Source organism: Adiantum capillus-veneris, chromosome 2 (assembly GCF_014529385.1).
Source record: "Adiantum capillus-veneris isolate H3 chromosome 2, ASM1452938v2, whole genome shotgun sequence".
Lineage (NCBI taxonomy): Eukaryota > Viridiplantae > Streptophyta > Polypodiopsida > Polypodiales > Pteridaceae > Adiantum > Adiantum capillus-veneris.
The window spans coordinates 144873152-145161509 of NC_140932.1; the positions used below are offsets into that span (position 1 = coordinate 144873152).

General features: G+C 42.6%; 2 protein-coding genes and 1 pseudogene across 8 annotated transcripts; 1 reads left to right on the plus strand and 2 right to left on the minus strand.

Annotated features, from left to right (window-relative positions):
* The first annotated feature begins 38444 nt into the window (after nt 1-38444).
* On the plus strand, nt 38445-202745 carry ATATH8 (Protein kinase superfamily protein). Of its 6 annotated transcripts, none has more exons than XM_086491160.1 (18): nt 38446-38683; nt 90837-91091; nt 91233-91529; nt 117511-117686; nt 117838-117985; nt 118062-118114; nt 118185-118328; nt 118438-118542; nt 118635-118760; nt 121161-121358; nt 121436-121542; nt 121732-121894; nt 121965-122030; nt 149742-149835; nt 179873-179985; nt 201475-201551; nt 201628-201775; nt 201848-202745. In XM_086491160.1, exons 1-18 carry the CDS (start codon nt 38659-38661, stop codon nt 202307-202309), a joined length of 2757 nt encoding a protein of 918 aa, XP_086347286.1. In that variant the 5' UTR covers nt 38446-38658; the 3' UTR covers nt 202310-202745. The 6 variants fall into 6 exon arrangements, with proteins under 6 accessions (XP_086347270.1, XP_086347278.1, XP_086347286.1 ...); XM_086491170.1 differs by adding an exon at nt 90568-90719 and having other exon boundaries at nt 38447-38683; nt 90837-91529; XM_086491144.1 differs by having other exon boundaries at nt 38445-38683; nt 90837-91529; nt 201634-201775.
* LOC147463797 (uncharacterized) lies at nt 184673-188482 on the minus strand. The gene has a single exon (XM_086529540.1). It carries the CDS (start codon nt 185794-185796, stop codon nt 185299-185301), a length of 498 nt encoding a protein of 165 aa, XP_086385666.1. The 5' UTR covers nt 185797-188482; the 3' UTR covers nt 184673-185298.
* A 30296-nt stretch (nt 202746-233041) lies between the features above and the next one.
* LOC147463798 (glycine-rich domain-containing protein 1-like) lies at nt 233042-241904 on the minus strand (annotated as a pseudogene). Its single transcript, XR_015185381.1, has 10 exons — nt 241455-241904; nt 240786-240900; nt 237825-238085; nt 236605-237027; nt 235338-235879; nt 235153-235259; nt 234892-235072; nt 233986-234141; nt 233760-233904; nt 233042-233610 (listed from the first exon to the last, which is right to left on the minus strand). The product of XR_015185381.1 is annotated as a glycine-rich domain-containing protein 1-like (transcript).
* Between the last annotated feature and the right edge of the window lie 46454 nt (nt 241905-288358).

Consider the following 288358-nt stretch of genomic DNA (forward strand, 5'->3'; position numbering starts at 1 on the left):
ATCCTAATGAAGCACATATGCAACATATCAGTCATTTTTGGATGTAGATTTATAAGATGTAATTGATGAGGGTAGGGATGAAAATGAGCAGGCTAGAGGTATGCCAAGATGCCTGATGCAAATCTAGCATGATAGTAAATTGGGTGTACCTTTGTTTAGTCATAGTCATTCAGCTTTCCATCATGCCTCTTATGCAACAGAGTCTTATCGATTGGTTGTGTCTGGTATGTACAATGAGGAAGAGCCTTTGTCATTTGATGAAACATAGAATTCATGGATATGAAATGTATTGTTGTTGTGTTGAAACACAAGTGATAGCCATGAGACATAGTGGAGATTAAGCGAGAGGAATAAGGGTTTGGGTGAAAGCAAGGGTTCTTCAATTCCCATGATGTAATCGATGTCACACATATAAACATGGAGCTTCCATTGGGAGAAGTTCATATGTTAGGCATCGCCGTGACATCCCATGACTGCAACAAGATTGACATGTGATTCCTAGACATCATATATGGCATGCCTTGAGTGTGCGATTATATTTTGCACTCTTAAGAACTAGAATATATACATACAAGCCAAAGCAGTTCTCTTTTGAAGGGGCTCACCATTACATTCGGGAGGTAATGGAGGATACCCTAACTCATCTTACATATCATGAAAAGGCCTAAGAAGCACATGAAAAGAATGGAGGATACCCTAACTCATCTTACATATCATGAAAAGGCCTACGAAGTACATGAAAACAATGGAGGATACCCTAACCCATCTTACATATCATGAAAAGGCCTATGAAGAAGTACATGAAAACAATGTAGTGCTTGAAAAAAAGAACCCTACCCCCCCCCCCAATCCACACACACACACACACACACACACACACACGGGCGCGACTTGGTGTGTAGAATATATGACACTAGGGGAACTTTCTTCGCATATATGCATGGGTCACTTGGACCAATGTACAGTGGTGGTTGGGTGGTGCATTTTTTTCACAGTGTATACGACAAATTTTGCTTTTTGGAAGTACAGAGAGAGAGAGAGAGAGAGAGAGAGAGAGAGAGAGAGAGAGAGAGAGAGAGAGAGAGAGAGAGAGAGAGGGGGGGGGGGGGGGGGGGGGGGGGGGGGGATTTGAACATCGATGTGATATCACATGACAAACTAAGTTAAATTGGACAAAGTTGTTACAAATAATAACATCAATAGGATGTGTAGGTACAACAATTTGGGGCTGTGATCTTCATACGTACATCCATACAAGTTAATCCTAGTGAATGTGTATGATGCATGAACACCATGCCAATTGTTATTTAATACACACGAAACGCTTTGTTAAGGGTTGAGCCTTTATGTGTGGAGCCTCCAAGAAAAGAACCTTGGGTAGCCATGGATAATACGGGGAGTAGCCATGCGTAATATGGAGGATAGGTTATTTGTAGAACAAGGATTTGAAGGAGGTGTGTGACTTAGTAAGGCTATATAGAGAAATCATGGAAGCCCATGGTGGTGTTTATGGCTCTTACAAATAGTACTAGTCCAAAGTGGAAGTGGTCTTGCAAGAGAGGAAAGGGGGGGAGATTATTTCACTATTGCACGATTAATTTAGCTAGGCCAAAATCCTAGTGGTGTGCCTCTTATCTATTGATGCTACTCTTGAGCGTGAAGGGCAAGCTATTGTGCCATCTCCCTTTGAGTATATAAATTTTTTTGTATGCTAAAACTTTGGAATGGGCATATTTTGTTCTAGTTAACCGTGGTTCTCTAGGGTGGTTTGGATAAATATTGGAACCACAATGATCCACGTGTTAGTGAATAAAGAGTAGCGTGAATAAAGCGAGTTTTAAATAGTAACCTGTAAAAAGCAACACAAGATGTGAAGTTGGAGATCAGAACCAAGCACCCCCCACGAGCAAGAGTAGGAGGCATCAAAAGGGTAGCAAGTCGCCAAGCTGCTGGTTGTGGACGAGTGGCCAAGAGGCGTTGAGGTGGATTGGCAACACGGTGTGGACCAATGGCCAAGAGCAAGGGGCATCAAGCTGGACCAACAACGTTTTGTGCCAACTTGTTGATTCTCTTCTTGCATCAAGGCGATGCCATTGCATGCTCCTTCATAGCGACCAAATTGATATTGGACGACTCTTAGAGATTCTCAATTCTTACTCACACAAAGCCTTGTTTCCACAAGTCTCAAAATTATCTTGTACAATTACTTTTGAATTTTAATGATCACACATACATGCTGACAACTCTCAACAAACTTACGAAGAATCTTCGAGTTTGAAGCTTTGTACCAGTGTTGGATTTTGGAGCACCTCACCAACAAGAAGATCAAGCATGGTGAGAATAGGTTGTGAGAGAAAATAGGAGGACTCATAGCCATAGGAATACATGATAGTCGGCATGATGGCATAAGTTGAAAAAGAGATGATGATGGGAGATTGCAATAGACATGATGATGGGAGATTGCAATAGACATGATTGGCCCGATGATGGAGATCACGGTTAACATAATCATCACAAGAGAAGGTATGAAAGACTAAGAGACTATGACAGAGAGGATGAATATAGAAGGGATAATAGCCACAAGGATATATGACAATCAGTAGGATGATAGAAGTCGCATAAGAGATGATGATGGTGGAGATCTCATAAGACATGATCAACACATGAACAAGCTTCCCAAGGACATGTTGGACAGCATATGTTCTACCATATTTTGTTTGGTGTAATATGTTGGTTAGGAGGCATCAAGGTGAACTAACAATGTGGTGTGGACCAACAACCAAGAACAAGGGGCATCGAGTTGGATAAACAACGTTTTGTGCCAAACTATTGGTTCAATTATTGCATCAAGACAACCCCATTGCATGGTCCTTTATAGCCATTGAATCAACTTTGGATGACTCTCAAAGATTCTTTGTTCTTACTCACACAAAGGCTTGTTTCCACGAGTTTCAATTATCTTGTACTCATTTTGAACTTTGCTAATCACAAGCACATGCTGACAAATTTCAAGAAACTTATGAAGAATCCAAAAGAGCTCAATTTTGAAGCTTTGATACCATTGTTCGCTTTTGGAGCGGGGTGAGAGTAGGTTGTGAGAGAGAATAGAAGGGCTCATAGCCACAAGGATACATGATAGTCGGCACGATCCCTGAATTTACCAAAGAGATGATGATGAGAAACCGCAATAGACATAATTGACACAATGATGAATATCACTATATACACAATAGGCATGTGAATATAGAAGGGATTGTAGCCACAGGGATACGTGACGATCGGTAGGAAGATAGAAGTCGCATAAGAGATGACGATAAAGATCGCATAAGACATGATCAACACATGAATATGCTATTAGGAATGACAATAGAAAACCAAACAAACAAGAATTGCTAACACGTGAAGTTCTTGGGCAGCCTAAAACTTAGGATTGAACCATGCGATGAGAAATTGCTACAGACGGTTTGGAGAAAATAAACCTACACAAAGGAGACCACGGTCCTGCTAATATGGTAGATGAATTTGAAGTCTTAAAGTTGTTGCTATGGAAGATGAACTATTGACATGCCAATGCATAGAATAAGATTAGCCTACGTACAAAACGAAGGATTCAACCATGCGATGAGCAGCTGTTATTGATGGTTTACAAAGAAAATAAACTACAATAATGAAGCCACGGTCCGGCTAATATGGCATATCAATTCAAAGTTCTAAATTTGCTTACTATGGAACATGAGTAATCAAATTGAGCAATTGTCTAGCAGTGGTGCAAGGCCAAGGATTAAAGAGAGTAAGGAAGCCGAGGATGAGATAGAGATGGGACAAGGGCAAGGGCAAGGGCAAGTAGCAAGGTGTCGCCTATGTCTACGTTACGTTGCAACTTGTAGAGAGGAAGGCCTTGATTGAAAATGAAAGGCGCACACAGAGACAATACAGAGTTACAAACACACATGACAGACTCAAGTGGTCTCATGTCTACATGGTTGCAAACAAATCGTTGAATGCAGTCAGATCAAAACCAGAGGGAGCAATAGAGTTGTTGTGGGAAGCAATAGTTGTGCAGGTGAATGTAGGGAACTCATGATTGTTCATCATTCTAGTAGTGCAAGAGCTAATGTGGATTTGTATGCAATCAAACATGATTAATAGGGAGAGGAAGCAAGATCAGAGGAACATGCTATTGATGATTGCTTGTGGGACATACCATTTTGCAACAAGATTATCATGACACCGCTATTTCAAAAAACTTGAAGGTATTGAAATATTTTTGATGCATTGCAAATCCAAAAAAGGGTGACCCTCCTATACTGGGGAAGAAGCAAACATTACTCTTCAACACTGGAGGAGAAAACAAGTATACGAGGGAAGGGTACATTCCCTATGGTTTATTATAATTGGGTGACAATGGTGCGATCTCCCCATCATACTGACAAATTTTTTTTTGTGAACACGAGCATGCGAGCTCATTATCCAACTAATGGGGTACTTTAGCCTTAGTGGAAAGACATAGATGTTCATTGTAGATAATTGATCAAGCCATAAATTGAGAGGATCGTAAGAGAGAAGAGTATTGTGTGGGGAAACTAGAGAGGAGAAAAAACAAGTCCCTTTTGGCATAATGTAAAGTCTAAGGGATAGGATTGGACCTATGTCTCCTTGGCTACATGCAAAAAGAGTTGCTCACCAGATTCACGGACCGCCAACTAGCCGAGAGCTATTTGTGGTTTTTCCTCATATGCAGGGGTTTTATAGTTTGGTTTGTCCATGTGGTATACTTCATGCCTTTGATGAACCTGCCATGTGCAAGCATTTAACATCACTACAAAAAAGGATCTCCTCTTTCTGTGAGCTAGGAGAGTTTATTTTCCTTGAGTTACAAGATTGAATTCAATTGGAAAACTTGTATAAATGACTTTTAGGGTTGGCTATCCCAAGTTGATTAAAGTTACTAGGTTTGGTGAACCTGTTTATCTATCCCAAAGAGAATTTTTTACAAAGCTGTTTCATTGCTCTTCAGATTTATAAGATTGCTCACTCACCTTTCAAAAGGGTATGTGGGATGCCTTATCATTCTTATAATTGAGCCTCAAGGTTGTGAGGAAGATAATTAAGCTTGTTCCATGCCCGAAAGAAAGGAATATGTATGCACAATTTGAACGGTCCAAAAGTTTATGAAACTTTGTGTAAATATGTTTAGGATGTGAGAGTGAATATAAATTTCTTCAAATGTCAAACTTTATGAGCATATCCCACAATGTCCTAGTCTTTTTGCTACAGTTGCTGTGAGATTTTGGGTACCCAACCAAAACAGTGTCATGTATTTCAATGTTAGTTGGGTTGCTATGATGAATGATGCAGCATAGCTGTTTGGGCACTAACATACTAATGCCAATATATAGGGAGTTGACGCAGCTAGGGCACGTAAGCTATGTCGGCATGTCAAGCAAAAAAGAATGGCTAATGTACACAAGTTAGTGAGTCAACAAACACAAATACAAAATCAAGACTAGCAAGCTGACAATTTTGACTATACAACCTACTAATTAGATTGGGCATTCTGATGAGCAAAAACATGAGTTCATAATGCAACAAAATAAAAGACGAGTGTTACACTAGCCTTAGACAATTTGGAATGATATTTTGTGCACAAAATAGCAACTCATCATTTTGAGGTCCTCAAACTTAGTGCAAAATGCTTCTTACAACTTAACATTACGTCTCTAACACTTCTCCAATCAAAATTAGTACAAAACATTTCAAATTAATCACTACAAAAACATGTTTAGGCTATGGAAAGGTTGTAGTCAACATAATATAATGCAATGTAAGCAATCAATCTAATCTAAAGAGCAAGAAAATGAGATTATCAATGTGCAAATTTGATTGAAAGCAAATAAATATAATGCAAACAATCCTAATTTGAAATAAAGAATGAAGCTCTGTGTTTACAAATCCAATTACATTTTTTATACTCAAGGATTGGAAAATTTAAACTCTTAGGCTTATAGGCTCATGGAATACTCAAAATTACAATCTACAAGTCCAATGACTTCTTTTTAATCAAGAACGATAATTACATTTGGGACTTTACAAAAACTTATATAGAGATTGGGACTCCTTAGCTGTCTGTTGGTTTTCATAATCTATCATATTCCAAAGCCATCGACATTCTCTGTGTTGCGTTGTAGCAGCATTCCCCCCTTCTATAATGCATGTCTGTGTCCTTTGAGATAGACATTGCTCTCTAGAGGTAGTAGATTCTTTCATCCAACCTTGCTTGATTGATTATTGATCATAAAGAATTGACACCCATTATTTATTGCTAATATATGTGCTGCTTTTGAAGATTTTTTAATAATGGATTGTCAAACTCAAAGATTCCATTGATAAAAGCTTCTTCATGTGCATGTAGCGTGAGGATAAAAACTGCAGCACTCTAGCATGAATTCTTTCAAGACATTGTGAGTGGATTGTCTTTGAGATCCTGGCATAGGCCTCTTCTTCCTCCCATATAAAAAGTCAATAGGTGGTATGTTTGGTGTGCATCTCTAAAAGCTTGTATGACACTGATCAACGTTGTGGAAAATTTGCAAAGCATTTGACAATCTAGATTTAATAAGTCCGTCATCAAGAGGTTGACTTTGGCTTTGAGAGATTTGAGCATGTAGTGCTCACTTGGTGGAAGGTGAGAAGGTGGATTGGGTAGGACATGGTAATTGAGCATTGTCTTCTTTCGAGACTTCCGTGCTTGAAGAGATTACTAGGTCCTTCTTTTGGGCAATACATGGGATTCAATCCACAAATTTCGAGGAGCAATTTTATTGATTGTTTCATTTGCAAGGTGGTGATGTAGCCATTGATTCCTCAACTTAAGTTGACTAACTCATATGGACTCTATCTCTAGTGGTGATTGTCACTATTTCATAATCCTTATGTATACTGATAGCCAAAGTGTGTAGCATCTTTTTCCTTTGGAGAATGAATTTGTGCTTGAAGAGAGGTAGTGGAAACAAGGGGTGGCAAAAAATCCATGATTTCCTCTTCTGGATTAAGACACTTGAGAGTAGTAGACTTAAGCAATTTGATCTCCCATCACGTAAACCTTAACCCTTGGCTCTCTTCTACCTCAATAGATTTTTGTAACTTAGACACTAATGTGTCTTATTCATCCTTTTGTGATATGGATGATGTGTTGATTGTATCAACTTTTGTATTACATTTGGCAAGTCCCTTGGAAAGTTATGTATCCAATATTGAATGACTTGACTATGATTTTTGATTTTTCAAATTTCATTAAAAATGTCTTTGGCTACCATTTGCACATCCAAATATTCTATTTGCTTCTCCTTGTCAGCCAAGAGATCTTTTAGGGATACCATTTCATCTTGCATTGCTTGATTCATTGATCCTTTTCAGCCATTGTGGCTATGAAACTTGTAAGAAGAGTATGTCTCTAAAGTTTTCCCTATTGTAATTGCTCTTCCATCTTGATGACTTCAATTGAAGTAACAATAGATGTACTTGAATCAAAGACATATGTTGTACAAACTAGAGTGGCAAATAAATTTGAGTGAACTATTTTCTTGTAATCGTATGCCGTCTCCAAAATCTTCATATTCTTGGACATACTTTCCATTCTTCTCTCGAGTTTTGATCTCTACAAATTAAATATTTGAGTTGAATTCATTGATTCTTCCTTGTCTGCTTGCTCAAACTCTTTCTAGTTGTGCTATTGATTGGGCTTGCCTCTCTAGAGTCTGTGTGGGCTCGGCACTCTTTTTTCCTTATTGAGAAGGTTGGCATGTCTCAAGATATGTTTCTTACAAGGAAATTGTGTGTGTGTGTGGTGTGTGTGTGTGTGAGAGAGAGAGAGAGAGAGAGAGGGAGAGAGAGAGAGAGAGAGAGAGAGAGAGAGAGAGAGAGGAGAGAGAGAGAGAGAGAGAGAGAGAGAGTTGACACAAGATCGAGAATTGGAACTAAAACATTAAGAACAATGATAATGTACAATAGGTGGCTTTATAGCCGAGATACAATGCAAAGATTACGTCATTTTATGTGCCATAAGATGTTGACCTCCTCGCTTAGGTCAGGTCTAGAATGCTAGCATAGGGATGGTTCCCACACCTAACATTCTACCCTTTAGCTCACACGCTGAGCTAACCTAGGAGATGACACTAAGCTCAAAAAAGGATTTTGGATTGAAACAGAAAGGAAGAAAATCCATCATGGACTCTGATACACTTAGAGGTAATGATGCACCAACATGATCGCTTGTTAATAATCTAACCATGCATGGCTCAAAGGCTAAGTAGTATCCAGCTTGGCTCAAAGTCACATGTTTTGATGGTCGGCCCACACATATTCTTTAGATGACTTAGAGGCCAATCAATCCTGCTTGAAGACAAATCCTTAGGGTAGAGCAAAAATTGTCTAGTTGATCTAAATCTTTAATGCCAATGCCTTGCAGTGCCATGTTGGAAGCTATGAGTGGTCCCAAACTTACTGCAATCATCGAGTCATAATACTAGGGCTTAAGATGCCATGGAATGCTAAATGTAGAATCCTTCTAGCTTTTCCTTGTCCAAGTTTCATTCTCTCCCAAATTGGTTCTCTTCAAGCCTTAAAATTTTTTGGCATGATGGTGCCTATATTGAGGCCTTTTGTGATTATAGTGAGTGGTTGAAACCAATGAGCTTGTACTATTGATGGACTCAATTGATATGATGGAGTGTATCATCCATGTTAACTATGGTTGTGAGAAAAAACCTTCAGTAATCTTTTATTGAACGATATACTTATGAAAACAAAAAGAATGATTCTTTAGTTATGGAATTGACAATGGCTATCAATGAGAGAGATGGAGTACCTGGGAATTACCTCTAGAGAGAGAGACAGAGAGAGCACATGCCTCAAAAGGGGCTCGAGAGCACATTTATGGTTGGTGATGAGAGGTGGCAACAACAATCGTTAGCGGCACTTTTTACAGGAAAAAACTGGATGAAGGAGATGGTAGCCTTGTGTGAGGCTCAATAGCTAGTGGGTATGGCCTTCTTGGGCCACTTGCAACTGGCTGAGAGAACCTCAATGAGCTTGTTAGCATGGCGCTAGTAAGCTATGGCATTAAGCAGTAGAAGGGTAGTATATGATATTTTCATACCATGGCTTTAAAAAGCCTTCAATTTGCATGATTCTTGAAGGATAATAAAAAGAATAACTCAAGGCTAAATAAAAATAAAGCATAATGAGGATAACTTTGAAGATAGGATTGGGATCTTAATTAAGAATCCCATTTAAATTTCATGTTTAAAAATATATGCACAGAGAGAGAGAGAGAGAGAGAGAGAGAGAGAGAGAGACTTGACACAAGATGGAACACTAGAACTTGAACTCTGTCTACTAGAACAACGAGAATGTACAAAAGGTGTTGATGTTGTGCATGAGTTGCAAAAAATGTGTTCAAAATTTGGTCAAATGGACACCACCATTGCATTCAAAACGTGCCAAATTTCCCAAAACCACTCTTGGGTTGCGTAAAAATCTAAGTTTGTATGAAAATATGAAAATTATGACTATAAAATGCATTGTTCGAGCCCAAAAATGCATCTACAAAAACCTATTTGTGTTGATCTGCCACACTGTGGGTTGAATAGCCATAGTAAAATGATCCCAAATCTGAGGAAAATTAGCTTCTAACTGAACTAAACACAAGCTGAAGATCTTAGCTCCACAATCTCATAAATGGCTGCAAATTTCATGCTCATGTGGTAAGCACACACCAATGCATTCCAATGTGTATGCCATTAAAGGATAGCACTTTGGCTAAATACTCTGCTTCGTAAGCACTCGACAATGGTTGTAAATCAGCTCCAAATAGTTCATGAAGCACTCACAATGATGAAACTCTCTCGTCAGCTCTGATACCACTTGTGAAGAGTGCATGCGCAGATGTCTGAGTGCTCCGCATGCTGTTTGAGGAAGAAGAATGCACAAAGTTTAGGGTGGAGCTCTTAGTGAGGATTAAATCCCTAATTACTCCTTATTGATCTATATTACCAATGAATAATGATAAGGTTAGTATTGTCTATGAGAAGGGTGTCCAACCACTTGGCCTGAACCCTAACACTATATGAAGGAACTAGAATTTCCAAATTAAAGATACTATTGTTCTTCTTACCATGCAAGAAAAGTTTGGATGGAGCGACGAGTGTTTCATAACTATTGAGGTGAGTGTTCACGTTGTGTTAACTGTAATTATGTAATGGCAATATTTCTTTACACATTCGTTGATGCTTCTCTATATGTAAGCTACTTAAAGAACGCATATTGCCAGCTAGTAATATGATGCAATCCTCAATAAATGATGCAAGAAAAGTCCCTAAAAATTTTGGAATGGAATATAATTCCATTTATAGTTGCTTTAATGATTGCATTCCGTTTAGAGCAGAGTATGTAGACAATGAGAAATGTCCTAGGTGTGAAGTAAAAGGATATCGAAAATATCTTCACGATCAAAAAATGGCACAAAAGATTCGCATTAATTTTTATCTTTAACCTCGCATCAAGCACTTCTTTCAATATGCAAATCAATGGTGGCTCCAGCATCATGATATAAAGAGAATCAATCATTAGATGGTGTGGTAAGGATTCCAATGGATAGTGTAGCTTGGAAGCACATGGATGAAGCATGGCCGAGTGTACACAAGATCCGAGGAATTTTTGCCTCAGCATGGCTATGGATGGCATAAATCCATTTGGGCAGCCGATCAACATCTTACAATGTATGGCGAGTTTTCATTGTCAACTACAATATTCCACCATGATTAGAAAGGACATTCATTCTTAAGCTTGATCGTCCTAGGTCGGTACAAAGTAAATAGTATGAATATATATTTATGTCCCCTATTTAGAGAGTTACAACTATGGACAGGCATAGAAGTCATGGACATGAGCCGACTTGCAGGTCGACACAATGTATACATTTAAGGCATTCTAATGTGGACAATGTATGACTATCTTGGTGTTGGAGAATGCTCATGTAAGCATGAAACCCCCTCACCTCATCGATTATGGTTTCCTCATGTTAGTTTACAATGTGTGAAGTAATTTGTATTGTGTGTAGGACTTAAATATAGCAATTGCAATGCATACATCACATGTGGTCCAAGGCTTGCATACACTAGCGGACAACATTTAGAAAATAAGTTTATGAAGGTTATCTAGCACATCTTTGAGAGAACCATGAGATGCAAGAGAGTTTCTTGGGAAGGGAGCCACTAAGAATATGTGCTCAAGGATGGTTAGAACAAAAAGAGACATATGAAGGGTGCCTTCCACCAGGATGAAGAGAGATTCTCAATATGGTATGTTGACCTATTGGAGAAGATTGAGAATCAATTAGTTGTTTGATCTGATGCACATATTCAAGAATGTGGAATGTTTATTGTGGGACCATCTCATTGGAAAGAACGATATGCTTACCACTAGGGTTGACCTAAGAGATATTAGCTGTATGGAGCAATTTTAGCCATAAACCACAATGAAGGGCCAATAAAGTTACCAAAAGAGCCTTGGATTTTGACAGCAAAACAAGAATGCAAGGTGAAAGAGATCATACAAACCATGCGAACATCCACAGGTGTAATGCATTCACGCGGGATGGCACTCCTCAAGGTAGGAAGCTCATTGGATTGAAGTTATATAATTAGTATAAAATGTATCAGGTATGCTTCAAATTGACGACCATAAACCATAGTAAAGTGCATGTTTCACCTATGTGAAGGTTGTAGCTTGTTTTGTAGTTTATTTTGTCCCTATCTATAGAGGGTTCTTTGTCCTTCACCACATTTGCACACTTTGTCCTCTTGTCCTTTTATGACAAAAACCGCGAGGCTGCGTTACATAAACTTCCTCAAATATGTCACCATTCAAGAAAGAAAGCAGTAACAATGTCTGATTGATGTACATCCCAACCAAAATGAGCTGCCAATGCACATAGAAAACGCACAGTAGTCATACGACAAGTGGGAGCAAAAGTCTCTTCATAATCTATGCCTTTTTGTTGTGCATAAACCTTTGCAACAAGTCGAGCCTTATGGCGATCGATCTCACCATCCGGCTTGCGTTTCAACTTGTAAACCCACTTCGTACCAATGGCCTTTTTGCCAGGAGGCAAATCACATAAAGTCCATGTGTCATTCTCTATAAGTGCATCATATTCTGATTTCATGGCAGCAATCCAATTTTCTGAATTCTGTGCTTCATCAAAAGACAGAGGCTCCTCAACATCATGTAAACTAGACACAGCCAAAGCATAACAATCTGATGCATAAGATGCATGGCGAGAGCCTGAACGAGTACGACTAGATAAAGGTGCATCCAATTTACTGTCACGCAAAGTGTGCACCAGCCATTTTGGCATACCTCTAGCCTGCTCATTTTCAGCCCTTTCCTCATCAAGTACATCATGTACATCTGCATCAGTAATAGGCTGTTCTAAAACATTTTCAGAAAACCCCATAGGCTGTACATTTGCCTGATTGGAACTTACATTCGTATTTCCACCACTGAAAAGAGGCACACAAGTGTCATAAATGTCATGTGAGCTTACATTACTGTCTCTAGTACATGACAGCAAGGGTTGAACAGGAATCTTCCACAAACACTACATCCCGTGAAAACCAAAATACGTTTTGTTTTGCGGATGATACAACCTGTTAACCTTTGCTTTCAGCACTATAACCACAAAAATACATTTGACAGCCTTATCATCCAATTTTCTGCGCTGCACTTGTGGCACCAAAGCATATGCCAAACAACCAAAAAAAACAAGGCTATGCTCAATAGAAGGTTTTTCTAGTCATGCCATGCTTCATATGGAGTAAGCTTGACTTGACCAAAGCCTTTCGTAGGCAACACCTGTTAAGTAAAAGTGGCAACATGATGAGCTCGATCAAGGGTGCCAAAAAGAGAATTGCGCAAGCTTGACTTTTGACCATACATCGTGCCATTTCCGTTAGTGACCTGTTTTTCCTCTCAGCAACACCATTTTGTTGAGGTGTATAAGGCACTGTACATTGGTGTTTTATCCCACGACTAGCCAGAAATGCATTAAATTCATGAGACATATACTCCCCCCCTCGATCGGAACGGAGGGTGCCCATAGTACATTTTGAGACATTTTCAGCCATAGCCAAAAATTGTTTGAAGCACATAAAAACTTCGGACTTCGCTTTAAGCGGAAATACCCACGCATGCCTAGAGTAATCATCAATGAAAGTCACGAAGTACAGGTAATTGCCCAAGGACGGAGTTTGCATGGGCCCACAAACGTCACTATGCACAAGCTGCAACCTGCATGTGGCCCTAACTGAACCATCCTTTGGAAACTTAGAACGCTGCATTTTACCCAGAATACAGCCTTCACAAACATGTTTGATAGGTGCTTCAAGAGGCGGCAAAGAAGCAACCATATCAGATTTCTGCAAACGCAGCAAACTGACAAAATTCAGATGACCAAAACGTGCATGCCAAAGTTTTGCATCTGAAATAGCCCTTGAATCTGCAACAGCATTTGCAAAATTTTGTCCACACTTGTCATACAAAGTGAGCTTATACAGCCCACGGCACAAAAGCCAGATGCAACAATTTCATCACCAAAACTGAGATCATGAACTGTACATCTATCATCCACAAATTTGACTACAAGTCCAAGTCTAGCAAGTGCGGATACAGACAATAGATTCTTCTTGATCCCAGGTACATAAAGTGCATCAACAAGTGTGAAGGAACTGCCATTAGCAGCAGTGAGCACAATCTTTCCAACTCCCTGAACTGGATAAGAGGCGTTGTTGGCACAAGTGACTGAATTCCCATGAGGGATAGACTCGAGAGAGGTAAACAATTCACGATGTGAGGTAATGTGCTTTGTAGCACCACTGTCGAAATACCACACATGTGAAAGCAAAACAAGCATGCATCATGGACAGCAGAATTGTAAGTGCACTCTGCGCTAAAAGCCCATTCTGCATCAACATCAGCATCACAATCTCCTTTCACAGAAGACTCAACAATGGCTGCATTTGTAGTGGAACCAGCATTTGCAGTGGAACCACCCTCTTTCTTCTTAGCCTCTTTGGCCTTCAACTTAGGACACGACTTGATCAAGTGATCATTGGCTTTACAATAATGGCAACGTATCTTCTTTTTGCCCTTATCACCAGAATTGCCAGACGAAGTGCTGCCAGCAGAAGCATTAGGAACAGAAATTTTGCCAGTCGCAGCAGAACCATAAGAAGTGGCTGCATTACTGTTACCACCCTTTCTTTGAGAAGCAATAAAAGCCTGTTCAACTGCACGCTGCCTAGTCCTGTTTTTTCTAGAAAGTGACTCTTGCAACAGCAATGTGCATAATGCATCAAACTTGACAACTTCAGGATTTCCTTGGGTCATCAGTCTCCAAGTACTAGCAAAAGTCTGGTAGGAATCTGGTAAGGCATCAAGAACAGTCTGCACAAGGGAACTGTCAGAAATGACTTCACCTGCAGAAATGAGTTGCTCATTGATATCCTTGACACTAGCAAGGAAAGTGTCCATATCATCTTCCTCGTGCATAATCTTCGACTCTAGCTCTTTACGCAGCAAAGCAATTTTAGCCTCATTGCGGCTTGCATAAAGACTTGCTAGAATATCCCAAGCCTGTTTTGCAGATTTTGCTGAACGGATGTGAGGAATAATGGTGCGCTTCACAGACAACGCAATCAATGCATGAGCCTGCGCATCCTTAACATCCCAACGAGCTTGTTCTGCTTTAGGCAAAACAACTCTAACAGCTGCAATCCTTGCAGCAAGACCTGCAACATCCTCAATATCGCCTACATCTTCAGAACCAGGACGTACATCAATGCCCTGCACAATGTTCCAGACACCTTTTGACACAAGAACGTGTTGCATCATATAAGTCCACATAGGGTAGTTGTCCCCATCCAACCTGTCCTCAGCAGCAAACATCTTGAACACATCTGTGTTGTTGTTGTCAGCCATGGTAAATGCTGCACCTGATGTGAAAACTGCCCGAAAATAGGAGAAATGGAGCGGGAACAACTTGTGCTATATAGCACAAACCGTAGAAGACTATAAGGCACCTGTTATGCAGAAAACGGCACTGACAGAAAATCTGCACAAAATGACGAAATAGCCTGTGCAGTACTGCCCGTAGTGGAAACGGAGGCCGAAATGAGCCCAAATCAAAATTCTGAGCAGACCAAGCTCTTCGAGCTTTCCCAAAATATTTGTCGACCTGCGAACGCTTGCCAAAGCTCACTGAAATCGGAGAAAGTGAGCAGGCGTGGCTGGAGCAGCTGGCGACTAAGCCCGGGAGGACGTGACCTGCTCTGATACCAATTGTTGGAATTAGGGTTGCAGAGAAACACACACAGCTTGGAGAAGACGAAGGAAGCTCAAGGCACACAATAGAGAGTGTGTTACTTAGTGTGCAATGGAAAGATAGATAGCCCTAGAGTGATGGGCGTATATACAATGCACGGGGGAAAAAACCTCCTAAAGAGGGAAAAAATGCCCCGGCGGTCCTAGTGTGTTCACACACATCACTACCACATGTATATGGTAACAGTAAAGTGCATGTTTCACCTATGTGAAGGTTGTAGCTTGTTTTGTAGTTTATTTTGTCCCTATCTATAGAGGGTTCTTTGTCCTTCACCACAGGTGCAACAATTTACAAACTTGCTAAATTGGATTTTTCAAAAGAAAATTGACATTGCCTCCATACCATCCGCAAACAAAACGTTGTGGGGTGTGTTTGCATGATTGAAACAATTTTTTTCACCACCATGCTTACTATTCAAGTATATTTCCCTGTGCATAGTTGATGAGGTGAAACTAGCAAGCATCGTGCATTTGAGATGGATGTTCTTTCTAGAGTGCTTTGTGAAAACATAGGGATATGTGCATGAAAGGGTGTGCCAAGAAGGAAGCATGGTAGAGGATTGGTTGATTTTAAAGTCATTAGTATACATTGGTGAGTAGCTTTTTGGGATGGACTGAGCAGATGACATGCTTTGGTGGACAATTGAGGATGAGCACTTGGCTGGGATTATGATCGTAGGCAAAGAAAATGATCATGGAATTGGAAGCAAAGATTGATATATTATGCATGCTTCACAATCCACTGATACAAAAGTGGCTTGCCAGATACGATGATGCAAAATAGGAGTGACTTAATGTATGACATGCCTTTATATTGGAAAAGCGACCATTGGTGCATTATTTTGAAGATCTTGAGAGCTTGCCATCATTTACGAGTCTAAGATGGTTGCACATTGCCATGGAAAGGGCTATATATCAAGGTGAGCATGTGATTGAAGAGGAGTGGGAGTATTCGTTGGGTTGTAGCCCCAAGACAAATCTTTAATCTCTGCCATGTGGTGTGGTGTGGTGTTTTTTGATGTTGATGCTCATTTCTTTGTTTTACCACAGTATAAGTCATACATGGTAGCATGGTGTAAAGGTTGAAACTTTAGGGTACAATGGATTGACACAAAGCGATGCACTTTTGAATGCAAAATCATGGCAAAATTCATTCAATCTAGCCGATGACAATCCTCTACAGTTATGGCAACACTCATGTATTTTGAAATGTTGGAGGAAATTCAAGGGTGGATTATAGAAAATTTGAAGTGGAATTGTTTAATGTGCAATGGTTCAAGATAAATATGGAGTGTCTTGTTGCTACCGTGCATAGAGGAGAGTTAGGCTTTCTTGAGATTGACTCAAAAAAAGATGGATTAATCTCTGAAACCTCATTTTACTCCCCGAACATTGCAAAAAAGTAGGTTGTAATTTTTTGTCGCATCTTGCTACATCAATTCCTCATGCGGTATAGGTTCTCTTTTTCACGTGATTTTCTATCCTAAGGTTTTGCAACCGAGTTGGTGGTATGTCATTGATGTAGCCCCACAAAGTGCACGAGTGTATGGGGACTGCAATCTCCTACCACCAAAAAACATAGAAGAATATATAGAGAAAAAAACTCCAAAGAACGCAAAGGAAAACATAGAAGGAAACAATGAAGAAAATGTAGAGAAAAACACAAAGATAGCAGTGAATGAGGTAGAGGATGTAGAGATAGTGGTGAATGAGATAGAAAATATATCTTTAGGGAGAGAGCTCTTCATAAATATAGTATTTATGCGGAGTTGTGTCAAGATGAGAGAGAGGCTACTTAAAATGCAGATACCTTGTATTTGAAACACTAACTAACTAAATGTGTTTATGTTTAAGCTCAAGTTCAAGTTTTTATTTAAGTAATAGATAAAAAAATATTTTTGTTTCACCATCACATGGTAATGGCACTTCGCATCGACCATCCCCTTCACCTTACCACTGCAGTGTTGGTACTTCACAACGATCATCACCTTCACACTCTACATCTTCATAATGATAACAATGCTTTGATTCATTCGTCTCCACCAGGCACTCTCGTGAGATATCGCACGCTCAACGCTTTACTAATGGAGGAGACAGAGGTTGTGGTAGCGGCACCACCGACTTCTACATTGTCTTATGGTCGTCAAACGCCCATGTTTGCCCCCTCATTTGGCGCTCCCACAACTCTTACATAGTTGCCATCTACTCGAGTTTTTGCCCAAAAGTCGGTCACTCTTGCTTTCACACTACAGGATACACCTCACCTCACACCACTTTCCACTCTTGGCATCATCCTTGGGGAGACCCCTGTCAAGAATCCCATTCGACCCCTTAGTATCAATAGGCATGTGGATGGACCTCCTTATACCAAAGACCCTAACACCAGTGAGATTTGGGTAGATGAGAATGGTAGCAAGGAAACTACTACCATGCATATCTTTTTCTTACAGTATTCCATCACCACCTCACAAATACCAATTGAGCTCAAAGAAAAGGTAATCAACATGCCTCACAAGATTTTTCACATAGAGAGTGTGGAGCATCGTTTCTCCACCAAATGGAAGTACATACGGATGGGCGACTACTTAAAGCACAAGTACTCAGAGGTATACAAAGCATTGAAGATTGGTGCACCCAAGCCTAATTGACTCAAAAAGGAAGATTGAAAAAAAGCAAAGAAAGAATTACGCAACAATCTCAACAAGTACAAGTAGCAAAAAGAAGCAACAAAAGCACGAGTAGTCTCTCAGTTCACACCACTTGGGCAACGACAGATGGGTGTGCTTTGAGGATGATTTTGTAAATATAGCTACATTGCATTTATGGTTAGCATTTCATCAACTTTTAATTGCTTAATTTTACTTCTCTATTGCTTTTGATGCTTTTAAATAGTGGATGATGGCAAATCAACAAGTACAAGTATAAAAAAGAAGCACCCAAGGTACAAGTGGAGTCTGAGAGTTCACACCACTTGGGCAACAATGGATGGGCAAGCTTTGAAGACAATTTTCTAAGTATAGCTACATTGCAATTATGGTTAGCATTTCAATAATTTGTAATTGCATAATTTAATTTCTGTTTTACTTTCAATGCTTTTGAACAATGGACGATAACAAATCAAAAACCTTTCCTATTTGAGAAAATTTATGACGCAAGCCACAACCTTACCGAGTTCATGGAGATTTTGATATCTCGATTCGACGAGATAAAAACATATAAACTTTGATCACTAATTTCATTTGTATTAAATTACATGTTTGTATATAGTTTTGTTACCTAAACTTTTTTTATTGTCTCTTTTTGTTTTGTAGAATTCGACTCGAACACCCCTATAGCATGAGGAAACCTCTTCACCGAAATGGCATACTCATGCGCTACCATATCTTTTAGTTTTATGTATCTATTGAGGATGATACAATGCTCCCGTTTTGTACCCCAACATTCAACTTACTGTTTATATGTCATTACAATTTGAGACATTAATCCATTTTTGTAATGTGACATTTCACCCTATATACGAATCTTTTTACATTCAATGTTGAAAATCCCTTGTATATGATGTATTTATATCAAAAACAAATTCTCTTCAAAATTTGTGTAATCTTGATGTTTTCAAGTTAAGGTAGTGCTAATCAATTTGTTATTTACATTGGTTGATTTGATGGATCCTGCCACCCCAAAATTTTGCACCTACAAGCTTCATCAATATATATGGTAATGTATCATCAACATCGCAGTCAATGTAGCATTGATGTATGTATATGGAAACACACATATCACCACTTATATGGATTCTTATATCGACATTTTGTTTGTGAGCTGATATCGCGCTTGCATCGAAATTTTGTTTGTGAGCTGATATTGACGCTTGCATCGAAATTTTGTTTGCGATGTTGATATCGACACTGTGAAAAGAGAAGACCAAGTTCATTTATGTCGATATGGATGTCACAAGTGTGAAGAGCTCCTTGTAGTGTTAGTGGGATAGCATACCACATTTTGGTATGCTAGCCCATCAAATCACGACTCTTCTTACTCAACCCTCACTGCAATATCTCTCTCTCTCTCTCTCTCTCTCTCTCTCTCTCTCTCTCTCTCTCTCTCTCTCTCTCTCTCTCTCTCTCCCTCCCCAACCCTGTGAAAAGAGAAGACCAAGTTCATTTATGTCGATATGGATGTCACAAGTGTGAAGAGCTCCTTGTAGTGTTAGTGGGATAGCATACCACATTTGGGTATGCTAGCCCATCAAATCACGACTGTTCTTATTGAACCCTCCGTGCAATCTCTCTCTCTCTCTCTCTCTCTCTCTCTCTCTCTCTCTCTCTCTCTCTCTCTCCCCCCCCCAAGTTCTCCTAGTCTTTCGCTCGCACCGAACAACAACCCCCATGATACAGTGGGATCCAACAACAATCACTACTCTTACTCACGAGCATCGTACCAACCATGCAATCCTCACCTTCAAGACCAAAGCGGATTAAATCAATCTCCTTAAGCAATCGAGGCTTCTCAAGGACACAAAAATTTGGTTTGCTGAAGATCTTACACCCACCCAACTCAACAGAAGAAGTTCGAACTCCAAAAGATGCGAGCAGCACACATAGCAGGGAAATGGGCAGTTTATCGAGGAGGTAAAGCCATCATCCAGGAGTTTCGAACTCCCAAACCGGCTCCCCCCTCCTCACCTACCCCATCTTAGGTTTTGTTCACTCCACTTTACCTTTTCTCTTTTCCACCCGTCGATGGACCCTCAGTCCTTATTTGATATGTATCCGAAGGCAATCTTTGTAATGTTTTGGTTCCGGTCCCATAGGTCATATCTGACCTCCGTGGACGATAATTCAATCTCTCTCTCTCTCTCTCTCTCTCTCTCTCTCTCTCTCTCTCTCTCTCTCTCTCTCTCTCTCTCTCTCTCTCTCTCTCTCTCTCTCTCTCTCTCTCTCTCTCTCTCTCTCTCTCTCTCTTTTAACCCTAGTGAGTCTCAGCGCCGCAAGCCGTAAGCTTCATCACTCACTCCCACAGTCCCCCCTGGGCCAAGGCTGCCCTGTGGGGGGTGTTAAGCCTCACAACCTCGCCCCTCTCTCACAAAGCCCATGCGTTGCTCTGCATAATTCGACACCTAGCAGGTACAGAGATACACAACAATCGAAGCCCTGCAGGTACAGAGATGTACAGCAACCAGGCGGCTACAACACAACACATACACGGCCAGCACACTCGGCATCATCCGGAGCCCTGCGTTTTCTTCATTTTCTCGTCACCCGTCGTCAACGCTTATCTGTTGTACCTTAATCTTTACAGTAATTTCACCTTAAGCCTAACAACCAGCTTAACAACCTGTTCACGCCCCGACAGTGGACGTGTCTAAATAGTGCAATGTCCTCCTTTGGTACTCCGGTTTCCAACACCCGCAAGAGTTTTCTTGCGATGGCAGCTGCACCAAGAAAAGACCCACCCCAACACTCGACAAGAAGCAAAGATTACAGTTTTGGAGGCCAAGGTTCAAGAGCTCATGGAGGAGAATGAAAAACTAAAAGAGCGCTTGTGCAAACTTGAAGATAGGAAGGAATTGGAGAGCAAGGCTATGCTTGTTGAAGTAGATAAAGCCAAGGTTTCCCTCACGGAGACGATCATAGCCATCAAGAAAGGAGCCCACGAGGTAGCACATAAGCAGATTAACACTGAGATACAAGCAGCCATACAAGAATGCCGGATTCATAGGTCTTTTGGGCTCAAAGTCAAGATTGGGGGGCTTGACCCACCATGGTGCACCGACGAGGACAGTTTAGAAGAAGCAATCATCAAGCTTAACGACATTCTTCAGCCCATTACCATCAAGCCCGAAACTGTGTCCTGGATCAACAACACACACAAGCAGGTGCCACCCAAGCAATGTATCCTCACTTTTAAGGATAAAGGAGAACGGACAAAGTTGCTACTCCAATCTCGAATCTTGAAGGGCACAAAGATTTGGGTTGCGGAGGAATTGACCATGGCTCAACTCAAGATCAAATCAAGCAAACTCATGAAGATGCACGAAGCTCGCAAGCAAGGTAAATGGGCAGTCTATCGCGGTGGGAAAGCCATCATCCAAGAATTTTGAAATCCCAAACCACCCCTCTTCGCACTTGATCCCCCTTAGGTTTTCTTTTCTTTTACCTTCTCGATGGACTCTCAATCCTAAACTAATATGTATCTGATGCACTCACTTAGAAGAAGCCATTGTAATGTTTTGTTTTTGGTCGCATGGGTCATATCTGACCTCCGTGGACGATAATTCAATCTCTCTCTCTCTCTCTCTCTCTCTCTCTCTCTCACACACACACACACACACACACACACACACACACACACACACACATTTATTTACTAGATCTTGCTATTATAGTTCTTAAAGCAAAAAGTGGATGCACAACGTTTGTATATACTCTACTTATCAAGATGAAGCTCCATTGTCCACGCTTGGAAGCTCACAAAAGCATGCATTATCACATATACACATTTGCATCAAGGTATGGATACAACATACGCTAGAAAGTTGGATTCAATTTTATTTTATTTTTGAAACAATGTTCTTTTTAAGCTCTATGACTTTGTAGGAGAGCTTGTTAGCTGATTTGAAGTGCAATTGTATCTGAAATTGAAGAAACAGATGTTATTTTCTCAAGACAGATTGTGTATTCGAGTTCAGTAAGAGAGGAGAGATAGTGTAGAGAGAGAGAGAGAGAGAGAGCTTCATCTTAATTTCAAAATTGAAGGCCTCGAGGACACACACAGTAGAGTAGTGAGAGAGAGGATCAAACTCTCTCCAGATTGGACTCTCGAACACTTTCGACATCGAGTGGGGATCGATGACATTGACATAGTGAGAGTATATCCTTTCATTTGTGACTACACATAGAGAGAGAGAGAGAGAGAGAGAGAGAGAGAGAGAGAGAGAGAGAGAGAGAGAGAGAGAGAGATAGCATAGCTCTTCAGCCTCATTACATGTTAGAGACAGAGACAAGGACACATATATACAAGCATACAGGTTGTGCTTTAGTGGAGCACGGTTGTCTCTTGCCTTCGAGAGAGATTTTGCCACAGCCATACTTGCTACATTTTATGTATGCTTATTTGTGGTAATCGAGAGTTGATTATCATTGATTTAGATCATTTGCAAAAAAGTTGTGTTGAGCCTTACTTGCATTCATTTTGTGAAAAGCACCTTGCTCTTCTGATACAATGGGCAAAAATGTAGCTCTGATAGTACTCTACCCCGGTTGTGCTAGTTCTCATGGAACAACACAATGAGCTTCTTTGTGTTGTTCCATGAGACGCCTAGCATGTAAGTCTACTACTAGAGTCTCACCTAGGCCCAAACCAAAACCACAGGGCAAGGACAGTGCCATGAAATCCCCTCGGAGCATCAACAAGACATTGGCACCTACAATGGAGGTGCAGCAAAAAAGCACCCCCAACACAAAGACAAGTGCTAAGAGATTGTGTCGGTCAAACATTCAAAGCGAGCATCTATCCTTTTCGATGAAGAGGGTCCAAGAAAGTCCCAACGGAGGCAAAGAGGTGAACACTTAAGATCCCTACTGTTACGTTGTTGCCTTGCTCATGTTTGATCCATGCATGTTTGAATGCACCTTTCCATCCATGCGTGTGTTTATGCAATCAACTATGTTGTTGGCTTCCAAAAAAATGTGTTTGGTTAGTGTGGAAAAATCCCTATCTAGTTAGAGTTTGTTTGCTTCAGTAATTGTTGTATGGTACTAGGTGTGCATGCATGTTTGAATGTGCTACAACTTTGAGCTGGAAACTAACCTACATTATGTGTTGTAGGAGGCATACATTTCTCAGCTACATAGAGTATGAAACTATATTCCACACAGGACCAAGTTTTGAGTTGATTATAACATGAAACTATATTACACATAGGAAATTTTTTTGTCTTAAACAGTACCAAATTTGGTACAATTTTGTGTAATATGTATGCTGTGAAATTATATTCCATACAATCAAAAATTTGCTACTGAATAATATCAATTTTGGTAGTATTTAGTACAGTATACATCATGTGAAAATTAATTCTATACAATACTAGGTATGTATGTTTGAATGTACCACAACCTTGAGCAGGTCAAGAAACTAGATTATCTGTCATAGGAGCCAGATTTTTGAGTTGCAACATGTTATGAAACTAGTCAATAACATACCAAATTTGGTACCGTATGTCACCAGTTTGAAGCTTGTAAGGCATGTCTAGCTAGTGTGATGACATTTCAGGTTTAAAAAAAAGGAAGAATATCCTCTGCTCACTAGGTTTTGCTACACAGTGAATGATATATATGAGGAATAGAGCTTGATTGTAGAGGGATGCTACCAAAGGACCTCAACAATGATGATCTACCTGACAACCACTAGTTGTTAGTTCTCGAGTAGAAGTACTAAAAGAACTCAAAGATCTACTTGAATCGTGTGCAACCCCATTTGGTCTATGATTGCAGACTGTTGTGTAATAAAGTCTATCAAACCCCTTATCATGTTGGGATATTAAAGTAAGTTTTTTGTGGTGCTACATGTTCAAAAGGTGTCATGCCACAACAAAGAACCCTATAGCCCATAAGGTGGCAAGGGAATGCTTTGATGAGAGTTTGCTCAATATGTGTAACAGGGCGGTGGGAGGTTTGGAGAGAGAGGTTGAATCCTAGAGGAGGGCTAACCATGCCTATTATGAAGGTTTCCCTCATCATGACAAGAAGCCTCGCATGACACAAAGTGGCAACAACATATGTATAGAGAGAGAGCATCCATACCTTGGGCCAATAGTTGATTACACCGCTAAGTTGTAGGTGGCACTTGATAGGATGCCTTGGAAGAATACAGGTGCCATGAGTAGGCTAACAACACTGAGGGCTAATATCTAGCAGAAGAAGGAGACTTCGCTAAGGTATGAAGGCTTAGATGCCATGGCAAAGAGAATTAAGGATGATATTGTGGGATACAAAGCACAAATTTTTGAGCTATAGGAAGAAATCCCTATGCGTGATGATGGATTAAGGTTTTGTTGATAAAAAACTCTAATTGAGGTACTTTTGGTTTTTTTTGGGTGCTTTTGGTAGTTTAAGTTAATCTGATAGTTCTGGTATTGTATGTTCGATTTGGTACTTCTTTGTATCTTGGTGATTTGGTACTTTGGTACATTTAGTACTTTTGGTGCTTTGGGATAGTTCAATACTGCTTGTTTATGGTCTCTACTACTACTTCCTCCACTTTGTATTGCATGACTGGCAATTATAGACCTTGAGATGCTAAAGTAATTGTAAGTTTAATCTTCTCTCTTTTGTTTTACATAAAGAATATGACCGGCTTTGATTTTGTCAGCAAGGTCATTGCAAACGTAAAGAGGGGCAAGATGTTCACCCTCTTCCCAAGGCCTAAAAATTTTGGATGCCGAGAGTATCATTCATGTCTTTAGCATATGCCTCACTTGTGTGGAGGCTTTGGAGGCTTCTTATGTTGTTGGTAGCTTCATGCTTTCTTGCCGACATCGGTACCATTGTCTACGCTTTAGTGTTCATTGCAATGCAGTACCTCTTGTGTTAAAACCTCATTGCAACACTACAATACCTGTGGAAGAAAAGGCCTAGATCAATGGGCACTCTACTTTGAAGAGCACGTGGGTAGTGTTTCCGCTTGAAATTAATCTTTTGTGCTGATTATGTCTCCTGATCAAAACAAATTGTCAATGTTTTCTGAGTGTGTACCTAGACATAATTATGTTGAGGGTGTCAAAAGCAAAAAAATTAGAGAGGAGTTGAAGGAGGATCAGGGTCCTATCAAGTTAATTGTTAATAATATGTTTGCTCAGGATGATGACGCCAAGGAAGTACAGGATGTCCTATGGGACTTGAAGAATTATGATGTGGAGGGCCAAGAGGATGAGCAAGGGCTGGAGGGTTTGGGTGAAATTGTGGATAGCCAGGGAGGGATTTATGTTTAGGACAGGCAGTGTGCATCAATTGAAGCAAAACTGGATACTTCCTACTTCCAAAGCTGGTAGTGTATACTACTCTATCTAGTAGTACCAATTTTGGTACGGTCTAGTAGATATCTTTCATGTCGTCTTTCTTATAAAGATATAACGATCTTTTGTGTTGTCTTTCTTATATGTATAAAACCAAATGTTATTTTTATACTGCTCAGCACCAAGTTTGGTACTTCATACTACCAAAATTGATACTTTATACTCCAAAATTGTCTATTTACTAGTACCAATTTTGGTACTATCTATTATAAATTTTATTCATGTTGTCTTTTTATAAAGTATTTGGTCTTTCATGTTGTCTTTTTTATAAGCTTCTCGTGGAGTTAGGTAATGTTATATGTTAGCTTTTATATAGCACAACACCAAATTTGGTACTTAACACTACCAAATTTTGGAACTTTATACTACTAAAATGTCTGTTTAGTAGTATCAATTTGGTATTCTCCAGTAGATTGTTTCTACCTTTAACTTTTTAGTACAAGATTGAAACTGCTTGGTTTCAATTAGACCGTGAGTAGTTCCAAGAAGTTAATGTGCTATATTATTTTGATAATGCCTAGTCCCAAAATTGGTTGTGTTGTGTTATTTGGTACTGTTTACATTTTTATTTGATACTGTATATTCTTATACTTAGCAATGTAAGCTGGAGTTGTTATATTCAAGATTTTGATACAAATAATGTATGATTTCACTCCTTTGAACTTTGGGTAATGTAGGAAAGCAACATCCTTGGTGGTTAGAAGAGCCATTGGTAGACACGAAGATCCCAAAGATGTACTAGGTGAAAATCATCGGTTGGTAATTATGAATTTCAATCCTTGGATAGTTAGTCATCAACTTCACTGTGACTAGGAGGCTTTGTCAACTAAAGCTTGAGTTTTTATTGTTTGCAGGTATCTATGACTGCCAATGTCTGTGAAGCACACTTGATCTCCATCATAACCATCAAGTCATAACTACCAATCGTCAACCTACATTATAATAACTCACTCGCAACTTGGACGCTTGTATTATTGAAAGAAACTAAAATTCTCTAAATTGCTATTTTCCTTAGCACTTTTGTTTTGCTTTAAGATCTTAAAAGCTTCTGTTGGATTCTTGATTCGGATGACTCTCACCTATAACTATAGTCTCCTTTGTCTACCTTGATGTCTTAGACAAGTTCTTTACTATTTCATCTCCTTAGATTTGTACTTGAATGTCTAACAAGGTCAAGTTTAAATTATTTAGGCTTTTGAAACCTTAATGTTGTTCATTTGAGGTCAATGTTGCTTTTGCAAAAGTCTTAGTGGTTCTTTTGCTTGCTCTAGTCCCAATTGAGGTTTCAAACTTCCCCATTGCCCCTTTCTCACTCAATCTCTTAGCCCCCCCCACATATCTAGAATCAAAAGTCGTGGAAAAAATTCAGGCTCTTTTTTATTTGATGAAACAATCCCCTAGTTATGCTCAATGTACCTTCATAGCATGCCAAAGAACTAGGCCATTGAGCTCTTTGAAGAGATGCTTTTTTCTAGTCTTGTAATCTCATGAGATTTCATCATATGGAAGACTCAATGGCCCCCCTCTTGATCGCAAAATCTTGATTTTTAGTGTACTTTAGCCGGCCCAAATTGAAAAATCTTGGCTAGATTCAAAACAAAGTGGCATGGTTGTTAGCTGGGACACACTTTTACCAAATACTATCAATAAACCTCTCAAGGTTTGAGAAAATTCGAGCTATGTGTCTTTTATTTGACAAAATTACAAAATCTTGGTTAAATTATGAGCTTACCGCGAAGAAAACTTGTGGAATTGTACACATTTTTGTGCAAAAAATTTGGTAAAGTGTCGCTCTAGTCCCAAACATAATTTGCAAAAAGTGGTCTTTAGAGAATTTTCTTGGCTAGATCTTGAATTCTTGAAGAAACTCAAAAGAATCTTACAAGTTTTAGTGTCAACTATGGAAAATCCTTCAAGCTTGACCAAAAATTCGAAGAATTTGGATTGTGGCTCTTATTTTTCCTTGGTTAGAATAAATGTTTAGGGCAAGCCTTGGTGGGAATGGACATTTGGGCAAGACAACAGAGGGAGGAGCACTCACGCTTTCATGTACTTTTTGGCCTACTAAGGGGGGGCACCTAAAAGCAGGACAAAGAGGAGAATTCTGTTATGTGTACTTTTTCCTAAGCTGTTCATTTGAATGGTCAAGATCTTTTCGGCATGCCTAGAAAATTAGGCATGTACATATTTGTGGTGAGTCACATGGGGTCCATGTCACTATTGCAAAGCAGACAAATGTGCACAAATTTGTGGCACGTTTGCACATCGATGATGGTGTTGATTTGTCAGGGCCATAGTTATGTGGGCAATGCATGAGTTGTTGCAAAGTCATCCTCTCACATTATGACGTGTGCAATATCAGACTATTAACTTTAAACATTAGTGGAAGTGAGAGATACAACATCCATGAGCCAAGAGAATCAAGCTCTATTGTCATTGCCACTGCCACTACCACTGCCGCTACCACTTCCGTTGAGAAAGTTCTTAACGGTTGTATATAAAAGGTTAAATCACAAGAGAGCTTCAAGGTTTTAGCAAAATATTATTATGCATGCCCTAGTTTCTTAGAAGTTTGTAGAGTGTGGGATTTCTTTGGTTCCATAGATATGAAGTGATTGAAAGGCACACTAAATTAAGGCACATTGATGGCTAAAGTCTTCTTTGAGGAAGAATCACTTTGGAAGGCACTGTTGCAAAAGCTAGGGTTGAGGTCATAGTGCTAGCTTTTCTATGTCCATCAAGTTACTGACAAAAGTAGTTGCTTTGGGATATGGAAACCTCTGTGGATAGCGATTATAACACTAAAGTCAAGGAGGCAATCAAGCATTGGTCATGTAAATTTTATCAGATTTCTTTGTGTGTGTGTGTGTGTGTGTGTGTGTGTGTGTGTGTGTGAGTGAGAGAGAGAGAGAGAGAGAGAGAGAGAGAGAGAGAGAGAGAGAGAGAGAGAGAGAGAGAGAGAGAGAGGAGTAGGTTTGGATTTGGCATGGCTTGACACTAACCCAAAGAGTATGACAATATTGCCTTGGATGAGGGTTGTGACATCTCAACCTTCAGCTCTATCCTTTATTGGAGCTCACTTGAATCAACTCTGTGCATGTAGAGAATGATTCATCGGTCCTTGTCAGGTGTGATCACAAGTAAGGTACACCATTGCTGGCTCTTTAATTTGTAGCAAGCAATAGCCTATCCTAAGAAGAGACTGAAATCTTGTTGGGCAAATTTTTATTAACACATCAAATGATTACCTTGAAGAACATGTAAGATGCAACTTTGGCTAGTAATCTAAGGTTCTTTACCATCTTGCTTATTGCACACCGATGGCTTATAGTGGAAATCTTGTTATTGAAAGGATACATTAATTTGATTTTTTTGTTTTGTAATAGAATTCTTGTGACTGTTTGTAGGTTGGTAAGTACCTTCATACCACTATGGTAATGTATTTTTTGTTTGTGCATGCAAGTCATAGAGGGTCCTTGACTTTATGATATAGAGGCACTTTTCTTTTGGAAGAAAATTTGAGAGCCTCAACGTTGCACTCTATTTTTTAATGCTAGCAAAGTGATGTTGCAAAGAGTAACAAACGTTGTCTTTAGCCACGTGTTTTTAGTTATGAATTTTTCTTCTAATAAATTACAAATAATTAGAGACTTCCAACACCGAGTGTGGTAGAATGACCAATCAGTTATCCTAAGACTATGCAAATAATTGAGGAGATCCTAACGTCAAAAGTGTGATGGATAGCTCAAGTTGCTGAAAGTTGACCACACAAACTCCTCTATAAAAGTTTAGAATTATAACAAGGTCTTGTAAAAGCAATGGGTGTGAAGTTTTAGATCAAGTGATGGGAAATTTTGTACTCAACCACAACATTAAGAGCTCTGCAACAACAAACAAAGCTGTATAGTTTGAGCTTCATTGTTAGCTCCAAGTTGGACTCCATTCTAAACATTTTGTGGTACAACTGATTGTAACAATCGTAGTGCTTTTGCCAAAAGTCCTTACCTCAATGATATTGAATCAAAAGTTATCTACCATATGGTGGTAATCCCAAGTATTGCATACTCTAATTGGTTGATTTTATTTTGTCTAGTGTTTAGCTATCCAAAGGATTCTCAAGTTAATGCATGCCTTGTGTTTAGAGAGACAAATTGCAACCCACCACCACACACGTGCATAAGCATTCTTGAGTAGCAATTTGCAAATATCATCTAGCCTTAGCGTTGCAAATTGAAGACATTTAAAGGGATTAAATTTTGTAGATGAATTCAAACAAAATGACCTTACCTTCCCAGGCCATTGTGAGAGACGTCACCTTGTTTTTTTGAGGATGCATCTATATTTTGTTTTCATGTGCATAGTTGCTAGGTACCAAAAATACTTGCTTGATATGTTGTAATAGTCTATGCGAGCTAAAGACCCCCAAAGTCTAGACACGAGAGATTTTTCTTCCTGATATCTCTAGAATTACAATTTGGTACATATAAAAGGCACGCTACCTTCATATTCAGTGATGAGCCCTCTTCTATATCATTAATAATCACTCGCATATGGATTGAGCCCTCCGTAATGAGTGGGATTTATCTTCAAGCTCCACTAGGGCAGTTGTGGAGCACCACTTGGTAACTCTTGAGATGATGGTCCATATCTACATTGTTATGCACATTTATCCACGAGCAGCTGTAGTGGTGTTACACACCTCCAGAGCGGTTTCTTCTTCAGTCCCCAAACTGGCCACCTTGAAAAAAATATATTCTAAGGACTCCCCCCAATATTTATAGATTTGTGCTTCCATGGAAATAGGCTACTCGTGTATCTACAGGGTCTCTTGTACATATATATACCATGAAGAGAGGGTGATGAACATCTTCTAAAGGCCAAATACTTGCATATAAAAGTTACCAACATACAACTCTTAGATGTCATCTAATATTTGGAAATGAAAATCAACAAATTGAAAGCACCCAATACAAATTAAACTGAATAAGTAGAGTGATGAGTAGCTAAAGTTTATAATGGTTGATAGCAAGCGGGGTGGAGCTCTATCTCTAGGATAAAAAATCCTATATGCATTAGCTAGATTTTATCGTTTTGTAAACCTAATGCATTATCCGATGATGTTGATACAATATTGTTTAATTTTGTAAGGGCTATGTGTATGCACAACATACTAGAGAGAGAGAGAGAGAGAGAGAGAGAGAGAGAGAGAGAGAGAGAGAGAGAGATAGATTTAATAAATATCAATGATCAATTGCAAAGACATATACACCATCACTTGACAAGTACAAACACCACATCACCTACATCAAATTCATCGAAATCACCTCCCACTTATCCCTATCCTCTGAGCCTTTGTCTTCAGCAATCATAATGTCAGTGTGTTTAGGAAGTAATTGCATTCATAAGTATAACATGGAAGTGGATATGGCTTGACATTAATGGGCCAAACACATATTATGAAAAAAATACACAAGGTCATGCATTATAGATGCTTTCAATGTATTCTAATGCTTTGTTTTATTGAAGTATAAGTAGACTGATTTTGTTCGCAACTCACAAAACTTGAGTGGTAGCTTGTTGAAGCTAAACTATTTGTCCGTGGGATGCACCTTGTAAGTATGTAGATGTATCATGTGCGCTCTATAGGAGGGTATATTATAATTCATATCAATGGTTTATGCTTACTAGAGGGGCATTTTAATTCAATTTCTAGAAAAAGTTACAGTTTTATGAAAAAAGAGGGGTAATTTTATTCCAATCCACAAAATATGTAAATGCGTTTTTTAATGAGGATTTGATCACACCTAACATAGAGGATTTTGGAAGTTGCACCCCCTGAGACTATTTGAGATCCATGCTTTTTTAACCACTCAAGTGCAATCAAAATAGTGCATAAGTAAACTACTACCTTCTGAAATTCATCACATGGTTTGCGTCCATGTGCTCCAAGAGAACACAGGTGTTGCCAATATATTTTTGCTAGTTCATAAGCCCAACACCCTAATAGTTTGAAGCATTATCAGTGACTATTGTAGTGACATGTTTGGGACCACCAACACTCACTATTGCTCTCCCATACAACCTACACATATTCACAGTATATGTAGACATCTTCTCTTTAACAACGACTATCGCCTTAGTGAAGACCAATCCCCTTGGAGAAATAATCATTAGATTGATCATCGGCCTTTTTTCGGCAACTGATCTTTCCAGTCATTGTGATAGTACATCCAAATGTCGGAACATAGTCCATAATAGTGCAGTTGATCTAATCTTGAATATCGTGTTCAATGTGTCTAGCAACTCCGTGTGCATCTTAATATAAGCTTCTTAGTGTGTCTTGAAAAATGAGACTATGGGCCACATTAAAAGAGATGCCACAAGCAACAAGTGCACTTGTCCATTTCAAGTGAAGTTTACTCATTGACATCTTCGAGTCCTCTACATATTCCACCTTTGTTACTTGATGCCTTAATGGGTGAGGCATAGGGCATGGTGTAACGCTCTAATGGAGTGAGCTTCAAGGCACTAACTAACAATGAGGCATGACCTGATGATCCATCCTATGTTTGCTAGGTTTCCATTTGTTCTTATTTTCCTTCACCATTGTTGAGTAGAATCATCCCTCAATTGTGTGTTTTGAGGACCTCTCTTCCGTATAAGGACACCTTTTTGTTTAAGTCTCGTTATATAATTGTGCAATGTGATATGTGTATTTGCTGGCAGTTTGTCATAGTAGGCTACATTTATCCTACCCCAATAATATGCCCTTTGATCCTCGTAGCATTGACCCCAAACTGTAGCATTGACCCCAAACTCATCACCACAAAACTTACATTGCAAACAAGATATGGTTTTGCCTGGTTTTCACTCCTTTATGAATAACCAAGCTACTCCTCCCACCATTTTGCACTAGTTTGATAATAAAAAAGCATTTGGTAATAGATATCTAAAACTCCTCAAATGTACATATAATAACAATTTCATAAGCAAGCGTGAAAAAAAAAGCTTTTCCAATCAAAAATATAATTAGACAATTGAATTGACAACACTTGAACAATGTCTCCATTTCAAATAAAGAAAATAACCATATTAATATACAATTGGTTTTTGTGTATATAGATCCACTTAACCTATAATATATGACATTGTATATATAAATGATGGTCCAATTTATTCCCAAGAAGAGAACCTAATAAGAGTGAAGAGATCTAAGAACGATAACATCCAAAAGCACGTACATAATTGTCATTTTAATGACATGCACACCCATAAGGTCACCATAGTTCTTCTACAACCATAGTATTTATGTTTAACACAAGCTATCGTGATCACTCTTGCCAATCTCATAGCTAGTACCATGGTTCATCTTAACTTATATCAAACATTTCTGACTTACACTAAAATCCTTGACATATGCTACCGTTATTACCCTTGTTACTCAAAGATGATTGTGTACCCACCATAACACATGCCAAATAAGTCCTTGTGCTAACATATCATCCTTCACATCTCTTATACTATAGATAGTAGCATGTTCATATTAACTTATATAAAAGGTTTCCTCTTACACTCAAACCCTTAACATATGGTATTGTCGTTACCCTTGAACCCTTGGCCTGAGTGTTTTATGGCCCCTCTTTACAAGCATGTTATTTTCATCCACATCCTAATAAGAGGTGCTTCACATTAGTATTATTTCTAGACTAACCTCTTTCAGCTCTAATAAAAAATCTCTAAGAGGTGCTTCACATTAGTATTATTTCTAGACTAACCTCTTTCAGCTCTTTCATGTACACATTAATTAAACCATTAACCACAAGAACACCAAGCAAGTATAAAAAAGTCCATATATCCCTAACTTACATGATGATGCTAAACCACATTAACACAATGATTTTCCAAGCATTCCAAGTCAATCACTCAAGAGTGCAACCAAAATCACAGCAACAACATACCCTCTATAACGCATGTCAAGGAAGTGCCTCCCTATCTTATATCTATATTAACACATATCATGTGTTCATGATGGTATGACAAAGTGTCCACCCTAAAAACATCTAGAAGTTTTCGCTACACACTTGTGAACATTTATATGTAGTCGCATGTACACCAATGTCCCTCGATCTAGATTTGTGACCATAGATACATCCTGCCACTTGAAAAAGCTACTAAGAAAAAATATAACATTTAAATTTTTTAGTACCATCTACACAATGCATATTGGTTTACTAAGTTAATTTAAAATAATTGACTTCATAAAGAGTTTTTTTAAATAGGAGATAAAAATCTATCCAATTACTTGTTTTTTTGAACCAATTAAAGTTAGATTGATTGACTTTTACTTTTTGTCTCACCTAAAAGCTCTAAAGATATTAAGAAGCAAATATGAAATTCATGAGAGGGAGTGCAACATTATATAATCACATCTATTTGATCACATAAAACACACTCAAATATGATTTATTTGAATAATGTCCAATCAAATTGCATTCCACGGACCATATGTGTTTGGTCAAACTTATGGAGGGATTATTTGCATGAATCTATCTGATGACATGTCATTTTGTTATTCACCATTTCGTCAAACTTGTTGTATAATACTTGCAAATTGTCAAATAAAGGAATAATGCAACTTAGTGATGATAACAATATCCTACCAAGTGGAATATTCTTCAAATGAGGCATCCATCTCACTCAACAGATAATGTGGAAGATGGTAACTTCACATGCGATGCTCGTGTAAGGAGTGATGCATTGATTATGGGCCCTTACAATGCACAAGAAGTGCAAAAGAACCTTCAAACCCAAAAAATAGGCATGAAACTTTTTATGGGTGTCAAGGTTGTCCTATGCACTATACTAAAGATGACCAATGTTCCAAGTAATTAAGGCTAAAGCATACCTCAATACCAATAATCTTTCTCGTCCACTAGAGATTATTAGCCAAAAATTTCAAATCCTCTCTACATATTTGTGCAAGCCCCTTGGCTTGGTGCATGTCGACACCTAATGAATGGCCCCCCCCCACCCAACACACACACACACACACACACACACACCTTCTCCACCCAGAAGTTTGTATGCTAATAGCACATCTCAAACTTTCTAAGCTGCTATGCAATATGCCTAAAAATGAAGCCTTGATTCACATGGATACATAGTAAGAATAAAACATAATGGAGCTTTTGTGCTCATAGCCAGCGGATGCTTTTGTCGACATGCATATGTCATGGAAAAATAAAACCGACCTTGTCAAATTGTATGTTGTATTATCATAAAAGTACGTGCAATTGATGTATATCTTAATTGCGCTCACAAAGCATACCGTAAATTGTCCAATGGTGCCTCGCAATAAGTATCCTACAAATAAGGCATGTCGCAATTACAGTGACAAAAACTACCTTAGATCTTATGTTATGTTAGTGATCATGGTCATTTCCGACTGCCTCTAGCTCAAAAAAAATTGCCTAGGAGCAATGCACTAGAAAAAATTCAAACCCAAAACTCCAAGATAGATAGAGAAAGAGACCCCTATGGACTTCTTGTATTGTAGCAAAGAGCCGGCCATGCCTCCTTCGTCAAGCATATACATGATAAAGAGAGCTCCACCTTACCAGCAAAGGGCCGACCATGCTGAATCGAGCCTATGCATGAGTTGGACGGGAGTCGAATCCCGTACCCCCTATTGTAGTCTAGCAACAAGCCTTGACTTACTACAATTGAATGGCCTACTAATAGTTGGCGAGTATCTGTGACCTCCCTGGAACAAGGGGTGTGTGAGTTGAATCTCGTACCCCCTGGCGTAGTCTACCAAACAGGCCTTGCCTTACTGCTATTGGATGGCTTACCAACAATTGCCAGTCACAAGATCTTTCTCCTTGAGATTTTGGAGCATTGCCTGTTGGCCTTGCCTTGCATGGTGGCTTAACACCATAGACAATTTCTGCATGAATAAAAATCCAAGTTGAATAACCCTTGCTCAAACCCATGCCAAGAAGCATAGCCAAACGTGGGTCCCTGCCCTTACTAGTGGTGGGTGCCATAAATTGGCGCCCATGTTTAACTTTAATTCTCAAAGAAGGTGAAAAGGAAGTAGGTGATATTGTAGTAGCCTGCAAACGACATAGAGGAGAAACGAAATGCTCGCAGCAGTTCACAGACACCATATCGGCTTGCGCTCATGAAACAAAAAAACACCCATCTGCCATGGTGATTCCATCAAGCCCAACTCCATGCAATCTTGTGTAGGTCGCCGAGATGCCCTTGTATGTGATAGAGTTCGCTCTCACGTGTCTTTTCTCGGCTCTGAGGAAGTCAGCTAGAGAGAGGCACATGCAAAACCTCATGCATGCAAAGCCATGACCTGCCATCCCCCCCTAAGCTCTGATACCAGTGAAAGGATTGGAGGACTATCACAATGCTAATCACCACCTAGCCTTGCCCCTATATAGACGCTTGGTCCCTATTTTAGGAGCCCCCTTGACCATACATGCGTAGATTAGGGCCTTGCCCCCCCCCCCGATCCTACCTTAGGCTTGATAGAGTGGCTTAGTTTTAAAAAGAGAAACCAAATCATCATTAAGAAAAAATATAAATACAAATCACAATCCCTCAATTGGTCAGCCACCCCAAACTGAGTTTCCCTCGATGCACCGAGTTATCCCCCTATATAGGAGAACACTATCCTCCCTACAAGGATTCATGGCATGGGGAGCCGTCCTCTCGCATTCTGTCACGGACTACCAATGAACCCCTAGCTTCATGGTTCACACTAAGACAGGAACCCTATTTCCTACCTAGGATTTGGGTCCAATATTAAGTAATTACCTCAATGCAATCCATAGATCGACATTGGTTACTTTGTGGGATAAGAGTATGCTTACACTCCAATGCGCTACCCAGCCGACATTTGGCCCCCATGCCAAGAAGGTTACCCCAACACTCCTAGGTTATTACAACTTTAAATTGAAAATCATTTAACAATCATTGTTATAAAAACCTTATACCGGATAAAACACTACTACCCATTTGATTTTTGGTCCCATCATGCCGACTCAAGCATTGTGCTAATAATTCAAAGCAAAAGTAACTAAAATTAGACAATAACGAAACGAAAATATGTGATCATATGGCATGCAGTATTTATTCCAAAATCCCCCCCCCCCCCCTTTTTTTGGGTGACCTACATGCATGCTAAGAGGAGGCATTTGGTAAACCATTGCTACTGGGCAAGGGTTAGTAGATCCATCGTTGTCAAGAGGTTCAAGAGGAAAAGCCTCTACTTTGGCCATTTCTTTGATGTTGGGCTCCACAGTTGGTGTGGTTTGTCCATGCCATTGACCACAACCTCATCCTTGCAACATCGTAGGCTTCTTGGTGGGGAGGGAGAGGGCTTGAGGAATTATGCCGCCACTTGACCGCAAGGGAAACATGGACTATAGTGGCATTTATGATGACATTAGGGATGAGAGGTTTTTGGGTAGAGAGAGAGAGAGAGAGAGAGAGAGAGAGAGAGAGAGAGAGAGAGAGAGAGAGAGAGAGAGAGAGAGAGAGAGTGGCGGAGGAGGATTTTTATCAAGCTTGGGAACTCTCGACATGCCCTCAAATGCAAGAAGGCAACCTCTTTTTATAGGAAAATGGGGGATTAAGACTCGATTAAGAGCGCTTTCTTCACTTGTAGGAAAAGAGTGTGAGCATAGAATCAAGTTTAGGGAGAGGTGGAGAGAGAACAAAGATGGGCTATTGGGTTTTTTTTAAAAGAAACTATTTTACCCTTCAAACTTAAGCATGTGGTTTTCCATTGCCCTGTAAAATGGATGGTCAGTCGTTGAAGTTGAACCCCAAAAAAAAGGAATTTACAAAAACGAAAACCCCTGCGTCTTGAACTTGAAGTCAAAGTTGAAGGATCAATCCCAAGAGATGTTGAGGATTTACTATTTATGTAGCCCCATAGTCTCATGATCAATGGGTGGCACACATCATGGAGTCACCTCAATATGTAGACATGTAAATTGAGTCCTTGTGTTGAGGAGTAGATGGAAGGGATTCGACACACTTGATGTTGTGGGTTAGAAGGGGCATTTTGTTGATGTGGCAAGTGCTTCAAGCACTCCCCTAACGAAACTTATGGAGTCTCCTAGGTCTCTTTAGGAGATGCCATTTGACAAAGATGAATGATGGGTGCGTGCTTTGAGCTACTTAGAACACTCAAGAGGGTAGGAATAACATCTTTGGTAGGTATCCTCTTTCTTTGTGTACAAGTCTTTGATGGAACCCTAGCCCCCTCAAGGCACATGTAGTGCTTGAGGGCAATTGTATTCTTATCGAGTTAATATAAATTCTCTCAAGTCACAATTGTGAGTATGGCAAAAGAAAAAAAAAAAAAAAGGAGACACCATTTGGAGAGGTACGAGCTTAATGTCTTAATAAGGGTCCTTCACAAGCGAATCTAGCGGGGCCTATGGGTGAGCCCTATTATGGCACGAGTTTTAAGGTGTTGCAAATTTTTGTGCGTGGCAAACCTCACAATTGTGAGTGGTGGTTGTTTAAAATGTCATAAAGAGATTACAAAGCAGCCTCAAGCTCATGCCGAGCCTTGAGGGACATAAGGTTATATCAAAACTTAGACATACCCATTCTCAAGCCCTTAAACGACACAGCTCGACCGGATGGTGCGAGTTGCCCTAATTCAATCATCCAATCTTTCGATGTAACCTTATGTCCCTCAAGCTCATGCCAAGCCTTGAGGGACATAAGGTTACATCAGAACTTAAGACATATCCATTCTCAAGCCCTTAAACGCCACGGTTGAATTGCGAGTAGCCCTCATCCAATCATATGAGTTATACCCTTTACTTACCACACATATTATCTCCTTACTCTCCTTTACAATCTCTGAGAAGCTAGCCTGGTGTTGCATTCCTAAACTAACCTGAACAGATGAATGGTTTAAAGCTCCTGCTGCCAGCTGGCCTCTATCCCTCACCATGTAGGACGTCTTCACTTGTGTGAACGTCATTCCTGAACTTCAGGGCCACGCTCTGTCCGAGTGTGAATGAGAGAGACGAGCAGCAGGGTGCAGCTGCTTCTGACGACTCTCCAGCTCCAGATGTTTCTGTAGTATATACCTGGCAAAGATTTCAATGGCGTACACCTCGCCAATGACAGGTAGAGCTACCCTTCGCTGCTTTCGTACCCTTTGTGTCTCTTGTGTGTGTGTGTGTGTGTGAGAGAGAGAGAGAGAGAGAGAGAGAGAGAGAGAGAGAGAGATGGCTGAGGGTCTTTCTTTCATCTTTTGCATTTGTTTTCTTGGTTTAATCCGAGAAGCTTCTCGGCATGAGAGCCAACCACATCATGTGTCGGGTGTAGTCTGCTGCCGTATATGGTATCTTGTTCCATCAAGTGCTTTGTTCAATCACTATGAGACATGACAGCTGGCTCTTGTTTGTTCTCTGTTACTTTTTCTCATGTTCTCCCTCTTTGTGTGTGTGGCTTTGAGTTGATGGCCTCGCGCTTCCGTTTGTGCATGCCAACACTCTGCGGTGTGGGTGTTTACTGCCACATCTGTGATGTTGGTTCATCCCACATTTATTTCTTGTTTCAGTTTTTTCCATCTTTGGTTTCTGTTTGATTCCCTCCGAGTGGGTTGGTCGCTCTTTCAAGGTATACTGTAGGCCCCTCCCCTCTTGGGCTGCATTCTTTGCCTTGCTTATTGCTCCTTTTGGTGGAGCTTTTCGTCTGGCAGTCCCTTGGTAGAAGTTGCAATGAGATTTCTCCATGATATGTCCCATTATTTGCAAGCTCTTCCACTCCTTGCAGTAGTGCTCCTTTTTGTCTACTTCGTCTTTCGCCAATTCAACCTTTAAAACTTCAAAGAGCGAAAGTCTCTCCCAAAACCCATTGAAATTGTGCTACTCTACAGACTTTGGTTTTGTGAAACTCATTAGAAAAAGTCTGTCATAGAAGATGCTTAATACATTGTTCCCGGTTGATGCTTGTTGGCAAAATATTTTGGGCAGATGCTTGGCATAGTATTTTGGGCGGATGCTTGGCATAATACTTCTAGTGTTCTTTGATGTAGTTTTCACATGGGCATCAACCCTAAACACCTCTTTATTGGTGTACTAATGTCCAAAGACCCCATTTCTCATTCATGTGCCGAGATGAAAGCAATGTTTTTTAGGTATTGACATTGAGCATATATGCATTGGCTTGCGAATGTGTAAAGGTTCAAAACAATGCAAAGTCAAGAGCTTGTTAATAATTTGCCAAAGTTAAAGGTGGCTGAAATGCATAAACTTTGTGAGGCTTGTTAGGTTGGAAAGCCAGCAAAAGCATCTTTTCCTCGTGACAAGTAAGCAAAAAATTGCTGGGGTTAGTACACTTTGATATATTAGGTATACAAAGAATGCACGTAACTACCGGCCAGATGGATGATTTAGTCAAGCACTAAAAATTGGAAAAGAATGACTAAATTTGAATCGGAGAAGATAACACTTTGCACTTGTGGACGAGACGGATAGAAAGTCAATTGCTTTATTTTATTGGCGTTCGAAGCTTTTCCATCGTAAAATGTGCCACGTCATCCACACGTATATGTTGGCCACTTTTTATGCCGCAAATTGCGTGCGGCCAGATTAACCACTCTGGTCCTTTGCTGTGCCGGCTCACTACTAAATTTTCTATGTATGTGTTACCGATTCCTCCTCGTGCTCTATCACCGGCCAATTTGCCAAAGAAGAGTATAGTCCTTAATTATGCTTGCGTACACTGACATTATAACGTACACCAATTTAATGGAAATCGTTAGTCTAAAAAATGCTTATGATCAATGCTATGCATCACACTCAACAATACAAGATCTAAATTGCTCTTGTGCTGAGCAGAGTGGTCCAAGGACTCTTGTCCAACCGCTCAGTGCAAACCGTCATGATGGATGCATCCGTTAAGCTGGGTCCAAGTAACCATCATAGAGCGTCTTAGGACTCTGTCCAACCGCTCCACTGGGTCTGGGATATGAGTCCGGGGAATCACGTCCGATCGTTCAAGAAAACTGTTATAACGGGTTTGTGGACTCTATTTGACCGTTGCACCGGTTCCGAAGCCGCTCAAAGCGGGAGTATAAGTTTTTATAGTACAATCAAGAGACAACGTAAAACAGGTTGAGAAAGATTTTGAAGAGACCGAAACAAGTTGAATCTGTGTTAAACAAGTTAAGAGAACTACAAACAAGTATTAAATACAAACAAAACTATTAGAAATCAATTCTTGTGGAAGGTTCCTAATGGAAGGTTCTTAGGTCAATCAAACTTAAAGAGTCACATATTTTCGTTTGTGTTGTATGAGGATGGGCCTTTGCGGAACTACAATGGTAGCATCATTCTTATGGTGCCAGCCATTTCTAATAGAGCATTATAGTTCCCAAGCTTCATGATGCAAAATAGAAGTTGTCCATGGCATGGCTGAATAGAAAGTGAATAGAATTTGTCCATGGTATCCCTGAATAGAAACTAAAAGCGACCCAATAAGTGGGGTAACTTTGTTTGTATCTCTTGTAGCTAACTTTGATCTGAGTTCCCATTTATTCATAGTCATTTCCAATGCTTTTGACAAAATGGAAGGAAATAAAAGTTTTGGATGAATCAAAGAAGATCAAGGTTGCATTGCCTTGAATTTTGCCTTGGGTTCTAATTAATTCACTAGAAGAATTTGGAGAGGTAGGTCCTAACATTATCGACAACTATTATAAGACCAATGGTTGTCTCTTGTTTCTTAGCCGACGGTTGTTTAGGTGGTGAAGCAACCTAAAAAAGTATGGCTAGTCTAGAAACATCCAAAGCATTTGCCTTCTTGTTGAAGAGTTTCCCTTTGCTTTGGAGTAAATCGAGGTTGTTGAGGTAGCCGATGCCTTTGTGCGCGAGAAGTGAATAAGTTTACTTTTCCATCTACTTATAGCCAATTGTTGCATAGTCCATAAGTTGTTGCATAGTGGTCACCTGCTTGGAAAAGGCAATACTTCTCTAGAGGTGAAGACAACCCACCGATCCTTCAAAATTAGGTATGCAAATAAAAAAACTAGTAGATACACATTCTAGACTTTTTGATTATAGTCTTCCAAAGTGTCATTGGAGACCGTTGTCTTTAAATTGCCCCATTTTGGAAGAAAGTTACTTTTGGTCCAACTATGGAGGCCACAATTGACTTTTTTGGGTATCAGCTTTTGATATTAGACTTTTTGGGTGCCAACATTTTTTAGGAGCCACTTTTGGGCCTATGTGCCTTTAAATAAGCGGTCGAGGGTATCACCTGTAGATTAGTGCATGGTTGTAGAGTGTAGAGCAATTGTATCTGTCACAAACTGATGACATGGCAGTGCCCTGGTGGACAAGCCCTGCTGACGTGAACACCCTGTACGGATAGTGACATGGCAGACAGTACGGATTTTCGGATTCTGCGTTGACAATGTTGACGTGGCAGAGTGTACGGACTTTTGCGTTTTACGCTGGCTTACGTGGCATGGGTGTACGGATTTCCGCAATTAGCGCTGACTTCTTTTTGCTAGCAGATTTTCAGCCAAGTTGCTTTTGGAAGCTTGCTTTTGGGCTCTGCTTTTAGCAACCCTTGTAAACCTTTATAAGTGACCCAAGGGGGACTCACTTCTCAGAGCATCTGAATGTAGAGTCTGAGAGCGACATACACGGGAAGTGTATTTTGCTCAAAGATTAATATAAAAGAAACACCGAAAGGGGCGCCAGTCTTTGGGGCCAATATCTGTTGGCATGGAACTACGTCGGGCCGTGTCGACTCCTAAATTTGTGAAATGTTTTAAAGTGAATCTCTATTGTGTCGCGACAGAATCTTGACTTGTGGTGTCCAAGTTTGTTACAGTGGTATCATAGCACGACCGATTTCTCTTCTATCAAGAAATCCGATCCCTTTTCTCACGACACCTATGAATTCAGAAAAGAATCAATCGACTTCTTTTGCAACCGCTGAGGCGGGAGGAGGCAATACGGCAAATTCAAGCGATTGAGCAGAAGACGAGTACGGGCCACCTCGGCCTACATAGTATGAACTTACACAGTATTAGCTTTTGGAGATGCAACGTCGACAACAAGTTGAAGAGTGCACAAAGCAGATGCTTCAGTTTGCTAAAGATTCCCAATTTGCAAAATTTTTGACCGAGCAGTCCATGGCTGAAGTGCATACTCATTGGCAAAAAGCCAACGTCAAACCGGCAATCAAGAAACCTCCTACTCCGAGGATGTTTAAAGAAGAAGAAGAAGTTCAAGAGGTGGTTTAGACCTAGATCAATCAACTTTTGGATACGAAGAATCAATCGAAAAAGCAATTGAAGGAGCGCAAGAAGGGGACTAACTACCCCGATTACTTGGGCCGTCAATCTGCTTTTGCATCTGCAAGAAAGCAGAAGAAGCGTGTGCGTTTTTTAGGACTACCCAATTCTTCTTCCTCTTCTTCTGACAGTTCTTCTAGCTCTTCCGACTCGAGTGAGGAGGATAGAAGGGGCAAGAAGCGAAGCAAAAAGAAAAGCTTTGGAAAGAACAAGAAAAAGGCAAAGAAGCTCAGATTCCGACCAGTTTTTGATAGCTCTACGGAGGAGTCATCCTCTGATAGTCCGGACTTCGACGACCACATGTTTTATTCGAAGAAGAAGCACTTTTATAGAGCCAACCAATACGACTTCCTCGAAGTTAAGAGCAAGAAGGCAAAGGAATTTAAAGAGGGTGGACAATAAAATTTGAATCCTTTTTTGGATTCTGAGATGCTCCGAGGGTTTTGGCCTTCATCCAACAGTTTGACATAGCCTTTTCTGGAGGGCATTACTCAGAGCACTCCAAGATCAGGAGGGTTGCATCATTTCTAAAAGGAAATGCTCGAACATGGTGGTCCACTCTTCTTCCGAGGAAAGAAGCCTTAGTCTACTGGTAGAAATTCAAACGGCTCCTTATTTCTTCTTGGTTGACCCGGGAGTACGAACGAGATGCAAGAACTACTTGGAACCATCTTCGGATGACCAAGGGAGATTCTTTGGACGCATATTGTGAGAGGTTTTGGGATTTTTTTTCTGCCGACCTCTTCGTTTAAGAAGGTCACCTTTAAAGGAAAGATTGAGTGGTTTTGCTGGGGACTCCCTACAGAGATTCAAGATTACTGCCTTGAACAAAAGTCTGACTCTATTCAACAATTAATGGGTCGTGCGAAATGAGGGGTCGCGATACATTTGGGAAATTTGACCTACCCCCCTGATGAAATCTTGACTCAGAGGACTAGACAGACCTCGAACAATGAAAATAGAAAGAAAAAGAATCCCCAGGAAAAGAAAGATACACGACCCTGATTGACTCTTAGAGAAAGGGCTAACTATCTCAAAGAGGGGAAGTGTTTTGGTTGCGGGGAACAAGGGGACATGTCCGCAAAGTGCCCCAAAAAGGCACAACAAGGACAGACTGAAGACATTTCAGAGAGTTCTAAAGCAGTAGAGAACATGGCAGAAAAGGCAAGATAAAAGCAGGACTTGTATTGGATTGCATGGGAATCGAGCCAAGCCAGATAGAAGTACAGAACTTTGCCGAGCTTGCGGCAAAGTGAAAGATTAGGAAGCCCTTACCTTTTTTGATGTAGAAGCCAAGGCAAACTTCATTTCACCTGAATTGGCGGCGCGGCTCGAGGTTACGCCCAACAAGATGGGGCCACCGGCGGGGCAGTTCTAGCGGGGCCCGGACGGGATGTAGTCATTATGCCTGTCATTGGCAAACTTCGTTTGCATTGTGAGGGGTATTTAGGGCACGAGGACTTTTATCATGCCTTTGGAAGGGTGTGATGTCCTCCTAGGAATCCCTTGGTACCATAAGAACAACGCCGTGGTTGACTATCGGGCCAAGAAAGCGACTTTGACAAACGAGAAGGGCAGAAAAGTTGCACTAGATGTAAAATTGAAGGGCGAGTCCGTCCTTATTGCATCGGCTTCGGCCATTTCAGAATTAATGAAATCCAGTCTTTTTGTTTACTCGATCTATTTGAAAGAATTAAATGATGAGCATCGAACGAACATGTCTGAACTAGACAAAGAACGCCAAGATTTTTTGCACACACATGCTGATTGGTTCTCTGAAGTCTTGCCAGGCAAGTTATCCCAATCTCGTCCTGAGGACCATACTATTGATCTGATTCCTGGAAGCACACCACCGAACCGGCCATCTTACGTGTTAGCCGAGCCCAGAATGAAGAAATCATGAACCAAGTGACATACCTTCTTGAAAAAAGGGTCTCATCCAGTGGAGTACTTCAACCTATTGCTCTCCGGTTTTACTGGTACTAAAGAAAGACGGATCTTGGAGGATGTGCATTGACTATAGAGCTCTCAATAAAATCACTATCAAGAACAAATTTTCGATTCCAAGGATCGATGATATTCTTGATTGACTTCAGGTATCCTCTTGTTTCAGCTGGATTGATTTGAAAAGCGGGTATCATTAGATCATAATCGCTTCGGGAGATGTCTACAAAATAGCCTTTCGGACAAGCTTTGGCTTATACGAATTTTTGGTGATGCCTTTTGGACTTACCAATGCTCCAGGGACTTTCAACCGAATGATGGATAGGATTTTCCGAGAGTATCGATCTTTTGTGGACACTTTCTTTAATGATATTATAGTTTTCTCCAAGGCTGAAGCGGAACATTGACATTATATGCTATAGGTCTTTCAGGCATTGCGTGATCACATATTAGTTATCAATGCCAAAAAGAGCGAGTTTTTCTTGTCGGAGATGCACTTTCTGGGACACATCGTCTCATCAATAGGAGTATAGATGGACCCGGCGAAGATTGAGACTATCTGCGATTGGCCAGACTTGAAGAATGTTCATGAAGTTAGAAGCTTTTTGGGCTTGTGTTCTTACTACCTGCGGTTCATTCGGAAGTTTGGAGAGGTAGCTTCCCCTTTGCACATATTGACTCAGAAAGGAGTCCCTTTCTCGCCGGGACCAACAAGGTGAGTGCCTTTGGGACACTTCAAGAAAAACTGACTACTGGACCAGATTTGGCTTTGCCAGACTTGCAAAAGCAATTTGAAGTTTTTTGTGATGCTTGTGATCGTAGTCTGGGAGCGGTCTTAATGCAAGAAGGCCATGTGATTGCTTATGAAAGTAGAATGTTTTCAAGGCCAAAATTGGTAGCATAGATTTATGAGAGAGAGCTATTGGCAGTTATCCATGCTCTTACTCAGTGGCAACATTACCTACTCGGAGCCGATTTCATGGTCTTTACTGATCATCAGAGTTTACGCTACTTCTTGTCACAGAAGCAGCTTTCGGAAAAGCAGATTCGGTGAAGCTTCGAGGATATGGTTGATCAGTACGCGATTGATCCGGATTTTTCCGATGTGTTTACTCGGATACAGAATGGAGAGATAGTGCTAGGGTATTCCATACGGGATGGCTATTTGATGAAGAAAACAATGTTGTGTGTTACTGTCACGAGGACGTGGCAACTGCTAACCTTAGTTGTTGGTTTCTTTCCAATGATTTTTGTTTAATTTTTGAGACCCTCTTTTTGAAGTTGCAAATGGCCAGACATTGTATGGCCAATGTGAACGGTAGTTTCACCCACAAACGGGAAGTTGGTCGGCCTTGGAACTCGTAAAGTAAAAGGATGTCTAGGCTCAGTTCAAGATCATGTAGGTCCCCCGTCGCACTTAGCAAGTTGCTGGATACTAGGAAGTGAACTCAATAAAGGCATAATGTCAAGGTGGGATCACCAACAGAAAGTATCCGACAGTTGGGCCACATTGCACTTTTGGATGCGGTTCCAATGGGGATAGATGGTTAGATGACCAGTGGGAGCCCAACAGAAGCATCTCCTAAATAATTAGGGAATTGCTATTTTGGGCCTGAAATGTGTTCGCGTCATTACCTTCAGTATGAACATTTTATTACTCTGCTACAAAGTCAACTAATGCACCAATTGAGAGATTTTTAAGCAGAAAGCCCAATGTGGGGAAATTGCATGTATGAGTGCCAAGTGGCACTTTTTGTCAATTTACGAAGTCTGGGAGAACAAAACTCGTTACTGACTCTTTGGAGTAGTTTTGGAGGCTGATACTGTGATTTTCAGCCATTTCTCTCCATTTTTGAGCTTCCCATGACCTCACCTAGGACCAAGGAGCTCATTTTCAGCATTGGAAGGCATCAGATGCGTGTTTACAGGGCTGTTTTGCTGCGTTTTGAGCGATACGCAGGTTTTGGCAGCCATGGAAATCTTCCCCTTTTTGCATCTATTTGTTCACAGATGCATTACAGGTCAAGGGCAGCAGAGGGGGCGCTCGATTTTATGTTGGGAGAGGCCTCCTTTTGCATTTTGTCACAAGTTAAGAGCTATGGAATGCTTCCTTTCCCCCTTATGTACAGTGCGGTGCCAGGAGTGATGCCCTGCACGCTACACACCGCTCTCTCTCTCTCTCTCTCTCTCCCCTATGAGCAGTTTGTTATGCCCCTCTTTTCATTTGACCAATGTATAGTTAGATGTGGGTTCATGCGCGATTGTCGAGGCAAGAGCCTCTTGCACAGGTACTGGATTAGCTAGCGGTTAATCCCCCGTAGGTACAGGTGAATTCAGAGAGGTTTCACGTGAGAAATCTCGTCCGATACAAAGGGCAGGTAGCCCTACAGGTGCGGGAGCTCGAGGTCTTGCTACAGATGCGACTGGCACGCGAAACGGAGCCCAAAACAGGGAATTACAGCCTGCTGTGTATTTTTGCAGGTTTAGGGTTTCGGCCCTAAACGGACCCTAATACCTTTAGGAGGTTCGGGGACACGAGGGGACCGTTGTACAAGTGATCTGGCGCATTTTCGGGGCAAAAAACAGAGAATTCAGCGTGCTGCAGATTCTCGCCAGGTTTTGCAAAGTGTCCGTATGCGTCGGGAAAGTCATCTATTGCGTGGGGATACTGACTGTGAAGCGTCCTACTACAGTTGTGTTGCCGAAATTGAGCCAGAACAGGTGTTTCTTAGCCTAGATTGTGCGGGGCAGCTCGTAGGAGATCACAGGTTTTATTCCTTGTGTTAAAGAATAAAGAAATACCGAAAGGGGTGCCAATTTTGGGGCCTACAGGTTGTCGGCGTCTGCTCGGAGCATTCTAGCTTCCGAGCCGTGTGTACTTAGGTGTTAATCCCCGTTATAGGTTACCTTTGCAAAGTACTTTGTGTGTGTCTAAAGTAAAGAATTTCGGGTGAAAGCCAACGCCTACTGCCCCACGGGCCGGTTTCAGTTACATAGCCGTTGAGGTAAAGGTTTTGACTGAGTGCCATTGTCCACCTTTTACCGGTCACCGCGGCGTTGACACCACCTTGAAAGGTGTGGAGCGTTATTTCTTTTGGCCGAGACTCAAGAAGGATGTGGATGACTTTGTTTGCAGTTGTTTAGTATGCCAGAAGGTCAAGTTTGATAGGCATAAGGCACATGGATTACTACAACTTTTACCCATTCCCACCTGCCCTTGGGAAAGTATTGCAATGAATTTCATCTTTGATCTCCCAAAGACATAGAATGGGCACGATGGCATTTGGTGTCACAACCTAGTGACATGGCGTGCCCAGTACACACACACACCCTCTGAGCCCCCTTGCAGAAATGCTGACGTGGCAAAGTGTACGGCAGTCCCTGCAGGCAGTGACGTGGCATACTCGAAAATCGCAGCAAAAAACGTGGGCAATAGCCACGTGGTAGATTTCTATTTGCGTACAACTTTTGGGCCTGCTTTTTCTACGGAGGGGCTGGAATAAAATTCTACGCAGCTTTTTTGGCCTTGCTTTAGTTACACAAATTGGAAAGAGAGAGAGAGAGAACTCTTTTGCTTTATTTTAGGCTCAAGAGAGAGCTTGAGAGAAAAAAAAAAGAACAGGCCCCTTATATTCAGCTTTTGGGCTCTGCTTTTGGCATCCATTGTAAATCTTTAAAAGAGTCCTTGGGCTCTCACTTTTCAGAGCATCTGGACATAGAGTCTGAGAGTGAGTCCCGACGACTTGCTTGTACTTTGAGTTGCAGATTAATACAAATAAGAAATACCGAAAAGGCCCCCAGGCTTTGGGGCCAATATCTCTAGTGAACTCAATACCGAATCAATTGGGAACTGTGAACTGTTTTGAAGTGATTATTTGTGGTGTCGTGGTAGATTCTCGATTTAAAGTGTCCAAGTCTGTTACAGTGGTATCAGAGCACGGCCGATTTCTCTTCTACGGGAAATCTGATCCTTTTTACGCGGCACTTATGGCTTCAGACAAACATTAGTCGACTTCCTCTGCATCCAGAGATGCGGGAAGAGATCAGAACGAAGATTCACGCGAGGAGTACGGCCCGCCTCGGCCTACTCAGGCGGAGCTCGAAGAGATGGAGCGTCGACGATTGATCGGTGATGCAACAAAGATGCTGCTTAATTTTGCGAAGGTTCCAAAATTTGCAAAATATATGAGCCAGACTTCTTTCAATGAGGTGCACACATAGTAGCGGCAGACCACAAAGCCACCCCTCAAACCGGCTCTCAGGATGTACACAGAGTAAGAATTGGAAGATGTGGTTGATGCACAAATTGCTCAGCTTTTTGACGCGCAAAATAAAGCTAAAAAGCACGACAAAAATCAGAAGAAAGGCGTTGACTTCCCAGGTTATTTGCGTCGTCAGACTACTTTTGAATCGGCAAGAAAGCAGAAGAAGCATGTTCGATTTGAAGGAGTACGCAGTTTTTCTTCTTCTTCTTCCTCTTCTTCGAGTTCTTCTAGCTCTTTTGACTCGAGCGAAAAGGATAGAAAAGGCAAAAAACGAAGCAAAAATAAAAGCTTTGGAAACAGCAAAAGGCAAAGAAGCCTAAATATCGCCCCGTGGTTGACAGTTCTACAGAGGACTCGTCTTCAAATAGTTCGGACTTTGACGACAGCAGCTTTTACGCAAAGAAGAAGAATTTTTATAAAGCCAACGAGTATGACTTTCTGGAAGGCAAAAGCAAGAAAGTCCGAGATTGTTATAGAGATGTTATAGAGATGCTTCGAAGGCTTTGTCTTTTATACAGCAGTTTGACATAGCTTTCTCAGGAGGGCGTTACTTAGAGCACTTTAAGATTCAGACGGCTTCCTCTTACTTTAAGGGGAATGCTCGAACTTGGTGGTCCATGCTTCTCTTAAACAAGACAGCGCCAGTTAAATGGCTGAAATTCAAAAGGCTTTTTATTTCTTCTTGGCTGACTCGACAGTATGAACGCGACATACAAACTGCTTGGAACCATAATCGGATGACCAAGAAGGATACAGTGGACGCTTATTGCGAGAGATTCTGGAGCTCTTGTCTACCCGCCTCTTCATTTAAGAAGATCTCGTTCAAGGAACAGATTGAGCTGATTACCTTCGGTCTTCCTACAGAGATCCGAGATCACTGCTTGGAACAAAAGTCAGCTTCCATTCAGGAGTTGATGAGTCATGCGAAACGAGGTTTTGCCATTCACTCGGGCAGTTTGACCTACCCCACATATAAAATCATGATGCAAAGGGCTGAACAGACTTTGACAAATGAAAGTAGAAAGAGGAAGAGAAACCCGGAAAAGAAAGAAAAGGATGTATGACCCAAACTCACTCGTCGAGAGAGAGCTCTCTACATCAAGGAGGGGAAGTGCTTTGGATGTGGGGAAACTGGGCATATCTCCGCGCAGTGCCCTAAAAAGGTACAGAAAGAACAAAACGACAAGGACGACGAGAGACGTGAGAGTTCGAGATCAGCTGAGGAATGTGGAAGAAAAGGCAAGATAAAAACAAGACTGGATCCAGATTGCGTGGGTACCGATCCCAGCATGATGAACGAGAGTACAGAACTTTGCTGAGCTTGGGGCAAAGTAAAAGACCAAGAAGCCCTCATCTTCTTTGATGCAGGAGCCAAGGCCAACTTCATTTCACCGGAACTGGCGGCACGGCTCGAGATCACTCTCGATCGGATGGGACCACTAGTAGAGGCAGTTCTAGCGGCATCCGGCAGGGATGTAGCCATTACCCTTGTCATTGGCAAGCTTCAGTTGCATTATCAGGGGTGTTTGGGGCATGAGGACTTCTACATAATGCCTTTGAAAGGTTGTGATGTTCCCTTGGGAATTCCCTGGTACCACAAGAACAATGCCTTGGTCGACTATTGGGCGAGGAAATCGACTTTGACCACAGAGAAGGGCAGAACCAATGTACTCGATGTAAAACTTAAGGGCGAGTCTGGCCCTATTGTATCGGCTTTGGCCATTTCCAAATTAATGAAATCCTGTCTGTTTGTTTACTCGATCTTTTTGAAAGAGTTGAGTGATGAGGATAGGACAAATATGTCTGAATTTGATAAAGAATGCCAAGATTTTCTCCACGCTCATGGCGATTGCTTCTCAGAGTGCCTGCCATACGAGTTACCACGCGCTCGTCTTGAAGATCATATATGCCATTGATCTGATGCCATTGATCTGATACCTGGGTCCTGGAAGCACACCACCGAACCGGCCACCTTACCGTGTGATCCGAGCCCAAAACGAAGAAATTATGAACCAAGTGAAAGACCTCTTGGAAAAGGGTCTTGTCCAGCCTAGTACTTCACCGTATTGCTCTCCAGTGTTGCTAGTTTTGAAGAAAGACGGATCTTGGAGAATGTGCATCGATTATAGAGCTCTCAACAAAATCACCATCAAGAACAGATTTCCGATTCTTAGAATTGATGATATACTTGACCGACTTTAGGGATCCTCGTACTGTAGCATGATCGACTTGAAAAGTGGATATCATCAGATCCAAATCGCTTCGGGAGACGTCTACAAGACAGCCTTTTGTACTACTTTTGGGTTATTCGAGTTTTTGGTGATGCCTTTTGGCCTAACCAATGCTTCTTCGACATTTAATCGGATGATGGACAAGATTTTTCGAGAGTACAAAGTATTTGTTGGCACTTTCTTTGACGATATCATTGTTTTCTCCACGGATGAGGCAGAACATAGAGAATATCTGCTTCAGGTCTTTCACGCATTACGAGATCACAAGTTAGTGATTAATGCAAAGAAAAGTGAATTTTTCCTACCAGAGATACACTTTTTGGGACACATTGTGTCAGTAGGCAGGAGTGCAGATGGATCCGGCCAAGATAGAGACTATTCGTGATTGGCCCGATTTCAAGAATGTCCATGAAATCAGAAGCTTCTTAGGATTGTGCTCGTACTATAGGCAGTTCATTAGAAAGTTTGCAGAGGTTGCTTCCCCTATGCATATCTTGACACAGAAAGGAGTCCCTTTCTCGTGGAGACCCACAGAGGTGACTGGCTTTCAGACATTGAAAGAGAAATTGATTACGGGACCAGTTTTGACTTTGCTGGACTTGTAGAAGTCATTTGAAGTATATTGTGATGCTTGTGGTTGTAGTCTGGGTGCGGTCTTAATGCAAGGCCATGTCATTGCTTACGAGAGCTGATTGTTCTCAAAGCCGGAATTGACAACACAGATTTATGAGAAAGAGCTTTTGGCGGTTATCCACGCTCTTACTCAGTGGCGACACTACCTACACGGAGCGGATTTTACTGTTTTCACAGACGATCAGAGGTTACGCTACTTCTTGTCACAGAAGCAGCTATCGGAAAAGTAGATGCGGTGGGCGAACATCTTGTCACAGTTTCACTTCCAGATTGTCCATGTACAAGGACAAAAGAATTTGGTGGCAGATGCTTTGTCTCGGAAGCCGTTGGTTCTGGCTACTTCCGCGATACATCATAGGACCTTCGAGGATATGGTCGATCAGTATGCCACGGATACAAATTTTGTAGACATTTTCACACGGATACGGGATGGGGAGACAGTAGCGGGATATTCCATTCGGGATGGCTATGTGATGAGGAAAACCATGTTGTGTGTTACACAGCCGTTGAGGGAAAAGGTTATGACCGAATGCCACTTTCCGCCTTTTACAGATCATCGCAACATTGCTACAACCTTGAAAGGGGTTGAGAAATACTTCTTTTGGCCGAGACTCAAGATGGATGTGGAGCAGTTGCTTGGTATGCCAGAACGTCAAGTTTGACAAGCATAAAGCACAGGGATTCTTACAGCCTTTGCCTATACCCACCCGTCCTTGGGAAAGTATTGCAATGGATTTTATTTTTGATCTCTCGAGAACACAGAGTGGTCACGATGGTATCTCGACTGTTATTGACAGATTTAGCAAGCAGGCTCATTTCATTCCAGTGAAGAAAACAATCAAGCGGGATCTCTTAGCGAGACTGTTTGTGGCCTAGATTTTCAGATTACATGGCATGCCCAAGACGATTGTCTCTGACAGGGACCCCAGATTTACAAGTTTGTTTTAGAAGGCAATTTGGGAGAACATCGGCACGCGGTTGCAGTTCTTGCATCTTTCCACCCGCAAACTGACAGGCAATCTGAGATTGCCAATTCAGTGGTTTTAGATTTATTGAAGTCTTACATCTCAGATTAGAAGACTCAATGGGAAAAGTATCTACCTTTGGTGGAATTTGCCTACAAATAACACGATACACTCTTCAACGGGGAATGCGCCATTTGAAATTATTGAACTTGCTATGAAGGTTCCACCCTTTCTAAGCACGAAAGATAAGATTTTTGAAGCCGATGAGTACACGCGCGACTTGGACACGGCTTTTGCCAAGGTCCGCGAGGCTTTGCAGAAATCTCAGGAAAGACAAAAAAAGGCAGCGGATCGCCATTGTCGCGTTCTTAAATTGAAGGAGGATGATTGGGTGCTCTTATGTTTTGAGAAGGCACGCTTGAGAAAGAAACAGGGAAAGGAGAGGCTTTTTCCAAAGCTTAGTATGCGATACTACGGACCTTTCCAGATCTCCGAAAAAATCAACGATGTCTCCTATTGACTGAAACTGCCTTACACTTGAAGGATTGACAATGCATTTCATGTGTCTCTTGAAACCTTCTAAAGATGATGTGCCCGAAGACGGGGAGCCTGATGAGCAACCTGAATTGGAAGAAAACGAGGAGATCCTTGTTTCTGAACAGATTTGGCACATAAGGACATAAAGAATAAGGGTAAAGTAAGAAGGCGGTTCTTGGTTAAATTCAAGAAGTATCCTGCATTGGATGCGAAGTGGATGGAGGAGGAGGACCTAGCAGATACTCCTCAGATTGTGAAACTTTACCTTGAAGCTTTTGATTTAGCATAGACTACTCCAAATGGAACCCCGAATGTAGTGGGTTGCACAAGAGTGGAGTTACTCCGCTCCTTTGTCAACACATGCGTCGATTTTTGAATACTAGAGTCACTGATGTCTCTTTGAGCTTCAGGAATACTGAGAGCTGGCAGTATTCTGCTGAATGAGTTTATGAAATGGAATTTTCGATTATATGAAGCCGATTTGTTCTTGACTTGTTTAAGTGCAGGAACTGATAGACGAAATGACTGCAGCATTTTGGTCTGAATGATCTCGACAGACATGGTTGCAATAGGGATTAGTCAATCAAGCATCTATGAGGTCCTGAGTGGATCTAGATGTGATTGCAAATTGCATGGCCGATAAATCATGGTCTAAGATCCGAATGAATGTTGAATGTGATTTGTCATGTGATGTCATGTGATGTGACTGTCAATTGGTACATGTGCTAGATGTGTGTTCCTAGTGCGTCGGTACTAACAGTCAATGTCCAAGAAGACAATTTATGGTTGCTGTCTGTTTTGCAGGCGTAATCGAGAGCGATTACAATGCTTACAAGAGGGGGGTATGTCACAGCCCAGTGATGTGGCGTGCCCGGTACACACACACACACACACACACACCTTTTGAGCCCCCTTGCAGAAATGTTGACATGGCGAAGTGTACAGCAGTCCCGGCAGGTAGTGACGTGGCAAAGCCGGAAATCGCGGGCAGCAGCCACGTGGCTGATTTCCATTTGCGTATAGCTTTTGGGCTTGCTTTTTCTACGCACGGGCTGGAATAAAAGTCTACCCAGCTTTTTTGGCCTTGCTTTACTTACACAAATTGGAAAGAGAGAGAGAGAACTCTTTTGCTTTATTTTAGGCTCAAGAGAGAGCTTGTGAGAAAAAAAAAGAACAAGCTTTTTATTTTCAGCTTTTGGGCTCTGCTTTTGGCATCCCTTGTAAATCTTTGAAAGAGTATTTGGGCTCTCACTTCTCAGAGCATCTGGACGCAGAGTTTGACAGCGAGTCTCGGCGACTTGCTTGTACTTTGAGTTGCAGATTAATACAAAAAGAAATACCGAAAGGGGCGCGAGTTTTTGGGGCCAATATCTCTAGGCACGGAACTCCGCCGGGCCATTGTTGAATCAATTGTGAATTGTTAATTGTTTTGAAGTGATTATTTGTGGTGTCGCGGTAGATTCTCGACTTGGAGCGTCTTAAGTCTGTTACATTTGGACTGTCATTGACAGATTTTGGAAGCAAGCTCACTTAATTCTAGTGAAGAAAACAATCATGCCGGACCATTTAGCGAGTTTGTTCATTGCATAGATATTTTGATTGCATACCATGGGTGTATACCTTGCACTTTCCTTTAAGGGTGAATTTGGGCTTATCCTGGATTCATTTAGGTATATTTTGATTACATGGCATGCCTGAGACAATAGTCTGCGATAGAGATCCCCGGGGGTTCACGAGTTTGTTTTGGAGGGCTATTTGGGTGAACATTGGCACGCGCTTGCAGTTCTCGCCATCATTCCACCCGCAGCGAGATGGGCAATTTGAGATTGCAAATTTAGTTGTTCTGGATTTATTGAAGTCTTACATCTCTGATCAGAAGACTCAATGGGAATTTTTTTTGCCTTTGGTGGAATTTGCCTAATATAACACGGTTCACTCTTCGACGGGGAAGGCACCATTTGAGATAATTGAAGGTGCTCCGAAGGTTCCACCTCTTCTTAGCACTAAAGACAAGATTTTTGAAGCCAACCAATACACGAGGACTTGGACACTGCTTTTGCCAAGGTCCGGGAGGCTTCAGAGAAATCTCAAGAACGACACAAGAAGGCAACAGATATCGGCGAGACTTGAAATTAAAGGAAGACGATTGGGTGCTCTTACGTTTGGTGGAGGCGGCATGCCTAAGGAAACAAAAGGGAAAGAAACGGCTTTTTCCAAAGCTTAGCATGAGGTATTATGGCCCTTTCGAGATTAAAGAAAAGATAAATGATGTCTCCTTTCGACTCAAGGTGCTCGATACTTGGAAGATTGACAATCCATTCCATGCTAGTCTCTTTAAATCTTTTAAAGGTGAGGTGCGAGTTGATGGGGAGCCTGATGAGCAACCCGAATTGGAAGAGAGCGAGGAGATACTCGTTCTTGAATAGATTTTGGCACACAAGGAAAGAAGGATGAAAGGTAAAGTGATTCGGCGGTGCTTGGTTAAATTCAAGAACTATCCGGCATTAGATGCGAAGTGGATGGAGGAGGAGGACCTAGCAGATACTCCTCAGATTTTGGATTTTTACCTTGAAGCAGTTGCATAGTCTACTCCGATAGAACCCCAAACTCAGCAAGGTTGAACTTGGTGCAGCGGGTTTGCACAAGAGGGGAGTTGCTCCGCTCCTTTGTAAATAGATTACTTCGATTGAATAAGGTCACGGATGTCCCCTTTGGGTTTCAGGGATACTTATGGGCTGACAGTATTTTGCTGTATGACTTTATGAAACGGAATTCCTGAAATTGAATATGATTGATTTGATTTGTACTCTCTCATTTGACTTGTTTGAGTGCAGGAATTGAAAGATGAAATGGCTACAGCATTTCGATCTCATAAATCTCCATAGACATGATCGCAATAAGGATTTGTTAATCGGGCACTAGTGAGGTTCGGAATGGATCTAGATGCGATTACTAAATACATTGCTGGCAGTCATGGTTTGAGATTTAGAATGAAGTTCTCTGTGATTTGTCATGTGGTGTCATGTGATGTTGGGTGATGTCCTGTGATGTGACTCGTCTTTGTACAAATGTTAGATATGTCGTGTCTAGTGCGTCACTACTTAGAGTCTGTGTCTGTTGAGAAAGTTTATGGCTTCTGTCTGTTTTGCAGATGTAATCGAGGGCGATTACAGTTCTTTCAAGAGCGAGGTATGTCACAAACTGATGACTTGGCAGCACCGTGGTGGACAAGCCCTGCTAAAGTGGACACCCTGTACGGACAGTGACGTGGCAGGCAGTACGGATTCCGGATTCTGCGCTAACAGCGTTGACGTGGCAGAGTGTACGGACTTTCGCGCTCTACGCTGGATGACGTGGCTTGCCTGTACGGATTTCCGCAATTAGCGCTGACTGCTTTTTGCTGGCAGATTTTTAGCCAAGTTGCTTTTGGAAGCTTGCTTTTGAGTTTAATGCTTCTGGGGCTCTGCTTTAGCAATCCTTGTAAACCTTTATAAGTGATCCAAGGGGGGCTCACTTTTCAAAGCATCTGGATGCATAGTCTGAGAGCGAGCACCCGCGGGAAGTGTACTTTGCTCAAATATTAAAATAAAAGAAATACCGAGAGGGGCGCTAGCCTTTGGGGCCAATATCTCTGGGCACGAATGCTGGGCCGTGTCGACTCTTAAATTTGTGAAGTGTTTTGAAGTGAATCTCTGCCTTGTCGGGATAGGACCTTGACTTGGGGTGTCAAGTTTGTTACAATATTTGTTAAAGATCAATAACAAAGTAGTACCACAGGGGGCGTCTACCTTAGGCACCACAACAATCGAGTGGAGAACTCCGCTCTACCATGTCTTGTCTACGATTTTTCTCGTTTTACTTTCAGTATTTGTTGTTTCAATTTAGACATTGTGTGTTGTTTGTTTCACCTTTTTGTTAGTGATTCGTTGGTTATGGTAATATAAGAGCATCGGTCGATTGTTCTTCTAAAAAGAGTCCGATCTTATTCTATACAACCACCATGGACGCATCACAATACCTTGAGATTCCGAGAAAGAGTAGGTGTCACAAACTGCGAACGTGTCAAGCCACTGAAGACCTGAGTTTCTGCAGATTTCGACCGAGGAGCTTAAACCCTAGAAGAAATAAAAGAAGCAGAAGTTCTCACCAACTTACAGATCCTCACTGAGTGGGGCAAATTAAAAGAGTTTTACCAACTTATGGGCTCCTGTCCGATGGGGCCCAAGTGACCCAAAGACATTAAGATAAAGCAAGCCCACACACACACACACCAAGATTTTGCATAAACACTGATGATGTGGCAGGACTGTGCAGCACTTCCGTGAATCGCGTTGACAGGATGACGTGGCTGCTGTACGGACAGATTGCGTGAATCGCATTGACAGTGCCACGTGGAAGCAATACGGATTTCCGCGGTTTACATGTTGGCAGCTTATGGAGAGCAAATGCTTTATAGATGAGATGCTTTTAGGTTGATGCTTTTCATGTACTGCTTTTGGGCCTAAGGCCTTTAAATATGTGTCATGGGCTCATTCTCTGGCACATTTTCCCCACGTGGAAGTGCAAAGCAAGGGAGTACTGGCTTGCATTGAGCTGAAGCAATATAAAGAAATATTGAAAGGGGCGCCGAGGTTTGGGGCCAGTGCTCTCTTGGGGTGGAACTCTGCCACTCCACGTCTTGCGTGTCGTGCATCTCTTTCAGTTCAATTGTTTTGAAGTGCTTAAGAATTTGTCTCGTCTGTTTTTTTCTAGATGGCCTGTGGTGACCTCCCATCAAAGTGTATCAGAGCTCAAGTCGTGTGTGGTCGTACGAAGAATAGACAGATAATGATGGTGTTTATGGATTCGACAGAGTACCTGCAGTTTCTTCTTGACGAGCTTTGCGACATACCTTCATGACATCCTGAGCAGGATCTCCCGATGCTACAAAGTTTTCAACAGTTTTTGAACTACATGTTACCTCCTATAATACTTCAGATGGTACCCCCTCCTCCGATCGTACCTGAAAGTGCAAGAGCTTCCAACTGACAATCTTCTCAACCGTTTGTTCCAATTGGGGGAGTCCTCAAGGATATGGTGCAGCCGTCTGCTGACCCTGATCTAGTGCAACTGCCTCTGCCACCGGCATTGCCAGCACCTCACTGCCACTAGGGTACAATGGTTGGAGCTTGTATGGATATCCTTATTATCCATGGACCATATCCAAGGTACGCGCTTAACGAGCCAAAGGATTTTAAAGACGGCGACACGTACATCACATACGGGTGTCATCAATCCTAGGTAGAAAGTAGCACTTGCCTCCATGCCAACATGGCATCCTAGTAGACTAGAGTAGGTTCTCACAAGGAGCACATGCATGGAACAAAGCCCATCGCAACACCCCTCATGTGGACTATTTGAATCTTACGATTTCTTATAGAAGAGAAGAGTGAGCATTCGGGCAAAGATTACACAAAGAGCAGAGAAGGTGATGGGAGGTTCTCCCTCTTCCACTCACATAGACACCTCTCTCTCTCTCTCTCTCTCTCTCTCTCTCTCTCTCTCTCTCTCTCTCTCTCTCTCTCTCTCTCTCTCTCTCTCTCTCTCTCTCTCTCCGCACGCGACACAACAGAAATTCACTTAAAACAATCCACAATTTAAGAGAGAGAGTCGACACGGCGTGGCGTAGTTCCGTGCCAAGAGATATTGGCCCCAAAGACTCGCGTCGCTTTCGGTATTTCTTTTATATTAATTTTTGAGCATAGTACACTTCCCATGGGTGCTCGCTCTAAGACTCTGCGTCCAGATGCCTTGAGAAGTGAGACCCTTGGGATTTATTTATTGTTACAAGGGATGCCAAAAGCAGAGCCCCAAAAGCATGTAAACTCAAAAAGCAACTTGATCCAAAAGCTGCCAGCGAACAGCAGTCAGCGCAGCTAACGGAATTCAGTTATGCCAGGTAAGAGGCAGCGCGTTTTGCGGCCGTCCGTACAGCAGCCACGTCAGCAGGTTCTTATGATTTTTTAAAAAGCCTAGTGTCCCATTGGCCCCTCGGCAATTGTCCATAAGTTGGAACAACTTGATAGTCATTCCACGTCATCAGTTTGTGACTCTCTCTCTCTCTCTCTCTCTCTCTCTCTCTCTCTCTCGTGCACGCGCGCACGTGCGTGCGTGCATGAGGGACACTCTCATACGCTCACAAGAAGATTTCTTGCAACAGGAGTGAAGAAGTCATAGCGACTACTGGCTGAAAATAAGTTAATTAAAGGTGCTAGGCTGCTGTCCAATCAAATTCCAGCCCTCCGATGGCTTCTATGAGCTCAATTTCAGCCAAGGGGACCTGTGATACGATTCCACTTCGAAGTATTTTGCATCGGAAGAAGTTTTGCGCAGTCATTTGAAGAGAATTGGTGTCAAATCAGCCTACAAAGGTGTGGGTAAGAGGATTTCAGCAAATTATAATCAGTAGGAATTTTTGGGTAATTGGATTTTGAGCATCTTGAGGAGGCTTTTGAACATCTTCTTGAGGCGTTGCTTCAATCTCCTTTCCCTTTGCCAGGGTACCAACGAGGAGTTGCACTTGTGGCAAGGAGAGCGTCGCTTGCATCTCTGCGATTTGCTGTTTACGATTGGCTTTTTGCTTAGCCTAATAAGTATTATATTGCTCTAATGCCATTGTCAAGCAGAGGCTTCAAATCAGAAGTGGCCTTTATCTCAAAATTGCAAGTAGGAAACTGTCACAAAGTGATGACGTGGCGGATAACACAAACCCTAATTTCTGCCAGAAACCCTAATTTTCGGAAATCGCGGAGGCTGATTTTTTTTTTTTTTTTGGAAAATGATGAGCGACGCAAATTTCGCTTTTTCTCTACTTAAATGAGAAAGAGAGAGAGAATGCTTTTGCTTTCATGTTTTGACTCTCTGTGAGAGAGAGAGAGCAATTGCTTTTGATTTGAAGCTTTTGGGGCTCTGCTTTTGGGCATCCCTTGTAACCTTTAAATTAGTGGTGAGGGCCTCACTTCTCAGAGCATCTGGACGCAGAGTCTGAGAGTGAAACCCTAACCGCTCTCTTGTACTTTGATGATTGATTAATACAAAAAGAAATACCGAAAGGGGCGCCAGTCTTTGGGGCCAATATCTCTAGGAACGGAACTCCGCCGGGCCAGTGCAAATCTATTGTGATCTGTGAATTGTTTTGAAGTGGTTATTTGGTGCTGTCGCGGTTGATTCTTGACTTGGAGTCTCCAAGTCTGTTACAGTGGTATCAGAGCACGGCCGATTTCTCTTCTACGGGAAATCCGATCCCCAAATTTTTTTTCCGCGGCACCTATGGCTTCAGGCAATGATCAGTCGACTCCCTCTGCATCTGGAGATGCGGGCTGGGATCACAACGAAGATTCAAGCAGAGAGTATGGCCCGCCTCGGCCTACTCAGGCGGAGCAAAGAGAGATGGAGCGTCGTCAATTGATTGGCGATGCAACAAAGATGATGCTCAATTTTGCCAAGGACCCGAAGATGGCAAAATATATGAACCAGACCTCTTTGAAAGAGGTACAGACGGAGTGGCAGAGAACCACAACACCACTCCCGAAACCCGCTCTCAAGAAACCTTCTGTCTCCAAGAAATATACGGAGAAGGAACTGGAGAACGTGGTTGATGCACGGATTGCTCAGCTTTTTGACACGCAAAAGAAAGCCAAAAAGCACTTCAAAAAGCAGAAGAAAGGCACTGACTTCCCGGGATATTTGGGTCGTCGGTCGACATTTGACAAGGCAAAGAAATTGAAGAAGCGCGTCAAGTTTGAAGACCTACCCAGTTCTTCTTCTTCTTCTTCTGACAGTTCTAGCTCCTCGGATTCGAGCGAAGAAGACAGAAAAGGTAAAAAGCGAAGCAAGAAGCAACACTTTGGAAAGGGCAAGAGAAAGGCAAAGAAGGCTAAATCTCGCCCAGAGACTGATAGTTCTACTGAGGACTCGTCTACAGACAGCTCAGATTCCGATGACGGAAAGTTTTATGCGAACAAGAAGAATTTTTACAAAGCCAACCAGTATGACTTTCTCGAAGATAAAAGTAAGAAAGTCCGAGAGTTTAAGGAAGGTGGCCACTGGATCAAGTTTGATACTTCTTAGGATAGTCTGATGCTTCGAAGGCTTTGTCTTTTATACAGCAGTTTGACATCGCTTTCGCGGGAGGACGCTATTCAGAGCACTCTTAAGATTCGGAGAGTTGCCTCTTACTTTAAGGGGAATGCTCGTACTTGGTGGTCCACGCTTCTATTAAGCAAGACTGTGCCAGTTACATGGCTAAAATTCAAGAGGCTTTTTATTTCTTCTTGGTTGACTCAAGAGTTTGAGCGAGATATACGAGCTGCTTGGAACCATCTCCTGATGACCAAGAGCGATACAGTGAATTCTTGTTGTGAAAGATTCTGGAGCTATTTTCTACCCGCCTCTTCATTCAAGAAGATCTCGTTTAGAGAACAGACTGAGCGGTTTACCTTCGGTCTACCTACAAAGATCCGAGATCACCGCTTGGAACAGAAGTCAGCTTCTATTCAGGAGTTGATGAGTCATGAGAAGCGGGGCTTTGCCATTCACTCTGACAGTTTGACCTACCCCATAGATAAGGCCATGACACAACAAGCCGAACAGACTTCTGGGAATGAAAATAGAAAGAAAAAGAGCAAGCCAGAGAAAAAGGATGCACAACCCAAGCTTACTCCTGAGAAGAGAGCTCGCTTCATTAGAGAGGGGAAGTGCTTTGGATGCGGGGAACATGGACATATTTCCGCAAAGTGCCCTGATAAGGCACAGAAAGAATAGAATGATAAAGACGACGACAGGTCTGAGAGTTCAAGAGCAGCTGAGGAATGTGGCAGAAAAGGCAGATAGAAAAGCAGAACTGGTACCACATGGCGTGGGACCTGCATCGAATCTAATGAATGAAAGTACAAACTTTGCCGCTTTCGGGGCAAAGTGAAGGATCAGGAAGCTCTTTTGAAGGAGCCAAGGCCAACTTCTTTTCACTTGGAATTGGCGGCTCGATTTGGAACTACGCCTGACAGACTGACACCACAGTCGGAGGTAGTTCGACGGGCACCCGGATGGGATGTTTCCATTACACCGAGCATTGACAAACTTCGTTTGCAATGACAGGGGTGTTCAGGGCACGCGAGTGACGTTCTACTCGGGATCCCTTGGTACCACAAGAACTACGCCGTAGTTGACTATCGGGCCGAGAAAGCGACTTTGATAAAGGGCTTAGAGGTTGTACTTGATGAACTTCAGTTTTCTTACTCATTCTTTTGTGAGAACTGAACGATGGATAAAAGTTGAATATGTTTTGACCTGAAGAAAAGAACGCCAAGATTTTTTTTCTCCACGCTCATGTTGATTGCTTTTGAGAGGGCCTGAAGATCATACCATTGATCTGATATCTAGAAGCACGCCACCGAATCGGCCACCTTATCGTGTGAGCCAAGTATAGAATGAAAAGATTATGAACCCAGTGAAAGACCTCTTGGAAAAGGGTCTTGTCCAGCCTAGTACTTCATCGTATTGCTCTCCAGTGTTGTTGGTTTTGAAGAAAGACGGATCTTGGAGAATGTGCATCGATTATAGCACTCTCAACGAAATCACTATCAAGAACAGATTTCCGATTCCTAGGATCGATGATATACTCGACAGGTTACAGGGATCCTCGTGCTTTAGCAGGATTGACTTGAAGAGTGGATATCATCAGATCAGAATAGCGCCAGGAGATGTCTACAAGACAACTTTTTAGACGACTTTTGGGTTATTTGAGTTTTTGGTGATGCCTTTTGGCTTAACCAATGCTCCTGCGACATTTAACCGGATGATGGATAGGATTTTTCGAGAGTACAGGCTATTTGTTGGCACTTTCTTTGACGACATCATTGTTTTCTCCAAGAATGAGGCAGAACACAGAGATCATCTGCTTCAAGTCTTTCAGGCATTACGAGATCACACATTAGTGATTAATGCTACGAAAAGTGAATTTTTCCTACCAGAGATACATTTTTTGGGACAAATTGTGTCAACAGCAGGAGTGCAAATGAACCCGGCCAAGATAGAGACTATCCGTGATTGGCCCGATTTGACGAATGTCCATGAAGTTAGAAGCTTCTTGGGACTGTGTTCGTACTACAGGCGATTCATACGAAAGTTTGCAGAGGTTGCTTCCCCTTTGCATACCTTGACACAGAAAGGAGTACCTTTTTCGTGGGGACCCACAAAGGTGACTGCCTTTCAGACATTGAAAGAGAAATTCACTACAGGACCAGATTTGACTTTGCCGGACTTGCAGAAGTTATTTGAAGTATTTTGTGATGCTTGTGGTCGTAGTCTGGGTGTGGTCTTGATGCAAGAAGGCCATGTCATAGCTTACGAGAGCCATTTGTTCTCTAGGCCGGAGATGACAGCATAGATCTATGGGAAAGAGCTTTTGGCGGGTATCCACGCTCTTACTCAGTGGCGGCATTACCTACTCGGAGCGGATTTCACTGTCTTTACAGACCATCAGAGTTTGCACTACTTCTTGTCACAGAAGTAGCTTTCGGAAAAGCAGATGCGGTGGGTGAACATCTTGTCACAGTCCCACTTCCAGATTGTCCATGTGCAGGGACAGAAGAATGTGGTGGCAGATGCTTTGTCTCGAAAACCGTTGGTTCTGGCTATTTCCGCGATACATCATAGGAGCTTCGAGGATATGGTCGATCAGTGTGCCACAGATACAGATTTTGCAGATATTTTTACACGGATAGGGGATGGTGAGACAGTAGCTGGATACTCCCTTCGGGAAGGCTACTTAATGAAAAAGACTATGTTGTGCGTTACACAGCCGTTGAGGGAAAAGGTTATGACTGATTGCCACTGTCCACCTTTTACGGGTCACCGCGGCATTGCTGCCACCATGAAAGGGGTAGAGAGAGATTTCTTTTGGCGGAGACTGAAGAAGGATGTGGAAGAGTTTGTGCGCAGTTGCTTGGTATGCCATAAGGTCAAGTTTGACAGGCATAAGGCACAGGGATTGTTTCAGTCTTTACCCATACCCACCCGCCCCTGGGAAAATATTGAAATGGATTTCATTTTTTTTTAATCTCCCGAGAATACAGAATGATCACGATGATTTTCCGATTACATGGCACGCCTGAGACGATTGTCTCCGACAGAGACCCCAGATTTATGAGTTTGTTTTGGAAGGCAATTTGGGAGAACATTGGCACGCGGTTGCAGTTCTCGTCATCGTTCCACTTGCAGACTGACGCGCAATCTGAGATTGCCAGTTCAGTGATTTTAGATTTATTGAAGTCTTGTATCTCGCATCAGAAGACTCAATGGGAAAAGAACTTACCTTTGGTGGAATTTGCCTACAATAACACGATACACTCTTCGACGGGGAAGACGCCATGTGAGATTGTTGAAACTTCTGCGAAGGTTCCATCCTTCATGAGCAGGAATGATTAGAAATTTGAAGCGGATGAATATTCGCGAGATTTGGATACGGCTTTTGCCAAGGTTCGCGAGACTTTGCAGAAGTCTCAAGAACGACAGAAAAAGGCAGCGGATCGCCATCGTCGCGATTGGAAACTGAAGGAGGATGATTGGGTGCTCTTACTTTTGAGAAGGCACGCCTAAGAAAGAAGAAGGGAAAGGAGAAGCTTTTTCCAAAGCTTAGTATGTGATACTACGGACCTTTCCAGATTACTGACAAGATAAATGATGTCTCCTTCCGATTGAAACTGCCAGATACTTGGAGGATCCACAATGCATTGCATGTGAGTCTCTTGAAACCTGTTAAGGGTGATGTGTCTGATGATGGGGAGCCTGATGAGCAACCCAAAGTGGAAGAAAACGAGGAGATCCTTGTTCCTGAACAGATTTTGGCACATAATGATACGAAGAAAGGTAAAGTCCGAAGGCGGTTCTTGGTTAAGTTCAAGAAGTTTCCTGCATTTGATGCGAAGTGGATGGAGGAGGAGGACCTAGCAGATACTCCTCGGATTGTGAAACTTTACCTCGATCTTTTGGTTTAGCATAGTCTACTCCAAACGGAACCCAGAATTCAGCTTGGCCGGAGATCTGGTGCAGTGGGATGCACAAGAGGGGAGTCACTCCACTCCTTTGTCAACAGATGCCTCGATTTTGATACTAAAGTCACTGATGTCTCTTTGAGCCTCAGGGATACTGAGAGCTGACAATATTCTGCTGGATGACTTTATGAAATGGAATTCCTAATTATGATACTGATTTGTTCTTGACTTCTTGTGAGTGCAGGAACTGATAGACGAAATGACTGCAGCATTTTGGTCTACTTGATCTCGAATAGACATGGTTGCAATAGGGGTTAGTCAATCGGACATCGATGAGGTCCCGATTGGACCTAGATGTGATTGCTAGCTACATTGCCGATAAATCATGGTCTAAGATCCGAATGAATGTTGAATGTCATGTGATGTCCTGTGATGTCCTGTGATGTGACTGTCGATTTTGTATATGTGCTAGATGTGTGTTCCTAGTACGTAGGTACTAACAGTCAGTGTCTGCTAAGACGGTTTATGGCTTTTGTCGGTTTTGCAGGCGTAATCGCGGTCGATTACAATGCTTTCAAGAGGGGGGTATGTCACAAAGTGATGACGTGGCGGATAATAGAAACCCTAATTTCTGCCAGAAACCCTAATTTTCGGAAATCGCGGAGGCTGAAATTTTTATTTTTTTATTTTTTTATTTTTTATTTTTTGGAAAATGATGAGCGACGCAAATTTCGCTTTTTCTCTACTTAAATGAGAAAGAGAGAGAGAATTCTTTTGCTTTCATGTTTTGACTTCTGTGAGAGAGAGAGAGCAATTGCTTTTGATTTGAAGCTTTTGGGGCTCTGCTTTTGGGCATCCCTTGTAACCTTTAAATTAGTGGTGAGGGCCTCACTTCTCAGAGCATCTGGACGCAGAGTCTGAGAGTGAAACCCTAACGGCTCTCTTGTACTTTGATGATTGATTAATACAAAAAGAAATACCGAAAGGGGCGCCAGTCTTTGGGGCCAATATCTCTAGGCACGGAACTCCGCCGGGCCAGTGCAAATCTATTGTGATCTGTGAATTGTTTTGAAGTGGTTATTTGGTGCTGTCGCGGTTGATTCTTGACTTGGAGTCTCCAAGTCTGTTACAGAAACTAAGCCAGAGGGAGCCAAGAAAAGAAAATTTCTCTCCCTCTCCCAGTTGAAGGCTTAATTGGAGGAAGGGAAATGCTTCTTTTGTGGTGAACAAGGCCATAGAAAACCTGAGTCCTCATAAGAAGAAATATACTCCTCTTCCCTCTTCAAATTCGGTATTTGTTCTTCGATGAAACAAAAGCAACGAGAAGGGGAAAGTGCCAGTTGTTTGAAGTGTTGGGGAAGCATTAATGGGCAATGGGTTCTTATTTTATATGATTCAAGCTCTATGGACAACTTTTATCTCTTTACACATTGCAGAAAGACTCAAATCTTTCTCTTTATCAACTTGGAACATCAATCAACTTGGGATCAGCCTTCGAAGGATTTACGACAATTTCTACTCCTTTTCAAGCCTCAAGGTCAACTCAATCTATGGATTGAGAAATATATGGATAAAGAATCTTTTCTTTAACACCTATGTATGGTTGTGGATTGATATTCGGAACGCCTTGGCATTATCAAGCTCATCGTTAACCAGATTATGTAAATAAGAAACGAACCTATAACTTTTATGGTCAACAATATGATAGTATATGCAGATGCAGGTGATTGGCCAGTTCTTATAGTTAGTCATATTAGCGAGAGAAATGAAAAATTGTGTTTCTGCTTACTTGATTTTTGCAAGAGAGGGAGATGTGTTTGATAAAGAGTCGCTTCCTGACAGATAAAAGCAAACTCTCCTTTGTGGAACAATATCAAGATTGTTTCACAGATTCACTTCTTGATGAGTTACCTCTAGAGCCCCTCAAGGATTAGAAGATTGATCTCATTTTGGGTAGCTCCCCTCCGAATCAGCCCCCTTATCATGTTAGCCTAACTCAGCAAGCAAGATTCTGGAGAGTCCGATGGTAGCACATCCAAAGTTCCTGACGAACTAAGGGAACCATATGCAAGTTCATCAGAGGATTCCGGAGAAAGGGGATTAGATGATAGTGCGTCTCAAGGTTTTGATAATTGAGACTGACATGCCAATGGACAGGGGAAGCTAGTGAAGCTACCCACAGGTCCCAGGGCACAAGGAAAGAAAGGAAAAAAGGAATCGGCTGGTAGATCAGAGAATTCCCCAGACCAAGGATAAGTTTTTTGGAGCAGATCAGTATGATCTAGATTTGGATAGTGCTTTTGGCCAAGCACGAGGCTCTTTAGAAGTCTCAAGCACAGCAAAAAAGGCAGCCGACAAGAATCGACGTGATTTGCGGCTGAAGGAAGATGATTGGTTGCTCTTACGGTTTGAGAAGGCACGCCTAAGGAAACGAAAGGGAAGGAGCGACTTTTTCCAAAGGTAAGAATGCGGTACTATGGCCCTTTCCAGATTCAAGAGAAGATAAATGATGTATCCTTTAGACTGAAGTTGCCAGATGCTTAGAAGATTCACAATGCTTTTCATGTGAGTCTTTTGAGACCTTTCAAGGGTGAGGTGCCAGTCGACAGGAAGCCTTAGTAGCAACCTGAAGTAGAAGAGAGCGAGGAGATTCTCAGTCTGGAACAGATACTGGCTCACCAGGAAAGGAAAGAGAAAGAGAAAGGTAAAGTCAACGGCGGTTCTTAGTCAAGAACTCCGACATTGGATGCGAAGTGGATTGAGAAGGAGTACCTAGCAGATACCCCTTAGATATTGGATCGTCTATTCCGAGAGATCCCGTGGATTAGTAGGGTTGAATCTGGTGCAGATGGGACTGCACAAGAGGGGAGTCACTCCGCTCCTATGTCACAGGAACCATGAAACCAGCCCGTAGGGCGGTAGGCGTTGGCTTTCACCCGAAATTCTTTACTTCATACACACACACAGAGCACTTTGCAAAGAGAACCTGCGACGGGAGTTAACACTTGAATACACACACGGCTCGGAAGCTAGAATGCTCCGAGCAGACGCCGACAACCTGTAGCCCCAAAATTGGCGCCCCTTTCGGTATTTCTTTATTCTTTAGGAGGGTAAATTACAAGGTAAGGTCCTGGGAATCCTTCACGTGTATCCACCTAGATACCATTTGATTTGGCCAAATTTCGGCAGCATAACAGCCCCAAAACTTGTGCGAAACCAATTCCCCTGCTGGAACTCGCTTGCACTGTCGTATACCCTCTGATTCCTGTCCAAAAACAGTAAATTCAGCACGCTGTATTTACTGGTTTTTGCCCTGTTTTCAGCCCCAAACAGTCCCCTAACTGTCCTCTGCCAGTGGGGCACGATTCCCAATGGTCCTGGCGTCCGTATGGCTGAAAAACAGTGAATTTACAGCACATACACAGTGCTGATTTTGCACCTGTACGGTTAGGTTATGACCCTCACCAGTGCCTGCTTTGGAGCAGCAGCTAGCTACCCCTGTTCCTGCTCAAGGAGGCTCTTGCCTCGGTACAAAAGCATGAACCCACACAACTGTACATCAGTCAAATGAGGAGCCCTCTTGTGGGGCATCACATAACTGCACGTAGGGGAGAGAGAGAGCAGTGTGTAGTGTGCAGGGCATCACTCCTAGCACCACACTGTACATGAGAGGGAAAGGAAGTACTCCATAGCTCTTAACCTGACAAAAGCTGAAATGAGGCCTCTCCCAGCATAAAAATCAGCGCCCATTTTTCTGCAAGAGGAAATTTCACGAAAATGTGACACTTGGCGCATTTTCAAGCATTTTCCCGTTTCGGGTTCGCCGCTTAAAAATATCCCAACCGACGCGTCAGTTGACTTCGCGGCAAAGATATAAAATGTTCCCCTAGTCATACCGGAGGTAATGACGTGAACACATTTCACGGCCCAAAATAGCAGTTCCCTAAATTTTAGGAGATGCTTCCGTTGGGCTCCCACAGGTCTTCTGACCATCTATCCTCATTGGGACCGCATCCAAAAGTGCAATGTGGCCCAACTGTCGGATACTTTTTGTTGGTAGTCCCACCTTGACTTTACGCCTTAATTGAGTTCACTTCCTAGTATCCACCAACTTGCTAAGTGCGACGGGGGGACCTATATGATCTTGCTCTGAGCCTAGACATCCTCTTACCATACGAATTCAAGTGCCGACCACTTCCCGTCTGCGGGTGAATCTACCGTTCACATTGGCCATACAATGTCCGACCGTTTGCTACTTCAAAAAGAGGGTCTTAAACAAATAAAATAAACCCCATTGGAAAGAAACCAACAACCAAGGTTAGCAGTTGCCACATCTCTGTGACATGGTTAATAACTGCCACGTCCTCGTGACAGTTACCTAGATGGAATAAAGTCAATGATTTTTCTTTGGATTTCAAAGATATCGATGGGTTGACAATATTTTGCTATATGACTTTATTAAAGAAGTACTTTGAAATGGGAATTCTCGAAAATAAATTTGATTTATGTGTTCTCTCTCATGTGACTGTGTTTAAGTGCAAGTTTGAAATACGAAATGACTATAGCATTTCGGTCTTGAGATTCTATGGACATGATAGCAATATGAATTAGTCAATCCGACATCAGTGAGATTCGGTGTGGATCTAGCTGCGCTTGCTAAACATGTTACCGAGAGATCATGGTCCTAGATCTCGATGGATTTTATGTGATTTGATTTGAATGTGATGTGGATGTTCAGTGACTGTCGTCTTTTTAGTGCTGGATTTGTGTCGTCTAGTGCATGGGTACTTAGAGTCAGTATCTATTGATTTGGTTTGTGGCTTATGTTTGATTTTGCAGGCGTAATTGAGTGCGATTACAATTCTTTCAAGAGGGGGGTATGTCACAAAATGATGACGTGGCATGACCACCCGGACAAGGATCATATAAAAAGTTATTCCCAACTTATGGAGATTCCGTCCGATGGGCCCATAGGACACAAAGACAATAAAAAAATAAGATTGCGAAGATGCTGACGTGGCAAGCAGTACAGACCTCTGCAATTTGCTTGTGACTACTGACGTGGCACCTGTACGGATTCTCGTGATTCACGCTGCAACTTTTGGCGCTACATGACCAGATGCTTTTGGGCCAGATGCTTTTGAGATTGAAGATTTTCACGTGATTGCCTTTGGGGCTATGCTTTTGAGGCATCCCTTGTAAGAATAAAAGAGCCCTTGGGGCCTCACTTTGCAGAGCATCTTGACGCAGAGGGTCAGAGCAGAGGTCCCTCGAGAGTTGTACTTTGAAATGATTAATGATAAAGAAATCCCAAAAGGGACGCTAGACTTTGAGGCCAATACCTCTGGGCACGGAACTCCATCGGGCCGTGTGGACTCTCTCTCTCTCTCTCTCTCTATTAAAGTTTAGTGATTTTGAAGTTTCTGTTCGTGTGTTGCTATTAAATTCTTGCTTGGAGTGTGTTACAAATTATAATTTTTCTGGAAATAGTTAGTAATTAATTACCTAGAGACTCAACAATCGAGAACAACTGTATAGAACCTAGAGGCTTTACAGTTGAGGACAAGTGTATAGAAGTTAGAGGATGTAACGATTTTGACTACAACTAGTTATGCTATTAAAAATGATTTTTATTATTTTAGATGAGCACGTGAATTTATGAAGAAGTTTGGATTCAATTGATTTTTAGCGGGCAAAATTCTGGTGCGGTCCACCATTAAAGGAATTTCCCCTTATCCAAGTTGAATTGTAGTAATCTGGTAGTCGGATGCAATAGAGCGTGCAAGTACAAGCTCATAGATGAAGATGGGTTTCTAAGGGTTCAAAAATAATACATTTTTTAATTTTAAAGGTTTAATTTTCGAGCTCCCAGGAATATACGCAAAAATTTTGTGTAGGTATGAGGGAGACAAAGAACCGGATGTGCAAGTTCAATTAATTAAACCATGCTTCTAATATGTATTTTATGCAAGGAGGTTTAAAAGGACATTAAATAGGCTTGAAAAACCTTTTGACTAGATGTGAAAGGGCCAAATTGGCTACATAGTTTAAAAATGGTAAATTTCAATCTTTCCCAACATGGAAGTTTTGGTGTGTGATTTCTTTCCTCTCTCGTCCCCTCCTTTCCTTGCACATCTCACCGCGTTTCCAATTTTGGGCGAAGCGCTGCTCATGTTAACTATTTGAATCTTACGATTTCTTCTAGAAGAGAAGAGTGAGCATTTTCGCAAAGACTACATAGAGAGCAAACAAGGTGGAGTTTCTCTCTCTCTCTCTCTCTCTCTCTCTCTCTCTCTCTCTCTCTGTGTGTGTGTGTGTCTCATGATGAGCGCGCGGCGGTGTGTGCAAGTGAAAGAGTACGCGAGGAAGTGCAGTGTGTGTGCAGAGAGGGGAGGCGAAGGCCAGCAAGAGAGGAAGCGCTAGCAGAAGAGAGAGGGCTTACGTTTTTGGGGAAAACTCAATAAGTGAGTTTTGGGTTTTCCCACTTTTATTATAAGTGACCTTTAAAAAACGTGTGCAAAAAGGGGTTATTTAGGCCTTTAACCCAACAACCTCCCACTTAAAGGCATAAATGGCGCCTATAAGCTACGTGACTCCCACCATCTCTATGCATAGATGATGTGCTTTGGGTAAGCACTTAGTGAGAGCATTGGCTGGATTTTGTGATATATGGACCTTAACCAATGTAATAAGGCCATCCTCAAGCACTTCTTGTATGAAGTGATACCGCACAAAATCATCAACAATGGGCTGCTGTACATCATTTTCAGCACCATTTTCAGCATTGTTTCTTGGCTGCAAATGCCCTTCAGGAGCCTCAATTTCCTGTCCAACATCATCTGGCTCAAACACCACTGGATCATCTACATTTCAGCCATTTGTGGTGCATCCTGAGGGTCAAAAATAGGCCTAACAAGTGGCTGGTCATGCTGAAATTTCACCCTTTTATGGTCATGCTTTGAGGCACAATTGTTTTGAAGCAGCCTTGCCTCATTAAAAACAACATCCCGGCTGCGTACAACCCTTTTGAGCTGAGGTAACCAAATTCTGTAACCCATTTCGCCTTCTTCACCATATCCCATGAAGAGGGCCTTTAATGGACTTCGCATCTAGTTCACTCCTCAACTCAGGTCTAACATGCACAAAAGCTTCGCAACCAAAAATGCGTAAGTGATCATATGAAGCAGGCTTACCAAACCTCTTCAGGGATGTCACCTTTCAAAGACATGTGAGGGGATCGATTGCATATATGCACTGCAGTTTTCAAAGCTTCTCCCCAAAATCCATGAGAGAGATTAGCTGTGGACAGTATGCATCTCACCCTCTCACAAAGTGTCCTATTAAATCTTTCAGCCACACCATTGGAAGAGGGGCTGTATGGCACAGCAAGCTCCCTCTTAATGCCCAAATTTTCACAAAACTTGTTAAATTCAGCACTTGTGTACTCCCCCCCACTGTCTGTATGCAAGCATTTTAGCTTTCTACCTGTTTGGGTGGTCACAAATGCATGAAATCTCTTAAACGCAACAAAGGCTTCATCTTTTGACTTAAGCAAATAAACCCAAATTTTCCTAGAATGATCATCAACAAAGGAGACAAAATAACATGCACCACCCATAGACTTAGTAGGCATGCTACATACATCGGAATGTACAAGATCAAACACATAAGGTTTACGAGAGACACCAGACTAATAAGAATGCTTTACTTGCTTGCCATATTGACATTCATTACAAAAGTCAAGCTTTGTGCCTTTAGCATCAAGCTTGTTCAAAGTACAAAGCTTAGAAAGGCCCTTTTGGCTCATATGGCCAAGCCTCTTGTGCCACAACTCCATGTGAGAGTTAATTTCAGCCAATGCAATAAATTTGCCCAACACGGCGTTTCCATGCGTGCAGTAAAGTGTCCCTTTCTTTGTGCCCTTTACAATCAGCCTTGAGCCTTTAGTCATTTTCCATGACCCTCTCTCAAACAAGATGCTGTAGCCATGCATATCCATCTGACCAACAGAAAGGAGACTCTTCTTGATTCCCCGCACATATCGAACATCATGCAAGACAAGCTCATTTGTGCCATCTATTGAGAGATGCACAATGCCAATACCCTCAATGGAACATGCATGATTGTTTCCAAGGTATACATGGCCACGCTTGCCCGCATCAAAAGTAGAGAAACACTCCTTGATAGGAGTCACATGAAATGAAGCACCGGAATCAACAATCCAAGTCTGGGACAATGCATCATGGACAATCAACAAAGCATCAATAAGATCACTCTTGGTGATCTGCATGTCCTGTGAGTGAACATTTAGAGAGGCATCAAAGTCATAAGCATCATCATCTGACAAAGTGGCACATAAGATGTCCTCTACATCTTACAGCTCCTCAATCACGACATCAGGCCTGAAGCCACATTGGCCTTCTCTTTGTCCTTTGAGCTATCCTGTGCATCTGCCTTGACTTCCTTCTTCTCTTTCTTTTTGTCTCCACCATTCTTTTTCCTTTCTAACTCAACTTTATAGTACCTGCAATCGGGTTTCTTGTGACCTTTCCTGCCACATTGATAGCAAGTCACATCACCCTTGCCTTTGCTTGCATTTCCCCTTTCTTTACTCTTACTCTTACTCCTTTGTGCATAAGCATTCTTCTTTTCTGTCCTGCCTCTAACCATGTTGGCAGAGCTGCCTCCCTCTCCACTTGCTTTCCTCCTGATTTCTTCATTCAAGATAGAACCCCTAACACCATCAAAGGTCAAATTGGGGTTATTGGACAACGAAACCACCAATGTTCCCATGACTCAGATAAGGTCATAAGCAAGAAGATAGCTTTCAGCTTATCATCAAAAGGGGGCAAGCCAGAATCCTGTAATTGCGACAAAGTACCTGCGAACAATGACAAGTGCTCTGCCGCGCTCTTGGACTCATCTAGTTGCATGCCAACTAGTTTTCGCATCAAGTGAACCTAGTTGACAGGCGGCGTATTTTCATACATTTCCTTTAAGTTCTCCCACACATCAAAAGTAGTCGTGAGACCTTTCACATCAATGACGGTCTCATCTGTCATGGCCATTTTAATGTATGTAACGGCTTTCTTGTTCATGCTAACCCATGCTTCATCTGTCATATTCTGTGGCTTCACCTGTTCAAGTGCCCCTTTGCAATCCTTAAGAAATAGGATTCCTTGAATTCTGTCTTTCCAAAGATCAAAACCTGTACCATCGAACCTCCTAATCTCGAAGAGGTTCTTTACATCCGAAGAAGATGAGGCCATAGTTGCACGAAATAAGAGGAATAATACACTGAATTTTTGGGCAAAATTTGCAAAAATCAGAGTATAGCCTCACAGAGATGTGCACTACAACTCCAAATGGTCACAGGAGCAATTTGGGGCAAAATAGATCGATTTGGGCACAAAATTCAATTTCTGAAATTTATGTGCAGGAAATTTCAGCGTGCGAATTTGTGCTCGAAAACAACAAATTTAGTTGTTTTTAGCCTCAGAAGACATACATAAGACTAATACACAGCCTTTAGAAGCATGTAAGCGCAAAAGCCCCAATTTGTAGCATCAAAATTGCATGAAATTGAGCTACAAATGGTCATACATCGACAAAATTTGTCAAATGTGCGTAGATTGCATCAATTTGCACTTTCGCCAATGTAATCGCACCATAAAAACACTTGCAAAAGGCTGCGCAAATTTGAAATTTGCTTAAAACACCTCTTTTAGGGCTTCTTTTCGGCAATTTCAGTGTGTTCGGGTAGAGGGGACTTAGCAAAAGTATTCCCACACCTTAATACATGATTTGCAAAACCTATATTTTGTTGTCATAACCTGTAATTTCCTATTTTTGACCTAATTTCAACCTGTTTTTGGTCAATTTGGGTTGCTGGGAGCTCTCTAGTTACCGAGGACAAGTCCTTTGGCGACGAAATTGCAAAATCTCGCGTGAAAGTTGACTGACCTTCTTGGTTGAAATTCAGCGTTTGCAGGTTTAGGGGCAAATCCTTACCGAGGCTCTGATACCAGTTGATGAGCGCGCGGCGGTGTATGCAAGGGAAAGAGCACGCAAGGAAGTGAAGTGTGTGTGCAGAGAGGGGAGGCGAAGGCCAGCAAGAGAGGAAGCGCTAGCAGAAGAGAGAGGGCTCACATATTTGGGGAAAACTCAATAAGTGAGTTTTGGGTTTTCCCACTTTTATTATAAGTGACCTTTAAAAAACGTGTCCAGGTTCAATAGGAACTTGGACAAAGTATAAAAATGTACAAAAAGGGGTTATTTAGGCCTTTAACCCAACATCTCATTGAGTTGATTTGGGGGATCATGGCTCTATACAGATCAATGATGAGACATGTACGCACTCCTGAGAGGATATCTAATTTAGTTGACTCCACTATTGGAGTGAAACAAGGTTGTCCATTGTCTCACTCTATTTGGTATGTATATAGATGAGGTTTCTGATTACATTGACAAAGAGGGTGACAGAGGTGCCCAGCTGACAGAGACATGGATTCCATTGTTGTTATATGTTGATGATATTGTGTTGATCTCTGACTCATGGGAGGGTATGCAGCGACACTTGGATGCATTACATAGCTTTGCGGAGGATAGTGGATTGTGTAAACCTTGGTAAAACCAAGGTTATGGTGTTTAACACCACACCGTAGTGAATCATGAAATCAGCACCTACATTCACTTATGGTCAGGAGATTGTGGAGTACAGAGACGCATACACTTATCTTGGGGTAGTCTTCACTGGGCCAAAGTTTTCTTGAAGAGAGCATGTCACATGCACGTCTAACGCTATGTGCATGTGGACAAGCTACTTCCAGTCTAGGGTTTAGGTCAGCTTAGGAAGTGTTCTGGCACCTTTGTGAGCCTGTGCGCAGGCCGTGCATGTCCAGGCACTTAGAATAGTTGCATATCCTCTGGTTGCATAGATCATGATCATCAACATTACAGCCAGTAGCTATCATGAGCATTTTACAGGATAGAGAACCCATTTTTCCTATTTTAGCGATTTTTAACTTATTATTAATAAGTGACTTTGTTGGGAAATTGGGTAGGGCAATTTTGCTAAGTTAATATAAAAGAAAACTGGCAGTTACTCAGTAGAGCAGAAGAAGCAAAGAGAGCACAGACAACCTCTTGCAGCAAGCCCTCTAGCATTTCTTCTGAAGCAAAACCCCTCAGCAAGACCTTGTGTTTTTTCAGCAATTACATCAGCTTTGAGCGCCAGCGTTTTCGGCGTTTACAGCCGGTCTGCATTAGCATTTGTACCTCACGTGTATCAGGGTTTTCAGCAGATAACACCAGTGTTTCAACCTGTTGTCTATCATTTTTACGTAGACAAAACTAGTGTTTTTTCGACAGATAGATAGGCGTTGCGCTTCAGCAGCATGGCCGTCCAGTTGCATCCTTAGTCGGAAGCTCAATAGTGCAGAAAAGAACTATTTAGTTTATGATAAAGAACTTTTGTCTGTCATTCACTCTCTTAAGCATTAGAAGTATTTTCTGTATGGTAGAGAGTTCACAGTTTGCACAGATCACCAAGCCCTCAAATGGCTCCAATCTATGCCTAGTGCACATTGGAGTGATCGCTAAGCACGGTGGTCACAATTTTTCGAGCAATTTGGAGGTTTGATTGAATATGTGCTTAGAAAAGCTAACCTTGTTCCAGATGCGTTAAGTCACAAAGGACAGATCCTGGCTCTTGAGTCAAGATCCACAGTTTCTCTTTAGGGTTTGTCTTTCGACAGCATGACAAATCAGTACGTAGATTCCGAGTTTGGTAAGCAATGGTTGCAGGCTCTTGCTTCCCAAGGGCCTAGCAACTATCTCATGTGTGAAGGTTTGTTGTATTTTCGTCACCGTCTATGTGTGTTGCCCTCTCTTAAGACAGCCGTACTGCACGATACACATGACTCTTACACGGGTGGGCATAGGGGAATGAACACCACTCTGGAAAAAAATAGAAAGATTTTTTTATTGGCCTAAAATGCGAAAGGACGTGTTTCGTTATGTCACACAGTGCACTATTTGTCAATAGGTAAAAGCTTCTCGCGGTAAGTAGCAAGGCCTCTTGCTTCCGTTGTCTATTCTCGACGGACCTTTTTAAGATATTTCTATGGATTTTGTGACTAACCTTCCACCTGGTTTGCATTCAAGGAACACTCAATGTTTGACAATTATTGACCGTTTCAACAAGTTTTGCATGTTGATTCCTTGTAAGGCCACAGTCAGCGCACAAGATGTAGCACGGTTGTTCATAAAGCATTGGTACCCTCTCTGTGGTTTGCCAAAATGGATTGTTTCAGATAGGGATGTTAAGTTCATGTCTAATTTTTGACGCGCACTCTGTGAAATTTTTGCACTAATTTGAATTTCTTTATCGGCTTTTCATCCACAATCAGATGGTCAAACAGAGGCTTACAATCAGTTAGCTTTTGATGCTTTAATGTCTCAGTCTCATTGGGAGCTCTATCTCCCATTAGTTTAGGCTATTATGAATCACTCTTTTTCCTCTGCCATTGGTCGAACTCCGTATGAGGCAGCTTTTGGTCAGTCAAATGCCTGATGCCAATGCTGAATGTTAGTCGTTGGATGAGATTTCTCAGAGTGTGAAGCTTCGGGTAAGCAAGGCTCAGGAGTCTTACTCATAGCAGGCCAACAAGCATCCTCAGGATGTTCCTATCAAGGAAGGGGATTGGGTGTATTTAAGAATCATGAAGCTAGGTCTTAAGCAAGTTGGGAAGAAGTGTTCTGGCACCTTTGTGAGCCTGTGCGCAGGCCGTGCATGTCCAGGCACTTAAAGTAGTTACATATTCTTTGGTTGCACACATCATGATCATCAGCATTACGATCAGTAGCCATCATGAGCATTTTACAGGGCACAGAACCCATTTTCCCTAATTTAGCCATTTTTCACTTATTATTACTAAGTGACTTTGTTGGGAAATTGGGTAGGTGAAACCGGCCTGTACAATCCAAAAAGGACGGTAGACTTTACTTCAAACCTTGATTTAGCTTTCACCCATTATTAGTCGTCTATTCTACTTTACCTGTACTTTCCAGACACAACAAAGGGGAGAGGGATACAGAATGCTAGATTGCACCTGTATGAGTAGACCGACACTAGATTGGCCCCTAACTTAGGCGCCCCTTTCGGTATTTCTTTATTGTTAAAAAAGAGGGAATAAACGTTGTGGTTCCCTACAAGCTGCCCCGCACAAACTTGGCTGAATTTCAACTGTTCCGGCCCGATTTTGGCAGCATAATTGTACTAGGACCCTTCACAGTCAGTATTACCACGCATGGAATGACTTTCCCGACGCATACGGGCACTTTGCAAAACCTGGCGAGAATCTGCAGCACGCTGAATTCTCTGTTTTCAGCCCCGAAAATGCGCCAAATCACCTGTACAGCGGTCCCCTCACGTCCCCGAACCTCCTGGGGGTATTAGGGTCCGTTTAGGGTCAAAACCCTAAACCTGCAAAAATACACAGCAGGCTGTAATTTACTGTTTCGGGCTCCGTTTCACGTGCCGGTTGTATCCATAGCAAGTCCTCGAGCTCCCGCACTTGTAGGGCTACTTGCCCTTTGAATCGGACGAGATTTCTGGCGTGAAACCTCTCCGAATTCACCTGTACCTGCGGAGGATAAGCCGCTAGCTAATCCAGTACCTGTGCAAGAGGCTCTTGCCTCGGCAATCGCGCATGAACCCACACAACTGTACATTGGTCAATTGAAAAGCCCACTAGAGGGGCATAACATACTGCCATAGGGGAGAGAGAGGGCAATGCGTAGCGTGCAGGGCATCACTTCTGGCACCGCACTGTACATAGGAGGGAAAGGAAGCACTCCATAGCTCTTAACCTGTGAGAGGAAACTTGAAAATGAGCTCACAGCTGAAAATCACGTTTTTGCCTTCTCTATAGGTAGTAAACTGGCCTCAGAGTGCCAAGTGTCACTCATTTGTGCATTTTCGCGCTTTAGACCCTCGGGTCTAAAAATATCTCACCTGCAGCCTCTGTTGACTTGGCCACAGAGTAACAAAATGATCCTCATGTCAAACTGCACGTAATGACGCGAAGACATTTTCAGGTCCTAAAATAGCAGTTCCCTAAATTTTAGGAGATGCTGCCATTGTACCTTTCTAGGTCATCCGACCCTCTTTGTACATTGCAGCCACACCCAAAACTGAAATGTAGCCTCTGTAGCAAAGGATTCCACTTTGGCTAGTCAATGACCCCAGTTTGGCTAACCATAGTCCTTGTCCAACCTTAGTGCTCTCTTGCCCTCTGGCTTGGACTCCCTCTGGGCAGTTCCACGCTAGCTATGCAATGCAGGGCAGTTAGATTTCCCGAGGAAAAGTAAATAGATAATAAGAAAGAAATCAACAAAAAGGATAGATAGTAGTCACACGCTGGTGACAGTAGGGCAATTTTGCTAAGTTAATATAAAAGAAAACTGACAGTCACTCCGTAGAGCAGAAGAAGCAAAGAGAGCACATGCAACCTCTTGCAGCAGGCTCTCTAGCATTTCTTCTCAAGCAAGAACCCTTAGCAAGACCTGGCGTTTTCCAATAATTACATCAACTTTCAGCGCCAGCGTTTTCAGCAAGTCTGCATCAGTGTTTGTACCTCAGTTGTGCAAGCGTTTTCAACAGACAACACCAGCGTTTTCAGCCCTGCTGTCCAACGTTTTTACGCAGACAAAACCAACATTTTTGCAGCAGATAGAACCAACGTTTTCAGCCATACATTTCGGCGTTTTCAGCCCCTGAATCCAGCTTTTTCAGCCAGTTTAAGTAAAGGGAACTCTTGAGCACAGTTCAGAGCACTCATCTTGAGCAAAGTTCAACATTCAATTCCGCTGCACCTTACAGAGCAGCAGAGACTAGACTGACCAGAGCGTATGCGGCCTTGAGAGAGTCAAAGAGGATGTGTTCGCAGGTTCAATCCCAGGAACCCCGAACAAAGCTCTGGCTCTTTGATAACTTGGTAGCTTCAACTATGCTCTATGGAGTTTAGGTTTGGGGACCCTTTGTGGGTCAGGATGGGTAGAGAGGTATGGAGAGGCCCTTGGTATCTATGATCTCTCGGCTGATTAGAGCCAAGGCCTCCGTGCCACACGAGATCATTAGAGTTAGCGCCCCCTCCCCATGGAGATAGAGGCGCTTACCAGATCAGTCTCCTTTATGCACAGTTTATGGGATACTACCAGAGCCAGATATGCCAGATTGGCCCTTGAGTCCTCCAAACAATTAGCTTTATAGGGGGACACATCATGCTGGTATGCACAGATGTCGTCATGGTTCTAGATACATGGCTTCAGCATGGACAGCTTCCCTCCCTTTCAGTACTCCCGTACTCCATGCACCATCGTTGTCTCTTACATGGGTGGAGATTCCTAGACTCAATTCGCCAGGACCTGACTCAGTTGGACACCAAGAGGACATGGATAGAGCCGACACTGGAGTTGGGTACGAAGATGGCTTTCTATAGAGAGCATCTTCTTGAACTCACAAGGGATGGGTTTGTGATTCGTCCCATCTATATGGATACACATCTATCTCATGGGTTACGATGTGCCATTGGTCAGATATGGACATCTTCACACCAGCTTGAGATTGAGACTAGTAGATTCAGAGGGATAAGAGGAGCTAGCAGGATATGCCGCCTATGCCATACAGAGCCACAGACGGAGACACATTATATATGTCAGTGCACCATGTATTATGAGATACGGGGTTGCTTCCATTGTCTATTCAGAGAAGCCTTCGAACCCTTCTCAAGAGTCATGAGCTATCAGGCCTGGAGATGTGTTGGTGTGTATCTACTTGAGTTACACAGACACAAAGATAGTTTACAGAGGAGATTTGGAGAGAGACAATCCCAGAGCCAGATTACTGATTTCTTCACACCAAACATTGGACAGATAGAGGAGCAGCCACCTTTGCAAAACTCAACTCATACTCGCACCCCGATACTGTCATTGATCGAGCATTGGAACTAGGGAGATTGAGATCCCCACGACTGAGGAGCTTCACAGCATCGACAGAGACTACAATAGAGGATTCGAGCCATGCTATCTCGACATCTTGAGTACAGATGAGGATGGATCCATCACCCATTGTATCTCTCTCTTGTATTGGGCACCCATTGTATCAATGATCAGACATACCCCACACAGTTCGAGCTAGTAGCACCTCTAGATTCGTTTTAGTATTTCTTTTTTTGTACCCAGACATGGTACCAGATTCACAAGTTTGTAACGGATTGGTCTCATAGGTCATTTTGGCCTTTTGAAGATGCTAATATATCATTTTATTTCATTTCTCTCTCACACACACAAGATGATTGCTGGTGACAGGAGTGAAGAAAGTCATAGCAACTATTGGCTGAAAATGAAGACGCTAGGCTATTGTCCAATCATATTTCAGCCCTCCGACGCCTTCCTCGCGTGCAATTTTAAGTATTTCGCATTTGAACGTAGCCATTTGAGGAGAATTGGTGTCAAATCTGCCTACAAAGGTGTGGCTAAGAAAATTTTAGAAAACTATAATCAGTAGGAAAGTTTGGGTTTATGAATAGTATGCATAATCGTTGGAATTTTTGAATTCCTCAGATAATGTAAACTGGAAAATTTTAGCAGAGGATAAGCTATTGCCTTCCTCGTAGAGACAGAGCAAGAGAAGTATTTCTCTTTCTTAGAAAGAATTAAGAATTGAGATGGAAGAGAGAGTGGGAGAATCACCTTCTCGTTTTCCGGCCTATGTGCTTGTAAAAGAACGATTTCCCATCAATATACTCTTTTTTTTTGAGGGGAGGGGGAGGACCTACCTATCTTTTGGTCCTAGTTAGGTGTCAAGTGTGAGATTGTGTTCTCTCTCTCTCTCTCTCTCTCTCTCTCTCTCTCTCTCTCTCTCTCTCTCTCTCTCTCTCTCTCTCTCTCTCTCAAAATCAAGAATTTTTCAGTTATTGTGTGCATTATGAATTAATTTATGAAATTGTGACACCGCATGTTTACAAGTTTGTTTTGGAGAGAAGTGTGTGAGAATGTGGGTACTACACTAAAATTCTTTTTGACATTTTATTTGTAGACCAATGGGCAATGAGAGATTATCAACCCGGTGGTAGTAGACTTGTTGAAGTGTTATATCTTTGAAAAAGTTTTGAGTGGAAGAACTATTTGCCGTTGGTGGAGTTTGCTTATACCACACTATTCATACATCAGTAGGGAAAGCACCATTTTAGATAGATGAGGGTGGGAGAAGGTTCCACCTATCTTGCGCACAAAGGACAAGATTGTCTAGGCTGATCATTTTGTATAGGTTCTAGCCACCTCTCTTGCCAAGGTTGAGGAGGCTTTGCAGAAGTCTCAAGAACGGCACAAGAAAGTAGCAAACAAGCATCGACGTGACTTGCTGTCAAAGGAAAGTGATTGGGTTGCTTCTTCATTTTGAGAAGTCATGCTTGAGAAAGGTAAAGGATAAGGAGAAGCTTTATCCAAAGTTCAGTATGTGATACTATGGGCCCTTTCAAGAACTCGATAAGTTGATCCACCTACAGTGTACACATTTGGTTTTTGTGACTACATTGGGAGAGACCCCACGCATCCCCGAAAAGCTCAACGAGGTATCCTTTAGATTGAAGTTGCCAGATACTTTAAGAGGATTCACCATGCTTTTCATGTGAGTCTACCACAAGCTTTCATGGATGAGGTGCTAGAGGAGCAACCTAAGGTAGAAGAAGCCGTGGAGATTTTTATGCTTGAACAGATCCTAGCGCACAAGGAGTTTAGGAAAGTAAAGGGTAAGCTGTTCCGGAAATACTTGCTCAAGTTTAGGAACTATGCGAAGTGGATGGACGGGAGGACTCCTTAGTTGTTAAGATTCACCTCAGGCTTTTGGTTTAGCTGCGACGATTGTAAAAGTGCACTCAATTCAGCAGGTTGAGTATGGTGCAGTGCGTACTGCACAAGTGAGGAGTCAATTCACTCCTTCGTCATAGATTCACAATAGAATTGAGATCTAGTCACCATTTTGTCTCTAATCATCTTGAAGGTACGGATTTTCTGATAGTACTCTACTTGGTGACTGCTAATATGATATGTACAAGTTTGTTTGTATAAGGGAAGTATGTGCCACTTCCCCCAACTTGCCAGCCCCGTTTTCATGTGATTACTTGCGTCCCTTGTATTCGGCACTTTCTTATGATATTGATCATTCGTTCACGTCCCTCACTCTCGTGTCCCTCTTGCGTTCAGTTTTCAAGTTGCGTTCTTGTGTATGCGTTTGCTTGCTTGCAGGTCCCGTTTGCATCGCAGGTGCGCCGGCGCGGCCCCTTTTCCGCGACGCCCCGAACGAGGGCGTCACACTTGGTATCAGAGCTTCGGCTCGAGTCCCCGCCGACCCGATGTCGACCCGTGGCCCGTGGTTGTCACCACGTTTTCGGCCCGTCTGCCTCGTTTTTCCACGTTTTCTCCGCATTCTTTGTCCGTTTTGACGCATTTCTCTACGTTCACCATCGTTTTTCAGCGTTTTACCTCGTTTTGCCCCGTCTTACACCGTTTGGGACCGGTTTTCATCGTTTTTGAGCCGTTTTTCTCGGTTTTCGTCGTTTTGGACCCTGTTTTGCACTGTTTCACAGTTTTTTCAACGTTTTCAAGCCGTTTTCAAGCAGTTTTTCAGTTTTTCAATATTTTGAATTTCCCTCGGCCCCGGCCACAAGAGCACCCCAATGGCGGGAAATCAAGAAGATGAAGAAGGATACAGAACCGGAACCGCATAGAGCCCCCAAGAAGAACAAAGACAAAAAGTCGCGACAAGACCACCAAGACTCAATGGAAGAAAGACTGGAGGCACGCATCATGGCCTCCGTAGAACACCAAATCAACGTGATGTCCGCTAATGTGAGCGATCTACTGCAAACATAGCTAGGCCAGCGACACGAAGACCGCCTGGGTCCTAGTAATGCCAACACGCGGCGAAACACCCAAAGACGACCGCGGCCCGGAAGATTAGAAACAGTCGACGAAGATGAAGACTACCTGGATGAACGAAGTGAAGGGCGCTACTACAGCCCTGAGAGAACTCTAGAAGATGAAAACAGACTGGGCAAATTCAAACCCATTCCCCCAGAGAAATACAAAGGCCATCGCACCTCACTGGAACTCAACAAGTGGTTCAGAGAGGTAGAAGACTACATGCAGTGGAACAACATATTCAGACGCAGATGGGTGCAAGTGGCCAAAACCTTCCTAGCCGACGACGCTTATGTATGGTTTCTCACTGAACAACCATCAAAGCACTGGGAGGACTGGGAAGACTTACAAAGAGACATGCTCAGCTATTTTGTCCCAGAGAACGAAGGCAACAAAGTTAGAGATTCGTGGCGCGATCTACGCCAAGACGGCCACATAACCGATTACATTGTCAAGTATAGGCGGCTAATGCTCCAACTCTAGCTGATGCACGCAGCAGATCGACTACATGGCTTCCTATGGCCTTAAGCCCTGGGCCCGTCGGGAAGTAGAAAAGCAGAATCCCAACACCTGGGAAGTGGCCGCCAATATGGCCGAAAAGCTACGAGATACAAACTCATCCGCAGGTGTCACTACAAACAACCCTTGCCCCAACAATTTTCCCCCCAATAACTGGCCTAACCCACCCGCTGGGCGAGGCCGCGAATTTATACCAAATAACAGAAGCAATGAACCCCGCTCACCATCGCGCAGCTCTTTTGCGAGCAATTCCTACAGCACCACGTCCAGCAGTTTTGTCCCCAATACTTACAAGGGCAACAATAACAACCCGCGCCCCGATCGCACCTGGTGCAGTGACTGCAGGATTGCTCATGGCTCCTACTACGCTTGTGTACGCAAGCGCAATCAAGCAGCCTCCTCATCTAGCAGGGTCAACACCCTCCAAATAGAAGAACCACCCTCCCCCCCCCCCCAAATAAGAGTCGAAGAACTGGCTAGCTCTGTTGCTAACCAGCAACCCCGGATTGGAGCAGTTTCCCTCCACCCGCAATGCATGGCAGCGGCGATAACGGACATTCAGAACTTATATGTCCAGGCAACAATTGGATCCCAGCAGCAATGGATCATGGTAGACTCAGGCGCCACACACAATTTTCTATCGCCACAATGTGCTGCGCGCCTGGGCCTACGTCTCACCACCGTCAATGAAACGACAGTCAAGTTTGCCTAAGGAAAGGATAACAATGTCAAGGCAGCTCGTCAAGTCAGGATCGAGATGGGTGAATTCACATGTTGACTTGATTTCATAGTGGTCCCAATGGACGACTTTGAGGCAATCATTGGTCTCTCCTTCAACGACAAGTACCTCATTGCACTCCTAGGCATGAAGGTGGACCGATTACTGCTGAATAATCAAGGCAAAGCAGTGACAGTACAAGGCGCCAAACTCACAACAAAGCAAGCTTTCACCCGCCAGGCGCATCTTCAAACCAATCCCCCTCCCATCAACCGCCAAGACCCTGCTCAATTGGCAGCGATGAAAGGCAAATAAAAAGTCTCAGAGACATCTTCCCCCAGACTCAACCTCATGAGTGCAAAGCAAGCAGAGCGGGCCCTCAAGAAAGGAGCTCAGGTTCACCTCTGCATCATGCAAGCAAAGGAACAGCCCACAGCAAGAATCAACTCCATCACCATCGAGCAGGCCAAAGTGGGTGACCCCTCCCTTACCCCCATCCTCCAGAAGTACAAGGATGTCATGCCTCCAGAACTTCCCCCCGGCCTACCCCCTCCACGTCAAATTCAACATGAAATTGACCTCATCCCAGGAAGCACACCCCTGGCGAAGGCCCCCTACCGCATGAACGACACCGAGCTCAAAGAGCTCAAGAAGCAACTCCAAGAATTAGAGGATCAAGGTTTCATCCGGCCCAGCAGCTCTCCTTTGGGGGCCCCAGTCCTGTTCTTTAAGAAGAAAGATGGCTCGATGCGACTCTGCGTGGATTATCGGGCCCTCAACAAGATAACTATCAAGAACAGGTACCCAGTCCCCCTCATGGAAGATCTTCTGGACAGACTACATGGTGCCCAATACTTCACTCGCATCGACCTCCGCTCAGGCTATCACCAAGTCCGCATCGCCTTGAAAGACATTCCGAAGACCGCCTTCCGCACACGCTACGGCTCCTGGGAATGGATAGTACTGGGGTTCGGTCTCACCGGCGGTCCGGGCACTTTCTGCCGAATAATCCATGACAGTTTCCGCGACATGATTGACGATTACCTCATCACTTACATCGACGATCTACTCATCTATAGCAAAACTTTAGAAGAGCACCAGAAGCATGTCGCCGCAGTACTCCAGCGTCTCCGGGAACACCAGCTGTATGCCAAGCTGGAGAAGTGTGAGTTTGCTGTCCAGAAAATCGAGTTCCTTGGTTTCATAGTCACGTCAGAAGGTATTATGGTGGATCCCAAGAAAGTCGACGCTGTCATCAAGTGGGCTCCACCGACATCCATCAAAGAAGTCCGAGAGTTTGTGGGCTTCTGTCAGTACACACGTCGCTTCATCCGCGACTTCAGCAAGATCACTGCACCACTCACAGAGATAACCAAAGGCCACAAACCTTTTCAGTGGACCTCCAGAGAAGAAGAAGCCTTTGAGAACCTGAAGATAGCCATGTGTAGTACCCCCGTCCTCCGACTACCCGACTTCACGAAACCCTTTGAAGTTCACACTGATGCCTCCGATGGCACCATTGGTGGGGTCCTCATGCAAGAGAGTCAACCCATCGCCTATGGATCCCACAAATTCACCGATGTAGAGACGAGATGGACCACCCATGAGAAGGAAATGCTCGCTGTCGTCCACTGCCTCCGAAAGTGGCGACACTATGTCCAAGACAAGCACACAAAGGTCTACACAGATAATATATCCCTCAAGTACTTCCAGACACAACCAAAACTCACCCCCAAGCAAGCCAGGTGGCAAGATACACTGGCAGAGTACGACATCGACATCATTCACAAACCAGGAACCACAAATGTCATGCCAGATGCCCTCAGTCGAATGCCCACCCTCAGAACCATCTCCACAACAACCAGCACCCTACGCCAACGCATCCTCGACGCTCAAAAAGCTGATCCTGTTGTCCTCCGCATGCTCAACGACCACATCTCTGGGAAAGCTGCAGTGGGTCTCTTTGAAGTCAAAGATAACCTCTTCTACACGCATGGAAAAATCTACATCCCCAATGATCGAGAGCTAAAGAAAGACCTCATGTGGGAGGCTCATGACTGCAAGCTAGCTGGACATGGTGGCCAGAAGAGATCTTATGACAAACTCCATCAACATTACATGTGGCCAAAATTGAAGGACGACGTAATCGACTACGTGCGCACCTGCCCAACCTGTCAACTGGTCAAAGCTCAAAGAGTCAAGCCTGCTGGCCTCCTCCACCCCATGCCAACACCCTCCCGGCCTTGGGACATGGTAAGTATGGACTTCATCGTCGACCTCCCCCCCTCCCACGGCCACACTACCATCATGGTGGTCGTCGACTACTTCACCAAGCAAGCCCACTTCATACCTGCAAAGCCTCCCGTCACCGCCTACCAAGTCGCCAAACACTTCTTCGCCAAAGTCTTCAAATACCACGGCCTCCCCTTAGCCATAGTTTCTGATCGCGACACCCGCTTCCTCAGCGACCTTTGGCGCGAACTCTTCAAGGTGCTAGGCACCCAGCTCCGCTTCTCCTCCGCCTACCACCCAAAAACCGATGGTCGAACTGAAAGAGTCAACCAAGGCATTGAAGACTACATCCGCAGCTACGTCAAGGCAGATCAGAAGGACTGGTTCGAATACATGGACGTCCTGGAATTCCACTTCAACAACTCCATCCATAGCAGCACTGGCTACACCCCCTTCGAGCTCTCCACAGGTAAATAAGTCATCACACCTCTTGCACTGGCAACCGGCGACGTGCATGTCCAGGATCTGGAATGTGAAGAGTTTCTTCATCAATGGCAAACCCGCATGCAAAGGGCAAAGAAGAGTCTCGAGCAAAGCAAGGTACGCATCGCCAAATACGCCAACCAAAAGCGAAGGCCTGCCGAACTCTTCCAAGAAGGTGATTTAGTCCTCGTCAGCTCCCAGAATATCACCCTCCCTCAAGGCCTCTCCCCGAAGTTCAACCACCGCTACTATGGGCCATACAAAGTGCTCAAGTCCTACAACGACATCACCTACAAGCTGGACCTCCCATCACACATCAACATCCACAACGCCTTCCATGTAAGTCTACTCAAAAGGTTCATGCTGGATAACACCTATGGTAGAAGCCTCCCCGAATATGGAAAGGATGGCCCGCCACATGAGCCGGAGGCCATCCTAAAGTCGCGTTTTGGACGCCGGGGACAACTTTTCTATGTCAAATGGCGCAATCGCCCCATGACGGAATGCACTTGGGTACCTGAAGAAATCATGCTTCGACTCGGAAGACCCCTTGTGCTACGCCTCTACAACATGCCCACTGAAGAGGAGGACAACACACTACATGACAACAACATAGAGTAGTCCTCCCCTTCACTTGTAACTAGCATCACCCTAGGTAGCTAGACATTTCTGGCAACACTTCACTCCTCCCCTTGTAAATATCCGCCCCAAAACCTCGGCATCAACTTTTGTATCGGCACCTCTCAAAACCCCGGCTTGACGTGGGCGTCAAGCTCTCTCAACCCGAGGGTGTATATAAGGGAAGTATGTGCCACTTCCCCCAACTTGCCAGCCTCGTTTTCATGTGATTACTTGCGTCCCTTGTATTCGGCACTTTCTTATGATATTGATCATTCGTTCGCGTCCCTCACTCTCGTGTCCCTCTTGCGTTCAGTTTTCAAGTTGCGTTCTTGTGTATGCGTTTGCTTGCTTGCAGGTCCCGTTTGCATCGCAGGTGAGCCGGCGCGGCCCCTTTTCCGCGACGCCCCGAACGAGGGCGTCACACTTAGCTATGATATGTGATGTCATGATTGGAATTCCAAGAAAGTGATTTAAGTATTTGAACAAATGTTGAGTACTTTTGCCAATGTGTGTTTGTTTGAGTATGTGAGGTGAAATGTTTGCAATATTTTGTCTCTATTCACTGGTAGGGGTGATATTGATGATAGATATGATCAATGTAGTGCATCTTGACATCTGTTAGACGTGACCTAGATGTTTAACAATTAATAATTATGTGCTAGTGCATGCTATGATTTTGTATTGTCTTGTGAGTGATGTTCAATGCATGTCTGCATAGAGTGAGTCTCCGCTGAATTCTGGTTTGAACTACCGCACTGGAAGAGAGGAAAGGTCGAGCTAGAATTATCCGAAGGGTGGAACCAAATTTGAGTCCAGTGACAAGCAAATACGGTAGGATTTGCGTCACGTTTTGTGGGACCGCTGATATGGCAACGTGGACGCGGGCTGCTTTTGGTTGAGCTATGAAAGCAGTTGACGTTTTGGGGCATCCACTTTTTGAAAGCAGAGTTTTTGGGCACTAGCTTTTTGTAACAGTTATTAATCTAAAGATCAAATTAAAGACGTACTGTAAGGGTTTCCTTTATTAGGGGCCAGTGCATTTGAGTGGAGAACTCCGCTCCACTGTGTCTTGTCTTCGGTTATTAGTTCATGAATGTGATTTTTGATTGTCCTAATACATGCTATTATTTTGGACAACTAAATAATGATTTCATGAGGTTATGAGGTCCAACTAAAGCTTACCAAGGATAATAAGCTTATTGTTGTGCTAGTCAGAACAATCATGGATTACAACGTTTGAGAATGATCTTCATAAGGTTACAAATAAATCTTATTAAGGATAATCTCCGCATCTGAGTAGCTCATCAAGAGCTTTGATCGTAGCTGTCATTAACTAGGTCCTTCTTATGAGCAGTCCTGAGATTGGACACAAAGATTTGTATACAAGAAATTCATGCATAACACTATTTTTGTTCGATACCATGCATTCATATCAATATCACTTTTGAAATATGTCCTGATGTGAGATGAAAAGGAGTGAAAGTGGTTTAATCTTTTCATGACGCTCTGAACACTTGGCTATGAAATTGTTCAGGTAGCAGGAACTCGTTTTCATCAGCATTTGTGAAGGAGCATCAATGTTGGCAATGCAAGATATGTAGAGTTTGTGTCATGAAAATTAAAGTGGAAATCCTCGTGCCATTTGCAATTTTTTTGATGGTGTAGAGTTTCTGACAACTTTTTAATGTAGGTTTGTGAGGTCATGTTTGTAGAGAAACTGCATCATTGTTTCCCAGAGATTGCTCTTTTTTAAAAATGTGCCATATTGACGCTTCAGTATTGCTTGTGCATATGGTTTTGCAGGTCAATTCCACCCGGGAAGAACACCAAATTTGCAAGGGTTCCATCAAGCTGGTCCGGTAACTTCTTCACCTTGGCAGGGTAATGTGGCTAAGCATTTGAAGAGATTGAATGTCAGACGACTAGTTATCTCCCAAGTTTACAGCATGCTCTCTAGCCGAGCTACCAATGCTGGGATTGAAAAGAGATTGGGACAAAGCACAAGGTGTGATTTAGCTCAAGCGGATGCCTCAACCATCTCCTTAGATGTTTGGTCAGGTGAGAGGACAATAGACATGATTTTACCAAAGGAGAGAAACGAAACTGTCAATGTTCTAGAGAATGAGGTAACACAAAAGTGCAATAACGCACTTGAAGCTTCCTCATTGCTTGCAACTGTTGATGAAACAAAGGTTTCAGGTACAGTTAAATCTAGCAGTGGAAAAGTGAATGGTCAGAACCGTGCGCAAGATTCTATGGAGATTGCTGGCATGGCACCATCAAAATCTAGAAATGTTTCAGAAGTACAAAAAAGAAGCAAATTCTGGCAGATTTTAGAAAATGATAAAACTCTTATGAAGAATGCATTTGAAGGTTTTAAGGAAGGCTTACCTTCCGTAAACAAGACAATGCAGAAAGCTGTGACGTTAAGTTTGTGGGAAGATGCTTCTGCAATCCAATCAATTAACATCCCAGTTACCCAATGCTACAGGCAAGGTTTGCCATGTTAACTCTTATTCACTTATTGTCATTCTGAAGGATTTTACACATAAGTAACCTTCATTTCTTTGTGTTCTAAGAATTTTGAACAAGGAAATTGAGTGTTATCAACGTGCTGATCGATTGCTTCTGCTGTAAAAGACTCGTGCTGTAGTGCCTTTATTTAGTCGTACCACACATGTTCTATGACCTGGATTTTGAAACCAGTAGTCTCACAAAGTCAGGGGCGAGGGGATCATGTCTGGACACAAGGATGGTTCTTTCTCAAAATGTGTTTCTTTATTGTTGAGATTTCAGCTATCATGGAGACAGAATGGGGATAAATTTACAGTTCCTCTTTAAAGTAATGCAGAGAAATGCTTTCAAGAATCTCTTTGTATGGGAGTCATTGATGGGTTCATTTCTCTCTTTTTGTTTTTGGACTGGAAGATGAGTGAGCATGGCCTTCTCAATGAAGCACTGGTTCCTTTGCTCCCTTGGACCACAATTAGAGCGCAACTGGATAGTTCCGCTCGTCTTTATGTATCTTAGATCCTCCATCTGTTCGCTGCAATAGTTTGGTAGGTTTATCTTTTGTAAGACAATTAGTATGGATCATGCACACAAGATACACTACCCCGCAATGTTAGCCAAGGTACTAGTCTTAGAATAGATCACTCTGAGATTGCTTGACTTATTTTCTCTTGTAAGGGGACCTTGTTGTGGTTATGCTTGGTCAAAGAGAGGAGCGCATTTATGATCTAGTCACTTTAATCATTCCGTTGTGTGAGTCGCCCCTTTCTTACGCGGGCTGCACTTTATCAAATTATGTCTTTGAGTACATATGGAGTATATTCTTCATGCTTTCTGCTGCACATTTGACACTCCCAAGTATGGTTTTCAAAAGGAGACTCTTGGTGCAGATTCTCACATTTGGATTTAATGTAGTCGACATTCACAGCCATTCGATCTGAAAAGTTGTATATCAGATGCTTGCTGTTACTGTTTTTGCACCCACTGCCGCTCTCTATTTCCTTTCAAAAGGAGACTCTCGGTGCAGATTCTCACATTTGGATTTAATCTAGTTGACATTCACAGCCACGATCTGAAAAGTCGTATATCAGATGCTTGCTGTTGCTGTTTTTGCACCCCCTGCCCCTCTCTGTTTCCTTTTTTTGGGTCCCCTGTTCTGTGCCTCCTTTGCATCAGAATTCTTACCTCCCTCACCCTGTCTCTTCCTGATGCCCAGCCAGGCTGCATGCACGCTCCTTGTGCTCAGCTGCTCAAAGGGTGCTCCACAGTAGATCTGTATATCTTGGCCAATATATGGCCAATCATGATGTTCTTGTAGGTGCTGGGAACCAATGGGTCTGTCATCTACAATATCAGTACCATTGCAAGATCTCACCAGCCAGCTGAAAATCCTCATAAACTGCCTACGGATCATGTGAGCTAAAGCTGGTGATGCTCTGCTATTAAACCATTATGGGCTTGGGCTCTCCTATTGTTTAATCTCCATACATCACGTTTCACCTTTTTCTCTTTGAAGAAACTGCAATGTGTTGTCCTGGAGAATGATGAAGGAGACATCAGCTAATGATCTGGAACGCCATTCACCATGCTCACATGTTCATGCCAACCATCAGGACAAGTGCTAGCCTGCCTATTGTCTGGGGCTGGCTATTATGAAACCTCCTCATGCCCTCTTACTGTCCTGTCACAAGAACAACTCATACATCTCTTCCCCCTATCTAGCCAAATAATGTCGCTTCTTTTATACAAGCAGGAGAAAAGGGGATCAGCATGCATATGTGTTTATCTACCTAATGCCACCTCATGTCGTAGGCGTGCTTGTGTCTCTCTGCACTCGTCATCATTCCAGCCATTGTTGTGAGAAAGTAAGTAGGGAAGGTTTGGTAAATAGCTCACTATATGACAAAGCATGCAATACCTTTGCTATGTGCCTTGCCATAATAGCTGCAATAAAATCCTAATGGATTGTCTCAAAAGCAGCGACAATAATAACTTACATAATCAAGCCACCTTGCTTGGTATGGCTGTTTTTTGGGCAGCAGAAAGTAGGAGAATCGGAAGATGAAGTTGTTGCCTGCTTTTTGTTGGAGTTTTGAGGGTCATCTCCTAGGTTTCCACTTGATCAGGGGGGGAGGGGTTCTTAGTGGGTGCTCCCGCCCTTGTGAGGCTCATATCAGGCTTAGAGGTCTTGGTCAGTGCCCATTGATTGTAGAGCCTGGTCACTGTTGGTGTATTTGCATCCTGTTTTCTTGTAGCCCTCCTCTTTTCCATTTGTGATGCCATGTGGTGTATGAATGGAGTTGGGCAGCCATGTTGCACCCCTCTATAAGGGAGTAGGGCATTGTTGGTAGATTGGGCAAGTACCTTGTACCACCGTTTGCTGCAGAGGATGTCTGGAAGGCTCTTCCATCTCTCTCTAGAGGGATCTTCTCCTAGGGGTCATCAATCACCGACAATCTTGGATAGCCTTCCGGAGCCTCGTGCGATGGAAGAAGGCAGCGTTCCTAGCTCAGATGGAGCAAGACTTATACCAGTTGTTCTTGAGTAGAGACTGAAGAGAGGCATGACGTTCTTTCATGAGCACTCCCCTCCCCCAGTGATTACTTCCCGTGATGTGTGGGGTCGGAATGCAACATCCTTATATATTGTCCCTTGACAGACACCCCTTTCGGATACTCCCGAGCCATGCCCATCACGAGTACCTTCTTTACCACGGAGATGGTAAAGATGGCCATTGACAGGATCAGGACTAGGAGGGCATATGATCATCATGGTCTAGTAGCAGAGCACTTTATACATGCTAGAGATATGTGACAAAGGTTCTTGCAGTTCTGCTCAATCGTGTCATGTGTGCGGGTCTACCTGAGACTTGGAGACTGTCTACTATTGTGCCTATCTTCAAGGCAGGTGATAGTGCGGAGCTTGGAAACCACGGTACTATTATGATTGGATACACATTGGCACGGTTGTATGCATTTATCCTTCAACAACAGTTGAGTAGATGGGCAGAGAGTGAGGGTATACGGGCAGCAGGACAGGCTAGTTTCAGGAGAGGCTTCTCCACTCTTAACAATATTCTGACACTCAAAGCCATCATTGAGGAGGGTAGGGCACATGGGAGACAGATTTATTGCAGCTTTGTGGATGTCCGCAAAGCATTTGGCATGGTGCCTAGAGCCACGGGTGATAGAGATGCCTAGTTGGTAGGGACATGGATTTCATTGTTGTTATATGCTGATGATAATATGTTGATGTCTGACTCACCAGAGGGTATGCAACGACATTTGGATGCATTACATAGCTTTGCGGAGGATAGTGGATTGTTTGTAAAACTTGGTAAAACCAAGGTGTTAACACCACACCGCAGTGGATCAGGAGATCAACAGCTGCATTTACTTATGGTCAGGAGAGTGGAGTACATAGATGCATACACTTATCTTGGGGTAGTCTTCACTAGGCCAAGGTTTTCTTTGGAAAGAGCAGTAGAGACTAGACTGATCAGAGGATCGTATGCAGCCTTGGGAGGATTGGAGAGGATGTGTTTGGAGGCTCAATTCTCAAACAAAGCTCTAGCTCTTGGATACCTTGGTAGCTTCAGCTATGCTCTACCCTCTGTGGGTCAGGATGGGTGGAGAGGTATGGAGATGCCCTTGGCATATATATACGATCTCTCAGTTGATTAGAGCACAAGGCTTTGTGCCATAGGAGATCGTTAAAAGTGGAGTTAGCAGCCCTACCTATGGAGATAGAGGCGCTTACCGGATCCGTCTCCTTTATGCACAACTTATGGGATCCTACCAGAGAGAGATATGCCAGATTGGCCCTTGAGTCCTCCATACAATTAGCTTTACAGAGGGACACATCATGCTGGTATGCACATATGTCATCATGGTTTGAGATACATGGCTTCAGCATGGATCCATTTGGACACCAGGAGGACATGGATAGAGCCAACATGGAGTTGGGCTCGAAGATGGCTTTTAGAGCGCATCTTTTCCAACTCACAAGGGACGGATTTGTGATTCGACCTAGCTATATGGATACACATCTATCTCATGGGTTGCGGTGTGCCATTGGTCAGATACGGACATCTTCACATCAGGTTGAGATTGATATTGGTAGATTGAGAGGGATACTAGTAGCTTGCTGGATATGCCGCCTATGCCATACATAGCTAGAGACGGAGATGCATTATATATTCCAATGCATAGTGTATTACGAGATATGGGGTCGCTTCCACGCTCTGTTGAGAGAGGGGTTCGGTCCCTTCTCCGGAGTCATGAGCTATGAGGACCAGAGTTTTCGTGGAGTGTATCTTCTTGAGTTACACAGACACGGAGACCTATAATCATGGCAAGGTTGTTCTTGCGGATCAGCCAAGAACGGTTACCAAAAACTGTAGTGTAGCCAAGATCATCCAATTGCCCTATAGAAAGCAAGCTCTTCGTAAGCTTGGGCACATGTTTGACATTCTGTCACAAAGTGATGACGTGGTTGCCCAGAAACTGAAACCCTAATTGTTGTTGAAAACCGTTACTGTGGAAACCCTAACCCTAAAACCTGCAAACCCTAAAACTTGCCAAAAACCCTAACCCTGAATTCTGCCCTGACCTAACCCTAGCCCTAACCCTAAAAGGCAGCAGGGGCAGAACCCGTGAAATGCGCAACATGTTGACGTGGGAGCGTACGGCAGTCCTTGCGGCAGCTTTCCAGCTTTTGCTGCACTTTGCTTTTCTCTACGCAGGTATGAGATAGAGAAGTACTCTGCTTTATTGCAAAACTGAAGAGAGCTTGAGAGAGGAAAGAGCCTTTGCTTTTATTTAGGCTTTTGATTTGAAGCTTTTCGGATCTTTGCTGCTGGCATCCCTTGTAAACATTAAATAAGTGGTGTGGGCTCCCACTGTGCAGAGCATCTGGACGCAGAGTCTGAGAGTGACACCCGAACCACTCTTGTACTTTGAACTGATTAATACATAAAGAAATACCGAAAGGGGCGCCAATCTTTGGGGCCAATATCTCTAGGCACGGAACTCCGCCGGGCCAGTGCAAATCTATTGTGAACTGTGAACTGTTTTGAAGAGGTTATTTGGTGCTGTCGTGATTGATTCTTGACTTGGATTGTCCAAGTCTGTTATACATTCTACAACACAAAAGTAGTGTCAAAAAGACAAAGCCTTCGAAGCATCTTTGTATCCTGAAAAAGTGTCAAATTTGATGGACTGTCCACCTTCCTTAAACTCTCGAACTTTCTTGCTTTTATCTTCCAGAAAGTCATACTGGTTGGCTTTATAAAAATTCTTCTTGTTCGCATAAAATTTGCCGTCATCAGAGTCTGAACTATTCGTAGACGAGTCCTCTTTAGAACTGTCACTCATTGGGCGAGATTAAGACTTATTTGCCTTTTTCTTGCCCTTTCCGAAGCGTTGTTTCTTGCTTCGCTTTTTGCCTTTTCTGTTTTCTTCGCTCGAATCTGAAGAGCTAGAAGAACTGTTAGAAGAAGAAGAAGAAGAAGAATTGGGTACTCCTTCAAAGTGAAAACACTTCTTCTTTTTATTTGCTTTGTCAAATGTCGATTGACGACCCAAATAACCCAGGAAGTCGGTGCTTTTTTTCTGCTTTTTGCTATGCTTTTTGGCTTTGTTCTGCGCGTCAAAAAACTGAGCAATCCGTGCATCAACCACCTCTTCTAATTCCTTCTCTGAATATGTCTTGTGAGCAGAAGGTTTCTTGAGAGCGGGTTTCGGCGGGTGGTGTTGTGGTTTTCTGCCATTGCTTGTGCACTTCCTGAAAAGAAGTCTCGCTCATATATTTTGCCAATTTCGGGTCCTTCACAAAACTGAGCATCATCTTTGTCACATCGCCGATCAATTGACGACGCTTCATCTCTCGTTGCTCTGCCTGAGTAGGGCGAGGCGGGCCATACTGTCTGTCGGAATCTTCGTTGTGATCCCTGCCCGCATCTCCATATGCAGTGGGAGTCGACTGATCCTTGCGTGAAGCCATAGGTGCCGCGGAAAAAGAAATTGGGGATCGGATTTCCTGTAGAAGAGAAATCGGCCGTGCTCTGATACCACTGTAACAGACTTGGACACTCCAAGTCAAGAATCAATCACAACAGCACCAAATAACCACCTCAAAACAAGTCACAAATCACAATAGATTTGCACTGGCCCGACGGAGTTACGTGCCTAGAGATATTGGCCCCAAAGACTGGCGCCCCTTTCGATATTTCTTTATGTATTAAATCAATGTCAAAGTACAAGAGAGCGGTTAGGGTTTCACTCTCAAACTCTACGTCCAAATGCTCTGCAAAGTGAGCCGTAAACCACCTATTTAAAGATTACAAGGGATGCCCAAAAGCAGAGCCCCAAAAGCTTCCAAAATTTAAAATAAAAAATTCTCTCTCTCTTTCTCTTAGGAGAGTAAAAATAAAGCAATCAATTTTTCTCTCTCTCTTGGCCCATGCGTAGAGAAAAGCAGGGAATTTGCGTCGCTAGCTGGGCTTGCTTTTCTGGTCCGTAATTTCCAGAAATCCGTACCGCTTGCCACGTGGCATTTTAGCCGCCAAATTTAGGATTTCGAGCCACATTAGGGTTTCAGCCAGCAGTTAGGGTTAGGGTTTCCAGAATCAGGGTTTTCAGCAGCAGTTAGGGTTTCGGCTCTCGGGTAAACATGTCAGCACTTTGTGACATGGTGCCCCTTTCGGTATTTCTTTTTTTGATCAAAATACAACTCCTGCGGGTCCTCTGCTCTCAGACTCCGCGTTGAGATGCTCTGTAGAGTGAGGCTCTTGGGCCGGGATGCGAAAAGTAGAGCCCCAAAAGTAATTAAACTCAAAAGCAATCTGTCCCAAAAGCAAATGTTCGTGAAGAACAGCCAAAAAGCATCAGCGCAAATTACGAAAATCCATACAGTCTGCCACGTCATGAACCAACGCAAAATTCGGGTTTTCGTATAGTCTGCCACGTCAGCCTGTGGTACTATCTTGGCACGTCATCTGCCACGTTCGCATGCCGTACTATCCTACCACGTCATCTGTCAGCCCGTTTTGCAAGATTCCGTACTACTGCCACGTGGCACTTCTTTCGCAGGGTCACCGTGTGTGTGTCTAGGCACTGTTGTTACGTCATCATTTTGTGATATACCCCCCTCTTGAAAGAATTGTAATCGCCCTCAATTACGCCTGCAAAATGAGACATAAGCCATAAAGCAATTGAGTAGACACTGACTCTAGGTACCAACGCAGTAGACGCCACAAATCAGCACTTGTACAAAGACGACAGTCACGTCACATGACATCACATGACAGATCAACTCAATCACTGAAAAATTCATTTCAAATCTCAGACCATGACGACCGAAACGTATTTAGTAATGGCATCTAGATCCATCCCGGACCTCAGTGGTGTCGAATTAACTAATCCTAATTGCGATCATGTCTATGGAGATTTTCAAGACCGAAATGCTACAGTCATCTCGTCAATTATTCCACTCAAGCACTGTCGTGTGCCGAGTATTCATTTCTCGGAATCCCATTTCAAAGTACTTGCAGAATACTAGGAACACATCAGTACCCATGAAGTCCAAAGGGAAATCACTGACTTTATTCCATCCAGGTAATCTGTGACAAAGGAGTGGAGTAACTCTCCTCTTGTGCAATCCCACCTGCGCCAGATTCAACCTTGCTGATCGCCGGGAACTCTTGGAATAGCCAAAGCTAGACCAAAAGCATCAAGGTAAAGTTCCAAATCTGAGGACAGGGTAGTTTTCGTTCGACGTACGGGACGTCTAGTACCGTTCGGTCGGACCCGTTCCGTTCAATACGTTTAGTACGTTCCGTTCGGTCGAAATATGTAGCCTTTTATGACCGTTGGCCGCAGTTTTGAACGGTGACAGTGAACGCTAGTGGGCATTTAGGGAGCAGTTTTGGAGCATGTTTGCAACCATGTGGCATGTACCAATGCCCATTGCCATGCTCTCCCTCTCACATGCATAATGCCCCATGCTCTCCCTCTCCCATGCTCTTCCTCTTCCTATAATCTATTTAAGCAACTCCTCCACCTTGTTCTCAACACAACTTACAAGCTACAAGCTCTAGCCTCTCAATGCTCTCATCATCCATGTGCTCCCATTGAAGCTCTCAAGTGACAAGGCTCAAGCTCTCCATCTTCTCTCCCTTGGGTCTCTCCCCCTCAAGCTCCCATTGAAGCTCTCGAGTCTCAAGTGACAAGCTCTCCATCTTCTCTCCCTTGGGTCTCTCCCTCTCAAGCTCTCATAATTGTAATCTGTACAAATGTCAAGTTTCTTTAAGGCCTAAGCCTTAGGCTTAAGTATTATTTGTTTTTTTAATTTTGAACGTACATAACGTCATCGTACATCATAAATTTTTTTAGTTCGTTTAGTACCGCATATCATCGTACGTGTACAAAACGTACAGGACCGTACGAGACCACCCTGTCTGAGGAGTATCTGCTAGGTTCTCCTCCTCCATCCATTTCGCATTCAATGCCGGATGGTTCTTATCTAAGAACCACCGTTCACTTTACCTTTCTCTTTTTTTTCGAGTATTTTTTTTTGGAATGAGTATCTCCTAGTTCTCTTCCACTTCAGGTTCATTCGGGAGCCGTCACTTTTCCAAAGTAATCATTATCATCTTATTCTTAATCCTGTTATATGTTCACAATAGCAGATTAGTTTCATTCAAAATTCATGATACTTATCAAGTTCATTCTCCAGCTGTCATTGCTCCGAATTCGTCATCCATTAAAATCGATTTCACCTGTTATCTACACACATCTATCAAGTTCTTCCAGAGAACATACATAAATCAGAATCATCTTCGGAAATTCCTATTTCAAAGTTTTTCATTCACACACTTAGTTCATACTGAACATAGTGTTTAAATCATTTAGTCATTTCATCCGTCCATAAGTCTTGATGCACCTAGAGCCTTGTGTAGCCATCTCATCCCGCAGGAACTCTTTATGCGTTCACCATAGTATCCAGTCATCTCATTCCTACGGGAATCTTGATGCACTAGAATCATTCAACATGTGTCATCATCCATTTATTCAAATTCATCATTCTTATCTTGAATCGACGGATCTATTCTTGAGCTTCCGTCACTCCCGATATCACCATCTCATCCTCGATTTCACCTGCAAAATAGGTAAGGAGATGGCTCGCCTTGTTGCAAAAGAGTGGATGTTCAGCTCCATGCTTCCCAATCCATAGAGATGCGAGTTCCTCGCTCTTATTTCTAGTTATCTGTCACAAACAACCAGATTGTCAGTACATCAGCATCCCTTTCAGTGTCCTTTCTAGTATCTGGTTCATCTTCTGTCAATAGGTATGTTTCAGCTATTCCTGCGAGTAAAGATTTCACTTTTTTGCACTCGTCTTTCCTTTCAGCTTTCCATCCCTACCTGAGAGGAGAGTCAATGGCCTCACGCCATTTCGATTGAATCTCATCAAATCGGGTAATCCTTTAGATGTTTCGCAAATCTCGAGTCGCTAGAGTACTTGATCAACCTTTTCACACACGTGTCAACCTGCGGTGAAGACGGGAGCGCGCTCGATGTGCGATGAAGTAAGGGTGGGAGTGCCTAATAAGTTCGGGGTTGGGCCACGTAGATTCTTCAAAAACAATTTTGAAAGTTGTGTCGGGCCATAAAGATTCTTCAATAACAGTTTCCAAAGTTGTTCCCAAGTGCCGTGTCTGTGATGGTAGCGTCTACCACACCATCAATCTTGCCATCTCTTGGGAGACCAATACAGTGGGGAGCTTATGTGCTTGTCACGTGCACGTGGCTTTGTGTGCCACGTGGAAATGCTTCAACTAGTGAGAATTTATTTCACACTCGCCTCCGTCATGATCTTTATCTGAGAGAGAAAGAGTGTGTACTCTCGCTCTGTTTGAGAGGAAGCGAAGATTTCCTCTACCTGAACCGTTCCTTTATGGACCGGGTCCCTTCCGCTTTGAGGGACTACCAACCCAGCAGGAAATTCTTATTGTTCATAAATTCATTTATGACAAAAACAAGTACCTTGCTGAAATTTACTTATCTACAGCCCAATAGGCTGATTCGAATCTTCTCCCTCTTTCTCACACACTGGCAATTGCTCTTGGCTTGTAGAACTTTATCTGGAGCACATTCTGATGGGCTCTTTGGCTGAAAATTGCTGTTTTGATGCTTGTTTGGCTGCGTTTGTATCTCCGGACAGCAATTCCTCTTTGTAATGATTTGTTACTCGTGTCTCCTCTCGCGTAGGAGGTGCCTGTTGAGTGCCCGCTTCGCCACTGAAGAGCTTGTGGCTGAGTGTGTACCTTCGTGAAGAAAGTACACACAGACAAGCTCTTAAAGAGAGAGAGAGAGAGAGAGAGAGAGAGAGTCTCCTCACACTTACCTTGCTGCTCTGATGTGCTTCCTTCTCAACAAGTGTGTGGCCTCTCAGCAACACACTCTCTCTGTGTGTATAATTTTTCTGTAACCTCCTCTTTGCATAAAATAGTGAGTGCTATATAGTGGAGAGAGGGTGACGATTTCTCTCACGATAGAAAGGGAGTGTGAAATCGATGGTATCTGCCAAGTATAAAGGTGTAAAAATCACCCCATGCTTGCCACGAAAGTGATCGAAAAATAACCCACGTTGGCTTTGCGAAAGTCTCCTCGTTTTTTAGTTTTGGGCCTTAATTAAACTTTGACCCTTTCACATTAAGTCGCCGAAACCTCTTAAAAACTCCCAATTTTAAAAGGTTTTTGACCCTCCCTGCAAAAACAGACATTAGAATCACATTTTGATGCATTTAACTTCACAAACTTCCTCGAGAATTTTACCTGGTAATTTCCTGCATAAAATAACGGGAACATCAACATTTAAAAATACTTAACAATACTACTCGGGCATCCCCGAAAGTGAACATATCAATCTTTTTCTTTCGAGAATGCACTTGATGTTCTTAGAAACCCATTCATTTATGTGCTTTGTCATTCAGGCGCGCCGATTATTCTGCATTGCTCGGACAACAGGAAAATTCATAACGGTCATAAACTCCGTAAATCTTGTCCGGTTTTAAAAACTATGGATCCATTAATTCATATGTGCACATTACGTCTTAAAAATCATATTTCATTATTAGAAAATAGCAGTTCCGCTATAGACTAAGTAGTTACAAGTAGCATGCCAGCATTTGCATCAGATTTGCTAGCACTCCAGATCAGCCTTGGCATTTTTGCTCCAGATCAGCCGTAGGGTTTTGGGAGCATATCAACCAGCGTTTTTGACAAACCAGCCCTAGCGCTAGCAGAATTCAGCAGACCAACCAGTGTTTTCAGATTTCAGCCCCTTTCCCTCACCGGAAATGGCTTGGAGTAACCTTGTTGGCCTTCTCGTTGTGGTATGGTGCTTCGGCAGCCTATTGAGCCTCTTCTTGGCCATTCCCTCACCGCATCGAGTGCTCCCATTGCTACCCATCATTGGCATCATCGAGATTTGGGTTTTCGGCCTTTCATCCCTCCCACATCGGGAGCGCAATAGAGCTCCATATCTACCCCTCGGTGGCCATCAGAAATCCCACATCAAGACAGAGCCAAAGGTGCATCAAATCATCCCCGGAGGTGCTTTATCTTGAAGAGTTACCGAGGCGACATTCCCCATTCGAGTCAGTAGAGTGTACACTTGAGGTATTGCATGTGTGTACATTCCATTTCCGCAATCAAAAGCAAATACCACATTGGCAATGGTGTGGGGGCCCCTTGAGAGGGTTGGTTGGGACCCATCGGGTGTCATTCTCTCTCTCTTTCTCTCTCTCTCTAGACATCTCTACCTATCTATCTTCTATCATTTCCTCTCTTGAGGGGAATAAAAGGAATCATGTAACAAAGTTGGACACCCCAAGTCAAGATTCTACCACAATACAGCAGAGATTCACTTCAAAATACATCACAAATCAAAGGAGAGTCGACACGGCCCGGCGTACTTCTATACCAAGAGAGATTGGCCCCAAAGACTGGCGCCCCTTTCGGTATTTCTTTTACATTAATCTTTGAGCAAAGTACGACTCCCGCAAGGTCCTCCGCTCTTAGACTCTGCGTGCAGATGCTCTGAAGAGTGAGGCCCTTAGGGCCCTTTTATTCTTACAAGGGATGCCAAAAGGAGAGCCCCAAAATCAATCTTACTCAAAAGCAAAAGTTCCAAAAGCAAATTGATCCTCAAAAACTGACAAAAAGTAGCCAACGCTAATCAGGGAATTCTGTACAACCCTGCCACGTCAGCAGCCAGCGTGATGCGAAAATCCGTACAATTTGCCATGTCAGCATGTTAGCGCAAAACTTGGAAATCCGTACAGTACTGCCACGTTAGCTGTCAGAGCAAAATCAGGGATTTCCGTATAGTCAGCCACGCCATCACTATGCCGTATGTGTGCGGGATGCACTGCCACGTCATCAATTGGTGACATACTCCCCTCTTGAAAGAACGGGAACATCAACATTTAAAAATACTTGAAAATACTACTCGGGTGTCCCCGAAACTTAACATATCAATCTTTTTCTTTCGAGAATGCACTCAGTGTTCTTAGAAACCCATATGTGCTTCGTCATTTTGGCGTGCCGGTTACTCTGTACTGCGTGGACAACAGGAAAATTCATAACGGTTTTAAACTCCGTAAATGTTGTCCGGTTTTAAAAACTATGGATCCATTAATTCATATGTGCACATTAAGTCTTAAAAATCATAAAAAATCATATTTCATTAGTAGAAAATAGGATTTCTGCTATAGACTAAGTAGTTACAAGTAGCATGCCAGCGTTTGCATCAGATTTGCTAGCACTCCAGATCAGCCTTGGCGTTTTTGCTCTAGATCAGCCGTATTGCGATCATGTCTATAGAGATTTTTTTTTTCGACTCAAGCACTGTCGTGTGTGAGAATCATTTTTGGGGATCCCAATCTATCACAAAGTTCATATTGAACAGAGTGGTTTAATCATTCATTCGATTGAATCAGTCGTGATCCATGATTCATTATCAGGTTCATTCGGGAGTTGTCATTGCTCCAAAATCATTATCATCTCATTCTTGTTCTTGTTATCTGCTCACAAATAGCAGGACCTTCCATAAAACATTAGTTTCATTCAAAATTCATGATACTTATCGGGTTCATTCTAGAGCGGTCATTGCTCCCAAGTGCATTCATCATCATCGATTTCACCTATTATCTGCACACAACTAGCAAGTTCTTCCAGACAACATTAATCTCATAAATCAGAAATCATCTTCGGAAATTCCTATTTCAAAGTTCTTCATTCAGACACTTAGTTCATACTAAACACAATGTTTCTATCATCTGGTCATCTCATCCGTCAAGAAGTCTTAATGCACCTAGATCCCTGTGTAGCCATCTCATCCCGTAGGAACTCTTGATGCGCTCATCATAGTATCTAGTCATCTCATTCATATGGGAATCTTGATGCACCAGAATCATTCAACATGCATCATCATTCTTTCATTGAAATTCATCATTCTTATCTCAAATCGAAAGGATATCCGATTCGTTCCTGACCTGTTTCGCTCTCGATCTCCCCATCTCATTCTTGATTTCACCTGCAAAACGTGCAAGGAGATGGCTCACCTTGTTGCAAAAGAGTGGATGTCCAGCTCCATGCTTCCCAATCCATACAGAAGCGGTTTCCTTGCTTCTATTTCTGGTTATCCATCACAAACAAGCAGATTGTCAGTACATCAAAATTTTTAGTGTCCTTACCAGTATCTGGTTCATCTTCTAGTCAAAACTTCTGTTCCAGCTCTTCCTGCCAGTAAAGCTTCCGCTTTTCTGTATTCGTCTGTCCTTTAAGCTTACGTCTCATCCTGAGAGGAGAATCAATGGCCTCACGCCATCTTGAGTTAATCTCATCAATCGGGTAATCTTCAGGTGTTTCGCAAATCTCAGGTCTCTGGAGTACTTCATCAATCTTTTCATACTCATGTCAACCTGCAGTGGACGCTTGTATTTTGCTTTGGCAAACTTCTCCATCGAAAAAAAATTGCCCAAATCTTCATTTTTTTCTTCTGTTCGTATATTGGATTTTAACTTTTTTTTGCCTTCCCATTGAGAGGTGTTATCTACATAAGATTCTTCACGAGAACCCATGTGTAATATGGGATTCTTAATGGCTTTATGCCTTGTAAGACACAACGATGAAGACGGGAGCGCCCCCGATGTGCCATGAAGTAAGGGTGGGAGAGGCTAATAAGTCTAGGAATCCTTGCATGGTCAAGACTCGTAGCTGTATGGAGGCCTCCACCAGTTCAGAAGGTGAGCAAGTTCCACCTTGGGATCCTCCCATGAGTCCTCCCCCTATCCCTCCATCCTTGCCACCCAATCCCATGGATTCCATGATACGGATAATGATGGAGGTGATGATGCGGCAATAAGAAGCATGTCGAGTAGAGCGTGTGGAAGCGGTGGAGCAAGATGAGTGTCGATTGGCGGTTAAAGATGAGGCTTGTGACGGGAGTGTGAAGCAGACGCTGAGGCTCACAAGCATAAGAGAGAAGCCATGCGCGATCTCATCACAACTTTGGTGGTCCGCTTCGATACCTCTTCTTTGATGAAAAGCTTGCCAAGATCATCGCGAAGGTGACCAATGCTTCACAATTAACAAACTTGGGCACCCCAAGTCTAGGTTCTGTCGCGACACAATAGAGATTCACTCAAAACATTTCAAAATTCAAGAGTCAACACGGCCCGACCTAGTTTTGTGCCAAGAGAGATTGGCCCCAAAGACTGGCGCCCCTTTCGGTATTTCTTTTTGTATTAATCTTTGAGCAAAGTACAACTCCTGCGAGTCCTCAACTCTTAGACTAGTGAGGCCCTTGGTCTGCTTATAAACTTACAAAGGGATGCTAAAAGCAGAGCCCAAAAAGCCATAAACTCAAAAGCAAAGTGTTCCAAAAGCATCTTGGTCCAAAAACTGCAAGAAAAGCAGTCAGCGCAATTTTCATACAGTTATCAACGCAAAAAGTGGAATTCTTACGTTCTGCCACATCAACCCGTCAGCGCGATTTCGTGATCTGTACGACCTGATTGCCACGTCAAAGTCGGTACGGTCTTTTTGCCACGTCACTGTCCGTACAATCTGTCGCCCACAGTCTGTGTCCGGACAAAACTGCCACGTCATCAATTTGTGACATATCCCCCTCTTGAAAGATTTGTAATTGCCCTCGATTACGCCTACAAAACAGACAGAGGTCATAAACCTTTTCAGCAGACACTGACTCTAAGTACCGACTCACTAGATACGACACATCTAGCACTTGTATAAAGACGACAGTCATATCACTGCACATGACAAATCAATCACAAGAAAATTCATTCGAAATCTTATACCATGACTGCTAGCAACGTATTTAGTAACCGCATCTAGATCCATCCCGTACCTCACTTATGTCGGATTAACTAATCCTTATTACGATCTTGTCTATAGAGATTTATAAGACGGAAATGTTGCAGTCACTTCGTCTTTCAGTTCCTGCACTTAAACAAGTCACATGAGAGAGTACAAATCGTTCATGTTCAATTTCGGGAATTCTATTTCATAAAGTCATACAACAGAATATTGTCAGCACAACTGTATCCCTGAAACCCAAGGGATATCAACGACTCTATTCAATCCAAGTAATATGTGACAAAGGAGCGGAGTGACTCCCCTCTTGTGCAATCCCTCTGCGCGAGATTCAACCCAGCTGATCTGCGAGATCTCTCGGAGTAGACGCAGCTAAACCGAATGCTTCAAGGTAAAGTTCCAAAATCTTAGGAGTATCTGCTAGGTCCTCCTCCTCCACCTACTTCGCATCCAGTGCGGGATAGTTTTAGATTTTAACTAAGAACGGTCGAATCACTTTACCTTTAACTTTTCTTACCTTGTGTGCCAAAATCTATTCAGGAACTAGTATCTCCTCGCTCTGTTCCACTTCGGGTTGCTCATCGCCTCCCCCATCAACTGGCACCTCACCTTGAAAAGGTTTCAAAAGACTCACATGGAATGCATTGTGAATCTTCCAAGTGTCTCGCAACTTGATTTGAAAGGAGACGTCATTTATCTTTTCTTTAATCTGGAAAGGTTTAAGGGCCATAATACCTCATGCTAAGCTTTGGAAAAAGCGGCTCCTTTCCCTTTCATTTCCTTAGGGGTGGCTTTTGCAAAACATAAGAGCACCCAATCGTCTTCCTTTAATTTCAAGTCGGGTCGATGTTGATCTGTTGCTTTCTTATGTCGTACTTGAGACTTGTCTAAAGGCTCGTGGACCTTGGCAAAACCAGTGTCCAAGTCCCTTGTGTACTGGTCAGCTTCAAAAATCTTGTCGTTAGTGCTGGGAAAGGGAGGTACCTTCCGAGCACCTTCAATTATTTCAAATGGCGCTTTCCCCGTCGAACAGTGAACCGTGTTATTGTAGGCAAACTCCACCAAAGGATTTTTTTTTTCCCATTGAGTCTTTTGATCAAAGATGTAACACTTCAACAAATCCAAAACAATTGAGTTTGCGATCTCAGATTGCCCATCTGTCCGCGGGTGGAAATATGACGAGAACTGCAACTGTGTGCCAATGTTCTCCCAAATAGCCCTCGAAAACAAACTCGTGAATCGAGGATCTATGTGTCGGAGACTATTGTCTAAGGCATGCCATGTATCCGAAATATCTGTGCAATAAACAGTCTCGCTAAATGGTCCGGCTTGACCATTTTCTTCACTGAAATGAAGTGAGCTTGCTTGCTAAATTTGTCAATGACAGTCCAAATGCCATCGTGCCCACTCTGTGTCTTCGGGAGATCAAAGGTGAAATCCATTGCAATGCTTTCCCAAGGGCTGGTGGGAATGGGTAAAGGTTGTAGTAATCCTTGTGCCTTATGCCTATCAAACTTGACCTTTTGGCATACTAAACAACTGTGAACAAAGTCGTTCACATTCTTCTTGAGTCTCGGCCAAAAGAAATAACGCTCTACCCCCTTCAAGGTGGTATCGATGCTGCGGGTGACCCGTAAACGATGGCAATGGCCCTTTGTCAAGACCTTTTCCTTGAAAGGCTGTGTGACACACAACATCGTTTTCTTCATGAAGTAGCCATCCCGTATGGAATATCCTAGAACTGTCTCCCCATTCTGTACTCGAGTAAAAACATCGATAAAGTCCGGAGCTGTGGCGTACTGGTCAACCATATCCTCAAAATTTCTATGATGGATTGCGGAAATAGCCAAGATGAGGGGCTTCCGAGACAATGCATCTGCCACTAAATTTTTTTGTCCTTGAACATGGACAATCTGGAAGTGAAACTGTGACAAGATGTTAGCCCACCGCATCTGTTTTTCTGAAAGCTTCTTTTGTGACAAGAAGTGGCGCAGACTCTGATGATCCGTAAAAAGTGTGAAGTCGGCTCCGAGTAGATAATGTCGCTACTGTGTGAGAGCAAGCTATCTCTGCAAACTTTCGAATGAACCGCCGGTAGTAAGAGCACAAGCTCAAAAAGCCTCTAAGATCATGAACATTCTTCAAGTTAGGCCAATCGTGGATAGTCTCAATTTTGGCCGGGTCCATTTGTACTCTTGCTGCTGAGCGATGTGTCCTAAGAAATATATCTCCGACAAGAAAAACTCGCTCTTTTTGGCATTAATAACCAATCTATGATCACGTAATGCTTGAAAGACCTGTAGGAGATGGTGTCGGTGCTTTGCTTCATTCTTGAGGAAAACTATAATATCATCAAAGAAAGTGCCCACAAAAGATCGATGCTCTCGAAAAATCCTATCCATCATTCGGTTGAAAGTTGCTGTAGCATTGGTAAGTCCAAAAGCCATCACCAAAAATTGGTATAAACCAAAGCTTGTCCAAAAGGCTCTCTTATAGACATCTCCCGGAGCGATTTTTTTTGATGATATTCGCTTTTCAAATCAATCATACTGAAACAAGAGGATCCCTGTAGTCTGTCAAGAATATCATCGATCCTTGGAATCGGGAATTTGTTGTTGATGATGATTTTATTGAGAGCCCTATAGTCAATACACATTCTCCAAGATCCTTTTTTCTTTAGTAAAACCGTAGAATAGTAAGGTGAAGTACTAGGCTGAATGAGACCCTTTTCAAGGTCTTTCACTTGGTTTATGATTTCTTCATTCTGGGCTCGGCTAACAGGGTAAGGTGGCCGGTTCGGTGGTGTGGTACCAGGGATTAGATCAATATTGTGGTCCTCAGGACGAGATGGAGGTTACTCGCCTGGTAGGCCTTCTGAGAAATAGTCAGCATGTGTGTGCAAAAATTCTTGTCGTTCTTTGTCCTATTCAGACATGTTCGTTCATTGTGGGGATGTCGTGGTATTTAGTCAATACTATGCATGATGGAGCTGATGGTTATATTGTCTCGTGGGTGACTACCATGAGTCTATACCTTGCACTTTCCTTCAAGGGTGAATCTGGGTATATCCTGGATTCATCTAGGTATATTTTTTAGTCGTATAGCGGACATGCAGACCTCACATTGTGAAGTTTTCGTTCGAGTTACGACCTGTTGATATTGTGCTAATTCTTTCTATCTTTTGTGGTGCGTATGCCCTATCAACTACCTTTTCTTTTGTGCTAATTTTTCCAATTTAATGCTTCTCTTAGTGCTAGGCTTCATTATGGCTGAGTTTGCCCTTGATCTCCGGAGTCATGACAGAAACTGAGCATGCTGAGCTTTGTGTTTATGTATGCTCATGTGTGTGTGTGTGTGTGGTGTGTGTTGTGTTTGGGAGCATATGTTTGTACCTAGTTCTACACCCACTATTGGGCACTGACGACGTTAGTGGGGATGTCGTTGTATTTAGTCAATACTATGCATGATGGAGCTGATGGTTATATTGTCTCGTGGGTGACTACCATGAGTCTATACCTTGCACTTTCCTTCAAGGGTGAATCTGGGTATATCCTGGATTCATCTAGGTATATTTTTTAGTCGTATAGCGGACATGCAGACCTCACATTGTGAAGTTTTCGTCCGAGTTACGACCTGTTGATGTTGTGCTAATTCTTTCTATCTTTTGTGGTGCGTGTGCCCTATCAACTACCTTTTCTTTTGTGCTAATTTTTCCAATTTAACGCTTCTCTTAGTGCTAGGCTTCATTATGGCTGAGTTTGCCCTTGATCTCCGGAGTCATGACAGAAACTGAGCACGCTGAACTTTGTGTTGATGTATGCTCATGTGTGTGTGTGTGTGTGTGTGTGTGTGGTGTGTGTTGTGTTTGGGAGCATATGTTTGTACCTAGTTCTACACCCACTATTGGGCACTGACGACGTTAGTGGGGATGTCGTGGTATTTAGTCAATACTATGCATGATGGAGCTGATGGTTATATTGTCTCGTGGGTGACTACCATGAGTCTATGCCTTGCACTTTCCTTCAAGGGTGAATCTGGGTATATCCTGGATTCATCTAGGTATATCGCAAGACCTACATGTCCGGACAAGTCGATTAGGTTAGGTTTCCAGTTTTGAACCTTCTTGCAAAAATGGATTGTACAAGCGTTTTGACAGATGTTACACTATGGTGGGCATCATCTGGCATGACGTGCATATAGTTTTAGGTTAGAGGAATCCAATGAGCCATTCCCCACGTTAATTGGATTCTTGGATCGTCAGATGTGCGGTAGATGTGCGACAGTTTTTTCACTCAAAAACCTAGCCCTGGTCAAACTTTCTAATAAATTATTTTAATGATTTATTTTATTATATAAGAATTTTGCCCTACCTAAGCCTTAAGGAGTTTATAAGCAACAAAACTCACCTATAAAGGGAGTGCATCAGATTTGCTAGCGCTTCTAGATCAGCCTTGGCGTTTTCTGCAAGACTAGCCCTGGCATTTTTGCTCCAGATCAGCCTTGGCGTTTTTTGCAAGACCAGCCTTGACGTTTTTTCTCCACATTAGCCCTAGCATTTTTGGGACAGATCAGCCAGTGTTTTTGCCAGACCAGCCCTAGCACTAGCAAAATTCCATAGATTAGCCAGCGTTTTCTGATTTCAGCCCTGACCCGCGTTGGAAACTGCTTGGATTTGACCTCATTAGCCTTCCCATTGGGGTTTGGAACTTCGGCAGCCCATTGAGACTCTTCTCGGCCATTTTCTCGCCGTATCGAGTGCTCCAGCCTCCAATTGCTGCCCATCATCGGTAGCATCAAAATCTGCATTTTCAGGCCTTCATTCCTCTCACATCGGGAGCACAATTCAGCTCCATATTTACCCCTTGGTGGCCATCAGCACTTCCACATCAAGACGGATCCAAAGGTGCATCAAAGCAGCCCCGGAGGTGCTTCATCTTGAAGAGTTACCGAGCGACATTCCCCATGCGAGTCAGTAGAGTCTGCACATGAGGTATTACATGTGTGAACATTCCATTTACACAATCAAAAGCAAATATCACATCGGTAACGGTGTGGGGGTGTCCTTGAGAGGGTTGGTCGGGACCTCGTCGGGTGTCATTCTCCTCTTCTCTCTCTCCCTCGTGAATAACAGGTCTTGAGCTCAACTCTCCTCGTCGGCGGATAGATCTTCAAGGTCTCTTGAGATAGTTTCCCTCGACGTTAAAATACTGTTCTTCTTCTTCTCCCCCCCCCCCCCCCCCCCCACACACACACACACACACACACAGCCCTCTCTCTCTCTCTCTCTCTCTCTCTCTCTCTCTCTCGCTCTCTCTCTCTCTCTCTCTCCCTCTTTACGTCTCCTCAAAGAAATAAAAGGAATCATCATTCAGGCTAAGAAGGCAATCATTAACGCAAGGAAAGAAGTAAAGATTTGTGGAAGTGTAAAACCTAGATCTTCACCATTTCAATTCTGCTGCACCTGACAATGCTACAAGAACTCAAGAAGGTATAGACAAAACTCAATGATGTTAAAATAGACTTGATCAATGTCAAAGTACAACTTCACAAAATTACTAAGTTACAAGCACAACTACATACCATTTCACAACATCCTATCCTAGAGGCCGATATAACCCAGCTAGACAACACAAAATACATAGGCAACAAATCATTTAGTGTCGGAAGTTATATCTACTATGAGAGAGCAAGATAAAATGCAGTTGAATCGGAGGACCATGAGGATGGGTAAACACTATGGAATGCCTTGATAGTGGCCACAATAGAAGGGGACGAGTATATGACCGGAAGACATTTGGAGGGAGACATTTGCGGACCTTGGAGACCCAAGCTACATTGTAATCAAAGGCAAACAAGCAGCAGTGGACTATAAAACATTAGGGAAGAAGGCGGTCATGGAGCAGATTTAATCTCTCAGGTAAATTAGGTATGGATATCCGATGAGCTTACCCACATGCAATGGAAGAATAGAGCAAGTGAGCTTGCAAAAGTTAGGGAACCACGAAGAGAAGGAAAAGCTATCATTGCAAAATTTGCAAATCCAATACTGTAGGATGAGAACTAAACTACCTCTCCCTACAACTTGAATCTTGATGTAAAAATTGATAATTCATTTTTGTCATTGTAAAATGAGCCTTAATGAGTCATAAAAGCCATTGATGTTGGGTTTTTTATTTTTGGCTTTTCATATGATCCACGAAGTGGAATGTAAGTCAAGATGTATCTAATCTGTTCCATAGGTCTATTTCGGCCTCTTGAGGACGTTCATACTCTCTCTCTCTCTCTCTCTCTCTCTCTCTCTCTCTCTCTCAGCCTTTGTACCTCTCACAGACCACGTCATTGACATATCTATCATGGATGCATCGAGGCGATTATTGAGAGGAAAAGAGTAGCTCCTACAAAGTTCTTCATAGAGGAGATTGACGCTATGATGTATTGGCCCATGATTGTCTTGTGTGATGGTCCTTACAAGGGGAAGCCCATTGAGGAGATCAGGCTTTGACCGATAGGCCACCTACAGTTTCTATTGGCTCGATTATTTGTTCACATTTTAGCATTTGTAACTTTAGTGGTTTGTATTTTTTACATTGGACATTTGGATCATATGACGATGATGTGATGGTCTTGTAGGTCTTTTAGGCCTTTCGTAGACGTAAATAAACATTTTATCTCTCTCTCTCACACACACACACACACACACACACGCACGCACGCACGCACACTCTCTCTCTCTCTCTCTCTCACACACACACACACACACACACACACACACACACACACACACACACACACTTTGTCAATTTACTTGGCTGTGATTGCTTCTTCAAGCCACATTCTGCTGGTTGCCGTTGCATGTTTTCTTTAGAGCAACACACACTCTACTGATATTTTACTGCTGCTAGTAGCTACTTCAGCCTGCTAATCTTTTGCTATGCTCGGCTCTGATTCTCCCTCTGTCTCTATACCATGACTTGCTTGTGTTGGTTTTGCCCTCTTAGTACATCCGTGTTAGTTAGCCTTTTCAGAGCCTAGTCCTCTTTCTTCTATTGAGTTGTGTCCCCTTTGGGATACATATTTTTTTGCCCCTCTTCAATTTTTGGTGGGATGCTCACCCTACCCTTTGGGATACATATTTTTTTGCCCCTCTTAAATTTTTGGTGGGATGCTCACCCTAGGGTTTAAAGGGTTGGTGGCCTGGGAGGTTTTTTGCTCCTCATTTTGGCTGCAATTTGGTGGGTTACTCCTCTCATGGTTTAATTGGTTGGTAGCTTGGTTTCCTTCCGCCGCTCCTCAATTTTACTTGAATTGGTGGGATATTCCCCTTATGGTTTTAATGGTTGGTGGCGTGGGAAATGATGTGGAGTTAATTATACTATTCCTATCTAAGCGGATTCGATACTACTGTGCTACCCTCTGTGAACATCAACTTTATTCTACCCCTCAGGCTTGCCGACGAGCTCCTGCTGCCAATGTAAGTGCTGGTGTCTTTGTCTAACTCTGATGTTTCGGATTGATTCTTGCAAAGCTCATGCATAGATGTGCTATAAGGTCACCTTGATTGGTCCTCCCCACACACTTGAAGCTGTGAATGGTGCTGAGCCTGCTGAGGATATGGAGCCGGCTGAAGAATCCCACTGATTGTGAAGGGTGTACATGAGCTGAGTCCAAATGGCTATCAAAATGGTGGACGTAGGGGAGGCTTGGGAGCCCAAAATGTGGGCACATGGAGCCTTCCACATGGTGGAAAGTGTGATGTTGCATATCGTGGTGAACACTGTCTCTCGCTAGCAGAAATCCAACTGGTGATTTGCATCTGAGATCATTTGTAGAGTGCCCAGCCTATATTCGAAGGGAGTAAGCAGAAAGACCGGATATGTCAGGAAGCCCTAAAAAAAGGTGTGTGACCCCAGAAATTGCAAAAGCCATGCAAGTGCCCTCACGTCACGAACCCATCATGGATGCCCACACTAATCAACAAACAACAAATTGCCTCTTACACTGGTTGCGCATATGGACAAACCCAGAAACAGTGCCTTAAGGACTCAGGCTTTGAAGTACATCTTTGACAAGTTCGATCATGTTCAGTGACTGCCGACCAAGTGCCAACAGGCAAGCCTGCATGTGCTATCATCTACATGAAAAAACATATCTTGCGGCTGAATTGGAGGTCCAAATGCATGACCAAAACTGTCGTTGGAGAGCTGGGAGGATGTGTTGATCTTGCCATACCTTTGACTGGCGTGGCAGGTGAGGTGGATGCCGGGTCCACAAAAGAAGCCTCCTCCCAAGGGAGACAGTGTGCTCAAAAAAGGATAGAGGGGCTCCATTTTTGCTCAGCGAAGGCCACTGCCACTCACTAGGATCCCAATCCAACTGAACAAGGGGCATTTTCTGCCAAATCCAGTCTCCAAAGGGGTGCCTCCTCAGTAGTGAAAACGGGGTCAACACATAATCTTGTCTGGAAACAAGGTACCACTCCAACAGGCTGCCATAGGGCAGTCAACTGCTGATTAGGTGGAACCTGACCGTGAAACCTCATTGGGTCCCATGGCAGAGGGTCCAATCCGCATCCTGGGAGACTAGTTGCAGTTTACAGCACTTCTTGAGGAGAGTCAGAGCATCCAGATGCGCGGCATGAGGGGGTTACTTTACTCGTTTTGAGGTCCTCATCGCAGTTTGGGCCTGTTCAGACTCAGGCGTTTGCATGTTCTTTGAGGTTTAGTGAAAGGGTCGCCTCCACAACGTTGCTATTGAGGCACGAGAGGTAGGAGAGTGTTGTTTTCAGTGGATTTGAGTTGTTGGCATTAGAGGGAGGATCTGTGTGCTTGATCCTGACCTGGTAGATCTTGAGGCTGGTATGTGGCGGCTTTGGGCTTGGTAGTCTCCCTTTTGTGCGAGTGCAGTGGGACCCTGGGGACCCTTTTTCTTCAGCTGATCACCCAGGGATCCCTTTCTTCCAGTACACAGCATGACGATGGCGCCAAATACTGGCTGCTCGGAGAGAGGTCCGCCCTGCAGCAGCAGGTCACTGGCAGGAGGAGGGTCTCACAGCTGAGTTCGTGATAGACTTTTGGGAGTGCTTGTGGGACAGCAGACAACCGAGGAGAGTTACCATGTTTCAGTGGCTTGTTGCCCATCGAGCTACCACAGTGGAGTTGGTTGGTCTACAGTGGCCATCCGGCAGTGTGCGGCTTGTGACCACCCACTTGAGTCACAGAGGCATTGTCTATGGGACTGCCCCACGGCGCAGCAAGTTTGGCTCTGGATTCTGCGGTTGATGCTAGCCTTGTTGTCAGCTAGTCAGTACACTTGGGGTGCTGCTGGTTGGTCTACCCTCAGGGGCCCAGCACTTCATTTTGAGCTGTCCTCAGCTAGTAGGATGATTGTGGTACAGAGGGCCGTCCTACACTCCAGCCTGCCACAAAGCTTACGCCTTAAAAGTGGAGCAGTGCTGAAGAGGTTTGCTTATCTGCAGCTTGACTCTCTGGTTCATATGGAGAGCCCGTTGCTTCCGCATCCTCGAGGCCCGCCCTATCCACCGGTGGAGACTGCTCAAGATATATGGCTGGAGCTGATCCATACACTTCGAGGCGAGTTCGAGAGGCTGTAGGGAAGCTCCGATCATATGCTAGAGCGCCGCGAGGTATTCCTTCGGCTTTGGTGCCCAGGGCCTTTCTATAACATGGTCCGTGGAACTATTCGATGGCATTACTGGCCACCTGTGTGGTTGTTTCCTCCTGCCATGTCCTGATTTAGCTGTCATTGTACATATCTCACTTTTTTCGTGGGAGAGTCTCCCCTCATGCTGATGTACCCCCTCTTGTCCGGGCAGTTTAGCCCGATGGGCAATTTTATTAACTAATAGACGGATCTTTTTCTTGGGGGAAAAAAAAGAACATATTCACTCATAGAATGTCCAATGCCAAGTAACCATTCTTCAACTTCTTAGAGCTTAGATATGTTATTTTATTCTTCTTACAGTGACTGTGATCTAGTTTGATGAACTCTCAGAAAATCCATTGTTAAATTTCTTTTCGTCAATGAAGTGTTCAAATCTGTAAAGCATCTCTTTTGTCTATTCCTGCGATTGCTTTATGAGAAAGTTTTGTTTTCACATTACCTCAGAGCCAGCGTTTTCTTATACTGGAATGCTTATTCCCAAGAAAGAAAATATTTTCTCTGATTTTACCCACAGTTTTTTGAGCCTGATTCAAAAAGCAATTCAGTTATTAGTTTACTCAAAGATGGTTGTGACGATCATAGTTGACGTATTAAGAACCGCTTCAGATCTGTGTTGCAGCAGCTGTAAGTGTTTACACTAGGGAGTTGAAGTGCATTTGTCTCTTCTCTATGCATGTGGTATTTGTTGCCACTTTTAGAGCATCGCCATAAAATGTATCACATTTTTGAGAATTTGCCACCTTATTACTCCCACACATCGTCGTTGGCATGGCTTGGAGGAAGTCTACAAATCGAGGAGGAATCCCGATCAATAACACTCCGTTTTTATATTCTCAAGGCCTCTGCTGTCCTTCTCTTTCTAACATCTGCTACGTCTTTAGGTTTGTCCGGTCTAGATCTTGCAGTGGCTGACTTTATAGCAGTGAAAGGCTATCTTCTCATGGCTCTAGGATGGTTACGGGCATTGCAAATCCCATTGGAGCCATGCTATGATCCAGAACTTATAGCAGATTATTTCAACCGGAGGCCTCATGTCTTGTTGTTCCGCGTTCTTCAAGTAAGACCTGTAGTGTATCTTTGCATATTTTTAGCAGTTTCAAGCCCGGTACTGGTTACAGGGAATGTACTAGCTCAGTTGCTTTGACCAGCTAACGAAGAAGTCAAAGAAAAGAAGGTTAATTTTTGTTTCTCTTCTTGGATATTGTAAGGTCTCTGCAGTGTTTGGGTCCGCTCTCTTCCAATTGCAGCTTGAGAAGTTTTTAAAACCTGGTGACTGGACTGAATCTAGAGCTCAGAGGAGAGGAGCAGAGCTTATTAAGGGGGCACTGGTTAGTCTTGGCCCTACCTTTATCAAAGGTAATTCCTTACTCGCTTTTTGAAAGTTATCTTTTCTCTTTTTGTTTGGCTTTTGTGCTTAAAGACTTTATTGCAGTTGGACAGTCTCTGTCAACAAGGCCAGATTTAATTGGGACGATCCCTGCGAAGGTTTGTTTTCAATAGGTGTGCTAAATTTTGTCAAGGTTCATTTTATCAATATAAAAATCGTGCCTGCCAGGTTTTTTCCGAGATGCAAGACAATTTGCCTCCCTTCTCAACTTGTGAAGCTGTCTCAATAATCGAGGAAGAACTGGGAGGGTCCATTGGCACCATCTTTTCTGACTTCTCAGAAAAACCAGTAGCAGCTGCCTCATTTGGTCAGGTGAGAAAAGAGAAACACATACTTTATTGTGCCTAGATATTATGTGCAGTCTGTCAGACCCTCTTGGTTAGTATTCTTTTTAAAGAAGATTTGACATGCTTGCTAGTAGGTGTACAAAGGGAGAACTATTGATGGTCATGATGTTGCAGTCAAAGTTCAGCGACCAAATCTTTTATTGTCCATTGCTCTCGATATCTACATTCTTCGCATCGGGGTAAGTTTTGACTTCCACTATCTTTATCTTGAAGCTACTCTGAAATTATAGGGGTGTTATCAAGCTCAGATCATCTCATTTTCTCCTAACAGCTGGATGTGCTTCGGAAAGTTGCAAAAAGAAGAAGTGACCTGAAGCTTTATGCTGATGAGTTGGGGCATGGTTTTTTTGGGGAGCTAGATTACATTCAGGAAGCGAACAATGCGAAGGAGTTCAAGGTATCACTCGATCTCTACACAACTTCGTCTTTCTTCTCTTCGTCCTTGAGACACAGCTGGAAGCTACATTAAAATGCTAATGGGTAAGGATACACGAGGTACATCAATGGCAACTGCAGACAAGAATGCCCAAAGTACATGAATGTGAGAAATTTCCTTTCTTGTGAAAGAAACTCCTCTTTGAGAAAGAAAGTGGTTTACTGGCCAAATATTGTTAAAAATTCTCCTTGGTTTTGGAAAGTTCTCGTCTTCCAAGGGAAATTCTCAGCTGATAGTGCCAAAGGATGGTACTGAGTGTGCCAATGGGAGCCAACGTCTGTAGTGATGCTGAAATTTTCCTATGCAAGCTCTCCAAGGTGAAGGTTCCTTCTCTTTAAAAGGCCCATTGAGAGGAAGATTATCTTCTTAATGAAGAAAAGGGTTTGTTATCTATATCCAATTGACTATAAGTTTGATTATCCCTATTGAACGTTGATGGTGCGACAGGAGAGAGGTTGCTTTAGGTTCGAGTTGAGGGATTGGACGAGGATATTCAGGCTCTTGCAATGAATCCCTTGCATTAGTAGTAGAGCTTATTGCTCTAAGTTGTGTAGCTGGAGACAGGGGATGTATCTTGCTAGCTTGGGTGAGGGTCTTGCAGCATCACATCGTTGATCGAAGTTTCTTCTGGACATTTTAGGGATTGGTAGTAGCCTGGGAGTGGTGTTGAGTGAGGGTGGAAACTGTCAGATGTTGCATTCCCTTCGGGTTATTCCTCACCTGTCTCTCATAAAGCATCACCCTCGCTTTCTTTCTCTCCCTGGGATGTATGGAGGGAATGCGCTTTCGAGAGTTTCCTGTTGGGCTTTTAGGACATTGTTTTGTATGTGGTGGAACAGGATGTATGGAAGTTTTATGTATTTGGTGTGTGGGGCATTTATAGCATAAATAGTAGACTGATGTTCAGGAGAGACAGAAGAGTCTACAGGTAACTGGAGTAAACGATAAGAGGCGAGACTCAGGAGGAAGCAAAGGGGAGTGCAAGTGACAAGCAAACAGAGGCTCCTCAGATCACACAGGTTTACTGGGCCCAGGGACTGCCCTATTGGGAGTTCACCTCCAGACATTTTATTTCACTTCGGCAGCGATGCATTTGTTTGTGGAGAGCCTGACAAGGTTTTTGAGGATATCCTTTCTTCACGTAGCTCTCATATAGATGAGATTCCTCTTGCTGTACTTATGGCATAGTATGAGGGAAAATTTTCACCTCTTGGATTAGATTAAAATGTATATGTTAGGAATTTGAGAAAAACCAAGAAATAGTCTTGGTATGTTGAATTTTCATATTTTGAGGCTTCTGCATTAGATAAAAATGTTTATGTTATGAAATTTGAGAGAATTACGACCTAGAGATAGTCTTGGTATCTTCATTTTTATATCTTGAGGATTTTGAGGATCACACCTCCGTTGTGACCGGCATCTTGTGTTCGAGAAACTGAAGGATGGATTCTAGAGTATACCCAATGGATGATTTGTAGATCGATTAGTCCTGGGTAATCAAGTAGTAAGTAGAGGGTGATATCAGTGGGAGGGGTAATTCATCACAATGGCTAGGATCTAAGAGAAGAAGACAGTAGTGGCACATTAGCTCTGATACCGTTTCTTAGGTTCAGGTGTGTAGTTGTCAAGAAATCCATTTCTTCCACAAAAGATACTCCGCGGTTTTGAAACTCGTGTTTCTTTGAAGACCAGAATTTTTAGTGGTGTCCCTGCCATTTGTTCTATTTGAAGTTTCAAGTTTCAAGTAAGCCATGAGTTTTCTAGCACATAATGCATCTAGTTCATGCTTGACTTTGACATCTTGTGCAATGTGTGAGACCTTATAGTGTCCATATCTGTATGTCAACATTTATCTTAATGTTTTTTAAGCAACCTCTTGGACAGCGTTTTAGACATGGACCAAAGCCTCCTGAAACATCTAAAACCTGTTTCGAAACTCTGTGGATATTATGTTTGGGTGGATAGACACGAACAATACATAACGAAAGTGAACACCATGACTTTAATCAGAGCAAAGAGAGTATAAGCAAGCCTGTTGTATAGACATATGGGCATCTTGAGGTACACCACTGATGACATAATCACTGTTGACTTCATGCTTGTCTAGGGAGCATATGTAGGGATGCGTCTGACCTTGGTAGGTACTTTTATATGATATGGTAGATGGGCTATGGGCATACCTGTATATACATCTAGTTCCCGAGGAGGTGCCCACAGGAGCTTAAGACAAGGCTCATCCAACACATTTGAAGAACCTTATTGTTTCCTCTTATGCTTAGTATTCCAGTTGAACTGAGTTGATTTTTGTTTTTTGGAGGTTCTGATGCTTTTGACATTTGCGGCTTATGTTGAATTTTTCAGGAAGCCCATTCAAAGCTAATGTTTGTAGAAGTACCTGAAACCCTTAGGGGCCTTTCAACCAGGAGAGTCCTTACAATGAAATGGGTAGAAGGTGACCGTCCTGTTGACATGCTACTGGTAGCAGAAATGCCCAATCCCCATGCAGATGCTGAATTGAGGCAGCGACAACTGAAAGCAAAGCAGCGCCTTTTCTCCATGGTACAGTAAACTCAGCTCTATGATGGGTTATAATCTAGTCATTAACAATTTTCTTTGAAGGAATAGTCCTCATGCAGGTCAACAAGGGGGTTGAAGCTTCGCTTGTGCAGTTATTTGATAGTGGTCTATTGCATGCGGATCCGCATCCAGGGAATATACTTTACACAGCAGAGGGGAAAATGGTGTAGGTTCTTGCAAACATTTGTATCAATCAAATTCTCTTTTCCTTGGTCTGTTGTACTGTTCATTAAAATGGGAAAATCTTTTGGATGAAGCTTCACATTTTATTATACATTCTACACCAGTTTTATAAACAGACTGTATATTTAAGCCATCTAGGTAAATAAAGGTGGGGGTTGTCTTATTTTTGCAGGTTCCTTGACTTTGGTCTAGTTTGTCGCATGAAAAGGGAGCACCAGGTGGCCATGATGGCATCAGTTACACACATAGTGAATGCAGATTGGGATAGTTTTGTGCTAGATTTAGCATCAATGGATGTTCTTCCTGCTTACATCAACCGTAGGGAGATAGCACAGGCAAGTGACTCTCATCTTTTTCTGTAACCTTTTTGTGGCAAGATGGTGAAAGTCCCAGAGCTTTGTTCAGGAACTGGCACAATCTTTGGGTGAAACTGTGCCACAAGAAGGCATTCCAGACATCAAATTTAGCAAGGTCAGATCAGATTTTGAGTTGGTCCTACAATTGCTGCTTCTTTGTATTTAGGTGGAAGCTTTCTAGATTTTGCAATAAACAGTGGTCAGTAAGTTCTACACCAGCTCACTGCTGCATTTATGTAGATTAGTTCTTTTATTGTGTGGCTGAAAGATATCTGTTTTTATGGCTGAAAACAGGGGAGCATCTGCAACCTTCTTGGGGTGGTTTTGCTACTGTGTCATGGCTGAAAACCTGCGTTTTCTTCAAAGCTGAACTGCAGATTTCCTAGCGTTAGTGGTTGGGGCTGAAATCGTTGGACAAGCTGAGATTGGCTGGCGTTTTTGCTATGGAAAACGCTGATCAAGGGGTAGCGTTTTTGCAATGAAAAATGCTGGATTGAGGGTGCTGTGGGTCGATCATGAAAGGGAACCGTCGCGAGAAGGGGGAAGCTTCTAGGCGAGGCTGATGCTGTGAAAAAACGCCAAGGCTAAGAAAGGATGGTGATGGATCTTGATGCTGAGGGGGGTACTGCTGAGAAGTTGCTTGTTGAGCGGGAAGCTCCTGCTGCCTCTTCTCCCAGAAAGTGCTAACTTGGGTTGCTTATATATTAACTTAGCAAAATTGCCCTACTTACTTTTATTGGAAAGTCACTTAAAAATAATAATTGAAAATTGCACTGGAAAATTCCCCTAACTGATGCTAATGGATTCTGATGGGAATTCCGCTGATCATGCTGTGTGGAACCGGAGGATATGCGTCTATGCTAAGTGACTGGGCATGCATGGTCTACGAATAGACTCACAAAAGTGCCAGATCACTGCTAATCTAGACTGACTTGACTGACGAGAACCCTGCTATGGTGTAGCTTGTCCACGGACACATAGGGTTGGGATGTGTCACGTGACATCCCCTCCTTTTCAAAGTGAGGTACTGTTACCGAACTGTATGGCATCGAAGAAGATCGCGAACAGCATCCGAAGAAGATCGCGAACAGCATCCGGAATCCTGGAAGGGACTCTTTGCCGGCCCACCCTCATGTATGGGTCGTACGGTACTTGAACTTCATAAAACTCTGCAACGCTTGCTTCTTTGGGCCGCGCCGAAAGCGACTCAAAGTCTTCTGTGGCTCCTTCGGTGCTACAACTTCGTCTAGAGTCCTGCTTCTTTCGTCTTCAAGAATCTCCATGGCTGAAAATTCTTGAAACCATCTCCAACACAAAACCATGAACATACCCATTCCATGTAAAGTGAAGGAAAAAAATTTTGTCTTCTCTAAAGACTGTGTATGCAATGTAGATGAACATAGAGACGGAGTGACAACCCGTTCATCAAACACATGCAAACAATGCGATCGAATCTTTTCTGTTTGATCGAAATCAATCAACTGTGGCAAATCACAATGGAAATGCCCATGCTTGGTGGTCATACTTTCATATGCTCTTTCGGAAACTGTGTCATGCCAAGGAAGAGACATGGAATGCGACTTCCTTACATACAAACTTTTCAGCTTTTCACGAAAAATCCGTATACATTCGTGCTCATCCATGAGAGAAACGTGCTCAACATGCAATATGTCATGCCTAGGAAAAGGGATCACATAACGATGCTGACTAAAATATAGGAAACCTTCACGAATGAAACACTCGAACAATGCGTGCGTATCAATCATGCGAATACATAATACTTCCTGTGAGGGTTCTTTGGACCAAGGCTCGAGAGCCAAGATCGAATCGTCTTGCATGATCGAATCGTCCTGTGGGGGTTCTTTGGACCTTGACTTGAAAGCCAAGATCGGATCTACGTGATTGATCGAATCTACAACGAGGTTAGCTTCGCTAGAAAAAGCATCCACTAACACATCATCCTTGTGAACAATCATATCATCTTCATGCAATTCATGATGTTTGTCTTTTCGATCCAAATCATCTTGCAAATCATTATCATTCAAATCATCATGCTTCTCATAATCATGCAAATACTGTGTGTCATGCTGTGGAGAAAAAGAGACTAAGAGAGTTTCCTTATCTCGAATCCTTTCAACCTTGTCTTGCATATTAGCAATGAGAGATGGAGAAGGAGCAGTGTCCAATCCATGAAAGACAGTAGAAGAATCACTTTTGGCATTGAGAGTTAAAGTGCTTTCCAAGTCAGACCAAAGTGATGATTTCGCGGGGTGGGCACTTGCAGAGGACATCACACCGGACTGAGAACAATCACCTTATTCCACCATGTCGATGTGAAGTTGACAGAGGAACTGGGTTGAGAAGCCGCTGCGGGGTCAGAGGAAGGAGAAGGAGGAGGGCTTAGAGAAGCTTGGGATCCATCTTGAGATGCCATAGATGATAGATATTAGAGTCTAGAGAAAGCTCGAAGAGAAGGATAGAGGGATAGGCTTCACGGCTCAAGCCTTTAAGGATTCAAACCTCAAAGCTCCATAGTATGGACTTGGAGAGAGAGAGAGAGAGAGAGAGAGAGAGAGAGAGAGAGAGAGAGAGAGAGAGAGAGAGAGAGAGAGAGAGAGAGAGAGAGAGAGAGAGAGTCAAGGAGGGAGGGCAACTTGGCACTTGCAAGGCTTGGGAAGTTGCCTTGAGGCTTGAGTATGAGACTTGACGTTGAGCCACTTGAGCCTTGGGTGCTCTTAAATAGAAATCCCCTCGCCAAAGCGAAACGCCCCTAGAGCCTAAACGGCCTCATAAAATTTGAATTTCGAATTTGTATTGTCCCGCTCATACCCACGCGCCCCCTGCCCGCGTCTCATCGAGACTTCCCCCCCCCTTTTCAACACACACACACACACACACACACTCACGCACGCACACACACACACACACACACACACAGACACACACACACACACATACCGTTAATGAATGCGGTTGCATTCCATTTTGGCGTCTTATCCCCAGTCTCGTCCCCGCAATTAAGGGCCGGGTCCCCCCGTCCCCTGTTTACATTGCCCTTGGCTGAAAACTATTAATCGTGGGATCATTTTTTGTGGCAATTATATCCATCGAAATCCCCCTTCGACAGATTGCTTGCCACTCTCACATTCTCAATCAAGTGCTCCATATTCATGAAGTTAGTCTGTGTGCAATAGTCCCTGATTTTCTTCGGCAATCAGCAACAGAACTTCCCAATGTGTTCTGACAATGGCACAAACCTATAAGAGGTTGCTGGCAACGGTGCGGCCTGGAACTGTTTATTGTACTCCTCAATATTCGCCCATAGTTTAGCATTCAACTCGTGCCATTCTGTCATCACATCCACTTCAAAAGTGTTCGTAAGCCGTGCAGGTGCAAAAAGTTGTTTGAATTGGACCCATGTTGTTGGGGCTTGACCTTGGTTGAACAATACAGTCCACCATTGCAACGCATTCCCTTTCAAGAAAGTGGCAGCCTTGCGTATCTTCAAAGACTTTGTGAAGTTTCCTCCAGGATAAGCTGCATCAAACTGTTGTATGAAGGTCAAACCTTCAGTTGATCCTCAGTTCCTTTGAAAGTCTAAAAATTCACTCCTTGCCCACCTACCTTGTAATCTTTAAGCTGATTCAAGGGAGTCACATTGTCAAAAACAGGTTCTTCGATTGTCCATTCCAGCACTCGCATTACCAGTTTTACGTGTCATATCTGCATTTTTGACGTACGTATGGCTGCATAAAACCATCCATACCAAATTGTGTTCCAGGCACTCTAAATGGTCGACCACAGGTACCTTGAAACAAAACTTCGACACCCATGTTCCGGGACATAGAGTTACCCATGTTTGTTTGCATTGTCCCGAACCCATTCCCTGGCATATATCCATTGGAAGGTCATAGCTTGAAACACTGAACCACCTCCAAGATGACCAGGATATGTAGTAGTTAAGGGAAAGGTTTAACGCATAGCCTCTTCATTACTCCCTTGACCATTCACAAACGGGTCCTGTCCAGCTAAAGCAATTTGCCTTTGACCATTGAACACTGTCACGAGGACATGGCAACTGTTAACTATGTCACAAGGACGTGGGAACTGCTAACCTTAGGTGTTTGTTTCTTTCCAATGATTTTTGTTTTATTTTTGAGACCCTCTTTTTGAAGCTGCAAATGGTTGGACATTGTATGGCCAATGTGAACGGTAGTTTCACCCGCAGACGGGAAGTTGGTCGGCACTGGATTTTGTATGGTAAGAGGATGTCTAGGCTCCGTTCAAGATCATGTAGGTCCCCTCGTCGCACTTAGCAAGTTGGTGGATGCTAGGAAATGAACCCAATAAAGGCACAAAGCCAAGGTGGGGTCACCAAAGGAAAGTACCCGATGGTTGGGCCACATTGCATTTTTGGATGCGGTCCCCATGGGGATAGATGGTTAGAAGACCAGTGGGAGTCCAACAGAAGCATCTCCTTTAACTTACAGAACTGCTAATTTAGACCATGAAATCTGTCCGCAAGTCAATAGGGCAACCAGTTGGGAGATTTTAGGCGGCAACCCTCAAACGGAAAATTGCTTGTAAACGTGCCAAGTGGCACATTTTGGTGCACTTTCCTCTTGTAGAAGAAGTGGCGCTGAGTTTTAAGCTCGGAGAGAGCTCATTTGTTGCTTGCCACAGGTTAAGAGCTATTGACTGCAAGCTTTCCCTCTCATGTATAGTGTGGTGCAAGAAGTCACGTCCTGCACACCTCACACTGCTCTCTCTCTTCCCTACGTGCAGTAATGTGATTCCCCACAAGAGGGCTCTTCATTTGACTCATGTACAGTTGTGTGATTACATGTGTTTTTGCTAAGGTGAGAGCCTCTTTGAGCAGGAACGGGAGTAGCTAACCGCCACTGGAAAAGCAGGCACCGGTGACGGTGATAACCTCCCCATACAGCTGCCTTTTTAGTGCTGGTTATGGGCTGAATTTTGACTGTTTTTCAGCCATACAGACGTCAGAACTATTGGGAACAGCGCCCTACTGCTAGAGGACAGTTCAGGGACTGTTTAGGGCTGAAAACAGGGAAGAAACCAGTAAATACAGCGTGCTGAATTTAGTGTTTTTGGGCAAAAATCAGAGGGTTAATGTCAGCGGAAGTGAGTTGCAGCAGGTTTTTTAGTTTCGGGCAAGTTTTGGGGCTGTTATGTTGCCGAAATTTTACCTGAATAGGTGGTATTTAGTTGGATACAGGCAAAGAATTCCCAGGACTCTTCTTTGTAAATACCCTCTTAAAGAATAAAGAAATACCTTAAGGGTGCCAAATTTGGGGCCTACAGGTTCTGGGCGTTTGCTCGGAGCATTCTAGCTTCCGAGCCGTGTGTGTGTGTGTGTGTGTGCGCACGCGCTTAAGTGTGAATTTCCGTCACATGTTACCTTTCAAAAGTGCTGTGTGTGTTTGAAGTAAAGAATTTCGGGTGGAAGCCAAAGTCTACCGCGCTACGGGCTGGTTTCAAGGTTCCTTTGAGGTGATGCTATCACTGTAAAATTCTTGATAAACCTTCTATAGTAGGTACACAATCCCAAGAAGCTACTGACGTCGTGCACAGTCTTCAAGTTTGGCCATGTCTTAATAGCTTGGACCTTTGCGGGATCCATTCCGACACCATCTTTTGAGACTATGTGGCCAAGCAAGTGGATCTCTTCTTGGAAGAATTCACTTTTCTTAGGATTGACAAGTAGCCTCTGAATGCGCAGCTTTTTGAACACAATGGTCAAGTGATGCCTATGCTCCTCTTCATTCTTCGAATAGACTATCATGTCAGCGAAGAACGTCCCAACAAATTGTTGATGCGAGCGGAAAATCTGGTCCATCATTCTGTTGAACGTGGCAGGAGCATTTGTTAGCCCAAACCGCATCACTAGAAACTCATAAAGACCAAATGTCGTTCTAAACGCAGTCTTGTGCACATCGTCTGGCCTTATTCGAATCTGATGGTACCCACTCTTAAGGTCTATCCTGCTGAAAATTGCAGCACCCTCTAAACGATCGAGAATCATCAATCCTAGAAATAGGAAACCTATCCTTGATGGTATTCTTATTCAATGCACGATACTCAATACACATGCGCCATGAGCCATCATATTTCTGCACTAGGAGCACTATGGAGTAAAAGGGTGAAGAACTAGGTTGAATCAGCCCCTTGTCTAATAACTCCTCAACCTGGCCCGTAATCTCTTTCTACTGCGCTGCACTAACCCTTTAGAGAGGTCTATTAGGTGGGCTATACCTAGGTACCAAATCTATTTGATGATCCTAAGGTCTCTCTCGCGGCAATTGCGACGGTAATCAATTAGAAAAACAGTCACTAAACTCTTGCAAAAATGTTGACGTTTCTTTATGTACCACAGATAAATTTGACTGACAATTATCAGAGACAAAATCAAGTACACAGAAAGTTGATTCTTTATTACAGAAGTGATAGCCAAAGCAGATACGATAGGGACAAACTCCCCTTTGAGCTCTACATCCAAAGCATGAGTTTTGCCCCTAAGCTAAAGAATGATCGTCTTGCGGAAGGCATCCAGCATGCCATGTACTCTGAACATCCACGGGATTCCAAGTAGCGCATCGCACCCTTCCAATGGCATGATATAAAATTCTTCTGTGTCTACATATGACTGAATATGCAGACAGTGCTTTCCAATAATAGGCGTACACATTATGAGTGGCGAGGGCATGCCATCCCTGGCTTTGCCGTGTACCCCATCTCTTGAGCTCTGATGCCCAGCTTCATAGCTAACTCTGGTGAGATAAAGTTTGCTATGGCACTCTACATAACTCGCTGGCATCTGTACTAGGCTTGTCACCCACCATATCTGGCACCAAACCTGACGTGGGTTTAGGCTTCTTGCCTTTTTGGTCCTCAATATCATGTGAGTCAGCTGGTCTTTTCCTTTGGAACCAATTTGTACCAAAGTGACCAGGCTTGCTCGCATATAAAGCAATTGTTTTCAGCCATTAGGACCTTCTTTTCCTCGAGCGTCTTACGCACAAAAGGCTTCCTTTTCTGTTTCTTTGCCTGCGCTCCAGAAGTGCCGACAGAGTCCTTATCCCTATTGGTCTTTTCTGACCCCTATGAAGCTTCAGGAGCCGTTCTCACAAAGGGCTTCTTCAGTGAATTTTTCTTCTGTTGCCCTCTTTTTTCGTAGCTTGGAAACCCACTGTCCTCTCCTTTCAACAAGGCAAGACCAGTGTTAGCAACTTCCATGAGCTGGGTGAGGGTAGCCACTCCGTTCTTGGTACAGAAACCCGAAGCTCTTTAGGCAGCCCACAATAGTACTTCTCTATCTTCTCTGTCAATGGCACAAATCTGAAGGAGGTTATTGAGAGTAACGCTTTACAGAACCTCCGGTTGTACTCCAGCAAGCTCTTGCATGTAGCCGAAGTAAGCTGGTGCCAATCTGTCATGACGTTAGCTTCAAATTCATTTGACAGCCAAGCAGATGCAAACATTTGCTTGAAGTAGACCCAAGTGGCGGGTGCAAGTCCTTGCATTAACAATGTCGTCCACCATGTAAGCGCATTGTCTATCAAGAAAGTGCCAGCTTTCCTGACCTTAGGCCTCTGTAAAATTCCCTCCTACATAAACTGTATCAAATTGCTGGAGGAAAGTAAGAACCTTTGCCTTACCCTCGAAGCGGCTGAAAGTGCTAAACTTAATAGGTGCCCCACCTTCTTTGTAAGCTTTTGGCTTTTCCAGTGCCCCCAAACTGTTATAAGGAATTGTTTGCAACATGGGCACTGTAGTAAGAATCATCGGTGAGTCTTGGCCATTGACATTTTGCGTTATAGGTGCCATAGTTGGCTGCTGTTAAGAAAAACCAGCCATGCCAAAATGACTGTCTAGCACCCCAAACTGGCCCTGGTTGCTCTGAAAACCTTCTTGCATGCCGATGCTACCATACATGGGGTTTGGCATCCTGTCTTGCATACCCCCAAACACTGTTCCTGGCATGTACGACTGGCTTCCAGGCCTATAACCAGCCATACTGTGGAACATAGATCCACCCCCGAAATAGCCAAGATGTATCGTGGGTGGTGGAAAAACTGGGTGCATTGCCTAGTAACCAGTTCTCTGTCCATTCAAGACAGCATACGGGCTCTGAAAGGTGGCGGGCTGAACGGGCATAGCCTATAAAACAGGCGTTCTAACCACCTGTTCAAGGGCGGGAGGAACCTGCTTTGGAGCCCCTGGCTCTGCAACATGCGAGTGCTCCCTATCCTGTTGGGACGCATGAAGTACTTGGGCTTGAGCCTCAACAAGCTCTGTTCGCGGTGTAGGTTGTCTATTTTGCTGTAGCACTAGTGGCGCTTGCAAGAACTCTATAAACCTTGGGTTCTACACCACTTGTGAAAACACATTCATTGCAGCAACTAACTGACTCTTGAACGTATCATCCTCAAGTTGCTCAGTCATAAAGCCCTTTATTGGAGGAACATTCACATCAACAGGAGGTACAGACAGTCGTGACCGTGAACTCTCACCAATCGCAAACATCATAGGAGAGGAACCCTCTTCCATAATGCCCTTCCCTTTGTCAGCCATAGTGTAATCCTGCGTTTTTGTACTTTGTGTCTTTACTCAAAACAATCGAGGCTCAATTCTTGAGGAAAAAGCGATTCAAATCGAGTAATTGTTTTAATAGATCTTAGGAAGTCATTTGTGGTCCAGTGTGACACGTGTGGTAGTAGCATCGGAGCTGTGCTAATGCAAGATGGACGGGTAGTAGCTTATGAGAGCCGAATTTTGCAAGGACCACAGAAGACTATGCAAGTCTATGAGAAAGAGCGCTTGGCCGTGATTCATGCGCTTTCATAGTTGGAAACACTACCTTTTAGGTATTGATTTTGTTGTCCAAACAGACCATCAGACCTTGCGATACTTTTTGACACAGTCATAGCTATCAGAAAAGCATATGCGATAGGCAAACATTCTTTCTATGTTGCACTTCCAGATTCTGCATGTGGAAGGCAAGCAGAATGTTGTGGCTGATGCGTTATCAAGGAAGCCACAAATTTCAGTTGTGTCAATTTATTATCATCATGAGGTAGATGACATGAAGGAACAATATGCCACTGATGAAGATTTTGCAAGGATTTTTGAACAGTTGCAAGAGGGGCAACATCATAAGCACTACCTCCTCACAGATGATTTTATAATGATGAATGGTAGACTTTGTGTCACTAGGCCATTGCAACATAAGGTCATGGTAGAGAGTCATGTCCTACCGTATGCAGGGCATCGTGGTATTGATGCGACAGTTAAAGCGGTAGAGACATTCTTCTGTTGGCCTACCTTGGGTAGAGGTTCTGGCTAAGCCATGGGAAAGCATTGCTATGGACTTTATCTTTGATCTTCCAAGAACGCCAACAAGGAATGATGATATATGCACCATTATGTGCAGGTTCAGCAAGCATGCCCATTTTATCCCTGTTAGGAAGAAGAGAAGATCTGATCAAATGGCCCGCTTATTCATGTACAATGTGTTTAAGTACTATGGTACGCCACAATTGATTGTCCGTGATCGTGATCCTCGCATGACAAGTTTGTTCTGGAGAGGATTGTTTGAGAACATGGGCATTATCTCGTCTTTGTTTCATCCACAAACTAATGGATAGTCAGAAGAGGCTTATTCTAATGTCTTAGATCTGCTGAAATGCTACATGTCAGATAATAACTGCACGTGGGAACAATATTTGCCTATGCTCGAGTATGCATACAATAATACGCCGCATTCGCTGCGACTGGTAAAGCACCTTTTGAGATTGTTGAAGGCGGCAAAAAAGCTCCTGCCATTTTGCATACAAAGGACAAGATCGTTGAGGCAGATTAATATGTTGAAAACATAGATGAAATGTATAAGAAGGTTGCCTTACTGAAGACTCGGGCAAAGCAGAGAAAGGTTGCTGATCGTCACCGTCGTGAATTGCTGTTATCACCTGGTGATTGGGTTCTCTTAAGGTTCAAGAAGGCAAGGTTAAAGAAGATGAAGGGCAAGGAATGGTTGTTTCCTGAGCTCAACATGCGTTACTATGGGCCTTTTCAAGTGCTTGACAAGATCAACAATGTAGCTTACAGGCTGAAATTGCCTGATGCGTGAAAGATTCATAATGCGTTTCACGTGAGTCTTCTTAGACCCTTCATGGGTGATGTGCGAGAAGATATGCCAGATGAGGATCAACCAGAAGTTGAGGAACTTAATGAGATCCTGGTACTTGAGCAAGTTTTGGCACATAAGGACAGAAAAGTTAAAGGACCTGTAGGTTGCAAGACACTATTTGGTGAAGTTCAAGAACTATCCACCTATGGATGCAAAGTGGATGGAAGAGCATGAACTGTGAGAGTCACCAAACGTATTGCAGCTTTACCTTGAAGCCTTCGGGTTACAACCTACTTATGCTCTAACACAACGTGTGCAAAGGAGGGGTAATGATAGGGCTAGTACATCAAATTGTACATATGAATTCAGTGTAATAGATCGAAATGACAAAGTATGAAGGTCTCATTAAGTCATTTGTATCTATGTGTTACGACCTTTCTTGGGGATACATGCGATGATAAAAGAGTGCTGAGAACACAAGATTATCAGTGGCGTGTATTTACGGTATGCTATTGAGGATGTTTGCGATTTCAAGAGGGGGGTATGTCATGAGGACGTGACAACTATCAACTATGTCCCCAGGATGTGGCACCTGCTAATCTTAGTTGTTTGGTTCTTTCGAATGATTTTTGTTTTATTTTCGAGACCCTCTTTTTGAAGTTGCAAATGGTCAGACATTGTATGGCCAATGTGAACGGTAGTTTCACCCCCGCAGACGGGAAGTTGGTCCGCACTGGAATTCGTATAGTAAGAGGATGTCTAGGCTCCGTTCAAGATCATGTAGTTCCCCCCGTCGCGCTTAGCAAGTTGGTGGATACTAGGAAGTGAACTCAAGTGGGGTCACCAAAGGTAAGTACCCGACAGTTGGGCCACATTGCATTTTTGGATGCGGTCCCAATGGGGATGATAGACCAATGGGAGCCCAACGTAAGCATCTCCTTAAAATTAGGGAACTGCTATTTTGGGCCATGAAATCTGTTCGTGTTATTACCTCCAGAATGAAAAGTGGAACATTTGAGAACTCTACTGCAAACTCAAATGGGCAACCATTCGGGAGATTTTTGAGAGCTCATTTGCTGCCTGCACAGGTTAAGAGCTATTGACTGCAAGCTCTCCCTCTTATTTTGAGTGTGGTGCAAGAAGTCATGTCCTGCACACCTCATATTGCTCTCTCTCTTCTCCCTATGTGCAGTAATGTGACTCCCTAGAAGAGGGCTATTCATTTGACTCATGTACGCTGTATGATTACATGCGTTTTTGCTGAGGCAAGAGTCTCTTTGAGCAGGAACAGGAGTAGCTATTTGCTACACCAAAAGTAGACACTGGTGAGGGTGATAACCTCACCGTACAGGTGCATTTTCAGCGTTGGTTATGCGCTGAATTTTGACTGTTTTTCAGCCACACGGACGCCAGAACTATTGGGAACAGTGCCCCACTGCTAGAGGACAGTTTGGGGAGTGTTTAGGACTGAAAACAGGGCAAAAACCAGTAAATACAGCATGCTGAATTTACTGTTTTTGGGCAGAAATCAGAGGGTTAATGTCAGTGGAAGTGAGTTGCAGCAGGGGAATTGGTTTCGGGCAAGTTTTGGTGTTGTTATGTTGTCGAAATTTTACCAAAACAGGTGGTATCTAGTTGGATACAGGCAAAGAATTCCCAGGACTCTTCTTTGTACTTACCCCCTTAAAGAATAAAGAAATACTCAAAGGGGCGCCAAATTTGGGTCTACAGGTTGTTGGCGTCTGCTCGGAGCATTCTAGTTTCCCAGCCCCGTGTGTGTGTGCTTAAGTGTTAATTTCCGTCGCATGTTACCTTTCTTAAGTGCTCTTTGTGTGTGTTCACAGTGAAGAATTTCGTGTGAAAGCCAAGTCTACCGCCCTATGGGCCGGTTTCAGACACCGCTGGTTTCTTAACCACATGGTCTTTCCCTTGAGCATCACGAGTCATTTGTGCATTGGAATTCTCCTTTTCCTGCAACGGATCAGGCATGTGCTGTGTCGGAGGCTGAAAACCTTGTGTGGGAACTTGAAATTTCTGTGTAGTAGCCTATAAGAACTCCTGCATATTGTTGAGGTAAAGGCCCAAATGACCCCTTTAATGTATATTTTTAAAGGTTACTAACCTTTGGCCAAGTTCACATTCAACTTGGCCACTAACTTAAAAATGGTCCTATACTTTTAATAAATGGAAAGCGAGCCCATTTACTCACTTACTTATTCCCTTCCCAAATCGTGTAGCGCTCTCTCTCTCCCTGTTCTTCTTTGTTCCCTAGCGCCCTCTTCTCTGCAGGCTTTCGCCTCTCTCCAAAGCACAAGCCCTACATATCTCCTCGTGGTCCATCACTTGCACACACTGTCGCGTGCTCATCAACTCGTATCAGAGCCAAATTAGGGTTTGCTCCCAAACCTCCAAACGCTGATTTTCAGCCAAGGAGGTCAATTCTCACGCAAGGTTTTGCAATTTCATCGCCAAAGGACTCGTACTCGGACACTAGAGGGCTTCCGGCAAGTCAGATTGACCTAACACAGGCTGAAATTAGGTCAAAATTGGCAAATTACAGGTTATCACAGCAAAATACAGGTTTTGCAAATCATGTATTAAGGTGTGGGAACATCTTTACTAGGTCCCCGTTACCCGAAAATAAAGAAATTGCCAAAAAACAGGTCCCAAAACAGGTGTTTTTCAACAATTTTCAGATTTACGCAGGTTTTTGCAAGTTTATTTTTGATGCATCTACATTGAGGAAAGTGCAAATTGATGCAATCTACGCACATTTGACAAGTTTTGGCTATGTATGACCATTTGTGGCTCAATTTTGTGCAATATGATGCTACAAATTGGGGCTTTTGCTCGGATATGCTTCTGAAGGCTGTGCATTAGCCTTATGTATGTTCTGTGAGGTTAAATATAACTAAAATTGTTGTTTTTGAGCACAAATTCACTCGCTGAAATTTCCTGCGCATAAATTTTAGAAATTGCTTTTTGTGCCTAAATCGACCTATTTTCCCCAAATTGCTCATGTGACCATTTGGAGCTATAGTGCACTCTTTTGTGAGGTTATACTTCAGTTTTGGTGCATTTTGTCCAAAAATTCAGCGTATAAGCCCTCTTATTCGTGCAACTATGGCCTCATGTTCTTCATATGTGAAGAATCTCTTCGAGATTAGGAGGTTTGATTGAACAGGTTTCGACCTTTGGAAAGACAGGGTCCATGGAATCCTATTTCTTAAGGATTGCGAAGGGGCACTTGAACAGGTAAAGCCACAGAATATGACGGATGAAGCCTGAAGAGGAAGGTAGTTACATACATTAAAATGGCCATGACCGATGAGACAGTCATTGATTTTAAAGGTCTCACAAATGCTTTTGATGTGTGGGAGAAGTTAAAGGCGATGTATGAGAATACAACGCCTGTCAACCAAGTGTATTTGATGCGAAAACTTGTTGGCATCCAAATAGATGAGTCCAAGAGCGCTGCAGAGCCCTTGTCATTGTTCGCAGGTACTTTGTCGCAGTTACAGGATTTAAGTTTGCCTCCTTTTGATGATAAGCTGAAAGCTATCTTCCTTCTTATGACCTTACCCGATTCATGGGAACCATTGGTGATTTCCTTGTCGAATAACCCCAATTTGACCTTTGATGGTGTTAGGGGTTCTATCTTGAATGAGGAAATCAGGAGGAAAGCAAGTGGAGAGGTCGTGTTGGACAAGTTTATTGCATTGGCTGAAATTAACTCTCACATGGAGTTGTGGCACAAGAGGCTTGGCCATATGAGCCAAAAGGGCTTTTGTAAGCTTTGTACTTTGAACAAGCTTGATGCTGAAGGCACAAAGCTTGACTTTTGTAATGAATGTCAATATGGCAAGCAAGTAAAGGGTTCCTATTACTCCGGTGTCTCTCATAAATGTTGTGTGCTTGATCTTGTACATTCTGATGTATGTAGCATGCCTACTAAGTCTATGGGAGGTGCATGCTACTTTGTCTCTTTTGTTGATGATCATTCTAGGCAAATTTGGGTTTATTTGCTTAAATCTAAGGATGAAGCCTTTGTTGCGTTTAAGAAATTTCATGCATTTGTGACCACCCAAACAGGTAGAAAACTAAAATGCTTGCGTACAGACAATAGAGGGGAGTTCACAAGTACTGAATTTAACAAATTTTGTGAAAATTTGGGCATTAAGAGGGAGCTACTGTGGCATACAGCCCCTCTTCTAATGGTGTGGTTGAAAAATTCAATAGGACACTTTGTGAGAGGGTGAGATGTATGTTGTCCACAGGTAATCTCTCATTGGTTTCGGGGAGAGCTTTGAACCTCACATGTCTTTGAAAGGTGACATCCCTGAAGAGCTTTTGTCTGACAAGCCTGCTTCATATGATCACTTATGCATTTTTGGTTGCGAGTCTTTTGTGCATGTTAGACCTGAGTTAAGGAGTAAACTAGATGCCAAGTCCAATAAAGGTCTTTTCATGGGATATGGTGAAGAAGGTGAAATGGGTTACAAGATTTGGTTACCTCAGCTCAAAAGGGTTGTACGCAGCCGGGATGTTGTCTTTAATGAGGCAAGGCTGCTTCAAAACAATTGTGCCTCAAAACATGACCATAAAAGGGTCAAATTTCAGCATGACCAGCCACCTGTTAGGCCTACTATTGACCCTTAGGATACACCACATATGGCTGAAAATGTAGATGATCCAGTGGTGTTTGAGCCAGAAGATGTTGGACAGTGAATTGAGGCTCCTGAAGGGCATTTGCAGCCACGAATCAATGCTGAAAATGGTGCTGAAAATGATGTACAGCAGTCCATTGTTGATGATTTTATCATGCTACCCGATACATACCCATTACCGGATAATGTGGTTCATTGGGTGAGGCGGTCTACTCATCAAAGACGGCCTGTGAGCAGATATGATCCCTCTCTGCATTACATTATGTTGACAGATGACGGAGAGCCTCCTACGTATAAAGAGGCAAAGACATGTGAGCACAGCGACGAGTGGGAGCTTGCTATGCAGGAAGAGATTAAAGCTTTGCTTGCTAATCATACTTGGGATTTGGTGGAATTGCCCAAAGAAATGAAGGCTATTCCTAACAAATGGATGTATAAAATCAAGACAATTGATGCAAAACCCAAGTATAAGGCAAGGCTAGTTGCAAAAGGATATGTTCAAACCAAGGGCATAGACTTTCAGGAAGTGTTCTCTCCCGTTGTGAAGATGACCACTTTGCGTGTATTGTTTGCCATAGTGGCTACTCTTGATTTTGAAATGGACCAAATGGATGTACATACCGCTTTCTTGCATGGTGATGTCGAGGAGGAGCTTTACATGAAGCAACCCGAGGGTTTTGTTATTCCTGGCAAGGAACATTTGGTATGTATGTTCAATAGAAGCTTGTATGGGTACAAGAAGTTTGATCGCTTAATGCTCAAACATGGTTACAAAAGAAGCCATGCAGACCATTGTTTGTATACAAAACGTGATGCGGATGGCAACCCTATCATTCTTGTGGTCTATGTGGATGATATGTTGATAGCTGCAAAGAAAAGAAGCCATGTTGATGCTCTTAAAGGGCAGTTGAAATCTGCATTTTCAATGAAAGACCTTGGGGCAGCTGAACATATACTTGGAGTGGGTGTGAGAAGGCAAAGGGACCAGCGCATATTGTATTTGTCGCAAGAAAAGTACATTGAAAAGGTGCTGGACAGTTTTAACATGGCTGAAGCAAAGCCTCTTGGCATGCCATTACAACCATATGTCAAAATCTCCAAGGATGATTGTCCCAAGTCAAAGGAAGAAGCCAATGACATGAAAACTGTGCCTTACGCTTGAGCTTGTGATTCACTTATGTATGCTATGGTTGCTATAGGCTTGACATAGCCCATGCAGTGGGAGTTGTGGGTTTATTGCTAATCCAGGCAGGTTGCATTGGGATGCAGTGAAGTCCATTATGAGGTACTTGAAAGGTACTAAAAACAAATGCCTCTGCTATGGTAAAGGACCATTGGAGTTGAAGGGATTTCGTGACTCTGACATGGCTGGTGATGTGGATACACAGAAATCCACAAGTGGCTATGTGTTTACTCTAGCTGGAGGTTCTGTTTCATGGTGTTCTAGATTGCAAAAGATCGTTGCATTGTCGACGACAGAGACCGGATATATTTCAGCCACTGAGGCTTCCAAAGAAGCCATTTGGCTAGCACGTCTATTCAGCGAGTTTGGTTTGCCTAACAAGGCACCTATGCTTGGTTGTGATAGCCAGAGTGCCATATGTCTGGCAAAGAATGCCATGTTTCATGGATGTACAAAGCATATTGATGTGCGGTATCACTTCATTCGAGAAGTGCTTGAAGATGGCCTTATTACATTGGTTAAGGTCCATACATCACAAAATCTAGCAGATGCTCTCACTAAGTGTTTATCCAAAGCACAACATCATCAAGGCATACAGATGGTGTGAGTCACGTAGCTTAAAGGTGCCATTTATACCTTTAAGTGGCAGGTTGTTGGGATAAAGGCCCAAATGACCCCTTTAATGTATATTTTGAAAGGTTACTAACCTTTTGCCAAGTTCACATTGAACTTTGCCACTAACTTAAAAATGGTCCTTTACTTTAAATAAAGGGAAAGTGAGCCCATTTACTCACTTACTTATTCCCTTCCCAAAAAGTGTAGCGCTCTCTCTCCCCCTCTTCTTCTTCGTTCCCTAGCGCCCTCTTCTCTGCAGGCCTTCGCCTCTCTCCAAAGCACAAGCCCTGCACATCTCCTCATGCTCCATCACTTGCACACACTGCCGCGTGCTCATCACATATTTGGGTTGCTAGCCAACTGCTGAAACATTTTTATGCAATGCAATTGAGCTCGAAATGACCTGTCCTCTTCTTGAAGAGTTGAAGGAACTTTCTCTATGCCATGTGCTGAAGATCCCTCTTCAGGTACTTGGTCTCTTTTCTCTGCCATAAAGACAAGCTCTTCGTTGCTTTCATCCACAACAATCCACGCTGCACTTTTTGAAGAAAAAGTGACTATCCCGTCGATGGAACCATATAACTGGCCTGTACACAGTGGAGGGCGTTACTATTTCGATTACAAAGGAGAAGGCAAGCTTTCCCTGAAAACTGTGAACGTCCACCCACTACTCACAACTTTTATGGAAAGCTTGCCTTCTCCTTTGTCTCACATAGCGCGATGATTTGCTCTGCTGTATTTCTCTATGCCCTTTGCGCACATGGTAATGCCCCACTAGTTGGGCTACTCAGATGATCGTGTACAGTTATGAGGGTTTTGTGCGCCTTTACCAAGGCAAGAGCCTTCTGAACAGGAACCGAATTAGCTAACTGCGAATCCCCCAAAGGTACGCACAGTTCCATCGTGAAAGATTACGAATTTGGAGAGTTTTCCCGCTTGAAAACTCGTCCAAATTAAAGGGGAACTGTCCCATTGCATGCGGGAGTCCTTGGGACACATGCAGGCGAGTTCGCTCCGCTAAAAAAAAAAAAACAAAGAATTACAGCCTGCTGTGTTTTTTAGGAGGTTTAGGGTTTCACACTTAATTTACCAGGTAACACCGGGGTAGCCTCGAGAAAGCCTTGGGATGCGTGTATAGGGTTTTGGGCACCTGACAATGAGAATTACAGCACGCTGAAATTCTGTTACAACTCACGAGAAAGCTTCTAAATTGCGACGGAATCCGTCCTAGACAGGCACTTTTGACCTATAAGGGTTTTGGCGTCGTTCTGTTGCCGAAATCAGGCCGGAAATCTGTGTTTTCAGCCTTCGCCAGGTTTTGACAGCTTTGCGAGAGTTTGGTCTAAGTGTTGACATCATCAACTCTTGATTGAATAAAGAAATACTGAAAGGAGTGCCAAGCTCTGGGGCGTATAGGGTGTGGGTCTTGTGTGCGCAGTGACATTCTAGTCGCTGGACGCATCTGTGCTCTCTTTTCTTCTCAGTGCTCTTTGTAAAGTTAATAGGTAATTGAAATAGTATCACCCTGTAATATGTACAGGCTGGTTATAGATAGTCACTTTTTCTTCAAAAAGTGCAACGTGGATTGTTGTGGGTGAAAGCAACACTTGTTATTATGGCAGAGAAGAGAGACCAAGTTCTTCAAGAGAGATCTTTCTCATGGGGCACATAGAAAGTGCCTTCAACTCTTCAAATAGAGGATAGGTTGCTGAGATCTCAACTGCGTAGTTGCATGGGCAGTTGGCTAACAACTTAAGGATGCAGGAGTTCCTGCAGGCTCCTCACACGATTTAAAGGCTCCGACACAGGGTATGACTGAGTTGTTGCAGGAAAAGGAGATTTCCAATGCACAGAGGACTCGTGATACTGAAGGGAAAGCCCATGTGGTTGAGAACCAGCGGTGTCCATTAATCCTAAGCAATTTGCTTTAGCTGGAGGAACCGTTTCTGAATGGTCAAGGGAGTAATGAACAGGCTACGCATTAGACCTTTCCCTTACCTACTTCATATCGTGGTTATTTGGATGTGCATCGGTGTTCCAAGCTATGGCTGGACCTTCCACAAGTTACATGCTAGGGAATGTGTTCGGGACAATGCAAACAGGCTTGGGTAACCCTATGTATGGGAATATGGGTGTTCAACCACGTTTTCAGGGTGCTTATGGTTAATTTAGAGTGCCTGGAACAGAATTTTGTTTGGCTGGTTTTTGGCAGCCATATGCCCAAAATGCAATATAACAGGTAAAACTGGTGATGCGAGTGCTGGAATGGTCAATCCTCGAGGACCAATTTTGCAGGCACCTGTTTATGACAATGTTACTCCATTGAGTCAGCCAAAGGATTACAAGGAAGGAAGGCAAGGAGTGAAGTTTGAAACTTTTAGAGGAACTGAGGATCAACTGAAGGCTTTGACCTTCATACAATAGTTTGATGCAGCTTATGTTGCATAGAGTTTTCGAAGATACGCAAGGCTGCCACTTTCTTGAAAGGGAATACGCTCCGAGGGTGGACTGCTTTATTGAATCAGGGTCAAGCCCCAACAACGTGGGTCTAATTCAAAAAACTTTTTGCACCTGCATGGCTTATTAACACTTTTAAAGTGGATGTGATGACAAAATGGTACGAGTGAATGCTATGTGGGAGATTCCGATGGATTTAATAGCCACAAGAAAGGGTCCCTGGGTAAACAGTTTCAGCGAAGGGCAATGCTGTAGCAAAGCCTTTTGTGGCTCTCACATAGAAACCCTCCAACAGTGATGAAGCGGACATGTTCAAGAAGCAGTCTAAATCTTCTTATGGGTGAGGACAAGGACAGAAAAACTATTTTTTCGACAAATCTTTTGAAGAAAGGAAAACTCTAAGAGAGGCGAGAAATGTTACATTTGTGAAGAGGGACATTTTGCTAATGAATGCCCACAAAAGAAGTCACATGATAAGGATGACAAGTCAGGGCATAAAGGAAAGAAGCCAAAGCCCAATTCAGGACTTGTCCCAGAGTTGGTTGGTGACCAACCAAACATAGATGCCATAGAACTGTGCAGAGCTTTGGGCAAAGTTAGAGACGAGACAATGCTGGTTTTCTTTGATCCAGAGGCCCGTGCAAATTTCATATACCAGAATTGGCATCAAAGTAGGGCATTCGTGCATAGGAGATGGGTATGATAGATGAAGCAGGTTTGGCATGCCCAGGTCATTGAGAGAATGTTACTCTCATTTTGGAGAAGTTATGTGGATGTGAAAGAATTTCATATTATGCCACTTGAGGGCTGTGATGTGTTATTGGGTATCCCATGGTGTTAGAGGTTGCATGTGATGGTGGATACTTACAACAAAAAGATTTGCCCTGTACGTAGAGGAAAGACTCATGTCCTTCATGTAAAGCTTAAAGGCGAGTCTGTTCCAGTTGTTTCTGCTTCTACTATTTCATCTGTAATAAAGAATCATCTTTCTGCGTACTTGATCTTTGCAAAAGAAATACCTGAAGTTGTATCTAATTTGTCTACCTTAGATAAAGATAGGTCAACTTTTTTGAGCGGTTTCAGTGATTGTTTTTTGGACTCTTTGCCACAGGAGTTACCTCGTGAGAGACGTGAGGATCATACCATAGATCTTGTGCCTGGTTCTAGTCCATCGAATAGACCACCGTACAGGGTTAGTGAAGCCTAACAGAAAGAGATTATGAGTCAGGTCAACGAGCTTTTAGAAAAGGGGCTGATTCACCCGAATTAATCCCCTTTTTGTTCGCCTGAACTCCTTGTGCAGAAGAAGGATGGTTCATGGCGCATGTGCATTGACTATCGCGCCTTGAATAAGAATACCATCAAGAACAGGTTCCGCATACAGAGGATAGATAACATCCTTGATCAGCTTGAGGGAGCGTCACTGTTTACAAGGATAGACCAAAAAAGTGGGTACCACCACATACACATTAGGCCAGAAGATGTCCATAAGACTGTGTTCAGGAGGACAGCATTTGGTCTCTATGAGTTTCTTGTCATGCCATTCGGTCTTACAAATGCTCCTACCATGCTTAATAGAATGATGGCCATAATATTTAGACCACATAGAAACTACGCGGATACCTTCTTTGATGACATGATTGTCTATTCAAAGTCTCAAGAGGAGCATAGGGATCTCTTGACCGCAGTTTCCAATGAGTTACGCAAGAATAGGCTACTCATTAATTCGAAGAAGAGTGAATTCTTCTTGGAAGAGATTCACTTCCTACGGCACACTGTTTCAAATGATGGGATACGCATGGATCCCGCCAAATTCGAAGCAATTAGATAATGGCGAAACTTGAAGTCCGTACATGACATTCAAAGTTTTCTAGACTTATGTTCCTACTACAGGATGTTCATCCGAAATTTTGCTGAGATTGCTTCTCCACTCCATGCACTGCAAGGGAAAGGAGTTACTTTCAGTGGACGACAAGGAAATTCTAGCCTTGAAACACATGAAAGAGAGGTGGATTTTAGAGCCGGAAGTCAATTTGGCAGATCTTTCGAAACGTTTTGTGGTTGAATGTGATGCAATGTGGCCACAGTCTTGGTGCAGATCTAATGCAGAATGGCCGAGTAGTCGCATATGAGAGCATAATTTTTTTGAAGACCGAAAGGAACTTGCAAGTTTATGAGAAAGAATTGATGGCAGGAATTCATGCTCTCACTAGCTGGAAACAGTATCTGTTAGGGGCTGGTTTTGTTGTCCAAACAGATCATCAAACCTTGGGATATTTTCTCACACAAAGGACGTTGTTTGAGAAACACATGCGATGGGCAAACATCTTGTCAATGTTCCATTTTTAAATTGTGCATGGGCAAGGGAGAAAGAATGTGGTGGCTGATGCGTTGTCATGAAAGCCCCAAATTTAAGCAGTGTCAATTCCGTACCATTGTGAACTAGACGAAATGAAGTCACAGTAAGCTGAAGATTTAGATTTTGCAAGGATCTATGATTAGCTTGTTGATGGGAAATATCATGCGCTAGTATATGCTTAAGAATGACTTTTTCATGATGCATGGAAAGCCATGTATTACTAAACAGTTACGGCCAAAGGTTTTGATGGAAAGGCATGCTCTACCATATGGTGGGCATCGTTGAATTGATGCAACAGTGAGTGGGGTTGAGGCATTTTCTATTGGCCAGCTTTACGTCAAGATGTTGACACATTTGTAAGATCGTGCCTAGTATGTCAGAAAGTCAAATTTGATAGGCAAAAGCAATCGAGATTGTTGCAGCCATTGCCGATCCCTAATAGGTCATGGGAAAGCATAGCGATGGACTTTATCTTTGATCTTCTAACAATGCAAACATGCAATTATGGGATTTGGACTCTCATTTGTAGGCTTAGTAATAAGCAGGCCCATTTCATTCGTGTCAGGAAGAATATAAAGCCAGAACACATGGTCAAGATATTCATGAGCAATATCACATGGGCACTACGCTAAAGTTCATATCTTCATTTCATCCAGAAACTGATGGACAATTAGAACATGCAAATTCTACTATCCTAGATCTCCTCAAATGTTATGTGTCAGAGCGCAAGGCAACTCGGGAACACCATCTCCCATTGGTCGAATATGCTTACAATAACACTTTGCATACGTCAACAGGTAAGGCACCTTTTGAAATAGTGGAAGGAGGGAAGAAAGTTCCACCCATTTTGCAAACTAAGGATAAGATATTTGAGGCAGACAAGTATGTGCAAGATATGGATGAAACATATAGGAAGATAAAGATGGCTCTCGAGAAGACTTAGGCTAAGCAAAAGAAAGTTGTTGATCCTCACCGTCGTGAACTTTATTTTCACTTGGTGATTGGGTACTGTTGCGCTTTGAAAGGCCATGTTAAGGAAAAAGAAAGGCAAGGAACGTTTGTTTCCAAAGCTTTGTATGCAATATTATGGTCCTTTCAGATGTCAGAAAAGATAAGGGATGTAGCTTACAAGTTGAAGCTACCAAAAGACTGGAAAATACATACTGCTTTTTATTGCAGTCTTCTAAGGCCTTTTGTTGGTGATGTGCCAGAGAATATGCTTGATAAGGAACAGCCCGAAGTAGAAGAAGTGGATGAGACGCTTGTTCTTGGGATGCCAAATGGATGGAAGAGTCTGAATTGGCTGATTCACCTCAGCTATTGCAACTGTATCTCGAAGCCTTTGAGATGGAACCCACAGTGACTTGATCAGGGTAGTTTTCGTTCGACGTACGGGACGTCTAGTACCGTTCGGTCGGACCCGTTCCGTTCAATACGTTTAGTACGTTCCGTTCGGTCGAAATATGTAGCCTTTTATGACCGTTGGCCGCAGTTTTGAACGGTGACAGTGAACGTTAGTGGGCATTTAGGGAGCAGTTTTGGAGCATGTTTGCAACCATGTGGCATGTACCAATGCCCATTGCCATGCTCTCCCTCTCACATGCATAATGCCCCATGCTCTCCCTCTCCCATGCTCTTCCTCTTTCTATAATCTATTTAAGCAACTCCTCCACCTTGTTCTCAACACAACTTACAAGCTACAAGCTCTAGCCTCTCAATGCTCTCATCATCCATGTGCTCCCATTGAAGCTCTCAAGTGACAAGGCTCAAGCTCTCCATCTTCTCTCCCTTGGGTCTCTCCCCCTCAAGCTCCCATTGAAGCTCTCGAGTCTCAAGTGACAAGCTCTCCATCTTCTCTCCCTTGGGTCTCTCCCTCTCAAGCTCTCATAATTGTAATCTGTACAAATGTCAAGTTTCTTTAAGGCCTAAGCCTTAGGCTTAAGTATTATTTGTTTTTTTTATTTTGAACGTACATAACGTCATCGTACATCATAAATTTTTTTAGTTCGTTTAGTACCGCATATCATCGTACGTGTACAAAACGTACAGGACCGTACGAGACCACCCTGGACTTGATCTAGCCCTTCGGAGCAAGGTAAGAGCATGGTTCATGATGCTCAAAGGAGTAGTTAAGCAATTGTATCTACTCTTTCTGTACAGAATTTGGCTAGAGAAGTTTGTGTTTCAGAGTACACAAGAAGACTTCTATGCTTGGTTTATGTGTAGCGACCTCGCTTGCATGCCAATAATACATGCGGATATCCACTGATATCACATATTTTCTATGATCCGAATCCAAGATATACATGCTAGATATTTTTATTTATTTTCTTTTTACTTGTTTTCCCCGGAACCCTTGAAAAGGTGCATCTGGACATTCCATGGCCAGTGTGAAATGGCTGCGGCCGACGATGTTTCTCACATCGGGAGTCTAGGTCGGTCGTTGGACTGGTCAAGCCAATTAGCTCTGAATTTTGATGAGTATGGAAGCCTGTGTGTGCCAAATGGGATTTGGTCCACTTGGCAAGTCACAACTTTATAAGTTGGTGGGAACTAGGGAATTAACTCAAAAGGGGCAAACTAGATACGTGGCAAAAGGATACATGTTTGCCAAGTCAAGAGCCTTCTAGAAAGGAACCGGATTAATTGCTAATCCTCCACTGGCATGCACAATTTCCATTCCGAAAGATTGCAAATTTGGAGAGTTTTCTCGTGTGAAAACTTGTCCAATTTTTAGGGGAACTGTCCCATTGTTTGCAGGAGCCCTTGGGACACACCAGACGTGTTCGCTCCGCGAAAAACCATCCAAAACAAAGAACTATAGCATGCTGTGTTTTTTTGCAGGTTTAGGGTTTCACACCTAAATTGCAAGGGCACACAAGGGGAGCCTCGGGAAGGCCTTGGCATGCTTAGACAAGGCTTTGGGCACCTGGGAGTGGCAAAACAGGTAATTACAGCACGCTGAATTTCTGTTACAGCTTACTAGAAAGCTTCTAAATTGCGAGGAAATCCATCCTAGACAGGTACCTTTGACCTACAGTGGTTCTGGCCCCGTTATGCTGCTGAAATGAGGTCCGGAACTTGCGTTTTCAGCCCTCGCCAGGTTTGGGCAGCTTTGTGAGAGTTTGATCTAAGTATTTGGAATGTCCACCTTCAATTGAATAAAGAGATATGAAAAGATACGCCAGTCTTAGGAGCATACACGGAGTCGGTCTTGTGTGCGCAGTGACATTCTAATCACTAGACGCATTTGTGTTGTCTTTTCTTAACAGTGTTCTGTGTAAAGCTAACAGGTAATTGAAATAGTACTGATCTCTACTGTGTACATGCCGGTTATACATACTCCCCTCTTGAAATCACAAACATCCTTGATTGCATGCTAGATATACATGTAATAGATGATTTAGTGTGGCTAGCACCCTTTTATCATCGCATTTATCTGCAAGAAAGGTCATGGAACATAGATACAAATGACTTAATGAAACCTTAATACTTTTGTCATTTCCATCTACTATCATAGAAGTGAGCATTGTACCTTTAACACTTCTTGAGCGATGTACACTTCTATTGCAGTGAATCTGTATGTATATATGATGTGCTAGCTCCATCGTCATCCTTCTTTTGAGCACGTTGTGTTGGGGCATACTTAGGTTGAAACGCAAAGACCTCAAGGTAAAGCTGCAATATCTTTGGTGACTGGAGCAGTTCACACTCTTCCTTCGAGTTTGCATCCATGGGTGGATAGTTCTTGAACTTTACCACATAGTGTCGTGCAACTTTTCCCTCAACTTTTCTTTTCTTGTGTGCCAAAATGTGCTCAGGTACCAAAATCTCATCCTGTTCCTCAATTTCTGGTTGATCTTCATTTGGCATATCTCCTCGCACATCTCCCACAAAGGGTCTTAGGAGACTCACGTAAAACGCATTATGAATCTTCCAAGGGTTAGGCAATTTCAACCTATAAGCAACATCGTTGATCTTGTCAAGCACTTGAAAAGGCCCATAGTAATGCATGCTGAGCTTAGGAAACAACCTTTCCTTGCCCTTCATCTTCTCTAATCTAACCTTTGTTAGCCGCAAAAGTACGCAATCATCGGTGGGTGAAAAGAAGAGTTCATGACGGTGACGATCAAGAGCCTTTTTTTGCTTTCCCCGAGTCTTCTCCAAGGCAAGCTTGATTTGTTATACATTTCATCCTTGTTTTCCACTTATGGATCTGCTTCAAAAATCTTGTGTTTTTGTGTGCAAAATAGGACGAACCTTTTTGCCACCCTCAACAATTTCAAAAGGTGTCTTGCCTATTGACGAATGCACCGTATTGTTTGTTGTGTATTCAAGCATGAGTAAAAACTGTTCCCACTTGCTCTTGTCATCTGACACATAATATTTAAGCAGATCTATGATTGTAGAATTATCCTCTTTTGACTGTCCATCAGTTTGTGGATGATATGAGGATGAACACTTTAGCGTAGTGCCCATGTTTTCAAACAAGTCTCTCCAAAACAGGCTCGTGATTCGAGGATCACAATGACTGACAATGGACTGTGGCATACCATGGTAGTTAAACACATTGTACATAAACAATCGTGCCGTCTTATTAGCTTTTATCTTTTTCTTGACAGGGATAAAATGAGCATGTTTGCTGAGCCTGCAAGTAATGGTCCATATACTATCATTCCGTGTCGACGTTCTGGGAAGATCATAGATACAATCCATAGGAAGACTTTCCCATGGTTTATTTGGAAAAGGTAGTGGTTGTAACAACCGTGGTGCGTCTTGCCTGTTTAACTTGACCTTTTGGCAAATCACGCATGCTCGCACAAAGGCATCCACATCTCTCCTCAAAGTAGGCCAGTTAATGAATGTCTCGACCGCTTTCATAGTCAACCAAGCTGGGACATCACTTTCTACCATAGCTATATGTCGCAATGGCCTAGTTACTCATAATCTGCCATGCATCATCATAAAACTATCCATGAGGAGATAGTGCTCATGGCGTTGTCGATCTTGCATCTGTTCAAAGATTCTTACGAAATCTTCATTAATAGCATATCATTCCTTTATGTCATCAAGATCTTGTGCTTCAAACGATTTCCCCTTATGGCTTAAGATGTATCTCATTGTAGTGTACACTGTAGACAGTCTCCATTCTGATTGAGGGTGGGAGTATATGTCTAAAGAATTCAATGCATTTCCGGCTAGCTGTGAGATAAAACACCAATGTATATTTTCATATACCTCTGAGCAAAATGGGATTGTAGAGAGAAAAAGTAGATCACTTATGGAAATGGCAGAATGTATGGTCAAAAGCCAAGCTTTTCCACATGTGTTTTGTCTCTAGGCTATCATGTGTGATGCGCATGTACTAAACAAGTGTCCCACTAAAGCACTGCAACAAGGTACCTGCCACTCCTTATGAAGCTTCGTAGGGCAAGAATTCATTCATTGGTCCTTTGTGTGTGTGTGGTTACTTGGCTTGTGGTGGTGCCTAAAAAACAATGCACTTGTGGTTGAGGTGTGTGTGCGTGTCTGTTTACCTGTTCTGCCTATTTCTTGCTTGTTCTTTTTGTTTTTTCTCCTGTTCGATTGGTGATTTAGGTTTGGAATTGGTTTGGTGGGTGTGTTGTGCGGTGCTAGCCTCGGCTTCAGTTTTGCACCATATACTGCTTCTACTTGGAGGTTGAAGAATGTCATGGCCTTGTTGATCCTTTCTAGGGATGGTTAGAGGCTCTCTCTCCCGGATTTTTGGTGCAGAGGCTTCTTGCGGCGGTGATGTCTCTTGTGCTGTGATGTGCTGTTGTATACGGCCTCGAAGACTTGGAGTTGGCTATCGGAGACTCTTCGGTGGAGTTTTCGGCCTACTCTCGACGTCAGGATGGCCTGTTTCTGCTTTAGCTCTCTGCTGTTTACTTCCCTCATTCCCCTGCTTCTAGCTTTTGTTGTATCACCCATCTCTTGTAACTTTGTATCAATGGTAGTTTTTCCCCTATGGTTTGTAATCATTGAATATCTTAGGGGGTTTTTCACTATCAGATCCGTTATGTATCTATGCCTTCGGGTTGTCATTTTGATTACGTAATACATAAGGGTACACACACACACACACACACACACACACACACACACACACACACACACACACACACACACGCACCCAGAGAGAGAGAGAGAGAGAGAGAGAGAGAGAGAGAGAGAGAGAGAGAGAGAGAGAGAGAGAGAGAGAGAGAGAGAGAGAGAGAGAGAGAGAGAGAGAGAGAGAGAGAGAGAGAGAGAGAGAGAGAGAGAGAGAGAGAGAGAGAGAGAGAGAGAGAGAGAGAGAGATTATTTACGTCTGGCCATCAAAAAGGAGTTTCTCTAGTATTTTGTCTCAGGATTGTTTTTATGATTCTTGTCAGGTTCTCGCTAGAGTGTTGGAAATTGCTCTTCGCCATCAATTTCGGATGCCTCCATATTTTGTTCTTGTTCTTCGATCAATAGCTTCTTTGGAAGGTACTAGTGGCTTTTCTTAGTACTGATTGCAATGATGAATTGGATATGTATCCTCCTTCATTTTTCCAAAGTTCCCCTATTTCAATGTTGCGAACTGCTGGATAAGAGTTGTCTCATGTTCTGAATTTAGCTTTTTTGTCTACCTTGATCATGCATGTGTGAGTGAATCGGCACATGTTGTGCGAAGGACACCCATGCATTGAATTTTCTTTTGTTTTGCCAATTCTGAAATGGAAAGATGATAAACAGACGGCAACATATAGAAGCAAGAAAATGATGCGGAATTTTCTTTGCTACCACTGTAGATTCAACTTTGGCTGTGGTAATGGCTCTTACTAGGAAAAGCAGAATTATTTGCATTACAGATATGCTTCAGGAATTCCTTGAAAAATACATGTGTGCATGTGTGCGCTAATGTGTTTGTGTGCGTGCACGTGTGTGTGTGTGTGTGTGAGAGAGAGAGAGAGAGAGAGAGAGAGAGAGAGAGAGAGAGAGAGAGAGAGAGAGAGAGAGAGAGAGAGAGAGAGAGAGATGAAATGAAATGTTATATTAACATCTTCAAAAGGCCAAAGTCACCTATGAGACCAGAAAGTTACAATGCGAGGGGTCTGATAGAAAGTCAGATTAACAAAATAAACTAAAGTAGGATAACAAAATATAAATACCGTGGGATCCTAAACTAAGCAGGACAATGTGAAGACAATCTGGGAGGGGAGTAGAGATCCATCTTCATCTGCACTCTGGACGACGAAAGAGTATGGCTTGAATCCTTTGTTGTAGCCTCCTTCGAAACTGTGCAGCTCCTCTCCTCCATCGGGGTCGTCTAGATGTCCCTAGCTCCAATGCTTGGTCTATGAGAATGCCAGTAGTGCGGGTAGACCTCTCCACCGTTGGCTGCTCCTCTGTCTGTTCTTCTCGGTGTACAATATCTAGTGTAAAGAAATGTGTGATCTGTCTCTGGGGATGTCTCTCTTCAGCTCTTCTCAGTAAAGTTTCTCTATGCCTGTGTAACTCAAGTAGATATAGCCCAAGACATTTTTGATCCTCATAACTCATGACCCTAGATAGAGGCGCAAAACCTTCTCTGAATAGACAATGAAAACGGCCTCGTATCTCATAGTACACTGTGCATTGACATATGTAATGTACTTATGTCTCTGGTTCTAGATGGCATAAGCAACATATCCTGCTATCTGCTCGTGTCCCTCTAAATCTGCCAGTCTCAATCTCGAGCTGATGTGAGGACGTGCGTATCTGGCCAATGGCACAACGCAAACCATGCGAAAGATGCATGTCCGTTTAGCTAGGTCGAATCACAAACCCATTCCCCGTGAGGTGGAGAAGATGTTCTCTATAGAAAGCCATCGTCGTGCCCAACTCTTGTAATGGCTCTATCCATGTCCTCCTCGTGTCCAGCTGGATCAGATCCTAAGGAATGAGTCTATTAATCTCTACCCGTGTCAGAGACCTCAATGGTGCTTGTAAAGAGTATTGAAAAGGAGGTAACCTGTCCATGGTGAAACCATGTGTCTGAAACCATGATGCCATCTGTGCATACTAGCATGATGTATCCCCATTAACAGCTAATTGTGTGGAGGACTTTAGGGCCACCCTGGCATATCTGTCTCTGGTAGTATCCCACACACTGTGTACAAAGGAGACTGATCTGGTAAGCGCCTCAATCTCCATAGAGGGGGCAGCTAATTCCGCTCGAATGATATCATGCAGTACGGAAACCTTGGCTCTAATCAGCCGAGAGATCATAGATACCACGGGCTTCTGCATACGCCTCCAAACATCTTGGCCTATAGAAGGTCCCCAAACCTGCACCCCATATAACATAGTAGAGCCAACCAAAGTATCAAAGAGCCATAACTTTGTCCTAGCATCCTCTCCATTCCTCTGAGAGCCGCACTAGCTCTAGTTAGTCTAGTCTCTACTGCTCTTCTCAAAGAAAATCTCGGCCCAGTAAAGACTATCCCAAGTGTATGCTTTTGTATACTCCACAATCTCCTGACCATATTTGAAAGTAGGTACTGATCTCCTGACCCATTGCGGTGTGGTGTTAAACACCGTAACCTTGGTTTTACCTAGGTCCACTATCCTTTGCAAAACTGCGTAGTGCATCCAAATGTCGTTGCATACCTTCTGGTGAGTTAGATATAAGCACAATATCATCAGCATATAGCAACAATGGGATCCATGTCCCTGCCAGCTGGGCACCCCTGTCACCTTCTCTGTCAATGTAATCGGACACCTCATCAACATACCTACCAAATAGAGTAGGAGACAATGGGCAGCCCTGTTTTACTCCAATAGTAGAGTGAACTTAATCAGATACCCCTTCCGGAGTGCGTACATGTCCCACCACTGATCTGTACAAAGCCATAATCCCCCAAATCACCTCTATGGGCACCCCCATCTCCTGCCGTCTGCGCATCAATCGAGCTCTTGGTACCATGTCAAATGCTTTGCGAAAATCCACAAAGCTACAATAGATCTGTCTCCCATGTGCTCTGCCCTCCTCAATGATGGCCCTGAATGTCAGAATATGATCAAGGGTGGAGAAACCCCTCCTGATGCCGGCGTGACCCTTTGCTCGGACACCCTTGCCCTCTGCCCAATTACTCAAGTGTTGCTCCAGAATAGATGCATACAACCGTGCCAATGTGTGTCCAACCATAATAGTGCGGTAGTTCTCAGGCTCTGTAGGTTCACCAGCCTTGAAGATGGGCACAATATTAGACAACCTCCAAGTCTCAGGTAATCCCTCACACATGGCACGATTGAACAATACTACGAGAAGCTCCATGAGCATATCTCTGGCATGTATAAAGTGCTCCGCTACTAGACCGTCATGATCATATGCCTTCCCGGTCCTCATCCTGTCAATGGCCCTTTGTACCATCTCAGGTGTAAAGAAAGTGCTCGTAGCTGGGCAAGGCTTGGTAGGGTCTGGAAGGGGTTCCTGTCTAGGAACCGTATATAATGATGTCGCATATTGGCCCCACACATCAGGTGAAGTAATCACTGGTGGAGGGGAGTGCTCATGGAAGAGTCGCCATGCCTCTCCTGAGTCCCTACTCAAGAACATCTGATATAAGTCTCGCTCCATCTGAGCTAGGTAAGCTCGCTTCTTCTGTCGCACAAGGCGTCGGAAAGCAATCCGAGACTCTGTCTGTAAGTGATGACTCCTAAAAGAAGATCTCTCTGAAGGTGGGCTCTCATCTCTCTGCACTCCTCATCATACCAACTATTCTGGGGCATGCTCCGAGAATGTCGTCTCTTGCCCGGTTGAGTGTGTGGGTATGCCACTGATGCAGCCCCATGCAACGTCTCAGTCAGGAGAGTGGTGCACTCCTCCATTGAGAGGCCTGTACCATTTGTGCCAATTGTGCCTTCCAATAGACAGTCCCTGATCTCCTCTGTATAAACGAAATCAATCTCTGGTGTAAATGTATAGCGGGTGTGTGACCTGCCTCCTGATGTCTGGGTTGTACTATACTAAAATTTAACGGACAGTGTCAAGAGAGCATGATCTACTGCAATGCCCACTGTCTTGGCTCCCACTTTGAAATGCTGAATGCAGGGGACAAAGCTCGGTTGTGTCATAACATAATCCACTGTAGTGGCTCCATGTTCGTGTGGAAAGCATGTGAAACCGGCTGCTTTGGGAAATCGCTGTAAGCCATTAAGTATGGCTAATCCATGTGTAGTTGTCATTTCCATGAGGTATCTCCTATACTCCGTCTGCTCTCTGTCATCTGAGCACCTGTCAAGCATAGTTACCGGGGAACGCACCCTAGCCCCCGTTCCGGCGTTCCCGGGGGGCAGTTCCCTTCCTGAACTTTCCGAAACGTCCCGAAACGTTTGACGTTCCGGGTGGCCAGTGCAAACCGGAACGGCCGTTCCGGAACGTTCCGAACGTCCCCAAAACGTTCCGGAATGCCCCTGGAACGGCCAACGGCTACAAACAAATTTGGCAAAAATTGAAAAAATTGAAGTAAATGTTTGGGCTTCTTTTTGAAGTGTGCAAGGCCTCAAGGACTGATAAAATGCACCCCCCCCCCCCCCCCCCCTTTCTCTCCACAAGCTAATTCTCAAGGCTCAAGCTCTCTCCCTCTCACACTCTCAAGATCTCTCCCTTTCAAGACTCACTCTCTCAAGGCTCAAGGCTTTAAGCCTTCAAGCTCTCTTCCTCTCCCTCCCACTCTCTCAAATCTCCCCCTCTCCCTCTCACTCTCTCGAGTCTCCCCCCCCCCCCCCTCTCTCTCTCTCTCTCTCTCTCTCTCTCTCATATCATCTAGTCATAGCAAGATTGAATGGTCTTCAAAACGAGTTTTTTGTGAGTATTAGAGTCAAAGCACTCTAATACTCCTTGTATTTAAACACAAAAAGCTAAAAAATGCACTATTTGGGTGTTTTTTATACCTCCCGTTCCGTGCCGTTCCCGTTCCTAACCCCTAGCCGTTCCCCTGTTCCGCGGGGATCCCGTCGCCGTTCCCGTTCCGCGTTCCGGGTAACTATGCTGTCAAGTCCCAACTCACCCACATCCAGTTCTCTAAGCATCTCATCTGAAGTGTCGTAGAAGACTGTCTGTGAGTTGTTCGTTCGGGCATTGAAGTTCCCTAGGAGAATGATATCACCATCCCTAGAGAACTCCCATATGTCATCATCTAGGATAGAGAAAGGCGACTGCCCTGTGGATGTAGCATACACGGATGTACTGGGAGGAAAGTAACATATGGCAATATATAGGAATCGATCTGTGTCAGCTCTCAGTCTCACCCACATATATCTAGCATGATCATCTCTTCGAACAATATGCAGTAATGGTTGTAGTTCCTCTCTGAATAGCATTGCTACGCCTCCTGAACCTCTACTCCCATGCTCAGATCTCGCATTTGTCGTTTGAGCTGTCTCCCATCCATTTCCCATCACAAGTGGCATTACCTGTCCAGGGGCTTGATGAGTCTCTAAGAAGAATACAATATCCTTGTCTATGAAACTGTCCTCAAATGCACCCACGTCCAACCTCATAGACCTATTACAATTTGAGGTAGCCATCTTCAGTGTGGTCCCATAGGCCTCACACCGTCATGGAGTACGCCGCTCTAAAATCACCACCTGCCCATCTCTGTAAAAGGCTATCCTTCCCTTCTCCCTTGCTGCTGTAATCTCTGGCATTACCTCTCTCATATGTGCGAGCTGTGAGAGAGTCAGGTCATCCGCGAGGAAATTACCTGTCTTTTTGAGAGTAGGCCTTTTCCTGAAGAATTGCTTCTTCTCTTCCAACGAGGGAAGGCGTAGTAGAAGAGCTCTCCCCTATGAAGACTCTCCCGTGCCGTCACTTTTCTTACCTACCCTCCATGCCTTTGTGTGCAAAGGCTTCTCCATTCCCATCATGGATGTAAGGCTTGTGACCTCTTTCTCCACATTGTTTATGTCCTTGAGACCGGTCACTCTCACATGTAGTGCACGCATCCGCCTTCTTTGTTCTTCTTCGAGGGTCATGTTGATAAGCCTCGGTGTACAAGGGGTTTCTTGACCTCTACCTTTCTTGGCGACCTCAATCCATTTTTCGGCCTCGTCCGCCTAATTCTGTGTCCTTGTTATCATCTCCGCCCATGAAGATGTCTTTGCCACACTCAGTTTCTCTTCCTCTGTGATCATCCTAACATGTTGCTTGATTTCCTTGATTTCATCTATTATCGAGGGCTGAAATTCGCCTTCCTCTAGTCCACTGCTTACTCTATCCGCAAGCTCCCGTTTAAGGACAGAGACTTCTTTTTTGAGTGTCCGTATCTCGGCGTTTGGGTTCTCCTGTTTGAGGGCTGAGACTTCTTCTTTGAGTGTGTATTTTTGCGTTAAGGCTCTCTTTCTCCTTCTTCCATTGTGCGCCTTCATTAAAGACTATCTGAAGGAGATTGGCGTTCTCCTTCCACCATCCTTCCATCTCTGTTTTCCACTCCATTTTCCTCTCCATTTGCGCCATCCGCTTGTTTGTGAGCATGAAGGTTGCCTTTGCACGTGACTTGCAAACAGGTGAGACATTGACGGCTTCCGTGTCCTGTGTAGGGGAGATTGCTTCCATGTTTTGTTGTTCAACAGATGTATCGGGCTCACTTACTCGCGGCCTATGCAACCAGCAAACCCGCGGCCCTCTACTCGGTCAGAGAGAGAGAGAGAGAGAGAGAGAGAGAGAGAGAGAGAGAGAGAGAGAGAGAGAGAGAGAGAGAGAGAGAGATGAGAGATGAAATCAAATGATATATTAACGTCTACAAAAGGCCAAAATGACCTATGAGACCAAATTGATTACAATGGTGAGTCTAGTACCAAGTCTGGGTACAAACAAAGAAAACTACAAACTAGAAACTGAGACAGGAGTGCTACCGACTCCTATGGGTGGCTGGTAAGCTGAGCAATGGTATAATGCCACAAAGGTACAAAGTGGGGATAAGTGTCACCATGATACAATATACCAGTAGCATGAAGCCTATCCTGATACACACTCTGGGTGTTGTGCTAGAATCCTGTGGATCCTCCGTCGCAATCTCCGTCGGTGCTGCGTGGCTCCCCTCCTCAATCGTGGTCGTCTCGATCTCCCCAACTCTATAGTTCGATCATTGAGAGTACCACTGGTGTGTGGATGGGTGGGAACTGAGCTCTGTGGTGGTGGTGGCCCCTTTGCCTTTGTGGCACTTGGACTGAAGAAATCTGAGATGCGTCTCTGGGACTGTCTTTGTCTATGCCCTCTCAATAGAGAGTCTCTATGTCTCTGTATCTCAAGTAGAAATAATTCGAGATATCTTTAATCCTGATATCTCATGACTCTATGTAACGAGTCAAAACCATCTCTGAATAAACAGTAAGTACAATCGTGTAGTGCAGCAAGCTGACTAGCTCCATCCGATGTCAAACTGTGGGTGTAAGATCTGGTACATGGGTGGGTGTGGTGTAAGGGCTACACATATGATCGAACTCAACCCTTACAAGATTTTCTTTCATCATGCACTTGTAAGCCCTCTATATAGGCATGGAGAGGTGGCTTCTAGGCTTTGGCTGTGTTGATATTGCTTTTTTTTGTTTAGGCATTTGTTTGCCTTTAAGAGTGCTCATTTTCTATGGATTTGGTTATGAAGATGTGGCTGGCCACGAAGAGGGGCGTGATCTGACAGTGATCCTTGACAATAGAAGAGAATGAGCCTTTAACGTTTGATCTGGAACTCTTTGCTTAAGATTTTGAGGGATGACAACTGGTTAGTCAATTCGTATTGATTGGGCTAGACTAGCGTCTTCCCTGTCTCAATGGATGCGCTATAGATGCCTCAGTGAAGTGGTTGGGATGGCAGAGATTAAGGATGCCACTGGCTGGGAGGGTGATCTCTCCAAGAGAAAGTTCACAAAGCGTTCCTGTAATAATTGTACCAAGAGAACTCCGCGGCCAAGAAGAGAGAAGTGGTAAATTCCTCCTTTCTATTCGCTGAGGAAGCACGAGGGAGAGGGACGATCTCGACAGATGCAATCCTTAAAATTTCGTGAGAGAGGAGGTTAACCTTGCCCATAAAAGCACTATGCTCCTCGTGAGTGCATCGAAAACTTGTCACTAATGGAGGGAGCATAGCCAGCGGAAAACCCTGAACTGGCACCAGAAGGTCATGATCTCTGTGTAAAAGAAGCTCTTCCCCATCACATATGGCTTGCAACAAGAGGCCCTCTTTGGCGTCTTTCTTTCTTTTAAAAAAAAATCTTTTTTGACAAGAGATCATCTTGTATGAAAATGAACATCTCTAGGGCACCGCCTGAAGATTAATGTACAAAGCTGATCCCCACATAGTCTTGATCCCAAAAATGTCCATAAATTTACAATGAATGATCAAGAAAATTCTTAAGTTATGAAAATTCTCTCATATCTTCCAACATATACATTCTTTTGTAATTCCAAGAGGGGGAAAAGTCTCCTCACTGTGTCATAGGGACACCAAGAGGAACATCAGAAGTGCATGAAGGTACGGTAGAATCCCAGGAACCCTAATAGGTTGAGGAGAAGCAGTGGGTAACTTTCCGAAGAAGTAAAAACTTGTCGAGGTAAATCTTGAGGTGGGTCTCTTTGGTGTCTTTCCACACCCATCCCTAGTAGTTTCTAAAAGCTGTTGTCACGGATTTTGTCCATTGCAGGGCTGATCTGCAATTGTCACCGATTTGGTCCATAGCCATGGATAGAGCTGAACATCTGCAAGTGTTGAATGTAATGGTATGCTTGTTGATTTGGAGAAACCACTTGAGAAACTTCAGGAGAGCTGCAAGAGATTGTGCTGGTTGCGAAGCTACAAGTGTTTGACCTATGCAGGGCATCCAGGAGTAGGGAAACTAGCACCATGGCATGCAAATGATCTTACATGAGTACAGTAAATTGTATTTGGGACCTCTTAGGGAAATAATGCTGTCTGCGAAATATTTGGGGCAATCTTACACTGAACTTAATTATCTAAGATTTTGACACAAGAACATGAATCTCTTATGGATTTGAATGCTAAGTCTTGTATTGCCGCTAATGATTCGCGTAAACTTGATAAATGGTCCATCTGGGCTCGTCATCACAAGTCCTTGCTAGATGAAGGTTACCCATCTATATCCTTTTCAAAGGGCTCCATGCACCTAAAAAAATGCAAGATATTGCATTTGTTGAACTGCATGATGTACGTGGAAAAACGCCCAAGCAACAACTGGCTGGCATGTGCTTCTCTTATTGTCTGGATTTGCATGTTTCTCCTTCATCGTCTACCTCAAAGTTTCAACATGCACGCGATGTATTTCTCATGGGATCAACCCTTTTGTGTACCTGCTGAAGCTCAAGCTTTGGAGAATTGCTTTTTAGAAAAGGATTGAACCATTTTGAGGCACAAACTCCTTGCAAACAAGAAGCTTCTGGAGAACTTGACCTAACATTAATGACCATCATAGACAGACAGGTCACCCTCTGGCATGTTTGGCGTCTTCCTTATGAACACCTCAAGTTCAAAAATATTGATAGTGGAGGGTGGTACTGGCTAGAAGAGGGAGAAGTGTTTGATTGGTTTTTTCAATTTCTTCTTGTAGTATAAGTGAACTAAAAGAGCTTCTATAGCCTCTTGCCACTTAATTGAAATCCATCATAGGAATACCAGCATGGATTTCTTCAATGTTCGTGCATGAAAGAACTTGGTGATTTTATGCATCATCGGCCGTAGAGCATGGTCAAACCAGAAAATTATTCCATCTGTACAAAACGCACCCTCTTCAACGTGCTCACATCTGCACTTTATGAATGGCCTGTGCACTTCCCAGATTTGTGACGTGTTTTTTGAATCCCTTCTGGTTGTTCATATGACTCCTTTCACTCCCAATAAGCAACCAAAGTTGGCATTACAGCTTTGAGTCTCATAGCGGCACACACTAAAGGGGCATGCTATAATGTAAAAGTCCAAAATGCTAGAGCTGTTTGAGTTGGCAATCTGTTACAGCCCTAACGTGATTGCTTTCTTATTGTTGACATTAATGAATTCTTTCTATCTTTTATGGTGCGTATGCCCTATCAACTACCTCATTTGTGCTAATTTTTTCGATTTCATGCTTCTTTTAGTGCTAGGCTTCATTATGGCTGAGTCTGCCCTTGATCTCCAGAGTCATGACAGAAACTCAGTACGCTGAACTTTGTGTTGATGTATGCTCATGTGTGTGTGCGTGTGGTGTGTGTTGTGTTGGGGAGCATATGTTCGTACCTAGTTCTACACCCACTATTGGGCACTGACGACGTTAGTGGGGATGTCGTGGTATTTAGTCAATACTATGCATGATGGAGCTGATGGTTATATCGTCTTGTGGGTGACTACCATGGGTCTATACCTTGCACTTTCCTTCAAGGGTGAATCTGGGCTTATCCTGGATTCATCTAGGTATATTAATGAATGATAGTAGAAGACTCTCATTGAGAGGGGCTGATAGCGCAAAGTTTCTCAAAGACCATGCTTTGTGATTGGCATCCGCCAGGTAAAGCTCTAGACTTGTCACAAAGCGATGACGTGGCATGGCCTAAATGACAGAGCCCGGACAAAAGGGGCCAAAACCCTAGTGAAAGAGGCATAAAAAGTTTTAACAACTTGCAGATTCTTGTCGAGTGGCCCAATAGGGGTAAGGCTTAAAAACCTAACCCATCCCAACTTAGGTCGGAAATCTACATTCGAAGCAGTTAGCAGATCCAAGAAGAGTGGACGCTTTGAGGATGATCCCAACTCATCTTTGTATTTAGATAGCTTAGAGAGTTCCTCTTCCTCTTGAGATAGCTCCGACTGCAGCGGGGACGATGGGAAGCACAGGAAGCGAAGAAAGACTCGGAAGAGCAAGAAGAACAGTAGGGACAAATGATTGAAGAAGAAAAGATTCCGTAAAGGATCTCGGAAACACGGAAACATTGTGACAATTCTAACGAGGATACTTCGTCCTCAGACAGTTCTGATTTGGATGAGTCAATGTTTGGAGCAAGGCAGAGACGAGATCACAAATAGAGTTAGTTTGACCATCTTGAACAAAAGGGTGGGAAGACCAGGGACTATAAAGAGCCACTGGGCAAGCACTTAAATTTGACACTTTTTTGGGCTACAAAGACACCCACAAAACTCTTGCTTTCATCCAACAGTTTGACATTGTTTGCTCAAGAGGGCGCTTTTCTAAACACTCTAAGGTACAAGGAAGAACCCACCACATGGCTACAGTTCAATGAGTTTTTACCACCGCATGGCTCACTGAAGAGTACGAAGAGGATGTTATTATAGCATGGAACAATCTTCAGATGAGGAAAGAAGATACTCTTGACAATTATTGCCAAAGATTTTAAGATACTTTTCTACCAACTTCATCCTTCATGAAAATTACCTTTAAGCAACAAGTTAAGTGGTTTTGTTGCAGTTTGCCCAAGGAGATCTGCCGATATTGTTTGCAAAAGTAGGTGGACTTCATTCAACGACTCATTGGTCATGCAAAGGAAAAATTTGGAATGAACGCCAGTACACTTGTGTACCCAACAGAAAGGCCAATGTCTACTCAATGGGGGCCAAACCAACCAAATGGTAAAATAAGAAGAAGGGGAAGCAAGAGAAGAAGAAACCATCAAGCCTTAGACTGTCAACCGAGCAGCGAGCTGAATACTATAAAGAGGGCAAATGTTATGGATGCGGAGAGCGAGGCCACGTTCTTGGCAAGCGCCTAACAAAGCATCTGATGGTTAGGTTGAGAACAAGGCAGAGAGTTCCAAAGCGGGAGAGAAGCGAGCAAAGAAAGGAAAGACAAAGGTAGGACTCATCCTAGACTTTGTGGGGACCGACCGAGAACACATTGACAAAAGCACGGAGCTCTGCAAAGCCTCGGGCAAAGTACGTGATGAGGAAGTCCTTATCTTCTTCAATGGAGAAGCCAAGGCCAACTTCATTTCGACTGAATTGGCAGCTCGACTTGGAATCACGCCAAAGGAAATGGCACCGCCCATGAAGGCATATCTAGTGGCACCAGGACGGGATGTTGCCAATACATTTGTCACAGGGAAACTTCGGTTGCATCGTGGGTGTTATGTAGGGCACGAGGACTTTTACGCCATGCCTTTGGAAGGATGTGACGTCCTTTTGGGAATCCCCTGGTACCACAAGAACGATGTCGTGGTCGATTACAAGGCAAGAAACACAACGTTTAAGAATAAAAAAGGGTAGAGATATTATTCTTGATGTAAAATTAAAGGGAGAGTCCGTCTCACGTGTATTGGCTTTGGCCATTTCAAAATTAATAAAATCCAAAAATTTTGTTTAGTCGATCTACTTGAATGATCTAAATGACAATAAAACGTCAAATATGTTAGACCTAGAGAAGGAACAACAAGACTTTCTGCAAGCTCAAGTTGTTTGTTTCTCTAAAGGTGTGCCCGGATAGTTACGTTCTTAGCGACTTGAAGATCACACGATTGATTTGATTCGCAGCACAATACCTGCGAACTGGCCACCTTACAAAGTAGAGCCTAGAATGAGGAAATTATAACCCAGGTGAGAGAGCTCTGGTAAAGGGTCAATTCAACCAAGTACATCACCTTATAGTTTGCTAGTGTTGCTTGTACTAAAGAAAGATGGATCTCGGAGAATGTCCATTGACTACAGAGCTCTTAACAAAATCCCGAGGATCGTTGATATATTGGAAAGCTTACAAGGTTCTAGATGCTTTAGTAGAATAGACCTGAAAAGTAGCTATCATTAGATCAAGATTGCTCCTGGAGATGTATGCAAGACCGTGTTCAAGACATCCTTTGGATTGTACGAGTACTTGGTGATGTTTTTTTTTCTCACAAATAATCCTACAACGTTCAATAGGATGATGGACAAGATTTTTTGGGAGTACCGGTCATTTGTGAACACCTATTTCGACGACATCATTGTATTCTCCAAGAGTGGGGCAGAGGGAAAACACCATCTCTTACATATTTTGCAGGCATTATGACAACATAGATTGGTGGGTATTGGGAAGAAGAGCGAGTTTTTCTTGCCAGAGATACACTTTTTGGGACACATTGTCTCTTTGGAGGGTGTAAAAATGGACATGGCCAAGGTCGAAACTATTAGAGACTGCCCAAATTTGAAGAATGTACATGAAGTTCGCAGCTTTTTGGGCTGATGTTTGTACTACATGTGATTAATTCAAAAGTTCGTGGTTGGTACACAACGGCTTTTCCGTCGCATGTGAAGCTTAAGGCCATCTTTTGGAGAGTCAGCGTCAATGTTTGTGCGACTCCCCCATGGCACAACAAGTTTGGCTTCGGGTTCTCCGGCTGATGGCAGCCCTCTCCACAGCCAGACAATACACTTGGGGTGCTGTAGCCTGGTCCACTCTCGCAGGCACTACGCTCCACTTTGAGTTGGTTTCCACCAGCAGGATGATAGTGATCCAAGAGGGTCGACCTACACTTCAGCTTGCACAAAGTTCATCCCCTAAGAGTGGTGTAGTGAGAGAGAGTGGTGTTGGGAGCTCACCTCTGGCCTGACACTCTGGTTCATCTTGGCGGGACTATTGCTTTCGCATCTTTGAGGCTCGCCCTGTTCCACGAGTAGAGACTATTTGAGACATTTCGTTGGAGCTGATTCATACACTTATGGGTTAGTGTGAGAGGCTTTAGGGAAGCTCCGACCGCATGCGGGAGCGCCCAGAGGCGTTCTTGTGACTTTGGCGCCCAGGGCCTTTCTTCACCATGGTTAAGGGTGTGCCTAGATGGCACTACTGTCCACCAATGAGGCTTTTTCTCCTCCCATCTCGTGATCTAGCCCTCATTGTACATACTTTTCTCACAAGGAGAGTGTCCCCATGTTTCTGATGCAACCCTCTCTCACAAACGGGTTTGTAGCCTGCGGAGAGTTATTATTAACTAATGGAAGGATCTTTTTTGTTGCAAAAAACATTACCTGGCCCTATTTTCACCCCTTGGTATTAAGTAGACATGCCTCGCTACATCTTTTAAAACGCGCATAACAAGCTTATTAGTATAAGAGGGATTTTGCCTTGGAAATGTAGCTTCATTGGGTGTGTTTGGAGTTTGCTGGGGCGTTTTGTGGAGTGAGCAAGGCCGGATGTATGCCAAGCAAGGGGTTACAGAGTGTGTTTAGAGTTCTCTTTGGGGTGAAAGCTCCGGTTGTACCATTCTGACAATGATGCTCGCCTATAGGACGTTTGGTTGTGCATAGGAACTTCCTTATCAACACCGCAATTTAGACGTGGAGGGTGGGGGTGGTGGCTGCTAGAAAAGGGAGAAGTGCATCATTGCTTCTTTTGTGGATTAAGAGAGCTTTCACAGCCTCTTGCCCGTAAATTGAAATCCATCGTAGGAATACCAACATGGATTCCCTCAATGTTCTTTCATGAAAGAATGTGGTGATTTTATGCATCGTCGACCATAGATCATGGTCGAACCACAAAATGTTCCTTTCCGAAATTCAGCCTCTCTATCGTGCTCCTAACCTCGCTTTGTGAATGAAAAATGTGCCAAACGTGCCAAGGGGGAGGATCACCATCAAAGGGGTAGAACCAAAGCTTTCACCCCATAGTGAACTCTAAACACACCCTCTAACCCCCCATGCGCATATAGCCGGGCTTGTTGGCTCGATGGAGGCAACTATCAATCTTAAGCGAACTCCACACCTACCTTCCCTACCCATCTTGGACAGCCCTTACAACCTCCACAAAGAGCTAGGCAGTCTTTCAACCCAAGCTGCATTCCAAGTGTGAAATCCCTCTCATACCAATAAGCTTCTTTGCAGCTTATAATATATGTAATTGGGTGTGACTATTTAATACCAAGGGCGAAAAGAGAGGTGGGTAATGATGTCCTCGTTAAGTATAGGAATGCTATAATGGACCTTGATTTGGTAAAAACTTTATTTTCACTATTGTTTTTTGGTATGGACATCCCTACATGTGTTACTTGATAGAAATTGTTTTTCGCTTGGTCTTGCAACACCTCACACAAACATCTTTTTTTTTTTTTGGGGGGGGGGGGGGGGGGGGGGGGGGGGCAAGAACCGGCTCGAATGCTTGTAATTGTGCTTGTAGTAAGAAACCTGCTTGCTTTGTCCCCTTTCTGTGATCACCGCTTGCGATGTAGCTTGCTATCGATCCTCGTACTTTTTCTTTCTTTGTCCTTTGCTCAATGCGGGAGAACTAACTTGTGGTAGCTGAGGCTTGAGCAACTTTCTGGTATTGCCTCGTATTATTGCTACTCAGTCCACAGTTGCTGCGGCAATCAAACTTTTGTTACTGCAGCATAAGAGGTGCCTAGAGGTGCAACATCGATAGCATAGGCAACCGCATTAGATAGCACCTTCAAAAGGATGTGTACCGCAGTGCAGCACCTGTGGGCTGTGATTGACGAGCAGGTTACGATAGGTAGTACTTGCGAGCAGCAGTAGCTGTAGCACACTAGGTGACTACAGCTCGTTGCACAAGTAATGTAATTTTGCAAAATTTAAGAGCAGCTCGTGCTGACTCTCTGCATGTGTAGAGGATCTCAACAAAAACGCATCGAATCCCGTGCGCTGGCATGCCATGACAGTTTGCACAAGGAAGATTCAACAGAACACAAGCAAGCGTAGGGTTTCGCTTCTAGTAACGCGTCTTCCTTTCAAGACTTGTAGGATATACCTTTGAGATCTCTCTAGATTGTTCCTTCAATTTTGATATTCGCTCTCTTTGTGGAAGGTGGAGACAGTCGCTTAGACAAATGGCTTGCACTGATTCTCTCTAGAGGCTTTCCAAAGTCACCATCAGCAACGAGTGCCACGTGGAGGCACAAGGCAGCAGTCTTATACTGTACGGCTGTGCCGACCAATCAAAATACAGTGCCGATACCTATAAATAGGACCCATTCATCCCATTTTGGGTCTTCTTGACTCTTAAGATCTTACCTTTGTAGCTCTTAGACTTCGAGAGCTTAGGAGCATTCAGAGCTGGTCTTTATATCAATTGTAATTTCCAATCAATCATTCCAAGAGTTCTCAAACAACCAGTTGTACTTTAAACTATAATACGACTTTGAATGTGAATCTGAACCATATTCTAAGTTGCTCTCTTTCAGTGTCTCATAATTTAAACTGAAGTCTGAGTCTCTCATCTGGTCATCTGAACCTATTCAGTTACTCTGAGCTTAACTTTGGAATAGTTGTCACAGGATCTTGCTCATCCCATTTTGGCGATCATTGACAGGAACTAGTCTCCCTAGTTAGGACTCAGAGTTAGTTAGATATTCAATATGCCACCAAGATGCTCAATACATGTTAGGAAATCCACCAAAATGGTTGTTCAAGAGCAGGATTATATTGATACGGTTGCGGAAGCATTGGAGCAGGAGTTTGATGATCTCCAGCTACGCTCACAAAGAGAGGAGATAGCAGCGAGCCCAAGAATTAGAGAACCTAATACCCATCCAGATTCTGAACAGTCAGACCGAAACATCAGGAGAGGGAAACAAATCACCTTGACAAGCCTCGATGTTAGGAGAGGAAAGCTGATTATCATGAAAAACCCAGACATATGGAAAAATCCAATGATATAAAGATAGCTTTTTTACATTCACACACAGCAAAAGGGATGATCGAGATGTCCATATCCAAGCTTTTGAGCGATATACCGACGTCAAAGACATTGATGAAGACAACAAAGCGGAATACTTCCCTTAGACTTTAAAGGATGTAGCTCGAAAATAGTAATACCATTGTCCAACATGTAGACAAAGAACATACAACAAGCTGACCCTTTTCGAGTAGAGTGAGAATCGAGGGGATGAAGATATCCTCTACGAGTTAGATAAAGCTCAGCAACGTAAGGTCTCCCTAGGGCACTATGGAGAGAAGATCAAAGAGCTTACCAGGCTACTACATGTGCAGCCATCGAAAAAACACATGAGAGCCTAGTTTCTAAGTGCATTTAAGAGCAAAAAGCGAAGGGAGCAGGAAGTTCTTGCTCCAACCATAAAATTTATTGATTTATTTTGAGAGAGTTTAGAAATTGGAACAACAAGCCATGAAGAAGAAGGGTCGGGAAGGTAAATCCAACTCAAGTGAGATCAACACATAGAGGACGGGGGTGAGTAGGTGGGGCAGTCGTATTCAGGGAAGAGTTGCAACCCCTCATTCGTATTGTTCGGAGGGATGAGCAGGCCAGATCATAGTGAAAGCGGAGACAGGGAGGCCATTCTACATTGCAATATGCTATTTTTCCCCCGCATGGTCCTCGAAGTACATGCCTAAGTGGTTAGCAAACTCAGCGTCAAGCAACACGTCTCCCCTAATAGGGAGCTCTAAACCACGCAAACCAACCTCCTGTGAAGTCAAAAATCTACTCATTGCCTTAGCATAGAAGAGAAAAAGGAAGGGGGCAATCCTCTCTAACCGAACATGTGAGCATGAAGCGTTCCCCTCTTCCCCTGCCAAGAGCACTCGACTGTGTGCACATCTGTACAGAGCTGACACTCCTTTGATCCAAGCATCCGAAAAGCACATCGTGCGCAAAGTGCCCTCGAGGAAATGCGAGATCTTGTCGTAAGCCTTCTCAAAATCGAGGAGTATCACAAGATCCTCTCCTCGGAGACGTGCGAGGGCAGCCGCCTCCCAAAAGGTAAAGATGTTGTCAAGGATATTGTGCTCCTTGACAAAACCTGTCTGAGACACATGTCTAATGCTTTTAAGTAGCGGATGAATCCTCACAGAGCCTTCGCTAAGATTTTCTAGGTTGATTTAAGAATATTGATGGGTCACCATTGTTGAATCTCATCCAAGGAGCCTCCCTCCTTGGGAATAAGGTAAGTCAGATCCTCACTCGTGCTTTCAAGCATCTCGCTAGTGTGCAAGATGTGCTGATAGACGCTACATAGATCCGAACCAAGCAACTTCTAGCACTCCAAGAAAAAGCTGGGAGTCAGCATTATGTATAGGAATGCTATGATGGAGCTCGGTTCATTGTAAAACTTCTTCTCAATTCTTTGTTGGTGTGGACGTCCCTACATTGATTGTTTGGAAGTGCTACTTTGTGGTTTGGCATTTCAACCTCCCCACACAAATGCTCATTTGTAATCGGAAACGTGTTTTTTTGTTCACAATGCTTATGTATACGGAAAGTCGCAACCCCTTGCAAACAAGAAGGTATTGAAGAACTTTACTTAACATTAATGAGTATCGTAGATAGACAACTCATATGGCTCTCCTTAAACAAACTTTTGACTTGTATCGAAGAGCTTGATGCAATCACACAATCTCAGGAACAGTTCTTGATTACTTGTGTTACAAGCCACCCAAGAACACTGCTTCGTTTGTAAGAAATTTATCTATGAACGAGCTAATGTGAGACTTCTAGCGGAAGACTTTGAGACGTGAAGAATTGGTTGAAGAGATCCTCACAAGGGTCATCAAAGCAATTGTGCCATACCAATGTCAAAATTGACTCCCATTATCTTTCCCACAGCCACATACAAAGCTCATAAGACCAGCTTTAGATGGATCACACCTAGAGCCTCGTGTTGCTTATCATAGATTTTGCCACTTTTGGCTTGTATTTTGAAAACATTTATACCTTCACTAGAGGAGAGAGAGAGAGAGGTCAATCAAAATCATGATTGTGCTATAACTTCCATGTGCAGTCATGGTAGGTGATAGCAGTCCTTTTATGACTGCATCCTAAACCTACCACAACAAGCCACCATCCTTATGACAGAGATATAAAAAGTGTCATAAATCTCCCATAATAAGTAACTATGTCTAATTCCCCTCATGAATCAACTGATTCATGATGGGGTATTCTCTCTCTCTCTCTCTCTAGTGGACCGAGGTTCACACTGAAAGTGGCAGCAGACACTAGATTGACTCGTGCCTATGCAGCCCTAGGTGGTTTAGAGAGGATTTGTTCGCAGGTTCAGTTCCAGGAACCTCGAACAAAGCTCTGGCTTTTCGATACTTTGGTCGCTTCAGTTATGCACTACGCGGTTCAGGTTTGGGGACCGTCTATTGACAGTGCTGGATGGACTAATATGGAGAGACCCCTGATATCTATGATTTCTAGGCTGATTAGAGCCAAGGCCTCAGTCCCACATGACATCATACGAGCGGAGCTGGCTGCCCCACCTATGGAGGTTGAGGCACTCACCAGATCAGTATCATTTGTACACAGCTTATGGGACACCACCAGGGACAGGTATGCCAGGCTTGCTCTCGAGTCATCCAGACAGCTGGCATTACAGGGAGATACATCATGTTGGTATGCACAGATGAGCTCATGGTTTCAGAGGCATGGTTTCAGCATGGACAGGCTGCCCCCTTTCCAGTATTCTCTTGATGCACCATCCTTGGCTCTTACACGGATGGAGACTACTAGACTCATTCGGCAGGATCTTATCCAGCTTGATAACAAGAGGACATGGATAGAACCATCACGGGAGTTGGGTACGAAGAGGGTTTTCTATAGAGAACATCTTCTTCAACTCACGACAGACGGATTTGTCACACGGCCCAGTTACATGGACACACATCTATCTCATAGGTTACGATGTGCTATTGGCCAGATTCGCACATCTTCACACCAGCTTGGGATTGAGACAGGTAGATTCAGAGGCATACCAGCAGACAGTAGGATATGTCAGTTATGCCATGCAGAGCCAGAGACAGAGTTCCACTATATATGTCGCTGCACAGTCTACTATGAGATACGGGGACGCTTTCATTGTCTATTCAGAGATGGTTTTGACTCGTTAGACAGAGTCATGAGATATCAGGATCAAAGATGTCTCGGATTATTCCTACTTGAGATTCAGAGACATAGAGACGCTCTATTGAATGGGCAAAGACAGAGACAGTCCCAGAGACACATCTCAGATTTCTTCAGTCTGAGTACCACAGAGTCAGAGGGGACACCACCACCAGAGAGCTCGGTTCCCACCCATACACACATCAGCGGTACTCTCATTGATCGAGCTACAGAGTTAGGGAGATCGAGACGACCGCGACTGAGGAGGGGAGCCACGCATCACCGGCGGAGATTGCGGCAGAGGATCCACAGGATTCTAGCACGACACCCAGAATGTCGATCGGGATAGGCTTCATGCTACTGCTATATTGTATCATGGTGACACTTATCCCCACTTTGTACCTTTATGGTGATACCATTGCTCAGCCTACCAGCCACCCATAGGAGTCGGTAGCACTCCTATCAGTTCTTTGTTTGTAGTTTTCTTGTTTGTACCCAGACTTGGTACTAGACTCATCATTGTAATCAGTTGGTCTCATAGGTCATTTTGGCCTCTTGTAGACGTTAATATATCATTTCATTTCTCTCTCTCTCTCTCTCTCTCTCTCTCTCTCTCTCTCTCTCTCTCTCAAACGTGCATATATATGCTAGTATTATGAGTTTATACTATTGCACTGAATCTCACTCACATTGTACTAGAGTGAGTTTCACAATTGCCACATCAATCTTATGTTGGTTTATGCCAAGGTGGCCTAGTGTGGGTCGACAGATAAATCCAATGTTTGTTTCTACCAGTGTCTATTTGGTTCCCTACTATGTTCAACACACATACCTTTTTCCAAAATCCTTAAAGTACCCCTTGATATTCTCGCAAACATCTCCAAACATGTTCCTTTTTGCAACTCTTCATAGGAAGATTAGTTCCTCTTGAACAGTAGATGATAGAACTGGACTCTCAAGCTGAATCGGCATATCATTTGCTAAAAAATGCCTCTACTTGTGAGCTCATCCTGCATGCATCTCATACCTGCCCATACATTCCTATTGAGACATGAGCCCGTTAGCGACTCAGGGGGAGGCAGCAAGGAAGCTGTAAAGAAGAAGAAAAAGAAGAAGAGAATAATTTTAACGTCATAAGAAACTATCCCAAGAGCTCACCAACACATATCGCTGTTGAATTAGGTAGCTAAGGTTCCCACATAGGGTACCGTAAAATTCCACCAAACATCCTTTAGTCTTGGTGCTAGAGAAGCAGGGAGACCTCGATGGTATTTAACTTCAGAGCCAGTCAACCCCTTAACAAATTTCAAGCTGAGCCACTAGGCCCACGAGTATGTATGTGCGGGCTCGGCCACTCTTCCCTAGGCACCCTACTCACATGTATTTGGCAGTAGCCCCATTCAGTATGGGCCTACTGCCTCATTAAATCGACAAGATTAGAGCAATGAAGTTTAATTCCGGGTCATTGATTATGCATAGTGACCCTAGTAATAGTTTTAACTAGGTCATGCCTGCTGAATCCATTTAAGCAAAATTTGTTGATAAGGTAATTGATCTCTTCAAAAGCAACAACTATGTTGGAAGAAGAATACATGATTAGATAAAGTATAAAGGATGAGTTAATGGCCGCTATTGCTAGTCTATTGCTTTTCTTCTTAAAGAACTTAGCAAGAGCAATGTTTAAATTATGATTTATCTCTTTTCCAAACAAATTTCATGTCAAAGTTACGTGAAAAGAGGCTACTTAACGAGATAGAAAAGTTTAAAACTTGAATAGAGATAGAGAAAAAGCCAAAGGTGGTTTCAAAACCTGAGCCAAGAGAACGTTTTATTTTCAGAATATCAAAGTAAATAGAAGGAATTTCTGAAAGGAAAGGCCTATTGTTAATGCCTAAGAGATCATCCATGTACCATTAGTTTTGTGGAAAAAGTTTTAGCTTACGAAGAGATTTCTTGTCTGCCATGGTTTTCAAGAACCATTTATACTCAAAATATGCAAGGTGCAGATTACACATTACGGGTGGGCAGGCAAAGCCCATCGAGATACCTTGGCATTATTGTCTAAAGACAAGACCACCACATTGTAGAAAGCAATTTTGTAGGATCCAAGAAATGTAATCGCATAGCTCATGCTCGTTAAATAGTAATGTGGTGGTCTTGTCATTGTTCAAAGCAATTTTGTAGGATCCAAGAAATGCAATCGCATAGCTCATGCTCATTAAATAGTATTGATGGTTTTTGATTAGACGTTTTGACCCATCTAGGACCATGAGTTAACGAGATTTTTGAGAGTCCTTGTAGTTTAACATTTTGAAAAGCCATTTTGACCAATTCGAACAAGACATCAATAAGACAAACATCTCCAATCAGAGAAATGTTTCTGTAGCATTGAGTAATATCGGTTGAAAAGAGGATATAAATCGGGTTTGGAAGATTTAGAGTTACGTTCTTGAAGTTCTTAATATACCAAAACGGATTGTAACCAATATCTAAGAAATCTTTGCAGACTTTTTGTTTTTTTTGGCAAAAATGAGTTCCAACTCTAAGAAAACAAGATTAAGACATGAGGTAATGTCTTTTGTAATGTTAGTATAGATGTCATTAGAAGCATTAGATATCCATCTAACATTATGTTTGTGGATTTTAAAAGTAGGAAATAGGACAAGAAGTTTACAGAACTCCTTAGAGTAACCAAACTTATTGTACCAGTCAATGATCATAGTTGATATTTAATTGCGAAATAGAGTATGACAAATACACTTGCATCACGCTAGTCTATTATGGGCTGCATCCCAAGCTTGTCTCTTATACATAACCGTAGGGGTATTGGAAGCTTTATCTAGTCCAACAATAAACCTTTTTTGTTATAGCGTTTGAAAGTTGTTTAACAACTAATTAATAGGGTGAACCAAGAGTACTTAGTGGAAAGCTATTGTGGTGGTAACAGAGCACTTTTCTAAAGAAAGTATTTTTTCACTATGCTTTCGAAATCCCATTTGGAATGTCAATTCGAGTCCGAGTGTATTGACTATATCAGTCACGCAGCCAAGTAAGGCTGAGAGAGCTAAATGTGGATTCTTTGAATACATAACCGTAGGGGTATTGTAAGCTTTATCTAGTCCAACAATAAACCTTTTTTGTTATAGCGTTTGAAAGTTGTTTAACAACTAATAAAAGGGTGAACCAAGAGTACTTAGTGGAAAGCTATTGTGGTGGTAACAGAGCACTTTTCCAAAGAAAGTATTTTTTCACTATGCTTTCGAAATCCCATTTGGAATGTCAATTCGAGTCGGAGTGTATTGACTATATCAGTCACGCAGCCAAGTAAGGCTGAGAGAGCTAAATGTGGATTCTTTGAAAAAGTAGGGATATGATTTAATCCTGTAGCAATAAGTTTTCTAACCTTAGGATTGTCAATGATCTTAAGATCACAAGTACAACATGTTTAAAAAACCGGGGCTTAGGTTCTGTCCTTGTTATAAATCTCTCATGGGTCGTTGTCGGATCTCATTGACCTCCTCCATGGTCAGTACTTTGGTTGGGCGTCTTGCATGTCGAGCTAGAGTGATCTGTATCTTCGGTTGCAGCCTTCGTCGGTAGTGGGAGACCCCCCGAGGTCTTGGATGTCTGGATCTACCAAGCTCAATGGCTCGGTCAAGCAGTGTACCTCTAGTACGAGTAGGCTCTGAGATCTACTGTAAATGACTGCTCCTTTGGCTCTCCTCTGGCTGGTGTAAAGAAATCTGTGATTCATCTCTGAGACTGTCTTTCCCCTGATGTCCTCAGCAAGCTCTCCCTAAGTCTGCGCAGCTCTAGCAGGAACAATCCGAGACACCTCTGATCCTTGTATCTCATGACTCTTGAAAAAGGTCCGAACCCTTCTCTGAACATGCAGTGGAAGCAGCCGCGTATCTCATAGTATGGCGGGCAGTGACACGTGTAGTGTCTGTCTCTGGCTCTAAGTTACATAGGTGACATATCTTGGCTCCTGCCGGCACCCCTCGAAATCGGCGAGTCTCGATTTGGAGCTGATGTGAGGATATGCGTATCTGTCCAATACCGCATCTTAGCCCATGAGATAAGTGTGTATCCATGTATGCAAGCCTAGTCACAAAGCCGTCCTCCGTGAGTTGGAGAAGATGCTCTCTGTGGAAGGCAATCTTCGTGCCCAACTCCCGTGTCGGCTGTATCCATGTGCTCTTGGTATTTAGCTGAATCAGATCCTGACGTATGAGTCTGGTGATCTCTGTCTGTGTGACAGACAAAGAGGGTGAATCCATGTTGAGACCATGTGACGTAAACCATGATGTCATCAGTCCATACCAACATGTTGTATCGCCTTGTAGAGCTAGTTGTCGAGATGACTCTAGGGCATAAAGGAAATTGATCTCGTCAATGCCTCCACCACGGGGGGTAGCTCCACTCGGATAATCTCATGTGGTACTGAGGCCTTAGCCCGAATGATCCGGGCGATCATAGAGACCAAAGGCCTCTCCATACATCTCCATCCATCTGTGTTGCCAGATCTTCCATGGTGATCTACTCAGGGTCCCCATACCTAAACTCCATAGAGCATAGCTGGAGTCACTAGAGTGTTAAAAATTTAAAGCTTTGATCACGGTTCGTGAAACTAAACCTCCTCTGAAGGAGAGAAATGAAATGTTATATTAACGTCTTCAAAAGGCCAAAGTGACCTATGTGGCCAGAAAGTTACAATGTGGTGGATCTAATACAAAGTTAGAGTCAGAGTAACAAGATGACAAAAATGAAATGACAAATGTCACAATAAAATACTATGGAATCCTAAACTACTAGGTGTGAAGTAAGCAGCTAGCTGGGATAGCGAGATCACAAGAGATCCAGCATCGATCGCTGGCGGATCTCATCAATCTCCTCCATGGTCAGTAGTCAGATCACGCGTCGTGCATGTCGAGCCAAAGTTATCCGAATCCTCTTATGCAGCCTCCGTCGATGTTGTGTAGTCCTCCGCAATCGTGGGCGTCTGGATCTCCCGAGCTTAGTCGCTCGGTCGATCAGTGTACCTCTGGTGTGAGACGACGAGCTGTGCTGTGGTAGTAACTTCTCAGAGTGTCCAGTGGCAGCTCTAAAGAGATCTGTGATCTGTCTCTGAGACTGGCTAGCAGCCTCTCCTCTCATCAGGCTCTCTCTGTGGAGAGAGAGAGAGAGAGAGAGAGAGAGAGAGAGAGAGAGAGAGAGAGAGAGAGAGAGAGAGAGAGAGAGAGAGAGAGAGAGAGAGAGAGAGAGAGAGAGAGAGAGAGAGAGAGAGAGAGAGAGAGAGAGAGAGAGAGAGAGATCTGAGAGATGAGATGAAATGAAATGTTATATTAACGTCTTCAAAAAGGCCAAAGTGACCTATGAGACCAAAAAGTTACAATGTGCGGGATCTGATACAAAGTCAGAGTAACAAGATGACAAAAAGACAAAATAAAATACTATGGAATCCTAAACTGATGGGTGTGAACTAAGCAGCTAGCTGGGATAGCTGAATCACAGGAGATCTAGCATCGGTCGTTGGCGGATCTCATCAATCTCCTCCATGGTTAGTAGTCTGACCGGGCGTCGTGCATGCCTGGCCAGAGTGCTCCGAATCTTCTGACGTAGCCTCCGTCGATGCTCTGTAGTCCTCCGCAGTCGTAGGCGCCTGAATTTCCCCAGTTCAGTCGCTCGGTCAATCAGTGTGCCTCTGGTGTGAGACGAGGGGGAGCTCTGCTGTGGGAGTGGCTCTTGCGGCTGTCCCGTGTCTGTTCCGAAGAAGTCTGTGATCCGTCTTTGAGACTGGCTAGCGTCGCCACTCATCAGGCTGTCTCTGTGTCTGTGCAGCTCGAGCAAGAACAAACCCAGGCATCTCTGATCCTCGTATCCCATGACTCTTCAGAGTGGTCCAAAACCCTCTCTGAACAAGCAATGGAAGCGGCCTCGGATCTCGTAGTAGACGGGGCAGCGGCATGTATAATGCAACTCTGTCTCATGCTCCATGTCACACAAGGGGCATGTCCTGGGCTTTGCTGGTACTCCGCTGTATCTCCCAATCTCAATCCGCAGTTGGTGAGAGGATGTGCGTAATTGGCCAATAGCACATCGTATCCCATGAGACAAGTGGGTGTCCATGTATCTGGGTCTCATCACCAAACCGTCCTCCGTAAGCTGGAGAAGGTGGTCTCTGTAGAAAGCCATCTTCGTGCCCAATTCCTGTGCTGGCTATATCCATGTCCTCCTGGTGTCTAGCTGGGTCAGGTCTTGGCGGATGAGCTTGGTGATCTCTGACTGTGTAAGAGTGAGAGATGGTGCATCCGATGAGTATTGGAATGGTTGTCTATGCTGAATCCATGCGCCTGAAACCATGATGCCATCTCCCCATAACAGCATGTTGTATCTCCTTGCATGGCTAACTGTCGAGAGGACTCAAGTGCAATGCGAGCATATCTGTCTCTAGGAAGTTCCCATGCGCGGTTTATGAAGGAGACTGATCTGGTGAGCACCTCAACTACTAGTGGGGGGGGTGCTAGCTCTGCTCGGATAATGGCCCGTGGTACTGATGCCTTGGCTCTAATGAGCCGCGAGATCATAGAGACGAGACTTTTCTCCATGTTCCCCCATCCATGCGTGCGACCCGGTCTCCCGTGGTGATCTAATGAAGGTCCCCATATCTCATCTCCATAGAGCAATGCTGAAGCCACCAAAGTGTCAAAGAGCTAAAGTCTCGTCCGAGGCTCCTCAAACTGAACCTGCGAACACATCTTCTCCAATCTACCTAATACTGCGTGGGCTCTAGTCATTCTGGTCACTGCTGCTCTTCTAAGTGAGAATGCAGGTCGGCTAAAAACCACTCCAAGGTAAGTGTAAGCATCTGTGTACTCCAGAGTCTCATGTCCGTATGTGAATGTAGGTGCTGACCTCGTGATCCATTGTGGGGTGGTATTAAACACCATAACCTTGGTTTTACCAAGGTTGACAGACAAACCACTTTCGTGGGCAAACCTATGCAAAGCATCCAATTGACGTTGCATTCCCTCTGGGGATTCGGAGATCAACACTATATCATCAGCATATAACAAGAGTGGAATCCATGTCCCTGCCAACTGTGCACCTCTATCACCATCGCTCTCAATGTAATCAAAAACCTCATCCACATACATACGGGAAAGAGTAGGAGAGAGCGCGCAGCCCTGCTTCACCCCAATAGTGGAGTGAACCGGTGTAGAGAGTCCCTCAGGGGTCCGTACATGCCCTACTACTGATCTGTACAATGCCATGATCCCCCAAATGAGCTCTGTGGGTACTCCCATTTCCTGTAATCTGCGCATCAATCTAGCTCTGGGTACTGTGTCAAAAGCTTTGCGGAAGTCCACAAAGCTACAATAGATCGGTCTCCCATGAGATCTGCCCTCCTCAATGATGGCCCTGAGTGTCAGGATATGGTCAAGAGTAGAAAAGCCTCTCCTGAACCCTGCCTGCCCAGTTGCACGCGTTCCTTCCCTCTCTGCCCATGTACTCAGCTGTTGCTCAAGAATGGATGCATACAACCGTGCCAGTGTGTGTCGAATCATGATAGTGCGATAATTCCCAGGCTCCATGGGGTCTCTTGACTTGAAGATATGTACAATCGTAGATAGGCTCCAGGTGTCCGGTAGACCCTCACACATGTGCACGGTTAAACATAGTTGCTAGAAGCTCTGCTAGTAGGTCTTTGGCATGCATGAAATGCTCAACGACTAAGCCATGATGATCATATGCTCTCCCAGTCCTCAGCCTCTCAATAGCTTTCTTCACCATCTCAGCGGTGAAAAAAGCACATGTGTGTGGGCACGGGTCGGGGGGGTTGGGGAGGGGCGGCTGTCTCGGTACTGTGTACAAAGATGATGCGTACTGACCCCAGGTCTCTGTGGAGGCAATAGCAGGGGGGGGGGGGGGACTGCTCATGAAAGAGCCGCCACTCCTCAGGCGAGTCCTGCTCGAGTCGAGCCAAAAAAGCCCTCTTCTTCCGCCGCACCAAGCGTCGGAAGTCAGTCTGTGACTGTCTGGGAGTGACTTTCCCCATAAGCACGTCCCTCTGAAGATGGATGCAGATCTTCTTTAAATAACACTGCCACCCCCCCCGAGCCCCGTCCTCTGTGCTCTGATTTGTCTCCTGTCTGTAGGCTGTCTCCCACCTGTATTCACTGATGTGAGGCACGGATTGCCTGGGGGCCTGGTGTGTCTTAGAGGAAAAGATGATGTCTCTTCGAGTAAAGCTATCCTCAAAAGCACCCACATCAAGACGCATAGAGAGAGAGAGAGAGAGAGAGAGAGAGAGAGAATGTGCGATGGACTCATCGCGATAGAGAGAGGGAGCGGGAAGGGGGGCGGGGGGGACAGCGCGCGGGGTAGGGGTGCAGGGGCAGGGCCAAGGGGTGTGGTTGCGGGGGGGGGGGGGGGGGGGGGGGGGGGGGGGGGGGGGGGGGGGGGGGAAGGGGGGGACTCGGGGGGGTGCGGGTGCGGGTGCGGGGCGAGAGAGGGGGGGAGATTTACCTGCGCAGGGGCAGCAGCGGGGGCTAGGGGAAGTGGGAGCGCAGTGGCAGCAGCGGGGGGCGAGGGCAGCAGCGGAGAGAGAAAGAAAGAAAGATTTTTAACGTCTATGTCAGGCCGAAATCGGCCTATGAGACAAATCAAATGTACATTGTGTGTATGTCATCCGATTATCGGAAAGACAAATGAAACGGAGAGAGAGAGAGAGAGAGAGAGAGAGAGAGAGAGAGAGAGAGAGAGAGAGAGAGAGAGAGAGAGAGAGAGAGAGAGAGAGAGAGAGAGAGAGAGAGAGAGAGAGAGAGAGAGAGAGAGAGAGAGAGAGAGAGAGAGTATGGTGACCTGCTCTGCAGAAGAGGACCTAAAGACAGCTCGCCAGCACATGTCCTCGGGAGCCCCAGTTAATTTAGGTGGGTAACCTTCAACGAGGTGATTCCCACATGGGGGACCATAAGATGCCACCAAACGCCCTATAGTCTTGGTGCTAAAGAAGCAAGGAGGCCCTTAGTCATAAGGACAACTCTTCAGCAGCCAGGTGGTATTTAGTTTTAGAGCCAGTCATCCCCCTTTACAAATTTCAAGCCCAGTCACTAGTCCCAAGAGTGTGCGTGTGTGCATATGTATGTACTTACATATTTACGAAAATGGTTTCGGTGTTTCTCTTTTCCAAGACAAAATGATTCAAAACCTCAAAGCAGTGAAATTCTCTTTCGGTTTCACATTCATAGTGACAGTCTTTCCTTTCTAATATGTGGAACTTGAGAGGCGTAGAATATTCTTGTACTCTGTTAAGCAGAGAACTAATCAATGGTGGTAGAACATGAGTCATTCTCTTGTAGAAAATTCTGCTTGAACGGAATGACTGAGCTTGACATAATCAATATCAAGCTGCCAGCAAAGTGCTGGGATAGAAAGTAACTAGAATCAGAGCGTACTTTCTATTGACCTGTCCCCAAGCTTTGCGGGATATGATCATATAGTGCATGAGGCAAGAGGCAAGAAATAGCACTCATCACAGAGGAACTTAACCCCTATTCCTTCCTGACCTTAAGTAGGTGGTGAAAGTAACCAGACCTTAATGCTTATCACTCAAGGAAACTTTAGTGCAAGAATTCCCCAAAGAACCTCAGAGCCAAATGATGTTGACAAGGTTCCAGGACCATGCTGTTGATGTGGTAGTGACCATTGGCTCAAAAATTATCCACATGAGCCTTGAGTGAATCGATGTAGAGTGGTAAGATATTGCACAAAGTGTGGAATAACCCACCTCGACAATGATTTTCTGAGCCAGCGAGGAGCGTCTTTTGAGGATCCCGATACAAGTTTAGGGTTAATAGAGATACTAACTTCTGTGTCTTCTTTGCAGAGGGAGGAAGTTATCCCTCTCAATGTGGTCACGAGTTGCTCAAGCTCAAAGAACAGATGCATAAGATGTAGATCACAACCCTAGCAAGTCCTCCGAAAATAAAACGAGGAGAAGGTAATCAAGGAAGCTGACTCAATTTAGTGAAGTTTTCAGGAGAGAACCCTAGTCAAAATTCCATGTCAAGATCTAATGGTGAGAAAAGAAATCGGACAAGCATTTAAGAAAAACATAAAATAATAAGATATTGAGGATTCTTCATCAGGAGGAAGTTTCGGAGGAGTGATTGTAGATTAGGTAGGTGGGTTCCGTTTGGATGCAGCAAGGATTGCCTTGGAACATGGTGCCAAAAGCAAGTTGCCCACCAAGTATCAGCATATCCATGTGCCCTAAAGGAGGCGACAAGGGTTTAACTTAACAAACAGCTTTTTTGTGACACACTCAAACAATGCTGGAAAGGCCTCCACCGACTAAAGCACCTAAAACACCTAGATATCATAGGAAATTAGAAATCTCTCTTGCTGAGGACAGGGTAACCAAATAAAGAACGATTGCCAATTGCCCTGTTCAATAACACCACATGCCAATCATGGAAGCTTTTTTATCATGTGAAAGTAGAATATGGATTTAGTTTGTCGCACGAGCTGACTGCGGTGCTCATTATCTTGGTGGACATGTGTAGTCTGTTGCATGTAACTAACTTTGGACCTATGAACTTCAAAAGATTTGTTTTATTCACTGTTACTATAGTTTGTTCTCTTTGTTAAGCAAGCAGATGTTAGTTGGTGAATCGCGTCAAGTCATCACAGTCAATTCCTGATTTCATGGCCATTAACATTGACTTTTTTATGAGCGTGACAGGGTTAGCATTAGCAGTTGATCCTGATTTCCAGGTGTTTGCATCTTCCTATCCTTTTGTATTGCAGAAGCTGCTTACGGATGACTCAGTACCCTTAAAAAGAGTTTTGAGTTCTGTAAGTTCTAAATTTTTTACTTTAATCTAACCATCATTTGAAGAGAATGCTTTTGTCGAGAATTGTCAGAATTCCTTTAAAAAGCTTGCTTTATGCATGGATGTTCAGAAATAACATTCAACTTGACTTTCAGACAATTCAATGACACTTTGTTTTTGGTGGTCAGTTAATCATAGGGTGATATGTAAGTACCATAGTTGCAACACGTTTCAAATTATTAACATTTCAGAACATTTTGAATAGTTTCAGAAGCCTTGAAGCTGAAACGTTTCAGAGGGTCCCAGCATTTGGGCTTCTTCCAACTTTGAAAGTTTGCAGGTTTAACAAGAGAAAGCAAGTGCCACAATACAGGAATTAAAAGACATAATTTGCCAATAACATGTGAGCCCAATAACTTACATCTAGCAAAACATAGAATCAGATAAACATGAGACTGATAAGCCACTGTAGGCTCCATTACGAAAAGCTGATGGGCCATATGGGAAATCATCCAACATTATCAAAGGTGTAACATCACATTATAGAACCATGGTCCATACACAAAGTTTTCATCGGTTACCTGGCATCATCAATTGCAATAAAAGTGTGTATCAGAATTTCGAACATTTTGTGTGATAAATTTCACTTGGCTTTTTAGAAGCTGAATCACAGTCAAGAGCATCTAGGGTATGTTCACGGTACAATGCTTACGCGGTAGTCGATGCCATTGGATAATGGATGTATATTCTAGATCTATGGAGTCGTGTATGCTCAGATATGCGTGTGCACGCATGCGCTTTTTTTAAAAAAAAATGGTAAGATCTGCATCCCAGGACGAGCAAGGTGCTAATTTTTCACTGTGACACTAAGTGATCACACTCATTTGTGTGATTAGGTCTGCAGTGGCTCGAACCCTTGTTTAGCCTCTTTGTCAAGTGGTGCAAGTTGGCAAACCCAATCATTGAAAGTGAGAAAATGAAGAAGAGATCGAGAACCATGAGATACATGAGAATAGATGATCTTCACAACCATTTTTAATTTAAAAGAACAATTAAGAACACTAAAGTCTCAACCATGAACCCTCAACAGTCATACAAGCACAAATCCTAGTCAAATCCCAAACCTCTTTCATGGAATCTTGTAGCCTTTCCCCTAATTACATAGTCGTAACTTCAAACTGTTGAAAGGAAGTCACGAGCTTCCACCTTCATGATGACAATTTTTTTATTTTATAGCGATTTAAGAGCTTCCAAATTGGAGCTCACACACCGTTTTGATGAAGGAAAACCCTAATTCACTCCCTTACAAGCTCAAATACAAGATAGCTAGACTCCCTACACATAGCCAAACAGCTAGATACTACGACTATGTGTAGGAGCCCTCTCCCTAGATTAGATATTAGCCTACCTTATTATCGATCAACCTAAAAGGTACAATCATTGTGAGGCTTAAATATCAATCTAGGGAGTTTAAATGTCTAACAGCCTAAGTCTCTGGTCTGACAATGAAACATTGTCAGGCCTTGTGTTTAGAGATGTGTGTTCCTATCTAATACTAATAAAAATATTACAAAAGAACTACAAAAATTTCACCAGACACTGGACCAAAGAGAGGGAAACTTTGTAGAAATGGGTTCAAAGAATGAAATTTCATTCTATTAAGTATAGGATAGAAGGTTATTTTCTCTTGGTATAATAACAACTTGTAGCACCAAGGATGGAGGGTTCTCACTCGAATCCATTCAAACAAGCAAAACAGTTTGTTAGGCTTGAATGTGTTTTACAGGTGTCGACAGACCGTTACCGATTGTGTTCCTTGTCCTAAATAAACATATAGAGTTATTACCATACGAGGTGTAACCGAAGTACATATCAATTGAGCAAAAGACCCAGTAGCTGATTTTACACGATTTTTACCCTTAGATGTGCTCGGTTTAGAAGTAGAGGCTATATGATACTTCAAAGTATATTTCTACTACTGTATCAAATGCTCTGCTCCTCTAAGAAATCTAGCGTCCCTTTCGGTTTTTATTTTTATTTTAATGAATGAGCAAAGTTACAACTCCCGCGGGCCCTCTGCTCTCAGACTCTGCGTCCAGATTCTCTGAGGGAAAGAGGGGCCTTGGGTTCTATTTAAAGGCTCTTGGCCTCAAAAGCAGTTACATGAAAACCTTCTAACTCAAAAGCTTCAAGCCCAAAAGCTGCCAGTAAAAAATGCCGTTGTCTGTACACTGCCACGTCAGTATTTGTCAGCCCAAAACGTGGGGTTCCATACGGCATGCCACGTCAGCATGTTAACGCAAATTGCGGCGTTCGTACAACGTGCTCGCCAGCCCTTTTATTATGCCTAGTGTCCCTTTGGGCCGTGTCGGCACGTGCCGATAAGTTAGAACAACTTATAGCATGCCATGTCGTCATTTTGTGACATGGCCCCCCTCCCCTCGACTATGAAGCCGGGAATGGTCCCACATTAACCATTCCCTGCAATATTGCTCCTACCAGTGGCTCCTTGCATTCGCCGGTCGCCATGTGGTCACAGTATTATATGGAATGGTCACCTCAGTGACCATTGCCCACATTCCCTACACTATACTAAAGAGAGTCACCAAGGTAAAGGACTACCAAATTGCTAATAGAATGCTTTCATACCCTTGTTATTTTTCTTATCTCTAGTAAAGAGAGGGTGTAGCCAAAAGTATTATGTAGGGTATGTAAAAATTCCTAGAGGAAGGAGATGTATGACATCTATTAACACCAGTGCTAAACGTATATGTGTGTGTGTGTGTGTGTGTGTGTGTGAGAGAGAGAGAGAGAGAGAGAGAGAGAGAGAGAGAGAGAGAGAGAGAGAGAGATCCTAGGGGATCGAGAGCAGCTTGTGTTTCGCCTTCACCTGCTTGCTTTCATCATGATAGCCCAGTCTTATCTACCTACACCATCACAGTAGGTATCACTTTTAGCCTATAACCCACAGCACAACTTGCACATGCCTCCAGCCACCTGCATCCGCCCTCCACCAGGCCCTCCCACACCTATACAGTTTCACGAGCATCTGCCCAAGGCCCATTTGTAGCCTCACACCCATTTGCACACAGCCCACACACAGACCTACACCTGCTTGTATTGGCAGACACAAGCCCTTCAGTAGCCTCATTTCATGTCCTGAAAGTGGTCTACATGGGGGTCTACTGAACGCTCGTGGTAAGGAGCTTGAGAGAAGGATGGAGTTTGACGAGAGAACGAGAGAGAGAGAGAGAGGAGCTTGAGAGAGAGAGGTAGAAGCGACATTGGTTCTTTGAGGGTGTTGTGCTTTCCGCCAAAAAAGAATAGGTAGAAGCTAGAGCTCCATATCCAAGATTAAATCTTTAGCAAGGAGAGTAGCTCATTAGAGACGTTGAGAGCTTGAGGAAGAGGTGAGACAAGCCCCCAAACAGTCCCAAATAAGCCCTCCAAATAGCCCCAAACCTGTCCCCAAATAGCCCCAATTCTGTCCCAAACAAGTTAAAAAAACATTTGACTTTTTTGGTTGACCATTCCGGATGCCCGTTCCAAGTGCCATTCCACTCCATTCCCCCTATTAGGGGTCAGCATTCCAATTACACCCCATTGCGGAACGGTGTTCCGTTCTTGACTCCATTTCGGTAGCGGCACCCATTGTTAGGTCGTTCGGAACGTTTAGGGTGCGTTCCGCCCGTTCCCTGTTACATTGAGGAGAGCAACCTATAGTCCAACATACTCCAAAATCTCTCATCCCAAGAGTTTTAGAGTTTGGCATCTCAAGTGAACTGCCCAATGTGGTCCCATAATGTATTTTGGCTCTTAGGTATTTATTTTACATATTTGTCAAAGTCCTGGTAGGGCAATTTACTGAGGCTGGTATATACAAAACCCCTTGCCTCCATTGTATTTTACACATTCAGTTATTCGTTGCCAAGGTTGATTCGTTCAGGATACTCTCTCTCTCTCTCTCTCTCTCTCTCTCTCTCTCTCTCTCTCTCTCTCTCCCTCCCCGCTTGCGCATCGTCAACTTTGACATGGTATCAGAGCCCTTGGTGGAGCTCCGTGCTTGAAGAGCTTTGGTGGAGGAGCACCCGTTGAGAAGAAGTTGAACCCCGTTGTCGCCGGCACCCTTCACCTCCCACTCTCTGCTACTTGCGTTTTGAAACGCTGCAATTTGGTGTCGCTTTCCCCCTCCTCTATTGGCTATCGCTATCCTTTCTTCTAAGGAAGAAAGTTGAGGGTAGCGAATCCGAGGTGTATCGAGTAGTCCAAGGCCTTCTATTGGGGCGTCCATGGTAGCTTCTTCATGACTTGGTCTCACTATTGATGTCCACTATGAGCTGCAGAGAGGGTGTTAAGAGTTTTGGCATCTTAAGTGAGTTGCCCAATGCGGTCCCATTATTTATTTTGGCTTTTGTGTATTTATTTTACTTATTTGTCAAAGTCTGGGTAGGGCAATTTACTGAGGCTGCTATATATGCAACCCCTTGCCTCCATTGTATTACACATTCTGTCATTCATTGCCAAGGGTGATTGGTTCAGGCGATTCTCTCTCTCTCTCTCTCTCTCTCTCTCTCTCTCTCTCTCTCTCTCTCTCTCTCTCTCTCTCTCTCTCTCTCTCTACTGGTATCTTCCTTGGTGACGATCTCACCCTGTCTCGCAGCTTTTCCACAAGCAAGAAGTCATGCCAGAGATTAGGGCCGCAAGAGAAAAGGGGAAGACAACTTTTTACAGAGAAGGAAGAGTGGTCATTATGGAAAGACGCCCTACATGACGGTGCAAGACAAGGTTGTACCGTACGTAATGTACGGGTCGTGACTGTACGTACTGTACGTCGTGCCGTATGGATAAATTTTTTAGGTACGAAAAAATACGTACCTTTGTTAAAAAACAATGAATGAGAGGAAATTTAAGAAAATTTTATTTTCCTCGTTAGAGGGTTGACCAATCTATACCCTGCAAAGTACTTGGGGACACATGACTACACACATTATCCACTAGAGATTCACTTAACTTCAAAACAAGTACCAACCTTCAAGAACAACGTAAAAACATTTCTACCTTCTGACAAGAGAACTCAGAACAATGACAAACCTTCAAGCATGAAGCTTCAAGCAATTGAACAAAAGGTAAGTTGCTGACAATAAACTCAGAAATGTGCAAACATTGCTTCAAGACTCAAGTAGCCCACATGGCACAAACTGCTAATAAGGATGGAACCAAAATAATGACAAATGTCAAGCCAAAATGGCTCCTGATAGAGCGTACATAAAAAACAACATCCTGCTGGAATATGTGAAAATGTCTAGACTCTAGACTAGTAACCAGTCACTAGTGCCTAGTGAAACTCATCGTTAGAAGAAGAAGAAGATGATGCTGAAAAGAGCATATCGCCATCTGCCACGACATTGCCCTCGTCATCAAACTCTGGCTCTATCACCATAGCATATGTGGCCTCGTCTACACCAAATGGGTCTGGATCACTATCCTCCTCTCCCTCTGGAGTGTGAATGAGACGGACTGCCTCATTCGCACGCTGCCAAGGAGTACGTATGGGTAGCTTGCCTTTGCGGATGCTCTTCCGTCGTGCACTCCCCTCACCTGTATCCTGGAGGCGTAATGAAATGTTGTAAGCACGTGCACGAGACCTTGTCACACGCCGATCGACATCCTCTAGCTCTCTATGAAGCGTGCGTACTATCTCCTCCTGCTCATCTCTGATATGCTGGTCCGCCTCCTCCACAGTAGGATCAACTACCAGCGTGATACGTGAGGGATCAACCTGTTGTACAATGTACATTTTGTTAACAATAGTGTAAATAAGAAACATATACATAGGATGTCATACTACATCGTGAGACTACCTGCTTGGGTGTCCCCAAAGCGTGGTAAGAGCGCACAAGCCTCATGTTGGCCTTGCAATACACTAGCTTCTCTAACTGAGAAGTGCTAAGGCGATTCCGGATCTTGGTATGGATCAAAGAGTAAGTGCTCCAGTTGCACTCACAAGCACCCGCTGAGAAATCCTGCATTAAAGCAATTGCCGGTGTCGTTGGCACGATTTAAACGCATTGTGCAAGACCCAAGATAGAGAAATAAAGCATAGTAACAGGGAACGGGCGGAACGGGGCCCTCCCGTTCCCGGAACGCGTTCCCAAGCCCGACGTCTCCTCGAAACGAAAACGGGACCGGAACGGCGTTCCCTTCCCATGCATAACCGGAACGGCATCCGGAACGCGGAACGGCAAATCCGGAACACCAAAGTTTCAAAAAATGACAGTTTGGGGCAGGTTTTTTGAACTTTTGGGGGGGTGTTATTTCCATCCTCTCCTATATAAAGAAGGGCTTTAAACCCTCTCTCTCTGAAGCTCTCTACCTCACCCTCTCCCTCAAGGCTCTCTCTCCCTCTCCCTTTCCCTTCCCCTCAAGGCTACCGTTCCGGCCTTCATTCCCGTTCCGCCACCCCAAGGGCCCCCCGTTCCGGAAACGTCCCGGAGCCCCCCGTTCCCGTTCCCCGTTCTCGTTCCGTGTAACTATGAAATAAAGTGAGATTTAAAAGATACCTACGAGAGCAAACGTAGAGCCATAGGAATCAGGCATGGAAGACCTTGGCGACCATAACTCTGCCACCAAATGCTACTTGACGTAAAAACGATGGCCCCAAGTTGTTCATGTACTTGCACATCTCTGCATCTATTGCCAGCTGCTTGTGCTCCTCAAACGAATCATTAATGTACTCCTCCTTTAGTGTGAGGAGATCACTCTCATGAAACAACTTTGGGGTCTTGTAAAAAGGATGGAGTAAAGCAGCCATCCCATGAATAGGACGACTCATAAACTTCCACCTTCTATCTATAAAGAATAGGATATCATCTCGCCTGCAAAAAAATCAGCAATGATCACACTCAAATTAGCAATGGATTCATGGCCTAGATGTAAAAAGAATGTCATGCAAAAATCTGACACTCACCGCTCCTGAGTCAAGGCTTGGCATGCCGTGATGTGGCTCTTTATCTACATGAAGAGATGGTAGACAAGGCCTTATGTCGAGCCCTCCATGTCCGTGACTTGTAGCAAGACATACATTGGCTGCAAAGCCACTATCAAGGTATGGACCTCTGTCCAAAAAGACTCATCCAACACACGCCTCTGAATGGCTTTTGTGTTCTCAATGTTTGCACGAGCCATGTTTCTCCACTTTGGGTCCACAACTATCTGCAATAGTGGATCCCTCACCTTGGAGAGTCTTTGCAACACCAAATACATATATGCAAACCTGGTCCTTGAGGGCCGCACCATATCAAGGGTACTATGGCTACGAAAGATGGCTAAGGCCTGATGCTTCTTTCGGAAGAATGTGGTCAATCTAGTAGCCTCTGAAATTGTTGGCTGCACCCAAGGCAGTTTGCCTATGTCCTCCATCAACAAATCTAAACAATGGGCTGCACATGGAGTCAAAAAAATGTGAGGAAACTGTGCCGTTACCATTTCTCCCATAGCTTTGCAGTTGGCTGCATTATCTGTGACAACCTCAACCACATTCTCTTTACCAACGTCATTGATGGCCCTTAAAATATGCTCAAAAATGAATTCACCTGTGATCTTATCTCTTGCCTTTCTTGCATCATAGCACGCAAGAAATATGTACCAAGACAAGAAGACACAAATATGTTAATGATGTGTCGCCTACGTACATCACTCCATCCATCAGAGATGATGGTGCATCCAAATTGCTGCCATCCAGCCTTAACAGGCACCACCTCCTTATCGATCAAGGCCTTCTGCTCCTCTAGTGTTGTGGTGCACATCTTTTTGTAATCCAGGCCATATCATGTATCTGTGGCACCAGCACCTAGTTGGGCAATGGACCTCACCATCCTCTTCCATTGTTCAGTCTTCAAGACATTGAAACTGACGTTGCACTCAATGAGAGTGCGAGCAATCTCCATCTCATCCACTTTCTGACGCTCTTTTACCCAAGACACAGAATGCACACGTGAAGGCAAGGTGGTCTGCCTACGCACATGCACATCACCAACCTCCTCATTCTCCTCTTCTTGCATGATACGAGAGCCCTCTTCTTGTTTCCAATTTGCTGAGACCCTAAGCTCTTCTCCATCTGTGTAGAAGAGTCACCAAGCTGTCCAAGAAGAGCATCTTGCAAAGGTCTTCTGTTTGTTGTGCCACTTTTCCTTTGTCTGTTGTTGCAAATGCAGGGAATTTCTCATCAATCAATGCTTCCCGCACACCTAGAGGTACCTTCTTGCACTTGCCACAATTATTTGTGCAATTGATGCCAGTTAGATGCATCACAACTCGAGTGATTGTACTCGACAGCGTGAAACCACAGTACTTGCATGACCACTTGCAACAACCTGATCAAGCCTGCCCAGGAGTATTCACAACTTCAATTACATTGGTGTGCTCTTCCACAAAGGGTTCGTAGGTTTCGGCATGATGAAAACAGCGTGCTAAAAACATGCAAATAATAAGGTCACAGGTGAGAGTTGAGACTGGTGTATTCTCTCGCAGAGAGAGAGAGAGAGAGAGAGAGAGAGAGAGAGAGAGAGAGAGAGAGAGAGAGAGAGAGAGAGAGAGAGAGAGAGAGAGAGAGAGAGAGAGAGAGAGAGAGAGAGAAAGAGGGGGGGAGAGAGAGAGAGAGAGAGTTGGGGGGGGGGGGACCTGGTTCTGCACAATGTTTTGCACTTTCTTTGTAACGCTCTACAACGGCAATGTGCAGCGAAAAAGACACGCAAAACGAATCCCAGATAGCCTAAAAGGGCTGTAATTTTTATTTTTATTTTTCAAGCACCGTACTGTACGATCCGTACGCGTACTGTACGGATCACTACGGACGTACCGTACAGTAAGGTTCAATACGTACGTGTTGGTACAACCCTGGTGCGAGACCTATGGGACCACACTCAGTAGGGCGGTTTGGAACTGTAATCGTTCGTATAGACTTGATGTGGGGGCCTTTAAGGACAGCTTCAGAGACAGAGACATTGTTTTCTACTCAGAGACTCATCAAGCACATGGACAGCTGCTGATGCTGCATGTATTAGGATACAGAGGGGAGAGAGCTTGCCGGACATGCACCATATCTGAGCATGGGACTAGAGGATCAGGAGGTGTAGCAGTTCTTTTTAGAGAGGAGCTCCAGCCACTACTGCACATAGTTCGGAGAGATGATCAAGCCAGATACATGTGGGTTAGGCTGAGGGCAGAGACTGGACGTTTCTTGTACGTGGCCATATGCTATTTTCTTCCTAGCAATTCAGTATATGCTTCACCCATAGGAGAGACTCCATACTCTGGACTTGATGATGATATTTGGGAGTTCTCCAGGGATGGAGACATCATACTATTGGGGATATCAATGCCCGTACAGGCAGTCCACAGACGGTTTTCTATGACACCTCAGAGGAGATGCTCAGAGAGCTAGAGCCAAAGGAGATTGGGCTTGAGAGATGCTCACAGGACAGAGAGCATACAAAGTATGGGAGATACCTCAGGGAGATGATGACTACTCACAGTTTAGCCATACTGAATGGCTTACCGACATTCCCATCATCTACATGTTTTACTTGTTTTCCACACAGACATGGAGCCAGTACTGTAGACTACGTTCTGACACATCCAAGCTTTATCTCTCACATTCAGGATTTTACAGTGGGGCCCATGCCTGTTGGGATAGCAGTTTATCATGCACTTTTGACATTATCAGTCTCCTTTGAGTACAATCACTTCAGGCCTCACGGGGTGGTAGACATCCACGCTATACTTTTACACCAGAGACGGACTCAGTCTATGCAGAGGAGATTTGTAGACTTTTATGCACATCAGAGCCAGTATACACAATGGACGAGATCAGGATCTATGCTGACAGTGACATTACATGGGACAGCGACAGAGGCATACCCACACACTCAGCTTGGTCAGAGACGTCGATCTGGGCACATGCCTCAGAACAGCTGGTATGATGAGGAGTGTCGACAGATGAGAGCTCAAATGCAACGGGAGCTTGCATTGGGAGTGATCACCTATAGACAGTCTCGTATTGCGACATGACGACTAGTACGACGGAAGAAGCGAGCTTTCTCGGTCCAGATGGAGCAGGATTTATATCAGATCTTCCTTAGTAGAGATTTAGGAGAGGCTTGGCGTCTATTCCATGAGCAGTCTCCCGCACGAGTGATTAATTCTACAGAGGTATGGGGGCAGTATGCAACATCATTATACATTGTACCTGGACAACCACCACTACTAGATCCACCACAACCATGTCCGGCTACGAGCACTTCCTTTACCACTGAGATGGTAAAGGAGGCCATTAACAGGATGAAGGCCAGACGGGCAGAGCAGAGCACATTATGCATGTTGGGGACTTGTTGGCAGAGATGCTTGCACGGTTGTTCAATCGTGTCATGTGCGAGGGCTCTCCTGAGTCTTGGAGATTGTCTACTATCGTACCTATCTTCAAGACGGTAGACCCCACAGTGCCGGGGAATTACCATACTATCATGGTAGGACACACATTGGCACAGTTGTATGTATCCATCCTTGAGCATAGGCTGAGCAGTTGGGCAGAGATTATGGGCATACAGGCACCTGGACAGGTTGGTTTCAAGAGGGGTTTCTCGACACTGGATCATGTCTTTACACTCAGAGCTATCATTGAGGAGGGTCGAGCACATGGTAGACAGATACATTGCAGCTTTGTGGACTTCCGCAAAGCTTTTGACACAGTACCGAGGGCCAGATTGATGCGTCGACTTATGGAATTGGGGGTACCCACATAAGTGATATGGGGGATTATGGCATTGTACAGTTTAATTATGGGTCATGTACGCACATCAGAGGGGATATCTGACATAGTCCACTCCACTATCAGAGTGAAACAAGTTTGGGGACCATCTTTTGAAAGTGCTGGATGGATAATATGGAGAGGCCCTTGGTATCTATGATTTCTAGGTTGATTAGAGCCAAGATCTCAGTTCCACATGACATCATAGGAGCGGAGCTGGCTACCTCACCTATGGAGATTGAGGCACTTACCAGATCAGTATCATTTGTACATAGCTTATGGGACACCACCAGGGACAGATATGCTAGGCTTGCTCTTGAGTCATCCAGACAGCTGGCATTACAGGGAGATACATCATGTTGGTATGCACAGATGAGCTCATGGTTTCAGAGCCATGGTTTGAGCATGGACAGGCTGCCCCCTTTCTAGTATTCTCTTGATGCACCATCTTTGGCTCTTACACGGATGTAGATTACTAGACTCATTCGGCAGGATCTTATCCAACTTCATACCATGAGGACATGGATAGAGCTATCACGGGAGTTGGGTACGAAGAGGGCTTTCTACGTATCTCTCTGTAGAGGACGTGGTCTTAATAGGGAAGATGCTTATCTGGTACTTTTTCCATCCACCTTGGACAGCTTAGCAGACAAATGGTACATCCAGTTTGCAGAGAATCATTTTGCAACTTGGGCAGCCTTAAGAGAGCAGTTCTGTGCAGCTTTCAGGCCAGGTGACTACCAGGAGAAGGTGTTGGATGAGTTGGCCAACATAGTGCTCCAGCCAGAGGAGACTTTTGCAGAACTTATGACGAAAACCAAGTCTCTGGTTGCCAAGCTTTTCCAGCAACCAGGTGAATTTATGGTTAAGAAGTGGGTAGAGAAGGCGCTTCCCAAAAGTTCTGAACAAAAACGACGAGAGAGTCTCCGACCCGACGCCACTCTCGAAGAGTTCATCGCAGCTGCTACGAGGATAGAGGGGGCTAGGAAGCTGTTCACCAACCCCCCTCACATAGCGACCCCCTCTGTGTTTTTGGAAAGTCCTTCTGATTCTTTAACTTCTTTACAAGGGGAACTGGAAGCCCTAAAGTTACAGCGAGCTCTTCAAGAGGAGAGGTCCTTCTCTCTTAGACAAGAAAAGCCTCCACATCACGAGGCATTGGAATAGATTAAGCGCGAGTTGGAGGAGCTCAAGTGTCAGCAAGAGACCAAGGCTACGGTTTGGTGTAGCTCATGTCGCTCTCCAGGGCACCCTCCACAGGAATGCCCCCTTCGGGTGTACTACCGCTTCTGTGAAAAATCTGGACATGAGGACAAGGACTGTTACTACCTCAAGGGATTGCGACAAATACAGCAAAGTCTTGGTCCTACTCTTCAACAAGCGCCAGCACCTAGTAGTAGTATCTAGTTCCATCCTGTGAGAGGACTGGCCCCAAACCCTAGCGCCTCTCTCGGTATTTCTTTATATTGCATCAATACACGAGACTCGGAGTGGCAGAGTTCCACCCTATGAGAGCACTGGCCCCATCTTTCGGTATTTCTTTATATTGCATCAGCAAAATACAACTCCCATGACTCTGCTCTGCATCTCCCGCGGGTAGAGTGTTATAGTGAGAGCCCATGGGTCTCATTTAAAGGCCCTAGGCCCAAAAGCAATTTATATGAAAAGCATTCAAGTTCTAAAAGCTTCTCGACTCCCCAAAAGCAATCAACACAAAAGCAAGAAACATTGGTATGTTGTACCACGACTGCGCGTAAAACGCGGAATTGTCTATACACTGTTGCCATGTCAGGATGTCAGTGAAATTTTCGGGTTTACATACAGGGTGCCATGTCATCAGCTGAGTTCGTAGATGCTTTATTATAATTAGCTCTAGAAACTTGAACCCCATCGAACGAGGTCCCATAAGTTGGTGAGAACTTCTTTTAAGACTTTTCCCCACTCGACGAGGATGTGTAAGTTGGGAAGACTTCTGTTGCTGCTTCTTCTCAGGGTTTACGCCCCTTGGCCAAGATTTGCAGGGTGGCTTCGTTCTTCAATGGCTTGACACGTCAGCAGTTTGTGACATCCCCCCTTCTTGAAAGAAGAGTAATCGTCCGTGATTTCTGTATATCTACAAAACAACTCAAGTTAGCTCAAACATTTCCGAGGGGACTTTCTGAGGGACAATCAATTTTCTCATCCCAAATCAGAGCTCTTGATGTTGTGGGTCGTTGACTTGCCCGAAAACTCTCATCCAATAAGGATTTCGAGACCGCGTTGATCTCTAACAAGTGTCTCGATGGACTAAAATTACGTACCCAGGCAATCTCACCCAATTAGGAATATTTTTAGTGGTTGGCACATTACAATGCAACATAAATGCTCACATATGCATGTTACAAGACATAGAAACATATAGCTGCCGATGAACACTCCTCTAGCAAATAACCATCTTGGTTCAGACCATGAGCTGTTTAACGATTCCCTCATCACTCCTGCCGCAAATAACCTAAAAAAGGTCTGGGCCATGAGATATAGAGGCCTTATACAACCAAACCATAGCCTTTGTCATTTGGAGGTACTGAGAGTAACCACTACTCAGACTTCTTAATACTCCCTCTATAAATAACCATCCAGGTCGGGGCCATGAGTAACAACAACAATACTCCTCCCGCAAATAACCACAAGGGTCCGGGCCATGAGTAAAAAACAGTACTTTTCAAACATTCAATACTCCCCTGGCAAATAACCACAAGGGTCCAAGCCATGAGTATGTGTAAGCATTCTCAAACATCATTCTCAATCCTCCACCCGGGAGTAAATTAGGAATCATTGAAACCAGTAATAAAACCAGAGTCAAACAGTTCAAATCGGCACAAGGGTCCGGGCCATGAGTATCCGTAAGTATTCTCAAACATCATTTCTTAGTCCTCCAACTGGGAGTAAGTCACCAATTATTTAAATCAGTATTAAAACTAGAGTCAAACAGTTCAAATCGGCACTAAGACAGGTTTAAAATAGATACCATCCATTTCAAACACATTCCAAACAGGATCACCAAACAAGTTCACAAACAAAATTTAGAAAAGTGCTAAATCAAACGGAAAAAGCATTCTCGACGTCAGTGGAGCTCGAAAGTCGACTTGGCTTCCATCCTGAAACACCATTATTAGGGTTAGATTTCTTCTATAAGGTTGTAGCCGAACGCAGAATGGTCCATAAGCTTTTGAATTGACAACGTTCTTATATCGGTTCAAGAAGAGACCTCTACTGAGAGATGTCGAAAAATTTCTAGTTGTAATATGCTCGGGTTTCCGTGGCAAGCATTTCAGGATACCCCTCTCTGTTAGAAGCTGCACTCCGAAGGAAGATGTGAGAAGGCATGTAACGTCGGGTAAAAAAAATTCTTGAAAGCTTGCCAAGTCCTTGGAGTGTGTGACCTGGTAGCTATAGACTTCCACCACGGATGGCAGTGCTTCTGAGTAAAATATGGCTTATGCCCCCTAGGACAGAGCAATGAAGACGGGAGTGTGATTGATGCGCGGTGAACTAAGGGTGGGAGTGACTAATAAGTCCGGGCTTGAGCCACGAAGATTCTTTGATAAAATTTCCTTTCAAACTTGGAAGCGCCATCTTGCTCTGTCTACTCTTTGGTAGGCACTGAATGCTCTTAAAAAAGCACATGCCTGAAGTTCTGATACCACTGTAACGGGACGGGCACCACGTGCCTATGGGAAAGAATAGGTTGAACAACTTTAAGCACTTCAAAATTCAAATAACAACAGAACTGAAAGAGATGCACGACACAGGAGATGGAGAGTGGCAGAGTTCTACCCCATGAGAGAACTAGCCCCAATTCCTAGCGCCTCTTTCAGTATTTCTTTATATTGCATCAACAAGGTACAACTTCCATGGCTCTGCTTGGCATCTCTCGTGGGTAGACTGCCAAAGTGAGAGCTCGTTTGAAGGCCTAGGCCCAAAAGCCATGAAAAGCATTTAAGTTTAAAAAGCTTCTGGACGATCCAAAAGCAGCCAACGCAAAAGCAGGAAAACTTTGTACACCACTGCCACTTCAGCACGTAAAATATAAAACTATCCGTATAGTCCTGCCACATCAAGATGGAGGAATTTTCAAGTAGTCCGTACAGGGTGCCACATCATTAGCTAATTTCACAAATGCTTTATTTTAATAAGCTCTAGACACTTGGTGGGAACCTTTCTTAAGACTTTTCTCCACTCAGCGAGGATCTTTAAGTTGGTAAGACTTGTGTTGCTGCTTCTTCTTTGGGTTTAGGCCCCTCGGCTGAGATTTGCAGGTTGGCTCCGCTCTTCAGTGGCTTGACACATGAGCAGTTTGGTTTTGTTGCTACATAAGATTATGGTAGAAAGTCATGTCTCACCGTATGCAGGGCATCATGGTATAGATGTGTCGGTGAAATCGGTCGAGACATTCGTTTAATGGCCTATTTTGAGGATAGATGTGGATACCTTTATGCGAGCATGCGTAATTTGCCAAAAGGTCAAGTTTGAAAGGCAAAAGGCACCAGGGTTGTTACAACCACCGTCTATTCGAGATAAGCCATGGGAAAGTATTACTATGGATTTTATCTTTGATCTTCCAAGAACGCCGACAGGGAATGATGGTATATGGACCATTATTTGCAGGCTTATCAAATTAGGCCCATTTTATTCCTATCAAGAAGATGATCAAATCTGATCCGATGGCACGATTGCTCACGTACAATGTGTTCAAGTACCATGGTATTGTTGGAATTTGGCATCTTAAGCGAATTGCCCAATGTGATCCCATTATTTAGTTTGGCTCTTAGGTATTTATTTTACTTTATTGTCAAAGTCTGGGTAGGGCAATGTATTGACGTTGCTATATAAGCAACCCTCAACCCCCATTGTATCATCATCAATTTCATTACCAAGGTTGGTTGGTTCAGGAGACTCTCTCTCTCTCTCTCTCTCTCTCTCTCTCTCTCTCTCTCTCTCTCTCTCTCTCTCTCTCTCTCTCTCTCTCTCAGATGGGGAGATCCAGACGCCCATGACTGCGGGGAGGACTACACAACATCGACGGAGGCTGCATCAGAGGATTCGGGTCATTTTGGCTCGACATGCACGAGGCCCGGTCAAACTACTGACAATGGAGGAGATTGATGAGATCCGCCAGCGACCGATGCTGGATCTCCTGTGATCTAGCTATCCCAGCTAGCTGTTTAGCTGCTTAGTCCACACCTAGCAGTGTAGGATTCCATAGTATTTTATTTTGTCATTTTGTCATCTTGTTACTCTGACTTTGTATCAGATGCACCACATTGTAACTTTCTGGTCTCATAGGTCACTTTGGCCTTTTAAAGACGTTAATATAACATTTCATTTCATCTCTCTCTCTCTCTCTCTCTCTCTCTCTCTCTCTCTCTCTCTCTCTCTCTCTCTCTCATTCATCATTGCAGAGCTCGGACCACACTCATTCGATCGCTACCGGCACTCTCATCGACCGAGCACTGGAGCTACGGAGATCTAGACGGCCACGATTGAGGAGAGGGGCTACATAGCATTGACGGAGACTACAACAGAGGATTCGAGCCATACTCTCTCGGTATCCAAAGTGCCGTTGAGGATGGATTCTAGTAGTAGTATCTAGTTCTTTTGTACCCAGACATGGTATTAGATTCACCATTTTGTAATAGATTGGTTTCATAGGTCATTTTGGCCTTTTGAAGACGTTAGTATAACATTTCATATCTCTCTCTCTCTCTCTCTCTCTCTCTCTCTCTCTCTCTCTCTCTCTCTCTCTCTCTCTCTCTCTCTCTACGCTTCCGCGTCGTCGACTTTGATATAGTATTGGAGCCGTGTCGTGCTTGAAGAATCTTTGTGGAGGCAGAGCTGCATTGCAGAGTTAGAGAAGACCATCTGGTCGCCGGTGTTTAACCCTTCGCTTCTCCCTTGCATTTCAAAATGCAGCCCTTGCCGACGTTTGGTCCCCACCCTCTGTTGCTGCCTAAAACACAGCCTAGCAGGACTCTCCAAGCTGTCGTCGTTGCCCCGCCCCCCCCCACCCCACACCCATAGCCTTTGGAATGTTGTTGCTTATGGGATGCTAGTCGGAAGCCCCTTTGCAACGATTCCCCTGCTGCATTTTAAAATGCGCTGGTCTGCTGTGCCTTGGCGGCTGTGGATCCCGTCCCCTTGTGCTCCTTGCGTTTTAAACGCTGAGTCGGCCCTCCTTGACGGCCCATTTGGTACCCTCCCCCCACCCTTTGCTTCATCTCTTGAGTGCCAACTTGGCACTTCACTGGTGGTCAACCATAAGAGAGAGAAAGGAGTTTGAAGAGGCCGTTTTGAGCCGAGAGGAGTGCAATTGGAGTCAGAGAGGGACGCCCAAGGATCTTTACTTGGCTTGGGCAACGAATAGGCAAAGTTTTTTTTATTGCGGAGCCTTGATTTTTGAGGGCTTCCACACGGCAATGATGAGGCGGATTTTTTGAGCGGAATTGTGCGGCGAGCATTGTTTGTGGGAGCGGCTTCGTGCCAATCTTGCAGCTCAGGAGAGGCGACCGATTTGGAGTTTCAGACTCCCGAAAGGGATAGCGGATTTTGCGGAGCAGCTTGGGAATTGCAAAGGAATGGAACTGCTTGTTTCTATTTTCCGGCTTGGTTCGTGCGGTCGCTTTTAGAGTGCGAGAAGGTTCCCCCGTCTTCCAGATCTTGCAACTTCATCATGGCCCCCCCTTGCTCGAGTGCCAGCGACAAATTGAACGGCAATAACTCGCTCGTTGGAGTTTGATCTTGCGTCTCCGTTCTCATGGAAAGGCTTATGGGATGTTGTCGACGGCTCGAAGCCCCGTCCCACAAGCGATTCCCACAATAGGTACACCCGCCTTGAAGATGAAGAATATTTTAAATGGTGTGTCGATATGGATGCGGCCAATGAGAAGGCAATGTCGGCCATTGCGAAATCTCTTACAAAGGACCTTTCTCCGGCTATTCAGGCTTTAACGGCTACCAAAGTTCTATGGTTCAAGCTCGTCGGAATGTTTGATCTGGATTCTACGATGTGAGCAGTCGCCCTTCTTGGACAGTTATTTGCCGTACTGTTTCCACGAGGAAGGTCCATGCAATCATTTCTTATGAAGGCTAAAGTTATTCATAATCAACTATCGGCTATGCAAAGTGCAGTGACGAGTATTGAGTTAGCTACTTTGGTTGTGACGAAGTTGTCCAAGGAGTATGAAACAGTGTCTCGGACACTTCGGCTACAAGTCACAAAGGAAAAGCTGGAATTTGATGATCTTAGGTCTTTTCTCATTGAGGAGGAAGCCGTGTTAATAACTAAGGCAAAACTCAAATTTTTGAGACAGATGAGGAAGCACATGGGGAAGCTCTTGCTACTTCGGATTCTAGAAAGAGGACGAAGAACCGTTGTTACAATTGTGGAAAGTGTGGTCATTTGGCCAAGGATTGCAGATCCAAAGGCAAAGACAAAGATTCTACAAAGAACAAAGGTAAAAGCAAGCAACATGAGGAAAGCAGTTATAGTGACTCAGGGAAGGACAACAAAGAGGCTACTGATGTGGTGATGACTATATGGCACGGACCCCTGTCTTCTAGTCACATGGAGATCAGTGTCGCCACTAGCTTCACCCAGAGAGAGACTTGTGAGTGGCAGAGAGGGGCAAGCAGTGTTCCGTATAATTAATTTGGACCCTTGTGTTGGAGTTCAAGTTATCAGTGTTTGAACTGGTACGTCCGATTTTCAAGGCATCTGGCAGGTAACCAATTCGACGTATCTAAAACACTATGGATGATTGCACCAATCCAATGTTGTTGGTCGGATCATGTACAGGATGTGTTCCACAGTTCATTATCTTGGAGTGCATGTGATGTGTTCACAATTCACGAATGGGGATTCTTGGACGTAGTGGTTTTGGCCTCTCAAGTGAACTGCCCAATGTGATCCCATTATTTAGTTTGGCTTTTGGGGTGTTTATTTTACTTATTTGTCAAAGTTTAGGGTAGGGCAATTTACTGAGGTTGCTATTGGCATGCAAGGTGGTCAGAGAAAGCTATAGCTCTTAGTTAGGCTGTCACGAGGTTGTGACAACCACTAACTTTATTTGTTGGTTTCCTTCCTTGAGTTTTATTTAATTTTTGGGACCCTCTTTTTGAAATCACAAATGCTCGGACATTGCATGGCCAGTGTGAACGACCGTTGGCCGAGTTTCACCCGCAAGAGTCACGGCTAGGCAGCCACGAGATGGTTGGGCGGATCGGCACTAGAATCCGACTAGTAAAGAAGTGGCTAGGCTTAGTTAAAGTCATTTACCCCCTCGGTAGGACTTTAAGTTGGTGGGTACTAGGAAATTAAACCATAAGGAGCAAAGTGGGCACATGGCAGTAGGAGAGAAACTTGTACACCCTGAATTCTCTCATCCCAAGAGAGGGTCCCCAAAATTGAGAGAGGAGACTTATTTTTACTCATAAGTGAAGCTACAGTGTGTGTAAGTAGTGGGTGCAGGTTCACAGCTTTAATGAAAAGCTTGCCTTCTCCCTTGTTAACCTCAACGGGACTAAAAGCTTGCTAATCAGCAGAGCCCTGGAACAGCTAAACAGGTGGTATTTGCCAGATGGTGATTCCAGATTTGAGTTGAAAGCTTGTAAGTGGCCGAAGAACAAACACTTTCTGAAGCCACAAACCAAGGGAGTGTACGTCTCACGTTTGTATTCAAAGGAATGGTTCTCTCCTCTCAATAAATTATGGGGCAAGGAGAGTCAAGATGGGAAACAATTTTGAAAAACATATGGCACATGCATTGGCCACATAGATGAAGGTCTTTGTTTGGAAGGGTAGCGTGATGATTTGCTCTCGTGCATCTCTCTTTCTCCTTTGCACCTATGGTAATGCCCCACTAGTTGGGCTTCTCAGATGACAATGTACAGCGTTCTGTGGGTTTTATGCGTGTTTGCCAAGGCAAAAGCCTTCTATACAGGAACCGACTAGCTAATTGCTAATCCCCCACAGGTACGCACAATTTCATCGTGAAGAATTGCAAAATTAGCAAGTTTTCTTGCGTGGAAACTGGTCCAAATTTCAAGGGAACTACTGTCCCATTGTGTGCGGGAGCTCTTGAGACATGCGGAGATGTGTTTGCTCCGCTCAAAAGGATCCAAAACAAAAAGTTACAGCCTGCTGTTTATTTGCAGGTTTAGGGTTTCGCACCTAAACTGCAAGATGACACGAGGGGAGCCTTGGGAAAGTCTTGGGGTGCTTATACAAGGCTTTGGGCACTTGACAATGACCAAAACAAGAAATTACAGCATACTGAAATTGACCTGCAGCTCACCGGAAAGCTTCCAAAATGCAAGGGAAAGTGTCCTAGACGTGTATTTTTAAACCTCCAGGGGTTTTGGCACCGTTATGTTACCAAAACTAGGTCGAAAACCTGCAATGACAGCCCTTGACAGGTTTGAACAGTTTGGTGAGAGTTAGGTGAAAGTGTTCACAAGCCATTTATTTGCAATAAGAATAAAGTAATATACTAATACGGAAACACTTCCTGAGCCTACTTCCTCTAGAGCTTGATAAGGTTCTTGGGATATTGTGTTACCTTCATGCAGTTTGCTGAGATTCCTCTTGTTGTGCTCATGACAAATTATGAGGAGAAATTCTCAGTTCTTCAGGAAACTTGAGAGATTGAGAACCAAACAATAGCCTTGGTATTTGATTGTATATGGGTTTTGGGATCTCACCTCTATGGTGGTCGGTATATTTTGTGTATTTATCTTGAGGAGCATGCCCTTGAGATGAACATTTTAATAGAAGTTTTTTTTCTAATATAAACCCTTTAAATTTTAAAACTTACATACATAAACTCTAGTCAAACCCAACCTTTGAAGGACTTTCCTCCTCACTCCCATTTAGTCTAAAGTATGTCATAATGCTGTGCTGAAGAAGAGTCCCACAGGTCTGCCTAGCCTTCAACCTGGAAAGTCACCATCTTTTAATCGTCAAAGATGAGTGACGCTATTCCATCCGCTTAGTTGCTGCTGTTGGTAATTATGCACTTTTTCTGGGTCAGCAGTGTCATGTTTTGGGGTTGTTATTTATCAGTTAAGTCAGTGGGCTTTTGTGCATAGACTATAGTTGTTTCCAGGCCTCAGGTCCAAACTATTTGGTACATTTTTTACTATTCATGTTGACTGAAGGCCTTTATGAAAATTTGTCTCCTCCCCTTGTGGGCCTCTGGTACGTCGGAAAAAAAAAAAAAAAACCCTTCAAATTTAACTACCTATCCACTAATAGCATCAACCTGGGTGAAAAGGGAGTTTTTAGTGACCACCTTACTCACATCATGTGTAATGTCTCGTGCAAAAAAAAATCTCCTTGTACTGGTCTCCTGTAATCTACTTGCTGGGTCAGTTCAAAAAACTATTGATAAAGCCTAGCATGAATGGCCCATCATCAAAATATCCGAGTACCTACTCCTCTGGTGTGGGTTGTTTCTATGTCCTTGGGTGTCATGTGGGACTCTGTGTACCGATAGACTTCTCTATTGTAGATATTTGACTCAACAAATGCCTTATTTTCCATGGTTTCAATCATTCAGGCAAGCATCAGGTTGAATGAAGGAATTACTCTGAACAATAACAAAAATCATATGGTTTTGGCTCTACAGCTGGCATGTGCCGGGCTGATTTATAATGGATTATATTTTACAGCTGGTATTGGATAGAAAAAAGCGGTTCCGGTGGGATCGGTTGGCATCATTTGCAACAATTGCACAGCAGCATACAGAGTATGTTACAAATTTAGATCTGTGTACACATAATATGTTCATTTGAAGTTAAGAATCTGACACGTCCTTTTTGTAGGAAAAGAATAGCTCTTGAGACAGGAGTAGAGTTGAAGCTCATGTCTGTCAGTGACGGAAAAGTTGTGAATCCTGGGCTAATCCAGCTTTTAGCAAACCTCCTCCTCTCAGAGAAAGGAACTATATTTCGTCAGCTCATCCTAGAAGCGGTATGATACTCATGAATGCTTTTTTCGGGACTATTTGCAATATGGTTGTCATACTACAAGGCATGTCTGCAGGATACCTTTGATTTGGCACGTACATACAATTCCCAAGAAGCTGCTGCCCTTCGGAGAAGTTTGGCGACAGCAATAGCACAGGCTATCTATCACTATGGGCAGAGGTCTATGGAAAAACATGCCCATGTAAATCTTCGAGACCCGAGCTCATTGGAATCTCCATCTGAATCAGGAGACGCAGTCAATGTCACATTAGTAGATGATTTCAAATCTTTAACTGACTGCTCTGATACTCTTGATATGTCGCTGCTAAGAAGTGCGCACTTGCAGTTTCTTTTGCAAATGGCTGTTACGAGGCTTAGAAGTCATCCTCTTTTACTGGTGCAGACTGGATGGACCAGCTTCACAATTGTGTGTTATGCCCTGGCAGTTGCGGCACACAGGCTTGTGGTGGCAATCTCTTTCAACATGTTAAATTTCTCACCCAAGTCAAGCGCTTCTGCTCCTGCTCCTGCTGCCTAGCACTCACTCTCTCCCCCCCGTGCATCACTCATATTGAGGTTTAGGCCTTATTCACATGTACAATTGCATGTTTAGCTGCAGAACATTCCTTAGATAAACAGAAATCGACCCGATTGATTGATGGCCAAGGTTCACAAGACTCTATGTATGTCCAGGCTCGATGCCCTACTACTTGTAATTTGTCCAGCAGTGTAGTGTGTGATATTGGGGGTGAGTATGATGGTTACGTAAAGCATGAGTGAACAACCCCTAAATTTACTGTGCTGATAAGCTTTGGCAGTTCAAAGGACGTGCATTGTGAGTCACATTGTTCAGAGGTGTAAAACCATTGTTTAGAGAGTCTACAGCAAACCTGGATTCAAAAAGTCAAAATTGTAAGCTCATGTCAAGAATCTCGATTCTTAACGTTTGTGAGTAGCAAGTGACTTTGCTTCCATATGATGTGTACAGATTGCTTGTGAAATATGAATGTGTGTAGACACAAAAATAGTGTGCACCTAAGCCAAATCACTTTTTGGTCTAAAAAGCGTATATTTGCTTGAGAATTGATCAAAATTGAAACCAAATCGATGCCTGTGCCTGGCTCTTGCCCTATGGTATGCCTGACCTTGTAACATGTCTAATATTTGGAAGGGATAAGCATCCCCCCCTGTGGGCCCTGTGGTGTGTCGGAAAAAAACAAATTTGAAACCAATTCTAAATTTGAGGATAAAAATCTGTTGGTATACCAAGCATTGAGAAACATTGTGAACCAACCTTGTCTCAAACAGATTAAAAGTAAAAAATAGTGCTTGCTATTCATTCATTCATTTAGCAAGATGCTTCCACCCCCATTGACATCTTTGCTTCAAACTTGAAGGCTTCAAGCTTCTAAAAAGGTTTTGCATGAGAGTCAAACCAAGGACCTACAAAATGTCAACTGCTTTGCAGCCATTGTAGACCACTTTAGACGATCGTGCTGGAAGCTTGTGTGTACTTTAATAAACGAGGCATGGGCATTCACCGGCTACAAAGCCCACCATCACCCTCCTGCTTTGCCCAAGTGAAATTCCCCTTTTTATTGCTAATAATTTATAGTTGGTACCCCCTTCTAGTTTTGGCAATGACCTCAGACATACTGTGTAAATCCACGCTATTTAAAGTGTGCCTGTGAAGCTTGGGTCACAAAATCAGATGGGAAACTAAAAATCTGGGATCAAAGTGTCTGAACCTTAGAAACCTGGCATTTTGACATATCAGGAGTGTTTCATACTGAACCCAAATTTGCTGGAGGGTATAACTATGTTATGGTCATAATCTTCATGGTTCTTAAATCTCAAATCATGAATTTTTGCAATCGGCATTTAGACGCTAGACTCGTGTTTATATAAGTGTGCATCTTCTGTTTCAAGTTTGGACCAAAAATACTCAATAAAGACCCTGTTGCAAGCAAAACTAGCTTTAGAGATGTAGTAGAGAATTTTAAAGAATATAGACATGCGTTTTGATTGTTTTGCCAATTAAAGGACTCTTGGATTTCACACGTGGCACGTGGGACCTAAATACTACTACGAGAAATTGTTCCTTTGTGTTGCCAAATTAACAATAAGGAGTTGAAATTTGCATTGAAAAGTTAAGAAGCTTAATAACATGACAAGTACAAGCTAGGCTAGAATTTTTTGCATTGTCAAATTTCTTCTTTATGAGCCTTAGATTCTAACAAGTGTTTGGAAAATTGGAGCTCAATGAGGGATTCAAAGAGGAAGGATAAAGACGTCTGCAAATACTTACTCAGAATCTAGCTCAAATATATGACTTCCATATCAACTTAATCTTGATGAAGAATGGGGACAATCCTTAGGGACAACCATATTTTGATTCACCACATGTAGAATGGGATTTTTCTTCAACACTTCCACTCTTGCAATTTTTTCTTCGCACTGCGAAAATGCAGAGAACAATTGTGAATGAAAATCGATTCGGGACTAGTAGTACAAATCCTTGCAAGTTGCAAGGAGAGAAAACTTGGAACAATTGTGTAACAACCATCTTGGTATAGTTTCACGGTTACCTACGTTTTGATGAAGGATATATTATAAGGATTGTTGATCATGATATAGTGTTCCAAGAAGAAGTGAGAACCAATTAACAAGGTACATGGATACATAGGAGAGTAGATACATTAAGGTAGACAATCCAACAATGTGAATGTTTAGGGATAAGTTGTAGCATTGCAAGCTCATGCGAAGGTTATCGATGAGGAACCACTTCCTTAGAGACTTAGGGATTATGTCTTAGCAATTTTTGAGATCATTCAATGTCTCAGTCAAAACCCATGTATGTAGTATTGGGAGATAGAGATTCCAAAGAGCTCTCAAGGACTATTATTCATGTCTTCACACAAGAGGAGACAACCTTGTTGCCTCATTATAAGTTTAGATATAAGTACAACAACGATTCCCAGATGATGTTTAAGGTAGACATTAAATGCACAACCTATATGTGCTATTTTGTGAGATATTGGATGCCAAACAAGCAAAAAGTCATCCTCAACGATCTTTCAAGAATGTGAACAATGAACAAAGATCTATGTTAAATTATACGAGATAGAACAAGAGGTGATTCCATTCCAAAAGATTGGATAGATAGGGATAATAATAACTCCAATTAGCATAAAATACGTGACTATCAGACCAATAAAAGGCACAAGTATACAATACTTTGCTCGAAGACTGAGGACCAGTGCGACAAAACCTATAATTCCTTGAAGAGTGGGAGGGGATCATTTTAAGATAGATAGACAAGAACATCTTCTAAAATTGGTAAAGAAGTATAGTGGAAATGGATATCCATATCACTATTTGGCTAGCCTTATCAAAGTATTGTACGATAAACAAGTCTATGATTTTCACACAATATGAAGGTTGTGGCATGACCCTTGAGGGAAAGACTCTAACTTGGTTTCAAACTTTGGGAATAAGAAGAGTCATAAATCTTCAAACTCTAGCCAGAAGATGTGGTGGCCTTCTCAAAGACTCGAATCAAGCACAATACTGTAGGAAAAGAGTAAGAAATCCTAGAGCAACAGAGATTGCCTGCCAGGCTCCAGCGAATGTGTGTGTGTGTTTCGGAGGAAAACGAGGAGCAGTTGGGCAGCACAACAACATTGTAATTTGTGCTGCTCTTTCTCTAGACTAGCCCGTTTACTGCCAACGCTGTCGATTCAAGCACTCCTGCACAATTCCCAAGGCTTCCAATTTGCTTCCTACAGCTACTCGAGCTCGATTTGCTTGCCATTGAGAGTGTGTCGTGTGTGTGTGTGTTCCTTGCAAATTTGCAATCTCGAGAGCTCACTCTCTCCTTGCCCGACTTCCAAATTCTCCTTCGGCTCTGCTGCTTGACTGACTGCTGTCTGCAAGCTTCAAATTATTTCAAACAGTCTCCTACTCGACAGTTCGACTCTGCAAATCCACTTTCTGCTTAATTCTCTGCAGCTCGGTACCCAAATTCTTCTTGCTTAAGCCTTCAAGGCTCTCAAAAATCTCGACTCCTTGCTGCAGCCTTTGCTTGGACTGCTCACGACCCTTTGTTTTGCTACCATCGAGTGTGTGTGTGTGTGTGTGTGTGTGTGTGTGCTCCGCTGCCCGACTCTGCTGGTTGTCCGCAATGTCGATTCCCTGGCTGCCCCCGTGAGCTTCGACTTCCTGCTTTTCCAGAGATGCCAAGCTTCCCCCGCTCGTAATGTCGATTCCCTGGCTGCCCCCATGAGCTTGATCTCCTGTTTTTTCAGAGATGCCAAGCTTCCCCCTCCAAGCCAAGAGGGGCTGCTTGCACTAGGATGCCGAGATGCACGATCTCGCCCGATCCGTATCGGATCCCAAGATACGGATCCCAAATCACTCTGATCTAGTACCGCGTAGCCCCAAGCTTCATTGTCACCCGTCGTCGTCGTCGCCGCCGCCAAGCCGTAGCTTTGATACCACTTGTGAGTGCACGTGTGCGTGCGTGCGCGATGCGGGGAAGGGGAGAAGCACGAGACCAGTATGGTTGGAGCAACCTCCGGAACAAGTAAGTGAAATGTACACACGTGGATGGGCGGCCGGACAGCAGACATCCGGTCCCGAGCAAAGGCGTAGCGCCTTTACCCCAACATCAATTGGCTGAGGAACATGTTAAAAGTCCAATGGGATTGCTATAAGGAGTGGTGGTCATTTCTTGTGATATTGACTATCAATAGGGAATTTTGGAAAAACGTCCAACTTAAAATACCACATCCTAAATAAAGATGTAGAAGATGAAGCATACATTCCTTTTCCATCTTCAAAGCATCATTTGAGTGTATTTAAATAAGTCAACTCCTACTAAATTTTTTCATGAAGAAGGAAATATAATCTTCATCCAGATGGTGTCTATCGTGGGTGGAGAAGAAAAGAAATTAAAAGAGAATTCCAAAGGCTTAGAGAGAACACTGGTGGGGAGATATATGTGTTCAAGATACAAGAAGATGTTGGAATTAGGGTTGCAAAGAGACACACACAGCTTGGAGAAGAAGAAGGAAGCTCAAGGGGCACAATAGAGAGTGTAATACTTAGTGTGCAATGGAAAGATAGATAGCCCTAGAGTGATGGCCGTATATACAATGCACGGGGGGAAAAACCTCTTAAAGAGGGAAAAAATGCCCCGGCGGTCCTAGTGTGTTCACACACATCACTACCACATGTATATGGTAACAAATCCCCCCTGGAGTGATGCGGTGAACGAGAGCTGGCACATGAGTAAAGGGAAGTGCCATGCCCTGAGGACATGATCAGTCTACAAAGGGGAGTAAGCCCAAAGCTTTGCGGAAAGCTTCAAGCTTCTCATGAGACAATGCCTTTGTGAAAAGATCTTCAAGGTTGTCCTGTGTTGGCACATAAGCCAAGCTGATCTCTCCTGCTGAGAGCCTCTCCCTGACATAGTGGCAATGCATCTCAATGTGCTTTGTGCGAGCATGAAAAACTGGGTTCCTCGCAACTACCAATGCGCTCAGACTATCAGTGTAGATAGTGTTGGCAGTGTCCTGTCCAACACCCAAATCATCCATAAGGAGTCTCAGCCATACACACTCAACCGTAGCTATGAAGACTGTCCTGTACTCAGCCTCACAACTCGAAGTGGCCACAGTAAGTTGCTTCTTGCTCAACCATGATATACATGAACTACCAAGCATGAAACAAAAACCACTTGTGGACACTCGCGTGTCAAAACAACCAGTCCAATTTGAGTCTGAAAAAGCATGTAAGTTTGGCGGCAATGATCCCCCCTTGGGATAAAATAAGCCAAGATGTAAAGTGCCACTAAGGTAGCGAAAAATCCTCTTGACAGCCTGCCAATGCTTAGACCTTGGGCTATGCATAGATCTGCTGACCGGTGAGACTGCAAACTAAATATCCGGCCTCGTGTTGCATACATAAATGAGGCAACCAACAGCAGTTTGGTAAAGAGTGACATCAGCAGGATCACCAGCATCATGTAGACTCAACTTCAAACTTGTTTCCATGGGAGTGGCAATAGGTTTGCAATCCTCAAGTCCAAATTTACATAGCAATGTCTCTATGTAACTTTTCTGACACAAAGCAATACCACCATCACACTGCTTAAACTCTATACCCAAGTAATGATGCAACAGCCCCAAATCTTTCATCTTGAAAGTAGAATTCAAATCAGCCTTAAATTCAGCAATATGTCTCTCATTTGGTCCAGTGATCAGCAAATCATCAACATAAAGAACCACACTGAGAAGTACATCACCCTCACGCTTTACATACAATGTGCTTTATGTTGGACTGTTACGAAAGCCTCGTTTAACCAAATGAGTGTCAGCTTTCTCATACTAAGCACGAGGAGATTGCTTCAACCCATACAAAGCCTTCTTACATCTGCACACTTTGTCCTCTTGTCCTTTTATGACAAAACTGCGAGGCTGCGTTACATAAACTTCCTCAAATATGTCACCACTCAAGAAAGCAGTAACAATGTCTGATTGATGTACATCCCAACCAAAATGAGCTGCCAATGCACATAGAAAACGCACAGTAGTCATACGACAAGTGGGAGCAAAAGTCTCTTCATAATCAATGCCTTTTTTATGTGCATAACCCTTTGCAACAAGTCGAGCCTTATGGCGATCGATCTCACCATCCGGCTTGCGTTTTAACTCGTAAACCCACTTCATACTAATGGCCTTTTTGCCAGGAGGTAAATCACATAAAGTCCATGTGTCATTTTCTATAAGTGCATCATATTCTAATTGCATGGCAGCCATCCAATTTTCTGAATTCTGTGCTTCATCAAAAGACAGAGGCTCCTCAACATCATGTAAGCTAGACACAACCAAAGCATAACAATCTGATGCATAAGATGCCTGGCGAGAGCCTGAACGAGTACGACTAGACAAAGGTGCATCCAATTTACTGTCACGCAAAGTGTGCACCAGCCATTTTGGAATACCTCTAGCCTGCTCATTTTAAGCCCTTTCCTCATCAAGTACATCATGTACATCTGCATCAGTAAATAGGCTGATCTATAACATTTTCAAAAACCCCCATAGGCTGTACATTTGCCTCATTGGAACTTACATTCATATTTCCACCACTGAAAAGAGGCAACAAAGTGTCATAAATGTCATGTGAGCTTACATTACTGTCTCTAGTACATGACAGCAAGGGCTGAACAGAATCTTCCACAAACACTATATCCCGAGAAACCAGAATACGTTTTGTTTGCGGATGATACAACCTGTAACCTTTGCTTTCAGTACTATAACCAACAAAAATACATTTGACAGCCTTATCATCCAATTTTCTGTGTTGCACTTGTGGCACCAAAGCATATGCCAAACAGCCAAAAACACGCATGTGCTCAATAGAAGGCTTTCTTTCATGCCATGCTTCATATGGAGTAATAGACTGCAAAGATTTCGTAGGACACCTGTTTAGTACATAAGTGGCACACATGATGGCCTCAAGCCAAAAAGAATGCAGCAAAGCTTGACTTTTGACCATACATCGTGCCATTTCCGTAAGTGACCTGTTTTTCCTCTCAGCAACACCATTTTGTTGAGGTGTATAAGGCACTGTACATTGGTGTTTTATCCCACGACTAGCCAGAAATGCATTAAATTCATGAGACATATACTCCCCCCCTCGATCGGAACGGAGGGTGCCCATAGTACATTTCGAGACATTTTCAGCCATAGCCACAAATTTATTGAAGCACATAAAAACTTCGGACTTCGCTTTAAGCAGAAATACCCATGCATGCATGGAGTAATCATCAATGAAAGTCACGAAGTACAAGTAATTTCCCAAGGACGGAGTTTGCATGGGTCCACAACCATCACTATGCACAAGCTGCAACCTGCATGTGGCCCGAACTGAATCATCCTTTGGAAACTTAGAACGCTGCATCTTACCCAAAATACAGCCTTCACAAACATGTTTGACAGGTGCTTCAAGAGGCGGCAAAGAAGCAACCATATCATATTTCTGCAAACGCAGCAAACTGGCAAAATTCAAATGACCAAAACGTACATGCCAAAGTTTTGCATCTGAAATAGCCCTTGAATCTGCAACATCATTTGTAAAATTTTGTCCAGCCCACGGCACAAAAGGCCAGATGCAACAATTTCATCAGCAAAACTAAGATCATGAACTATACATCTGTCATCCACAAATCTGACTATAAGTCCAAGTCTAGCAAGTGCGGATACAGACAAGAGAATCTTCTTGATCCCATGTACATAAAGTGCATCAACAAGTGCGAAAGAACTGCCATTAGCAACAGTAAGCACAATCTTTCCAACTCCCTGAACTGGATAAGAGGCATTGTTGGCACAAGTGACTGAATTCCCATGAGGGACAGACTCGAGAGAGGTGAACAATTCACGATGTGAGGTAATGTGCTTTGTAGCACTACTGTCGAAATACCACACATGTGAATCTGCAGCAAGTGACAAGCGTGCATCATGGACAACAGGATTGTAAGTGCACTCTGCGCTAAAAGCCCATTCTGCATCAACATCAGCATCACAGTCTCCTTTCACAAAAGACTCAACAATGGCTGCATTTGTAGTGGAACCAGCATTTGCACTAGAACCACCCTCTTTCTTCTTAGCCTCTTTGGCCTTCAACTTAGGACACGACTTGATCAAGTGATCATTAGCTTTACAATAATGGCAACGCATCTTCCTTTTGCCCTTATCACCAGAATTTCCAGACGAATTGCTGCCAGCAAAAGCATTAGGAACATAATTTTTGTCGCTCGCAGCAGAACCATAAGAAGTGGCTGCATTACTATTACCACCCTTTCTTTGAGAAGCAATAAAAGCCTGTTCAACTGCACGCTGCCTAGTCCTGTTTTTTCTAGAAAGTGACTCTTGCAATAGCAATGTGCATAATGCATCAAACTTGACAACTTCAGGATTTCCTTGGGCCATCAATCTCCAAGTACTAGCAAAAGTCTGGTAGGAATCTGGTAAGGCATCGAGAACAGTCTGCACAAGGGAACTGTCTGAGATGACTTCACCTGCAGAAATAAGTTGCTCATTGATATCATTGACACTAGCAAGAAAAGTGTCCATATCATCTTCCTCATGCATAATCTTCGACTCTAGCTCTTTACGCAGCAAAGCAATTTTAGCTTCATTGCAGCTTGCATAAAGACCTGCTAGAATATCCCAAGCCTGTTTTGCATATTTTGTTGAACGGATGTGAGGAACAATGGTGCGCTTCACAGACAACACAATCAATGCATGAGCTTGCGCATCCTTAACATCCCAACGAGCTTGTTCTGCCGTAGGCAAAACAACTCTAACAGCTGCAATCCTTGCAGCAAGACCTGCAACATCCTCAACATCGCCTATATCCTCAGAACCAGGACGTACATCAATGCCCTGCACAATATTCCAGACGCCCTTTGACACAAGAACGTGTTGCATCATATAAGCCCACATAGGGTAATTGTCCCCATCCAACCTGTCCTCAACAACAAACATCTTGAACACATCTGTGTTGTTGTTGTCAGCCATGGTAAATGCTGCACCTGATGTTAAAACTGCCCGAAAATAGGAGAAACAGAGCGGGAACAACACGTGCTATATAGCACAAACCATAGAAGACTGTAAGGCACCTGTTATGCAGAAAACGGCACTGACAGAAATTGTGCACAAAATGATGAAATAGCCTGTGCAGTACTGCCTGTAGTGGAAACGGAGACCTGCGAATGCTCGCCAAAGCCACTAAAATCGGAGAAAGTGAGTAGGCGTGTACTGGAGCAGCTGGCGACTGAGCCCGGGAGGAGGCAACCTGCTCTGATACCAATTGTTGGAATTAGGGTTGCAGAGAGACACACACAGCTTGGAGAAGACGAAGGAAGCTCAAGGCACACAATAGAGAGTGTATTACTTAGTGTGCAATGGAAAGATAGATAGCTCTAGAGTGATGGGCATATATATATACAATGCATGGGGAAAAAAACCTCCTAAAGAGGGAAAAAATGCCCCGGCGGTCGTAGTGTGTTCACACACATCACTACCACATGTATATGGTAACAGAAGAAATATTCTTCAACGACTTATTTTACCCGAAGATGAAGCTATGTTTTACTATACCACAAAGAGACGCCACTCACTTCTAATGGATTGGATTTTGAAAAGGAGTCCCCATTGACTTCTAGTAAATTGTAGTCCAAAAAAGAGCAATCAAGAGCACGACCATTGATTATGAACGAAGAGGAGAAATTTTTTGACTTTTCAAACCAACAATGCAATCAAAAGAAGCATAATGAAAAGAAATGAGAGGCAAAGTAGACAAGGACGCATTCTATGCTAGCTTTGGAAGGGAAAACAAATTATAATACATTAGTGAATGCATAGGATTGTCTCAAAAACAAGGTAGCAGGGTATTATTTGTCTCAATTAAAAGAGCCTCAGAGATGGAGGGTTAAAGGAAGAAAGAAAGAGGTTAAATAAGCCAAACTCAATGAGGTTGAACAAGGACCAAAATTGAGAATACAAAGGGAAAATCAAAATACTGAGAGATTTTAAGAAAACTTTGAAATATTTTTGGACTACAAAAATAGATTCAAATGAGAGTATACAAAGTGAGATGCTATTAGTATTCCAAAAAAAAGTGGATAAATAACTTATACGAGAGTTGAAAGAACTTGGAAAGTCATATGATGGACCAAATGGTGTAAGAGCAGATCCTTGCAAGGTAAAGATTCAAAACCTAAATACATTGCCTTAAACTTATCTCTAGAAGAGGAAGAAATGTTGATCAATACCCTATAGGAATATATATATATATATATTTGCTTGGTCTAAAAGGACTTGAAAGAGGTGGATCCAAATATTTGTCAACATACATTTCTTATGAGAGATGATGGGAAACCCACATGTCAAAGGCCATATACCTATAATGAAACCTTTGCTAAGAAGGTAAAAGTGGAGATAGAAAAGCTCAAAGAAGCCGAGTTTATCTATGAAATCAAGCACACGTAAAGGACATCTATAATTCCGATAGAAAATAGTAAATTGAGAGAATGTGGGCATCTCAAGAAAGTAACTATCCTCTTTCCATAATTGAACATGTTTTAGAGACGGTAGCAAGCCAAAAAGCCTAAAGCTTCTTAAATGGTTTTTTGGGGTATCACCAATTTGTGAAACCCACATATCAAAGGCCATATACCTATAATGAAACCTTTGCTAAGAAGGTAAAAGTGGAGATAAAAAAGCTCAAAGAAGCTGAGTTTATCTATGAAATCGAGCACACATATAGACATATCTAATTGTGGTAGTGTCCAAGAAAAAGAGTAATTTGAGAGCATGTGAGCATTTCAAGAAAGTAAACATGACAAACATCAAAGATAACTATCCTCTCTCAATAATTGAACGTGTTTTAGAGACGGTGGTAGCAAGCCAAAAAGCATAAAGCTTCTTGAATGGTTTTTTGGAGTATCACCAATTGGTGATACACCCTAAGGATCAACATGAGACATCCTTTGCTATAGAATGGAGCATCTCTGCTTACAAATTCATGCCGTTTGGATTGACCAAAACCTCTAGCAACCTTTCAAAGACTAATGAGTAACGCATTCAAAGAGTGCTTATTGATATTCTTGGAGTATACATGGATTACTTATGTGTTCATTCTTTGCCATAAGGGGATCATTTTGATAATTTAAGAAAAGTTTTTGAAAAGTACTTATTATATAGGATTTGTTTAAATTTTGGAAAGTGTATTCATGGTGCAACAAGGAAAAATTCTTGGACATTTAGTGTCAAAGGATGGGATACAAATGGATCTTGAAAAGGTGAAGGTAATTATGTAATTTTGGAAGCCCACAATAGTTTGTGAAGTATAAGCATTCATGGGGCATTATGGATACTATCAAATATTAATATAGATATATGCGGTTGGACTTAAGCCATTGTATGGCTTGATTACTAACTTCACTTGAACTGATGAGTGCAAAGGGACATTTCAAAAATTGAAAGATGCATTGGTTTTGGATTCTATATTAAAGACACCGGATTGGAATAAGATATTTCATGTACATGTTGATGTATCAAACTTTGCTATTGGTTATGTTTTGGCACTACCAAGTGAAAGTACAGTGATCTTCCAACTTAGCTACATACAATTTTTAAAAAAATGCGATAGCTAAGAGAAAAGGGTTGGAGGTGATATATGATGGAAAGAATGACAACATTATGTATTGGCAAACAATTAAGTTCTCATTTTTTTTGTGGATCACCAAGCCATACTCTACTTACTCTCATGAGAAACATGTAACACAAAAAAGGATACGTTGATGGTGCATAATATTGCTGGAGTGTAAAAATATTTTAGTAAAGTAGAGTACATCACTTATCTAGAATTACCTTGGGTGAAGTTCCTAAAGAAGTAAATGCATCTACCATATGCTGATGTTGAGATGGTAGCTAAGGTGGTACGAAAGCATCTTCACCCTAATGACTATTGCACAATTCGACATTGAGTTTCCATAATTATTAACTCCTATAATCATTAAACAAACTTCTATATGTAAATTGCTAGCAGGAAGGCTGCATAGAAAAATTGCTGATAGGATATTGCTTCTACGTATAGAACCTCAGGAGCAAAGTTTCTATTTAAATCAATCTCATGAATCTACATTTTGTAACGGTCAAATTATTAAGTGACTCAAATGGTTGGATATATATTGGTCAATAATGAATCAAGATGTCCATAGATATGTGAAAGAACACATGTGAATAGCGCTTAAGGTATCTCATATACCATTTATAATATTATTTCAAGGATTGATGATGCCCAAATGGATTCAATATTTGGTAGAGTTCTTTTTGAGTAAGATTTTCTTGAAAAGATCAGTAAACATAGATAACAACCTATTCAGACAAATGCTCAAATCTATGCTTTGATAGAGGATCAATCGTATAGGCAAGGTAAGGACAAATAATTATATCGAGCATGCGCCAAGCAAAGGATGTGCCATAATATTTTCCGTGTATGTAGTATGGTTTTTGGCTCATTTGGAATTCTAATTTGTATAAGGCTATGAGCTATGGGCTTAATTTATTTTTAATATAAAGTGGCTTGGAGTCCATGGTTATAAAATAGTGCTTTAGCTAAGAGATAAGCATTCTTGGGTGAGAAAAGCTCTTGTGGATATGGTGGTCATGGATATTCTTGGGCTCTCAATGCCTTTGTAACTCTTGAGTTTCACTAAACTTTCAATCCTTCATATTAATTTACTTTGTATCGCTTGTGTGAAAGTGAAGTAGGTTACATTTCTAATCTTTGATCACTTTCTAATAACTCTCTCCTAGCCATATCAGTTCGTTGTGTTATGTGAGGGCTATGCCTTTCTACTCTTGATTTTTGTTTTCACAATGTGTGTGTGGTTAGTGTTAATGCATGTTGATTAGCATTGAGTGGTCGGATTGGCATGTCAACACTAATGTGAAATAAAACATGTTAACCATATTGCTTGCAAATCCCACTTTAGGTCAAGTGAAAAAATCATGACTATAAACAGCAGTAGATTTTTGACCCAGAATGCATCTTGTGTTCGTGATTAAGAGTAGTGCATTGAAGGATTAAGGAGAGGTAAGCTTCAATTTCCATGATGTATGCAATGTAAGTTTGTAAAGTAGGTTTGTGAGCATGATTAGGAAAAGCATAATCCATGACTTCTCTCTGTGATTATGGAGTGATCCCCTTGAATACTCTTATTCATTGTGTCCAGTGACACTCTCACACTTCATTGTGTGATGCATCTGATCCCTAACTCGGTTATGGTCTTTGGATTGATTATTTCCATTGATCGATTAGGAAAAATACGAACACCAAAGGGACCTTGTAAGAGCAACCAATCAAATTTTAGTCAACAATACGACATAAAAGGGGGGGCATGGATGGCAATTCCACTTATTTCAGCCATTCCTGGCTTGGATTTGATAACGCCTATCCTGAGAGAAGTCGGGACAGGGGCACTTGAGGGATCCTCTATCTTCCAATCTGACCATCTCAGTTAAATATGGCTCAGAACTCCACTCATGGCAATCACTCTGACACCTGAACTCCGTGTTGGAATTTGGATTGCAGGGAAATGCACACAACTTGGAGAAGACGAAGCAGAGAGTGTATTACTTAATGTGCAATGGAAAGATAGATAGCCCTAGAGTGATGGGCGTACATACAATGCACCGAGGGAAAAACCTTCTAAAGAGGGAAAAAATGCCCCGGTGGTCCTAGTGTGTTCACACACATCACTACCACATGTATATGGTAACAAATCCCCCCTGGAGTGATGCGGTGAACGAGAGCTGGCACATGAGTAAAGGGAAGTGCCATGCCCTGAGGACATGATCAGTCTACAAAGGGGAGTAAGCCCAAAGCTTTGCGGAAAGCTTCAAGCTTCTCATGAGACAATGCCTTTGTGAAAAGATCTGCAAGGTTGTCCTATGTTGGCACATAAGCCAGGCTGATCTCTCCTGCTGAGAGCCTCTCCCTGACATAGTGGCAATGCACCTCAATGTGCTTTGTGCGAGCATGAAAAACTGGGTTCCTCGCAACTACCAATGCGCTCAGACTGTCAGTGTAGATAGTGTTGGCAGTGTCCTGTCCAACACCCAAATCATCCATAAGGAGTCTCAGCCATACACACTCAACCGTAGCTATGAAGACTGCCCTGTACTCGGCCTCACAACTAGAAGTGGCCACATTAGGTTGCTTCTTGCTCAACCATGATATACATGAACTACCAAGCATGAAACAAAAACCACTTGTGGACACTCATGTGTCAAAACAACCAACCCCAATCTGAGTCCGAAAAAGCATGTGAGTCTGGCAGCAATGATCCCCCCTTGGGATAAAACAAGCCAAGATGTAAAGTGTCAGTCAAGGAGCGGAAAATCCTCTTGACAGTCTGCCAATGCTTAGACCCTGGGCTATGCATAAAATGCATAAATCTAATGGCTTATGAGATTGCAAACTGAATATCCGGCCTCGTGTTGCATACATAAATGGGGCATCCAAGAGCAGTTCGGTAAAAAGTAACATCAACAGGATCACCAGCATCATGTAAACTCAACTTCAAACTTGTTTCCATGGAGTGGAAAGAGGTTCGCAATCCTCAAGTCCAAACTTACATAGCAATGTCTCTATGAACTTTTCTGACACGAGGCAATACCACCATCACACTGCTTAAACTGTATGCCCAAGTAATGATGCAACAGCCCCAAATATTTCATCTTGAAAGTAGCATTCAAATCAGACTTAAATTCAGCAATATGTGCCTCATTGGGACCAGTGATCAGCAAATCATCCACATAAATAACAACAATGAGAAGTACATCGCCCTCACGCTTGACATACAATGTGCTTTCTGTGGGACTGTTATGAAATCCTCGTTTGACCAAATGAGTGTCAACCTTTTCATACCAAGCACGAGGAGATTGCTTTAACCCATACAAAGCTTTGTTACATTTGCACACCTTATCCTCTTGTCCTTTTTTGACAAAACCGCGAGGCTGTATTACATAACTTCCTCAAATATGTCACCATTCAAGAAAGCAGTAACAATGTATGTCTGATGTACATCCCAACCAAAATGAGAGGCCAATGCACATAGAAAACGCATAGTAGTCATATGACAAGTGGGAGAAAAATTTTCTTCATAATCTATGCCTTTCTGTTGTGCATAGCCTTTTGCAACAAGTCGAGCCTTATGGCGGTCAATCTCACCATTCGGCTTGTGTTTCAACTTCTAAACCCACTTCGTACCAATGGCCTTTTTGCCATAAGGCAAATCGTATAAACTCCATGTGTCATTTTCTATAAATGCATCACATTCTAATTGCATGTCAGCCATCCAATTTTTTGACTTCTGTGCTTCATCAAAAGATAAAGGTTCATCAACATCATGTAAGCTAGACACAGCCAAAGCATAACAAGCTAATGCATAAGATGCATGGTGAGAGCCTGAACGAGCACGACTAGACAAAGGTGCACCCAATTTATTGTCATGCAATGTATGCACTAGCCATTTTGGCATACCTCTAGCCTACTCATTTTCAGCCCTTTCCTCATCAAGTACATCATGTACATCTACATCAGTAATAGGCTGATCCATAACATTTTCGAAAAACCCCATAGGCTATACATTTGCCTCATTGGAATTTACATTCGAACTTCCACCAGTGAAAAGAGGCAACAAAGTGTCATAAATGTCCTGTGAGCTGACATTACTGTCTCTAGTACATGACAGCAAGGGTTGAGCAGAATCTTCCACAAACAAAAAATCTTGTGAGACCAAGATACTCTTTGTTTGTGGATGATACAACCTGTAACCTTTGCTTTTAGCACTATAACCAACAAAAATACATTTGACAGCCTTATCATCCAATTTTCTGCGATGTGTTTGTGGCACCAAAGTATATGCCAAATAGCCAAAAACATGCATGTGCTCAATAGAAGGCTTTCTATCATGCCATGCTTCATATGGAGTAATAGACTGTTGAGCTTTTGTAGGACACCTCTTTAGTACATAAGTGGCACACATGATGGCCTCAAGCCAAAAAGAATGCGGCAAAGCTTGACTTTTGACATACATCGTGCCATTTCCGTAAGTGACATGTTGTTCCTCTCAGCAACACCATTTTGTTGAGGTGTGTAAGGCACTGCACATTGGTATTTTATCCCACGACTAGCCAGAAATGCATTAAATTCATGAGACATATACTTCCCCCCCTCGATCGAAACGGAGGGTGTCCATAGTATATTTTGAGACATTTTCAGTCATAGCCATAAATTGTTTGAAGCACATAAAAACTTCGGACTTCACTTTAAGCGGAAATATCCATGCATGCTTGGAGTAATCAACAATGAAAGTCACGAAGTAAAGGTAATTGCCCAAGGACGGAGTTTGCATGGACCCACAAACATCACTATATGCACAAGCTGTAACCTGCATGTGGCTCTAATTGAACCCTCCTTTTGAAACTTAGAATGCTGCATCTTATCCAAAATGCAGCCTTCACAAACATGTTTAACAAGTGCTTCAAGAGGCGGTAAAGAAGCAACCATATCAGATTTCTACAAATGCAGCAAACCAACAAAATTCAGATGACCACAACATGCATGCCAAAGTTTTGCATCTGAAATAGCCTTTGAATCCAAAACTGCATTTGCAAAATTCTGTCCACACTTGTCATACAAAGTGACCTTATATAACCCACGACATAAAATGCCATATGCTACAATTTCATCATCGAAACTGAGATCATGTACTGTACATTTGTCATCCACAAATTTGATCACAAGATCAAGTCTAGCAAGTGCAGTTGTAGACAAAAGATTCTTCTTGATCCCAGGTACATAAAGTGCATCAACAAGTGTGAAAGAACTGTCATTTGCAGCAGTAAGCACAATCTTTCCAACTCCCCGAACTGGATAAGAGGCATTGTTGGCACAAGTAATTGAATTCTCATGAGGGACAGACTCAAGAGAGGTGAACAAATCACAATGTGAGGTAATGTGCTTTGTAGCACCACTGTCAAAATACCACACATGAGAATCTGTAGCAATTGACATGCATGCATCATGGACATCAAGATTATAGGTACACTCTACACTAAAAGCCCATTCTGCATCAACATCAGCATCACATTCTCCTTTCACAGAAGACTCATTTGTAGTGGAACCAACATTTGAGTGGAACCACCCTCTTTCTTCTTAGCCTCTTTTGCCTTCAACTTAGGACATTGCTTGATCAAGTGATTATTAGCTTCACAATAATGGCAATGCATCTTCATTTTGCCCTTATCACCAGAATTACGAGACGAATTGCTACCAACAGAAGCATTAGGAACAGGTGATATTCCACTCGCAAAAGAACCATAAGAAGTGGTTGCATTACTGTTACCACCCTTTCTTTGAGCACCAATAGAAGCATGTTTAACTGCATGTTGTCTAATCCTGCTTTTTTTGGAAAGTGCCTCTTGCAACAACAATGTGCACAATGCATCAAACTTGACAACTTCAAGATTTCCTTGGGTCATAAGTCTCCAAGCACTAGAAAAAGTCTCGTAAGAATTTGGTAAGGCATCAAGAACAGTCTGCAGAAGGGAACTGTTTGAAATGATTTCACCTGCAGAAATAAGTTGCTCATTGATATCCTTGACACCAGCAAGGAAAGTGTCCATATCATCTTCCTCATGCATAATCTTCAACTCCAACTCTTTACGCAGCAATGCAATTTTTGTCTCATTGCAGCTTGCATAAAGACCAGCAAGAATATCCCAAGCCTGTTTTGCAAATTTCATTGAACGAATGTGAGGAGTAATGGTGCGCTTCAGAGACAACGCAATCAATGCATGAGCCGGCACATCCTTTACATCCCAACGAGCTTGTTCTGTCGTAGGCAAAACAACTCTAATAGTAGCAAGACCTGCAACATCCTCAACATCGCCTACATCCTCATAACCAGGACGTACATCAATGCTCTGCACAATATTTCAGACGCCCTTTGACACAAGAACATGTTGCATCATGTAAGTCCACATAGGGTAATTGTCTCCATCCAATTTGTCCTCAGCAGCAAACATCTTGAACATATCTGTGTTGTTGTCAGTCATGGTAAATATTGCACCTAATGTGAAAATTTCCCAAAAAGAGGAGAAATGAAGCGGGAACAACACGTGCTATATAGCACAAACCGTATAAGACTGTAAGGGACCTGTTATGCAGAAAACGACACTGACAAAAATTTTGCACAAATTGACAAAATAACCTGTGTAGCCTGTAGTAAAAACGGAGCCCGAAATGAGCTCGAATCAGAAATCTGAGCAAAGAAGGCTCTACGAGCCTATGTGAAATTTTTGTTGACGGCGAACGCTCGCCAAAGCTCATTGAAATCGGAGAAAGTGACTAGGCGTGTGTTGGAGCTACTAGCGACTAAGCCCGAGAGAATGCAACCTGCTCTGATACCAATTGTCAGAATTAGGGTTGCAAGGAAACACACACACCTTGGAGAAGACAAAGGATCAAGGCACCCAACAGAGAGTGTATTACTTATTGTGCAATGGAAAGATAGATAGCCCTAGAGTATATACAATGCACGGGGAGAAAAACCTCCTAAAGAGAAAAAAAATGCCCCGACGGTCCTAGTGTGTTCACACACATCACTACCACATGTATAGATAACACTGCAATCCTTGGAATCCATTTTCGTGTCCATCGCATGTCACATGCGCACCAAGAGCATCTGTCTGTCCTGAACCCTGTGTGGCAAGAGCAATGTTTAGCTCCAACTCATATGCATTAGACTCTAGCCTAAGAATTTCCATGAATGATTGAATCACGGGTGAGTCCTCACCGCTCAAGCCATCCATATCCGTCATCGCATCCACAAATGACATGCCATGCTGCACATTTGTCTACACAACTGGTTCAACATGCTCACACATTAGAGCATTATGTGACCTATCCGCAAAAGAGACATGCCTCGTCTCTCTGCATGGTTGCGTACTCACAAATATTGTGTCGTCTCACACGTGACATACTCGCATCGCATCAATGGTGCCAACACTAGCACCTCTTGCTATGACTAGCTATCCATGATGCAATCTAAAACTATGCTCGTCTAGCACTACTTGGCACCCACTATCTCATAACTGACTCACAGAGATCAAACTTTGCATAAAACTTGGTACATGGCATACATCTCGGAACACGTATGATGCACCACTCGGCAACAATAGTCTGACATCTCCTACACCAAATATGTCATGCACTGAACCATCGTCTAGACACACACATCCAAGCATACCACTAGCATATGTGCTAAACCGCTCACGACTGGGCATGACGTGAAATTTACCATTCACATCTAGTATCCAATGCAAAGGTAATGTGTCGTCAAAAATTGACATAAGAAATTCATGAGTAAACATGGAAGCAAAGTCGACATATCCATCATGCGTAGCCACATACGCTACACCTGCTCCGACATCATCCAAAGTGATAGCATCTCTCCTGTGTTGTCTTTTGCCTATCTCATCCGCCAAAAACAACACCTACGTACATGCCTTGTATGACCACAATTCCAACACACCACATCTCTATGTCTGCAAGATCGTCCTTTGACTGTAGGAATCTCTCTAGACTCATTTGTGCCAAAAGCATTGCACAATCTTTGCCATAAATCACTAGTTGTACATGCATCCAAACCAATGCGATAGACACACTCACCAAGATGTAACATGATTGTCAAACGTGCAAGGTTGTCCAATTCCTCCCACTCATCATCACTCATAGACTCTAGCCTAGCATCCATGCCTTATAGTGGCAACACTTGGCCCAATTGAGTCAATGCATCAAGTATTTTCCGATGCTCAAAGTTTGAATTATCAAACTTTGAATGGAAAAGCATAAACCCTGACAATGATGTACATGTCAAATCCATGGCAATAACCTGTGACTCATTAAGAGAAACTTGAACTCAATTTTGGGCCATGTAAGAAACACCAACTCAACATAGAGAGAGGTAAACTTGAACTCAATTTTGGGCCATGTAAGAAACACCAACTCAACATAGAGAGAGGTAATCTTGAAAAATACAAAAGTAGTTTTTTGGAATTCTATTTCTCATAGTACATAGGTAAAAGTTTGCTTGATCACTAAAATCCATGTCCGTGAATCTTAATGAGTGATGTGATGCGCGATGAGAAAAAACACATAAGAGTTGTTTTCAAAATACAAAAAGAACACCACGGATACATCCGGAATGTCCAAGAACCTAGGACAGCACTTTAAAACACTGAAATCCAATGTCTCTAGCTCAAGATACGGCCTTTTAAAGCGTAGGGCCTTATGAGGTCAGAAACAAGCGAACAGAGGCCCCAGAGACCCCTCAGGGGCCTCTATTCACTTGGTTCTAATCCTTTCATAGTCTTAAATAGTACCTATCAATCGCTATCAAGTACGATCCGTTTGAATTTGAATTGCGAGTACCTCATAAAAAGGTGATTGATGCTTGTGGGAGATAGCAACAACGGGTCATAAAAAGGCGCTTGAAGCTTGTGTGAGATGTTACTATCAACCGCGTTACTTTTGTGGTGACAATGAAAATTTCACCAAAATGGTTTTCATAGACATTTTCAGAAATGAAAAGAAAGACTTTTCTACATAACGCTAGCCTTCTTCCTATTGGCTAAGGATCATTCTCTCGCTAGAGCTAAAAGGCCCAAAAATGAGTCCATTTCTTTTCTAATTGACAAGATCAAGCAAAAATTGATTATTTGAATAGCCAAAGCCCGGCTAACTCACGCACCACGTACTGCCAAAATATGGCATAAGTTGTCCAAGAGAGTTGTCAGAAAATATGGTGATCAATGTAACGAGACAAGTGAGAAAAACCGCTCAAATGATGTCAAAAACCCGCTCTAATCCAAGAGCACTATGTGATAACGGATGAATCTATCATCAACACTTTTCCTCCTGAAGAGACTACCACATTTATGTCGAATGACATAATCCAGTGAGCAAACAGTCTCACAATGCGATGACAAAACACTATGGCAAAGCAACCACCGAGTGCCAAATGCAATCAAACACAATTGCAAACCATGCACATAAACAAATAAACTCGCAAGAAAAATCTGACAGAGTTTTGGCAGTATTTGGCTATCTGACCATAATAACCATACATGCCATAAACATGCTCAAAACCACGAGCAAATCATGGGAAAAGTCAGAACTCAAGCATACATGAGCTGCCCCAAAGTCTCAACTCCCTGAACCTGGAAAACAATCATGTAATCTGAAGCACAAAGTGCATCAACCGCACTCTACAAGCGAGGCATATACTAGCATAAACCTAAATGTAAACCAACCAAAATATGGCATAAATTGATGCTCAAAACAGTTGAAAAATTAGCTCTTATATGCCATTGCAAGGCGAAGAATATTATTCGTCAAAAAGCGCCCATCATGTGCATCCACATGGCAATACAAACAAATGTGAATCAAATGAGCATCTAAATTAGCTCATAATCATGCTAGAAATGCTTGCAAAACTCTCTCTAAATCCGTGCACCACACTTTTTGAAATCTGCTCAATCGTACAAGTCAATGCACATAACCTGTGATGAATCCACTCTCGAATCTTGAGAGTCCACAAGAGTGCATACATCCACAAGATGTTCTCAATGTATGCGCATAAATTTGCTAAAATTTTCAGCCCACACTCTCTTCACAGAGAGAAAAACATATATGCACAAAACAAGAGAACCAACAAGCTCAATCCGAGCTCTTTGGATGTAGTGAATCAACTCAGAAAGCACTCAAAATCACCACAATATGCATACATCATTTGCATTTCAATTTACAAGTGTATCTCTATGTATGTGTACATGTACACACGCCAACTCTTGTGATGCAAAGGACCAGTAAGCAGAAGAACCTACAAAAGTAGACCACCCTGCTGTCTAAAGTAGATATCTCCCAAACTGTGCAAAATTCGCATAAATTTCCTTTTGCAAAGTTGTGGAGCACGCAAAAATAGTTGGGAATAACAAGAATCGACCTAAAAGGCTGATTCTAACCAAGAAAAATCTGATCTGCAAAATCTGCAGTGTGTCCTACACGACCTACAGGCAGTCTAAGTGATGTATCTCAAAATCGGTGAGAATTCTGAGAAAGCTTGCTTCTACAAAGTTGAAGTGCACAAAAAATGTCAAAATTTGTGGGGATTGGCCTGAACAAAAAACTTTTGACATACCAAAACAGATCTGCAGAAAAAAAGGTGATGTAAACTCACTATCAACATGTAAACCCCCCTATTCTATTATGTACATAATGAATAAGTATAGTGGGCGGACGCCTGGCCTAACTGACCACATGGGACTTTACCCCAACAATTGGACTTTAATATCCTTGGACGATCGGCCAGGCATGCACACCGGGTTCCAAACAATAGCTATGCAGATCTCGTCAATGGCTAGGAAAGTTTTCGTCGGGGGTATCCGAGCTCTACCAATAACATAGCATCCAACCAATCTCATATGTCACAATAAAAGACCCTACTTTTGAAGATAGGGAAATTGTCAGCTACTTCACTGATCCACAGGATAGCACGAGACCCAATTGTGAAAACTTAGCTTGTGGTAGATTGTTTGGTGTTTGGATGACCTCCCCAATCTGAATCACACCTCTAACCAACAGTGATGGAAGGAATTTGATCCTCCTACAACATACTTATGTGTAGTTGAAGACATCATAGGATCGCAAGAGCTTATCTCCAATGAAGCTTCCAAGACAACTACACGAATGAACTAAGTGCATTGCTTCACAGCTCAAATATAGGTGATTGTTAAGAACCAATAAGAGAGCCAACTAATTGTCATCATAGATATGTGAGAAACTCCATTAACTCAGAGACCACATACAAGTTTGGATCCTTGGGAAATGGGGTAGGAAACTATCTATCGCTGATTATTCCCTCTAATGCAAGTGATTGCATGGTGGTCGAAAGCCATGAGGGAGCATGCATCACAGGGGAATGGTCACCTGTTGACCATTCCCAGCCATCAAATTCGGCCCCGGGGGAAAGGGGGGGGGGGGGGGGGGGGGGGGGGGGGGGGGGGGGGGGGCATGCAACTATCAACCACAACAGTGCATGCAGGGGATTTCTCACGTGACAAGTGGCAAAGTGTGATTTGAGGCCGTTGCAGGGAACTTCAACAATTGACTTCGCAAACATCCAACTCAACCTGAAAATTTTGGTTGCTTACTTGGCAAAGATCAAGTAGCTACAGTTGATATTAGGAGTGATAGAGGTGGAACGTAATGGTTGGCAAAGGCTCAAGAGTATTATGGGTGCTAACTTGTCACACATTTGATGGGTGCAAGTAAAAAGACGTAAGAGAAAGGAGGCTAAATGGGTGGTGCAAATACTTTGCCCCCAGATTCCCAAATTTGATGAGATAGGTATAGCATCTCTCATCTAAAACTCGTCCAAGAAGTCTTTGATATGCATTTGTTGAGATAAATATATCACCTAGCGCCTACAAATCTCCAAATTGCAAAGAAGTGTAAGAATCTTAAGTCCTTCATCTCAAGCCTATGGCTGAGAGCAGACTTAATGTGCTCAAATATATGGGATCACTACTTGTGATGACGAGGTTGCATAAAAAATATGCTATATAGATTATCCCCCTTTCGATGGTTGTATAGGTTATAATGTACAAGGGTTTGGCCAGAGCTTCACCTCCTACATGAGCATATCAACCATCTAGTTCCAAGCTTGCGACGGTGAGTGCTCAAAACTGTACAAAGCCTTATGTACCTTATATAAATTCCCTTTTCCAAAGTACCACAAAACTAAGAGGCTATGGTACATAGACTATCTCCTTCAAATCACCATGAAGAAATGGTAAAAATGTCCAAATGATGAACATCATGGTGGCGGTAGGTGCAAAATTTTCATCATAATTGATGTGTGCCCTTGTGTGTAAATTCACAAGGCATAAGTCTGGCTTTATGCTTGTCCAACGAACCATCTAAACTGTACTTGGTCTTATAGCCCCATTTTACACATGTAACCTTTGGCCTCGAGGGACAAGGTACAAGCTACCATTAGCGTCAATGTCAACCTTCATGATAGGCTTCCATGTGGGCTGTGAGAGTGCCTCGTCAACTGCAACAAGTTCATTATCTTGCATGATATAGTAAAAGAACCAATAAAAGTGCAAGTCCCAAAACTGGAACAATGTTTGAATAAAATCTACCATAACTTTTTTTATTATTTGAATAATTGATGAGGGAGATATTTCATACCTAAAGAGTTTCACATCAACCATCTTTTGACATCATTTTGATTCAAAATCATGGAATATCATGGGAGATTGAATTACAAAGATTTGAATTTCCTTAAATTGGTGCATACAATTTGAGCATTTCGAAGGTGGTGAGGTCACACGAAGCATAGTTATTAGTTATAGATAACTATGCCCAGATAAAACATTAAATGAATAACTGAGCCTATTGCATGGTCATGCAAGGCTTAGTTATTCATTTAACCTCCCAACTATACGTGGAACTTCAAAACTATGCCAAAATCGGCAAATTACAAAGGGTAGGCATAGTTATTTATATAATGCTCTTTTTTGCGTGTGACCATGGTTGAGGCTTAGTTATCATTTCAAATAACTGATAACTAAACCTCACATGACCACCATCTACACAGGCTCCTCTACCCTAAACGCTAAGAGGAGCTACTAGTCATCCACACTGCTTCCCTCCCCTCAACAAGGTAATTCCCACATATATATAAAGATCAAGGGTCCATTAATTAGGTTGCACTGGATTGTCTGCAGCCATTGCACGAGCTAAAAAAGGCCGCGAAGCCAGTAAATGTCAGCAGTAGTTGTGTAGCCCTCTCTAGTCTCCTACGCTGAATTGAAATTGAGTGCTTGCTTTTCAAGCACTACCTAAGTGCTTACAAATCTTATGCACATAAAAAACCAAACTCATATCACCTCTCGAGGAGAGAAGTGGCGCTATCAATGATCCAGCTCCTATTGAGTGAGAAGTGAGCAACTCGCTAGCTACAACACTACAATTGTAAGAGCTGAAACAATTGTGTCAGTGTCGCCAGAACCTCGATCCAGTCGGATCTCCATTTTTTGATATGTGTTTGCGAATATTGGATGGATCAACGAGCCAAAGCTACACACACTCTCCTCTTCATTGGTATTTGCTACCAAGCTGTCTTACATCTCTGGCATTTTCAATACTGGCAAACACATTAGTAAAGACTTCATCTTTGCAATTATTGACAATGAACTGCCTTGCCTTGCCCTTGATCCAATGTCAAAGATAATGTCATTCCTAATCAAGCCTCATGAGGACAAGGTCTTGCAACACATAAGAGACCCATCTGCACCTTCCATAGCTTGTAGTTGCTACTACCTATCAGATGGGAACTTTTGAATTTGTGTCCCTCTCAAACTGCATGATAAAACTCCTTGTGATCGATAAAAGACATAGACATCAATTTTGGAGCAACTGAAGAAGCAGCTAACTCACCAAGACCAAAACATCCAAGAATACATTGGAACGTTCTTTTGGTCAATCGATCTCACAAAAAGAGTACCTTTTTTGTGTAAACAACATTGTCCTTGTCATGCCTTGTCACAGTAAAGTGGTTCTAGTAAAGATTTGAATATAAGCTTGATATCAATCATATGATGCAAAAACTCACATAACAATGTAGCTTGTATGAAATTGATTTATTAGTAATTTTTGACCCTGTGTAATTTTAGTGATGCATGCAAACAAACAAATTATGTGTGAACACTTAGTTGTGTGTACATAAGAAGGAGGGGTCTTTTGTCCTCTACTATTTGACCGTCGCAAGCTAGCTAGGTACGCACTGCCTCTCTAAGTGAAGCTCATGGTGTGGAGGTATGTCAATGTGCATACAAGTTTTAAACGCCTTCTCATATAGAATGGACTCTTTCTCATAGATTTTTACTATATTGGATGTTATTCACAACTTTTCCTATAGCATGGACAAGGAAACTACCCGCAGCGACAATCGCAGCTAATATGGCATCAGCAGCGGCAAAATGCTTGAAAGTAGGATTGTCTACGTAGTTACCCGCAATAGTAGCAATTTTCACTCGTTGGGTCAAAATTATTTATCCTAAAATCTAATATCTAAGCAACCCAAATGATTTTCTCATTTTAAACTAATCATTTAATGTGGGAGAATAAACGAGAACAAGGGTTAAGACATAGACATGTGCTTATAGATCTATCTCAACACGGGGCCAATGGTAAAGGGCCCCAAATGAGAGATGGTCTATCAAAGAGCAAGGCTAACCAATGGAGCATAAAGACCTTAGGGCTAGCTTCATTGAAGACCTCCAATAATTTGTGTAAAAGTCCTTTGACGTTAGGTAAGCTAGGGCTGAGCTTGAGGTGGGAACCCGGCCCAAGCTTAAGATGCTTGAGGTGCTTGTCATGCTTGATGACTAAGGTGCTTGAGGTGTTTGAGGTGCCTAATGACTGAGATGATTGAGATGCTTGAGGTGCTTGTCATGCTTGAGATGCTAGGACAGTACTTGAGGTGAGAACCCAGCCCGAGCTTGAGGGGCTTACGAGCCAAGCTTGTGGTGAGAACTAGGTTCAAGGTTGAGAGGCTTGAGGTGGCACAAAAGTCAAAGCTAATCCCTACAAGGAAACGACGAGCCCTACAAGAGGGGATATGAGAGAGAACACACATACACTCACACAAGGCATGCTTGGTACAAAGAAAGCAAAAGGGACACTTGTCAAGTTCCTCCTCATGTTGCTCTCATGGTGTGCCTGAAGCCTATTGGTTGGCCACCCAAGGGATTCAATGATAATTTAGGAGATTTAAGTAATTGATTTTACATTTATCAAGTCCTCTCTCTCAAAGAGGAAAGGGAGACACCCTTGTTGCTTGGTATGACTTTTGTTTATGATTGACTAGGCTTGGAGGGGTCCAATGAGCTTCAACCATGAGCTACAAGGGGGGCCGACCAAAGCAAGCAAGGAGCCTGCTTAGGGGGTATACTCTCCCCCCACCACACGTGCACGCACACACACACACACACACACACACACTCATTGTGTGAAGTGCAAAGTGCAAGAGCTCCCTCTCTTTCTCCAAGCAAGTAGAGAGGGTGAGAGCCTACACCAACACTCTTGGCTATGGAGTGCAAATGCAACCAAGAGTCATGCTTCAATGCTTAAGCTTGCCATCTTCTCCATCTTCAATACTATGCTATTATGTATGCTAGCAAGAAGAGTGATGATAAGTGAGACACTAATTCTTTCTCCTATGAAATGTTTCTTCTTTCTCTTCCCTCCCTCCTATAAAATGATTCTTCTTCCTCATTCCTTGCTAGCTCTCCCCACGTTCGAGGTATTTAAAGTCTTGGGACTTGGGATAGTTAATGCTTTCCTCAAAGTTTATGTTATGCTCGTGACATAAAGCTTTCCATCTTCATTGCATCACCAGGTCACAAGGAACACAAAGGTTGTATTGTAACAAGTATCTCTTGATGGAAGAATTGATTTCAAGATAGCCAAACACGACTAACCATAAAAACTTAGCGAGCGATAAATAAAGATTTGCCAAAAATAGAAGAGGTGAGAGAGAGGGGGGGGAAGCACCAAAGTAGGGGGGAGGAGGGAAAGGGGAAACTTTGCAAATGAGGTTTACATCAAACGCGTTTCGCAATTAAGCTCTTCAGTGATGTCTGAAACAATTGTGTCGGTGTCGCCAGAACCTCGATCCAGCCGGATCCCCATTTTTTGATATGTGTTTGCGCATACTGGATGGATCAACGAGCCAAAGCTACACACACTCTCCTCTTCATTGGTATTTGCTACGAAGCTTTCCTACATCTCTGGCATTTTCAATACTAGCAAACACATTAGTCAAGACTTCATCTTTGCAATTATTGACAATGAACTGCCTTGCCTTGCCCTTGATCCAATGTCAAAGATAATGTCATTCCTAATCAAGCCTCATGAGGACAAGGTCTTGCAACACATAAGAGACCCATCTGCACCTTCCATAGCTTGTAGTTGCTACTACCTATCAGATGGGAACTTTTGAATTTGTGTCCCTCTCAAACTGCATGATAAAACTCCTTGTGATCGATAAAAGACATAGACATCAATTTTGGAGCAACTGAAGAAGCAGCTAACTCACCAAGACCAAAACATCCAAGAATACATTGGAACGTTCTTTTGGTCAATCGATCTCACAAAAAGAGTACCTTTTTTGTGTAAACAACATTGTCCTTGTCATGCCTTGTCACAGTAAAGTGGTTCTAGTAAAGATTTGAATATAAGCTTGATATCAATCATATGATGCAAAAACTCACATAACAATGTAGCTTGTATGAAATTGATTTATTAGTAATTTTTGACCCTGTGTAATTTTAGTGATGCATGCAAACAAACAAATTATGTGTGAACACTTAGTTGTGTGTACATAAGAAGGAGGGGTCTTTTGTCCTCTACTATTTGACCGTCGCAAGCTAGCTAGGTACGCACTGCCTCTCTAAGTGAAGCTCATGGTGTGGAGGTATGTCAATGTGCATACAAGTTTTAAACGCCTTCTCATATAGAATGGACTCTTTCTCATAGCTTTTTACTATATTGGATGTTATTCACAACTTTTCCTATAGCATGGACAAGGAAACTACCAACATCGACAATCGCAGCTAATATGGCATCAGCAGCGGCAAAATGCTTGAAAGTAGGATTGTCTACGTAGTTAGCCGCAATAGTAGCGATTTTCACTCGTTGGGTCAAAATTATTTATCATAAAATCTAATATCTAAGCAACCCAAATGATTTTCTCATTTTAAACTAATCATTTAATGTGGGAGAATAAACGGGAACAAGGGTTAAGACATAGACATGTGCTTATAGATCTATCTCAACACGGAGCCAATGATAAAGGGGCCCAAATGAGAGATGGTCTATCAAAGAGCAAGGCTAACCAATGGAGCATAAAGATCTTAGGGTTAGCTTCATTGAAGACCTCTAATAATTTGTGTAAAAGTCCTTTGACGTTAGGTAAGCTAGGGCTGAGCTTGAGGTGGGAACCCGGCCCAAGCTTAAGATGCTTGAGGTGCTTGTCATACTTGATGACTAAGGTGCTTGAGGTGTTTGAGGTGCCTAATGACTGAGATGCTTGAGGTGCTTGTCATACTTGAGATGCTAGGACTGTACTTGAGGTGAGAACCCAACCCGAGCTTGAGGGGCTTACGAGCCAAGCTTGTGGTGAGAACTAGGTTCAAGGTTGAGAGGCTTGAGGTGGCACAAAAGTCAAAGCTAATCCCTACAAGGAAAGGACGAGCCCTACAAGAGGAGATATGAGAGAGAACACACATACACTCACACAAGGCATCCTTGGTACAAAAAAAGCAAAAGGGACACTTGTCAAGTTCCTCCTCATGTTGCTCTCATGGTGTGCCTGAAGCCTATTGGTTGGCCACCCAAGGGGTTCAATGATAATTTAGGAGATTTAAGTAATTGATTTTACATTTATCAAGTCCTCTCTCTCAAAGAGAAAAGAGAGACACCCTTATTGCTTGGTATGACTCCTGTTTATGATTGACTAAGCTTGGAGGGGTCCAATGGTATACTCTCCTCCCACCACACGCGCGCGCACACACACACTCATTGTGTGAAGTGCAAAGTGCAAGAGCTCTCTCTTTCTCCAAGCAAGTAGAGAGGGTGAGAACCTACACCAACACTCTTGGCTATGGAGTGCAAATGCAACCAAGAGTCATGCTTCAATGCTTAAGCTTGCCATCTTCTCCATCTCCAATACTATGCTATTATGTATGCTAGCAAGAAGAGTGATGATAAGTGAAACACTAATTCTTTCTCCTATGAAATATTTCTTCTTTCTTTTCCCTCCCTCCTATAAAATGATTCTTCTTCCTCATTCCTTGCTAGATCTCCCCACCTTCGAGGTATTTAAAGTCTTGGGACTTGAAATAGTTAATGCTTTCCTCAAAGTTTATGTTATGCTCGTGACATAAAGCTTTCCATCTTCATTGCATCACCAGGTCACAAGGAACACAAAGGTTGTATTGTAACAAGTATCTCTTGATGGAAGAAATCATAATACAAATGCCTATTGAAGGGAGGACCAGCTCAACATAAATCCGGTCCTCAACTCAACTGTTGACATGTTCTCTAAATTCTCTTACAAAAGTATTGTTCATGCCAAATTATTTACTTGCTATGTTTGTGTTGCTATCTTCAATTATGATCCCCTGCTATGCTCACAAAGTACTTTATCAAAGGTACTCTCATTAATTTCCACTACTCTCGAGTTCAAAACAATTCCATTACATTACTCTTCACAATTTGTTTGAATGTGGACGAGAGCTGATCAACGACCTGCACCTTGCTTTTCACTTGTGGAAGCTGCAGGCAAGTTCACCCTTCATGTGCTTACTCTTTGAGAGAGAGAGAGAGAGAGAGAGAGAGAGAGAGTTGTTTTGTTATAGAAAAAGATAGTAAATTTTGTCTGCTTCTGAACTCTCGACCCTTAGTGCTATGATTAATCACATGTTCCATGCAGTGATCTGTGTATGTTTTCAGTACAAAAAGTCATTACTAACTAAAACAGCCTCATTTCATATATTAAAATGCACATTCTGAACATTCATTACAAACAAAGCTTTGATACAAACATTTGCATTCATATTTTACATCCTTGATAGAGCTTTGATACAAGAATTTGCATACGTACTTACATCCTTTCTTATTTGTGTGTGTGTGTGTGTGTGTGTGTGTGTGTGCACGCACGGGCACGCGAGAGAGAGAGAGAGAGAGAGAGAGAGAGAGAGAGAGAGAGAGAGATTGTGTACACACACACAGACACAATGCTGTCTTGCACATAGTAACCAAGAAGTGACTAGCAACCCCCTCCACCTCCACCTCAGTAGCCGCCTCCACCACCTCCTCAACCTCCACAGCCGCCTCCACAGCCACCACCAGCAGCACCACCACATCTTGCTCCCCCACATGCACTTCCTCCACAAGCACCAGCTCCACATGACCCCGCTGCTCCACATCCTGATGCCCCAAACACTGTATTGCTTGGTGTGTAAAACGTAGAGGACCATACAATGGGGTGCACAGCCCACCAGCAGTAAAATAGACTCATTGATCTATCGCTTTCATCTTTTGTTTCCAAAACAACAGAACCTGCAAAAAACAAAAGAGATAAGTTTTGAATGCCAGTAATGATGTCAAAAGTACAAAATCACAGAAGCACGATCTCTCTCTCATAAAAGAGCAACGAAGTGTGAATAAGCTGATGATGATGATCACAATCATGATGATGACAACCATACCCCACTCATCAGTTGTCCCTATTGATCGACTTGGAGGTTTACGTCGCTGATTGAATGTTACTTTGACACCTTTCATATCCATCACAGACTTCGAAATAATGCTCGAAAGGAGGAGGACAAGAACAACACTTTCTTCAGGTGAGACCTGTAGAGAGTAATGCCCACATTCATATTCGCGAGACCATATCTATGGCATGATAAGAAAAAACAAACAAAAGTTTAATACCTCCATAGCACCTGTCCTCCAATTGAACAGAGCGGTCGCCTTCCCCATGGATGAATTAACTAGATTGTACCGTATAAGAGTCACAAAGCCTCCTTCCTCATCCTCACTAGCACCTTTCACTTCGTAGTCTAGTTTCCGTCCACACACAAGACCTATCTGGAGTGAAAAATGTCAAACAGGCACAAACTGAGGAAAGGTTTTAGCAACTCATCCTCCACACCCAAAAAGTTTCCTCTGAAAAGTTTGGACAAACACCTACTGTTCTGGAAAGAAACTCCTATATAGAGTCTACACAGCAGGTCTTTCATGATCCAAGTCTAAATCCAGCTACAGAGGCCATTTCCAACCCCTCAGCAGACTCCTCTCCTTCCACTCCCTCTTCCTCAACTATCATAATTGGACAGGATACTTCAAGAGAAGATTAATCCTGACCTATAGCTGCGTATGTCTATAGCTACGTATGCCATTGATGTTAGTCCATAAATGATGACCATGGAGGATGCCTACTACCAGATGTGACTCTGTGCAACCGTACATGACCATTACCCAACACACAAATTCCACAAAATGCTCCTTCTGGCCTCTTCTCAATCTAAATCTAGCAAGAGAAACAAGCGGACACTACCGGGCACAGAAACATTCTTATGCTCTCTGAACAAAGTTGATCACCATCATGACTCGATCTAAATCTAGCCGCTCAAGAGAAACAAACAGACACTACCTGTCGCAGAACATGCTTATGGTCTCTGAACACAGTGAATCACCATCATAGACTTATCTCTGAATTGCCCAAAAAAAAATTATTACAAACAGAACTTTGTACACAGTTTTTGTGTCAAAGTGGACACTTCAAATGCTTATTTGTATAACCCAAACCCTTGTAAAACATGAAAGAGACACACAGACCTGATAGTTCAGATTTACATTTAGCTCAAGATGTGGTCGGAGGTTCCATTTTGTATCTACTGTGGATGCCCTTACTATAAGTGACTACTGTTTTCAAAGAAACCCCAGCATCTCTGTAGTGATAAGGATTGTTTTGATTCTTGACCCGTTACTACTTGATTTGCGACTGCAACCACGGTTGCTGCAGGGTCATACAAGAAAACAGTCAGACGTGCTCATAACTGGTGCTCTCTTCGTACATGAGACCATGGTACAAAGCACCTGGAGCAGTCCCTCTGATGCTGCGACTGCTCTGATATTCCCAACCACCTTGATGGATGTAGATGCACTTTTGAGCTTCAGGTGTACGGGTAAAGCCATCAGAATACCTGTACCAAAGCTGAGGATGTCGGGGTGCACACACATTTGATCTGGACAAACAATGCAATGCTTACGATGGCACAAACCTAGCACGAATAATGAAGAGCTGTCTGTTGGCATGATCTAGAACAATCCTGGTGAGCCAGCATCCACTCCTGTGAAATAAGCTACCCATGCCCATGTAGCCTTTATCGTCTGTTGGAATGGAGTTGATCAAGCGGAATAACTGTGGTGCAGGTTGAGGAGGAGTCAAAGACACGGACACATACAACGATGGGCCCTTTGTCACTGACGACACTGGGGATGTCAAAGAAAGCCAGCCACTGTAGGAGAGGGTAGGTGTGCTCAATAGAGACTCCCAGGAAAGAGATGTGTATCCTAGCACATCGCTGCCTTTAAACATCTGGACGACGCTTCTAGAGTGCCTACGAAGCAGCTCCAGCAGAAAGCCCTCAGTGGATTTCTCTGCTTGGAATTTCCAAGTATGCATCCAAACAGGTTCTGACATCGAGGGGATTAAGGGTGTCTTTAATTTGAAGGCACTGCATTTCTTTTGTAATTGTAGACATACTTGGATACCACCTTGCTTTTTAGGCAGACCATCAGCCCTCAGTATAGTCAAATAGACCTGTAGAAACAAATTGTGAAGACCTGTACATGAATACTGTCACTTGTAGCAATGCGTTGTCACTTGAACTCGATTTCAAGACTAACTTGGCTCTTGTACAAATACAAGTTCATCAAATGGTCTTCCTACGGCATGATATGATCAGACGATCTTTCTGTGACAACACATGGAGGATGCATAAAATTTGATTGATAGGAAATTTGACCAGCATGGAAACAGGATAACAACTTGATGGCATCGGCAACAGAGTTTCCTTCATACACGTATGACTACATGTGATAGGAGAATAATATTAGGAGTATGGAAAAGCATATCATTCTTGACAACATTTTGGGGAAGAAAACGCAAGTGAAAGAAAACAATTTGCTATTCTGGTACATTGTATTTGAAGTCTTTGAAACAAAGAAATTCTAGTTTCTATTTGGCTTACTATTATAGACACACAATGTGGAGCAACCTATTAAATTGAGGAATATGTCAGTTGACTGCATGGACAATTATTAGGGCACTGATTCAGCCGCAGGGTCTGAATCATTGTCAAATCATACTTTCATACCCGTATGCATATGCAGTTTGACTGCCATATGAAAAAACTATCATCCCCACACAAAAACATGAAACCAATGCAGCCAAACACCCCAAACAAACAAGAACATGAAAACAATGCAACCTGTTTGTGCCAGGAAGTTTGGATCAATTCAACATACAAAATGAACCAGACAGACCTGCATGATTTCTCGTGGAGCTATTGGAGTGAAGTTCGGGGGAATTCCAGTGGCAGGAACTTGAAAGGATGAGTAGACTGGAGCTGGTGGTTCACCTCTGTACATGGCACCTGCTTTTTCATATACACTGCCATAACTTTGCAGCCACCTTTCAGCGGTTTGACAAAAACCCTCGTCTAGTTTTTGGTCACTGCTCCTATCTGTGTCAGTGTCATCATGTTCAAGCACTCTTCCAAGTATACGTGTTAAATCCACTAAGTACACCTTTGGGTTCAGCTGGTGAGTATGCCACAGTAAGTCTATGTCATACGTGGGAACCAAAAAGACTTTGCAGTCAGTCATCTTGAACAAATGCAAGAAAGCCTTGTAACGCTGCTCCGCCGCGCTCAAGAAGCTCTCCACCATCATGTGAGGCTTGGAAACCTGGTTAATCATGAGATCCTTAAGTTATCGATGGAAGTACTCACATACATACATCACTCAAGCATGCATGTGCACTTACATACACACAGGTGTGCATGTGTAAACGTAGCTACGTAGGCATGCATATGTGTGTGCATGCATGTGGTTTTGTGCATAAATGCATTCATATAGACATACATACATACACACAGTGATGCTACTACAAGCATCCATACATAGACACACACACACACACACGTGTGTGTGTGTGTGTGCACATGTGTGTGCGTGTGTGTTTGGGCGTACTGGAGCCTGTGGCGACAACGTAATGGCTATATGTTCCATCGCATTCATACAGATCCCTTACCTTTCTTCAAGATTTCCCTTCGGCAGTCTTTGCGGTTCGCCTTGGAAGTTGGTGATATCACGGCAAAGCTACATCAGCTTTCTTATGAATGCTTTTAGTTATTTTGTACAGCCGAACACTATAGTGTTCCTTTCCTTGTACATCTTTTTGGTGGGTTTTCCTCTCTTTGAGGTTTCCCACAGATAGATAAATGAAATTGATTTACCAAAAAAAAAAAGTGTGTGTGTATGTGTGTGTGTGTGTGTCTATGTATGGATGCTTGTAGTAGCATCACTGTATGTGTGTGTGTGTGTGTGTGTGTGTGTGTGTGTGTGTGGATGCTTGTAGTAGCATCACGATATGTATGTATATAAATGACTGAATGCATAAAATACTAAGCATCTCACTCTTTCAATTTGCTTTCTTTCCCCATCAAAAGTACTACGATGAGATGAGATGGTTGTCAGCATACCTGATAGAGGAAAGTCCTTTGCCTTGTAACGGCCTTTTCTAGATCATACTTAATTCTCCTCCTCTTAAGCACTTCAGTAGGAGGCGTCCATTGGTCATCATAGTGAAACTGATCAAGATCAAGTGTATAGCTTTCATGGGGGAAACGCTCCTCCCAGAATGCCTTAGTTGTTTCTATGGCATCATCTATTGAACCATGCATGCCAAGTAGAACATCCAAAAGTTGATCAACAAGAAGGCTGCAATCATGGGCATACCTGACCTTCACATGACAAACAAAGCAAGTCAATCAGTGTTGCAACACACTACATGACCTTCACAATACACAGCAAGTCAATCAATGTTGCAACACACTACATGCGATCAAGCTGAACAGCCTCGATTTTACTACGGCAAAGTGAATATACCTAGATGAATCCAGGATAAGCCTAGATTCACCTATTAAGGAAAGTGCAAGGTATAGACCCATGGTAGTCACCCACAAGACAATATAACCATCAACTCATCATGCGTAGCATTGACTAAATACCACGACATCCCCACTAACGTCGTGAGTGCCCAATAGTGGGTGTAGAACTAGGTACTAACATATGCTCCCAAACACAACACACACCACACCCACACACACATGAGCATACATCAACACATAATTCAGCATACTGAGTTTCTGTCACGACTCCGGAGATCAAGGGCAGACTCAGCCATAATGAAGCCTAGCACTAAAAGGAACATTAAATCGGAAAAAATAGCACAAAAAGTGAGGTAGTTGATAGGGCATACGCACCACAAAGATAGAAAGAATTAGCACAATATCAATTGGTCGCAACTCGGACGAAAACTTCACAATGTGAAGTCTGCATGTCCGCTATACGACTAAAAAGTATACCCTAAATGAATCAAGGGTAAGCCTAGATTCACCTATTAAGGAAAGTGCAAGGTATAGACCCATGGTAGTCACCCACAAGACAATATAACCATCAGCTCATCATGCGTAGCATTGACTAAATACCACGACATCCCCACTAACGTGGTCAGTGCCCAATAGTAGGTGTAGAACTAGGTACTAACATATGCTCCCAAACACAACACACACCACACCCACACACACGAGCATACATCAACACATAATTCAACATACTGAGATTCTGTCATGACTCCGGAGATCAAGGGCAGACTCAGCCATAATGAAGCCTAGCACTAAAAGAAACATTAAATCGGAAAAATTAGCACAAAAAAGAGGTAGTTGATAGGACATATGCACCACAAAGATAGAAAGAATTAGCACAATATCAAATGGTCGTAACTCGGACGAAAACTTCAATCTGCATGTCCGCTATACGATTAAAAAATATACCTACATGAATCCAGGGTAAGCCTAGATTCACCTATTAAGGAAAGTGCAAGGTATAGACCCATGGTAGTCACCCACAAGACAATATAACCATCAGCTCATCATGCGTAGCATTGACTAAATACCACGACATCCCCACTAACGTCGTCAATGCCTAATAGTGGGTGTAGAACTAGGTACTAACATATGCTCCCAAACACAACACACCACACCCACACACACATGAGCATACATCAACACATAATTCAACGTGCTGAGTTTCTATCATTACTCCGGAGATCAAGAGCAGACTCAGCCATAATGAAGCCTAGCACTAAAAGAAACATTAAATCGAAAAAATTAGCACAAAAAATGAGGTAGTTGATAGGACATACGCACCACAAAGATAGAAAGAATTAGCACAATATCAATTGGTCGTAACTCGAACGGAAACTTCACAATGTGAAGTCTGCATGTCCGCTATACGACTAAATAATATACCTAGATGAATCCAGGATAAGCCTAGATTCACCTATTGAGGAAAGTGCAAGGTATAGACCCATGGTAGTCACCCCTCAGCACAAAAGGGCACAGAGCATTAAATGAAGCTCCGGCCATGGGATCGACGGCACGCGAGTGGAAACGCAGACATCGAGAGATCGCGGACCATTAGATCGTCGAAAAATAAACTCGGACGTCGAAAGGTAAACTTGGATAAAAACTGCATGAGGAGCGAGCTTATTTATCATGCTTAAATCTCCCACCATGGTCACAATGTGCGTGCGGGCGAAGTGGATAGCGCATGAGCATCGCATGTGAGAGGTCACAGGTTCGACTCGCGGGGGTTCATAGGCCGCCGCCATTTTTTGTGAACCACACAATCACCTCGAGATCCATGCGAAGATCAACGGCTGTTGCTCCCACCGCTTTGGCTCCGTGCCCTTTAGTGCTGAGGGTAGTCACCCACAAGACAATATAACCATCAGCTCATCATGCGTAGCATTGACTAAATACCACGACATCCCCACTAACGTCGTCAATGCCCAATAGTGGGTGTAGAACTAGGTACTAACATATGCTCCCAAACACAACACACACCACACCCACACACATGAGCATACATCAACACATAATTCAACATACTGAGTTTCTGTCATGACTCCGGGGAACAAGGGCAGACTCAGCCACAATGAAGCCTAGCACTAAAAGAAACATTAAATCGAGAAAATTAGCACAAAAAATGAGGTAGTTGATAGGGCACCACAAAGATAGAAAGAATTAGCACAATATCAATTGGTCGTAACTCGGACGAAAACTTCACAATGTGAAGTCTGCATGTTCGCTAAACGACAAAGTGAAGCTCAGGAATAACAACTGCATTTTGTGACCAGCAATGAAGGATAATTATCACAAGAGGTTTTATCACATTTTCATCATGATTCCCAGATTGTGGATTAACATGGGTGAAGGCCCTCAGTCCCCATCCACAATCGCACTAAGCAAGCAACCTCTTTGAGGAGTGGCTTATTCATCTAAAAACAAGCATGCGCATGTGTGCGTGCGTGCATGCATGCGAGAGAGAGAGAGAGAGAGAGAGAGAGAGAGATGTAGGAGATTGGTTGAGTGTAATACCGGATTGAGCCGATGGACATGCCAGATCCAAGCACAGTCAAGAGGTGGTTGTAAGGGCAATGTGGTGTCATGCCCGCTAAATTCGGAAAGCAATGGAAGCCAGCATTCCTCATACCTGCTCCAAGGAATATGATCCTCATTGGTTTGCATACACTGCTTATCATCATGAGTTCAGCAGCGAGAGAGGCATCGCATACCTGGCTATGTGTAGTTGGAGGGCAGGAAACAGCCAGCCCCCCCCCCCCCCCCCCCCCCCCAAACATATAACATAATCTTAGAAAATGGACTCTTTCTCATTCTTTCCCATAAAGTACTTAACATGATGGACTTCCTCGTGGGAGGAACTGCATACCTAGCTAGGTGCAGATGGAGAGCAGGGGCCGATAATGCCCCACTCATTCTTTTTCATAGAGTGTTTAACAGATGGATTTCCTCTTAAGAGTCCAACTAGCAGCTGATGGAGGGCAGGGGACGACAACGGCCCCTGCGGAGACAGTAATCTGCTGCCCCACTGCACCTAGCTAGCTGGTATATTGGTATATAAGGTGCATCCCTAACAGAAGCTAATGTTGTTATTCGTCTTTCTCTGGTGATCTTGTGGATGACAAATACATGTGGTTTGAGAGAGAGAGAGAGAGAGAGAGAGAGAGAGAGAGAGAGAGATTATACTTGCCGTTGGATTGCTCGAGAGACTGCAGGGCCTCATACAGACAAGGCTGGCGATCGACTTGTGCTAGAAAGTGCAACAGTTGCTGGGCACCGGAAATCAAAGCAACGCCAAAGCTCACAGACTGAGCTGCCATCCATTTGCTGACGAACTCTCCCACCTCCATCTCCAGCGCCTCAGTAGAAAGTATGCACTGGATAGTTTGGCTCGGCCACGTGGAGGGCGGGTGTCAATGGGCCATGAACTCGGGTAATGATGGTTGGAAAGGGGCTTCGATTTGGGTGGTGGCTGGTCACCGTCGAGTAACCTTGGTACGCTTGCATGCGGGGTTCTGAGGAGGATTGAGAGCCTTAGCACATGGTGGATTCGGCCACCGGCCCGGCAGCTCTTCGACACAGAAGGACTGGCTGGCTGAAGCTTTGATATTGAGCACAAGGAGAGACCCCGCTGCTGTGCAGGCACATGTAACTAGATGGTGTTTCTCACACGTGGCAAGGGGTGTTCTGATTGGTGCGGCCAAGGAAAGAGTGGCTAGCCGAAGAGGGGGAGCCTTGACTCTTTTCGGCCATCCGGCCAGCAACGGGCAGCAAAAACTGCATGCCACGTCGGATGACAGAGCAACCGGCCGGACTGAGCGCACTCATGTGCTCATTACGAGCAACAGAGCACGCATGCACAGGGAAGGCATTCGTGTGCCCTTTCTGTGCTAAGTGAAGGTGGGGAGGGGAGCAGGGCATTCTCTTTAGATATGTGAAGGTGAGGAGGTGGAGCAGAGCGGTTTAAGGATGGTAGGTGTTCGCAAGAAGGGGCTAATATGGAGGGCTTACTCTATCCCTCCACCAAAAGCGAAGCTCGCTGCAAGGTTGGCCTGCAAGGGGGGGAAGGCACCCAATGAGCATTCAATGGCAAGAAGGACACGAGCAGACTTTTGCCACGAAAATGATGGGTGCGCAAGAAGAAGAGGAGAGGATGGTGGCCTCCGAAAGGGGGGGGGGGGGGGGGGGGGGGCGCCAAAAGTGAGGTGCGAGGCAATCAGGACCCTGTTGAAGAGGATGAGCTCGATGAGGGTGCTCCATTCATGAAGGCTATGCGCGGTAGAGGTTGAAGTGGCGCATAGAGAGAAGGCCAGTGCAAGACATGCCTCTCTAGACCGTAGCTGCATGCGAGGAAATTATACTCGAAGGTTTGGCTCATCGGCCCTCTAAGCTTTTATTGCCTGGGTGTTCGGGTTTACATTTGTCTGCAAGAATGTTTGAGTTTATAATAGTATGTTGGTTACTTGAGGCAAGCCCTATGGGCCTTTGCTTGTTTGTAAAGGGAAAAGAGCTTGTTCATGAAGTGTGAAATGAAGAAGATATTGTCCCAGCAATCAAAGTCATAAAGAAGGCGAATGCCCTTAAGAAAGGGGATGAAGAGGACAAGGATGAGGGTCCGTCGATTTTAAGAATGTAAATGAAAGCCCAGGGTCCATCTTGAGAGGGGCAAAGGGATGAAAGATATGCGATGCGGGAGAGGGAAGAGGCAAGAGAGTATGTGGGTGGAGGAGGACTCGTAGGAGAGGAAGTGAGAGTGCTCTTTATTCATGTATATGTATATTAAATAAGTGTAAGTGTGGTTAGTGGGCGATCGGACACTTGATGTCTAGCCCTAGCCAAAGGCACGTTGGACATGCCTTTATCCCAACAACCTCTCACTTAAAGGCAAATGTGCCAATAAATGGGTCCTACTAACCAAACTACTAGTATGTACATGAGAAAATAGGTGAGAGACTCTCTCAACACCCACTAGTTCACTCACTCAATCTATATGCAACCATATCAGCTCTAGTGATATGCAAGCGTGCGTATCCATGCTAGAGTCTGCATGCAAATCCCGTAGAAAACTCTATATGGTTTACAAAGCTTCACAATGGATCATGCTAGTGGCAATCGTCATACAATTGACAATCACTCATGCAAATGCTCCCATTGCAGCTGCTAGGTTTTGAGATTTTCTCCTCTTCGTAGGACTCAACCATAAATATTGATAAGGCCCTCTATGTTGGTAAGCCCCCATATGTTGAGGTCTATGAAGGTGGGAAGCTTGTTAAGATTTGTTGTGCACAACCAAGGTGTTCTAGAAGTAGTACCAAGATGGAGAAGTGGTCACGAATGATGGATCACTTAAAGAAGGTGCATGTGGAAGCTAGATGTATGCATCCCACAAAGAGCTGGTGGGAGGCCATGCGGAAGTGCTCTTGGCACAGTGTCCAAGTGATATGAGACCAAGAATGAGCCCAAAAGAGGTTTAGCGATGTGGATTGCAAGTTGGCATACAATCGACAAAAGATTGTGAAGAGAGTCATCCTTAGGGCCGAGGAAGCTTGTATGTTATCCCCAAAGCACAAAGAGTGATGAAGAGAGTACAATTTGTCCAAGGCTTTGTGGCCAACCACATGGCGTCAGTTAAAAAGCTGATAATAAAAAACAAGGTATCCAAGTGCGCATTATCCAAGGATAGGAACGATACATGATTTCACTTGTGTGAAATGTGCCTGTATATTGTTTTTGGGTTTACATAACTGTCTAAGATTATATTTTTGTATATGTTTGGTGGGTTTACGTTCTGTGCCAATTCTTGGTTAGGTGGACTGAGGTGGTTTTCATTGTTTGTTTGTTCTTTTTTATTGTTGTAGTGGAAAATCAAAGCTGTTTATAGCAGCAATGACATGATGTAACTTGAGGATGGCAAGGCCAAAAGCAGGAGGAAGATGGGGATGATGGGGAGGGAGATGAACTACCGACTGAAGATTATGGGAAGGGAGATGAGGAGCAGGATGCGAGTGATGGGAAAGAAGATGAGGGAAACGATGGGGAGGGAGGGGATGATGGGGAGGGTAGTGATAGTGGGGACGATGATGAGGGTGGTGATACTTCTCGAGGTGCTTATAATTCCAAGGTTGTGGATGAGGGTGACGCTGACGATGGAGAAGGGGATGATGACATAGACCATGGATAGGGGTATGCCAGTGGTGAGAGCAATGACAGGAGAAGGCTACCAGTAGTGAGAGTGAGGATGGGGAGGAGGCTACCAGTGGTGGCAGTGATGATGGGGACATGGTTGGCGGTTGTGACAATGACTAGGATAGCATGGATGATGATGGGGAGATTGGCAAGGATGGTGAGGAGGACACAATGGACAATGATGTTACTTGTGCCACAGTTGCCTTGGTCATATAGCCACACATGGATGTGTGTCCCATAGCAATAGATCTAGCCCCTATGAGTCAAACAGTCATGAGCTTGATGTGGTGATTCGATACGCAGCCTCAATAGTGTGAAGGTGCATGAGACTTGTAGCAGAGGGTACTCTTTCATGCCGCAAGAGGTGTAGTTAATGGATTTGAGGTGAGCAAGCAAAGCCATTGTCATTGTCAACTTACTCTTTCTATGCATGGTTTGGGCTTATATTTATGGCTGACTAGTTTTTCATGTATGTACACTTTTACTTCTATAAAAGGGTTTATAAGCCATACTAACTTTTTTTGCACATTGCCATTGTCAACTTACTCTTTCTATGCATGGTTTGGGTTTATATTTATGGCTGACTAGTTTTTCATGTATGTACACTTTTACTTCTATAAAAGGGTTTATAAGCCATACTAACTTTTTTTGTGACCTCTGGTTTATTTGTTTGCCCAATGCTACATGTCAAATTGGATTTTCCCATCTATCTTGCCTACTTAGGTCCATACTAACTTTGTGCTAATTTTTAGACTAACCATTGCCTGCTCGGTTGCCTTAGAGAGCACACTTAATAGCACTCTTGAGATTGAGGTCAACCAAGGTCTTCTCTACCAATCGTTGGTGTCTGCAATTCTAGCAGAGAAAATTTCTTGAGCTCGTGGCTTGTTCATTTGCCCCTTATTCTCCATTGCTTGCTCATAAATTTTGTAGAGCTTAGACACACCTTGCCATTCAAGTCGACCAAACTGATTTGTTCCAATGTGTTTAGCTTCTTGAATTTGGGCCTCCATCTCCTAGACTATGCTCTAATTCATCACACCTACTGATGATGTGGAAGTTGTTGATGCATCAAAGCAAAAAATTGTTGCAACATTTGCTACATGTCATTGTCTTCACATTGGTAGACATGGCTAACTCCACTCATCATTGTGGTCTATTTTGTGTCGAGTTCACCAAAATATGTTAGAGTGTGACTCCCCCCAAAATGATGCATGGGTCAAGTGTTTGACAATATTGGTCTATGACAAACAAATTTTACCAACACTAATACCACACATTCATCGATGCTTAGTAAACACATACATACACATGGAAGTCAAAAAATTCCCCTTGGTGCTAGTATCTAGCCCTATGAGGTCATCCCAAGTCCATTTTGAGTGCAAGTGGCATTGATGACCTTCATTCATCTACTAGAAGACACTGCTATTAAGAAAACCTGATTTGATACTTTGGACTAGTATTGTAGTACTGGTCTACTTGGTCATTTTTGACATTTTTTGGTTTACATGGCTTCCTTGTAGCATTTGAAACCTATTGATACCATGCATGGTGAATTTGGAATTGTACAACTCATGTAGGATGTCTGTACTGCATGAAGGTCTCTGACTTTCACTTCTTGGTCTTGGGATAGGTTTTGGACTCTAAATTGCTCCATGACAGTTTCTATGGCGTGATAAAAGCTTGGTGCACCTATTAAGCCATGAATTCTTGACTTATGTATTGGTTCTACTCCCAGTTGCACACTTTAGCTATTTAGACCCATCTGGTGATTTGTAGCCTCTACGGGTGTCCAAATCAAATATGACTTGATACCTTGCTTCTCCATGGTCTCTAGAACTTGTGTATGAAGGTTGGTCCTTTTTTTCCCACTTTGGTGCAAAATGACATGTTGCATGGCATCTTCTGATATTGATGATAGGGTGGCTATTTTGGTCCCTCTTTTATGAACCAAACATATAGAAGTGTTATACCATATGCATTAAATTTGTTGATGAAGTCAAAATCAATTTTTGAGTCATTGAGCATTCGGGTATTTGTTATGATGGCCATGATTGTGTGAGGTTCCCATCCCATCACCATCACCACTTGGCAGTTGGAGGGTACGTGATAGGTTGCTAAGTCCTAACCGTTTGAGAGAAGCATAGTGAAGATATATTTGCATTTAATGGAATATCTCTCATCACAAAGTAACTTGAGCCTAGGCCATTGGAGAGTTTTCCTATCCCTTCCTCATAGGGGAAGCATGAAACTAACACAAGATTTTAAGCGTTCCTAATTCTCCTCTTTAAAAAGAGAGAACCCCAAATTCCTTTTCCTCCATAGCTTTTAAAGACATGAATATATGACAATTCTTGGTGATGAGATACTAATAATTATGCTTTTCCTAGACAAAGGGAAGCGCAGAGTTTCTTGACCAATTGAGACCACCCATCATAGACATGGCAACCCGAGGTAGTCCCCACTTTCCACCCCACCACTCACACTTTATCCATGATTCCTAATTATTACCACTTGATTGTTCATAACACAAAGTTCCTTTTTTATGATTCTTTTATAGATTCCTTAAAATAGCCAATCAAACATTATCAAATTCGACACCAAAACATTCTTTCCTAGAAGAAAAACAACTTACGATCTTTTTTCATTAATTATCCAAACCCCAAGAGTTCACTCCTCTGGGCAAGATTTATTACTCCTATCCATACAACCAAAATGTCTTGCAATCTGGGCACAAAAACGCAAAGTTGTCTTGCAATTTGGGCACAAACTTGCAAGGAATGCCTTGTAATTTGGGCACAAACCTGCAAGGTATGTTCACCCATATGTATTGCTTTAGCATTCACTCTGCTAAGCCCTCCTCCCTAGATATCAAAGGGAGTTTTGACTATATCAGTGTAGGATTTTGAATGAAGAAAGTTCGAGAGTTTTTCTACTAGGAAAACATTTCTTTCCTATGACCAAAAAATCTATTATTTAAATAATCTTTTTTTATAAAATAAAATTATGAAAATATATGGCATAGTTTTCAATGGGTTTAAGTTTGGCTTTAGTCTATTTGGGATTATTTTCTCTCTTTTTTTCCTAATTTATTGTCTATATGATGCATGCAATACTTAATTAAACTATTCTAACCTTGTCTAGTGTAAGGTCAGTGCTTTGCCGATTTCAGTGGCATGTCCTTCATCACGATATTTTTTCCCCTTAATCAGCTACTCAACTAGTGACACCCTCATTGTCCTAAATCTTGCTAACGTGGGTCCTTTTTGGGGCCATCTCACCACTACTTAGTTAATTTGAAATTATGTAAGAACTACTTTCACAAAAACCATTTGACAATAAGGTTGAGGCAACAATAATTGCATCAATTACACTTCCTTTCCAATAATTTAAACTTATGGTAGGCAAAAATTTGATTATGTAAAGCCTAAAGGACATTCACATCCATACCATCCATTTGTGCAACTTACACTAATCACATGCTTAGCTTACATAAATTTCTTGCAAGCATTTCTATCACTTTAGTTGAGACAAGAATTTAAACAAGATTAGCTTAGTTTGCAAGCATCTAGATTACATTCACGGTGATTTGAATATATGCTCATACACAAGCGATTGTGAATTTGAGCAATGAGTCCATCATTACTTTCATAGAGTAACTAGGGCCAACGTAGAGAAATTAACATAGTGTGGGTATAATCTTTGCAAATTCTAGCTTGATATAAGTAGATAAGAGTAGTATAGCAATATTTGGAGAGGATTCCAAATGAAGGAGAAACGAGAGTGATGGTAGCATGAAAAAAACAATAGATTCCATTACCTAATTATGATTTGGAGTTATTAATCTCTTAAAGCTTTAAATAAGTACTCACTAAGGTTACTAGCAATAGCAACAGAGTCTTCTTCTCCCCGGAGTGTGTGTGCGTTCCAAATGAGTGAGAAAAGGGTCATTTTTATAGACTCTAGCAAGCTAGGGTTGTGCTTAAGTTGCCCCCTTGCTTCTTAAGCTAGCACCTACCTTCCTAGGGCACACCCTACTACTATTCTAAGTTGTAGAGGTGTCCTAGGCTTACTTGCTTGCCAAGAAAGGTCAAAGTGTTCATTCCCTAAGCCTTCCATGCCAAAGTGCTACAGCTCATGTAACCCCATGCTTAAAGCCATTCTTTTCAAAAGAGATGGGTCCATGGCTATGGGTCATTCTATGGGCATGCATACACATACATACCTTTGAATTATGACTTAATTCTATTAGCATTAGGATAAGGATTAATTGAGTTGGGTGAGCTTAGCTTATCAGAATTCAATTCCAAAAATTCCTTAAAGAGATGAGATTGTGGTGGATGACAAGTTGATATAGCAAATACACATACTTGCTATAGTTGGTAGTTTTTGGAGTTGATGTCTATTTTTATGGAAACTTGGGGTGGGGTAGATTAGGATGAGACGATCACTTCCACATAGGTGCAAGCTACTCAAAACTTACCAATTTTAGAACAAAAGCGACAAAGAAGTTGAAATTTTATTTTTAAGAGACCTAATCATAGGTGGAAAAAGCTGTTAAAAATAAAAACTTTTTATTTATGACCAAAATGGCTTGATAATGTTATTTTATATGAATATCCCCTCTGCTAGGATTGTGGAGACCTTACATCCTCCCCAATGTGAAAATTTTGAGATGTCCTCATCTCAATAATAAGTCTAGATAATCTTTGCGAAGAGAAGTTTCATCTTTCCAGGTTGCATCTTCTTCACGAAAGTCTTTCTACTTGACCAAGTGCTCGATGATGCTTATGTTCCTAAGCTTCCTTTCTTGAGTGTCACGAATGCAAAGTTTCTCTCTCATCAGCTTGGTCTCCTACAGTTGGCTCTTCCATAATAGCAACATGAGTTTGAGATGCAGCTCCTATTCCATGGCCTCTTCCTGCATTCCTTCCTAGACAATAAATAGGTTGACCTCTACTATTTGATGCTACAAGAATTGCATTTACTATAGTTGATGTATTTCTTCTGGGACACCGGTTCCTATAGTGACCTAGCTCGTTACACTAATAGCAATGAATATCTGGATGTTGGGGTTGAGTTGTTGTAATTGTTGTTAATATGGGGTGAGGTTGATAAGCTTTATTAGCAGGTATAGGGTTCCAATTATTGGGCCTACCCCTTTGATTTCTAAAGTTTTATCTCCCTTGATTCCTGACCATTTCTTTAGCGAGAAGTGTTGCCCGTAAGGGAGCATCCTGGAGTGATTGGGTCTCATTGCTTCAAGATAATTACCCAAAGGCTGATTTAATCCTTGATAGAACCTAGCTATTTGCTACTCAACGGACGTCTTGGGGGCATACCTTTGTAGTGTTACAAATTTAGAGTAGTACTCCCCTACATATAAGGATAGCTCTTTTAGAGCAAAGAACTCATTCATCTTGATGGCTCGATGAGCTGGTGGAAGATGTCTCTTTGTAACTGCTCTTTTAATATCCTCCCAAGATTGGGCACCCAAGTCCTTGCAATGTTGCTTCCATCATATCTTCACATCATGAGCAAGATGGAACATTGCAAGCATAGTCTGATTTTTAGATTGGGTCCCTGTAGTTCTGATATGGCCTTCCATAGCTTTGATCCAAGTTTTTGCATCACGCTCAATATGAGTTCCCTTCCCTTTGAATGTGGGAGGTTGGTCTTTTTTCAAGAGAAGTTTTGTCTCATGTACGGAAGTGGATGGTACCTATGAAATAATACACTTATAATGGTCTGATTTAAAGCTCAATATAATATCAAGTAATTTAAACTTCAACAACTCAAGACAAAACTCGAGACACAATTAATTTTACTTAGCATAACTTTGTTTATTTCAAAATATATACAAAAGTTGGAATTTCAAAGAGAAGCTAGACGAGCATCACTTTAACCTTTTACAATATTTACAAATGTTAGATCTACTAGTAGCTAGATAATTCTTTGATCCCGATTCTGAGGGATATAGTGGTACAAACTAATGTGTTTGTAGTTAAGTTTTTACAATCCACTATCTCCTTTGATTAGGAGATCTTATATACATCATTAGGGGATCACTTTCATCAGTTTATTGAAGACCCATTCATTTAAGGTCATCTCAATGCCATCTTCAAATATAACAATGTAGTCATCTCTAAATGTACCAAGGAAGTAATAAAGTTGGATAACTCGCAGCTCTTCTCCCCATTGAAGCTTCTTTAGATCAAAGGAGAGGCATCCAAGTTTCTTTACATTGATGTAGACGATACCACTATCACAGTCCTATGCAAGTTCTCATTCCCTTTGGATTCTTGTTAATGGAGGAGAGAAAGCCTTCATCAAAATTTCATCATATTGTGTGAAAAGTAAAGTTTGGAGAGTTATAAGCCTCCAAATACATTAATTCAAAAGTCTTTAACTTGCGATACTCAACAATGACATCTTCCTGAAACATCTATACGAGTAAGTTCTTGGACTTGAGATTCCAATTTTCTTTTTTTCCTTTCAAGTTTTCAAACAATACCAAATTTTTAGTTTTCTAACCTAGGCTCTGATACCACATGTGAGGTTCCCACACCGTCACCATAACCACTTGTCAATTGGAGGGTATTGACAATTTGTTAGGCCCTAACCATTTGAGAGAAGCGTAGTGAAGATAGATTTGAATCCAATGGACAAGCTTTCATCACAAATTAACTCGAGTCTGAGCCATTAGAGGGGTTTCCTAGCCTTGTATCACAAGGGACGCATGAAACTAGCATGTGGATTTAAACGTTCCTAATTCTTATCTTCCAAAAGAGAGAACCCCAAATTCCTTTTTTTATAGATATCAAAGGCACAAACATTTGAGAATTTCCCAGTTCTTGGTGCAACGAGATTCTAATTTCTCTATTGGTCAAGAAACTCTTTATTCCCCCCATCCACAGAGATGGCAACCTGATCCAGTCCCCACTTTCCATCCCCACACTCACACTTTATTCTTGATTCTATCACTTGGTTGTTCATAGCATAAAGTTCCTTTCTTATGATTTCTATCACAGATTCCTTAAAACAACCCTTTAAAAATTATCAATCGACACTAAATTATTCCTTTCTAGAAGAAAAACAACTAATTATCCTTCTTCATTGTAATACCCAAACCCCAAGAGTTCACTCCTCTTGACAAGAGTTTAATACTCTCGATGTCTCCCATGAAGACATACACAAATTTCTTGAGGAGAAAAACATATCTAGAGCTACTCGTTAATGAAATGTTGAAGCAATTGCATGCATGCAAACATAAGGCTGAGTGGAAAACTCTAATGAAAAAACAAACCCAAGAGGAAGCTACAAAGAGGGATTGTCAAGCAAAGTTACATTGTCCTAAAATGAGTCCTACCATAACTCGAGGAAATTTTTTCAAGAAAATCAAAACTCGAGAAAATATCTACATTGGTGGTGTTGTCTATGCTTTTATGCCACATCAAAAATACCATAACCCTTTGGGGCATATCACTCAAGGATCCAAGTAAAACATACATACTAGTTTTTGAAAAGATGAACAAAGTTCCCAATGTACATGGAGCAATATCTCAAAAAATATCGTAACTACTTTGGGCACCTAACATGAGGATTTCACATCTTAACCACATTAGAAAAAAAAAAGTACATACTAAGTTTGAAAAAATTGAACAGAGTTCTCTTTGTACATGGAGCAATATGCATCTCAGGGACACAAGGAGATACCTTGTATCCGCCACCATGGTTCTAGCCATCCCCTCTGGATAGACCGAGAGTACACTTCCATGAAACAAAAATAAAAGTCAAGGCACTCTTCCAGCTTGAAAGAAAAACACAAAATGAAACATGAAACCAATATCTTCGATCCATAAATACCAGCACTAGTACAAAATTGGTGATAAAAAACATCATAGCAATGTTAATGTCATAGTAAGAGGTGGGGCTCATTAGTCAGCATAGGGATGGACATGCAATGGCATGCCACCCTAATCATCAATACTAGAGAGGTAGTGGCCTCCTCCCTACTTTGCTTTTTACGACAGAGACATGGTAGCACATATCCTAAAATCACGCTCATCAATGCTGACCACAGTACACACCCATCTCGATGCCATGCAAGCTACCAATACAAGAGTTGTACCACAACCAAGCTCCAAACAAATGCCTCCACATTGACAAAGAATCTCCACAAAACATGCAATGAAGGAATGGCTCTACTAAGATCTACCTTGCAATGACTTGTCTAAAGACGATCAAGCCTTGGAGAGCTCTGGAAGATGATGCATTACGAAAGAATCCAAAGATTGCATACCAAGGTGAGAAAATAGGGTGGTGCTCTCTGCTATGAAGAAGTAAGGTGGTACTCTGTGAACCATAAAGAGGAAAGAGCAATGACACTGCATTTCAAGTGATTGTATTAACGTAAGCAACAAGACAAAATAGTAAAGAACAAGTGTATCACCTCAACACAGCCACCAAAACTCTCAAAATATGCATATGCTCCATGATGGAGCACTACAATGCATCAACGAACAACTGAGAAGCACAACCGGACCTCTCTACCCAGCCAATAACCTCTCCTATTCAAAAAAAGTAACTATGAAAGGCAAAATCAACAAATATCATGATTTTATTGCATGATCATAAGCAACACACACCTTCCATAGATACCATGATCAATAACCAACTGTCATGCGCTAATACCATGATCCTCAATGTGTGTCCCAAAGAGGTAGAATATTGGAGCCTAAATGGGACCCATTGAAGGGAAGATCCCAAGAAAATAAGTCACTAGCCCATGCAACGCTTCTTCCCCCATGGATGTACAATATAGTCTTTGGGCCTGTCCTTGTGAGGTGCTCGTGAATCCCGGGTCCATCTAGAATTGCTGACACCCTCCCTAAGTTTGTAGCAATGGTAATGTAGTCCCCAACTATGGACATGCATTATGAGTTAGCAGAAGTAGATATGGAATGTAGTGGAAAAAAGAGACACAATTAGTCAAATGACCATGCTAGGAGCAATTGAAGCATTAAAATGAATTATAGTAAGCCATGTGCAAAGCACGTGGAAGAAAAGTGTTAATAACGATCTTAATGGTTTACATGGCTCTGGCTCCACATCCTCCTCTATGATTGTATCAACAAGCGTGTCCTTTCCCTTATGGGAAGTGCATGGAGCTTAAACAAAACACTTCAAGTGAAATATTGTGCAATTTATGAGATGGTACTATGTGCAAGATTTGAGCATATCTGCACATCTCTCCTCTTCTCTTCTTGGTGTAAGATCCTACATCACAACATGATTGGACATTGCCTTGTGTAGCTCTCGCTCATGTCCAAGAACATTGCCCTTCTCCATATCTATCCACCATGGGAAATTTTCTACCTCCCATGGAGTCAAGGTATGCATACCGGAGGGGTGCATGCATGCATTGTGAGTCTCCATCTGAGTCCACTATCTTGCTAGAAATGGCATGGCCGACAAGCTACCCTTGGATACCAAGAATTTCAAGAATCTACAATAATTGATAAAATGTTACACGAAGGTATCCATAGAAAAACACCCAAAAAATTTGTAGAAATTCATCAATGATTCAACTGACAGTCAATTGTTGTGCTGCCATCTGTAATGCATCTACCTTCTTCAATGCTTGCATCTCCACATCCTCTGTGCTCCAAGAGACACTTTGATTGGAAATAGGTATGGCCTAGCTTCAAATTTGATGTCCTCAAAATAGAAGCCTATAGTGCAACCATGTGCAAATGCATCCCTCCTAGCACATCCAAAAAGTCTAATACTAGTTGTGATGCTCTACTAAGAACCCAAGCCAGTAAACCCTCTATGCAAAGCCAACTAAAGATTTATTTAGACTATAGGCACCCCTTGTAATCTTATCCATTGATAATAATGAAACTCAATGAAACTTGTTTTGCAAAGGGGCATCCTAGAGTGCTATTTAATTCAAGTTCTCTAATGTAGCCTAGCTATCAAGTCCCCATTTTAGGGACATAATTCTTACCAACCAATCAGATCCAAGGTTGGGATCCACAATGCTCAATAGCTGAAAAGTACAAAAGAAAACAATAAGCATATAAATCAATCAATGTCTTCTTTTTCATGAACCTTTATTCGACTCTAGACACCTTTCCAATTTGTTCTTGGTATTTCTTGTAATCTCCTATTAGATTCTCTTTTCTTCCTTTTTAAAGTTTTCTTCAGACACAAAGCATGCTTCACATGCGCTAATCACTTTTCCTTCTCTTTCGTCATTTGAACCTAGAGTCAAAACTAAATTTACTCAAATGCTATTTGAAACTATGACATCCAAAATCCAAAAGAAAACATTAAAATTATAAGTTACATCGTAGATCAATCTACCAAGGTAACATCGTGTGGGCGATAGATATCAAATTATACCATAATTATTTGAGATACCTCATGAGCGCATGACTCCTTCCAAGCATACTTACACACAACTTTTGACAAAATTGGACAGAGTTTCCTTTGTACATGGAGCATTGTTTCAAAATCTAGCATAACCCTTCAGGGCACCTCATAGGAGGATTTGACTTGAGACTAAAATAGAACATCATATTTGGCTTGAGACCAATATCAAAATGTTTTGTATTCATATGGGATACCACATGAGGACGAGTCTTATGATAAGGAAAAATACACCGTTGATTAGTGTATATATGCATTCTCTAATAAGATTCTTAATCAAGCATTAGCACTAGCATGTAGTTAACTTCATTTACTTTGCATCAATCATTTCTATCATGTCCTTGACGTTGCAGTTTCAAAAGTCACAAATTTTATTGTCATTAAATTATTGGCCTTGAAAGCCATCTTCTATCTATAATATAATAATTTTGATGGCTAAGCTAAAACTTAGAAGAAAATAGGATGTCAAATTGAACAAAAACTTTGTGGGAGGATGCCGTTGCCATCTTGCCTTTCTTTCGTTGTTTGTTTCATCTGTTGAATTGTAGCAAGGCAGTCGGAAGGGAATTGTGGCTCAAGAAAATTATCCTACTCTCAACAAAGACATCCCCAACTCTTATTTTAATGAAGAAAATATTTTGAGTGATGCACATGAAGGTGGCATGCTATCTGAAATATAAACACTTGCAACAATCAATCAAAATCGTGAATGTTAATGTGGCACTACTCATATTTGCATTCTCTCCCAAACATTCTTCAACATTCTATGTCCATATGTTTTACTTTTGATGTTTGTCTCCTAGCAATATGCCCCCCCCCCCCCCCCCCCCCCCCCCCCAAGTTTTGAAAGTATAAAATAGCAAAGTTTTTGTTACCCTATGACGTTCTCTCTCTAGGGACCAATCTCTCTCTCTCTCTCTCTCTCTCTCTCTCTCTCTCTCTCTCTCTCTCTCTCTCTCTCTCTCTCTCTCTCTCTCTCTCTCTCTCTCTCTCTCGCACACACACACACACACACACACACACATAAGTTGAGAGGAAAATATTTAATCTCACTTGGCTGGCAGTAGGATATTGTTGAGTTGCTCCTTGCCCATTTTCTTTGCATTAGTGGGCATGCTGTACTCTTGCTACACCGTGTAGTTCAACTTATCAACGAGTCTCATGAGCAAATGACAATGAGGTAGATAGTCAAAGGACTAGGGTTTGAAGAAGAGAGGAATATAGTAATTAGCTGGTTGTTGATTCACCTTAATTGTGGTCCTCCTTTTGTGAGGAAGTTTCTCCAACATTTAGCAAGACCAAGGAGTTGCTCTTACTATAAAAAAGGTGTTCTAAAAACTAGCAAAACAAAGCAGATGTGCACCTATTCAACAATCATTGTTTTGAGCATAGCTTAGCAGTGACACCATCACACGCCAATGTGCGCTCCTCCAAGAATCTTTGCACAATGAGTATCGTAGCAAGTGAGGGCTGTCAAGTCCCTGTCAAGCTCTACAGCAAGTGAGGGCTGCCAAGTCATTGTCATGCTCTACACAAGATTTGAGCGAGGATGGGCATCAAGCTCTATAGTAGTGAGTGAGGGTCGTCAAGCTGCCATCAAGGCCTAAGCCATTTCTTGCAACAACTACCACATGATGACATGCATTCATTGTCACATAGACCGAGTGCTCCACAAAAGTAGTGACACAAAATTCACATTTAATAAATTTGACTGGATCAAACTAGTTTGGATTGAATTTGTGTTGAAGATGGATCGAACACAAGTTAAAAATTGTGTTATCTTTTTAAATATTTTTGCGTCTTCAACATTAAGGATCTCTCATTTTAAAAATTGGTTTATCCTTTTATATATTTTTGCATCTTCAAAATTTAGGATCTGAAGAATTTTAGTATTTTACCCATGAGCAGTAATCATGGTTCTTATTAATAGTACCATGCATAGTAATAATGGTTGTTATTGTGCGCTATTTCACATTTATACCGCTAGTTGGAGAATGAGGGCCAAGATTCTTGATTGTCCTGCTTTGTCTTCAAGAAATGACACTTTGGCTATCTCTCTTCCCACAATTTTGAGCTCCATTAACCCATCTTGAGTGAGCGTATAGTCAACAATGGCTAGGCACATAGCCATTTATAGTATCTATGCACTTTTTGTCTCTTCTATGAAACAACATTTTGAAAGAACTAATGCATTCATTTTGCATCCATTAACTCTAATGGGAGAGCACGTGAAGATGGAGGCTACTAAAACTCCTAGTGGTGAACAGGTCTTCCTTCTCAATCATGACTAGTTCTATAAGGTTTGCATAGCAACTAAAAGCACACAAGGCATTGGAACAAAGACCACACAAGTAATAGTAGACTTAAAAGTTGGTCATATGTTGCATGGTCCCTCCAATGTAGTTGATATGATACGTGAAATTCCTCTAAGATTCCTCCATAGAGCAACCTACACATGGCAATCAAGCAAGCAAAGAATATCATTCAAGTTCAAGAGCTACCTTTGCATTATGATGGATATGTGGCATTCGAGTTACCATCTTTTGACATGAAAATGGAATGACAAGTATGGAATAGAGGCATGGTAGCCATATGTGAACATAATATGTTACATGTAGTAGTGATAGCTTTCCAGGAGTCATTAGGTTCAATCGATGCTCATGCCACTTGTGTTGTGTAAGCATTGAATGTCAATACTACTTGAGGACGAGATTATATAATGAGGTTCAGTGGCGAGGATGACGTTCAAAGTCTCTCCTTGAGGCATGATCACATCTGACTATGGCACCTTAGCTTGTAATTGTTGTTCTCAACTACTAGAATGTGTGGTAAAATTTCTTATAGTCATTTATTACTATATGCCAAGGGGTAAGCACAAGTGGAAACAATGTGCGATACATTTAGGTGAGCATCAATATCCCTATGCCAAAGGAACATGCAAATTAAATGAGGAAAAGGTGGCATTTGTGCTACAAAATTGCGCTTCTCAGGAGCCTTTTACTACAACCAAACAACTAGAACGTACAATTGCTCAAAGGAGGACAACCTTGAAGCTATTCAGCCAGTGACAACGACTCCTCTCCGCCTCCCATAATGGGAAATCTTATCATGAAAAGCACCGACAACATCAAATACATTGAGGATGGTGAGTGTATTGAATTTCTAGACACTATCACACACTTGTCTAATAAACAAAGGATTGAACGAAGCTTGGAATGCACCAAATGATCAAAGAGTATAAGTGCTTGAAACTTAGAGCTAGCAACGTTGGATCTTAAGATGAAGATTAGGTATCTATACATATATAATGTTCTCTTTCTTGATCAACTTGGGAATGGCCAACAAGCACGGGTTCAAAATTTCTAGAATTGGGACATGCAGTGGAGTTGATCTGGTGAATTGAATGTGTGTGAATGGAAATTTAGAGCACATGTGGGTGCACTTTGATCATGTGATCCATTCATGATCATGGATGGCCTAAGATGTCTATACATGTGTATGATCCATTTGTGCGTAAACTTATGCCAATCGCAACATGTGAATTTACCATGGAGAATAAGTTTGCACAAGTAGAGTTTTGGAAGATGCTCAATAAGGTGGTCCAAGAGCAAGGATATGATAAGCCTCAACTCAAAGGCTTCATGCATCATGAAGCAAATGCAAATTGGATATCAGTTAGAACTATTTACTTTGGATGTCTTGAGATGATTATGACCGCCAAGGAAAGATAGTGTGTTTCTATTGGGAGAAATACATGTTCCAACATACTGCCAAGTGCATTTGACCTTCCTCCCAAGAAGAACACAAGATTTTATGCCGCAAATGGCAAAATACACCAATAGAGAACCAAGCAAAGATTTGCAAGGGGGATCTCCATTGCCATTGAAGAGCTAGGCATGCAATTGATGGAGAGGTTTCTTGTTTGGAAACATGGATGGCATGGTGGGATGTCAGAGTTTCACATTGGGGAGGAATATTTGTAATGCCATAGGGTCTGACATTTTTGCCCCAAACACCAACTTGTCCCAAACCAAATATGCTAGTAGGTAGGGTAGCCTTTGGTTTCAAAGATAAAATTAGTCTATATGAGGCCACCTGAACAAATATGGCATGGTCATGCTTCATAGTGTTAAGTACAATGCCTATCTTAAGGTGTAGAGAGAAGCAACCCCGTTCTGCAAGACCTTGCCCAATGATTCTTAAATCAATCGTCTACTACCTTGGCTGCTAGAAATTTGGTCAATCTCATTCATTCCTTGATGGAAAAAATGGGTTTGCAAAGTCCACAGATGATTAGGTCAAATATAAGGGATAAAAGTGTAAAGAAGAAGAGGTCAACCTTTGTGGATGTAGGTGTGGTATTGGAAAAGGATAGCCATAGGCTTGCGTTTTTTGCCTCCGCACATGGGGATACAAAGTGTTGGTCTGAGGTAAAGGTTGCAAAGATGGTATGGGAAATTAAAAGAACTAAACTAGGATGTGAGATGACATGTTTTGTGATTCTACAAAATCAAAGAGATAGATGTGGATAATTCATTAATGAGGGCTCACATGATATTAAGCCTTGGGTTGCCACACCATGTTTTTGGGGTCGTAGAAAATACCCCGCATTTGGGTCAAACTGGGGCAGGAGGAGTTGTGGAGGGTTACGTCTGGTTCTACAATACAAGCAACATGCACACATGGAAGATTCATGACATGGTGATGGGACTGCCCGGACCTACATCAGGTGTTTGGGGGGTCAATGAGGGCACAAATGTACTACAATCTGAGGCAGACCGGGTTGAAGCTAGTGGATTTGTGCTTCTTCAACATGGAACTAGAGGTGCATTTAAATGGGTACATTAGAGTAGCAAATAGAGTTCCTAGTGCCTTTCAACCAAAATATGGAGATGGAAAGATTGTTAAGTGGGAGATCAAGCTAACAAAATAATTTTAGAATAGAGTTGATTTGGGCAGATGCATGATGGTATAACTAATTAAAGAGGTTATTATTGTGTGCAATGAGATGCATGTTTTCTATGTTAGCATAGAGGGATCAAGAGCGAAGGGACTTACATACTCTGTGATATTGTCTGATTTTGATGTACTTGTGGAGACTTTCAAAAAAGAGATTCCAAGAGGTTGACATATGTGCCATGCAAGCATATCTACTATGTGTTTCTCCAAATTGTGTTCATGCACCCTGCAACCTTGACCAAGGTGGAGCTCTTTCAAGCCTTGGGTTGAGCATAACTAAATGTATAGCAATAGTTCAAGTGTCTCAAGATGTAATAGTTTTGCATTGTAGGGTATTTTGTCGTCACCTATTGTCGAGCTACGATGTGGCATTAAGTGTTTATTTGTGTAAGCACAAGTTTTTGGAGCTAGTTTTATTAAGAGTTTCTTGGATCTAATGTTAATGTGCTCATTGCTAGCATCATTTTGGATATGCATCTGTGACTATGTATCAATGTGTGTGTGAACGTAGTTAACTAAGAGTATGGTTCTTTTGTTTGAGACTATTTGAGATGCAACATGTTTACTTTAGTGCTACACTATCCTCTATAAACTATTGAGGTCTTGATCTAGTCTTTTTCATTGTATGTGCTTGCTTGGTTTCTTGTTCATTTGGAAGTACTCGATGGAGGATTGAATTTCCTCCCTAAAAGATGCAGTAGGGAAAGGTCCAAATTCTCCTCTCTTGGTGGACATCAGGGTAAAACATTAGAAGATCCCAATACTTTATTGAATTCCATAGCTGATACTAATGTTATTTATATGAAGCATACCAAACACTAGCTCTTAAACTCGATTTTAGTGTTATCACCACCTTACACAACTTTGCTAAGATTCTAACACGCACTTTAGGCTTGAACTTCACTAGCAACACACAAGTGCACATTTCATGTTTCACCACCAACATAATGCGTATGTTCACCCATTCTTAGCCACTCCTTGATGAGGAAAAAAAAAGTGAAACTGAGAGGCCCCCGACTCGCCGACACTAAAGTCGAGATGCAGTCCTCTAATAAAAACTAAAGTCCTTAAGTAGAAAAATAAAGGGAATAGACCTTTGCCATTGGCAATGGTTTGGGACTATAGCACTAGAAAAAGACCTAGTCTTGTCTCGCAAGTAAAAACGAGACAAAATCTAAAATCTCCCAAAAAAAATTGGCCCTATAACTTCGGCAAATGGACTAAGGTATCCTTGTCCTACGCTTTTTTCTCTCTACGTGAGTGAGGGCACAACAGTTGGTGGACTCCTCTTCCACTAAAGAAGTCTTCTAACGTTAGTACGTGGGAATGGATAGTTACCCGACTAATCGGGTCCACCCATCCATGATCGACAACCTTAGTCGATATCCACTTACCACCCCGCACTCACACATGCTTCTTTGTTTTCTAATTACTACCACAACCTCTCAAGGTTCATTTTAACTTCCCGCCATAGTGATTCGTTAAAACAAGTATTGAAAATAGCATTGGAAAACATTCTTTAACAAACAAACATCTTTAAACTTAAGAGAATGTACGGTCACTTAGAATAAACTTTGAAGACCAGACCCTCACTCAACGCTTCCTTATTCATAGTCTGGGGTGGTAAAAACATCACCCAAAGTTCGGGGCGCCCATACGCCAAACTAGTTTTCCATACAATTGATTGGTTCCCCTAGGAAAAAAACGGTATCCTAAGATATAAACAAACATACACATGCACGTAGTAAAAACTCTTCATACATGGGGGTAACCAAATCATCAGTGGCTAAAAATCCATCATTGCTCATCACCTGAAGTGAAAATATTTCAAGGAATCAAACGTGTCTTGAGACAAGTTGTCGTAAGGATGATCAACCAAATCTTTTCTAGTTCAATCAGGCTAAACCAAGTATTTATTTCCTAGGTTCCAAAAAATTGCATGATTGTTTCTCGGAGGATACCCTTTCGATTTTTGGCCAATTTTAGCATTTCCTAATTCCTTATACACTCTTTAGCGGATGCAATGCTATAACTTAAAAAGAACTTGAACTACTTATGAACTTGATTTACAACCAAAACCCACCTGTGACCCATCAGGGATTTGGTGAGGCTCAGTGGCTCGAATACTCTCATCTATAATCCTACTGCTAAGATCGGCCTCGTGATCATGTGTGACCCTGGCTCTTTTCGTGTTGCTATCATCGTCCTCGGTTGACTGATTGGCCCGGGTCCTCTTGGGATCCATGAACTTTATCATTATAAAAGGATTTCTAACCATCATGTGATTTTTCAGAACTCAAAGTTACCATAGAATTTCCATAACGAACTTTCCTCAATTATCTTAATTTGTTTTTTTTACTAAAAACTTAGGATAATTCATTGGTTTACAATAATATAAGTAGATTTTTATGGGTGATATCATTCTTGGGGGTTCTTCATACCTTAGTTTAGCCATATGAATCTTACATTATTCTAGGAAACCTAATCTACTAGGTTTTTTCTTTATTTTATAGTAAAAAATAGTAACTTTTTGTTATAGTAATTTTCTAACAACTATATGAGTAAGATATTTTTATCTAAAGCTTCTAAAAACATATCTTATTTTTTGCTTAATAATTATTAAAGTACTTGTATGATAAAGATAAAGTTATTCCCACTTTCTGATGGAGTAATATACCTCTACAAATTATCTTAGATATTTATAAATTAATTTGCTAATTATTTCTTTTTTTATTATCAAAAATAAAGAATTTAAGCAATAATAACTACCAAGATAGTTAAATAATTATGAGATAATTACCATTAGTTCTTAAGACTGTAATATACCTCTCAAAATTATCTCACTAACTTCTAAATTGATTTACTAATTATATTACTTGATTTTTTGCTAAAATTTAAAAAATAAGTAAAAGTAATTAGCAAAATTAGGTAACTAATTATGAGATAATTAACTCAAGTTTTTAACATTATAATTTTATGTTGAAAATTATCTCACTAGCTTCTAAACTCATTTACTAATTATCTCACTTAAATTTTAGCTAAAGGTAGAGCATTTATGCAAAAGTAATTAACTAATTATGAGATAATTATCACGGGTACCTAACCCTATAATCTTCTTTCAAAAACTATCTCACTAACTTGTAAATTCATTTATTTATGATCTTGCTTAAGTTTTGTCTTTAAAAAAAGCATTTAAGTAAAAGTAATTAGAAAAACTAATTAGCTAATTATGAGATAACTGTCATTGGTTTCTAACTCTCTAAAAATTATCTCACCAACTTTAAAACACATTTACTAATTATCTTGCTTGATTTTCAATCTAAAATAGATAACTTAAGCAAAAGTAATTAGCAAAACTAATTAACTAATTATGAGATAACTATCACTGGTTTCTCACACTAAAATATTCCTCTCAAAATTATCTCACTAATTTTTAAACACAGTTACTAATTATATTGCTTATTTTTTAGATTAAAATAGATAATTTAAGCAAAAGTTATTAGCAAAACTAGTTAACTAACTATGAGATAATTATCATGGGTTCTTAACACTATTATCTATCTTTTAAAATTATTTCATGATTTAAAAAAAAATATTCCTTTAAAAAATCAATTTTAGACTAAAATTAAACAATTTTTACCTAATTGAATAGTAAAATTAATTAGAAATTTTTGATATAATTTTCATAGCTTCTTAAAAATGTGTTAAAGTTTTGGAAATTAACTCGTAATTATCTATGTTTGATTGATGTATTTTTCCTTAATTAAGGTCAAAATTAAACAATTTTAGCCCTATTATAGGTTAATAATTAGTTAGATTACTAATCATAATCAAAGTTTACATATTCAATAGTATAATAACATATAAGAGTGTAATTAATAGTAGAGAGAGATTTAATCTTTCCTAATTAATAAGATAATTAGGAAAATTAAACATAGATTAATATGTCTTTTACTAATCTATCAAGATTAGCACTAATTACATTAATTGATCACTAGAGGTTTGCTCTCTTAGTGATTTTTGAGAAGAATCTCTCTAAGCACAAGAGATTTTGCCAAGGTCTCCGAGTTTGAGAGGAAATGTGAGCCCTCCTTGTCTTTTTATAGGCTTCTGGCAGGCAAGCAACTGCCTAGTAGCTTCCCTAGCAAGCCCACTCTTCAAGGAGGTGCCCTTTATTGCTATTTCAACACCCTGGAAGGTCAAAATAACCTCCCAAGCACCTATCTAGCTTAAATTTTAAGTCTGCTATTTTTTTTTTCTTTGCCGCTTAAAGGAAAAATATATGGCTCAAATATCTAGAAGGCCATGTGATTTCTTATCCTTTAGCCTATGTAGTTTAATATTTACCAAGCTTCCAATTATTTACTAAAGTAACTATGAAAACTTCCAATGAGAATCCGGGGGTCGGTTTTTGTTCGAATCTGGTTCATAAATATTTTGGTTGAAGTAATGTGGTGCTGAAGATTCTAAAAAATACCAATCTTTGCTACTTTTGGAAAAATTATCATTGATTTTCAGAATCAAGCCTCTTTAAATGGGCTTTGTATATTTTTTTTAATTACAAAAATTAGAAACCTTACAATCATCCCAACTTAAGAACTTGAGATATTCTCATCTCAACCAAAGTTGGGAAAGTCTTTGAGAAGAGAGGCTTCATCTTCTCAAGTAGCATCTTCCGTGGGATAGTCTTTTCACTTTACCAAATTTTCTCTGATTACTCTATTTCTAAGGGTCCTTTCTCGTGTTTCAAGGATACAATCTGGTTGGATTTCAAGCATGCCTTGTTGTGGTATTACAATCCATTCATCATTCAAGGCATGATTGGCATTTGGGATGTAAGGCTCTAGAAGGCTGATGTGGAATACATCATAAATTTTGATGTATTCTGGCAGCTTCAATTTATAAGTTTGATCACTTTGATTGCTTTTGTAAGGATCACAATACCTGGGACTAAGATTTTTGAATTTCCCTAAGGATAGGTTGCTCTTTTTGGTTGGACTCGAAGAAATACTTTGTTGCTTAAAGATTTGGTAGGATCGCTTTTGATTAGCATAGTGCTTTTGACGGTCCTTAGAAACCTAAACATCTTGCCGTATGGCCTTGGTTTGTGCTTCCATCTCTTTTAGGCCTCTACCCTTATAGTGGGGTCAAAGAAATTCAAAGGTGATATACATTCATGCCCATAGAGAGCACTGAAAGGCAACATCCCAATGCTTCTATTGAAAGCAGAGTTATAAGCAAATTCTACCAAAGGAAGAAATTGAATCCACTTGCAAGGTTCTCTACTGCAATAAGCTCATAGGATATCCTCTATCACTTGATCTAACCACTCTCTCTGCCCATCACTCTGGGGATTATACGTTTGAACTAAAACATAATTATGGTCCTAAAGCTTCGAATCTCCTTCGAATAGAGCCTTCTAAAACTTGGAAGTAAACTTCGCATCCCTGTCACTTATAATTAATTTTGGAAGCCCATGAAGTCTAAAGATATCTTTAACAAAAAGATGGCTTATATATGATGTTGTATAAGTGGTTCTCACTGGTATTAGATGAGATACTTTGGTGAGCATATCTTACCATGAGGGAGTCATAACCTCCTTGAACCATGGGAAGACCAGTGACAAAATCCATGCTAATGAGCTCCCACTTCCTTTGAGGTATGTCAAACAGTTGAAGATTTCCTGGCATCATCACCTGTTCAGCCTTGTTCCATTGGCAAGAAAGACATTGCCTGATATAACATAGTACATCTCCCTTCATTTTGTCTCGAGAGTAACGTTTTCTTAAGGCATTAAGATCTTTTGCATATCCAAGGTTTCCTGCTAATGGGGTGTCATGTCCTTCATGAAGAATTAACTCCTTTAGGCAAGAATCCTTAGGAATGTAAAGCCGATGCTTGTAGTAGAGAAGGAAATTCTCTATAGAATGGTCCTAAACTAGTGCTCTCTCCTTTGCCATTGCGTCCTCTTGACCAAGGATTTGTAGAAACTGAGGGCATCGATTTTTGAAAATCATATTCCTTCAAAAGCTCTATCTATCATCTTTGCCTCACATTGAGTGTTGGTTGGGAGAAGATCCATTTTAGACTTTGGTGATCGATGATTACTTGAAATTGACGTCTCAAAAGATAATGTCTCCACAGCTTGAGAGCGTGATTGATAGCCAAAAGTTCCAGATCATGAGGTGGGTAGTTCAACTCATGAATCCTTAGTTTTGAAGAAGTGAAGGCGACTATTCGACCTTCGTGTGTTAAGACTCCTCCTACGACAAGTCCACTAGCATCTGTTACTACTTCAAAATCTTGAGTGAAATCAGGTAACTTGAGCACGAGTTTAGTTGTTGGAAACAATCTTCTTGTTCTTTCTCCTACGTAAGCTTGGATGATTTCTTGAGTAGTTGAGTCAAGGGTCCAACAATGAGCACATAATCCTTGACGAATATTCTCTACCATCCTATAATGCCCAAGAAGCCTCGAATCTTGCTGACAGATTTGGGTTGTGGCCATTCTATTATGTCATAAAATCTGATATCTAACTAATCCAAATGGTTTTCTCATTTAAACTAATCATTTAATGTGGGAGAATAAACGGGAACAAGAGTTAGAATATAGACATGTGCTTATGGATCTATGTCGACACGGGACCAAACTCAATGGGTCCAAATGAGAGATGGTCTGCCAAAGATCAATGCTAGCTAATGAAGCTTGAAAGACCTAAGCGTTAGCTTCATTAAAGACCTCCAAAATTTTGTGCTAAAAGTCCTTATACCTAGGACTTTTAGGCAAGCTAGGGCTATGCTTGATGTGGGAACCTCGCCCAAGCTTGAGGTGCTTGTTGCTGACTAAGGTTCTTGAGCTACTTGTCATGCTCCCTGACTAAGGTGCTTGATGTGCTTAATGACTAAGGTGCTTAAGGTGCTTCATTACTAAGGTGCTTGAGGGGCTTACGGTGTTCCAAAAGTCAACAAGGATCCCTACACATGGCACCCTCACCCTCACTCAAGGCAAGCCTAGTCTAAAGAGGCAACAAGGACACATGTCAAGCTCCTCTCCATGTTGCCCTCATAAGGTGCCTAAAGCCTGTTGGTTGGCCTCTAAAGGGGTCCAATAAGCTTTTAGCTAATTAAATTAATTGTTTAAGCATTTATCAAGTTCTCTCTCTCAAAGGGGAAAGGAGGACACTTGTTCAAAATCTAACTCTATTGCTAGTTGTGACCAAGGATTGTGATTATCTAGGCTTGAGAGAGCCAATGAGCCACAAGCATGAGCTAGAAGAGGGAATCGACCATGCAAGTAGAGGGCTTGCTTGAGGGGTATACTCTCTCTCACACACACAAACACACTCTCATTGTGTGAAGTGCCAAGTGCAAGAGCTTCATATCCTTCTCCAAGCTTGTTGAGAAGTTGAGAGCCTACACCAACACTCTTGGCTATGGAATTCAAATCCAACCAAGAGCCATGCTTCAATGCTTTAACTTTCCATCCTCTCCATCTTCATTACTATGCTATTATGCTATGCTAAGCAAGAAGAGTGATGATAAGCGAGGAACTATTTCTTTCTCATACGAGTATTTCTTTTTCCTCTTCCCTACCCTCTTTCCCTGCTAGCTCTCTCCACCTTTGAAGGTGTTTGAGGTCTTGGGACTGAGGCCAGTGACAAGTTACTGCTTTCATTTAGCTAAGTTACGGGCATAATTGTGATGCATGAAGCTCTATCTTCAAGGTCTCGAGGAAGACAAAGCTTGTATTGTACCAAGTCTCTCTTTATGGGAGAAATTATAATACAAAAGCCTTTTGGAGGGGGGACCGGCTGCACATAAATCTCGTCCTCAACTGTTGTTGAGTTCTCTAATTCTCTCTCTTGCAAAAGTATTGTTCATGCCAAGCTAATTAAGTATAGTGGTTATGTTGCTATTGCCAATTAAGTTCACCCTCTATGTTCTCAAAGTAGTCACATACAAATGCTCACTATAGTTCTCTTAACTCCGCTATTCTCAATGTTCAAAGGCCATTTTCATTACATTCATATCAGAGCTATTGGTTTCTCTTTTCTTGCTTAAGAAGAGAGGTCCTTAAGTTGTCTATAAAAGGTTGGACATGTTCATTGCAATAGAGTAAATGGGACAGGAATCTATTATCTTGGTTGAAAAGGACTTAGTTTGAGGTACACCATTATGATGGAGTCTCTCGGGGCTTGCCTTTGTCTTAACCATTATTGAGCTACTAGCAAGCTCAATAGAAACCATAATCAATCGAGAAATGTTAGACTCTCTCCACTAGTCTTTGCAATCACAGTCTCTAAACCACGGGTGTGGCTACTTGAGAACAAATTTTCAAAGGTAAAGAAGAGTAGCACTTAAGGTTTTTGAGGGTACCAAAGCACAATGTAATTTATACATAAGTTTAATTAGCATGGCTGGCAATAATCAAGAGAGTAGAATGAATATTGACAACTTTGATTTTGCATATGAAGGTGCTAATGATGATTCACCCATGTTTGTTAATTATCTTGTTACTAGGTTGCAACAAGCTATGGGCAACCCTGCTTTGCAAGCCAAAGTTACTCAACAACTTTGTGCTTATGGGATTTCCCTTCCTCTTCAAGAGGAGAGAGAGCTTAGGAATCCTTTTGATGAGACTCCCAAAAGATGACTCCCTCCCATAAGCGAGGAGGAATCCAAAGAACGAGAAATAAGTGAATCACTAAGTTCCTCTAAAGATATGGCTCCACAAAAACGGTGGTCCAGATGATTGCCAACTCCTTCCAAGAGGAAAAGATCAACCTATAGTCCTTCTCCTCATCACTCCAAAAGCGAAGAGAGGAAACAAAGGAAGAAAAAGGCAAGAAAGAGGTCACCCTCTTTCCTTCTTCGTCACCTTCTTCCTCTTCCGACAAAAGCAGTGGTTATTCTCTTAGAGAATACAAGAGGAGAGGACATCACAAATCCCACCTTGCTTAGAAAAGGTCCCAAAAGCTTAACAAGTTCAAAGAGGGAGGAAAGAGTATCTCTTTTTTCACCTATGATGACACCTTTGGTGCTACCGACAAAGTATTGGCCTTCATCCAGCAATTTGATGTGGCCTTTGGAGACAAGGGCTTCACAAAGTCTTCAAGCTACGTCATGTAGCTATGCACTTTTTAAAATCTTCTCGTCAATGGTGGGCTATTCGTGGAAACGGAAAAGCCCCAAAGACATGAAAAACTCTACGAGTTTCCATCATGAAGCAATTCCTTGCAAGCGATGCAAAGGACAAAGTGCTTACCAAATGATGGAGTTTGAAGCTGCTCTCCAACGAGTCTATCCACAAATATGTTGACAAGTTTTGAGATTTACATCTCAAGATCACTATCTTTCAAAGGATAGATTTTGCCGAGCAAAAGCAACAATTTTGTGCAGGATTACCTGAAGAAATGGTCGAGTACGTCAACTCCCAACGACGTGCTTCTATCATCAAAGTAATCCACCACACTATGGTTTCTTTGTGTATCAATTTCCAACAAGGGGCTAAAAATGCCAAGCCCATGGAAAACAACGACAAAAATGAATCAAGAGGGAAGAACAATGCCCAAAACTCTTTCCAAGGAAATTCCAATAACAACAACAACAACAATCGGTCCAAGGAGAAGGGAGTTTACAAAGTTAAAAATAAACTCTCTCCTGAAGAGTTAGAATCTTTTTGTAAGGACCACAAATTCTTTAAGTGTGGGGAGCAAGGACATGGCTATCGTTCTTGCCCCAAAAGAAATGCCCGCTATGAGACTCCTAGAGCTTCCACGATCAAAGCTTCAAAAGAGGATGCTCATTGCAAAGGATCACCTCTCTCCTATGCTTGGGGAAATCTAAGGGAGCATGATGCCTTCATCTTGTTTGACCTTGGCTCACTCACAATTTCATATCAACAGAGGTGGCCACCAAGTTAGGCATTCAATCTCATGAGATGGGAGATGTTGTTGTAGCCGATGGAGCCTTCAAGGGGCAAGAAGCTGCAGTTAGTCCCTTGATTGGGAAATTGAGGCTTCATGTCCAAGGCTATGTTGACAAAGAATATTTCTTCATCTCTCCTCTCAAACATAAAGATTTCATCCTAGGGGCACCATGGTTTGACCGTATGGCTGTTAATGTAAAGCTCCCTAAAAGAAGGATGTATTTCAAGCACAGGGAAAAGAACATGTACGTAGATGCTAATGAGCCTAATTGTACCCATACCCCTTGTAAATTCTCTTGCTTTTGACAAGTCAACGAAAAGCTCAATTTCTGCATACATGGTTTTTGTCATACAATCCATAAAAAGTCCTAATGTTTTATCAAATGAAAATGGTAGGAATCAAGAAGAGTTAAACTTGTCTAATTTTCTGAATGGATTCCAAGATGTTTTTATCAATGATATCCCTATGGACTTACCTCCAAAATGAGGGGATGATGACCATCGAATTGAGCTCCTACCTGGAAGCTCGAGCTACCTTTTAACAAGCCTCCTTAACGAGTTTCCCAAGCTCAACAAGAAGAGATCATGAGGCAAGTACAAGAATTGGTAGACAAAGGTATGGTGGGGCCTAGCTCCTCTCCCTTTTGTTCTCCAGTCCTTTTAGTGCAAAAGAAAGATGATACATACCGCACGTGTGTGGACTATCGAGCACTAAATCATATCACTATCAAAAACAGATTTCTCGTACCGTGGGGTCGAAGGTCTGTTTAATAAGCTACAATGCTCTACCTACTTCAATAGGATTGACCTTAAAAGTGTCTATCATCAAATAAGGATAGTGAATGAAGATATCATAAAGACCGCATTTCGTACAACGTTTGGTCTTTATGAATATCTAGTCATGCCTTTTGGCTTGACTAATGCACCGACCACATTCAATTGTTTAATGGAGAAAATTTATAGACCCCATCGCAAGTTTATTGGAGTGTTCTTTAATGATATCATCATCTACTCCAAGTCTTTGGAGGAGCACAAGCAACATCTCCAGGTAATTTTTCAAGCTTTAAGGGAGAACAAGCTTTTTATCAATAAAAAGAAGAGTGAATTTTTCCATTAAGAGATTCAATACTTAGGTCATATTATCTCTCAAGATGGTATCCATATGGATCCATCAAAGTTGGAGGTAATAAAAGCATGGTGTAATCCATGAATTGAGCTAAGAAACTTTATTGGTATGTGTGCATACTATAGATGCTTCATAGCAAAGTTCTCTCAAATAGCAAGACCATTGCATGACTTAACAAAGAAGAACGTGAAGTACTCATGGACTGCTAAAGAGAAAAATGATTTCGACAAGCTCAAAGAGAAGCTTACCTCCCAACTAGTCTATGCTTCCGGATCTCTCAAAACCATTTGAGGTCCAATGTGATGCTTGTGGTGATTGCCTTGGAGCAGTATTGCTTCAAGAAGGGCATGCCATAGCATATGAGAGCCAAAGGCTCAATGGCAATGAACGGGTCTTGGGCATATACAAAAAAGAGCTTTTAACCGTTCTACATGTCCTAGACACATGGAAGCACTATCTATTAGGGACTCCATTTATTTTGCGAACGGACCACCAAAGTCTCAAGTACTTCATGACACAAACTAAGCTTTCTAACAAACAAATGATGTGGGCAAATGTTCTTTCACAATCTTATTTTCATATTGCTCACATTGTTGGTAAGCATAATCAAGTGGCCGATGCACTTTCACGACGACCAAGAGTCAATGCGGTGTCTATAGAAACTCATAATGATCTATCTTCTACGATAGATGAGTAGGCTACTGACCCTGACTTTAAAGACATAATGTCAATCCTTGCATTGGAAAAGAAAGAAGTACCATTTACCTTGTAGGATGGTTATCTTCTCCATGGCAATAGGGTACGTGTTACCCACTCCCTTCGTGAGAAAGTCATGTATGAATCCCATGCTCCTTCCTATGCGGCGCATAGAGACATTCAACCTACTCTTCGAGGAGTAGAGACGTACTTCTATTGGCCTACCATGAAAGTAGACATACAAGAGAATGTTTCAAAATGTAGGGTATGCCAAAAGACCAAGTAGGCTAGAGGGAAGCAACCTGGATTACTCCAGCCATTGCCAATCCCTAATTCACCATGGGAGAGTATATCCATGGATTTTATTTTTGGATTATCCAAAGTCTATCCATAGAAATACGAGAATATAGACAATAGTCAACAGGTTTAGCAAACAAGCACACTTTATTCCTATCAAAAAGACTATTAAGGCACATCAAATGGCAACCCTCTTCATATCTCAAATTTTCAAACACCTTGGATTGCCAACATCCATCATGTCAGATAGAGATCCTAGAATGACTAGTAATTTCTGTAAAGGTCTCTTTGAAGATCTAGGTACAAGATTGAATTTCTCGTCAGCCTATCACCCACAAACGGATGGCCAAAGTGAGATAGCCAATCTTACGATACTCGATCTACTAAAGACTTATGTTATAGAAGTAGATCAACGCTCACAATGAGAGAAGTACTTACCCCTTGTAGATTATGCATACAATAATACTATTCATACTACTATGGTAAAGGCACCTTTTGAGATCATAGAGGGAAGACCTAAAAGTCCCTTGCTACTTAAAGTACATGGGAAGATCTTCGTTGCCGATTAGTATAGTCATGACCTACAAGAATCTTCCCAAAAAATTAAGAAGGCTATATCCATCTCTCAACAAAGGTAAAAATCTGATGCTGATAAGCACAGAAGGGCCTTAACATTCAATGAAAATGATTGGGTCTTACTCAAGTTTTCCAAGGCTCGATTGAGACAAACAACGGATAAAAATTCTACGGGCCATCAAAAGTATTATGCTAAACTAGCAAAAAGATACTATGGTCCTTTTCAAATCTTGAAGCCAATCAATGACATGGCTTATCAACTCAAGTTGCCCAACCATTGGCTCATACACAATGCTTTTCATGTGAGCCTACTTAAGCCCTACAAAGGAGAGCCACCAAGAGAACCAATTCTTGAAGACCCACGAGAGATCGAAGATCAAGAAGAGATGCTACAACCCGAAGCTATCCTTCGGTATGAGGACAAGGTACTACGACATGGTAAGATTATCTGACGATATCTTATTAAGTTCAAAAATTATCCTTTTGAAGATGCTAGATGGATGCAAGGAATACAACTTAAGGATAATATGAATCTTGTCAATGCTTACAATGCTACATTAGAGTAAGCCAATGTACATGTTTCTTTCAAACGATCTATGTTTTTGTCTTGTAAGACTAATTCTCTTTTTCTTGTGCATAAATTTAAGTAGTATGCATGCTTAAAATCATGTTTGTGATGATGACGACGTCTCTCAAACACCAAGTAGAGTTTGTCACTCTCCTTTGGGAGAATGAAATGGACTCAAGAGCAGACATGCTTGCGGTAGCAAAGTCTCCCAATTTCCAAATGGATTAGTCATCCATCTCGAAATGAAGTCATATGGTAAAAAGGGATCCTCTACCTACTAAGAAACATAGACTAATGACTAAGGCTTTATCTACTCTACCTCATAGTCAGGACAACTATGATTTCAAGAGAGAGGTAATGTCATAAAATCTAATATCTAACTAACCCAAATGATTTTCTCATATTAAACTGACCATTTAATGTGGGAGAATAAACGAGAACAAGAGTTATAATATAGACATGTGCTTATGGATCTATCTTGACACGGGGCCAAAGTCAATGGGTCCAAATGAGAGATGGTCTATCAAAGAGCAATGCTAGCTAATGGAGCTTGAAACACCTTAGGGTTAGCTTCATTAAAGACCTCCAAAGCGTAGTGTTAAAAGTCCTTAGACCTAGGACCTTAGGCAAGTTAGGACTATGCTTGAGGTGGGAACGCGGCCCAAGCTTGAGGTGCTTGTCGTGCTTGCTGACTAAGGTGCTTGAGGTGCGTGTGGTGCTTAATGACTAAGGTGCTTAAGGTTCTTCATGACTAAGGTGATTGAAGGGCTTAAGGTGTTCCAAAATTCAACAAGGATCCCTACACATGGGGGGCGAGCCCTACTTGTAGGAGCATGAGAGAGAACACACACACCCTCACTCAAGGCAAGCCTAGTCTAAAGAGGCAACAAGGACACATGTCAAGATCCTCTCCATGTTGCCCTCATAAGGTGCCTAAAGCCTATTGGTTGGCCTCTACAGGGGTCCAATAATCTTTTAGCTAATTAAATTAATTGTTTAAGCATTTATCAAGTCCTCTCTCTCAAAGGGGAAAGGAGGACACTTGTCCAAAGGCGACCTCGATTGCTAGTTGTGACCAAGGCTTGTGATTGGGTACGCTTGAGAGAGCCAATGAGCTACAAGCATGAGCTAGAAGAGGGGGTCAACCATGCAAGTAGAGGGCTTTCTTGAGGGGTATACTCTCTCTCACACACACAAACACACTCTCATTGCGTGAAGTGCCAAGTGCAAGAGCTTCATCTCCTTCTCCAAGCTTGTTGAGAAGTTGAGAGCTTACACCAACACTCTTGGCTATGGAATGCAAATCCAACCAAGAGCCATGTTTCAATGCTCAAGATTTCCATCCTCTCCATCTTCATTACTATGCTTTTATGCTATGCTAAGCAAGAAGAGTGATGATAAGTGAGGAACTATTTCTTTCTCATATGAATGTTTCTTCTTCCTCTTCCCTACCCTCGTTCCCTGCTATCTCTCTCCACCTTTGAAGGTGTTTGAGGTCTTATGATTGAAGCCGAGGACAAGTTTCTGCTTTCATTTAGCTAAGTTATGGGCATAATTGTGGTGCATGAAGCTCTCTATCTTCATTACACCATCAAGGTCTCAAGGAACACAAAGCTTGTATTGTACCAAGTCTCTCTTTATGGGAGAAATTATAATACAAAAGCCTTTTAGTTAATTAAGCATAATGGTTATGTTGCTACTGCCAATTAAGTTCACCCTCTATGTTCTCAAAGTAGTCTCATAAAAATGCTCACTATCGTTCTCTTAATTATGCTATTCTCAATGTTCATAGGCCATTTCCATTACATATTATGTCCTTAACCTTTACAGGGTCTGCTGACATCCCCTTAGAAGATATGAAAAATCCAAGATAGATAGCTTTGAGGGTACAAAAAAACACATTTTCTCATCTGGGCGTATAATTGATGTTGGCAAAGGAGACTCAACACTTTGCATACATGCTCTTCATGCTTCTTGGCATCTTTACAATAAACCTGTATATCATCAAAGAATACCAGTAAAACTTTATCCAAGTATTCTCAAAATATATCCTCCATGAGATGATTAAAAGTTTTTGAAGCATTGGTAATATCGAAGGGCATGACTATGAACTCATAGTGCACGTATCGAGTGTTGAATGTGGTTTTGTAAATGTCTACTTCCTTGATCCGGATTTGATGGTATTCCTAATGTGAGCTCAATTTTTGTAAAAATTTCAGCCCCATGTAATCTATCCAGTAGTTTGTCAATGTGAGGGATACAGTACTTGTTCTTCACAGATACCTAGTTAAGACCTCGGTAATCTATGCAGAGGCGTAGGGATTCATCCTTCTTTTTTGGAACAAAATAGGTTCTCCCTGTGGTGAAGTACTTGGTCGGATGAACCCCTGCTCGATAAGTTGTCGACGCAGTTTTTTGAGTTCTATGGCTTTGAGTAGGGACATTTTGTAGGGTCTCTTGGAAACATGTTCACTACCTGAAAAGGTTTCTATCTTGTGATATATATCCCTTCGGGGAGGTAAATTTGAGATATGCTTGAAAAATACATCTAAAATTTCCTTAAGCTACCCTTAAAGTTGGTTGGTCTCTCAATCTTTGACTTTGTTTAGATTAACCATATATAATTTTTTGTCTCTTATGTAAACCCTTGATAAGTCTACTAGCCTTAACTAAATGAGCCCTTGGTTTCCCATTACATCCTTGTACTAATACTTCCTCCCCTAATTCATTTTTGAAGGACAAACTACCCTCTGCGCAATGGGTGTGGGCTTGGTTTTTGGATAACCAGTTCATTTTCAAGATATTGTCGTAAATCCCTACTGGCAGAGTGCGAAAATAGGATGAGGTGGGAGTCCCTCCTAGATCAAATTCTACTTTCCCGGTTGAATATCAAGAAAGAAACTCTTTTCCATTTTCTAGCTCTACTACCAGGTTTTTGACTGGATGCTAGCTCAATTTGAGCTTCCTTAAGCATTTTGGAGAAAGAAAAGAATGGGTACTACCACAATCTATAAGTAACTCAAACTTTTCACCTTGTCGGTTTGTAGTAGTTTGGATAGCCACATATTGCTGACGAGCTCTAGGATTGTGAATTATGGCAAACAAGGTAGCTCTTTCATCTTCCTCATTCATTAGAGTAGGTTCTCCTACTGCTGCATATGCTTGAGCTCCTCCTCCTTCCCTTGCCATGTCCTCCAGTTCTGCCTCCTCCTTGTATGTTTCCTTGATTTTCTTGAGGTTGGCGATTAGGCTTAGTTGTAGCTTTATGGTCTTCCTCATGTGGACAACCACTTTTATAGTGCCCCATTTGGTAACATCCATAACACCTAACATTGGGGAAAAGTTGGTCCAAGGTTGTTGCAGCTGCTACTATATGCCACTGATTTCCTTGGTTGAAAGTTTCCCTAGCTCTTCCCCTAAAATTGCTAAATTTATTATATTTCTTGGTAGAGTTTGATGAAGCTGGGATGGAGAGTGCAAGAGAGAGGGAAGGGGAAGGAGAACAGTGGACACAGTCTATTAGTGGAGCTTGTGAGAGAATAGCTCTCACACTCGTTATTATCTTTATGAACCAAATAATAAGTGGGCGGTCGCCGGCCATAACCGGCCACTCGCCTGAAACCCAACAATCTCCCACTTGAAGGCCAATGTGGCCCAAGTGGCTAAAGAATGTAAGGGCTACTATGTACAAATGTACAAAACCGTGAAGCATGACTGCAGCTTCACCCTACGCCTATCATCTCTATGCAATGTGCAAACCACTTTGAGGCTAGGCTCTTTGTTAGAGCATTAGCTGGGTTTTTATCCGCGTGAATTTTGACTAACTCAATGCGTTTGCTAGCCAAAATATCCCGTACCACATGATACTTGACCTCTATGTGTTTCAACTTGGAGTCAAACATGGGGTTCTTTGCTAACGCAATCGCACTTTGACTGTCACAATGTAGTACTGGAGTCTGGTGTATACCGAAATCTCCCACTAGATGAGATAACCACACAGCTTTCTTACTCAAACTAGAAACTGCAACATACTCTACCTCAATGGTGGAAGACGAAGTGCAATTTTGGATACATGACCTCCAAGAAATTGCAGCTCCAACAAACAAGAAAACATAGCTAGATGTGGATCACCTAGTGTCCACACAACCCGCATAATCCAAATCAATGTATCCAACTATGGATGCGTCATTGTTCCCAAAGCATAAGCACTTTCCAGTTGAGCCCTGGACATATCTCAATATGTGCTTCACTGCTTCCCAATGCTTTCTGCCTGGATTTGCCATAAACCTGTTGACCACTCCCACTGCATATGCAATGTCTGGCTGTGTGCTAACCACGGTGAACATGAGACTGCCAACTGTCAAAGAATACGGCACCTTTGCCATCTCTGCCTTTTCAACATCCGATTTGGGACAATCATGCTGGCTGGCTAAGTTTTTTGTATATTGCCATGGGGTACTCAATGTTTTCCCCCCTTGCATATAAAAACGTTGTAAGACCTTGTGAATATACTCTTCCTGCAAAAGTTCAAGTATACCATGTTTGCGATCTCTCTTGATATGCATACCAAGAAAGTGATGTGCATCAGCCAAATCTTTCATAGCAAGCTGCTTGCTTAAGGCATCCATGAGAAGTGCAATCTCATCTTTTGACTTCCTAGATATGAGCATATCATCCACACACAAAATGAGAATGAGGAGGGAACCATCGCTCAACCTCTTTCTATACAAGCAGCAATTCTCTTGGCTCTGTATGTAACCTTGGGACTGAATGTACTTATCAAACTTGATGTACCATTTCCTTGAGCTTTGCTTTAATCCATACAAAGCTTTCTTGAGCCTACAAACTAGTTCTGCCTGTGTTGGCTTCTCAGGCTTTATTGTCGCAAACCCCTCTGGCTGTTTCATGTAAACATCCTCTTCAAGATCCATTTGAAGAAATGTTGTCTTCACACCCATTTGGATCAATTACAAGTCCTCAATGGCTACTAGTCCAAGCAAAAGATGCAATGTAGTAATCTTGAAAAAGATTTCATCGAAATCCATGCCTTTCGTTTTCTTGAACCCTTTAACAACCAATCTTGCCTTATACTTAGGCTCGGGATCATCTGTGATATACTCTTCTTGTACACCCATTTGCATGGGAATGCATGTTTACCCGTAGGTAACTCTGTCAATTCCCAAGTTTCATTGGCTAAAATCAAGTTATACTCAGATTTCATAGCCTCCTCACACTTCACGCTATCATCCATTTGAATGGCCTCTTTGTAGCAAGTGGGTTCACCGCAATCAATGACTAGCAAGTAGTCCAATCCTAGCTCAAAACACTCAGGTGCAAGAGATGTACAAGTAGATCTCCAAAGTGCTTGAATGCTGGATTCCGCTCTCTATGGAGCAACATGTGTGTGTGTACTAGTGGAAGGTACATCACTAGCACGTCCAACATTCTGTGTAACTGGCGGTGAGGAGACATCCTCAAACCGTACTTTGAGATACTCAATGTCTTGCATTGGATTTTTATGCATCTTAGACTTGTTGAATATCACCTGTGAGTAGCGTATGACCTTTTTTGATTTTGGGTGCCAGAGACAATATCCCATCTCTTTGTCTACACCATATCCAATGAAGATGCACTTGTGTGATTTGGGGTCAACCTTTGTCTAAGCGCTTTTGGCACATGTGAGAATGCCTCACACCCAAATACACGTAATCTGTCATAAGTGGGCTTTTTGCCCGTCTACATCTCCTGCACAACCTTGTACTTTAGTGGTGTACTAGGTGATCGATTGATCAAGTAGTAGCCGTCGTAACATAGAAGTGACCCGTTCCTAAATGATTCTATTCATTCTCTCAGCCACCCTATTTTGGGTGGGTGTGTAAGGAGTGGTAAATTGTCTTCTAACTCGGAGGAGATCTACTCACCTCCATTGTCACTATGCAAAACTTTAAGCTTTCTACCCGATTGGTTCTTGACTAATGCTAAGAACTTATGAAAGACACTAAAGACGTCGCTCTTCTGCTTCAAGAGATAAACCCACACCTTTCTAGTAGATTTGTCTATGAATGTTAGGAAGTATAAGACTCCACCTAAAGACTTGACTGGCATAGGTCCGCACAAGTTGTTGTGTATGAGATCTAGAGGACTCTCTAACTCTTTGTCCAAAGGTGCTGATGTCAACCTAGTCTGTTTGCCATAGATACAATGCTCACATAAAGAGAAGTTAGAGTAATCTAACACAGGGATATAACTAGAATGCTACAAGACTTTCATTCCCTTTTGACTCATATGTCCTAGCCGGCTATGCCACAACTCTGTAGATGGCAGCTCGGCTACACAAATAGAATTCTCTTTCATAGAAGAGACATAAAGTGAGTATAATAAGCCAGACTTCTAGCCTTTGAGCATAACCAGATTTCCCTTCTTTATGATCCAAGAACCATGAGCAAACATGGTAGTGTAACCCACATTATCCAGGTGTCCAACTGACATCAAACTATTTGTCAATTTGGGTACATGTCTGACATTATGTAGCATAAACTCAATGCCATTACGCATAGAAAACTTGATGCTACCCACACCGCATATATCAAGCTCATAAGAGTTATATAGCTTCATCGTGCCATGCGTGGTAGTGTACGTAGAAAACCACTCCTTGTGAGGAGTCACATGAAAGCTAGCACCTGAGTCCACAATCCAATTCTGCACATAACACTCATCATGAGCTAACAATGCATCAAGACTCAAATCCGATGTGAAAATCAACACATCATTTGACACTTTAGAAACTTGTTCAATGGTTGGAGACTCAACCACATTAAGCTCTCCAATCTTCACGTTGCTTTTAGGTTTGTTATACTTTGTTTTCTCTTTGCCATTATCACGTTGCATTGTGCAAAAATCTTTTTTCAAGTGTCCCTTTTTATGGCAGTAGTAACACTCTACATTTTTCATGTCTTTGTTGCAACTCTTGCTACATCCTTGCATGCGATCCTGTGAACGACCGCGGCTATGACCTCGTTGCTTTTGAAATTCCCTTTTGTCACAATTTCCACTAGCCACATATGTATCACCATGTCCACTTGCATCAAGAGATTGACATCAAATCTCCTTAGTGAGAAATGCACCAACAACACTACTAAAATCTAACTTTCCATTGGGTACAGAATTGCTTATGGCTGTGTTAAAAGTATCCCATGAAGATGGTAGCAAAATAGCAAGAAAATAGCCTTCATTTCATCATTAAATTTGTTAAAAGTATCCCATGAAGATGGTAGCAAACATAGCAAGAAAATAACCTTCATTTCATCATCAAAATTGAGGCCTTTTGAAGTAAGCTATGAAAACACGTTGTTAAACTCATTCAAATGAGAACTAATATTACTGTCTTCTTTTATGTTCATGCGCATCAATTTCTTCATCAAGAAAAGCTTGTTTGAGGCATTGTTGCCATCCCAAGCCTGACATAGAGCATCCCACAAATCTTTGGCATTGGTCTTATCCATTATGGTAAAGTAAATGGATTCACCAAGGTGCAGGCAAATGGTTTCCATAGCACGTTCATTCAAGTCATCCCACTCACCATTAGTGTAGACATTTTCTTTTCTTTCACGCAAGGGTGTGATCAAGCCTTTGTTGATCAAAACATCTTCTATACGCTGCCGCTAGATGATAAAGTTTGAGCCATCAAACTTTTTGATGTAGTACTCTTCTCTTTTGGAAGCACTACTCGCAATCATGATTAAGAGAATGTAGCCAAAAACTTTATGGCAAATTTCCTGGGATAATTTCAACAAAGTTTCCCATAGAATAGGAGCAAAAACTAAAACAAAAAAGTAGTACAATCACTGTGCAAGGACAGCTAGAACTGCCAAGAACGCATAAGACGGACTCTTAGGAAAAATTTGACAGACTCTCCTTTGTATGAGGAGTCAAAACTCAACTCAAAAACGCATAAACTGCTCAAAAGAACAATCATTGGGCATATACTGCACAAAACCACTATTGTGTGACCGCCGGCTCGATGTTAAAAGCACAAAAAACCGTCTAGATACATGTCTTATGGCGAGGGTACCGTATGGGGAACTCCAACTACCTGTATCACCGAACGTATCTCAACATTCAAGAATGCCCCAACTCAAAGAACACCTCACGCTATCAACCCTCCAAAGGCTAATGCAGACACAAATGGACTAGCCACAGTCTCAGAAAGGGCACTTCTGATCCAAGTCTCAGAAACGGCCAAGAAAAACTACAAAAATAGCCAAAAATGGCCCACATGTAGTACAAGTGGTAGTGTCTAACTCAACGTACATGAGTGAACCGTGCTCAAACAAGCGCCAAGCGCTATTGCATGGAGTGAAAGTGATCCCTGCGGGGATATTTGCTCTCAAAAAAGCTCAGTAGCACTAGGTGTGCTCGCTCACACAAAAATGCATCTGTCAATGCATATTTCTATAGAGAAATTGTTGTCGAAAAGACTGTTAAAATACATGAAAAAGCATTGTGTCTGAAAACCTGGAGAATATGTGTGTAAACGGGCTGAAAAGCCCCTATAACCTGTAACCCGCGCGCCTTTCGTCGTTGGACGAAAGCCTCCGATGTCAAGGTGATGAGGCATCTCCCTGATCTCTCTATCTCACTCGCTCGCTCTCTTTCAAGAAAAATCTATCTCACTCACTCTCTTTCTCTCTCTCTCTTCACACACAAAGAGGGCTGAAATTTTCTCCCTCTCTTAGCCATCTACTTTCAAACTCGGTCTCTCTACTCGAGTTGCCTGGATGTGAGCGGTCGAGAAATCGGAGAGTCGATGGAGAGAGCAAGAGAGGGAAGGTTTGTCGAGGCTCAGCAATAGGAATAGGGGCTTGCACACACAAAGGTGTTTGATTTTAGAGTCAAAAATTCAAATTACTACATGTTTGTTGAATTCATCCATAAATGACGAGCCAGAGCAGACGAGGGTGTGTGTGTGTGAGAGAGAGAGACCCTGCTTGGTTTGCCTTGTTCTCGTGTTGAGTTCCTAAGCCTTACCTCCTCCTCAATTCTGTTCACTACCTGTCTAGCTGCCCCGAAGGAGGTGTGTGTGTGTGTGTGTGTGTGTGTGTGTGTGTTCAACTTGCAAGCAAGAGCGGTACAACGTGCTGCTATATGCTCGACCTCGCCTTTTTAAATGGCTGTAGACTCTCCCTCTCTGCCAAAAATTGCTTTGATTTTCTTGCTCAGTCCTGTTTTGCTGCCCATTGTCGGCTCCTTGCTCACGGACTGCTTTGCCTTTGGAAATTGCTTACCTTTGAATTTCTCACCGAGTACCTGCTTTGCTTGACTTTTCCTGCTTATGGTTGTTTCACCCGATTGCTCCAAGGTGCCGGCTCGACTAGCCTCTACTCGATTTTGTGCTGCTTTTCTCCGGCCTACTAGGGGCTGTCCAATCTCTCTATAGAGCTTGCCAAAGCTCTCCAAATCTCAACAAGGGTCTCTGCATGCGCGGTTAGCTAGGGCTCGGGGTCGGGTGCCCTAAGCTCTGATACCAATTGATGGAGCTAGGATGGAGAGTGCAAGAGAGAGGGAAGGGGAAGAAGAATAGTAGACACAATCTATTAGTGGATCTTGTGAGAGAATAGCTCTCACACTCCTTATTATCTTTATGAACCAAATAATAAGTGGGCGATCGCCCGCCTGGCCACGGTTTTGAAACCCAACAAAGTTGGTTCCTTGTACTGCAAGAGGTTTGGCCCTAAGAAGGGCATCTTGAATTGAGGTAGGCATCATGGCTTCAAGGCATGTACTCACGGGTTTGTTGAGGCCTTAATAGAAACATGCAATCCGTTGCTCCATTGTCATTTGGGGGCATAGCGTCGTAAGGACACAAATTTGGTGTAGTATTCCTCCAAGTGAGAGCCCTAGTTGGCGTAAGCCAAAGAACTCATTCATATTAATGGCTTGGTGTGTAGGAGGAAGGTAGCATTCTTTGACTACCTATTTCATCTTTTCTCAAGATGGGCTCCTGGTGGGATTGTGTTTGCACTGTTGTTTCCACCAAAGTTTGGCATCTCCGCTGAGGCAAAACATACCTAGCATTGCTTGATTTTCTTGGGTAGTTCCCGTGGCTAGGAAATAGTTGTCCATAGCATCAAGCCATGCTTTGGCATCATGCTCTAAGTTGAGTCCTTCTCCCTTGAAGGTAGGAAATTGGACATGCTTTAATAATATTTTTTCTCTCGCGTAACTATATAAAGACCATTTATGTTAGTGTTATACCCTATGATTAAATAGTGCAATTTATCAGTAGTAAATGAATATGTACTTAGTTTTTACTCTCAACTTATCACTTACTATAAAAAAGAAAACTTTGCACTGAATTTGAATTGCAATGGCTAAGCAATAAAAAAACTAACTTCATTTTAAATGTACATGTTATAATATTTCCCAAAAAAACCATGGTAAGAGCTGATACAAACCATGAAGATCCTAATATGTACAAGGGTAACAACAATCCTATACCAGAAGCTTGTGGACCATGGGTGGGTCAAACATATGATAAAGAAATACAACATCTTTTGGTCCTCTAAATTTGGGGCCTACACCCATGGGTCTAATCCTACCTGGGTAGGCTACTGTAGACACTTGATCAAATACCCACTAATTTTGAGATACTTGTATAGCATCTATTGTAAGGGTTTCATCCAGACTCTCTGTCCCAATGAAGTAGTAGACTTCAATCACTCAAAGTTCTTTAGCCCATTTTAGTCTCTTCATATTTAGTGAAAAACCTCCTAGCTCTCTCGCATCAATGAGGAAGATTCCACCAGACCCTGACCAGTTGATCCCCCAAGTGGGAGGGGAAAACATTTCATCTAGTAACTTCATCACACTTTTTTGCATTGAGTAATATTGGGATACACATGCTCCCATAAACATAACATTGAAAACCATGAATTTGCAGTAGACCTAATGGGAATCTTCCTGCAAAGATGGGAAAAAAATTCTCTCTTTCTTCCTTTCTCTCTTTTTAATTATGTACATCACAATTGAATTTGTCAAAAACCACTTATTTCAACCTAATGCCTTAAACTTTTCCTAGGTTCAAGATCTCAATTAACACACACTCTGATACCAAGTGAGAGGTTCCCAACCTTTCAACACTAAAGTCGAGATGGGGTCCTTGACAGGTCTCTAGGTCTAATAAAAACTAAAGTCCTTAATTAAGAAAAATCCATGTACCTTTGGCAATGGCTTGGGACTATAGCACTAGAAAAAGACCTAGTCCTGTCTTGTAAGAAAAAACGGGACAAAATCTAAAAGCTCCCAAACTTCTTTGGCCCTATAATTTCAACATATGGGCTAACGTATCCTTGTCCAACTCTTTTTTTCATCTACGTGAGTGAGGGCACAACGGTTGGTGGACTCCTCGTCCACTGAAGAAGTCTTCTAACATTCGTACGTGGGAATGGATAGTTATCCGACTAATTGGGTCCACCCATCCACGATCAACAACCTTAGTAGCGATCCCCACTTACCACCCCGCACTCACACATGCTTCTTTGTTTTCTAAATACTACCACAACCTCTCGCCACTTAAAATAATGGTTCATTTTAACTTCCCGTCACAGTGATTCATTGAAAAAGTATTGAAAGCAACAATGAGAAACATTATTTAACAAACAAACATCTTTAAACTAAAGACAAAGTACGATCACTTAAATAATCCTTGAAAACTAGACTCGTACTCAACTTCTCTCAAGCACACCTATATATGGGTGAAAAATGACACCCTTCCTTATTCATAGTCTGGGGTGGAAAAAACATCACCCAAAGTTCAAGGCGTCCAAGGCGTTCATACTCCAAACTAGTTGCCCATACAACCGGGCAGTTCCCCTAGGATAAAAATGGAATCCTAAGATATAAACAAACATACACATGCACGGAGTAAAAAATCTTTGTGCATGGGCGTAACTGACTCATCAGTGACTAAAAAGCCATCATTGCTCATCCCTTAAAGTGAAAATATTAAGCTTTATAAAGCTTACACTCACGGTGAGAGCACTCCCTAAAAGCCAAGCATGCACCATAAAAGTGCATAGTCACATTTTCCCTATGGAACCTACAAAGCCTCACACATGTCATTCATTCCCTATACACATGCTAACCACTTTTGATAGCCACATGCCACTTGTGGTAGGTCATACTACCCTTGCCATTTCCACTTGTGGTGTATATGCATTCAACCATTGATTTCACTTCTCTACATTGAGCCTATATATGGCCAATACCCAAAGCTTGTAAACTCACTTTCTAATTTTTATCAAGCAAGTTGTTTTTATTCTATATTGTGTATTGTGTTCATTCTCTAATCTACTTCCTAATTATCTATTGACTATGGTGCAACCATGAATGCCTCATTGGTCTATCCACCATAGGCCTTACACCTACTTCAACCAAGCTAACCCAAGCATTTATTTCCTAAGTTACAAAAAATTGCACGATTGTTTGTTGGAGGATACCCGTTCAATTTTCAGCCAATTTTAGCGAGCAGGCGTGTGCTAGAGCTACTGACGACTAAGCCAGGGAGGATGCAACCTGCTCTAATACCAATTGTTGGCATTCCCAAAATATTTTTCGGCATGCGAACACTTGCCAAAGCTCACAAAAATTGAAGAAAGTGAGCAGGCATGGGTTGGAGCTGCTAGGACTAATCCCGAGAGGACGCAACCTGCTTTGATACCAAATGTTGGAATTAGGGTTGCAAGAAAATACACACATCTTGGAGAAGATGAAGGAAGCTCAAGGCAGACAATAGAGAGTGTTTACTTAGTGTGCAATGGAAAGATAAGTTAGCCCTAGAGTGATGGATGTATATACAATGCACGGGGGGAAAACCTCCTACTGAGGGAAAAAATGCCCCGACGGTCCTAAGTGTGTTCACACACATCAATACCACTTGTATATGGTAACATTAGCCACTCAAATAGAAAAATCCCTCAAGAATTCATTAGATTTAGTTCCCATCTGGCCCCAGTTATCCCATGGCCCAATTGGTTGACTGAATACTCTCCATAATCAACGGGATTGCCAAATGTTACTGGGGCTTGCAAAAGTTGACCACATATGTTTAAATATCCTCCACATGCATTCAACTCACCAAACTTAACAACATACATCTTTCGTGTGCAACACAAGAATCAGGTCAAACACAGTAAACTGCATAGCGATTGATGAAAATAGAAAACAACATGAACAGACATAACACATGGCTCAATTCTCTTCTTCTTTATTTGTGTGTACAAAATGCTACATCCCCTTGGGATAATCCCACAATCTTGATTTGAAGAGGTTTCACCCTTTTCCATTACAAAATTGTTGAATATTGCATGAAACTACAAACACTCAACTAAAAGAAAGAAATTTACTAAGTTTGGCTTCAACACCAACAAGACATCGTGGGGATGGAAAGTGTATGGAGATGTTGCACAACTATATAAGTACCTTCTAACCAGTCTCCAATTTTTTTCCCTTTCAAAACCATCGTAACAAAATGTGTTGATGAGAGTTTTTATATCTTAGGAGGCCTAAAGTGAGTAGGAGTTGAAGAAGAGAATGGGCTTGAGTTGTGAGACAATGACCTTGTGTGCCCATTCTAAGGGTCTATTACTAGAACTTTTTAGGTGTTTGATGGGTGGATCTAAGAGGTTTGCTTCCTTCTTGGCCGTGGATTTCATCAAGAGCCCTTAATTGAGTGTAAGATTAAGATTGAGGAATCTTGTGGTTTCCCGTTGCTCTACTTCTATAGAGTCTATAATCCACCATGATTGTATGTGGATATTGTGATAGAGCAGAGCTTTTTGGTTGAGCTCTTTAGCCCTATCCTTGAATGGAGGGACACATGTCTTTAGTAGACATGCTACTAAAAGGGAGATCTCCAAAAAACAACATGACGAGTCATGTGTATTCCATCTTAAAGAGTCTTTGTGGCTCTTGTAGATGGACGTGATATATGGGAGGGTGGGGTGTATTGGTGTTAGAAGGTGGTAGAGAAAAGTAGTGATTTGTGTTAAGGTTTCCTCTATCCCTTCATGCCATAAGGAAAATTCGGATCCTTGTAGATGGACGTGATATATCGGAGGGTGGGGTGTATTGGTGTTAGAAGGTGGTAGAGAAAAGTAGTGATTTATGTTAAGGTTCATGCCATAAGGAAAATTCCTTCGAGCCGGTTTTGAGCTTCAAGAGAGATGATTTCTTTGCAAACTATCACGATGTTGTTGGGTGCTTTGTCAAGACATGTGATAATGTATTTTGCTTGAACCATTTCTATCTCTTGTGCAAGATTTGGGTATGGTTGGTGTTGCTTCTTTTTGGGTAGGTTATGTTTGCAATATTCATACAAGAGATGGGACGTCTTTAGTAGGGAGAGGGAATGAGGGAGTATTATGCATCGGTTCTCCACTAAAGAGAAGAGCATTCTCTTAAGTTTTTGAAACATTTGATCCAAATTTGGATTTTTTGTGGGGATGTGTCCCAAACCATTCCTACATAGTTGGAATAGAGGGAGGATCATGTGACTGTCAATGTGAGAAGTGAGGATGCACCCTCGTTCATGATCCACTCCTAGAGTTTTTTAAGTACAATTTCATAGAATTTCATCAAGTGAATTAAAAACTTCCTTGGCATTGGAAAAAGTGACCGTAAGGGGTGTTTCAAAGGACCAAGAAGACAGTAGTCCAAAAAAGAACGAGGAAAAGAATGAGTTAAGGCTTCCAACATTTAGGAGAGCGTTTACAAAATGGATAGGGAGGAAAAAACCCTTGCTCCCATTCTTTTTGGTGAGGTGCATCCTTCCATGCCCATCAAGAGACACCTGCATTAATCATATAAAAGGGACTTAGCGCTAACAAGACAATTAGGGTTAAATGCGGTTCTTGTTCTAGTGGGAGGGATAGATGGTTGGGAGAGTCGGGTCAGGTAGGTTGGTGTGGGGTGTGGCTAATTCTTGAAGAATCCACCAGAGAAGAGGGGTTCCAATGTGGGAGAGGGACCAAGGATTGTGCAGTGACATGCTGGCCTCTTCCCCTTGGGGTGCAATGGCTGTCATCTCCTCTTGCTCTCTTGTGCCAATTATCCATACTATCCTTGGGGGAAAGAGAGATTTCCATACAAATGAAGTTATCCACCTGCAAGGTTTTGATTGAAATATGGTGGAGGTTGATTGAAGAGGATGGAGTTAGGAATGGCTTGTTTCAATTTCTCTCTAGAATAGAGGTGCACCAACATAGCCTTAATGACATAGCCTTAATGGCTTCCCGTGATTCCTTTGCCACCCAAGTCAAG

Bases quoted from the DNA above. Each gene is read 5' to 3' on its own strand.
- LOC147463797 (XM_086529540.1), bottom strand. From the start codon at position 185,796: ATGTATATGTTTCTTATTTACACTATTGTTAACAAAATGTACATTGTA.
- ATATH8 (XM_086491136.1), top strand. From the start codon at position 38,659: ATGGCGTACACCTCGCCAATGACAG. The intron at 121,895-121,964 runs GCAAGTGACTCT...AGCTTTGTTCAG, and splicing joins ACCGTAGGGAGATAGCACAG to GAACTGGCACAATCTTTGGG. The intron at 122,031-149,741 runs GTCAGATCAGAT...GATTCTTGTCAG, and splicing joins CAGACATCAAATTTAGCAAG to GTTCTCGCTAGAGTGTTGGA.